The following is a 216213-nucleotide window of genomic DNA, read 5'->3' as shown; positions in this document are numbered from 1 at the left end:
ATGACTCCTTCATTAAAAAAATATTATTTTGTATTATAAAATCTGATTTTTTATATTAAAAAATATCATAACTCGGCCAAAAATGCATTAATTTTAAATCGGAAAACTGTTCTGTATTAGTTTTTATGAGGTTAACAAATCTGCATACTTAGTTGGAAAAAAAAATTTAGGTAAAAAATTGAGAATTTTAATGATGTAACCCCTTATCATTTCGCAAAAATGGCTCAAAATTTGATTTCCTCCAAACATGGCTTAAACGATTCGTATTTTAATGCTGATCAAGAATATATATGGTTTATGGGGTCGGAAATGACTCCTTCACTTAAAAAAATATTATTTTGTATTATAAAATCTGATTTTTTTTATTAAAAAATATGATAACTCTGCCAAAAATGCCTTAATTTGCATTCGGAAAGCGGTGTTATGTTAGTTTTTATAAGGTTAACAAATCTGCATACTTAGTTGGAAAAAAAAATTTAGGTAAAAAATTGAGAATTTTAATGATGTAACCCCTTATCATTTCGCAAAAATGGCTCAAAATTTGATTTCCTCCAAACATGGCTTAAACGATTCGTATTTTAATGCTGATCAAGAATATATATGGTTTATGGGGTCGGAAATAACTCCTTCACTTAAAAAAATATTATTTTGTATTATAAAATCTGATTTTTTATATTAAAAAACTTTTTGATTTTTTTAAATTAAAAATATCATAACTCGGCGAAAAGAGCATTAATTTTAAATCGGAAAACTGTTCTGTGCAAGATTTTCTACAGTTAATAATTCTGAAAACTTCATTTAAAAATTTTGAAAATTCAATTTTGTATCAAAATCAAACATTTTAATGATGTAACCCCTTATAAAATTTTGCAAAACTGGCAAAAAAAATCTATTTCTTCCTGACACATCTAGAAAGATTCTCCTTCACTGCGTTGCAAACTTCTGACTGAAATTATAATACCCTGCAAGGGTATAATTAATTCGAAATTGAAAATCGATGATTTGTATTTTGTTTTTGTCATTATCGTTCTTTATTATCATAAATAAATTTAAATTAAATAAATGCAATACAATTAAGCACAATTCCATTGAGATTTGCCTCGATGAAATCACTCTTCTTGTCTCTGCTTCGTTCAGTTTCCTTAGTTTTGTTTTCAATTGCTCTTGTTTGCTGTTTATTGCGTTCCTTTTACAATTAAATAAATGTGGGTGCGTGTGTCGTTGTGTGTGTGTGAATGAGTGTGGAAACAGGCGAGAGTGAGTGGGTGGTGGGAAGTGTAAATGTCAGTGTGTAAGTGTGTGTGTCATTGAGTGCGAGTGTGTGCGGCTGCAGTCTCTATAGAAGTTACAAAAGGGATCCATCGTCTCTATCTCTTTCTCTCCCACTCATCTTTCAGTAGCTACTACTTCGATCGCTCTCTCTCTCTCTCTCTATCTCTCTCTTTCTTTAAGGACGATGTTCCATTTCCATTGTTCCCTTTCGTAACTTTATAGAAAGTACGCGCTCGCAGCTTTTCCTTCATTTCTTTTTCTTTTTTTCTTTTTACTTTTTGTTTTTCATTTTTCTTTACTCTTAATATTCGCATACGTAAATTGTGCTTCTTTTTCTTCTACTTCTGGGTAGTATTGGTGTGCGTGTGTGTGTGTTTGGGTCTACTAGGAATGTTATTTAGTTTAGAATTTTTACCTCACGCTCTAAGTCTAAATAAATATAAATAAATAAATTGTATATTAAGTAATTAATTTAAATATATATCAATTAAAAAAAAAAAAACAAAAAATTATACGTTTGTCAGCAGGGGAGGGGGCCAAATGTGTCAGTGTGTGTGTGTGTGAGTGGGAGGGGCGCTAAGCCTGCCTGGGCAAGAGCGAGACAAAGATATAGACATGCACAGTTAGCGTGTGTGTGTGTGTGTGTTTGTGTGTTTCGTGTGCGAGAGAGAGAGAGAGCTTATGTGTGTGTGTGAGTGACAATTTTGTTGTGTATTTTCTTTTTGTTTTCTTTTCTTTCTTTTTGTTTTCTTTTTTCATTCTGTTTTTTTTTTTGTTTTGTTTTTGTTTTTGTTTCTTTCATTCTACTCCACTTCCGCTTCCTCTTCAGCTAGCTTTTGTTCCAGTTTCCGCTTGTTATGCCACAATCTTGTGCGGCTGCATCCACTTCTTCATGTAGTAACAGAACAACGTGGAAATGTAGAGCAGGATCATCAGCGCACAGGTGACGGCCAGGGCCAGCACCGATGTCTTTGTGGGACAGGGCTCGATGATGGTGACGGTCTTGTCTGTTGTTTGATTTTAAAGGGAAGTACAGTCAGCACAGGTTTTCCAAAGACCAAAAAGCAAACACGACTACTCACCCTTGGCAAAGTCCGTGCTGGGATCCGCCTTGAAGAACTCACGCTTCTCATCGCCAAAGTCCAGGACCAGAATCTCCTGCGAGATGTTCATATCGTCCTCGCTCTTGGTCTCGTTGCTGCAGGGAAAGGGAGTTCAAGGATATTATAGTATGGACCTCCTGAAACCTCTTGCTTCGCCTCCTTCACCCCTCTTATGTTTATATTCTTTCCCTTTTTCCCATTTCCCCCACATCTAAACTCACCTCTCAATGGAACGACGACGCCTCCTGCCCAGTGACTCAAAGGACTCCATGTTCCATTCGCACACAGCCGGCTCACAGGGACCCAGACAGTACTTGACATTGCACTGGAAGATGACACCGTAGCTCTCCGTAAACCTAAAGGCCTCGTATGTGGACTGCAGGGCATTGCCATCAGCAGTGAAGCCGGGGAAGATGGTGGGATCGGTGGGGCAGCCATCGTCGTCGATGATCTTGAAGCTGGTGCGGGCATCCTTGGCCATGGCCACACAGGAGCGGGCAAAGATTCCATAGGGAGCTAAACCAAAATATTAAAAATAAATAAAAATATTAATAAATAAATATTAAACGATTTTAAAGGGAATTTTTCTATAAATCCCTCGATACTCACTGTCTTCGGGTATCTCAATGCGGAAATTGAGACGATCTCCAATGCGCACGGTCTCCACTTCGCGCTGGCGCGTATCCAGAATGCGAATCCTTGGTGGCGGTGCCTCTGGCGATGAGTTAATGTGAATCATTTCGGGATCGCGAATGGGCATCATGCCGAAGGTGATGTTCTTGGAGCTCATGTCATATGTGCACTTGACCTTGTAGATCTTGTCGGCCTTGGTCATCACCACGCTGTGGTGCTGCAGGACCACGGTGTTGGAGTAGACGCCAGTCTGTTTGGAGAGGGAATATAGTGATTAGCCAAGGAGTGAGTTATTGATTCTCCCCAGCTTTAATACTCACCACACTCTGCGTGTTACAATCCTGGCCAGCCATGGTCAGGTCCAGGCGGAAGGCATCCGAGTTGATGACATCGATGTTACAGGTCTCGGAGCGACCCAGGGCATAGATGCGTCCGTTAAAAGGCTTATTGGTGCGCACTTGCACGGCTATCCTGGTGTCCTTGCAGTGGACAGAGACTGCGGATTAGGAAGATGACTATTAGAGCAATTCCTTTATACTCCAGCCAAAGAGACTTACCATCATAGCAGGTGCCCGTCTTGTCACAGTTGACATCGTTGCGCGTCAGATTGGTCAGATTGGGATCCTCAATAGTGTCCAGACTCACGGGCAGCGTATCAATCTTGTCCAGAGTGCCTGGTGGAGAGCCAGGTCCTGCGCCTGCGGCCTTCTCACACTGATTCTCAAAGTACTGACCAATGGGCTCGCCATGATCGATCAGCGGGCGTTCGTGGTTCAAGTAGGTGGAGGGACCATCGGGCAGGGTCTTGTGATCCAGATGATACAGCCGGCAATTGTACTGGGCACCTTGAGGCTGGCCCAGATACAGGAAGGAACGGCACAGGAACTCATTCTCAATCTCACAGGCCAGGCGGCAAGCAGACTCCGAGGTCACCTGCAGCTCCTTGTCGGTGTAGTAGTGAAGACCCACATACTGGGCCACCTTCTCCTCGGATACACCCATGCGCTGGGCATTGCCAAACGATCGGGTATTCTTGCAGGCCTGGGCGGGTTTCAGGCAAAGATTCTCAAAGTAATCGGTACCCTGGGCATCCACCAACTGGACAAACTGGCCGGAGCTGCGTCTATCCGAGTCGCTGAGCACACACTTCATGTTGTTGTAGTCATACTCCACGGACCGGCACACGAAGCGCTTCTCGTTGAGGCAGGCGGACAGACAGGCCTCCTTGGTGCTGGTATAGATCAGGGCATTGTCCAGGCCACGGATCACCTTGTTGGGCACTCGCTCGAAGCTCCAGGGACGCAGGCAAACGTTCTCGCTGCGCAGCTGCAGCTTTACCATGTAGTACATGTTGGCGCTACGCTGAGGTGCCGCCGAAGGATTAGCCGCCGATGAGTCATTCTGCAGTTGGCAGTGTGTCTCCTGTGAGGGCGACAGGGGATTCACCACAAAGCTAAAGGCAGCCGCCTGGCAATCGGGCTCTTCGCGACACCAACCCTGACACTCGTAGAGGGAGAGATTCTTAACGCTGTAGTACGTGTTGCCGGGAAAATCAAAGTCTGTTAGCTTCTCGAAGGCCATGCGGCCGTCCACCTGTCCGGGTAGCATCACCAGGAGGATGGCCAGGGAACCGATAAGCAGGGAACCCATGCGGAGTGTGTGGTTGCGGTTTCTACTGCTGTTGCTGCTGCTGCTGCTGGAGCTCTCGGTTGAATGCATCTGGAAGAAAGGTAGAGAAGAGTCAGGGGTTAGAGAAATTTTGATTTGGAGTACTCCTCCTTCAAGAGCAATCTCTTGACCAGGCAAAGCCATCAGTCAAGTTCCCAAGAACTCAAGTGTTGAGTGCTACTTCCTTTATGCTGCTTTTTTGCTATATCTTTTATGGGCCGCCCCATTCGTTCCACTTGTGTAACCGCGACCACTGCTGACAGCCTCCAAGCTGGCCAAGGAAAGGAAGCAGACGGAGGCGGTGGCGGTGGAGCTCTCTCTGTCTTTCTGGACTCAGTGCAGTGGCTACTTCCGGCTATTACACGCTTAACTAAGCGCCAAACCACCGAACCAATAAAAGCAGCTCCTCCTTCTCGGTAGTAACATTGGCCATTGCCATTGCCATTTCCATCCTCCTCTAGCTCATCCGTCTCCTCCAACTCCTCTATCTCCTCCTTCTCCTCCAGCTGCTCCCCCTCCTTCCTCCTCTTTTCTAGTCAATTTCTTTGGCAGACATCTTCCCACATCCACATCAAAACTCTTTGACTTCCCCAAGACTTTAATGAGCTGACCGAAATGAGGGGGAAAAAAGGGGGCCAATGCCGCGGTTTTATTGACGATCTGCGGTTAGAGTTTCTAACGTCTGCCCACTCTCTGTCCATTACTATTTCCAATCCCATTTCTATAACCATTGCTATACCTCTACCTCTTCCTACACCCCTTCCTTAACCATTGGCAATTCCAATTCCAATTCCTCGCAACAGCTTTTCGGCATTCTTGTGGTTCTTCTTGAGGCTGCCTGCAAATTGCTTTCTGCGGCCTCCACCATCCTCCTCTCTAGGTAATCCTAGCCAATTGACCCTGGTGCTGCACATGACGGTTCAGTGAGCTGACCTGCGCAGGTGCCCCCAAAAGGTGCCCAAGGAGTGAAGTGTCAGTGAATGTGGGTGGTCCTTAGCCTCACGACAGACAAAAGCGAAATGGTTTCGCTTAGAAGGAGGAGTTTTCTCAAAGGGAAAAGTGATTGACTAAGGAAGTTTTTGGGATTTTTATATAGAATATTGTAATTTATATATATGTGTTATATATATATCACATATAAATCCATCATATCATAATCTAGGAATTTATAAAAGTCATTAGGGATTTTTCAAACAAGTTTCCCAGGCTCTTAGATTTTCAGTTTCCTAGTTTCCCTGTTTCTCAGTTACCCCGACTATCCCCAGTTTTTCACCTAATAAAACCCCTTCTTGTAATTATTCCCAGACAAAATTTCTTCAGATTTTCGACTCCATTTGATTCATTCATCCATCTGGAATCCCAGTTCGAGTCATGGATTATTTAACTGCATGCATTTGCATTCATTTCTACAAATGGTCAGAAGTCTTGCGGAAGCTAATGCTGCCATATATGAGAATCTTGGCCAGCTGGTTCTCCCTTTTTGGAGCCACCTCCCGCGCTGACTTCTCAAAGGGGAGCGAGTAAGGGGGGGTTGGGTGCATTTAAGTTGCAATTTATGGGTTTTTAAACGCCCTACCCCTCATATCCCTCAACATATTCGCAGAAGAGCAACTCGTCTTCTAGCTCCCCCCGAAGCAATTATATTTACATATTCAATTCAATTTGTTTTGCGAAAATTGTCCAGAACGGACTACGAGTACGACTCCAAGTCCAACTTCGACTCGAACTCGTAGTTGGACTCTCCTCCTTCTTGCCATTGCAATTATTTCATGCATTCAAGTGATTATAGAGCGCGGAACGTGGCCATTACCGTCGATATTAAACCGCTCGTTGGCCAGCCCAACATGAGCTGCAAATGGTTAAGTGAAAGCCAAGAATGGTTCCCAGCACGGCGACAAAAATGTGCTCAATAAATGGGAAATAAGTAATAGTAAATATGTGTTTCTTGATTTATATTTTGAGCATATACATAATATATTACACATATTTTTTATAAAATATTTAATATATTTTTAACGGAAGTATTTAAATTTCAATATTTTTCTTCCTGTTTATCTAAAACCACTGGTAGGTAGGGGGTAAATGGCAAACGATAGCCCGGCCAATGAATTCTCTGCGGGCCAGTGCCAAATGTTGCCAGTTGGCCGCGTGTCCGATTGCAGGGCAACATCAGCAGCAACATCAGCAGCAACAGCAACAACATCGGCAGCAACATCGACAGCGACAACAGCAACAGAAAACAGCGACAACAAATGTTCTGTATGCTGTATGAAATAGGTGGCAAAGACAGCGGAATGCCCGCTGATGTTGCTGTTGCAACTGCAGCGAGGATCCCCCTCGAAGAGGCACGACAGCAACAACGGCGACAGCGACAAGAGCAACTGCAACAAGAGGAGGAGCAGGAGAAGAAGAAGGAGGAGGAGGAGCAGGAGTGGGAAGAGCAGAAGGAGCAGGAGTAGCAGGAGGAGCAAGAGCAGGAGTAGCAGCAGGAGCTGGAGGAGCAAGAGTAGCAGGAGCAGCAGCAACAGCAACATGCAGCAAACTCAACGGGAGCCGAAAGCTAGAAATTGTCGCTGGCTCTGCAACTCGTGTTGCATCTTCTGCGATTGCTCTCATTTTGCATGTGCCACAAAAAATACAACAAAAAAAAGAGGAAGGTAACGAAGCAGTTCTACCAACTTATGGGGTATTAATGTCCAAGTATTGACCACGAACCAAACCCAGCTCACTGGCTTACTGCTTATTGATTGGTCTTGCAGTTTATAAGTAAGGCTAATCACTTGATTTAATAACTCAGATTGAAATAATTAGGAGCGCAGGACTTGAGTTATGCCAAGGATATGCTTTTCTCGTGACCAAGTCATAGGATTATCGATCAAAATAAAATGGATTTGAAAGCGATTCAAAGAGGATTCCCCATTCTCCACAACAGAAGCCAATTACCAGGGGCAGCAGCAGCCGGCGGGAGATCTGGTTGCCCAGATAAAAGGGCCACGGACATCTCCTTCTGTTGACGTCATTCTGGTTTGAGGAGCTCCTTCTCCTTGGAATGGAAATTGCCAGCTCACGAAACTCTCGTTATTTATAGTCCATGTGTCTTGTGTTGTCTTGGGGGTTTTATTTTTGGCCTGGCCAGCGTCCTTGACCATTTCTAATTGAAGTGTTTGTGTGTTTGTGTTTATGTGTGATTTCTGGGATTTCTCAAGAGGATTTGCCTACTGCAATTATAGGAAAAGGGGGTTCACATGAAGGTCACAACTGTCTGGTATGGATAATTATATGGCCCAGAATCGTAGATCGATGGTCAGCAAGCTGCTCCTCATCATCAGCTGGGCTCAACTCAAATGGTCAATGGTCAGGGCTGCCACGCCTCTTCTTTGGGTTTCTTCTGATTCTTTTTCTTATGCTTTTTTTTATTCTTTTTCCTTTTTTTCCTTTTCTTTTTTTTGTGGCCAATTCTGGTGGCCAGTGGCGCGTACTTGGATTTAAGTAAAGGCTACCCGGTAATCAAGAAAATTTGCAGTTACTGTGAACCAAAAGGGGGGGCAAGTGAGGGGAAACCAATAGTACACAGAGAAAATAATACTATAAATAGAAAAAAAAAAAGAGAAAAAAGAAAACAGAAAACAGAAAGCCTGGGAACTTGGTTCCAACTTCGTTAGAAGCTTCTTAGGCTTAAAAGAAAGGTATATAGCTTTTTCTTTTGGTGTATTCCAAGGCCCTGCGAAAAGGTTATCATTAGGCATGCTCCCAACTCTCCTCAGTGTTCAAGTCCATTCTCGTTTGGGACCTCTAATTACGGAGGAGAGTGAGAGAATGGCAATTGCATCATAAGCAGATACAAAAAAAAAAAAAAGTAGCTACAGGTAGAAGGGATACAAAGATACAGATACTAAGATACACTAAGATACAGATACTAAGAAACAGATACTAAGATACAAATACAGCCAAAGCCACACAGAAGAGGCTCTGAGAGATCATTAGAGAGTGAAGGGTTTCCCCTGGCAGACTTGGGGAAAGGTCACAAAGATGGGCGTTGGATTTCTAGTGAGAGAGAGAGAGAGGGGTATACCCAGTGAAAGTCGCACCCAGTCAATAATTAGACACAAGAAAGAAGGCCCAAGTTTCCATTTCTTTGGCTGGCATAACCAATTAGCCAGAGATGAGCAGGAAACAGTAAATGCCAAATAATTGGTCATGCCAAATGCAATGCGATTTGCCTGTCAATCAAGACATTTTTCCATATCCCATACAAGATCGAAGCGGGAGAAGGAGAACCACAAGGAGTGGACACGAACAAACGATGAAGGAGCCGCCTCTGGAGTGATCACGATCTGTGGCTTTGGCTTTAGACTTTACTGTCACAGTCAGAAAGGCACAACAGCTCAGAGTAGCTGTCACTGTCTATAGATGAGTTTTAGAGTGGAAATGTGGAAATATTTTACTGATTTCAAAGGGTTTTTCTTCGAAATATTTTAGAGAATTTAAGGGGAATTAATTAATAATTAAAAGCGTAGATTTAGCGTAAAGAATTTGTTCTAACCATGCATATCTAGAGAAAATCTATTGATAAAAATATTGCATTCCATTTAAATGGAAAATTTAAATAAAATTCTATAGACATTCTCCTAATTCCTCCATTTAAAGGTTTATTTTCTGCATTTTATCTATCGTTCCAAGTGCGAAACGGATGTGGGGCTTTGCCTTCTGTCTGTCCTTTGGGTGTTTGGCCTGTCCACTCGATCAATTGGCAAAAGGAAATGGGCAAAGGAAAGGAACAAAAAGGGGTCTCTAGGAAAAGGAGAAACCTTTTCATTTAATGCCATTTGTTGCTAGTGTTGTTGTCACAACACACGCGAGAGGGCCGCCGCAGCGACGAGAAGAACACACACTCAATCACTTAGCTGGTGGCAAGGCCCCTTCATCTCTGCCCATTTTTTTTTTCTTTCCTATTTTTCCCATTTCCCTGGCACCTCGTGCTGCTGCCTTTCGCAATTATGTAATTTTCAATCATCGCTTGGCTTAAAGATGCAGCCGAGCAAAGTTGAAGCACCTGCCATGCGTGCTTCTGGCCAGAAACACTCCCCTTTTTCCTCCTCCTTGCCATTTTCTCTATTTTTCCTATAGATATATATATATATAAATAGTATATAGTATATAGTGTATAGTATATAGAGTTTGTGTAATAGAAGTGCGAAGCAGCACCAGTAATTGCTATCGAACAATGGAAGCGAGTCCAAGAGGCCGTGGTCGAGGCCAGGCTTTTCCAGCTGCCATTTCCCACTTTTCCACTTTTCTCAGGCTGTCGTTCTCGTTCTCATTCCCATTCTCAGGTGGTCAGAGTGAGTGTACGTTTAAACGAAAAATATTAAAAGTTATAATTAAAAAAAAAAAAAATAGATGAAAAAGTATAGAAAAATATATAGAAAAAGAGAGCAAGAGACCGAGAGAGAAGCAGGGATTTGAGTGGCGAAATTAAATGGAACGAACAGATCAAAGGGGGCACTGGCATTGGCTTTGGTCTCTCCTCCTTCTGCTCCTCCTCCTGCTCCTCCACCTCCTCCTCCCCTTCTTTGCTCTTCCAATTTGGAGCATGCATCCCAGCCACAAGATACAATCCAGAACTGATGGCAGGCAGCTGCTGCTGTGGCCCGGGCACCAGGCGCCATCGATTAGGCCCGCACATGTGCCATTAGAAACCGTTACCAAATCTAACCGAGTTGACACCCACTTGGCCATACAAAAAATAACAACAAAAATTAATAAAAATCGATAAAGTAGCGGCAGGAATCTGGGCTACAAATTTGATACAAAGATTAAGTGTTTACAACCAAAAATTATCTAGAAAAGTTTGGAAAACTTTATTTATCGATAAAATATAGATATCTGCTTTTAAAAAAATCTATATAAATATGTCAGTATCTCAAAATTTGTGATTTGTGGTCGATATTTTATACAAAAGTCGATATATTAATCGATACACGAAATCGGAATAAGAATTAAATAAGTTAAACAATTTTTTTTTTTTTTTTTTTTTTATATTTAAAATATAAATGCAATATTTTGTTATATTTATAAATTCGCTTTATCGAATTTTTCGATATTTTTTTTAAGATATTCATTCAAGGCATGATATTTAAATAGATTTTAGCTTATAGAAGATCGAAAACTTAACTCGATTTTGTAGTTCTACTTAAAAATCCATTAAAAGTTTTATAAAATAAGTTTACTAAAAATAGCCAACATGAACAAATCGATTTTTTATCGATAAACATTTATGTTTTTGTAAGCACCAAGTTCTAAACGTTAGTTGAGCTCTAAAGAGCTTAAGCTTTCTTAGCTTAAGAAATACTTATGTTAAGTCATAATAAACCCACAAAATCCATTCAGTTGAGCTAAACAACACACAGGATCTTAGGAGAAAGGAGCCGCTCCCAAAAAAAAAAAAAAAACTAAATAATACTCATAATAAAAATGGGGAAAAACTTTAGGTTTGTGGCTTGTGTATTGGCTGCTTTTCGTGGACAATGTTCTTGGGCATGTGAAAAATGGTTGCAGCTGTTTGCAGCCCCTTTTCTTTCCTTTTATTTTTGTTGTTTTTGGTTAGAACCGGAAATTTATTGCATAACAAGTTGGCAGAAACGATATCCTCTCTGCTGGCTGCCCCAAGGTTGTTGCGGTGCAACACAAAGACACCGAAACAAAAAAATTTTATCAGAGGTAAAAAATAATAATAAAAAAAAAGGGTAAACTATAGAATAGTACATAAATAGTAAATATTATTTACTCTGAAAGCTTAAATACATATTTTCTAAACGATATTTACTTTTAAATATATTTTCACTCAAATGTATAGTTTCTATATCTCTATTTTTGTAAAGTGTAGCGACATGTGGCGAGTTATTCGAAAGTGCTGCCCCATCGACGATGCTGGCAACAAGATATGCAACACGGCCAAGTAAAAAAAAAAATGGGGGACAAAAGGGGGAAAAAGAGGCGACAAAGAGGGGACCAAGGGGACACTGGGGGTCAGGGGCGTGCCAGGGGTTCCAGGGGTTCCAGGGTGTGGTTCTGTGCCTCCTGGCCAGGCGCTGGAACGTGCAACATTCAACGGAAAACGAAAAAGAAACCCAAACATTTCATAAATTCTTAACCACGGCATAAATGCGTTGAATGTTCTTCTTTCTCTTTAGTTTATTTTGATTTTTTTTATTTTATTTTTTTTTCGCTCCAGATGCGTATCGAGGAGAAGGAGGAGGAGGATCCATGGTCTGCCCCTGGCCCACTCTTTTTGGCAGTTGTCTCATCAATCGCTCATTGCCCAAGGTACACTGAGGAAAAAGGTGTACTTTTCTGTTACAATTTTAATTTTTTAATTATAATAAATAAAAGGATTTTCATAGCAAGTTATCGATTAAGCATCGATACATCGTTTTGTTATCTAAAAAATTGATTTATGCTTAGAACTGAAACCTTTAATGTTAACGGTTAAAATTCTAAAGAATTTTAATTTTTCCTTTTTTAGTTTAAATATAACACCTTAACAAGGATCATCCCTTTTTTTTTATCAGTGTTTTCTTTCTTGGAACAAGGATGGCATGGCGGCTCTTCTCGTTCGCGGAAGTTGGCCAACAAAAGCCATTAGCCAAAGCCAAAGCGAGATGGGCGAGAGAAAGAGTTGAGGTTGTGGCTAAGGCTGAGGCTGTGGATGAGGATGAGACCCAAGATCGAGAAGTCTTGGACACCGAGTGGTAGAGGATGAGTAGAGGGATTGGGGCCTGGCAACAAAGAACAGGAGTCATTAGAGGCGCATTTGAGGCCGCGGAATGTGTCGGGGAGTTTTGGTTTGGGAAACTCTCTTGGAGGCTCTACAGCTCTGCGTTTTCGCCTTCACCTTCTCTCTCTCCCTTTCCCCCTCTCATCTTCAACTTCAAGTTCAACATCAACATCAAGTTTCAAGTGGCGGCAAGCAAGAACGTTGCATGATTTATGGCAATTATGAGCAGCAACATCAGTTTGCCACGGCGAAGAAATTATGATGACAGGGGGGGAGGAGGGTAGGCTTTGGGGGAAAGACAGCAAATGAACTAAGATCGCAGCAGCAGCAGCAGCAGCAAGTGCAGGCTTCAAAGTTTCAGCAATTAATTGCAATTGCAATTGCTTTTTGGTCTTGGTCTTGGTTGTAACTCTACCTTTGCCCTAAAATAAGGAATGCGGAGAGGCCTAGTCATCATTTTAAGTGGAATTTTCAGAGTTAGAAGACTGTTTTCAGGTAAAAGCTGACTGAAAGTGATTGTAGAGCTTAACAAAAACCTTATTTTAGTTGAGAAATAAGCACTTGTTGTAGTAACTAAGCCCCAAAAGTGCCTTAAGGTAGTTGACATTCCCACAAACACAAACACTAAACCGCCTCCAGCTGCTCCCCAGCGATCGATCATCACGCGAAAAAGATAGGCAACTGTCAGGCGGCATCATAATCGAGATTGGACCAGGCATCGGCATTACTTTGTGGTTGACATCTCTGTTCAGACCACGGGGCTGGCTATCTGTAACGTGTATTTTTAGCCATCTATCTTGGGCTCGAACAAGGCTCATTACAACAGGCCCGACACTTGGCCAGCAGCAGCACCAGCAGCAGCAGCACAGCACAGCACAGCATCATCTGCATATGGGGATAACCCATTTGGGTGTGGACCCTGGCGCTAGACATCCTCTCGGGAATCACAATCCGGGCGAAACCCTCATTAAAAATATTTGCAATTTAAAGAGGTAAACAAGGCCGAGAGGTGGAGGAGAAGGCTCACTGCAGCCTATTTTTAAATGCAAAACTCGCGCCGTCGCACGACAAGACAATCAGGACATGGAAATAATTGAATGCGCCAGGCATACAGTGCTCTCCTGCTCCTCCTTGGACTGGAATGGCAAATGGCAGAAGCAGCAGCAGCAGCAGCAACAGATGAAGATGACCAATTTGCTGCAACATGTGCAATGGCCAAAGAGCCAGAAAGCCGAGAAACCGACAACCCAAGAGCGATAAGCAAATGTAAACCAACTTGCATCACCTCCTCTTGTTCCTGAAGATCTTCTCCTGCCCCTCTAGATCTTCTCCTGCTCTTCCTTGCTGCTGGCTAAGTGGCCTATTGTGGCTCATTTTGTAGTTTGTGCAATTTTAAGAACAACATTTAATTAAAGGCAGGCCCAAAGGCCTCAAAAAAGGGGGAGGAGGAGGAGGAGGAAGTACGTGACGTTCACCTGATCAAGTGACTCTAATGCGGCCATGCAACATGTGCCAAGTGTTTGCCGCCAAGATATCCGACTGCCTTGGCCTCTGAAAAGAGTTTTCCGGTAGGAAATCTTGAAAAAGCGGGCTTTTTTTTTCTCTTTAAAAGGGGGTTTTCTTTTAAGAGGAGTTTTCTTTTATGAGGAGTTTTCTTTAAGAGGTTTGTTTTAACCCTTGCAGGGTTTTATAATGTGAAGGAGTCATTTTCGACCCCATAAATCATATATATTCTTGATCATTATCAAAAGGGGAATCTTTCTAGCCATGTTGGAAAGAAATTTTTATTTTTTGTATATTTTTTTCCAAAATTTTATAAGGGGTTACAGAGTAACATTTTTTTAAAATTAAGAAAAAATTTGATTTCTTTAAATTTTAAATTTAGTATGCAGATTTTTTAACCTAAAATCTTTCCGAATTGAATTTAATGGTTTTTTTTACTTAGTTATAAAATTTAAAAAATTGAATTTGTTTAAAAAAAAATGATTATATAAAAAATATGGATAAATATTCATGAAGAATTTCAAATATTTAAGCATAATTTTCTTATTTAATTTTTAGCTACAACTTAAATAAAGTAAAAACCAGCATTTAGCTGTCAAAAATCTTAAAAAAAAAAGCAAAAGACTTAGGCAACAAACTTGATTTGTCTTGAATATAAATTCGTGTTAAAAAATAGCAGATTAACTGAGACACCAGCAGAGACATCGAGATACAGAGACAAAGAGAAAAGGAGATAAAGTTCCGTTCCTAACCGCTAACTGTTCACTGGCGATTAGAGGCCAAATTACCAACATTTTTCCAACAATTATGGCCCATTATTGAACCAATTAGATTCCGACAGCCGCTGTGGTGCCCCAATGAAAAGCTCAAACAAATTGAAATTGAAAGAAAGTCGAATGCAAATTTGTGCGTACCGACGACGACGACGACGACGACGTAGAGGAAACGGTGGCGGCTGGCTAGAAGATAAACAACAAGCCAGCGGACGAGAGAAGATGCGGGCTAAAACGGGGGGGAAGTGCTATTTGTTTGAGTTGGCTTTAACAGCTTGCGGATGAACGGTGCCCCGTTAGTTGACCTGGTTAACCGGGCTGCGAGCTGCGAGCTGAGCCGAAGCTTTAGATGTTGCCATTAGACCGCGGCCACAATTTGAATGCTGGCTCTCAAAACTGCCCAAACTGGCAGATGGCCATAAGGTCGCCCGGGCCAGATGCCAGATTCCATCACAACCTTCCGCCTGAATCCACACAGAGATCTGCAAAGCAACGCACGTACTTAGAGAGCAGGGAATCGGCTTGGGTCTGACTGAGGGCTGAGAGAAGGGAGGCTAGATAGCTAGAGAGGATTAGGGGCGGATTAGGAGGAGGAGGCGTTGCCCGGCACTGTCATTAGTCGGCCCTCCAACCACCGGCGATGATCGTATGATAATGCTGTTTGCTCAATTCACGTCTCTGTCATGGATTTTTTATTTCTACACAGAGCGAAAGAAAGGATAGAAAACTTTTCCTCACATTTTGTTTACGAAAATTCCCCCAATTTAAATGTCTATCGTTTAAGTATCGATAATTATATGAGTTTTAACACATTTATATTTCAGTTTATCAAATAAGTAAATAATTATTGAGAAGTATTCCTACTTCTGTATAGAATTTCCAACTAAAATATTCGATATACAAATGAAAATGAACATTTTTGAGCGAACAATCGAATTTCGTATACAATTTATCGAACAATTTTGACAAAAAAGGATTTTTAAGGCAATTTTATCGATCTTTTGTTTATCGAAATGGAATATTTTAGCCTGACAATCAGTCGAGGTCTCTTCTGTATATTATAAGACTTTAGTTAACAAAATAATCATTTAAAATATTTAAGATTTTAACATTTTTTATTAATGAATTAACCCTTTTCTTTCGCACTGTGCAACCTTATCCCATCTCTCTCACTTGGTTGCATGTTAATGACGCACAATTGCAGGCTGCAACATCACCAGCAAAACATCTTAACATCACAGAAAAACGCATAGGAATGCCAACAATGGCCAAGCATGGCATTATTCTCCAATGGACGCCACGTCTGTCGCATTAGCCGATTTTGTCGATTTAGTTGCGGCTTGTTATGCGCCGAAAAAGAAACTACAAAAAGCTAAACTAACTACCAGCCCATTCTCGTTTCTGCCCACTCACTACTGGTGCGTGGCTTATTTGATGATTTGCCTTGGCTCGGCTACGATGCGGCCGTGTGATGAGTGCTAATGACGACCAACTGCCCCGCCTTCCACCTGCAATTGACCCTTTCTTTTCGACTCCATCTACATCTACATCCCCATCTCTTGGCAACTTTCATTGCCAACACCGTTCCAAAACGAAAGGCATTTATTTTGAGGGATTACTTTAAATTAAGAAACTCTCACATGTTTTCTACTTGTAATCTTGCATGTACATATTTCTCCTACCTTTAATTGATATTTGTTATCGAAGAATTTAATTTAAAACTTTCATTTTGATGGGAAGTCTAGAAAACCTTATGACATTTTGTTTTTAGCATCTTGTATATTTAACTAGAAATTAGTTACAGAAATTCCCTTACTATAGCTGTCTATCAAAATAATCTTAATAATTTATCGAATTTTTATAGTTTTTTGTTATTTTGAACACTAAATATATATTTTATAAAGTAATTTTTATCACCTTTTTTTTAGAAGCTAGTTATATATTTTATTACAAATTAGTTACCGAAATTCTCTTCATCAATTTGTCTATCGAAATAATCATATACATTTATCGATAAGTATACAATTTTCTGTCAATTTTAACATTACAAATATTATTAAATGGTAACATTTCTTTTTTCTTCTTGTACTTTGTGAAAGTTCCTGGCTTTGTAAATATTTGATTGAGAGATTTAACAAGTTTAGTGGCAAAAAGAACCTCCAACCCCAAAAACCCGAAATTGATGGTCGATTATCTGGAGTGGATGTCGTCTTTCGATCGATCGATCGATGCCTTTTTTCCTAATGTCTGTCCCATGGGATCCATCAAATGGACGACACAACAACGATTTGCGGCAATTTCTTTGGACCCGAGTGAAACTTTGAAAACTTTTCCAAACGCGAACCCACTTGGCCCACTGAGAGAGGCTCAGGTGTCGAAGTGGATGTGGATGCGCGATTGCGATTCCGATTGCGATTGCGATTGGGAAAGTGCGTTCTTCTCCTCACCAAAATCACACTCGATTGCCAAAGGAGAAGGAAAAGGAGATGGAGATGGAGTTGGAGTAGAAGAAGCTGGCCAAGAAGTGGGAGACAGCGTCTGAAAGCGGTCACATGGAAGTAGGCCAAGTTCTGAGACTCCAACTCCAACTTCGACTCGTACTTGTACTTGCACTAAGAGTGTACATACAGATACGTCGCTAGTGGCGCTTTTTGGTGGCCATGTCAAAGATTCCTCCTATTCGAAATACCCAATCTGTATCCCAGCCTGGGTCTGGGGCATGCAAATCCATCCGTTCATGATGCTGGAATTGGATGTGGGTCAGGCGGATATTTATTTTGCCGGGTCCGATCTTGGACACTTGCCCGCTGTTACCCCTCCTCACCTGATGCAGTCCATCCGCTGAAGCTGAGACTGAAGCTGAGGTGTTTGGGAAGTTAGTTAAATCAAACCAGTTCCCGATCCCAGGCCTGGCTTTTCTCTACACAGAACACATGGAGGTTTCATCTCTTCAAAATGTTATTTAATCATTAAGAAATTTTAAATTAAATATAAAACCTGGTTATAGGGTTTCTTAGCCTTGTTTCCAACTGAAAATTAATTCTACAAGTGGTTTTCAAATATAATTTCTCAAGTTTTACTGTACAGACATTTTCCTCTGTGTAGCTGGGTTACTCCTTCTGCAAATGAGTTTCTGCGGTTTCTTCTCGCCTCGCAGGCTTCCTCGTTTCCAGCTTTTTATTTTTATTTTATTTTTTTTGTGCCGCGTTCTTTTAATCATAATGATGAGAATGAGAATGGAATCCCGCGTATTTATGCCAGCCATTAATCGCTTATAGATGCTGTGCAAGAGAGCATGGCTACTTAGAAACTGGGAAACTGGATGTGTAACTGGGACTTGTTTAATGTGCCGATGATGATGCCGAGATGCCATAAATCTGCGGTTTTCTATACTTTATTGCGTGTAATTTCCAGTCACCATAAAGCAGGTCTCTTATCTAGAGTTTGAGCTTGACTTTGAGCTTACTTTATAATGATTTTTGACCTTAAACTTGCTGTACTTCTTGCCAGACTTGTAACTTTCTTTTTTATGTTTTTCTTCAAGTGTCGATTGATCTGATTCTGTCACCCATTTCCTAAACGTGTTACTTTTGCTGGCTCAAGTTTTCACCTCAACTATTTCAGTTTGGTTGCCAAGCTTGAAGTTTTCCAAGCTAATTGCCAGCCAAAGCGGCTTCTTGTCTTGGCTTTTTGTTTGAATCTGGAGCGACCTAACCCAAAATGCTCATTATGCACAATGCAACACTGCACTGCCCTGTCAGTTTTGTTTTTTTTTTTTTCTCTCTTGCCCTACGTGCTTTGTCAAAACGTTTTGTCGCTTGAGAACTTTTCATTTTCATTTCTCTCTTGGACGAAAAAAAAAAAGAAAAAGAGCAGAGAATTTATTATGCGCACATCGGTGCTGCTTGCTGGCACGACCTAAGACAATCTGTGGGCCAAATTTCTGGCTGGGATTCGGTTCAAGGGGGGCGGGAGGTAGGTAGAGTAGGACAGAGCAACCGCCTCATTCACATGCCACTCAGTCTCTGGTCGGACTGTGTTGGTCTGTGGCAATGGGAAGAGCCGAAGTGCAGTGTGATTCCGAGTGGGAGGAGTAGGCGAGAGATCGTGGCATGGCCAGCTACTAGATACTAGCTACTTGTTACACGTTACTCGTTACTCGCTTCACTTGACTTGCTACTCGTCTCTCGTTAATCTTTATTCTTATTTTTTTACTTGCCAAACTTTATTCGTTTCACTTTACATTTTCCACTCGTTAATTGTGTCTCGTTACTCGTTAATCTTTTATTTTTTTTATCCCTATAGCTAGCTATTCTTAAAGGTGCGGCTGTGTCTGCCACTAGTTTGTTCTCATTTGCTGCTCGTTTCTCATTTGTTTTATTTCTCAGTTGATACTTCCTGTGAACTCGTTATTTGCACTACTCGTTACTGGCTACTTCAGCAGCTTTTACTTTAGCTTCCAGTAACTTTATTTATTTTAGTTCTCAATTATTCTCAAAATAATATTTTTAAAAATATTTTACAAATTATAATATTTTCCCCAAGCATCTCTCGATACTTCTCCCATCTCAAAAGCAACTACTACAAGTGTTTCCACTATTCAGTCTTTGCTTTTCTTTTGTTTTTCCTTTAAGATTGTCATAGCCTCGATGCCCAATGGCCAATAAAAACCAAAACAAAACCCATCGATGGCTAGCAAAAACAAAAAAAAAATGCTAAAAAAAAGAGAAGCAGAAGCTGCAAACACCAAAAAGCAGCTACAAGCAACAGCAAATGGACAATGGCAATCACCTCTTCTCCGCCCATTTTATTTATCACTTTTGTTGTTACTTTTTGTGGCTTCTCAAAGGCAAAGTTGCCCTGACTTTGACTTTAACACAGAAGAGGAGACACGGCAAGAAAAGGGGGGAAATTAACTAAACCATTATTTTTAAATAAAAAAATTAAGAAAATAAGAAAAATCAAAAGGGGTTTAAAAAGAATTTCAAAATTAAATTAATTTTTAAGAGAAATATGAATATCTAGAAATACTTTTTGTATATATATATATTTTTTTTTAAACCCTTTAATTTCTTTTAAAGGCCCCTTTTTTTTCTCTGTACATCCACAGAACATGCATGGCTCGTTCCATTTCATTCCGTTTCGTTTTTTCTTTTTTAGATTCGTGAAAACGTGCCCGACATGCACAGAATTCAATAAATAAAAAAATAAAATGAATTCGGTGAAAGCGAGAACTTCGATGGGTGGAAAGCAAGCGGGGGAGTTAGGAGAAGCACAAGTCGTGTTGCTGCTAATGGCAACACCCCCTGCCCGCCCCCTCCTATTTGGCATTTTCCCAGGCAACACTTTGGTACTTGGTTTTTTTTTCTTAATGTTTCAAACGCGCCTCACGCCTCAGCAACAAACAAAAAAAAAAAAAACCTAAAAGAAGAAGCATCATAAATCAATCACAAAAAGAAGAACAAAGAATCGAGAGAAGGCGGAACACTAATTAAACAAAATATAGAAAGATCATCATTATCATCAGAGGCAAACGAAAGCAAAAACTTGTTGGCGAAATGGAAATTTGTTGAAAGCCAAAAAACAAAGACCAAAAAAATGTTTCTTGTTTAGATTTTGCTCTTACCTTGCTTTCGATTTCTTCCGGGGGGTTTCTTCGGCGACTTCTTCGACTTGTTGAAAGACTGAAAGTACAAGCAGAAAATAATAATGAGCAAATTGGCCATCTTTGTGACTTGTTTTTTTTTTGGTTAACAATGGGGTATAGAAAATAAATAGAAAATACTTTTGATTAATGACACTAAAGAAATGGCCATAAAATGTCAATAAAAAGTAGTTTCTCTTGCCATAAAAACACAATTAAACTGGGTTTGCGGTAAGCAAAGGGGGGGGGGGATATATATTTATATATATATTGTATGCTATTTAAACTTGTACCCGCATTTCTTAAGGTCTTAAAAACCGTTACCTGATATATTTAGGACTATAACTGCTTATAGGGGTTCAAATAATGGAAACAAAAACTAATAATAAAAAACAGAAAATATCTTCTGGCGACCGTGACACTTTAGAGATAAAAATGCAAAAAGTTATTTATGAAAATAAGTTAAAAATTATTAGAAAAAAAAAAAAAGAAATTAGAGGAAAAAGGGGAGAAATTTAATTTATAATTTAATTTAATTTATTATTATGTTTATTATTTTTACAGTTGTATAAAATTATTTTTAATACTGTATAAAAAAACCTTGCTCTTCTTTAAAGATTAACTAATCTTTGGTTTCTGGATAATCAGCCTCAACAACAGCAACTGGTTGCCTTAGTGCCATCATCAATCTTTGTAATCAATCTTTATAATCAATCTTTGTGATCTAATCCAAAGCCAGCAGCAAATACCACAGATCACAATTCCCGTGAATCACACTAAATTTTTGTGGTTTTATACCCGCCAACATCTCTCTCTCTTCTTTCCGATTTTCCCCCGGCAAATACAAAATCCAAACAGTTGTAACGGTACGTCCCAGCTCATCCATAATCCCAGGGATTCAGCTTTACAGCTTCTTCGATTGTTCCATCATCGGAAGGAAAAGAGGAGGAGGATGAGGAGGAGTAGGAGGAGGAGTTTGGCGGGGGAACAAAAAAAAAAAAAACTTAAAACCGAAACTGAATTGCGTTCGCTCTGCATAAATTGTGGTCCAGGAAAATGGCTCCACTTTGCAAGTCTTTATAATAAACAAAAACAACAAAAAAACGACAGAGGGAAAAGAAAAATATGTTATGCATGGCAATTTTCCATTTTGAGGCCTCCAAGTTGGTGTACCCACTGCTGTGTGGTGTTGTGTCTAATATCATGTATTATCCCAAGGAGAGGAAAAGGCCAAGAGACTTGGCCAGAAGAGTGTCCAAGAAGAAGAAGGCAGAAGGCCGGCCTTAAAGCCACAGGCCACTCACTGGCCCATTGTCTGTATTTATTCTTATTTTTTTGTGCTTTATTATTTTGTATTTTCTTTTTTGTTTAGTTTTTTCTTAGGTGGGCAGGACGGGCGCTAGCCAAAAGTGAAATATTTCAAACACCAAGTCGTGTCGCATTCCCAGAGATACACCACGTCGTATCTCTTCTCTGGCAAAAAAAAAAGAGAAAAAAAACAAGAAAGGAAGCTAACTTCGGCACGCCGAAGTTTGTATACCCTTGCAGATTGGTTTTGATGTTTATTTTATAGATTTAAATGCTGAAAACACTCACAAAACAGAGTTTCATTACATTTTACCTATACTTATTATGTTTACAGTTTGACAGTTACAGTTTTACATTCTCAGCTTTATATATTTTATACATTTACCGATCGCTTCTATGGCAGCTATAAGATATAGTTGTCCGATTTTTATGAAATTTATACCAAAATTCTAGAATAATAAAAAAAACGTATATCTCAGAGTAAATAAAAATGCGTTGAAAAACAACGAAGCTATAATTTTATTTCTATTAATTTCTCGATCGTTCCTATGGCAGCTATATCATATAGTCGTCCGATTTTCATAAAATTTTTACCAAAATTCTGGAATAATATAAAATGGCTATATCTCAAAAATGATGCAAAAATATTGAAAAACAGCCAAGTTATACTTTTTTTTCTAAAAATTTATCAAACATTTGTATGGCAGCTATATGATATAGTCGTCCGATCCGGCCCGTTCCGACATATATAGCAGTGAGAGCATATAGAAGACTATATGCAAAGTTTCATTCAGATAGCTTTAAAACTGAGGGACTAGTTTGCGTAGAAACAGACAGACAGACAGACGGACAGACGGACAGACAGACAGACGGACAGACGGACAGACAGACAGACGGACAGACGGACATGGCTAGATCGACTCGGCTGTTGATGCTGATCAAGAATATATATACTTTATAGGGTCGGAAACGTCTCCTTCACTGCGTTGCAAACTTCTGACTGAAATTATAATACCCTGCAAGGGTATAAAAATAGATGCAGATTGCTGCCTTTTGCGCTGGCCTGTGTCATCTTTGGTCCGAGGAACAGAGCAAACAGAGCAGCACGAAAGGAGTCGAGGAGGAGGAGGAGATTTGCATGTCCGCCTCTTTTGTTTCATATGCAAATCTCTGGGAAGATTTAATGGTCTCACACACAACGGATATGGATATCATCCGTTGTGGCCAGCTGTGTGTTGTGTGCTCTGGCCCAAGATCTATGGTCAGAGGGTTTATCCATTCTAATCAATTCAATTACACACCAGGTCCAAGCAGATAATTGCCAGGGATCAGGCCAGAGCAGAGAAAGAGTGGTATCTCTGGGGGTCAGTTGGAGTATGAAAACATGAGCGTAACAAGGAGATTAATTTTATGGGGTGGAAAGGAGCTTTGATTTAGAGGGAAAATGTGGTGTTTAGAATATTTATTAAGGAGATGGAGGTATTTAAAACATATATTAAGGAGTTGATTGTGGATAATCACAATAAATACATCTCTTAGAGAGCTTTAGATGCCCCTTGCATGGTTTTTTCAAATTTCAGAGAGCAATAACTAAAGAGAATAAAGGATTTTCTCCTCTGAGAGAACAGGGTTTTGCCTAATCCAAGGTCCTACTCCTGATCCTATTCCTATTCCTGCTTATATTCGTACTCCTGATCCTTCTACTACTCCTATACCTACTCCTGCTCCTACTCCTGCTCCTACTCCTGCTCCTACTCCTGCTCCTACTCCTATTCTTATTCCTACTCCTGATCCTTCTACTACTCCTATTCCCACTCCTGCTCCTACTCCTATTCCTTCTCCCAGGGAATACCCCTGGGCTTAACCCCCCAACCGTTGTTGTATCTTCTATTTTCGCCTCTCTAGTGTGTGTTGATTTTGTTTCGCTGTTTTAGTTTTTTTTTTGGCCATTAAATTCGAGCAGCGACGACATTACCCAAATGGCTGACATGGCCGGGACATTGATGATGCAGTTGCCACAGAGTAGCTACAGGCTAACAGCAGCAGCGGCAGCAGCTCCTAGGGGATCTCTGGAGGAGATCTCTCTGCCATGAGATGACCATGGGTTCCCTCTGGCTCTTGTTCTCGGCGTTGTTTTTGGCTTGTTCTAATTGTTGTTGCCTCGTGTTTTACCTCGTTCGTTTTGGGGTTTGCGTGTGTGAGGATCGAGGGTATATATATATATATTTATATATAGATATATAGGAGGCAGGAGATGGCCGCCTGGCCTCGGTGTTTAACTGCGATTTGAGTCACGTTTCATTACTCGTGATGCCAGACAGTAATCACTTGATTTTCCAAGCCGCTTTCGGTTTGTTCTCTTTTGGCCAAGAGCAGTAGTAGTGGCTGCTGGCTGCTGCTGCTGTCACAGAGCAGATCAGACACGAAGCTGGCCAACAGACCGACCGACCGATCGACCAGACCTTGGCCAAAAGGTGCTACCAAAAGCGGCAGCGAAATGGCACACAAATCTTGTTAGGCAAGCGCAGAATGCAACATGGCTTTGCCTGTTTTCTTTGGGGGTCATAAATAGAGCTTTGCACTTACGCAACACTTAGAGAAAATTAAGGGGAACTTGAATAGTTACAAAAAAAAAAAAATAAAAAATGCATTTTGAAAATATTATATCTTCAAAGAGAAGAAAAAATCATAAAAAGAAACCAAGATACTTTCATATAACCCCTAAATCCTTCTATATAATATTTCTCTCTCTGCACTCACGAGACCCACGTGAGGCCCAGTTGACTCACGAGTTCGTGGTCTTGGCTAAATTCTACTGGCTGGGCCATTGGTTTCTTCTAATTTTGGTTTTATGCTTTGATCTCGTGACGCTTGTCATTGCGGTCGGTGGTCGGTCACTCGCATACACAGCCTCTCGAGAGGAAGAGACGGGAGAAAATCGGGTAGGAAAAGTGCAGCGATAATCAATTAACCTGGCTCACTGGGCACCACTCAAAGTCGCCTTCGGATGTTGCCGTGCCGCGGGGATAACCAATGGATTTCGCCGCTGGAGAGCCTCCCCACGAACTCTTCTGTTGATGTTGATGTTGATGAAGTTTTCCTTTGACTTTGATTGCGGTTTGCATTTTCATCGCCGGATTTTCAATTTTCCCCTCCTTTTTCTAGCGGTTTCCCTGCCTCTCTCTTGAGATCTCTTTGGAAAATGCCAAGCAATTCGTTTTGGTGAAAAAATAAAGAACTTTCGAGATAAATATTTTACATTTTGCTGGAAAAACTCGGAATTTTAATGGAAATTACGTTTTTTTTGGGAATTTTAAAGCTTAAAAATAACATAACTAAGCAAAAAATGCATTAAATTCAATTAGGAAAGCTTTTCTATGCTAGTTTTTTCTGGGTTAAAAAATCTGAATATTAATTTAAAAATTTAGGAAATTAAATTTTTTGACAATTTTTAAAAATTTTAATGATGTAACTAACCCCTTATCAAATTTTGGAAAAAAAATTTTCAAAATTTTTTTTGTTTCCAGACACGGCTAGAAAGATTTGCCTGTTAATGCTGATCAAGAATATATATGGTTCGGAAATGAATCCTTCACTTCGTTTTCAGCTTTTGACTAATATATGTATAAAACCCTGGGCAAGGGTAAAAAATTTAGATAAAATATAAATAATAAATTATGTAATAATATTTTAATAAATGTATTACTTAATATCTAAATATTGTAATATTTATTAATTAAATTATAAATATTATAATATTTACTATTGAATAAATAAATAATATTTTTATTATTTATTAATATTTTGAATATTTCCTATTTTCTTCTTTTGCCTGCTCTTTAACTTTTAAAGTCTCCGAAAACCACAACTTCAGCTTTTAAAAATAATCTCTAGGAACACACACCAACATTTATACATATATTTATATATATAGTATATATCTATTTAAATGAAATAAATTGTTATCCGATTTCTTTGGCTGATAAAGCGATTGAAAGTGGGCGTGTCGTCGGGTTGAGGCGATTTTTCATCGCGTGCGACATTTGACTTTGGCTCCTTTTCAAGTTTTCAAGTTTGTTGCCTCAGTCTTTCGTTTATTTGTGCCCCAACCATCACGGTTCCTGCCACTCTTCATCTGATTTTACATGGCACGTACCGCACAGATTTGCTTTTCTGTTTCTCTTTTTTTTTTACAATTTTGTGTTGTTTTTATTTTGTTTTGATATTTTTTTGTTTTTTTTTTTTTGGAAGAAGGAAAGGCTTCCCGGCCCAAAGACAGCAGCGGCAGCTGCTGGTCAGGCAGGCAGGCCAAGTCATCCGAAGTTGGCCTCCACTCTTAAGTAGGTTAATTTTGACCGGTTTGTGTTGGTCTTGCTCCCGAAAGGAAAGAGCGGTAGAAAGAGAGAGAGAGGGGAGCAGAGAAAGAGGGAGAAAGGGGTAGGGGAAGACAAGGGGAGTTGGAGAAAAGACAGTGGCATTTGGCTAACTTCTCCTGTGGCTGCTGCTGTTGTCTTCAATCTTCCTGATTGACTGCCGACTCGAGTCTTCAGTCTTTGGACTTTAGTTTTCAGTCTTTCAGTCTTCAGTCTTCGGTTTTCAGTCTTTAGTCTTTAGTCTTCACTCTTCAATCTTCAGAGTTTGGAATGAAACCGCGGCATTTGCCTGATTAACCCAACATGAAGTTGCTTTAATGAGGCAGCCACATGTCGCCTGTACTTGTTTTCCTCCTTTTTGTGTTCCTCCTCCCCAGGAGCCGCCAACATTTTCAGCTTTTCTTTTAAGAACTTTTTTTTTTTTTGCTTTCCTTTTGTTTTGTTTAAATAATTGTTAGGATTAATTGAACATATTTTCGGCCTGAGAAACTGTTGAAAAATTAATTCACTAAACAATTTCTAAAAACTTCTCTTAATATTCTTTCTTTCTCTATTTCTTTCTATTTATATTTCTTTCTCTGTTCTACTTTCATTTTCTATTTATATATTTTTATTTATATACATTTTTTGTGTTTACGTTTCTATTTTTTGTTTATATTTTTCTAGCTGTCACTGCTAATAATGATGTAGCACAAATGTTACTACAAAAATAGAGCTCATAATGATCATGGGGCAACGAGGCAGCGGGTGATCATGATGATCGAGTTGGTCAGCACAGCGTGGAAATGGAACAGATTGGAACGGCGGCAGTGGGGGCAGCAGATTACTGCATTTGTCGCCATGAAATCATGTTAGAAATTTGAGACAAATTTCTTTGTCGTCGTTCCAAGTTGCTTTCAAATTGCTTTTGGCCTAACGGCAATCAATGGCAATGGCAATGGCAACGAGGCAACGGAATCAGAACGGAATGCCAAAACCGGAACGGAATGGAATGGATGTGAGTGACAGTACACCAACACAGATACACATGCATACACCGGGGAATGAATGGAATTCCGGTGAAAGAATAGAAAAAAAGAAAACGAAAAACTTCTTAAAAATTTAATAAAATAAAATAAAAAAAAAAAATAAAATATAATAATTTAAAAAAATAAAAGAAAATAAAATAAAATGAAAATGAAATGAAATAAACAAAAAATTAAATATTTAAAAACCATAAAAAATTAAAAAAAAAATGTTTAATAATAAAATAAAATTTAAAAAAATATATAGGTATTATTTTAAAGCAGTTTCTCAACTAAGAAAACCTGGATCTCAAATATTTAGCCAAGAAATTATAGATATTTGAAACACAATGTCTCTCTATTTCCATAAAAATTGGAACAAAATGAAACAGAGAATGGAATAAGGCTTCTTTGTAGTCTAATTGCTCAATATTAAACAATTAGTGAATACATATAAATATATATATATTAAGGTTTATATTAGTGAATATATATATATATTTTGCCTTGAAATTGTAATTGAAATATTGCAAAAACTAAAACCTTGGCTTGGCTTTTGAATTGATTGAAAACCTGTGTATCGAATTATTTAAATTTTTCTGTTCACAAGATTTATTCACAGCCCCAAGACTGTGAGTTCCTCTTGTACTTTAACTTCATTCGAGATGCCACCTTCTTTATCATGTTCCCTAGTTGCTCTTAACTCTTGGTTCTTCGATTTTCCCTCTCCACTCTCCACTCTCCACTCTTCATTCTTCACTCTTCGTTTAACTATTTACCATAATCCATACCCTTTGCTTGATTTATGAAACCATTTGGATCACTCAATAAGCCCAACGACTTGGTCTTCTCTCCTGCAGGCCTTTCGACACTTTTGCTGCCTTGCAGTCGCAAAGTCCCAAAGGGAATATGTGCAGTTCACATATTTACATAGCTATCAGTCCAGTTAGCACTTGGCTTAACCCCCGCCCGTCATCTGAAATGGACACTGGAGAGGAGGCTAGGGGCTGTTGTGGGTTAAGCAGAGTAAACGCTGACTTGACTTGACTTTGACTTGGGCTTTGGCTTTGGCCGAAACATCACATAGTCAAAGTCAGAGTCGGTTTTGGCCTCGTTGCCTTAACAGGGAAAAAAAGGAGTGACACTGGACGAAAAAGGTTGGAGTTTATTATTTAAGATTTTGATTAATAAATGCAGTTTTGAGGGTTAATAAGTTTTTATACATTTTTGTAATTTAGATCAAGTCTTGGTCTTGGTTTTTAGTCTCTAAAATCTTTTAATAAACATAATCTCCTATATTTTCTTCAAGTGTATTACCACCACTAGACTGGCCACTGACTGCAAAGGCTCTAGCAAGTCCAAATCGAACTTGGTCGTTGGTTATCTCTCTTGGTCTGGGTCTAGGCTTAGGTCTGGGTCTGGGTCTCAAAGCCTAGGCCTAGGCCTAGGCCTGGGACTGGGAGTTGGTCTTGGTCTTGGTCGTCTGCCCCTTTAGCATAAAACATAAATAGCGACTGCATTCAAATGAGTCTGACAAACAAAAACCCGAGAACCCCGAGGAGGGGCCATGGACTGGCGTGGATGAAAAATGCAAATGCTTAGGCCATGTTGGGTTTGATGTTGGTTTCTGTTTCGGTTTGGCTTTGGCTTTGGCTTTTGGGTTCTCTTTCTCTCTATAGTTGAGCGTGGGCAGCTCCATAGATGGCCAACGCCGTTGCAGCAAAAGATGATGACGATGTGTCCTTTAGCCGCATTTGGGATTTGGATTTGGATTTCAACGAACCAACCAACCAACCAACGACGACGACGGCCCCTTTTCGAGCGCGCGCGCACACACAGCAAATATTCAATAATTGCAATTATTTCTCATATTTAATGAAGGCAAGCCAGCAACCAAGAGCTCTGCTCTGCTCTGTCTGGCTTTTGGAGAGTGATTTCTGGCCTTTAATGAGACTCCGCTGAGTTGGCCATTTGGCTGTACGTTTATGGCTAAATTGCTAAATTTGGCTAGCAGTTTACAGTCACAATGATCTCTGGAGTTTTGCTCTTCCGGTGGCTGTAGTTTTAAGGCAATTATAATGTATATTGATGGTACATTTACATATATCTTTGAATTAGAGCTGGAAATATCGGATTTATCGATTTTTTTTCAATTATCAGAATCGATTTATTTATTATTATTTTAATGTAAAAAACAATACAATTACAAATTTAATTTTTAATTCAATTAATTGGAATTATATAAATTTTCGATTTAATCGATAAATTTGTAGAATATTTTTAGATAAAATCGATTCACTAAAAATCTATTTATTTCCAGCTCTACTTTAACTTTTAGTAAAGACTTTTCTCTGGTCCCTGACACCGCTGAAATTCGGTTTCCTGGTAATCTTGGCTCTGAAATCTAGCCCCAAAATGGGTCAACTCGAGCTGCTCTTTTGGGCAATTAAAAAAAACAAAAACCCAGAGACTGTCGTCAATGACAAGAGAGAAAAAAATGTATATATATATATATATGTATTTGCTGCTGGCCAAAATGAGTTGAGTTGAGGAAAGGCCATGCCGCCAGAGAAAAGAGTGATGACAGACAGTCGGGCTGATTGACTGATGGGCCCTAAGTAACTGAAATTGCATAACATTCGCTTCCAGTGGCAGTCCCAAGCCTCTGGCTCTCTCTATCTCTCTCTCTATATATATTCCCGATGCGCCTTAATGCTAATCGAATGTCTCCTCTTCGTTGTCTCTGTGGCTTTGGGGGTTTGGTCCACCGCCTGTCACTCCGTCAATGCCGTCTTCGGACAAAACGAAGATGAAGTTGGCAGTCCAAGAGGAGGAGGGAGCCAATGGAGTGGAAGGAAGCTGTAGCTGAAGCGAAGGAGAGGCCTTTGAAGGAACCTTCACAGTTTCATAAACTGAACAAACAAATGAAAGCTGCCAGCCACCGTTGCTTCTGTTCCCTTCCTTTCTTTGCCAAATAAGAGAATTCTTCAAACAAAAAATGTAGCTTTTCCGACTCTTTTTCAATGGGAGCTTCCTTTATTTATTATTTAGAGTTTTAAAGTTTACTTTTAAGTTGACATTTTTTGATTAAGGGTTAAGTTAAAGCAAATTTTTATTACAATTTATTTATAATTTTCGTCAGAAGCTTGCAAAGCAGCGAAGGAGTTCTTTTCATCGGAAGGAATATTTAAGAGAATAAAGAGGGGATTATTATTTATTAAGCTTGATTTTATGCTAGTTAATTTATCGACTTACAAGCCTAGATTTTCTTCTATATATATCCCTGATTTCACTTGATTTATAGCCCATGTCAAGTCTCCCCTTTTAAAGTGTAACCTAGAGTTTGGCCCTGACTCTGTGGTGTCTGTTTCTGTGAACCCCTAAATCAAAAATCGTTCTCATAATCTAGCCTTATCAGCGGCCCATCAACGGATTTTCTCTGCTTTTTCTTAGCTTTCATGCTTGGCTTTTCATGCTTTGCTGCTGCTGCTGCTGTTGCTGCTTTGTCCATATTAGGCTTTGGGCTTATCTCATTGAGAGCCACAGAGGAGGGGCGGAAAAAAAGGGAACACAAGCTGGAACATTGTGTGACAATTTGTAGTGCACAATGCCAGAGCTTTGTGGAGACCAAAGAGGTGGAGGTAAAGGTGAAGGCAGAGGCAGTGGAGATTCTACCAATATTGTGGCGGCCTGTTGACTCCGTTAGTCTGCTTTCCGCTGCCTGCCTTCTTTACAGAGTTTTTCAGCATTTTTTTTGTTCAGTTTTTTTCCAGCTTTTTTCTTCTCTTTCTTGAACCTGGAAATTGCCCATAAAGTACGTAAAAATGTATGTGAATGGCCTTTGGCTACAGAGCGGCAACATTACGATCAACCCGAGAACCCGAGAACCCGAGAGAACCCAAACCCAAACCCAAGTTCATGAAGAGCACACTTTTGCCGCTGTTACTGCCTCACGCAATTTGGAATTTATTTACACAATAATTGGCAAGCTGAATCAATACAAAACGCTCACGGCTGCCCACAAACAATAAATTAACAATTGCCACTTGAGGAGCGAGCCAGCAGAGCCAGAGCTCCACTCGAATAAAATGGAGAGGAGAATGGTTATGCCGAGGAGGTGGAGGTGGAGGTGGAGGATGGTGGCCAATCGATAAATGTAATTGAAAAGCCACAAATATAAAAAGAAGAACAGAAACAGAAACAGAAATACAAAGAGCGAAAACAATAAATAAATGGAATCCCGGTCGAGTTAATTGATATCCACTTAGGGGTCACATAAACGCAATTGCCGCAAAAGGATACTCGATACCTATTTATGTAATCGCTGCCAGTAATTGTTTATCGATTTTCTGAGTAACTCTGGAGGAGTTTTTTTGTGATTTTTAAGCATTTCAAGCTTATCGATAAGAGCTTAAAAGTAGTTTTTTAAGTAGTAACTATCTCTCAATCTTTGTTTTTAAATTTGAATTCAGAAATTATAAGCTTTATTTAATACCCATCAATGTAAGCTGCCAGTAATTGTTTATCAATTTTCTAACATAGTTTTGAGAAGTTTAAAAATTTTAAAGTATGTTAAACCTATCGATAACTGACCAATTTCAGCGCATAAAATGTGGAAAATCTTAAATTCTCTAATGAATTTATTAAATTAAATTTAATTAATTTAATTTTAATGAAATAAAGCTTTAAGTAATTAATTATTCCATATTCCCACAAGTTTCTGTAATTTTTCCAGCATTTAAAACCTATCGATAACTGCCAAAAAGCAGCGATTAACATGCTGAATATCTCTAAACATTATTTTTAGCTTATTTTTAAAGAAACACTCCACGTATCTTAACATTTTAAATAACCAATGTAAGCCTTTATTATGACAACTACTTCTTTCTTTTTCCGCTGTGTCCCCCACCTATACCATTTCGATTTCGATTAATAGGATTTATGATATCGCCTGGGAGCAACAACAGATAACAGCACAAAACTCTTTAGAATTTTTTCGTGAAAAAGAGAACTTCCGCTCGCAGCTGAGGAAAAAAAATAAAATAAAGGAGGAAGGGGGCTAAAGACCGCAGAAAGGCCCCAAAACTCAGATGGCCAGGGCTTGATAAGCTCTTCGTCGAGGTTGAGGCTCTCTCTTCGAGAGTCGTCTCCCCTGCCTGGCTTTGGGTCCGAGGCAGCACATTCCTCCAGATACAAGCGATAGATATATGCAGAGACGAAGAAGACTTCCTCATAGCTGGGCAACGGAGGCAGGGGCCAAGTGCATAACTTAATTAGTGCATGGACAATGACCGAAAACTTTGCCAAGGTACCGGGGACCGGGACAGGGATTTATCGATAACTATCGATTATCGCCCATGCATGTGAGAACTTGTGGTAACGCCCTCAAAAGGCAGGAAAGGAAAAAAAAAACAGAGAGGGTAGATAGGCAAGAGGAACAGCAGACAAGCCCAGCGAAAAGGCGAATTAAATATAGACAAAGACAAAATTAATTGCAATGACAGCGCGGCAGCGCAGCCCTCACAAAGGTGCGGCTTTCCAAATGGATCGCATCTTCACATCTCTTAGCATCCTTAACGCAGTCCAAAGCTTAAAGCAGAATCTGATAATAAATTAGAGGGACAGGGATTAAGATTGCTTCTAAATACAGGGAAGAGGTCTGCTAGAAATTTATCATCTCTTCGATATATTTCGATATAATTAGATGCGAAAATTCTGTTAAAATGTAATAATCGATATATTTCGATAAAAGTACAGCCAAAAATGTAGCTAGAAATGTATCATATTTATCAGATATTATTTACATTAACATGGGTTTGGTTTCAATAATGAAAACATCTGCAAAATACGAGGCCCTTCATAATATGAATATTTATTATTAATATCTATTAAAAATAATAAAATGTAAAATTTTAATTATTAGAAACAAATTTAAAAAAAAAAAACTAAAATCAAAGTATTCCTCTAAGAAAAAATATTATCAACGTGTTTACTTTCTCTCCCTGTAAAAACTCCTTCAGCTCCTTTCAGTAGCCCTTTTGTTTAAAACTTCTCAACCTGCCCTCTCCCTCTCTCTTCTCTTTCTGTCTCTATTTTAGAATAGACTTAATTGTCGAAGAGTCGTCATGGCGGCTCAAACAAATCAAAGCGTTCAAATGTGCTCCGCCCCAAGGACCTGACCTGAAGGAGAGCTTTAACTCCAACTACAGTTCCCAGTTGCAGCTTCAACTCCAACTCCAGACTCCTCCAATTCCATTACTCAATGTCACCAAGGAGGCGGAATGGTTGCTGGGCGGTGGATGCCGCCAAAGCGTTTTGCGTTGATCGTCAATTAGTTACACTAAGCCACCGCCACTGGACAATTTATGGCCACTGGAGATGGGAGATGAGAGCAGAAATCACTCACGACCACAGAGATTCTTGCTTGCTTTTTATGAGCAATCAGCGCGAAAATTTCCCCATTCCCCACCCAGCACAGCACAATTGTAATTAGCGATGGGCGGAGGTAGGAGGGTTTGGTCATAAAAAAAAAGGTGATTAGAAAAGGTAAAAACAATAGGTGAAAAATCTCAATTAAACGGGAAACCTATTATTAACGATAGTTTTTTTTTTTTAAAGGGAAACTGGAGTTATGAAAAGAATTTAGCTTAAGAAGCTAAAGAACATTGATAAGTAGAACATAAATAAAGAAAATTCAGAAGAGTTCAGCTTTGATTATTTGAAAATATAATATCGCATCTAATATCGCTTAGAAGATCTCTTAAAATATCGCATTAATTTCGTGTCACGCTGCCATCTCTAAATTAGTAAAGACAGACCTAAATAATTGTGATATGCGAGACAGAAGGCGAGTGAGTCGAGGGTGCGCATTAAGGCAGTGCCAGGCAGTCGCAGCATTCACAGATGGAGCGACGCAATGGATGGATGGATGGATAGATGGATGGATGCCCTGGACAGATGGGTTGGGATGGCTACAGTTGGTTTCGCGGTTCGCGGTTCGCAGTTCCGAGTGACTAATTGCCGGGCGATTGCCTGTTGCACCTAGCCTATAAATAGACATCCAGACATTTAGAGACATCGCAGAGAGTCCCGCCATGATGATTAGACTTAGATTGGACTCGCAAGTTCTCTCTTTCTCTTTCTCTGTGCAACTTTCAACGTCAACGTCCAATCCACTCAACACCTGCCTTGATTTGTGATCGCAATTACAGCGGAAGACATAAAATACACATACACAAGACCAACTTGAACCGAGCCCAGGTTTTAGAGTTTTAAGAAGTTTGAGTTTAAACCCACCTCAACTTGGCTTGGAGTGGAGTTCACTTCATTCTCAGTCTGTGGTTCCCTGGCTCTCCGATTCCCTGACTCTTCTTTTGATTCTCCCACCCAAAAAACAAGAGGTTTCCTCCTGGAACTGCCACAAGTCTGTCTTTTAGTCTGCGCTTACCTTCTTCTTTTTTTTTGTTGTATTTCTTCTGCTGCGTGAAGCTTCTTCTAGCTTGTCTGCGATTCTTCTGCGATTCTGCAAAGAGAAAGAAGGAATTGGTAGAGAATTAGATAAGGTTTTGATTAAAATTTATTATATTACAGAGAAAAAGGAAAGAAAGAGATGTTGATGGGCCTCTTTAATAGGGAAATTTACAAACTATTTTGTGATTTCTACCAGAAACTGTTTAAAAACAAAATTTATTGGTTAGATCAGTTTCCCCTTTCTGGATTTCAAGAGAAAACTTGAAGACTTTCAACAATTTTCCTCACACAAACACACATACAACAAATTAACAGAAAGATCTTGAATGAAGAGCTCACAAGAGATGATCCCAATTGCGGCACATTTTCTACTTCTCTAAACGAGATGGGGATCTCTTCTGGCTTCGTTTTCAACTTGAAAAATTCAAGATTCAACTTCAGCTTGAGCTCCAACTCTCCCTGTGTTTTTCTCTAACGGTTTGCACCTGAAGTTGGGGCTGAAAACAATGCCACTTAATTATAACATATCTTGGCCTCTTCATCTGTGCTCGAACAATTTTTTTTTCTTCATATATTAATAACAGAAAATGCACTTTCCAGTCAAATGATGTTGAAAACGAGTTTCCAATCGATTTGTGATGCTGCTGCAGCTTCTTCTGGCCGGCCTTTATTGTTATTTTCTCTTCTCGTTTCGTTTAATTTAAGCCACTTTTCGTATATATATATCGTATATAGATTGGCCTTGGTAAGAAAATATATAATGAAAATTCCATTTTAAGGCTCTCTCTTTCCCTCTCTCTCTCTCTGTCTCTTTCTTTCATTCAGATTGGAAAATCGTCTTGTACGGATTCTGGTTCTTCTTTTTTCTTTAGCTTGGTCCGAGAACATGTTTCATCTTCTTGCTGTGTAACGGTAACTACTAGTAGGTAGATACATAGATACAAAGATACACACACATAGATATGAATGTGTATCTGAGCTGGTCAAGCTCTAAAGTTAATGGCTTATTGATATACAGCCCCCTCAAAAATCTCTCTGTAGTCGAAGCAACCCCTTTCTTTCAAATGGATTTTCTTTAGCTAGACTTTTTTATGCACTTTACTTTATTTCTTTTCTTTTCGTTTCGTTCTTACTGAACGAACCACACCCAAAAGGAAAATCGCTCATTGGTAGTTTTTCCAGCGTGGCGATTTGCATGCAACATGCTGAGTAATTAAAACAACAGCAGCAGCAGCAGCAGCAGCAGGAGTTTGGAGCTCAAGTTGAAGCTGGAACTGGTGCTCGGTCTTGGAGCAGCTGGAGCAGTGCAACATGGCAGCAATTAAGTTGGAATAAATGATTACTTGACCGAATTGCAAGCGGGTCGAGTGGAGACTCCGCCTCCTTCAGTCGTAAAACAAAAGACTTAAGACACAAACGCGACGACGACGACGACCACGACGTTAGATGTTAGATGTTAGGGAAAGCGACGAAGAAATAAATAATCATTCAAATGAAATTGCTATGCAAATGCAAAATGGTAACGCAACGCCTCGCTGAAGCTGCTCTGGATTTTGGTTTTCGAGATGAGGAAAATTCTCTAAACACAAAAGAACATTCGCACACTCCAAAAACACACTTTTTCCGCCTTCATAGAGTTGAATGGAAGTTTTATAACTAACATTTGCATACGCATGAGTCTTGTAATTAGCCCTTTTTGTTGTAACCATTAAATGGGGACTCCAAGCACAAGAGAAAGAAGAGAGAACCCAACACGCAGTCTTGGCCACGTCAAGTGCAGCTTGGCTTGTCAAAAAAAAAAAAAAAGGTTTTGTTTCGAAACGAGAACTTGAAATTGACACTGGTCACGGGCCTGTGAAATGGGAACACTTTCACACGTTCACCCCGGCTTTCCGCTTTTTCCAAAGATAAATACACAAGATAGTTGGACACTTGGCCATGGGAAGAAGAGCTATGGTCTGTGTTTTTTTTTTGTTCTCCCAACTTCTGTCAGTGGCCCCATCAATCAATTTTGGAATTTTAATTAGAATTTCTTTGGTCATTTACAGCGTATTAAGTAGCACCGGCCCAGGGAAGAGTCGCTTTTAATTGGACATAATTAAGAGGTGATGATTATAATTACAAAAGCTTCAGAAAAAAAAGAAAGTTCTGCTTGGAATTTATGAGTTTTACATTCATTTTTAAAGAATTTGTGTATCTAGAAATAATTTACATAATTTTAATAATAGATTTGTTAAAAATATAAATATAAAAGTTGAAGAGAAGTCAAGTCAAAGAGCAGCTTACAATGTACTCCATTCATTATGGTTTAATTGAATAATTCATAAGTAAGAATAACAAGAATAACCCTAAAAAGGTGTGATAATTTCTCTGTAAATACCCATGAAAGGCTGTCCTTCACACAGACCCCTTCTCGGTAACATGTCTCAAGATCAAAATGTATTTTAATTTCCAATTTAATGGTTACCCACAAAATCTGCAAATGGTTCTCTAAGCTGAGATTTACAATGCTTTTGCAATCATCGAGGTTCATAAAGGAAATGAATGGTTTTTATTCATGGATTACCAGCTATTCCATGCAATTTATAACGAATTGGCCAACACTCATTGATTGTGTGCCGGCAATCAGCATAAGTGATTCAATCGCTTTGCTCTGAAACAATCAGCTATTCAAATTAGCCACCACGCGGGGTCTTAAGAGTCTCCTTTTGATTTGCATTCGCCTGGAACTGGAACTGGAAAAACGGTAACTGGGCCATCCATTCATTCCAATTCCAATTTCAATCCGAATCCGGTTCATTCTATTCCATTCATTCATTTTAAGTGCATTCATTTAGCTTTAGCCATTTACTGCTATTTTTCCCATTTGAAGCGACTGGGTGAATAATTTTATGGCCTAATTGGGAACGAAAGTTAAAGCCGAGGGATCCGCGGTGTATCTGCGCAAAGAACTATGGAGCGTCATTGTGTTTATGACAAAAAAGCGGCGATCATAAGCCAAAATACCGAGACGGAGACTGAGACTGAGACCAAAAAGAGCCCAAAAAACAGATCCAAATACAACTTTGGCCCACATTTCCTTTCCCTCTTCCTCTCTCTATCTTTGCAGTCATAACTAAGAAGCATTTCGTTTTAATATGGCTTATAATACCAAAAATGGTTAGAAATGGGTAAAATTGGTAGAGGGATGAGGGGGGATTTGTGGAGAGACTGTAAACAAAACAACCGTTGGAATAGCACAGATTCTTTAAGCAAGATCTTGGGCGCTTCTGGGTCTTGCTTCCCCAAAAGAAAACGAAAAGATTTCAGCTGGAACGAAGACGACACAAGTGCCAGCTCATAGTCATCATGACACCAGAAAGAACCGCCGCATCATCATGATGATGATGATGATGATCTGTGGCTTGTATTTGGTATAATTACCATGGCCAAACGACGAAGCAAATTCGATTTGGAACAGTTTTCGTTTTATTGCCAATATAAAAATAAAACAAAAATAGATAAATAAAGAAAAGGAAATGTATAAAAAAAGAGATACAATAGAATAAAGAATTCTTCTGTAAAATCTACTCAAGGCCCGTCTTTAAAATATTACTTTCTATTCCAAACTTGAAACTTTAGAACCTTCAAGATATCCTTTCTTCAACACCAAATGTAATCCCTTTAAACACTAAACACTCTTTAGTCTTTAAACGATGTCTGTGCCGTCTGAGTACCCTCTCCAGAACCTACTTCAATGATCACTCGTCACTCATGTGATCCTCCACTCGCCACTCGTCGCCCATCAGTCATCACTCGTCTTGTATCGCTTAACCAGCCTCAAGGCCCCTTGAGTACTGCTGCTGCTGGTGAGTGGGAGAATATATCATATCATTCGCCTAGCGAATCTACCACAAAATCCCCAATTGTGTGTTGTCATGCGTCTGGCCCAAACAGGTGTACTATACTACATACACACACACAGACACCCATTGAATCCAAACTGACCCACATAGGCAGCCCCCAAAAAGGAGAGAAAAAAAAAAAAAGAATAGAGCAGAGCAGAGTGTAGAATCTGTGCCAAGCCAAGCGGCACAAGCCAAAAAGAAGGCCACCACCAAGAAGAGGGAAGGAAGCTAATGAAATCTGAGATGCTAATGAGGGGAGGCGGAAGACACGAAGAGAGTGCTAGTGTCCATTAGGTAATCAAGCGGCAGTCAATCACTCCAGGGAATCAGACTGGGAACGTAAACAGGGAGGAACATATATATCTTTTAGATTTTCTTGAAGAAAGTCTACATCTACATCTTGAAGAAGAAAGTCTATACAGAATCTTCTACTAAAAGAACTTAAAGAAATCCTATATAACAGCAAGGATTCTTCTAGGCAAGTACTAGTTTCTACAATTGAATATAATACTTTTATTTGTAAACCTGATATCTGGGATCTTGACATAATTCAAAGACAAAACATCCCATCATTACAACTCTTTACCTAAAAACCATTTAGCTTTAGTAAATATCTCTTTTTTGAAGATTTCCGATCTTGAAAATAGACGGAAGAAAGCGAGCAGCTGCAGGGCTTTAACTATGGTTCCTCCAAAGTCCGTTGTATTTTTGTTTTGATGTGCCAGTTTTATTTTTATTTTTCTGGTAAACCGACCAAGAAAATAAATTAAAAGCAAGTAAAGGCAAGAGGCAGAGAACCCAGTTGGAGTGACCGCCGGAGGGCGCCGACGGCCGCTTTCCCGGCTCATCTCAATCAGACCGAATTCATTCGTTTCATTTGGAATTTCAAATTAGTTTTCTTGCCTTCTGCCGCCCGCAACCAATTTCCGCTTTTGGCCAAGGCAATAGCAACAACAACAACACCATCTAAACTGGGCCAAAAAAAAAACGTACTGATTTGTTGGAGCGGCTAAGCGTTTAGTGTTAAGTCTGTGTTCTTTTTCCCCATCCCTCTCTCTCTCTCTCTTGCTCTCTCTTACTCGATGTCTCTGCTTTTTTGGGTCAATTCCCCAGAGCTGTTCCACGCATTGAAAAATAAAAAATAAAAAAAAAAAAAAAATCAAAAGAGAAATGTGCAGTGCAAGTTGAGAGTTTAAAGTGGAAAATCCGTCTTTAATGAGGAGAAAATGCCAATGTTTAGAGCTATGATGTTATTTCTCTCTATCTCTCTCTCTCTCTTTTATTTTCTGCCTCAATTGACGGATTGCAAGGTGGGGGGGGGGCTTGTTTAATGATGGTCGCTGATTTGCATCGCGGCCAGACATTAATTGATGTTAGATGCTAATGCTAATGCCTGCCCCAAGGCCCCATAAACGGACACTACCGGCACTTGGTTCTTTTCTTTGGCTGGCCGACAACGACGCCTCTGGGTACAAGTAGGCAAGTAGGGAGTAGTACCAGTATCCAGGTTCCAGGTTCCATTTCCCCCAAATCGCTTTTAATGGGTTGTTAGGTTCTTTGTTTTGTTTCATTTTTTTCGTAACTTTTTTTTTTTTTTTTTGTTTTTTACGATTCGATTATAAAAAGTATAACCCATAAGACGAGGTCGTTTTTATGCAAGATTATTACATTATTTCCGGGCGCTGAAAAAACAATAAAGTTTTCATTCGAACCGAGTTCGTTTTGCTACTTGGAAAACCATTAAACCAGACGCCAGCCGGGTGACGGAGTCGGGAGTCGGGAGTTGGAGTTACTTGGGTTAGTTTTGGTGGGTTGGGTTGGTTCGCCTCAACGACAGGTTGTCCCCCGGTATCTGTTTCTTCACAATTTTTTTTTCTAAACCGAGTTCTTTTTTTTGCTTTTCCTCAGTGGCTTTTTAATGCGTTTCTCATGCTCTTGGACCGTTGCTTTTTCTTGTTGCTGTTTTTTATAAATATGTATATATGTATATAGGTATGTTTGTATATATATATTTTTATTTTAGTTTTGTAGCTCGCGCACACACACACGCAGGTTGTCTCGCTCTGGCACTAAATGCTTTCCTAATGAATTGGGTGACCATACCGCTGACAGCAACAACGGTGGGTAATAACGGTTAATTGCGTTAATGACTTTAACAGAAAATATAAAGCGCAACCAGCAGCAGCAGAGCAGCGGCATTAAATTCGCCAGGCCATGAGACAGATATATATATACATATATATAAAGAAGAAAAGGGGGGGGGAAAAATAAAAACGAGCAACCAGAAGTTGACCCTCGACTTTGGGGCTTTCTTGCATTTTCCAATGAAATTGAAGGTCTGTTGCAAGTTCTAGGGTTCCCTCACTTCCCTCCTCTTATTGGTCATGCACATGCATAATGCGAAACGCACCGATTTTCATGGAATTCTTGACTTGCCTCGCCTTGCGGCAAGTTCGTTGCCTAAGTCTTTAGCCTGCCTCGAGTTTGTTGCCTAAGTCATTCGTTTTCAGGGTTAGAAAAAAAAAAGAGATGGTGGGGAAAAGGGAAAGGATGAGCTGAGATGAGAGACCCTGAGCAGGTGACAATTGGCGGGGCAAATACAAGTGTAAATGGAGAGGAAGGCACACGGAAAGAGACCTCCTGGCTGCTCCTCACTCACTCACTCACTTCGCGAGGTGTCACTTTTGACGACGAGAAAGGAGGCAATCATCGCAACGACATCATCATCATCATGATAATGATGATGATGGCAAAGAAGAAAAATACAAAGCAATGCAGTCAAGGAATGGTAGAATGAAAGAAGAGGAAGCTGCTGCATTTCTTTCACAAATTGTTTTGTTTTTTTTTTTTTACATTTAAAGAGAGAAGAGAGACTAGTATTTATTACTTTATGGGAAGTATTTTTTTTATATTGGATATATAAAAATTTCTATATTTTTTACCACATTTTTTATTTCAATATGTGTATAACATATTGACAGAAATTATAGTTTTTATTTTTAACCCTCAGGAGGTTTTTAGTAATATATATTTATCATAAGATTAACATAAAATTATAAATTCAATATTATTAGAATTTATAAGTTTATGTTAATCTTATGATAAATATATATTTTTTTTATGTGTAAGATTTATATTTTTAATATTTATAGCATATTTTTTAAACTGATAGTTTGCATTATTTATTACTTTATAATAAGAAATATTAATAAATAAATCCTTAAAGTCCTTTAAGTAATATTTAATATTAAATATTGCATTTTTTAATATTAAAAGTTTACAAATATTTTGTTTTATATATTTTTATCATATATTTTATATTATTAGTTCATAAATTTCCATTTTATTTGCATTTCCAAGACAACATTTATACTATTTGTACAAAGTTTCAAGGTCATTAAAAGTTTTTTTCATTTTTATGTTGAGAACTTGCCCAATAAGTATTATATTATTAAATTTGTTTTTATTTATTAAGCTATTTTCAGAGTTCTTTATTTTATGATGCAGTTTGCTCTTTATTTTATTTATTTATAATCCTTCGAAAATTTAAAGTTTTCGCACTAAATGTTAATGTTTTTGATTCGAAAAAATACAAAAAAAAAAAAGGATCGAGGAAAAGCTTACACTCTTTACGAGTTTTCTTTTTGTCTGGCCTTCTTACCTTTTTTCTTCGTTTAGTAATTTATTGCACAGTTTTCCAGGCTCTGTTTTAATCCTTTTTTTTAGCGAGGGCTTTGTCTCTGTTTTTTTCTTTTCGTTTTGCTTTCACACTTTCACACAGTTTTTGTTTTTGCGATTTTCACGAGCGATGAGAGGTGTCACTTGTCGTCGTTGTGTGTGGGTTCACTTGCCAAAAAAAAACGCAGCCCGCAAGGAGTTATGATGGGGGGTTTGTCACACACGCGAGTCAACCACAAAAAAAAAAGAAACAATTTGTCCAAGCTGCTGCGTCCGCTGCGGCTATTGCTGCGTTTTCCGATGCTGCTGCTGCGACTGCTGCTGCTGCTGGTGATGACTGACGATGATGGAGTTTGACTGGCTGCTGGCCGCGGTGGATCGCCACTTTTATGCCTTTCCCCCAGAGCGCATAGAGGAAGCAGAAGAACCAGAAGAGAGCGCGCCCCCCAAGAACGGGGCAGAGAAAGCGCGGCCGGGAGAAAGAGACGGCAGACCAGGCAAAAGAAGGCCCCATTTCTACAGCACACTCACACGCTCCAGCGATCGTACGTACACTGTGCTCTCTGCTCTCGCCACTTACAACTCTCTCCCGCTCTCAGGTGCTGTAAAGTTCATGGGCACTCGTACACAGAGAGAATGCATTCAGTAGTTGTTGAGTTTTCCACTTAAAAGGTACAAGTTTGCCTATAAATTGAAATATACTATATATTCGCCATATATCGAGTGCATTTTTAATTTAAAAACTAACATTTCCGATTTAGTTTTGTGGGTTCTTGGAAAATCTACTGATTATTTCTTTCAATGTAGCATTGAACTTGAAAGAGAGGAAGAGAGAGAGCCCGGGAGCGCAGCAGCCACAGAGCGACCTTCTTCTGCAACGGCACCTGTTAGCGGGCAGCAGCAGAAGAAGCTGAGTTACAGCGATTTGCATGTACAGTGAAACCTCGCAGTAAAAGCTATGCAGGGAATGCAAAAAAGAAAATGTAGTGAAGTATGCATTTCCTTAAATGCATTTCGAGAGATTTTTTAGGTTTTCCAATTAATTAATAATTTTTAATATAAAATGATGCATTTTTAAGCTTTTAAGACCTTTTTATTAACTGTTAGCCTTTAAAAAAATGCCTGTTATTCCTTTTGAAATAATTTGGCAACTGAAAATGGTATTTAAATAAAAATATTTTATTTATTTTTGGAATAAGAATTTTAACATAAAAGTATAATACAGAAAATTACTGTGATTCTTGAAAGAACCTAACAAGCAACCATAAATATAAGACATGCATTTTATGAAATCATAATATTTAATAATGTCATTAATGACTGTATAAAATATTTAAAAAAATTTACTTAAAAAAATAAATATTTACTATTAAAAAAACAGCAACAAATTAAATAGAAACTATGAATGCAGTTAAACTTTCGCGTCCACCATAATTCTCATTAATAAGGTGTCACTGCGAAAAGATCTATCTTCTCGTCAGCAAGGATAATACCTAAATCCTACACAAATCCTCCAAATTGGAAAGTTTCTTTGGTCATCTCTGCGTCGTGGAGTGGCAGCAACCGGCGACTGTACAACAAGTATGACTTTGGGTAATAAAGCTGTTAAAATAAAAGCCACCACCAGCAGTAAGCACCACCCAGGGCGTCGCTTTTCTGGCAGTTGCCACCTGATATTACTATATGCGATATAGTAAACTATATGGGCACGCCCATTAAAGTCGAAACGGGCAAAGTCGTAATGGACAAATTTTGATCGCCCGGCAAAAGTGCGGAACGGAATGGAACGGAACCAAGCGGCACTTTATTTGAACTCGCTCGCGGTGCCACACAACAGGGGGGGAGGGAGAGGGTTCTCGAGGGTATTATAAGGGGGGGATTCGGGAAGAGAAATGACGATGTGAAACACATATTTGCATTAAACATTAACGGTTGCCGAGAAAAGAGGAGAGAAGGCGGAGGCAACTAGGGGAAGCGAGAAATGAAGAAAATAAACATTAAAGTAAGTCGTGGCGGGGTTAGTGAGTGAGTAAGTGTAAATGCACTTGCCAAAAATAAAATTATAATATTTCATATATAATAACACAGATTTTTAAAATATAATTTAAAGTTCAATTTAACTGTTTATAAAAATCATATAAAATGTAAATTTTTTATGGTAATTTTTATTCAGTTAAGGAAAGCTCAATAAGCCTTCAAAGAAGAGTTTTTAATTTAAAAATGTTCCCGTAAAATATTAACTGGGAAGTTCAACGCATTAGATTACGTTACTTGAAATACTTCTTCCTTAAGCCAGTGCTCTAGAGTGGGTGCTGTGTACCCCAAAAATTTTGCCAAGTGTATCTTCGAGTGAACACCAGAGCAATGAGCAATGAGAACTTAGCCAAAGTCGCTCCACGCACGCAGGTCATTGCCATGCCGTGTTGCCTAACAGTTGGGTTAACAGACAGCGCCAACAGAGTGATTGCTAACAGTGGTTCTCTTCTACTCTCTGCTCTGCTAAGCTACCTGTCTCGCTTGCACTGCTACTCCCCTCGTAGCCAGTGCAGCTGCAGTGGCAATCATAATTCATTAAGGCAACATCAATCGCTATCAAAATCGGTCTTCGGAATCGCACTGAGCCCAGCTTGACTAACAGCAGAATGGATTGCCAGCGAGGTGTGGAGTTGGGCATGGAGATGGAAATGCAGTTGCAGTTGCAAGTTACAAGTTGCAACTGTAATTAAGATCGGAACGAATTGCAGAGCAGAAGAACCAGCAGTGGTAAATAGAAGAGGAACGGAACGTACAGAAGAAGCGTTGCAAAAGCGTAAAGAAATCACTTAAAATGAGACAAGTAAATGCTGCGGTTTTGTCACCTCGATTAGGTTAATACACTCTATCCAAAAAAGGGTTTAATAGATTGCCCAATAAAAATGTCTAACTAAAACTTAATCTTAAGATTAATGAGATTTTTAAGCTAAAAAAAAATACCACACAAACACTACTTCTACCGCTCGACCTTAACATTCAGCTGGGTTACCACTTAGAAGATGCCAAAACTAGTTGGGAATTATAGTGTCAAGCGAATCAATTTTTGTTTTTATTAAGTATTTATTACTAATATTGCCTTTTTAACTTCCAATCTCATGTTCGAGTAACTTAATTAATTTAATTTAAATTTAATTTAATTAAATTAAAAAAATCAAAATTACCTAAAAAGTCAATGACAAACCTATCCACAAACTTGTCATTATACCCTTGCAGGGTATTATAATTTCAGTCAGAAGTTTGCAACGCAGTGAAGGAGACGTTTCCGACCCTATAAAGTATATATATTCTTGATCAGCATCAACAGCCGAGTCGATCTAGCCATGTCCGTCTGTCCGTCTGTCCGTCTGTCCGTCTGTCTGTCTGTCTGTCTGTCCGTCTGTCTGTTTCTACGCAAACTAGTCCCTCAGTTTTAAAGCTATCTGAATGAAACTTTGCATATAGTCTTCTATATGCTCTCACTGCTATATATGTCGGAACGGGCCGGATCGGACGACTATATCATATAGCTGCCATACAAATGTTCGATAAATTTTTAGAAAAAAAATTATAACTTGGCTGTTTTTCAACATATGTGCACTATTTTTGACATATGACCATTTTATATTATTTCTGAATTTTGGTAAAAATTTTATGAAAATCGGACGACTATATCATATAGCTGCCATAGGAACGATCAGGAAATTAATAGAAAAAAAATTATAACTTCGTTGTTTTTCAAACTATTTTTTTCTACTCTGGGATATAAGCTTATTTTATTAGTTCAGAATTTTGGTATAAATTTTATGAAAATCGGACAACTATATCATATAGCTGCCATATAAACCGATCGGTAGGTGTAGGGAAAATGTAAAACTGGGAATGTAAAACTGTAACTGTCAAACTCTCAACATAATAAGTATAGGTAAAATGCAATGAAATAATATCTGCAAGGGTATACAAACTTCGGCGTGCCGAAGTTAGCTTCCTTTCTTGTTATCTTTTCGATTACCTATAGGCGTTTTACTTGTTGCACTTAGTTTTTACCCCACTGATCCCCCTGTTTTTCCTCTTATTTCCCGGCAATTTTCACTGTGTCACAGCTGTTGGAGGTAAGCAAACACATGCATATATGTATACATAAGCAGGCATGCGTGGATATGTGTACATACATATAAGAAGCACCGTTGTTCACTCGATTTTCGGGCGCCATCTCCCCTCTCGCAGTAGTAATTCTTCGGCTTCTGGCTTTTCTTCTGCCCCTCTCATTCTGCCCAGTCTTCCCGATCTTCTTCTCGTTCTGGCTAGTGCATTTTCGATCTTCGTAAATTGCCAGGCATATTTCTGGTTATGACAACAGCAGCAGGCGGGCCAGTTTTCTGCATTTACCAGTTTTCCACACAGATCGGGATAAAGAATACTGGTAGATTTTTGTAGCTTTGTTCTAAATATTTTGGTAGTATGGCTTTAGATTATACTTATAAAAATATTTATTTATTTGATTTTTGGAAACTTTTTGTATCATTTTTATCAGCTTATAAGCTTTAAAATATCCAAAAAACTATTGTTCCTATATTCCCAACCCTATATCTTACTCCAATTCTACCTAAAACCTATATTTCCCACTACTTTTACTTTAATTAGAAGCTCTATTACCCCCCAACCTGTGCACCGTTGGCGGATGGATAACCTAACCTTTCACCGTCGTCGGGCGAATAAAATAATCTTTTGTTGATTTAAGTTCATTTCTTGTTAATTACCTTTTATTCGCTGCTGCTGGCCCAATAGTCCAGATAGAGGCGCCGATATGGCCCCGGCCATTAACCGTTAGAGTTGGAGTTCCACCAATGAGAAATTGATTGTCCCATTCCCCCCCAAAAAAAAAACTAGAGATTTTACGAGATTACGCTCATGAGAGAACATCGAACGACGAAGCCAAAAGTCGTCAATGGATTCCCTTTGATCATGATCATTATAACCGGAAGCTGTTGATCGCTTCAGAGAGAACCGAGAACTGAGAATGGAGAACTAAGATTTGAGATTTGAGAACTTCGAGGTGCATGCGTATGTATTAGTATGTAATGATGGATAACCGAGTTTTCTTTTGTTTTTTTGGAGGGGAATTCGGTCTATTAGAAGTTGGAAAATGTCTGAATTTTATGGTCTGGGAAATCGTTAGTGTTATTATTTATTGCCACGGGAATTTATTTAACTGATGAAGGTCTTTGTTAAAAAGACTGTTAAGGAAAATGAATAATTAAGGGATTATCGAAGAACTGTTTATAAATCTATAAAGTAAGCTTTTTCTTAGAAAGTTTTCAATTAAAAACATTATAAAACCAAGATAATCCCTAAGAACCTTTTAGATATTTATAATTTTATATAAAATCCACTTGGAAACAAAAGACTTTGTTGATAAAGATATAACCTAAACGGAGGGTCATGGCAACAATATAAAAATAGAAAAATATTATTTATTGATCTCAGATCGAATATCGCCTGAAGCCATTAAATCGACGAATTTGTAACTGCTTGGCCTAGGGCTAAGACCACTCTTAGCCAGAATTCGTGGCATTAGCGCTAATAAACCAGAGAAATCCCCATGATCATTGCTCATCTGCGTCTGCAATCCAATCTGCAATCTGCATTCAGCATCTGCAACTGCAACTGTGGATGTGAATGTGCCAGCATCTACACAATCTGCCCCCCGCGGACCGCTTCCAGGTGTCCATCATGTGGGCTGGCGGGCCCAAAGCCTGCCTCACTTCTAACTCTAACCACTTTCCTTTGGCACTCTTCACACCTTTGGCGGTGCCGAGTGGCAGCAGCAGCAGCAGCAGTTATTCCGTTTGTCCAACAAAAAAAAAAATAAGGAAAAACAAAAACAAAACGGCCAAAAAGCCGAAAAAGCCATTACCAAAACACAATCAGCCAACGTGGCTAATTAGCGCCTTTGAAAGGCAACAGCAGCAGCCATACACAGTCAGAAATAACCTTTTTAGGATTTAGAAATTATATAAATTTATTTTGTAACATGACTCTTCATTATTAATATTTTTTAAGGATTTTTGTTTATCAATGTTAACTTTTTTTAGCGGTTTCTTTTCATAGAAAAGCTTTGCGAAATACATTTTGTAATTATAATTAAATAAAAATTTAAATATTAAATAAAATTAAAATATCCCTTTATTGAGACTATAATTCCCAACTAGTTCTAGCATCTTCTGAGTGGTAACTCAGCTGAATGTTGAGGTCGAAAGGTATATGTTGTGTGGTGGTGTGGTCGCGTGGTATTTGCTATTTGAGAGAGAGATAGAGAAAACTAGCAGATATCACCGGAGAGATTTTGGGATCATAGAGAATTCAAGGAGATTGATCAATCACAGGAGGGACGTAGACAAATGTAAGTACACAAAATATTTATTTTCCTTAGCTTAAAGATCTAAAGATAAGATTTGTGAGCACATATAATTCTCAACTGGTTCTAACATTCCTGGAATGAAGTGACGGTTGCCCCCCCACTTTAGGTATAAACAGTGATAAGCACTTGAGAATTTCGCTCAGTGTTCCGGCGGGAGGGAACGAAATGGAGACGTCAGCTGGGACAGACACAACGAGTGATGAACGGCAGGAAAAAATACAAAAAAATAAAAGAAGTGGAGGATCGAGATTTGTGGCTAGAATTGTGGAGGATCAAGGGGGACTCTATAGTGGAGATAGAGGATTGAGCTAAGCTTGGTCATTTATTAGACTCTCGAGGAGCAGTGATTGCAGTGGCCAGCGGCTGACGCTGAGCCAGCACCGAGTGGAGGTGATTAGCACGGATTGGGACTGCAACTGGGAGTGGGATTTGGATTTAGCAGAACCGAGCAGATCAGAGCAGAGCAGCGGCATCAGGAAGCATTCTTGGGCCACTACTGAGTGGTAGGCGTTGCCCATTTAGGATCCTAATTAATTTTGTCCCATTCGCGGATGCCCTGACATTTATCTTAATAATTTTTGGCATCACCTGTTGACAAGATTGCAGAGGCGGCTCTTGAGGGGGCTGGGACTGGGCGACAGTGATTGCCATTTTGCATTTTTGCCAATTTAAATGGGAAGATGCTGGCCGCCAAGAAGAAGATGCCGCAGACATGCGAAGCGCACATCGATCATCATTTGCGGCACGATAAAGAAACATCTAGAGAAGGAGGAGGAGGAGGCGCAGCCATAGAGGAGATGAGGAAAAAAGTGAAATGCTTTGGAATCCATGGAGGCGGGCTTAGAGATAGAGGAGACAAATAGGAAGAGGGAGAGAGCAGGGGGAGGTGAGCCCGCTGGTCATACAATTGCTGGCGGATGATGATAATGATGATGCCACAGACACTGTCTCTAAACAAAAAAAAAAAAAAAAAAAAAAAAAATCGCCTCTCTGGGCATTAGAATTAAGCTGTAACTTTGCATCAAAATTAAATTTATAGCCACAGCCGCGGAAGACACTGCAGAGGATGGCAAAAGGCAAGACGGCGGGCAGGAAAAATCAGAGAAAAATTACTGGCGAAAAACCACAGAAAGAAAATGGAAAACATTTTTTGGCCATAACAATCAGTCGAAGTAAAAAGTGCCCTGGAATTGGCTGGCAAAGAAAAGTGACAACTAGGAAAATCAAGAATTATGACAAGTTCAAAAGGGAAAACTAACAAGGAAAAACACCTATTCATTTTTCTTAAAATTACTTTTAAAAATTTCCCTTTTTCGTGGACTGAAGGAGAAAGGTTTTTTAATTTTTGTAAATTTAAGTTTTTAAATAAATTTGAAAAAAATAATCCTAATTGGGATGAATTAAATACTTAAAAAACTTCCATAAATTCCTAAAAATTTTCTTAATTTTTCCTAAAGAAAAAAGGTTTACATTTAAAATACAAATTTCCGTAAATTAAATAAAAGCCATTTTTAAAATTAATTTAAAAACAAAATAAAAGAATAAATCCTAATTGGGATAATTTAAAAACTTCTCTAATCTACCCAAGAGTTTCCTTAATTATTATTTAATATTTTTAAACCGAAGCATTTCTGCTTCTAAATTTATATAATGAGAATTATTAAAAAAAAATATATTAATAATATTTTTCAGGGAATAAATGTTAATATCCTTCCAGTTAAAATTACTTTTCGGGTTTTTTCTACCAAACTTTAGCATTAAATTAAAATAAATTATTTCTCGCAGTCATTCCATCACAGCCCTGCTACCCTGTTAAGCACAAAACAAAAAGCAGAAGAGCCCACAATATATATATATATATAAATATATACGAGAAAAATCGCCACCATAATAACCGACGCGGCCGAGACATTAACTCCATGGCCATGATGACGCTAGTGATGATGGAGCTGAGCATTGGCTGATGATGATCATCATCATCATTGTGGCGGGAAAAAGGCAGCCAGGAAAACAAAAAATAAGGAGGGGGAGGCATGCGATGATGACGGCCATCGTCGTCGCCGTCACATTCACATGTGAAAGTTGTACGAAAACAAGAAAATTTATTTAGAAAATCACAAAATGAGCAGCAGCAGCAGCAGCAGCAGGCAAAAAAGCAAGAAAGCTGCTTGCAAGATATTTGGCTCGTCGGAACGGCCTCGGATCATGACATGTGTCGGTTATGATGATCACGCCGCCAATGGACCACTATCACTCATCAGTGGTCGCATCAGGCTGCGAGTGACCCATTTCCAGGCAAATGCAAATTGGGTTTATGCTCTTAGAAAAAACAAAGTCCCATCAACAGGGTGTTGATTGCGATACAACACCTCTTTCTATCTCTTTCTCTGGAATCGTTAAATGCATCACAGAGACAGTTAAATCCAAGGCTCGGAATTTGCATTTGGGAATTTTAATCAAGGAAAGGAAGCAACATGTTGCCAGGAACATGTTGAGCAACATTTCGTTGACACTAGGGATGGTAGATATATCGATATATTGATTCTTTATTCGACAAGAAAGTTGGTATATAAATCGATATACTAAATGTGTGGCTTAAATCGCTTTTATATTTTATATAAAAAGGGACAAGTAATGTTAACAAGATTTTTCCAATATTTTTTGATATCTTTTTGTGATATAACAATAAGTTTGAAATTTTTATATTTTTAAAAATTAAATATATATCACAGTTTATGTTAATTTGTATTGATATATGTGAAATATCTGCTAATAAAGAAATAAATGAATTGAATAGAATTTTTTCTGATATTTTTCGATAATTTCGATACAAAATCTTCGCCATAAAATCGAGTGCTATATTTTTTTTTTTCGAACTTTTCCCCTAAACATGCATCCCCATGATGTTGCCAAGATATTTAAACGAAGAGGAATCCTCATAAACATTAACTTTATTGTCCAATAACTCGCATCTTTAACAACCAATTGTACTCAAATATTGACAACATCTTTCTTTAAGCATATTTATTATAAAACTTTATGGACTTTTCTATTCTTTAGTGTTTTACAAACGCTTTTATGTTTAGCTTAGTGACCTTCATTGATCCCCGATACGATAGCTTCACCTGCCACCGAGCACTCCACTTCGACCAAACCCACTTAGTCCAGTTTCCAGTGTTTGGTTTCCATTTTGCATTCAGCGGATAAAGGCGGCGAAATTCTTTGCGGAGAATTTTCTATTTGCACAGTTTCGGAGTGGTTTTGAGAAAACAAATAGCGGCGGGAATTAGTGCAAACTTGGCACATCATTCTCCGGCACCGTTAATCTATATATACTATATACAATATGCAAACAGATATCTATCGCTATGGATGTGGAGTAGGGTAGACCGGAGGGGTCACTACCAACTGGCTAAACAAAAGACTTAGGCAACGAACTTGGCCGCCTCTTTTTTTGTTGTTTTTTTGTATTTTTTTGCTCATAATTATCGCCCTGTCCATATTGTTCTAACGTGAAAGTAAAAACCGTTAAGAATTAATATCTATTTGGGCAAAATGCGCTGTGCAAAAAACCAGAGAAAGAGACAGAAAACACAAACAGAGGCCAGCAGAAAATAAGAAGACAACAAATAAAAATAAACTTTTTCTTTTACTGGGTCAGCTGTGGCGGCGTTGTTTCTGTCTCAGTTACTGTCTGAGCTATTTGCCTTTTCTTTTCTTTTCTTTTCATTGCCGTTTTACTTCTCTTATTTGCCTTTGTTTTCGTTCATTCATTCCGCCAAAAAAAAAAACACACACACACACACAACAATGAGGGGCAAATAGAACCTCCATTTTGGCCATATAAATATTTGGCGATTTATGACGATTATCAATATGAAAGTGATACACGACCCACACACACAGAATCCGGGCTGAGCTCACTCCCATCTGACCCCGAACCCAACCCAAATCTAAATTGGCGAAAAAAAGGGAAGAAAGTGAAGAGATCTGAGAACAGATCAAAGTTTCAGGGGAAGGAGATAGTTTTAAAGCTGGCAATTATTCTATTCTCTAATGTTATATACTCTTTAATTAAAGTTTAAATGTATATATAATTATAATATTAATATCTATTTTTAAAATATATTTAATCATTTAAAAAACAATTAAATTGCAAGCGAAAAATGTATTTAATTATTAAAAAATATTGTTTTTTACTGCATATTTTCAAGTCTAAAGAAAACCCAAAAAAATTAATTAAAACCATTTAAAATGCTAATAAAAAGTATTTCTTAAATAATAAATTTAAGAAACAAAACTTAAGAAATCAATAAAATCATATTAATATTAATAATTATAATATTTAAATATTAAATATCTAATAAAAATAATTGAATATTAAAAATAATCGTTTAATAATAATAAAAAATATTTGAAATCTGTTAGTGATAATATTTGAATATTTAAAATATCATAATAATCCATTATTAAATCAAATAATTAATTATTAAATATTAAAAATTTTATAATTCGAATGTAATAATAAACGAATATTAAATAAATAATAATAATAAAAATTTAATAATAAAAATTTAATAATAAAAATTTATTAATAAAATTTTATTATTAAAAATTTAATATTAATAATAGAATATATATCATTTAAATTTATTTATTACTAATCCAAAAACAAACTCCCAAATTCACGCACAATTAATATTAAAAACCCTTTAAAAATCTATAAAATAATAAGACAAAAATATATTATATATGTTCTATATAATAAATTCATCCTAAGTTAGCAAACTAACCCTAAAACTATCACAATTCCCTATACCAATACCCAAATAAATGGCAAGACAATGCTAATCAATTTGCATACAGAGAAGGCGTCGAAGCAAATCTGGTGGGTTGGTCCGTTCCGCAGATTAATGATGATCGACAGAGGCCAATATGATGACGACGATGACTATGTTGGTGACTCACTGGTGCTCCCAATCCAATCCAATCCAATCCTATCTCCCATTCCATTCCAAGCCATTGACAGAAACGGGTTTCAATTTGTTCGGCAATCATGTTCCGTTTCTATGGCCATTCCTGTTGGATTCTCCTCCGGGGTGGCCACATAGTATCGGTATCGATATCAGTATCAGCTTATAGATTTTGCACAATATCAATCATAATCAGTGACAGACAGATAGACAGACAGACTGACGAGGCGATCGTTAATTTCGTTCGTGTGGTTTTGTGTCATTTTCTGTCATCGTTTGCAACGCCTTTCGATGGGTTCCTAAGATCTTGGTTCTTGGTTCTTGGCTCCTCGCTCTAACTGCGAGATCATTATCGCTTGTTCCAGCCCGACTATTATCGGTGACCACTACCATTATCATTATGGTGATTAGCAGCGGCCAAAGAACTGTTAAGATCAGACCAGATCTTTGAAAGATATGCCAGGAATCTGTTTGATAGCCAAGAGTTTCGGGCAAGTTGTTGGCTTACAGGAGGAGGGATATTATGTCAGGAGGAATATATCCCATATAATAATCGATAAAAATACCATAATTTGACCTTGAGTTTGCTGAATCTTTTAGAATAAAATATCAAAGCTTTCTAATTATCAAGCATTTATCATATCAAAAATGTCGAACTTTCGTGTATCTAAAAATATTGTTATCGAAAATATTCTAAACTCTGATATATCGAATTTTATAAAATTTATAAATATAACAAAAATATTGAATTTAATTTTAAGCTATTGAGAAATATATATTAAATAAATCTTTCTCCAATTATAGTTGTCGGAAAAATAATACAAAATATCGATTTTATATCGACGTGTGAGTCTAATATCGATTTATAATCAATTTATCTATATTCATTTATTTTTAAACATTTATTAGAAAATTTAATAAATAAATAATATTTTTAACTTATACTTATTTATTCTTTGTATTACACGAAAGAAAAATATATAATTAATATCCAAATCCCACGTAGTATTATTATAACTTTTAATTTCCAACTCTCTACTTTTTAACCATTAATAATTTATTATTAATTAATAAATTTAGTATTTTTACCCCGTCAAAAAATCAATCAACATAAAACCTGTTGCCTGAGTTAAGAAAGTCGCCTGGGTAATTTTCATAAAATCACAAAACCTAATGGATTTGCCAATTTATTCCCCCAAGATGGCCAGCGGAGTGTTTTTCATATAACTTCATTTGCAGTCTGCAATTGGCAGTTGCAACCGCGCCCCAAAAAAAGAAAAGGAAATAGGAAAAAAAAAAATAAAATAAGAGATGGACAAAATGTTGTTGATCCAAGCTTTGTGGGATGTCAAGTCTCATTACCATTTGCCCAGGCTTCACCTTGTCCCAGTGCCCCCTCGGCTGGCCTCCGGCTGCATCTCATCTGGTTAGTTGTCTTGCCAATCCATTTGGAATGCCATTTAGGCCAAAAAGACAATATGGCACGGAGACAGAGAGACAGAGAGAGAGAGACCGCTTGGATGACAGTTGACCAGGCAACAATTGACCGATTTCCATTTTGCGGTTGTGCCCCTACAACTCCCAGTCTCCTTCCCAGCTGCACATCCCACTGCCGCCTGGCTGGGCCGGGTTTTTGGCCTGTTCTGCCAACCAACTGATAACTGAATGAGACGTTGGCCAACACCAACATGCAACATGCAACAGGCAGCGTGCAGCAGCAGCAGCAGCAGCGCTTGGCCTGCTCCTAGTATTCGGTGACCTAGAATGCAGCCTCCGACTCAGTCTCAGTCTCAGCCTGAGATTCAGATTCAGCTTCAGCTTCAGCTTGGCTTTGACTTTGGCTTTTACTGTTGTCTTGTCTCGGACGTTCCGTTGCTGTTCAGCAAGCTGTCGCAGTTGTTGCCGCTCTTGTGGCTGTTGCTGTTGATGTTGCATGTTGTGCTCATGTTGTTCCTGCCCATGTTGTCTTACCCTGGAAAATGTGGGTGTTTTTAGTCGGTTTTTTTTTATACCTGTTTTGCATATATATTTAAAAAGTATCTAAAAATATCAGCAATACTCAAAGAGCTGAAATGGTGGGAATTTGCTTAGATTTGTAATCGATTTTTAATCGATTTTGGTTTACAAAAAATATGGAAACTTTGAATAGATTTGGTTACATTTTTAATTTAGACTAGAAATTTAACCAAAGAAAACTAATAGATATTAAATTATAAAATAAAATAATAAAACAATATAGTATAAAATATTTTCTAATGAAAAATATTAAGTTTGTATGTAGTTATACATTTTGAATTTTTAATACTAATTAATACTTCCTTTCTAGGGTATCATTCGCATCGACTAACTGAATGCCCCGCTGACTGCCTTTGTTGCCGTTGTGTTCTATTCTCAGTTTTGTGTGTCGCTGTCGTCGCTTGCAGCGGTTTTGGGCCAACTCTTCTTCGCCAGCTTTCAGTCTCCATCTCCAACTCGAATGCCGTCTCCCCAGTACCGTTTGGCCAGCTCCAACTTATTAGCATAATCTCAGGCATCGCCGTCTCTCATTATGCCTGCAGTTGGAGCGCAGTCCGATTTCGAGTTGGAGTCGGACTTGGTCTTGGTCTTGGTCTTGGTCTTGGTCTTGGTCTTGGTTTTGGTCTTGGTCTTCCTCTTGGACTTGCTCTTGGAGTCTGGCAGTCTTGGCCAGAATCTTGGCCAGATTTCCAAGCCGGAGTCTGACTGGCAGCTCATCATCATCGGCGGCATCAATTCGCCGCATTGCTGCTTCGCCGCCTGGCGTGTGAATGCAAAATGTCTTTGTCGGGAGAGGCACTGAGAGAAATCCTCTCTGGGAGACCCTTGTTCTTTAATTATATTTTATAATATCTTAATTTATTTTTCGCTTAGTGTGCTTGCATGTTTGGCATTCTTTTGGAAAATGCAACAAAATTAGAAGCCACGCTTGGGCTTCTTTTTGGTTTCTTCAAGAAGCAACTAAGTCTTCTATGAATCTCTTCTCCTCTCTCTCTCTGTCTCTTTGTTGTCTCTTCTCCCATTTGGCATAATTTGCGACTTTTATGGCTCTCCAGTCTTGGCTGGCATGTAACGGCATTTATAACCTTTTCATTAGCTTTTGATTTAAAACTCAAATTCTGCGATTCCTGCCCCCATAATTCTTTCGCCGCCGTCTTTTCTTTTGGAATCTTCTCAGTGTGTATCTTTCTTTCCGGCCTCATGTTTAGTCAGCTAATGTCGAATGAGGGCGGTGTTCTTCGTCTCTGCCAATTCTCCTAACTAATTTCGAGTGCAAACACACACACAAATCTGGATTGGGATGACGATGACGATGACTCTCAACTCTCAATTTGCTAAAGAATCTCGTGTGGGAAGCCCGGCAAGTGTTGAAGCCCCGTGAACAAATAGCAAACTAATGGCAGATTTGGTTTCGAGTCGATCTAGTTCGAAGCCCAGCCTCCATCGGAATGGGAGCACTGGGACGGATTCCCTTGGCGAACTAGTTTATAAGTAATATGGCAACAATTGTTCATTAATTTCTAACGACTCAAAGATTTTCTACTTTTGAAGCTACTTACAGCTCGTAATGGAAATATCTTTCAAGTAGTTATATTTTTAATAATATTTAATACGATTTCTAAACTGAGTTGGGTAACATCTCTTTAAGAAACTAAAGTCTCCTTAGATTGAATAATGAGAAAACCCAATCAACACTCAACTTTGCTGTCATTACAAAAAAAAAAGGTGAGAAGAGTTCGAGGCCTTACTCTTACCTGTCATTCATTTGCCACAAAAAAATATATGTTTATAGAGAAAGAAAAACAACCATGAAGATTTCACTGGCCGATGAAAACGAAAACGAAATTAATTTCACAATTGTGGCAATTAAACGCAAAACAAGAAAGGAAGCTAACTTCGGCACGCCGAATTTTGTATACCCTTGCAGATATTATTTCATTGCATTTTACCTATACTTATTATGTTGAGAGTTTGAGAGTTACAGTTTTACATTCCCAGTTTTACATTTGCCCTACACCTACCGATCGGTTTATATGGCAGCTATATGATATAGTTGTCCGATTTTCATAAAGTTTATACCAAAATTCGGAACTAATAAAATAAGCTTATATCTCAGAGTAGATAAAAATAGTTTAAAAAACAACGAAGTTATAATTTTTTTTCTACTAATTTCCTGATCGTTCCTATGGCAGCTATATGATATAGTCGTCCGATTTTCATAAAATTTTTACCAAAATTCAGAAATAATATAAAATGGTCATATCTAAAAAATAGTGCACATATGTTGAAAAACAGCTAAGTTATAATTTTTTTTCTAAAAATTTATCGAACATTTGTATGGCAGCTATATGATATAGTCGTCCGATCCGGCCCGTTCCGACATATATAGCAGTGAGAGCATATAGAAGACTATATGCAAAGTTTCATTAAGATAGCTTTAAAACTGAGGGACTAGTTTGCGTAGAAACAGACAGACAGACAGACGGACAGACGGACAGACAGACAGACGGACAGACGGACAGACAGACAGACGGACAGACGGACATGGCTAGATCGACTCGGCTGTTGATGCTGATCAAGAATATATATACTTTATAGGGTCGGAAACGTCTCCTTCACTGCGTTGCAAACTTCTGACTGAAATTATAATACCCTGCAAGGGTATAATAAATGGTGTCTTAAGATGCAGTAAAACCTAACTTCAGCCACGAAGAAAGCCAAAAGAAAGAATGCGAGGCGCGGTGGAAGCTCCGTAATGATCTACGCACTTTTCATTATAGCCACAGTCCGCTGTCCGTTGTCCGTTCAGTTTGTCCGCTTGTCGCGGGCAGTGCGTGTGTGTCCCTTGGCTTGGGATCTTCTGCTTTAGCTCTTCATTAAATACTCTATACTGGGAGTAGAGTTGCTAGACTAAGCGAAATTATTGGAAATAATAATAGTTTAGGAAAATGTATATTGAAAATATATATTTAATGTATATAGATATAATTTCCAAGACACGAGTTTAAAATATTTTTGCTTCTCTTAAAAATGCTTGAAATAATATTATAAGTTCTTAAAAAATATATATATATATTTTGTTATATTTAAGAAAAATCAAAAATGAGTTAGCGCTCTTCTCTGCGCTTCTCATAGTGTGTACTTAAGCGAAAGCAAGATTTAATTTTAAGGAAAATATATAAAATCATCCTTCTAAAAAAAAACCTTAAAATTCTCAAATACAAATTCAGCGTCAGCTAAATTAATACCTAAAAGCTCGTTGGTTATAAATCTAAACAATTATAAGCCAAAAATCTACATTTCCTCAGTTTCCTTGAGTCAAAAAAAAAAAAAAACAAAACCATTTTAATAATTAATAAAATTTTAAATAAATTTAAAAACCAAAACCCCTTGAGAAGGTCATACAAAATTCGTTGTTGTTTTCGTTTCAAAAAAAAAAGGGCGTAAGTCATTTCGGTTGATGCAAGTAAAATTATTCGCTTTTTATGTTTTTTTCTATTTTTTTCTCTGATATGCTCGGTCCCATTGTGGGACTTAGTGGCATTGAAGGAAATTTCACTTTGAAGAAAGGGCACACGCCGCTCTTCCGCCTTGGACTTGGACTTGGACTTGCAGTGCGCTACTCTCTTCTCTTATTTTTCTATTATGCCTTTCTTTTCGGAGCTTCTCCGCTTTTGACAATTATTTCTTTCTTAATTTTCGTGCGTTGTGTTAACTTGATTTTATTTTAATGTCTGGTGTGTGTATAGTGTGATGTGTGATGTGTGTGTGTGTTACCTGCTTTCTTGTTATGGTCATCGTGGAGCTTGAATCTAATTTGTTTTACTTTCATTGCGTCGCATAGCGTTCCGAAAATAACTTCTGGCTGGTTCCCTTCCACAAAAAAACTGATTTCACTCGATCTTTGAATCTTTAATCTCTTTAACTTTACTACAAGACTATGGATACTAAAAAATATACCTATACCTTTACCATTTCATTGATTTACGATCTGAATCCCAGTGGCTTGGATAAAGGCTTCTGCTGATGGGTGAAAGTGCTAAGCCATCGAGACAAATGGAGATTTGGAGATTCGTTGCTTCAGAGATTCTATTCTAACCCAAGTCTAATGCAAATGAGGGGTCTTTTTCCAAATTAATAGGAGCTTTGGCCTTACTTAAGTCCAGTTTAGTTTCTTTTCAGCTTTTTCCTGCTTGTTTTTTCTTCGTTTTTTATATATATATTTTTTTTTTTTTTGTCATGTAATGGCTTCTAAGTAATGCTCCAACTTCTACTCCAACTCCAAAAAAAAAAAAAACTCCGGTTCTTTGGTTCTGGTTCTGATTCTACAAATACTAAACACCGGAAATGCGAGGAACTGAACAAAAGACAAAGACAAAACGGTGAAGAATGAAGACGAAGCGTTGGCCATAAATCCAAAGAGCGCGGCAAAACGTCGGTGAAGAAAGTGAGAACAGTTATGTAGTGTAACCGATGCCGTTAGTCTCTGATTCTGATTCAGATTCAGATCCAAAATCCCTGTGCAGTAGGAAAAACAAAGGGGGGAAAAAAAGAACAACAAAAAAAAAAGAACAGAGCAAAGACAAAAGCCAAATCTTAGGGCGATCTATAGGGGGTATTCATTTTTTTTTTTTTTTTTTTTGGCAAAAAAAACTTTCTTTCTTTCCTTCTTTCCTGCTGGCTGGTTTTTCCAAAAGGAAATGCTGGAAAACGATTCTGGTAACGGCTTCCTATACTCTTCTTCGTTTAGGAAGAAAATCGCCCCTCTTAAAGGAGAGAGAGAGCCTTCACGAACACTGCAACTTTGTCGCCATGGGCCACGAGACACGGACTCTGAGGAGATTCTCCTCCTAAACGGTCGTCGAGGCTGTGAAAAATAGTTTTCGATTTTCTTTATGGTTTTTCTGGTTTCTCTGCCGGCTCCTTCTTGCACAGAGGGTTGATTGGAGTTGTTGATTATCGAGAGGAAAAGTCCCCCATATATAATGTACCATATATAAAAAAAAAATATTACTATCAATAAAAATATCGAAATTTTATAGTTAATATACCAAATTATTATTTGTTTAGTTCCTTTTTTTCATAAATAACCATGGCGAATTCACCCTTAGCATCGCAAGGCCAAAAATCTCACACGTGTGCACATATAATTCCCAACTGGTTCTAACCTTTCCGGAAATAAGTGAAGTGTAGAAGTATAGACTTTAGTGAACACGTTTGAATGTTTGTGTTATTAAATATATCCTATGTGTGTTCTTTTACATAGTTCCTCCCTCGAGAGTATACAATTCTTCCCGATTAAACTCATATCAAAGAATCCCTTAGACACTGAGTAGCCTTCGAGTCCATCACTGGACTCTTCCTAAAAATGGCAAACAAAGTGCCTGGTCTTCTGCTTCAACTACTGCCTCCCTCCACTTCAATGCTCGATTGATGGCTGACGGGCTCACGTCATCGACTCACGTTTTATTTTGTGTCTATTTTTGCAGTCTTTTTTTCTAGTTTTATTTATTTTTTTTTTTTAAGCTTGGGTTTTGCATGATTTGAGTGCATTCCGTTAAATAGATTTTCCCAACATCCAAGAGAACGAGGAATGGGCACAGCTAAGGCTGAAATGGGGATAGAGCCCCGCGCGATGGTTGGGTTTCTGTTTCTGGTCAGCGAAAAGAAAGAAAGAAAGTGATTTCTGGTAATTGGTCAAAGCTGAAGCCTTTAGGGATCCAAAAAAAAAAAAAAAGGGATTCAAGAGATACAGAAATCCCAGAGTGAAAGCCACCGCAGGGCGGCACGACAATGTTCTAACCCGACCTCGGTGCCAGTGATCCGTGGCTCCATGGCTTCGTGGCTCCATGGCTCTCCATGGAGCGATGTCTCTGCTCCACTTGGGAAAGTGTAGAGCTCCGGGCACACGCATGAGCAGCTAAACAATAATTTGCTTGGGCTCTAAGCATTTCATTAATGGAAATAGAATGGAGAAGGGAGTGAGGTGGTGAGGTGGTGGAGCCTCCGCCTCAGCGAATTTTGTGGTTAGTGACTCCACTTCTTCCAAGCTGGAAGATATTCTAGCAAAAACCAACTGGGCCTTGCTTAGTGACATAGACACAATGACAGTTATGTGTGCAGCATTCCAAAAAAGGCAAAGGGAGAGGCAGAAGCCCGCACTCTGGATAATTCTATTGCGGTTTCAGCTTACATGCCACACAGACATTATCCCAGAGAGAGAGAGAGACCTGGTGGTGGAAATGGCATCATGTGGAATCACTGGCATTACGTAAACATCGTACAGCTCTTCCTCTGACAATTTTCCTGCGTCTTGAGTCGCATCTTGCGATTAATGACAACACTTCTGGCTGGTAAAAGCATTAAGCATGAAGATGGAGGTGGTATGATGGAGCTAGAGCTGGGATCTCTGGATTTTTGTGATCTGCAGAGACGACAAACTTCCTGGCCAAAGTGTTTATGAACTGTTAGAGTTAACTAACTAAATCGGAGCAATAACACTTGGCTAACGATAATGCTTCCATTAATTTCTTGACTCAACGAAGGTTGAAGAACCCAAAAGAACCCAGAAAAAAACCCAGAGGAACCCAAAAGGAATACCCTTTACGGGTGTGTGTGTGTGTGCTCCATTTACCACTTCTGGGAGTTATCATCAATCATGTCATCTGGTTTGTACTTTGGTTTCTTACTTCCTATGCAATTTGTCCATATTTGCTGGACAAACCCCAGAGAGCTCTCCCAGCTGCAATCCCAAGTGTCTGTGTGTGTGTGTGTGTGTGTGTGTGTGGTAACTAAATATGGCTTAAAATAAAAAAAAAAAAAAACAGACAACAACAACACCAATTGGTGTCGACAGCTTGGCCATTCTTTGGCTGGCTGGAATTGACACCGCCCGAGGGGGAGTCGAAGTCAATGTCTCGAAGCCAAAGCCTTTGTGTAGATGCTCCTACTGACACAGTTTTTACAATGGAACACCCAGAGACCCTGATCTGCCTGCTACTAAAAATCTGGGAAAATACGGGTCAAGGGAAGACTGACCCACAAGTGAGAATTCAAAACAGAGCTATGGGAACATTAAACGGGGAAAAAATTTAAATATTATGTATATAGAGCATAGCTTTTAATTGTGATTAATTAAAAAGCAATAAAAGAAAAGCAAGGCTATTGTAATTATTATTAAATTAAATTAAATTGTGGATTTGAAATACAAATCAAATTATTGTTCTCTATTATAAAGATCTTAAAGAAGAATACTATTCAAAGAAGATTTCTCTATTGTGAAAATCTAAAACCTAGAAATTAGTTCATTTTTAGTGCAGTCTGTTTTTTAAATTTAAATATAAATAAAATGATTTTATAATATAAATAAGCGAAAATTAAACAGGAAATTTGTGGATTTTAAAGAAGAACCAAAGTCAAGATCTAAAATCTAAAAATTAGCTCATCTTAAACCCAAAAATTTATTTAAAAAAATTTCTAAAATACTTAAAAAAAAAAATAATAATTCGAAATTTATAAAATAAAACCAAAACTCCAGCCAATTTAGCTTTTTTTTTTCCTTTTCTTGAATGTTTTAAATCAATTTATCTTAAAGCAAAACAAAACTAAGCTAAAAAGCTTCATTTAAATTTATTATCAAACCAATTTCATACCCCTTAGTAAGTAAAAACTAATTTTGAAAAATGGCAAAATTAAGCTTAATTTTCTAAATTCAATAAACAAGAAAATCCAGAGAGTTAAAGAGTCTGAGAGCAGTTAATATTAAGATATATGCATTCCCATGTTCCAGTGCTTGACTCTGACCGACTTCCCCTGCCTCCCCCTCCCATAGAGTTGTTAAGTTCAATCCTCTTCGACTGTTGTGTGTGTGTGTGCACCTCCCAGAGGTTATTACCGATGATGATTGGGCCACGACTACTGCTAGTAGTAGTAGTAGTACTATGTACTCCTCGGTGGCATGTTGCACATCTGCTTGTGGCAGATGCTAATGCACTCCACTTTGACTTCCATTTGCCTAACTGTTGCCAGCAAAACGCAGCCAGAACTGGGTCATCCTCACCGTAATCATCATTGTTGATTAGATTAGAGTGGTGTGGTACATCCATCCATCCACCCATCCAATGTGGCTCTGCCCCCTTCTGGGTGTCACATTTAGCCACCGCCGGAATTGGAGCAAATATGCGCATCAGGGCCTGAGCGCCAGCGCTTGCCATTTTCCAGACTGCCACCTAACCCAACTATGCCCCTGATCCCAGTCAGTTCCCTCAATCGAGATACACTGCTAGAAAAGCCTTTAAAATCTTGTATAATTCAAGTATTTTTTAATGAAGTAGATTTAATTAGGATCTATTTAAGAAAACTTATTTTAATATAGACACTTTTAAAATTAGTTAATCAGTTAAAAATACATTTTTGGGAATTTCTTAAATATTTTTGGAACAAAAGACTTGGGAATTATAAGAAAAATATACATTTATATCGATTTCAAAGTGTATAAAGTTAAGATCTATTTTTTAGTACCAAAATATTTAATTTATTGGTAAATATTTTTGAAATTTCCTTAAGACTTATATATTTAAATTCAATTAAATTTCAAATTTAAAGTTTTTACTTGTTGCATTTAATTTTTAAAATTTCAAAAATACTTCTCAATGAATAAACTTGGGAATTTTAAGATAAAACAGCAACCCTACCCTTAAAGGAGCCCCCCCTAATGATTATATGTATTATTTCAAAGGTGCAGTGCTTCGCTCAGTGTACTTTTAGTACCGCCAGTGCTGTGGCCCCATCTACACACCCCACACCCCCCTCGAGCTCCTCGCATCTCCCTCGATCTTATTATGCGCGCTCGTATTATAACGGTCCGCAATTACCATTCACCGCTACCAACGCGAGCAGCTCGATCAGCAGCAGCAGCAGCAGCAGCAGCTAATGTGGCTCGCCGCCAGTCCCCACTGTACAGGTATAGTAGCCCCACTGTAGTGTTCTCTCCACCGCGGGCTGTTTGCTGTTTGCCAGCACGTAATTAGTCATTTTCCCGGAGCACCGAAGCACCGAAGCACCAAAGCACCGGAGCACCTCCCGCACCATTGTTGTCAGCTCTCTGTCTCCGTTGCTAACTTGGCTTAGTGTCGTTGTTCTCGTTTTAATATTATGTGTATTATTATTATCTCGTTGCCTGGCTTTGTTTTTTGTTTTTTTTTCTGTTTTTTATTGTGCCAAGCTCCCTGCCCGCCCGCTTTTCTTCACACGCCCCCGAAATGGGTTTGGATTTGAGGCAGTCAACAGTCAGCAGTCAGCATCTTCTTGCTGCGGAAACCGCAACTAAAACAGTTGTAGGTCTCAAGCCCAGGTAAGCCCCAGCTAAGCCCGGCTCAATTGGCTCAATTGCAGTCTTCAAGCGTGACAGAAATGGAGCAAAACTACACGGGACAAAATGAGACAAAGGTGGAAATGGGGGTGGAGTTGGGTTTGGATAGAAGATGGGATGGAAGATGGGTTTGGATGGTAACAGAGATCGAGTCCAGAAGTGCTGATGCGATGGAGAGCTTTGGAGGCGTGACGAGGCTGACATCTGCCGTTGCCCATTTCGGCCCCCTGATGAAATCATTCCAGGTAGTTAAGCTTTGGGTTTTGGAGAGGGGAAGTGAGTGAGGAAGAAAAGCTGCCTAATCTAGTGAAGTTTCTTATGCAATATATAGCTTATACATATAAAGAGTCAGAGCTATAAGAATAAATCGTTGAGTTCTTAAAAAATCATAAATGCAAAGCTTTAGAAGCCTAAAAAAAATAAATAAATAAATAATAGTTTAGAATCCTTTCTATAGAAGCTTTAAATTCATTAATCATAGTGAAAATTATAAAAGATTCAATTAATCTCAACTCCCAAATGATTTTTGTCTGGTTAATCGATAGCTAATCGAATTACCAAGCCAAGCCAGTCAGACATTCAACCAGTTCTTCGGGAAGAGCAGGAGAAGATTGTCTCAACTAAAACAAGAACATCCTCTTTCGAGAGTCTCACCTTCTAGAACGATAATGAAACCGGAACCAGACCTGGCATCTGCCAGATACCAGATACTAGGTGCCAGATACTAGCCACTATCTACTAGAGCAGATTCCCAAGACGATGACGATGATGATGGCCAAGACCAGAGGCAAACAGAAAGAGAAACATTTAGCACAGTAGTCACAGGCCAAGTCCAAGTCCCCGCTCGTAGGCAATGTGGTTTTGCGCCAAAGGTTTGATGAACTCTTCGGTAATTTGCATTGGCATTGGATGCCACTCCAGTGTGTTCGCCCAGTCAGTGGAATAAATTGAAACTCTGGACAGAAGTGAGTGAGAGTAGAGTCTCCGCGTGAAGTCAGTCAAGGAAATCATTTTGCACACTCCACTGGGGTTCTTCGATTGCGGTTACACCAGATGGAAAGCAGTTCCCATCTAACTTGAGATACAGATACAGATACAGATTGGGAATCCCAATCCGATTCCGAATCCGATTTCGATCCCGATTACTCTCGTGTCTGCTCATTTGTCGCTTGGCTGGCTGATGATGGCTGCGAGTCTTCCAAGTCTTTCGCACTTCCCCCCAAGATCGTTTGGGGGATCAATCAACGCTGGCCGCATTTAATGTCTGCATTTGTGTTCAGTCATCCATCCATCCAGGGGCCACAGCCGTTGTTCAGGTTCATGTTCCAGGTCCTGGCCTCGGGCTGAAGCTCTCTGCCTCTCCCTCTCTGTCTCTGAGTGGGCTGAATAACTGACTTAAGTGAACTGACTTGGGCCAAAGAATGGCTTTCCATCGATGCGGGTGCGAATGCTAACCTGCATGTCTGCCCATAAACTCCTACTCCAACTTCAACTTCAACTCCTACTCCGAAGCCATCTCCTGCGGGTCGGGAAATCTATAAAACAGAATCTCATCATTCCTCTGTTGATGGTTCTTCGGAGGCATGTGCTTTGCCAGCTCCCCCAAGCATGGGAACACTCGAAGAATCGTTGGTGGGTAATAAATATTACTATTTAAAATTATTAATATTTGATATTAATAATATTTAATATATATCTTTAGATATTTTATATCATTACATAAACTAATGATAATGATATATCGACTCGCATAAGATTTCATCATATCATATCGAAAATATCGATATTTCAAATCTTAAATATAAAAAATATAGCTTAAAATCGATATATCCAAAATATTGCGATATTTCATAAATCTCTTTAGCTTTAAAAATCGATATATTATCAATATATCGATATTTCTTGCCTTTTCTAGACAAAAAACGTTTTTCTGATATACCAAGCCCAATAAGGTGCCTATATTTTGTAAACTTCTTTGAATTTCTTTATTTTTCATAAACTTTTTGTTGTAAAATATGTTCTTAAACTTAAATTTTTTAAAGTTTTCTCCAAGTGCCTACACCAGCCCCATTCATTCTGCGTCTAAGCTCTCAACACTTCGACGCCGCGGCTGACAGATTTCCATCAGTGGAGTTGATCAATTTTGAGAAATTGAAAAACCCCAAAGGAGGCGATGTCAGTGATGGCCATGGGGCATGGGTATGGTAACTCAGGGAATCTCAGGGCCCCATGGTCATGAGATATAATTTCTGGCCTAATGAAGCATAAAAATGGCCGCCGAGGCGAAGCTCCAGCAAATTCTTTTGATTGTGAAAGTCGGTGAACAAACCGCAGATGGGCAAGGCCTCAGCCGCTGTCCCTGTCTCGTGTCTCTGTGATGGATTCCCATGATTTAGGCAAATTAGACAAACGTCTAATGGAGCGATCTCTCCAGCTGACCTGACCCCGATCCTCCATTCCTCCTCCTGTCAGAAGGAACAACCTTGAACTGCAAGGAACCCCAGGGGAACTCCAGGCATTCCCTTTATGACAGTTTGCGTTAAGCAACACATCAAGTAGGGCTCGTTCAAATTATATGTCTGTCTTGGAAGTGATTTGATTGATTCTGATTTTGTTTGCGCCCAGAGACAGAGAGAGAGGGAGACTGAACTGGACAGGGATAGGGACAGGGACTGGTGCTGGGACAGCCTCTTGCAAGCGTTTCCATTAGGAATGCATGGAGCAGAGAACTTTGCCACCATTAAAGCTAATCAATTTCAACCACAGGCCGTCCATCAAAATTTGTAACAAGCCCCGCGGGGCGTTTGCACAGCACAGATGAAGCTGAAGCTGGAGCTGGAGCTGGGATCAGGGATCACCGCCACAGAGCAAACAGAGCAAACAGCGAAAAGGGAGGGGGAGAAGCAACTACTACGGCTGTGATCTCCATTTGACATGGCCTGATGCTCGAAATGATTAACATGTTGCACTCCTGGTAGCCATCTCCCTTGAACCAAGAACGAGAATGAGAGGCACCAGAGGATAAATGGCATGGACGCATGGATGGATGGATGGGTTGGGATGGGATGGGATGGTATCGTTTGGATGGAGAGACTCTGAGGATGGAGCGACGACTCTGACTGGAAGCTGTGGCGTGACGAAAGCAGTCAATCAACAGAAGGATCAAGCCCAGGATCCAGGCCCAGACTCAGGCCGAGGTAAATGTGTTTGCATTTAAGTGTCTGAGGCAGGTGGATCGGTCATTAGAGCCTTTAAGATAATGGTCGAGAAAACCCCAAAGGTTTAGTTTTGAGACTTTTAAATAAAACTAGGAGCTAGCTAGGGTTTTAATATTTCTGAAAATTTCTTGGTCTTTATTTAATTTAATATCCCAGAAAATTCCTTAACTTTTATTTAATATAAATATCCCTTAAAATTTGGTAACTCTTTTTTGATTTAATATTCCTAAAAAATTCCTTTACTGTTATTTTATTTAATATCCCTAAAAAATTCCCTTATTTTATTTAATATCCCTGAAATTTTCCTCACTCTTATTTGATTTAATTTACCCGAAAATTCCCTTTCTTATTTGTTTTAATATTCCAGAAAATTCCCTAACAAATGTTTGTTTTAATATCCCTAAAAAGTTTTTTACTCTTAATTGATTTAATTTGAGTTGATCTTATATTTCTAAAAATTCCTTAACACTTACTTGATTTAATTATTCTGAAAATTCCTTAACTCTTATTTGATTTAAATATCCCTGGAAAATGCCTTTATTCTTATTTGATTAAAATATTCCTGAAAATTTCCTAACTCTTGATTTATTAGTAATTGGGGTGGTTTTTCTATTCCTTCCCCCAAAATCATTGAAAATAGGCCCTAAATACCCTTTCCTTTAAATTCCCTTTTATATATACATGTCTTGCCTATATCTCATTCTTTTCGTACCCTAAGCTGCCATAAAAATCATCATAAAATCCAAACCAACCAACCACAGAGAACACCATCATTCGCTGTGGTTATGAGAGAGGGAGAAGGGTTCATTTGTCACACCTCATTTGGGTTTTACAAAAACAGAGACGACTTCCTGAAGATAGGAGGATAAAACCCTGAAGATACAGAGGTGTATATGTCAACGCTGATGGACAAGAAGGAAGCAAAGAATGACGCCGCCGGCTTCAGGCTTCAGGCTCCAAACTGCGGCTGTTCTTTGACCATCACGAATATTCAATTAAGGCAAATTACAAACTTTGTAGCAGGAAAGTGATTTGGCAATTTGCACTGGCAACGGGTTACGTTCCCCTTACACCCCTGGAGGAGCAGAGCAACCCAGTTGAGTTGTCAAAAGGTTGAAATTAGCCTTGACCCCCCCAGGCTGAAGGCTAATGGAGATGATGCCCAGAGCAAAGTTGCAGTACCGTTGGCCACATCCTAGACCTAGAGTCTCTCTGTGTATAAGCTGCGAAACCGAAACCGAACGGAAAATCAGCCATGTCCAATTCAAGTCCAATTAGTAGGATCGACACTGGGAAAGGGGATGGAGATGGAGATGGGTTGGAATGGAATGGCTTGGAATGGTGTGCCTTTGTGTAAGATGCTATACTAAACAATGACAAGAACAAAACCAGAATGAGATTATGATTAAATGCTCCACGCTCCACGCTCCATGCTCTACGAGGCTCCATGCCTCATGCCTCCTAGGTTTTTCCAGCTCACAAATGAAAGTTACCTTGACGAATGACCCATTTAGCCACAATACCAGAGACACACACACACACTTGCACCTCGAAAAAGGTCAAAAATAAATGCGAAGGCACGAGTGCAAAGACCCAACAGTGAATGCTTGGGTCTCCCTCGTTTTATTTCAAATTAAATTATTATTTTCCTCCTCTTGTTTACTTTTCAAGTCTCCTCTAGAGCCCTAAGGCTTCTTGGCCAATTATGTCTTTATGGCCATAAGTAGAAGCCAACCAAACCGAACCAGACCGAATCGAACAGTTCAGGAAAAAAAAAAAAATAAAGATACTATATACACCAAGTTACTGCATAAAGTTAAGATCTTGAATCTCTGCTGTGTAGCTGCACTTTGCGGTGCTTTTTTTCGGGGTTCTCTTTGGGCCATGTAATTATATAAATTAAAGAGCGTTTAGGTACAAAATTTAGCAGTTCTAATGACCTACAAATTGTGAATGTGAAGTAGGTAATGTGTGCCCCCGAGTTCCATTTATGGCAATTGGTTCGAAATGATGGGAAATCGGCAATAAAGCAATCACTGCAAATTACAAGCTTCTGTTGAAAACGAAAACTCACAACAAAATCGATTACGATCGATCATCGAGGGGGGGAGGGAGGGACAGATAGAGAGAACCCATAACCTCAAGCTCAAAGGAGAAAGTCTGGAAATGTTAGAATGTTTTGAAAGTCCAACAAAAAAAACCAAGACAACTGCTGTCTACTAGCCCTCATTTGAATGGTGATGAGGCTGTTAGTACAACAATTTGGCTAAATCGAAAATAAATGAGGTAAGAAGAGGCTTACAGCAAGGCAAAAGCTGGCTTGAAAGAGTGTAGAAATGTTCAATTAACTGAAAATACTAAAAATACTTGGGTTTCAAGGGGATACAAAATTCTAAAAATAACTTTTATAAAACAAGTTTAGTTAAAAATGTTCAAAAACCAAATAAAACCTTAAAAACGCTTAGAAAAATATATAAAAACTGATCAAATGAGACTGATAAAACATATTAATGACTCAACTTTTATAAAATAAACTTTATTTAAAATTTTCAAAAAACAAAGTAAATCCTTTAAAAAGTATAGAAAAAAAAATCCAATCAAAAAAATAAAATCCCAAAACCCTTTTCCCCCATAAATTGCAACGCCTCTCTGCCCAGCTTTTTGAAAGTTATTGGTCTTAGGAACACCTGTGACCCCCAACGATGCCTTAGAATTGAGTAAGGAAATTGCAGGGACTGCTGCGAATGCAGATGATACAAATGATCAGGCACACACAGCTGGGCGAAGCCAAACCGTTCCGATTCAAGACGATTCTAACGAACCAAAGAACTGGCCATGGCCAAGCATAAAAAAATAAGGCAAGGGGCACCGTTACCTTTTTGCCATACGAGGAGTTAACTTCCAATTGACGAATTGACCCAGGCATCAAAACGGAACGTACTCGGTATTCTAACTGGATTCGGAACCTGAAACCTAGAACTTGGAACCTGGGACATGGGATGCAGAGATGCCCAGCAATTCCGGGGCCAGGGGCCATGGGAAAATGCAAATTGATCAGGAAAAAGGCAACAAGACATTAGCATAGAACATAAAGCAAGGAGGAGGACAGAGGACAGAGGACAGAGGACAGGGACAGAGGACAGAGGACAGAGGACAGAGGACAGAGGACAGAGGACAGAGGACAGAGGACAGAGGACAGAGGACAGAGGACAGAGGACAGAGGACAGAGGACAGAGGACAGAGGACAGAGGACAGAGGACAGAGGACAGAGGACAGAGGACAGAGGACAGAGGACAGAGGACAGAGGACAGAGGACAGAGGACAGAGCACGAAAACCAGAAGAAAAACAGAGGTACGACAGAGAAAAGATAGAGAAAGGACAAAGGACAGATGAAGAACAGAACAAGGAATAACAAATAAATGACAGAGGAAAGACGAAGAAAAGACAAAGAATGAGACCTGTTAACGATGGATCTCTTTCTAAAGTTATCAAAACCAAGATCCTACTAAATATCGAAAGGGAAAGCTTAACAAAAATCCTAGTCAACAGTAGCTAGGCACCAGCCGGATTTCCTATGTTTGCCCTGATGGATTCATTGACCTGGTAACCAAAATAATAATCAGTCGTTCATTGTCTTAGTTGGCTTCTGGGTCATCAACGGATGCCGCAACCCCTCAGTCTCTCGTTCTCTCTCCCTCTCTGATGACCATTAACTATCAAAATATTATTTTGTGCCATTAAGATTGGTGATTACACGCGAATTCCAGTTCCGTTTCCCTTGCTCCGCACTCAAATATCCTCTATTTGGCAAGCTTCATTTGGCCTGATGATGATTACCCGCACAGCTTGGATCTGCTTTGCTCTACTCCAGAGAGACAGATCCGCCACCTGCTTCTCCTTCTACCTCTCCTCCTCCTCCTCCTCCTCCTCCTCCTACTTCTCCTCATGGCTAATGTCTTCTGCTGTACCGTTAGGCATCGTTAGGCGCTAAAATCATAATAAGTAAACGGGGATTTGCCAAAAGCCAGAAGCCAGATGAGTGGCGGTGTGAGTGAGAATTTGCCAAGATTTTTTTAGGAAAACTGTAAAGATCAGGTATTATATACCTTAGAAACTATATCTAATGATATCAAGGTTTGACCTTGACATTTTCTTAGATTATTGAAGTGAAAATTAATATATGTTTGCAATTTTAAAAAATCAAATAAATAAATAAATTAATTAAAATAAATGACACTACGTTCATTCTTAAATTTTACTAAAAATAAATAATAAAATATATATTTTTGCAAATATTAATATTTAAATTTAAGCAAATATTTATATATAATTCCCAGCTACAAATAAATAAAAAAAAAAACAATAAACAATCTAAGGTTATTCTTTAATTTTACTAAAAAAAAATATAACAAATTGAATTTTATCGTAAATTATTAATTAAGCAAATATTTATTTATAATCCCAATTACAAATCATAAATAAATAAATAAATAATTAAAAGCCCCCATCAAGCCCCCTAAGTATGCTTTAATTGAAAGCCACAAAGAAGCCTAAAAATATGCCTTAATTTGTAGTAGCTAATATGTGAAGTTCAAATGCTGATTTTAAGAGGTTTTATTATAAATAAAAAAAAAAACAAACATATACCTGTTACTCTTATTTAAGTATCTAATTTTTTTGTTAAGAAATATAATTAACTAGAGGCAGAGACATTTGCTATATTTTTGGTTACGTTTTTAATAAATATTAACCTAAAGTCAGTAATAAATAAAATAAAAATATTAAAAATATATCTAATACATATTAAAAACAAATATTAAACATTATTATTATATATATATATATGTATGTATATATAAATATTTATATATAATAATGTATATTATTTATTTATATATCAATGAATTAATTAATAAATAAATCAACAATGAAAAAATATATAAAATAAATAAATAATTAACAAAAGAAATAATTCTAAAAATTCATTTTCTAGTTTTTTTTTTTCAAATTTATTTTTATATTTTATATAAAATATAATGTTTAATATATAATAATAAGTACATATATACCACCACTTCTAGTAACACTTTTTGCTCCCATTTATTTCCCACAAAAACTTCTTAGGAAATCAAAGAAATATTCTTGATTACTAAATTAAACATAATTTTTATACTCAATTGAAGTTATTTATGTGTGCCAAGGTGCTTAAGAAATCATACATATTTTAAGCGAATAATACATGGTTCCGGTTATAGCCTTATAGTTTAGTGTGTTTCAGGCCTCGCTCCGTCGCAGCTAGCCTTCCTTTCGGTTTCTTCTACCTGTTGTTGTTGTTGCTACAGTTTTTCTTGACTTTTCTTTTTGGTAGCGCGTGGGCCTCCTCTACAGCCTGTGCTTTTATATATATATATATATATTTTTTTTTTGTATTTTATTATTGTTCCACTGGCAGCGGCTAGCGTAACCATGGAGTTTCTGGCAAATTGCATCACAAATACGACGGTGGCTACAGGCGTTTACCAATCCCCCAATACTCACACAATCAGACTCGCACTCACACACTCACATTAACACTCACTCTGCTGGCACACACTCACTTAGCGTCAGTCATTGAAGCATTTGTTCCACGGGAGCAGAGAGTTCCTTCTCCATGAGGGGCACCTCTGCTGATTATCTCCTAATGAGTTGCTCTTTCTTGGCCAGAAAGTTGGTGGAAATTACTTAACAACAGCCCAGAGTTGATTGAGCCAAGAGATCAGGTGTTGGACCTCCGTTCGAATCAAGTATTTCATGTTCATGTCAGGCCTCGGTCGGCTTTCAAGTCTCAAGTCCCAAGTCCAATTACGCATTAGACGCAATGCGAAAAAAAAAAAACAAGGAGGCGGAGGAGGCGGAGGAGGAGGAGGAAAGACGAAATAGTTTGTCAACCTTTTGAGTTGCATTTTGGAATTGGACTTGCTGGACACTCTATGCGGCAAGCGAAATGATAATACCCGATTTTCATGCATTTTTATTCATTCATTTTATTAAATTAGTAGATTCACCTAGGGCTTTCCACGTGTTCAATATAAAAATAGTTTACTTTGTTTTTCGAATACTCGAGATTTTTCATAAAATTTCGATAAAACGATTCTACATCGATATTTAAGGCTAAGCTCGATATATAAATCGATATTTAAACATTATCGTTAGCATTTAAGACTTCAAACCTCCATTTTCTGCTTCCTTAAAAGGCCAAGCCTTTTTATTATCCCAAAAATTACCGTATAATAATATAGATAAATATCGATTAAAAAAGGAAAATATTTCCAAACTTCTTGAAGGGTATTTATTATTTTATTAAGTGAAGCAGTTATTTCCGACCCCACAAATCATATATATTCTTGATCAGCATAAACAGACGAATTTTTCTAGACGTGTACGGACAAAAATAAATTTTAGTCAATTTTTTCAAAAAATTTTATAAGGGGTTACATCGTTAAAAAGTTTAAAAATTGAAAAAAAAAATTTAATTTTTTAAAATTTAAAATAAAGTATGCAGTTTTTTTAAACCCAGAAAAACTAACACAGAGCCATTTTCCGTATAGAAATTAAAGCTTTTTTGGCTTAGTTATGATACATAAAAATGTAACCTTCCAAGGGTATACAAACTTTGGCTTGCTGAAGTTAGCTTTTTTTTCTTGTTTCCCTTTGAAATTCTAAAAATTAATTTCCTTTTTTGTGTTCCTTTGAAATTCTCAAGGAAAATTCTAAACTTTTCAGCCAAGATTTTCCATATAAATCCATCAAAGTTCCTTATGCAATCGAAAGTGTACCGAGGGGCGGCACTTGCCACTTGCCACATTTTCGCTTTCGATTGAAGGCTTTCAACTGTCCAAGTCCGAGAGTCCAAGCCTGGAGTGACCAGTGTGCGTGTGTGTTTGTATGTGTGTGAATGGATTTTTGGATCATTGCGACATTTCGATGTGCTGGCCAGGTGCTGTCGTCGTATTGCTGTTATTGTTTTGGGCCAGGCCATTGGAGTTGGTAGCTAGTTCTTCGAGTTGCATGCGCGCTGGACTGGTCAGTATAACCAGCGATCAGGTCACTCCACTCCGCAAACAGTCTCTTTGGACCACCTCGAACTACCTCTCTCTCTCTCTCCAGCTCCAGCTCCAGCCCCAGAGCCCAGCCTACCTAGTGTGCCGCCTTAGCTTAGCTTTTAGCGAAAATTGATCATAAAAAGCATTCGTTTGGTTTCATTTAGGCAAACGGCTTGCCGATGGTTGGTTGCATTTTGCAGTTTGCAGTTTTGTATCTTACAGTTTGCAGTTGCATTTGCAGTTGTCAGGTTGCCTTCTGCTTGTTTGCTTTATTGCGCCTTTCCACACAGACACACACACACACACACATACTAGCTGGCACACACATCATGCCACACACCACACACCACACACCTTCTCCAAGCCCACGAATCCGAATCCGAATCTGAATCCGAGACCGAGAGCTCCCAAAGAGCTCCCAGCTCCCAACGTTTGGCGGCGCTTGATCAGTTGCGGTTTTTACTTTCATCGGTACGGTTCGTGGTGGACTTGGCTAGTAGTAGTAGTATCCCCTTCAAACCAAAAATCAAACAAATCTACGGAATACAAAATAAAATAAAGAAGAAACCCTACTACTACTCCCCCTAAAAAAAGAAACGTGCCAGAAAACAATATTCGGGTTTGCTTTTCTTTACATTGGCTTGGCTAGGCTTGGCTTGACTTGGACTTAACTCCATGTTTGCCCATTCAATTGCCACCCCAAAATGTATCTTTAGTGTTATTTTTGTTATTTGTTTGCGGGGGTTTCCCCCACACGAAACTCAGCATAGAAATTCACCCTTCACTTCAAGCTTCAGTGGTCTATGGTTTCGGTTTCGGGTTCTCTCTCTCTCCCCTGGAAGATCTCTTTTAAAAATCTGCATTGCATAATGTTTTTTAGGCGAAACCAAAGATCATAGTCACACCATCAACGAATTAATACGCGACGCGGAAGTTATATAAGCAATGATACCAATAACCCCCCCCCCTAGACTTCAGCATTTTCCAGCCTTGCTTCGGCCACGACCACGACTGGTCACAACACGTTTAACAAGTTTTTCTCTTTCGGTTTTCAGGAAATTTTTTCGCAATTTTTTTTTCTGCCTTTTTTTTGCAGACACCCCACAGGCTGCCTAGCTTGCCTAGAAACAAATCATCAAAGAAAATCGAATCATAAACAAGTGAAAATTATGCGAGGCCAAAAGTCTAAAGTCCAAGACAAGACAGACAGACAAGCTTTGAATGGGGATCCAAGATTCATCTTCCACTTCTTTCCTTCATTTCAGAGACTTGAAATAACCATATGAAGCTCTAAGGATTAAGCCAGAGATTGCGACAATGACCACGAGGCACTACAAAGTAGGGAACTGTGCGGGAAAACCAACAACAACAATACTCCAAAAACTTGAGACCATGCTGAGCAGAGTTTAACCCAAACAAAAAGCCAAAAAGATTCAATTGGAAAGCAGGAAACCATTCACAAAACCCCCACAAAAATAGAGAACCCCTAAAACCCAGGAGAGAGAGCTAGCTAGGAGCGAGTGTCAAAGAAGAAGCTCGGGGAATATGCAATCCCCAAGGATTGCCGTAGTGGCTGTACTCCTGCTCACCGCCTGCCTTTCACCCACAAGCTCCAGCGAGGAATTAACCAATAGAACAACAATAACAAATCAAACAGAAACATTACACAAAACAGGAGAAGCGAAAGCGGGCGCCTTGACAGGTGGTCTACATAGGTTTACCACACGGGAAAACAACATCACCATTCTGCATGAAGTCCACGAAGATGTGGTTGAAGATCAAGAAACAGAGGAACCACCTTTATCCCTAAATACACACGAGATTTTGCCACTTAAACCTTTGAAAAAGAAACCGTATCTTCCACTGGAAAAGATTCTACCCAACATAGAGTATGTCAAGCCGCATCCCCTCAAGGAATACGAACTGCATCCCGTTACCTTTGACTTTAATCTGGGTGATCTCGAGGATCTGGAGCATGAGGTGATCAAAAAGGGTGACCTGAGCAGCCAGGAACAGCATGGCAGTAGCAGTGACAATCTCAGTTATAGTCCCTCAGCAAGTCCCGATGAAAACGAAACGGTGGATGTGGACATAGCTGAGCTCTCAGTGCCGCATTCCACTGAACCCACCACAGCCACATCGCCGGGAACAACAACCACATCGACGACGACGACAACGTCTAGTACACACATCTTGAAAATCCTGCGGAGTAAACCACAATTGGCACCCAAACTGGGCAGAGATTTGCTCAAGCAAAGCGATGATGATATGCAGCTCAAGACTCTGGGCAGTACCATTAATAGCATCAATCGTTACTTAGCGGCCAATGCCACGGGTAGTGGCAATGGCAGTAGCATGGCCGAGAGCCTCTATGGCCAGGCCAACTATTTCCAGATTGTGGCAAATCTATATGATCATTTTTATTGGCAAATCTCCGAGATACGCACCAGTGTACGAACAGGATGTGGCTTGGAGATGCAGGCGTATTTAACGGCTTTGCATTCGAGCTATGAGTGGGCCCAGAAGGGTGAGTGTTTCTCCTCTTTCTTAGCCTTTTCCTGCTCCTCCGACTCATTCTCCTGATTCTTCTCCTCATTATTATCCTGATTCTTCTCCTCATTCTTCTCCTGATTTTTCTCCTCATTCTTCTCCTGATTCTTCTCATTCTCCTCCTCGTCCTCCTCCTCCTCCTACTCCAAATCCTCTTCATTCTCCTCTTTTTGCTCCTCTTTTTGCGCCTCTTTTTGCTCCTTTTTTTGCTCCTCTTTCTTCTTCTCTTCCTCCTCCTCCTCCTCTTATTCTTTCTTTAAATCTCCCTTTTTGTAGCCTACGATTCCTCGGGTCGCTATCGGGGTCAACTCCTCTTTGGCAACGACAAGTGGCTGGGTCAGCTGTCCTTCTGCCTGGAGCTTAACCGTCAAAGTTCCAGTGAGGAGCGCAAGCACTTTGATCTGGAGTTCTTTGTGGCAGATGTGGCCCTACATTTACCCAGGCTCAATAGATCGGTGAGTGCTTAAACAATAAGCTTAAGAGAAAAAAACAAAATAACCAAGAACCAGAAGATACTTTTTCGATGGTTTGTGATTAGAAAAATCTCACAAAATTTCCTATACTTAAAGTTTTTTTAATATTCAAAATTGTGTAGAGTATCAAAGAAGAAGAAATTTATTTAATATTTCCCAGCCGAAAGCCACAGCAGCTATGGCTGATATCCATCCTGTAGCTTAATTTAGAATTAAGCATACAGCGTACAAATAAATAAATTTAATATTTCCCTCTTAGATGCTCCTTAGTCTAGGCGAATGCCTGCCCAAATCCTGCTCCGCTCATGATGTTCAGTCTATTTTGTCTTTGGATCCCTATGCTCGCATGCTCACCGTTTTGGGGGCGCACAATACCTCGGTGCAGCAACCGCCGCTACAGGTGCTGCACGTACGCACTGTGCCCGGCCTCTACAGTCACTGGCGGCAGCTCAAGTTCCAGGTGTTCATGTGAGCCTTGTTTACAAATATCTCCTATAAATTCTAGATTTTTTATATATATTTTTTTTTAATTCCTGCAGTAGCTTTATGCTCACTTTGTTGCTAGTAGTACTTGTGGCCTCATATTACCAGCTCAAGATCGATGAGCGGCGCCTGGTGGTGGCTCCTATAGCCGCCATCAGCGGCAAGTGCGATGGCATCACGGCCAAAAATGGTGGTGGAGGAGGAGCAGGTGGCGTGGGCTTTTATGGCAAACCATTTGAGCTTTTTCAGATGCGTCCATTGGGCAGCCCAAGTCCCAGCTCCACTGAGTCAGCCGTGGAAATGGATGTGAATGGGAATAGACAGCGACTGGGTGGTGATACATCTGGAGATCTGGGAGCAGAGGCGGTGACTGGTGGTGATGCCAACACCTCTGCCACAATGAAAACCGAACTCACAGATTACCAAGTGGAGACGGGCAGTTGTGCTGGGGTGACGGGAACCTATGAGGCAGAGCAGCCAATTGGTGGGTGGTGATTACCATGACTAACCTCACTTCTCCTTGATCCTCGTCTTTGAAACCCTTTTTTTTTTTGTACTAGCTCTGCATCAACAAATACTTTTGTGCTTTGCCTTGCAAACGAATGCAAAGGCCATTCTGAATATTGACAAGACCAAGGAGGTAAGTATAGAGGTAATGTATCCATAAGGATCTGTTTATCTGCTACTGCCCCATTACCCATTGCAGACGCACACCTCCTGCCTGCACGGCCTAAGGGTCTTCTCAGTGCTCTGGACCATGATGGTGCACACGTACCTCCAAATGTTTGCCATTGGCGAGAATAAGGTAATACATTTTCCTAAAATTTCTCTCTTAAATTTATGTACATTTTCCGCTTTAATTTTCTTAAATTTCTTCCTCAATTAATTTAATTTTCCAAAATTCTTTCTTTAATTTTCTTCAATTTTTCTCAAATTTTCTAAATATCTTTCTCGAATTTTCTTTCTTTAATTTTCTTAAATTTCTTTCTTTAATTTTCTTAAATTTCTTTCTTTAATTTTTTTAAATTTCTTTATTAATTAATTTAATTTTCTTGAATTTCTTTCTTTAATTTTTTTTTAATTCCTTTCTTTAATTTTATAATTTTTTTTTTATTTTCTTAAATTTTTTTTTAAATTAATTTAATTTTCATAAATTTCTGTCTTTAATTTTCTAAAATTTCTTTCTCTAATTTTCTTAAATTTCTTTCTCTAATTTTCTTAAATTTTCTTTAATTTTCTTTTTAATCCCTACATTTCTGTCTTTAATTTTTTTAATTTCTCTCTTTAATTTTGTGAAATTTTTTTCTTTTATTTTACCAGTTCGAACGCGTCATCACAGAACGTTCGGTGTGGTATCAGGTGATTGGCAATGCCACCTTCTCGGTGGACTCGTTCTTCTTCATCAGCGGCCTCCTGGTCACTCTGCTCTACCTCAAGCAGGAGCGCAAGCATCCCACAGAGCCCTGCCTTTTTGTCCAGCGCAGCTGCTCGGAGACCTTGATGATGCTTTTCTATCGCTATCTACGGCTCACGCCCGTCTACCTTTTCGTGGTAATTTTCAATGATTTTGCCGTAAGGTAGGTGACCCTTTTATGCCTCTAAAAATCCATGATCTTTATGTTTATATTTCTTTTTTATTTTTAGACAAGGCCTAGACTCTTCGGTATTTCAGCCCGCTAAAATCGAGCACAACACTTGCCGCATCTACTGGTGGCGCAATATTCTGTACATCAACAACTTCTTTCCACAACGAGAGATGTGCATGATGTGGAGCTGGTACATGGCCAATGAAATGCAGTTCTATGTGATGGCCGCTCTGCTCTTGGCCTTTGCCAGAAAGTGGGTTTAATTCTTGTACCTTTTCTAACCTCCTGCTGACCTTATATATATATATTTTGGTTTGTTATTTTTCTATAGGTATTTCAAGGCTGTGGCCTTGACGTTGATCGTCTTCTTACTCAGCTCTTGGAGCCTTTCGGGTATTATCTCCCTGCAGCATCAGTATACACACAAAGTGGCGCTGCCCTTTGAGTCCTTTGACTTTTTGTATGACAAGCCCTGGCAGCGCGTGGGATCTTATATAGTAGGTGAGTACTAAAGATAAGCATATATTGATTTTTATCGATAAAAAAAAAGTAAAAAAAATATATAGATAACAAGATCGTTTGCTATTAAATATAGAAAATAGTTTTTGATAAAGAAAATATTGCTTTTAACGTTGTAAAATTTATAAATTCAACAGAATAACGAATAATCTCTTATTTATCGCATCGATAAAATGTCCCATAGGCAGGCAAGTGGTAAAATTGATAACTATCAAAATATTTCATTTAGAAATCCCACAAGGTATGCATAAACTTTAAATGTTTTATAGAAGATAATCTCTGATCTTGGTTTAAAAAAATATAGGGTTCTTCCTGTGCTAAACGATTTATCATAAATTTATCGCAAAGGTAAAATAATTATATTTATATTTACAAATATTTATACATCTATCGAAATATTCCAACTAAATGTCAACATTATATATAAATATATCAGATATATATTTCTTTTAAAACTCTGCCCCCTAAGACTTTGAAATAAAGTAAAATCTCAGACTTACCCCAATAATTTCCAACAGTTTTCAACAATTTCCATTAGTTTCCAAACATTTCCAATAGTTTTTTATAATTTCCATGGCATCCTTAATTGTTCACTGATTGTTTATAATGTTCTTTTCCTTTTTTTCCAATGAGTTCCAATAGTTTATAATAATTTCCATGACATCATTAATTTATCACAGATTTTACCAATATCCTTTCCTATAATTTTCAATATTTTGGATTAGTTTTCAATTATTTACAATAGTTTATAATAATTTGTATGATTTTTTCAATAATTTTCGTTAGTTTCACATAATTACCTTAATTATCCACTGATTTTTCCAGTCCTTTTCCTTTTTTTCCATTATGTTATCAATTTTCCACAACATTTTCCAATATCCTTTTCCTTTCATTCCAGGCATGTGCGCCGGCTATGTCCTGTACAAGGTGAAGACTCCGCCGGCTGTCTCCAGGCGCCTCAATCTAACCCTTTGGACGGCCAGCCTGTCCGTGCTCCTCATCGTGGTCTTTGGCGTTTGGGAGGGTCAACTGAGCACTGTTTATACCGCCTTCTATGTGGGCGTGGCCCACACAGCTTTCGGCTGCGGCCTAGTATGGATTGTTCTGTCCTGCTGCTGGGGTCTAGCGCCCACGGTGAATGCCATACTATCGTATCGAGTGCTGTGGCCACTGTCGCGTCTTACATACTGCGCCTACTTGATCCATCCCATCATCATGTTCATCTGCTCCTCGCACATGAGCGGCACTGTCCATCTGAGCAATCCCCTCATCCTGACCCTGTTCCTGGGCAATGCCGTGGTCTCCTTTGGCTCGGCCTTTGTCATATCCGCCTTGTTTGAGGCGCCCGTCATCAGAATACTCAAGATCTGCTTTAAAAAGTGAAGGAGCAGTGAAGGGTATCTGTGTGTGTGTGAGTCTCTGTAATGGGAACTTTTTTCCCGTTTCTGTGGAATATCTAGCCGCCGGGGAAGCCCGATTTTGTTGTTAATTTTTGGCTGCAAAACATCTAGTTGGTTCTCCATCGCCTTTTTAATGTTTTTTTTTGTTTGTTTATGAATTATATATCCTAGGCATATGTTGCATAATCTGTATATATCTCGTATCGTATATATACGGTAGTCGTAAGAGGGTTTCTTGAGTGCAAAGTGGAGTGTGTTTGAAATAAAATATAACTGAAAATAAAAAAAGGAGTGTATATTTATTGTAAAAATGGGGGATAAAATGGAGGTGGAAAATATATAAAATATTGCTTTTTTTTTAGATAATATATCTTTTTATTTCGGTTAATTATAAAATTGCAGATGGATTTTCCTAAAAAAAAAACATTCTATACATGTCCAACCCTATGCCGGCAGTGGATCCACCAATTCTACAGGATTTCTTTCAACAATCCCGAGTCCCAGTGCTCGGCTCATGTCGCAAGATGCCATCCCAGGGAAGGGACACATGGACCCTGCCATGTCAGAGGATCACTCCATTGGTGCTAAAACTTGCACCCGCTCCGGGTATAGCAGCTGCATTAAGAACTCATCACTAACCTCAACCTTGACGTCCGCACTGCTGTAGCCGGCCGCGGCCATCTCCTGCTCCTCCCCGTCGGCCACAAAGTACAATTCGCCGGGCGATGACGTCAGAAGATCCTGCGACGGATATAGTACCTTACAGGCATCGCGCCTAAACAGCCGAATGGCCAGATCCGCCCGTTTTCTGGCTTCCAGATAGCCCTCCAGCAGTAGCTGCTGCTGCTGCTCATCGTGTTCGTTCACGTTCATTCTTGTTACCTCGGCGAACGCCTCGTCCACATGACGCAGTAAACGGCGGAATATGAAGCTGGCATAGCGACGACGCTGGCGCACGTACCATAGGAGACGGAGCTGCGAACAGGGCTGGAAGACGGCAAAGGCCATGAAGGCCAGCAACAGGAACAGTTGCGTGAAGACGAAAATGGTGTGGACTTTGAGCACCACCAGCCAGTCCTCGCGAGGCGCCTGCGGTGGCACTTGGCTGAGGAGCCCCAGACCCAGCGGGTCGCGCTCGTCCGGGCAGTAGGTGAATAACATCATTTTCGAGAGCCGGACGAAAAGAAAACAAAGGCGAATTTGGAAATTTAATGTAGTCGACGAATGGGTTTTACAGTTACTGACAAATACCCGGAACACGAAACGAACACGAAAGGACAGGCAGTTCCCGGCGCACTCTGCTCTGCCATTAACCCGATACGGATACGGATCCGGTCACTATATTGCGTTTAAAACGCAATAAACGCTTCCTTATTAGCCAATTTCTTCTTCTCGCCAGTTTTTCGCGACCGCTTGGGTCCTAGTGAAGCGTTCTAAAAACAACATGGCGGCACTAGCGATGTTATCGAAGTAACGGAACAATTTTAAGCTGAAAAATAGCCAGATTTGCTAGCGCAATCGATAACATGGCGCGCAAGAACGCTCAGCTATCGATAATTGTTTTGAAAATAAAAACAGGAAAATTGAAGCATTTAATGCACGAATATTAAAATAATCTAATACAAAATCTATTAATCTAATTGAATCCTTCAGCAGGCCTATTGGGTATCGAGTAGGGCTGCGCAGCCCTGGCCATTCTCTTGCTCCTCAAGTTGTGCATTTTAAAGTTGTTGTCTTGTGCTGGACTCAAGGCATTTGGACCTGGCGGTGCCCCGGCAACTGGGTTCCTATCATCCTCAGACTTATCTACCTCCAGGAACCAATTAGGGTCTTCAGAGTCGGGCGAATTTCCGGCGTTTTCCTTATCACCAGGGAGCGCCTTCGAAGAAGATGCCTCTTTGTAAAGCTGGGTAGCTGGCGATGTCATACCCAGAGCGAGGATTCTATTTCAAATGCGAGATTGTGAAAAAATAAAAGGTATTTGAGGAAAACTTACGTCTTTGCTGCATCGAGTTCCTCCTGGCTGACAACTTTCTGCTTATACGGATTCGATGCCCTGCAAAACATGCTTTAGAATTAAATATTTCAATCTTGTTTAACCCTTTAAATTACATTTTCTTTGCAAAAACCGATTTCGAATGATGTTCTCCAAAATTTAACACAAAATGGCAAGTGACATGCAAAAGTGCCAGCAGATTTTTCTACAGTTGTATAGCACTCCAAAACAGTGTTGAACAAAGTGTTGTACCAGATACTTGATGTTTATGATGGGAATTTATTTATTTAAAAACAAAAAACAAACGAAGTGATTTTTTTTAAATAAAACATAAATAAAACAAAAGTTCTATTTAATTCAAAATATCGGTTGCGCGCTTTGTTTTCGATTGTGTGTGCTATCGAATGTTAGCAGAAACAGCTATTAATAGCTATTTCTAGCTAATTTCGATAGCCGATAGTTTAAAACACTGATTTATCATATGGCACCGACTGAGACGTTTACCAATACTATCGCTTGCACGTGCGATTCGTAAACAAAATGCGTTTTTGTTAATTTTACCCACAAAACCCTATAATTTAGCAACACAATGTCACGAATTATAGTTAAGCAGCTGCCCAAGCATGTATGTAATACTCGATTATTATTATGGAATTAATAACAGCCACCACAACCCTCGCCCGCAGATCACGGAGGACAAGCTGCGTCAGATTTTTGGGGCCCAGGGAACCATAACTGATCTGCAGCTTAAATACACGCCCGATGGCAAGTTCCGGCAGTTCTGCTTCGTCGGCTATAGCAGCGAGGATGAGGCACAGGCGGCCATACGGCATTTGAACAACACCTGCATCCAGACAAGCCGGGTGCGCGTGGAATCCTGCGCTGCCTTGGGCAGTGAGTCCAAACCGCAATCGTGGAGCAAGTATGCCAAGGATAGCAAGAAGAATCTGGACAAGCTGAAGGCCGAGGAGGAGGCGGGAAACACCAAAAAGAAAACCGACAAGGAGAAGAAACCAAAGGATGACAAAGTGGATAAGATTCTGGGCAAGCACAAGGATGATCCCGAGTTCCAGGAGTTTCTACAGGCCCACGACAAGTCTCGCACGCTGTGGGGCAATGATTTGGGCATAAATGGCAATCGAGAGGAAGAGGAAAAGGATGAAGAAGAGGATGAGGGGGAGCAGGATGAAGAGGTTAAAACACCAGCTGGCAGAGACGACAGCGGCGTGGATGCTGGTGATGAGGAAGTATCTGAGGACACGGCCAAACTGGCCGAGAAACCCATCAGTGATCTGGAGTACATGAAATCCCTGATGGCTGGCAAGGTGACTCCCTCAAAGAAAGCCGCCGCCGCCAAGGCGGATAAATCCAATCTGGAGCTGTTCACCATCAAAATACACAATGTGCCGTACAATACCAAGCGCCAGGAGGTGCTCAAGTTCTTCAAACCCCTGAAACCCTACTCGGTTCGCCTGCCCAGCAAGGTCCATGGCTTCTGCTATGTGGGCTTCAAAACCGAAAAGGACATGGCCAAGGGTATGCTCAAGAACAAGAGTTTCATCAAGGGCAAACAGGTTTTCTTTTCCGACTTTACCGAGAAGAACAAGGTGACCAAGGCGGGCAAGAGTGCCAGTGCCAGTGCCAGTCCAGCGGTGACTGAAACGTCCAATGCCAAGTGGCAGCAGCAGCAGGATGGTTTATCCAAGGAGGATAACATTTCCGAATCGGGCAGGATATTCTTTAGGAATCTGTCCTACACCACCACCGAGGAGGAGCTACGTCAGCTGTTCGAACAGTATGGTCCCGTGGTGGAGGTCAATCTGCCTGTGGATAAGCTAACGCGTAAGATCAAGGGCTTTGGCACGGTCACCTACATGATGCCAGAGCATGCCCTCAAGGCATTCAATGCTCTGGATGGCACCGACTTCCATGGGCGGCTGCTGCACCTCCTACCCGGCAAAGACATTTCGGAGAAGACAAACCAAGATGATCTCGATGAAAATGATGCCAGTCTTTCGTTCAAGCAAAAGAAGGCTTTGAAGCTGAAGAAGAACGCCCAAAAGCCCATTGGCTGGAATACTTTGTTTCTGGGCGCCAATGCCGTGGCCGAGATCCTGGCCAAACAGTTCAAGACCACCAAAGAGCGCATTTTGGACACCAGCGAGGGAGGCAGCAGTGCCGCCGTGCGCCTGGCCCTCGGCGAGACACAAATTGTTATAGAAATGAAGCGTTTCCTTGAGGCGGAGGGTGTCCGGCTGAATGCCTTTGATGAGCCGCCCAAGCGGCGTTCCAACACTGTGATACTGGCCAAGAATCTGCCAGCTGCCACGGAGACTTCAGAGCTGACGCCTGTCTTCAGTCGTTTTGGTCCCATTGGAAGGATTGTTCTGCCACCCAGTGGGGTGACGGCCCTCATTGAGTATTGTGATCCCTCAGAGGCAAGGCAGGCATTCAAGAAGTTGGCCTACAGCAAGTTTAAGAATGCTCCCTTGTATTTGGAGTGGGCACCGGATGAGGTCTTTACCAGGACACTCAGTGGGGAGGCGATTATACCCAAGTCAGAACCTAAAGCAGAGGTTAAGGTGGAGGAGGAGGAGGAGGAGCAAGAGGTAAAGGTGGAGGAGAAACCCCTGGCGGAAGATGCTGACGATGAACCAGAACCAAATACCACTTTATTCCTGCGCAACCTCAACTTCAAGACTGTCCAGGAGACGGTGGAGCGGCATTTCCGTCATTTGGGCAGCATTCACACGGTGGAAATAGCCAAACGCAAGGATCCGGAGAATCCACGTCAGCTCAATTCCCTGGGCTATGGTTTTATACAATTTAAAAAGTCAGCGGTGGCTGAGCATGCTTTGAAAAATATGCAGCTCACCCATATCGATGGCAATCCTGTGGAACTCAAGCGCAGCGATCGGGTGTTGAAGTGAGTTGAAAGTTATGTTTATCTGGATTTACCTGGATTTATTTTTTTTATATTTTCTGTTTTTTTTAGGAGCCAAGACCAGGCGGGTGCCCAGCGTCGCTTGGCCTCGCAGAAAATGCAAACGGGCACCAAGATTCTGGTGAGGAATATACCTTTCCAGGCGCAATATCGGGAAGTGCGGGATATATTCAAGTAAGTTGCTCATACCCTTGGGAGGAGCTCTCTTTAGAGCCTCTCTTTATCCTTGTTGGAGTTCCCCTTTGAAGCCTCTCTTTGTCCTTGTTGGAGTCCCCTTTTAGAGCCTCTCTTTATCCTTGTTAGAGCCCCCTTTAGAGCCTGTCTTTATCCTTGTTTGAAGCCCCCTTTAGAGCCTCTCTTTATCCTTCTTGAAATCCCTTTTTAAACCCTCTCTTTAACCTTTTCCTTTCCCCTCTTTCTTTCCCCTTTCCAGGGCCTTTGGCGAGCTGCGTTCCCTGCGCATCCCCAAGAAAGCCACCGCCGGCGAGGAGGCTCATCGTGGCTTCGGTTTCGTTGATTACATGAGCAAGGCGGAGGCCAAGCGTGCCTTTGAGGCACTGAGTGCCAGTACGCATCTTTATGGACGCCGTTTGGTGCTCGAGTGGAGTGCCAACGATGATAGCCAGGATGTGGAGCAGCTGCGGAAGCGAACGGCAACGAAATTTGGTGAAAGCCAGGCAGCCACTGCAGCCAAACGGAGTCGCAGGGCCTTCTTTGATGTGGAGGCGGTGGCGGCCCCAGAAGGCGACGAAGACGAAGAAGAATAATAAAATAATTGTTAACAATAAAAAATAATTTTGTAAAAAATATTTAACTCACAATTTCTAAATAGAATATATTTTATTTTATGCTTCTGTTTTTTTTGTTTCTTTTTTTTTTATATAAAACCTAAATTAATATAAAAAAAAAACAAGACGACCATCGACACAAAAAAAAAAACAGAATTTTTATAAGCAATACACATACATCGTACATATACATATACATATCATATCAAGTATCGATCATTGATCAATCAATCGGCCGGCAAAATCGCGCTACTACCTCGCTTTAGTAAATTATATAGTACTAAGTATATAGTAATTAATTGTATATATATAAGTAGGCATATCTGTCGCTAGATATATGCTTGTTAATATTGAAAATATTTTTGCAATTTGTTTTTGCCGGTTCTTTTGCGCTTTCGTGTTTCGTTTTGCAATAAGCTAGAGGCGGGGGAAGGGAGAGCTCTAGGCAGGGATGTATATCGAGTCTGATTTTGATATATCGAAAAAAAAATATATCGAAAGATTTGTAAACTTGAACATATTGAATTTTAAAATATAGAAAAATATTGCATTTAATTTTTAAATTTAAAAAAAAAAGTATACAAAAACATGTTGAATCTTCCTGTTTTCAATTCAATTTCAATTATATTAGTTTCATATATCAAACAGAATATCGATTTATTGCCCTATTGTATATCGCAACGTTGAAATATTGATTTATAAATCGAAAAATTATACAAAAAATTGTAAATAATTAAATCTTTCTTTTTTTTCAATCATATTAGTTTGATATATCAAACTGAATATCGATTTAACGCATAACTTTATATTGCAACGCTAAAATCTCAATTTATGATCGATACATCAATATTTTCCACCATCCCTAGGCTAAAGCTTATGTCTTCTACAGATCTACATAGGAATATATGTATAAAATAGTGGGAGGGGGTAAGCAATTAAGCAGCAGGGGAAGCTTTAGCATAAGGAGCTATTATAGTGTTAGACACTTGATCATCCCAGGTGTGTGTGTGTATGTGTGTGTTGTTTGTCTTGTGTGTGTGTCGCCATTGATTTAGATCAGTGAGTCTACGACTTGCCTTTGGATCACTGATTTAGATCCCTAATAAACTTAGCTTCAATAGCAGTTTCTTTTCCTGATCCTAGTCCTGATCCTGATCCTGGTCCTGGTATATACAATTGGCAGCACATCATCTCTCCGTCTCCCTCTTCTGTGTGTGTGTTTGTGTGGGTGTGCTTGTGCCAGAGAGTCAGAGGTGTAGGCGTAGGCTTTCATATTTATGTTAAAAAAATATATATATATAAATATATATATTCCATATGTGTGTGTGTGTGTTTGCGTGTCCCTCCTAATCCTTTTTGCGCGCCTGCAGAAAGCAATACAGTATGCCCGCCTGGGCCATCACATCCACAGTACTGGCAGCCAGCGGATCCTTTTGCTTCACCTGCGTCTGTCCCGGCCTCAGCAAGGTGGGCCCAAAAACCATGGCCAGATTGTGCAGCGACATCTTGTTGTCCGTCTCTTTTTCATGGACCCTGGAAATATGAAGAAAATAGCGTTCGTTTTGTAGATGAAAAAGAGCGAGAGGAAAGTTCATATAAATATCTAAAAAAAAAAGATATAAACTTACCTAATTAAATGATCTAGAATCAGACTGATGGAGGCCTTGTTGGCCTGCGGCAGCTCCTCAAACACCTTGAGCAGCTCATTGATCCTGGTGGCTTCGTTGTTATTGCTAAACGCACTGAAGGTGTCAAAGAAGCGCGGATATAACTGATCGGTGAACAGGGCCTCGGGCAGTTCGCGTAGGAAGCTCTTCAGTATGCCAGTGACCGAATGGATGTCCACTTCGCGGAGCAGCTGCTCAGCCTCATAGGCGTCTGTGTTGATGGATTTTATAATTATTTTAAATTAATTATTATTACAGAGATGGATTTTAGCATATTTTATTTAATATTATTTATTTTACAAGTTCTCTTACCCGATTCAAAGGCCTTCTTTAGCTTGGCCAGATCGGAGGCCGAGCCGCTGACGCGATAGCATCCCACCTCCAGCATCCCCCGACGCTCCACCTCGCGAATGCAGGCACTGATGATAAAGGGAATGTCGCGTTTTTCGCGTCTAAATAAAGAAATATTCATGTAAATACAAATTAATAAATATTATTTATAAATAAATTGATATATTTAAATAAATAAATGTTATTAAAAATAAAACTTGCATTGAATTGATTATTAAAATATTAATATTACTCACTTTAATACTTGACTCATTTTGGCACCGAAAAGTGCTCCCGGCTTGGTGGTGGCTCGGCACAGCTCCCCAGGCACAAACCGGAAGCTGCAGCCCAGCTCCAAGGTCTCGCTCAGCTTGATGCTACGCGTTTGCGTGGTCTCCGTCAGCCAGCTTAAGCTCAACTAAGGAAAAATATTAAAAAAAATTTTTTTTTTAATATTACAAATATATTTAAAAATATTTCAAAAATATATAAAAATATTTTAAAAAATTGTAAAAGACTTTAAAGATTTTTCGTTTCAAAAAAACCCACCTTGAGTATGTGTTTGGCCCGCAGCAGAGGTCGCTCCTTGGCCTCGTACAACAGAATCCGCACATTCTGGCTGCCCTCCAGCTCGAGCATGAAACTCTCGTTCCACAGCGGCGTCTGGCTTCGGCAGACCATCTTGGTAGTGGCCTTGCGGAAATAATGACCATACGAATCCACCTCCACACAGATGTATAGATCAGCCGCCTGCTCGAGACCACTCAGGCCCTGGACACCCATATGCAGGTCGCCCACCAAGAGGCTCTCATCATTGGTGTTGCGCATCAGATACGAACCCATTTCAGTCTTCATGCCCCGCTGCATGGCCACAATGAAGGCGCTCACCTCCAGCGAGTTGATCGTATTGGCTCCAGGCAGATTGCACTTTTGCTAAGGACACAAAGAGGTTAATTTATATAATTCCCATATTCCCCCAAGTGCCACAAAAATACCTTGAGCGATGTTATCGAATCGATCCATTGCGTTCGCTCAAAGTCCGAGCTTAGGAAGAAGGTCATGGTCTTGTTGTTGGCCTTGTTGCTTAGCCGCAGCACCAGATTGGGTGTGGCCAGGACCAGCTGGGACTCCAGATCGGCCAGCTTGCGTTTGTATTTATCACCGGACCGCACTGGGCCATTGCTGGCCACCTCGAGGGCCAATTGATCGCGAACCGAACGCAAATTGCGCTTCACTTGCGAAATATTCGCTGGACTAGATTCCTTGAGCTCGGCAGCGGGATCAGCCTCTTCGATAATGCTGACATCCTTCAGTGGAATAAACCACTTGAGCTCATAGTCAATGCGATCCCTACCCAATGCCTTGTACTTGGCGCAGGCAATCACATCATTGAATAGGAACAGGTGACGCAGCTTCCGATGCCCGTCGACCAGCTCCACGATGAACGAGTTACGTACCATTCGCCGCAAATTTCGATTCGATTCGCTGGGCAACCGCTGATTGACCACATTGAACTGATTGAGGAACATCTGAATGATCTTCTGCGCCTGCCTCAGCGGCTGATGATCCGGATGGGCGTTCGGTGTCTCGCGTAACAGATCGTTGAACACCAACGCATTGATCTGTACCCTGGCCACTGGTTTGTGCAGCAGATCCTCCAGCGTCAGTGATTGCTCTGTCTGAAGATTGACCACAATTGTGGAGACAATCTTCTTGAATTGCGGATTACTGGCACTGCACTTCTTCACCGTATCGATGGCGTTCTTGTAATTGTGCAGAAAGGCGCTGTACAGATCAAACATATCGGCCAGCCGGCGAAAGGGTTCGCCTATGAGCACATCACCGCCCTCGTGGGACACTATGGTCTTCAAATCGTTGAGGAAGCCGGTGTGCAGCTCATACAGTTCGTCGATTTTAAAGAAAATCGTGTTCTCCTCCTCCTCCTTGATCACAGGCTGCGAGGTGTTGAGCGTGGCATGGATTGCTTTCTTGTACTGCAAAAGAAGGGGGGGAACAGGGGGTTTACGTTTTTTAATTGAAGTTAATTTTTTTGTAAGTTTAATTTAATTTAAGTTTTTTTTTTTTTAATTTAGTTTTTGTGGCACTTTTTAATTTAATTTTAAAAATATAATATTTTTGGAATTTGTTTCAACTAAATTTTTACAAAGAATTAAATAATTTAAATTTAAGTTAATTTTTTTCTTTTTTCACCATTTTTAATTTATTCAGAAAATGTTATATTTTTTGCATTATGTTTCAAACTAAATTTTCATTTTTTAATTGAAGTTAATTAAAAAAAAATTATCTTTTAAGCCATTTATAAATCCCAAGAATCAATAAATATATATAAAAAGATCAAGTTTGTATCCCCCGAAATCCCTCTTATACCAACTGATCTTCCATTTTAGTGATAAAAATAATTAATTTTCATTTATTTGTTTTCAAGTTACATAAATGCAATAATATTTTATATAAAGATACAAAACTTTAGTGCTATATATGTTGATATATTTGTGCTATATGTTGAAAAAATGATAAGTACACTTAAGGAACTTTTGCAGGTCAAGAGCCAAGATTAAGAATTTTTAATTTAATATAATTACAATGATCAATGCAATTTATTTATTTCTTTTTAAAAATTCTTGAAAATGTAAATATTATGCCAAAAGTCACATTCGTGATACTGGAAATGTCCAGTTTGGTAAAGAGTCTAGTGTTCAGTGGCAAGATCTCTCCCGAGACAGGTGAAGTTTTCGGAGATCCCTTGCTCTTTCTCTCTCTCTCTCCTAATCCGTGATGGAGATCTGGGCAAAGCCCACCAATAATCGTTCATCCGGGACTTCACCCGGCTGGACGCCGGATATCAATTGAAAAGTGATCTTCTTCATGGTGCTGCTGGCGGCTATCAGTTTCTCCAAATGCTGGGTCATTGGCAGGATGTCCAGGGCATCTACCAGGGCAGCATCGACCAGCTCCTTGGCTATACACTCGGCGGTGTCCTTGCCGGACACAAACTCAAAGCGTATGTCATGGAGTTCACGTTGGACATTGCGCATACGCATGCGCAGGACAAGATTAACGGGTGCCGCAGAAGCTTTGGTTAGCGGTAGCTGGGCGAATCTAGTGTTTGCCTCATGATTAGGAACAGGAGCACCAATAGCAGCTCCCTCATCTTGAGTCTCTGAAGTCATTGTGGCATCCGGTGATGATTCCTCTTTATCACTATCCGAGGAATCAGCTTTGGCCAAGCAATTTATGGGTTTGTCCTCCAAGTCCGAGTCCGAGGAGGGTTGATTTTTACCACCACCGCCACCGGAGTTGGAACTCGAAGCGAAGCCAACCGAGCTACTGCTATCCTCCTCTTCCTCCTCCTCCTCATCGCTGGACCAAACCCATTCGCCGGACATTGAGCGATGCAAGCATCCTGGTTGCTTCTTTGCCGCCTTGTGTACCCTGATCTCAAAACTGGGACCAGATTGGATCAGCGTCTGGACGAGATACTTTCGATCCTTGGCCTTCTTGAAGAAGGCATGTTTGAGGAGCTCACTGGCCATGGGCCGTTTGGCGGGATCCTTTTGCAGACATTCGGCAATCATCTTGCGAAAGGTCTTGCCATATGCCTTGTACTGATCCTGGTTGAGGGCAGCCGTATCCAGGGTGGGCGGTTCGTTTTGGAGGGTCAGCATGAGAACCTTCATCGGGGGATACTTGTGATAGGGTGCCGTTCCAGTGGCCATCTCAATGGCTGTTATACCAATGGACCAAATGTCTGCCTTAAAGTCATAGCCATGATGTTGCTCCATCACCTCCGGTGCCATCCAACAGGGTGTCCCGACGAAAGTATGACGCACCTTCTGGCGCGACAAATCACAACCGGTGGCCAGCCAGGCACTCACCCCGAAATCAGCAATTTGTATGGTTCCATCGTTGCCAATTAGTATATTTGCCGACTTGATGTCCCGATGGATTTGTCCATTGGAATGAAAGTACTCCAGACCGCGTAGCACCTCCTTGAGGGCTGTGGCAATGGTGGCCTCGTCAAAGACACCCTGCTTGCAGTTGGAAAGGCGCATCTTGTGCTTGATAATGTCCAGTAGGGAGCCACCCTCGAGGAGGCGCAGCACCAGCCAGAGTTCTTCATCCACCACAAAGGAGGTGTGATAGGTTACCACATTCTCGTGATTGCAGGAGGCCATGGCCTGGATTTCCTTGAGCAGTTCATCCATTGATGTATTCCATCTCTCCAGATTGATGCGCTTAATGGCACACCTCTCCTTGCGGGGCACACAGAAGGCTCCGTGGACAACGGCCGTGGCTCCAACACCAATTACATCGCCCAGTTCGTAGCCATCTCTGGTGTTGGGCCACATCTGGCGTTTGTTGGGGGATTTAGAGGGTTCTCCAGGTCCAGTTGGTCTAGTGGGTTCTACTCCTACTGCTCCTCGTGCAACAGCAGCTGTTCCTCTTCCACCTCTTCCTCCTTCTCCGTTTCCTCCTCCTGCGGCTCTTCCTTCTGCGGCTCCTCCTCCTGCGGTTCTTCCTCCTCCGAGCCCTTCTCCTCCTCTTTCAGCTCTTCCTCCTCCAGCTCCTCCTCCCCTTCCTCCTCCATTATTGCTGGACATATTGCCTGGCACCATGTAGGCCATATTCCTGTTGCCATTTCTAGCCGCCATGTGGCTGAGGTGGGGAGGAGGTGTGCCAGGTCGATGGCGGATATTCATTATCAGTGGGAAATCTTTTTTTTATATAAGGAAATTATGTTTCTTTTACAGGTTATAAAAAGGATTTTCCTGGTGGTTCAGTCTTTGGTTAATGCTTATCCTTTTTTGGTTTAACTTCTCCTTTTTTTTATACAAATTTCACTGATCTTCGACTGCTTTTTATTAATTTCTCACTGGGTTTATATACTTTTTACATTTTATACCCGGTTTTATAGGTTTTTAAGTTGATTTTATTTTTAGTTATTTTATTTATTTATTTATTTTATTTATATTTAAGTTTTAATAAAGTTTAAGTGCACTTTTAAGATCAATTTTCAGTTCAATTTTAAGTTTAATTTTAAGTTCAATTTTCAGTTCAATTTAAAGTAAAATTAAAAGTTCATTTTTTAGTTAAATTTTAACGTGAATTTTCCAATTTTATTTTTTGATTCACGTCCAATTGGGCCTGGCTGCCAGTTTTGAGTGTCGGAAAATTGTCTTTCAAAGTTTGAAGACACCGGCAAAAAAGCCATTGTTTTGATAACGCTCCCAACTGATTTCGATAAATCAAATTGAAATATGAACTATCTTTACCGATCTTTCTCTCTCTCTGTTGAGCCGAGCTTGCAAATTAAGAGTAAAAAAAAATATAAAAAATAATCCACCCTTTGTCTCTTCATAGAACTCCTCTTCCACATGCAAAGAGCCATAAAAACTCCCAGAAAAGAGAAGGGAGACAGAGAGAGCTTATTAAGAGTCAGCAAATGATCCAAAAAAAGGGGCTGACAAGGCTTTAAAACGCCGATTTTATGGCATAAATCATAAAAAAAAAAACTATCTTTAATATACATCTTGTATTTATTTATTGTTTTGTGGATTTAGGGGGTGAATTTAACAAGGGGGGGGAATTTAACTTTTAAGAAGTTGCAGTTTATAGCCCTAAAAATCTTACTTTTTATTATAAAATCTTTGTAATTATTATTAAATTTATTAAAACTAAATAAACTAATTTCTGAATATTAAGAAGGAAATAACTTTTAAAATTTATAATAGAAATAAGACTCTTGATCTTGGAGAAAATATTTACTTAAAAGTCTTCTTCGAAGTTTATACCCTGTAAAATCTTTATTTTTATTATAAAATCTTTGTAATTATGGCTATATAATATAGTCATCCGATTTATCAAAAATAAATTTTAAAATTAATTTCTATATTCGTAAAAAAAACTTTGGAAAAATATTAATATTAATAAAAAATTTTATTTATCAAAAATGAATTTTAAAATTAATTTCTCGAAGTTTATATTCTTTAAAATCATTATTTTTATTGAAAGATATTTATAATTACGTATATATATTTAGAAATAAATATAGATATATATAAATAAATATATATAACATTTAATATATTTATAAATATTCTGTAAACGAGTGTTTCCCCCTGAAACATCATTCTATAGACTACAGGACTTGAGCAAGTTTAAAATATTTTAAAATTCTCCTACCTTAACCTACTGAAAGATATATCTTATTCTGATTTAATACAAGTCTAGTAAACTCACCTGCATCATTTTATTGAGGCACTCCACATAGATCGTCTCGCTGTGGATAATCGAGCTGAGTATGGAACGTATTTTGGCACCGCGGGCATTTCCACAGACCTAAACAAACATTAAAAGAATAGTATTTTTTTTTTTGTTTTTTTTTTATAAAATGAAAGTTCGTGCAAGTGTATAAAATGTGTGTGTACACAAATAGAAACATTATTATATACATATATGTATAATAAAAGAAAGAAAGATAAGTGTTTTACCAACCAATTCCAGGACTAAATACAAAACTGAAACCAAAATAGACTTGCAAATATTACAAAAAAGATATATACAAATAGATATAGAGATTATAAAAACTTGGACTTTAGATCAAGGTGATGTTGATATAGAAATTTGCAAGACTATAGGGTACACAAAAATCGAAACAAAATCTGAAATTGAAACAACGCCACTCGGACAAATAGGGGAAATAAGGGATTATAGTATATAGTATATATATATGCATATGGACAGTGTCCGATGTACGAGATAAGTGGAAGCAAGAGGAGAACATAGACCATATGGAAATTCGATCGGGGGCGATCGGGTGCACATACATATATACATATGGATTGTAATCATGGTCGTGAGCGAGGAAAACAAAACTCAAATGATAAACAAACACGGCGAGGAAGCGCATTCAAAAAGCTATATCCAAACAGATCAAACACGATTATGTACACAGATAAATGTCTATATATATATATACGTATAAAGACTGCTATATCGTAAGCTGATCCTTTGTACTCACAAGTATCGCTGAAACTAAGTTCTGTTGGGAGGAGAGAGAATAAAGAGAGAGAGAGAGAGAGAGAGAGAGAAAGAAAGAGACACGGAGAGTGAGAGAGAAAGAGTGAAGACACAAGAAACGAAAATTATGGTTAGTAAAAGTTATTAGTAATTACTCAAAGCCCACAAATAACAGTTGAGCTTTACAAAAGGGATTCCATTAGGTATCCTTTTCATAGAGGCTCTCTTGTTACTCAATGTGAGAGCGGAGAGTAATTTCAAGAGAGCTCAACTTAAGCGCTCTCTACAAGCTCAATCCAAATGCTCTCTCAGCTGAGAACACTCAATGAAATAGGAAACCCTTAAGAGAACAGAAAGCCTGCTGGATTTTTCCTTAGGAAAACTGATCAACTTTTGTCGGTGAGCTTTGATTATAAATATTTCTTAAACTTTTAATTTAAACTTAAGATTATGAAAGAGATTTGTAATAAGGATATTCTGGGATATGTCTGAGACTGTTCCTACTCAATATATAAATTTAATTTCTTGGATTTCCAGACTCTGATTAAGCCAAGCTGTCATAAATAATAGTTAAATGTAAGCAATAATTAATAATTAAATATTGCAAGTAACTGAGAAGTTAGAGAATATTTTTCTAAGAAAAATTCTGAAAATAGCTAGACAAATATTTTTCGCACTATAAAGCTTTGTCTATTTCTTTTCTATATATTTTAAAAATCCTCACAAAGCATTTCCAATTTGAGACCGACTTTAGAAATTAGTTTTTGCTATGCAATTTGAAATCAATTAGCGATAACGAAAAATATGTTAAGTGGCAAAGCGTGAGCTTAGTCATCAGTGGGATTGCATCAACCCACCCCCTTTGGGATACTATAGAAACCTATAGCTATTAGCTCAAGCTCAAGCTCAAGCTGAAGCTGAGCTAAGCTTAGCTGCTACAATGATTATGATGATGACAACGTTGAGCTTGGCTGGGAATGTGAAACAAGGTTCGGTTTGGACTATTAAAAAACTAAAAAAAAAACACCTGGGCAATGCATTCATCCATGAACTCGGAAAGTACTCACCTTGCGAAGGGCTCCCGGCGTGGTTTGCGACGATGTGGTGGTCTGCTCGTCGTGCGAAATGGTGCGCAGTATGGGCGGACCCTCGTACTCCCCGTCGCTGTCCAGAGAGCTGGAGCGAGTCTCGTTGCTTTGTCTGTTAAGGAAATGTTTTTAAAACATATATTTAATATATAAATTAATAAATAAATAAATAAATATTACAAAAAAAAATATATATAAAAATTGAACAAAATTTAAATTGCATAAAAATATAAAATTTTATAAATATTAAAAATTAAAAAAATAAAAATATACAAAATATATTTAAAAAAATATAGAAATATGAAAATTTAAATTGTATAAATATAAAAATTAAAAAAAAAATATATATATATAAAAATTAAAAAAAAAAATTTTATATATAAAAATTTTTTAAAAATATATATATTAAAATTTTAAAAATTTTATATATATTAAATTGTATAGGTAAATATAAAAATTGTAAAAAATATATAAAAATGGAAATATATGAAAATTTAAAATATATTAAAATATAAAATTAAATTAATTAAAAAATTATTAAAATACAAAAATATAAAAATATACAAAAATACAAAATTAAAAAATATATAAATTTCTTAAAAAAAAAAGAAAAGAAAATAGAGGAAAAGCTTCTCTCAAACTTACTGTAGGAAGTAGTCAATGTTGACATAGTTGGAGGTCCGGCCTGGAGATTCGGGATCCGTCACATTGGCCAAGGGCAGTGTGCTACTGCTACCGGGCGTGGACAGGTCATCGCGACTGGAGGAGGAGCCGGTGCGGCCGGGTTTAATGAACACATACTCGCCCTCGCCATTGTCCAGCGGTACGCTATCATAATACGGTTCATTGTCGGCCACCGTTGATGCGGCTGCTTGTGCCGCTGCTGCTGCTGCTGCCGCCGCCTTGGCGCTGTCTGAACTCAGCGAGGATACGCTCTCATAGCTCTTGATCTGGGGGAATATCAGATTAAACTACTGATTTTTTATACATTTTTATCTCATAAACTCACCACCTCTGATATGCCCTGGGATGCCAGCGATTCCTTGGAGCCCACACTTCGCTGATTCGCTGATCCGCCCTCCGCATCGCTGGCCTGCAGTGAGGTGCGTGACTTCTTCTCCAGGCTGCTCGTCGAGCTGCTATCCGTTGCTGCCAGTTTCGCTGTCTTGCTCAGACTGCCTGTGGGTGAGGCACCCACTCCTGTGCTACGTCCCGGTGTCAGGGCTCGTCCTGGTGTAGATGCTGTGCGTCCCAAACTACCGCCGCCGCCGCTCGAAGGAGAAGCTTCACTTCGTTTAGCCTGCTCCAAGCTGCTGCTGTTCTCTGTTGTCTTGCCCACCATTTTGCGACCAAGTTCCTCCATCAATTCCGGATTATTCACATTCACGAATTTGCCCAGCTCAGGAGTGGTCTTACGATTTGCAGCATATTTGGAGTCCAGATTCTCCGACGATTTCTGTCGTAGAATGTCCGAGGGCTTGATATTCCGTTCCAGCGAGTTACCGGGACTATCCGAGGAGGCGGAAAGGCTGCCACCAGAGCTGCTTGGCAGCGGCATTGTGCTGCCCGTGAAGGGAGTATCCCGCTTGGGAGAGGATGACAGCTGCTGACCGGGAATGGTGGGGGGTTCCACGCGCCGTATATTCTTGGGCGGAGGTCTGTAGGAAGAGGGGGAAGAGTTGGTTTATTTTTTTAATATTATATAGAAAATATTGTAAACTCTGATTAATTGCAAATTTAAATATGGAAATTATCGCATTTATCGTTTAAAAATCGATAATTGCGAAAGGTCATTAAAAAATGTTAATTATTTTATTTGTGGGTTTTTTTTAAAATAATATTTAGATATATGTAATTGTAAACTCTAATTTATCTTTCTAATCAAGAAGAGTAATTAACTTTCTTTTTTGGAAATTTTAAAAATTTAGTTTTTTAAAATAAATGCTTGATAAATTTTTTTAAAATATTTTGTAAATAATTAATATTATATTTATTGATTAAATTAATTTATTAAGCATTTATTTAAACACCTAAAACTCTTTAAGAAACAAATTCCCAAGAAAATTTCACTTAAAAAATAATTAATTTAAGTCCTTATTGCTGTGGATTTCCTTCTTTTCCAGAGTTTACAACCAGTTTTTCCAGACAGACATACACACTCACCTGGGTGGCATTTTCTTCTTGGCCTCCACGTGGGCAGCGTACGAGGTGAGCGACGGCGACAACGGCGGGGCCGAGGGTTCCGCACCCAGTCCTCCTCCTCCAGTGCCTCCTCCGCTGCCCGCATAACGAGCGAATGTGGAGGGCGGCGTGGGTTGTTGCTGCTGCTGCTGCTGGTCATTGACCGACGACGACGACGACGTGGCTGTATCGTCACCCTCTTTGTCTTTGGCCTCCTTGACCTGGATGACGGTGACGTACTGCGATGTGGACTTGCGCAGCGGCACTTTCGTAGACTCCTTGTCTGCATCTCCACCACCACCTCCTCCGCCTGCGCTTGCTCCACTTTGTGCTGTGCCATTGTCCGGCTGGGCTTTGATGGAGGCCGCCAGCTCTGTGATGCACTGCTGTAGGGCACCATTTGCATCCTTCTCATTGCCGCTATCCTTGTCCCGATCCTCGCGCTCAATTAGCTGCGGTATCCGCTGCTTGCCGCCTCCACCCGTTGGCGGTGCTGATTGTGGCGGAACGTTGCTGCTGCTACTGCTGCTGCTCCCCGTTCCGGCAGCATTTGTGTGTGTGTACTTGTTGTCCGTGTTCAGGGACAGGCGATCCTTGTCCTTGCCCGACGTCGACGAGGACGATTCGCGCAGATTTAAGCTAGATTTCTGCAAGCACAAGAAGAATATATTTATATATATATTATATATAACTGAGTAATTGAGTGATCTCTGAACCAATCAGTAATCAGTAATCAGCAATCAGTGTTAATGTAACTCAATCAAGTTGAGAGCGGCACACAATATACTTCTTAAGGAAATTAAATTAAAAGAAAAGAGTTTCGACATATTTAATAAGAGTTAAGTAAAAATAAATATATATAACTTAAATAATAATCAATTTTATATTAGGAATATTCTTAGTTTAAAAAAAACCTAAATGATAAGTTCTAAGCTTTACTTATCATTTATATTTAACAAAGAATATCTCTAATATAATTATTATTATTATTTAAAGTATATGTTTTATTAATATTGAGGTATTCTTTGAATTTCAAAAAATATTGCTATTTTTAAATTTTAAGAATTTACATTTTTTAGGTTTTCTTGAAGGGAAATTATAATTTTTTTAGTGAACCACTCATTTCCAACCCCATAAATTATATATATTCTTGATCAGCATTAACAGGCGCGTCATTCTAGACATGTCCGGAAGAAAACAATTTTTTTTAAATTTTTTTCCCGATTTTATAAGGGGTTAAATCGTTAAAATTAAAAAAAAAAAATATTTTTTTTAAATTAAAAACTCAGAAAGTAGATTTGTTAATCTATAAAAAACTTGAACAGATCAGCTTTCCGATTTGAATTTAATGCTTTTTTGGCTGAGTTATAATATATTTAGGATTTGATTTTTCCAATAAAAAATTGCGAGAATTCAAATATTTCAGGTTTTCTTGAAGGGAAATTATAATTTTATTTAGTGAAGCAGTCACTTCCGACCCTATAAACAATATATGATCTTGATCAGCATCAACAATGTCCGGACAAATTGTATTTTTTTTAAATTTTTTTTTTTTAATTTTATAAAAGGTTAAAATTATATAAAAAAAATGCAAAAATTTTGATTTATTAAAAATTTAAAATATAGTTTGCAGATTTTTGAACCTATTAAAAACTGGCATAGAAATACTTTCAAATTTAAAATTGAAGCTTTTTTGAATAACTTTTAATAATTTTAAATTTAAATTTGTAAAAAAAAATATTTAAATATTTAATATTTAAAAATATTTAATATTTAATAAAATTTAAATATTTAAAAATATTTAATATTTAAAAAAATGTAAATATTTAATATTTACAAATATTTAAATTAAAAATATTTAATTTGATTTGTCAAAGAAAATTACATTTTTTTTTAAATATTAATTATTATTTATTTATTTATTTTTTTTATTTTTTTAAATAATTTTTCTCTAAATAAATATATGTATATGTATGTGTATATAGATACAAATAATTTTATAATTTGTATAAAATACATATACAATACATTTCTTTATTTATCTTCTAAAGTTAAAAGTTCAATGGTTTTCAGGTAATCAAACAGAGAAAGAGAGAGAGAGAGTTATTTAAAATTATCATAAATGCACACCAGAATGCTGGGAGAAATCGGTAGCAATTCTCCAATTCTCTTCTCCAAATGGCCAGAACCAAAAACGGGAGTAAGAAATACTCTACTTCTACTTCCCAGTTTCGCCAACCAAGTGTTAATTGGCTCGGGCGAGCGGGCTTTAATCCCCAGGGCAAATATATACACAGACATACCCAGCAAGGCACACCCCCGCGCACTCTTTTAAGCCCAAACCTCAGCTCACCTCAACTGAATAAAACTATTTATATATACAAAGTAAAATGCCAAGCACGTAGAGCATTTCATTTCGTTTAATTTCATTTCGATTCGAGCCGTTTCTCCACTTTAAATGGCTGAAAACCGAACACAAACTTGGCTCGAACTCAAAACGCGTGCGTGCGTTCGTTCGTTGGATCTTTCTTCGCTCTTCGCCACAATATTTATTTGTATTTTGGGGCTTTTGAACAAAAAAAAAAAAAAAAAGAAAAAAGTGAAAACTACACACGGGTAAGTAGAAACAAACAAATAAATGCGAGCCAAGAAATACAAATAAATAAAGAGAGCAGCTTATTACCAAAATGGAAAATTGCCAAACCAAAAATTGTTTTTTAGAGGGGGGAAAAAGTAAAGAGACTAAGGAGAGGAGAGGAGAGCTGGTGGGTGGTGGAAGTGGCGGTGTCGGCGGTTTTAGATGGATGGATAGACTACTGGTGGATGTGACCAAGCGAAGAAATGAAGAAAGCGTGCCCAAGTGCGACTCAAAGCCATCGAAGGTCGATGGCTACTTGGTCTCTCGTCATGGAAAGAAGAACAGCTTGTGGCTGGGCAGGAATACATTTTAAATAAAATCGGAAGCTATAATGAATATTTCAATAAAAATACGATTTTTAAGATTTGTGCTATATTGTGTGACTATTTTAGATCCTGAATGCTGATTTTGTTCTGTATAAAAAATTAAATTTTAATAGAAAAACAATAAGTTTTATTTATAATTTACTCTTCCATTACTTAAAACCATTAATTTATTTAGTTTAAACATTTTTAAGCCCCTGATTTTAAGCTAGTTAAACATACATAAATTCAAAGCATTTCTTAGCTGTACTCTCTTGCGTTTCTCCCACATTTTATCATCGTTTCACGCTTTTTTTCTGCTCTGCATTGATACAATTACTTAGCATATTGTTCAATTAACGGGCAGCACTTGGGGTCATAGGCAGCTTATCAGAGCCGACTTTTTCTCAGGCTGAGTAACGGGTTCCCCCGCCCCCTCTCAGTTGTCCTCAATAAATGGAAGAGATTTATTAATAGGATTTACAGTCTAAGGTAAAAAAAATAAACAACAAATATTTTAATAATTTATAATTCCAGGAGAAATAAATAAAATAAAATTAAAAAAATTCTATATTTATCGAAAATCTCTTAAAATCTATAATTCTTCAAGAAAATAAATACTTTTGGGGAATAAAATCTACAATTTAATGGTGAAAATATATATTTTTAAAATATAACCTATAATTCTTAAAAAAAATATATATATATATATTATCCGGAAAAATCTATATTTCTTAAAGAAAATAAATATTTTCATAGTGAAAAATAAATCTGTTATTCTTAGAGAAAATAAAAATATTTAAACTAAAAGGTCAGAAATAAACAAAAGAATGTCTGCCATACACAAATGAGCGTTAATTGATTCGACTTTATTATGACACAATCATCATTTTCCCAGAACATTTTATGATTCGCAATTACCATTTCGAATTCATATGGTATTTATAAACTTTACATTTTCTATATATATATATATCGTAATATATTTATTCGATGATTCAAACTTCACTCAATGACTCCTTTCTGCAAAGTTTTTTCAAATTTAAAAACAGCTGTTTGGTTGGTTAAATGAAAAACCGCGACAATCTTTTGGCCAAAAGTCACCCGCATGTAACTATAAAACAAATTGAAGTATGTGCGCCCCTCCTTTCGTGGTCATATTGATATGGATTGCAGCTTATCAGCGGACACATTGTGTGTGCGTCTCTTGCGTCTGCACCCAGATTGCCAAAGGGTACACCAATACACCGACAGCGAGGCAGCAAAACAAAAAGCACAGCGCGGTTTCACGCCTTTTTTTTTTCCAACTGCTTTCTTCTTACCGCCCCCCGAGACGCTTGTCTTGTTTTTTTTTTCTTTTTTTCTTATTATTATTATTTTTCTTTTGGCCTTACCACAGGCAAGATCATAATAATAGCAATGAACTCTGGCTGGGAGATGACAGGTGCTTGCTTTGAGATAAGTGTTTTGAAGATCTGTATCTTTATAAGGATTATACACTTGGAATTTAGTGGGTAAATTATAAAAAATTATAAATTAAAAAAAAAGACAGTTTGGTGACATCTTAAAATTTCATCTTAAGGTTTTTTAAATAACAAAACAAAGCATTTTTTAAGTAACCAGAAGTTCAATGATATATAAGATTAAAAAAGACGACGAGGAGTAAAGAAATATAGAAGAAGAATTTGTATGTCTTAAATATTAAATAATAATAAATTAAATAATAAATATTAAATAATAATAAATTAAATAATAAATATTAAATAATAATACATTAAATAATAAATATTAAATAATTATACATTAAATAATATCCCAATAAAACCCCCAAATTTGAATCCCAATTATAAAGGAATTTAAGTTTTAACAAGAAACTAAGAAATCTGGTGAATATAATTTCAAAAAAATCTATTAAAATCAATTTATTTAAGACCTATTTTACACATATTGGAAATTTTCGAAATATTGGGATATAAATTTTTAATAAAAAGCAAGCTTAATGGCATAAAATAATTCAAGATATTGCAAAAAGTCATTTCCGGAATTATATATATTTATGTATTGCATTATTTTCATTCATTATTTATTATTTATTTATTAATTATTTTAAATCAAAAAGTTCTAGATTTTTTCTTTGTATTTGTTTATTTTTAAAACATACACTTTGTAATCCATAAATAACTATATTTTTGGAGTTACAAAAAATATACTTATTTATGGATTACAAATTGGCAACAGTTGACTATTTTTTTCACCTCAATTGTGCCTACTGTCTGTTTGTATTTTGTTTTTTTGTAACGCTTTTTTTTTTAGCCGCTAGCCGTTATTGCTTAATTTCTCGGCTACACAAATACACCTATATAGATATATATATATATATATGTATATATATATATATGGCCCCAAGATAGAGCTATAGCTATTGGGAGGTGTCTCTGTGTGCGCCGTCGTTTTTGCGATAACTTTATTGATTTCGACTTGTGATATTATAGAACCAGTAACAATTGTTTTTTTGTTTTTTATATCTTGGAATTTGAGTTTTTTTTTTAAATTATAATATTTAGACTTAAATTTGTCGAGTTTTTTCTGTAAGATAAAATTCTTAATTGTTTACGCACCCCTCTGGACCATAATTTGAATTTCTCTTTAAAGGAAGCCATGCTGCTTCCCAAATTAGCGCCACTTTGTTGTAATCCTTGTTTGTCTTTTTTTCAAGTTATTGTTATGTGCAAAATGTATATGTTTATATATAAAAATCGAATCAAAATCCACAAATCCCTGGGCGGAAAAAGGGAGAGACTGGCGACGACTTAGTGACGATGACTAGACGACGCCGGCAGCGACGCTGGCGTTGACCACGAAACTTGAGTCAACCGAACGTTACACACACGTTAACACACACACACACACACACACACGCATATACAAACACCTGCACCAACGGAAGACGGAGCTCTACAAATGCCAAAAACAACAAAAACAATAAAAAAAAATATATATATAAAGAGTATATGTATTTTCTTTTCTTAATATTTTTTTACGTAATTCTTTGTTATTGTTTGCTCCGTTTTGCAGGTGTTTAATTGGGCTTTTTTGTTCTTATTATTCAAAGCGACTTTTTTATTGGATTTCCGCTTGACTCTATATAGATATATATCTTGTATTATATTCCATATAGGCCTTAGACTTTTTAGCACTATTTTTTAAGTATATTTCTTTTTTGTGGCCACCCGTATCCGTCCGTTGTTGCTGTTATTCACCCAAAACTACAAACTGGCGACAATATATGCAGCGTTAAACGTCGTCGCTGCTGCCGGCAGAGAAAAGCCTACGGAAAATATACTAAAAAAAAAAGAGAGAAAAAAAAAAAACGCACACACACACACTGATGTAGCTGTAGCTGGAGCTGGAGCTGTGGTGTGGGTAGATAACGGCCCGGGCAACGGTTCCCCAGATATCGGTCCCGCAGTGGTAGAGCCCGTGGACATATAGCTATATATGCACACACTTTGATAGGGTTCAGCGAAGGCGGGCGACAATTGTGACAGAGGAAGCCGCAGAGGCAGAGGCTGAGGCTGAGGCTGAGGCAGAGGCAGCGGCAGAACCAGCTGTTGCATGTTGGCCAATTTGGCTTGAAATAAACCCGAAATCAAATATCTAAGGGTAGTCCCTCTAAAGATACATTTGTATTTGTTGTCTTAAAATCATAAACTATACAAATTTGTTCTTAGTTTATAATTTTTAACTGCCAGTTACAAATGCATCTTCTAGATAGTTTCCTTTTGAAAACAATTGACTCTTCCTAGACTGACTTTTAATAAAATTTAAAGAGATCTTTTAAATCAAGATTGCAATATCCTAGTCTTTACAACTTCTTCGAACTAGTTCCCTTCTATATCTCATAATCTTGTAGTATAGTTTTCCTTTTTGTTTACTTTTTGTTAGCTGGGTTCGACTGCGCTGCTTTGCTTCTTTTCCACTCCTCCCCCTCGCTTTCCCCAACCCAACTGATAAGCAGGCAATGACATTTGCCAAAGAAATCGACGACGACGACAACAACGGCGGAAAAGAAGCAAATGCCAGCGAACAAAGCTGGCCGCCTGGTAGCAATACCCCAGCCCTTTCACGATCCAAATAGTATAGGCTATATAGCAGCATAAACCATAAGCTTAATAGGGGACGGAATCAACAGATGCACTGGGACTTTCGAGTATAAATGCCATAAATGCATATTATATTAGTATCTCCCCCTAAGCAGCAAAGAAAGTGAAAGATCAACAAATATTATTATTATTAAACATTTTTTCTAGGTTAACATTGTGGGCCTTAAGTTTGAAATTGATTTTAACGGTCGATCATTAATCGAAATTACTTATAAAGGCGACATTTAGGGGAACTCCCTAACTGGGCGGTAATTTTAAATTTGGTACGAACTACTAAAAGTTAATTAGGTAAAGTTAAAGGCACAATTTCTAAGCAATATTTGTTTATATTATTTGAAAACAAATGTCTGTTGATAGATCTTGTTATTGTTAGGAGAATATCAAAGATATAATAGTACTAATACGGTTTTTTATGACTGTTTCTGGTGTGGAATAAGGATTCAAACAACAAATATTTATATCTCAAAGATGTAACCATTTTTATACCATAACAGGGTATTATAATCTTAGTCAGAAGTTTGCAAGCTTAAAATTTAAAAAAAATTTTTTTTTTTTTTTTTTAACGATGTAACATCGTTAAAATTTACAAAAAAAAAAGTTAAAAATGTTGATTTCTTTAAAAATTACATTTAGTATACAAATTTATTAATCTTGAAAAAATTAGCTTAGAAAAACTTTCCGAATTGAATTTGCTGCATTTTTGCCTTAGTTATGCAAATTTCAGCTTTCCAAAGTTGGTTTCCTTTTTTGTTTTTAATAAAAAGATATTTATAAAGATACAAGATATTTGCAGATAGCATTATATATTATTCACACCCTAATATTTAATATATAATCATTATATCTCATTTAAACCCTAATATTATCTCTAAAAAATAATCCTTTTAAACCCTCGTAAAGCCTTAACAAATAATCCCCTGTACTTACAAACTCTTTATCCACGCCTGCTGTTGATCCCGCACCATTTGTGGTGGTGGTGCTGCTGCCATTGTTGCTGCCATTTCCATTCCCACTCCCGCTGGCTGCCTCAAAGAGAGCCGTGGGATCTCCACCGGAGGCACGATACTTCTCCACGTCGGATAAGAGCCGCTCCAGATACTCCACATAGAGGGTCTCCTGCTCCAGCTCCTTGCTTAGCTCGCAGATCTTGAGCTTGTGCCGCTCTAGGCTTGCCCGCACATCCTGCTCCCAGGCGTCGGACAGGGAGCTCTGCGGGAATCGCTGCATCCACAAACGTTGAAAGTCGTCGAAGACGCTCATGTTGTGTGGCTGGAGATGGTTGCTGCAGCTGCCCCCCCCCTGTCGGCCGCTCCTCCTAGCAGCTAGCTGTCTGTTTTAGTTGATTTTCAGTTGATTTTTCTTTTGCTTCCGTCGATATATACGTATAGATTTTTTACTCGGCTTCTGCTGCTGCTGCTCACGATGATGCTGATGATGATGATGTTGATGATGTTATTAATGGTGACTTCTCGAGACGATGACGAAGAGAGGGCGAGGTTGGCTTTTATGTAACAACAAGCACCAGTTGTGCGTTGTCGCCTTCAACTGCCTGCAAGAGTGAGTGCAAGGTTGGTTGTGTGAGACTCTGTGTATCTGTATCTGTGCGGAGTCTGCGTCTGTGTATCTGTATCTGTGCCTGTGTCGGTGAGTGCGTCGTGCGTCACAGTTCCTTAACTCATAAGACTGGGAATATCCTTGCGTGTGGGCAGTAAAAGCAACAACAACAACAAAATCTTATAGGAGAAATCAAGTATATCTTAGGGATTTCCAAAACAAAACAAAGAGCTGGATTTGGATCAAGATACAAATGCATATCTTTCAAAAAAAAGTGCAAATTTTAAATCAAGTAAAGATTACTTTTAGGTTTTCTTATAGAAAAGGACATAAAAATGCAAATGAAACTCCAAATAACCAAGTTTTAAGTGTTTTTGAAGGATGTTTATAGCTTTTGAAAGATCTTTTAATATAAATACTTTAATTTAAAGCTCAGAAGAACATTTTAATGTCATAAGAAAGCGTTTAAGAATGTATTTACCACTCAAAGTCTTGTTTTTGATTAAAATCTTTAAATAAAACATTAACATATCATATAAAAAGAAAACAATAATAAACAGAATTTCCAATTTATACGCTTTCTAGTTGGAATAAAGTTGGGTTTTAGAAAATAGCGGTTAAAAAACCGGTTTAGTAGCCCTGGTTTTCGGAAGACTGCACTTGCACTTGTAGTTGCTGTTGTTGCCCTTTCGAATGCCGTCTGTGTGTGCGTGTGTGTGTGTGTCTGTGTTTTGATGCTGCTGCTGCTGCTCCTTCTTCTTCGTCTTCTTGCAACTTTGTTGTTTTCTCAAGTTGATTTTTTTTGTCACCTTTTCAGCCAAGGCCAACAGTGCTGGCTGGCGAATGTTGTTTTTTTGTTTTTGTTTCGCAAAACCTTTGGAGGCGCAGACGCAATGAATTTCCATCAAGTTTTTCTCCGTTTTTTTGTTGGTTTATCAAAACAACAACAAAAGCAGAGCAGCGACACCCACACAGACATGACAAACACACAAACAAAAACACATATAGAGAGCTCCTCCAAACACTGTTGTTGTTGTTAGTTGCTGTCTTCCACCTTCCACGTCTTTCTCCTCCTCATCCGCAACAGAGGAGACAATCAGTGGGCGTTGCAGCTGGGCGCAGCTTCAAAAAAGAAAAACAACTAAAAAAAAAAGAAACACTCAAAAAAACAACAAGCCGTTGCCGCCAGCGATGCTCCTCTGGCAGTTGTTGTTGTAGTCCCTGCCCAACCAAACACGCACACACACGCACAGGTATTTGGACGCACACGTCGCAACACTTCACAGGTTTTTTATCCTGGTGTTATGAATTCTCACACGAATCTGTTAGTGTTTGCCATTTCAATTAGATTTCGCTTAGAAAAAAAAAATTATATTCACTCTTTGGCAAACACACACACACGCACACCACCAACACTCGCACCGCAGAGAAGCGCACACAGACAACACATTTGCATATGTGCAGCGTCGATGGCGCATTTCTCTGTGTGTGTGTGCGTGAAACTCGGCTTTGGGTTTGGAACTGTCCCCTCGGTTTATTTGATTTTTCTCGGCCGCCACTCACGTTTCATTTTCCGCCACGATTTTCATTCAATGCGAGGATGCACTAATTCAATCGCTCTTATTTTTCGGCACACACGCATTTAGCAGGTTCACTTTCACATCGAATATCGACGTATATATATAAATATTCCGATTGAACAGCAAGCGATTTCGATTGGCAACACAACTGGTGTGACCGTTACCGGCTTGGAGGAATATAGGCAAATATACTGGTATTTTTTTTAGTATTTTAGGCCTAGCCAGATTTGCAGGCGGGGGGTTTTTTATTTTTTGTTTGCTTTAAATAGATAAAACCCTGGAAAGGGTTTTTCTTAATATATTTTTTTAAATTATTAATTTATTTACTAATTACCTTTTTAAACTCTAGCTGCAGTTATATTTGCAATATCCGTATCCCTTTCCTGCTCCTCCATCAAAACAGTGCTGCCAGATGTCATTTTTGACGGTTACTTTTCAAATAAACCTTTAGAATTATTTGAAATTCATATTAAATCGTATTATAAGCATTATTTCAACTACTAATAATATAAAGGGTACAAAGTCCAGCTATAATGACTCGTTATCGAGCACTGTTAAGCGCTCAATCAATGATATTAATTAATTTTTTCTGTTTCGCCGCCGACTAAACCTATTTTTAGTGAAGAAAAAACATTGACATTCCTGCAGATCGACCTTAAATCGTCGGCTTATCCGCCACCTGTCCATTATCTCTCCAGATATATAAACATATAGTATATAATTAAGACTACGGATTCGGTTTCTTTGGTCTCCGCCGGCTCTTAGTCAGCCTTCCGTTGGCTTGACAGCTCAGGAAACTTTCTATTTTTGCCCGCACACCGATAGCTATATGACGTAGCAATGGATTTGGTTACGGATATCGGGGATATGGCTATGGATATGGGGCTCGTGTGTATTTCGTTGTCTTATCTTTTTAATAGGTAGATAACACGGAAGGGATATATAAGGTGGTCGGTTTGGTCCGATGGCCATTGATAGGCGGTGGCTATTGCCGCAACATATATATATATATATATATTTTAATTATTTTAATTCCTCAACTTGAATTTATATATAAGTTGGTAGCCCTAAGGATATTTATAAAACAACAAACTCTTCACAAAATGCTGTAAGTAGAAAGGATATCAGCAATAAAAGGCTTCAAGTTGAAAGTTATCAAGATTTTATATGGTAAAAAGTGAGATTTTAAGTGATATTAAAAGGTGTTTAAAGTCCTGAAAGATTTTCGTTGAGTGTAAAAAGCGAAATCTCAAGTGAAAAAGTAGTAATCTTCCTTATTCAAACCTTTAAAAAAGGAAACAAAAAGCCAACAGTTTTCATAAATAATTAAAATATTTTTTAATACAAGTATTTTTTTTTTTAATTTTCATTATAAAATATACATATTATATTTTAAAAAATTTTTCATTATAAAATATAGATATTTTTTTATTATAAATTATTTTATTTTTAATTTAAAAGCAAGAAAAATGTAATTCGTATCAAGGAGTTTTTTTTTTAATATAATAAAAATATAAAAAATAAAATAAAATTAATAGAAAATAAAATAATAGTTTTTTAAATATAAAAAAATATATTAAGAAAAAATAAATATATATAAACAAAAAAACATAATTAAGTAAGATTTTCAGAGACCTTTTTCAATTTTTTTTCAATTTATTAAAATTTATTTATTAAAATTCAAATAAAAGTCTCTAGAAAATCCAAGCAGCCTTTGAAATCTCTGTCCAAAAATCAAGGATATATCCCTTAAAGCAAACCTGTACTAACTAGATTCCAATACCATGCTCTATGTGGAGATCTTTGATGCCTTTGGTGACCTTTTAATCGGGTACGAGGCCGAGATGGCAAGTGTCCCGCCGTCTGTACTCATCCATCCTGCGGCACTAATCCCAGACTCTCTCTCTCTCTCTTTCTCATACCCTCCAGCTGCTGCAAGAAGTACGCCGTGTGCTGGATCATCCTGGCGGTGGCCGTTGTGGGCGTTACCCTGGGCCTGGTCTTCGGTCTTCGTGGCAAGACGGAGGAGCCCCGCAGAATGGGTGCCGTGGCCTCCAATGGCATGGGCTGTGCCGAGGTGGGTGGCAACATTCTCGACATTGGTGGCTCTGCTGCAGATGCCGCCATTGCCACCATGCTGTGTGAGGGTGTTATGCTGCCGCATAGCTTGGGTGTGGGCGGTGGCTTTGTGGCCACCATATACTCCAAGGAGACGGGCTTCATTGAGACGCTAATAGCCAGGGAAACGGCGCCGGCAGCATCCTCGCAGGATATGTTTGTGGGTCGTGAGATAACGGGTGCCATTTCCAGTGCCATTCCCAGTGAGATTTATGGTTATTCCAAGCTTCATGACAAATACGGCAGGTTGCCCTGGAAGATGCTCTTCCAGCCGACAATAGATCTTTGTAGGCGTGGCATTGAGGTGTCCCGTTATTTGGCCGGTGTCCTGGAACGCGAAGAGGAGCGTATTAGGAGTGAACCCTCCATGGCGGAGATTTTTATCAATCCCAAGACAGATGAAGTGTACAAGCAGGGAGAGATTATGTACCGTCACCGGTTGGCCGAGACTTTGGAGATTGTGGCCGAAGAGGGTGCCCAGGTGATATATGGTGGCGGCAGGGTGGGCCGTAAGCTGGTGGAGGATATCCAAGAGATGGGCGGTATCATTACCGAGGAGGATCTCCAAAATTATGAGTAAGTTGGTGAGGAGATCTCTCATTTGGTAATCTTTAATTTCATCCTCCTCGCCTTCAGTGTTCGCTGGGAACTGCCATTGCATTCCCGCTTTAATGGTGGCTACGAACTGTTTACCTCTCCACTGCCCACCAGCGGAGCTGTCCTCACCTTCATCCTGAATGTGATGGAACCCTTGTTTACCAGCAACACGGACAAGTACTGGCAACGTCTCATCGAGACCTTCAAGCATGCCTATGGGCATAGGACCAACCTGGGTGACATACACTTCGAACCGGATGTCCAGGAGGTGTACGAGAACCTCATCGATCCGGCCTTTGCCGCCGAGATCCGTAAACTGATCCGGGATAATACCACCTTCAATGACATGGCCTATTATGGTGCCAACTTTACCAATGTCGAGGATCATGGCACAGCGCATATTTCGGTGCTGGCACCCAATGGCGATGCCATTTCGGTCACAAGTACCATAAATAGCCACCTGGGTGCCAAGGTAAGATCCCGCCAGACGGGCATAATACTCAACGACGAGATGGATGACTTTAGTACGCCGGGCAAGGTGAATACCTATGGTATACCCGCCAGTCCGGCCAACTACATTAAGCCGGGCAAGAGGCCCATTTCCTCCACCTGCCCCAGCATCGTTCTGGACACGCACGGCAATGTCAAATTGATTGTGGGCGGTGCCGGTGGCTCAAAGATCACCACCTCAGTGGCCCAAACTATTCTACGTTACTTTGTGCTCAATGAGCCCATTGAAAGGGCAGTGAATGCGGGCCGTTTGCATCATCAGCTGGCACCGATGACTATCGATGTGGAGCCGGATGTGCCCAGGCATACGGTGGCCTATCTGCGTGCCATCGGTCATGAGATCAATTTCCTGGAGAACGACAAAGCCTATTCGGCACAAACGGCCATTGGGATAATGAGCAGTGAGCCGCATCCTGTCTGTGATCGAAGAAGAGTGGGCAGTAGTGCCGTTGTCGTGGAGCCGGAGCGTTTGGATTGAGTCCGGAGTTTTGGACTCGGAAGGAAGGAGCCTAAGTAGGTCACTCATCAACAGAAGTTTTTTAAGATAAATCTATTGTATATATTATTAATTCACTTTACTAAAACTTGTTTTTATGTTTTAAGTTTTTTTTTTTTGTTTGTAAATTCTTTTTGTTTTTTTTTTAACCATTAAAATTATAAATTGTTCTTAGGAAAATTAAAAAAATTAAAAAATACTATTTTAAAAATCCATGCGGAAATATGAGCTAAAAAATATCGAAAATTATCGATTAAATATCTATTTTTGCAGGTAAAAAAAAACTCTGAAAACCTGAAAAAACGTGAAACTTCACTTTAATTTAATTAAATTATTTAAATAAATAAAAAAATAAAAAAAATAATAAATTTTAATATAAAATATAAAAAATAAGTATTTATCCATTTCCTAAAATCAATTTAATGAAATTTCTTGAATAAATATTTTATACATTTTTTAAAAATTAAATTTCGTGAAAAATCAAAGTTTTAAAAATCCATAACTAAGTCCAAAAATTAGCCAATTCAATTTGGAAAGCATTTCTAGGCTAGTTTTTTTTACGTTAATAAATTTGCATACTAAATGTAGTTTTTTTAGAAAATCGGCATTTTTGGTCAATTTTTCAGAATTTTAACGATGTAACCCCTTACAAAAATTTGAAAAAAAATTAAAAAAATTATTTTTTTCTCAGACATTTCTAGAAAGACTCTCCTGTTGATGCTGATCAAGAATATATATGGTTTATGGGGTCGGAAATAACTCCTTCACTGCATTTCACTAAAATTATAAAACCCATGGCTATAAAAACTTAAATTTCAACAATTTGATATGAAAAACGATTGCTTTTTTTGACATAAATTTGATTTTGGCACATAAAATATTAAACATTTTAATTTAAGGATTTAGTATCAATATTTTGTTGACTAAAATGTTAATACCTAAAATAAATGCATTTTTTTTAATTAAAAAAAGACAAAAATAAATATTTTTTTGATTACAAAAAAAATGTTCAATTTCTTAAAATTAAACCTAGAAATAATAAAATATTTTCCAAATTAATAATAAAAAAATAATTTAAAAAATCAATTATTTATTATATTATATTAATACCTGAAAACATGAATTTTAAAAATGTAATTAAAAATTAAATCTAGAAAAAAATCAATATTTTTTGGTTTAAAAATTGAAATTTTAATTTTTTAAATTAAAGCTACAAAATATATTTATATTTTCTTGATTAAAAATCTACATTTTAATTTTTTTTAATAAAGCTAAAAAAAAGATTAATATTTTCTCAATTAAACATAGACCCTTGCAATTATTATTTAAATTAAAGCTGAAAAAATCAACATTTACTCCATTAAAAGGCTTGAATTTTTTTTCCTGCTTTTTTAGCAAGGCCTTGAATTTATTGTATAAATTTTTAATTTTTAGGTCTAACTAAAAAGGCTATGTGTGTGTGTGTGTGTATTGGAATAAGTGATGTCCGGTATTCTGGTATAAGGAATTACAAGGTATTATTATATATATATATATATATGCATGTATATGATATGAATAAACCTAGGGACATAAACAGGTTTCCGGGGAAATGCAAATCACAAATGCACGCGCTTCAAGTCCGCAAATCGAATTCTTTTGAGAGTTCGTAGACCCAAGGGTCATTTGCCCCGCCTTAGTTTGGAATTGTTTGGCGTTTCATTGATTTCCCAATGGATTAAGGTATTTTAAGGTTTTTAAAGGTTTTTAAAGGTTTTTTAAGGTTTTTTTTAGATCGTGCTCTAGGATCGTGTGCTCTAGGTGTGCTCTTATACCAGAATGCGGCCTCAATAACACTTATTGCACAATGTAATGAATATCATTCAGGGGTGAAAATAATGTCAACAGGCACAAGGCACAGCTCCTGCTGATTCAGCGTCTCGACCAGGTGAGATAACCTCTATATACAGGTCGCAATGGGTTAAGGTTTTTTTTTTTTAGCTTTGTTTGAGATTTACTTGTGAAAAGAGTTGATCACCTCAATCCTCATCGTCGTCATCATCGAGACGTTTGCTTCGCTTTTTGGCCATTTTAAGCTTTTTATGCATCGCCTCCTTGCGCATGTCCTCCAGATCTTCTTGCAGGCCTTTAAATTACAAAATTTTAAATTTCAAATTTTTTTTAATTTGTAAATTTTGTAAATTTGTAAATTTTAAATAATAGAAAATGTTGAAAAATTTAAATTTATTTAAATATTTACCCAGCTTTTTGCTTATAAACTCCTCTCGCTGCATTTGTGCAAAACTAGACTCCATGCCGCGATCATCATCATCTTGATCCCTATAACGACGCCTATCATAGCCAAAGATACTTCGGATATGCGAGGATATATCCTCCTCGCAGTCGCCGTCGTCAATAAAGTCGTCCAGCTCGGAATCGTACTCCGACTCATCGTCGTCACAAATGCGTCCTTTGAAAGAGAAAAATATGTTAATTTAGGGGGTAAGGTTAATTCAATGCAAAACTGGTTACTTTTCAAAAAAATTTTGCGGCTAAAGCTAAAGCTAACTTGAGCTGTTTTGCCTCAATAAGTTTATGAAAAGTGACCCGTTTTTTAACAAAAACCCTTTAAAAAAATATAACAAAAATATAAAGCTTCTTGAAACCCCATTACTTACTTTTATAACCACTTGGCGGTGGCTTGCTCGTCTTGTTTTTGACATCTGCTGGCGCTAGTTTCTGTTTTTTGGCCAAAGACCCCGAGCCCGCTGGACGATCAATGGGCGGAAATGCGCGTACTGTCCCGTTTTTATGGGCCAAGGCATAGGGATTGCGTGAGGCCTGAGGTGGCGGCGGCGGAGCTACCTTGGAGCTGCTCCCACTGGATCTGGAGCTGGGCTTCTCAGCAGGCTTGGTTGCCACGGTAGCCACTGTCTTATTATTATTGCTACTCATGGAGAGCTTTGTACTTGCTGCAGGATTACGATGGCTTGAAGAGGAATGGGAACTACTTTGGGAGGAGCTGAGGCTGGAACTGGAGGCCTTTACAGGTTGAGTTGCGGCGGTAACGGCAGGCCGCTTGAAGGTATCAATCGGCGGCTTGGCTTTGGCATTACTACTGGAGGCTGGTGGTGGAGGCTTCGCGGGCGACGATAGCTTCGGTATGCGTCCATTGGGCTCCATACGGCTGGGTCCTTGACTGGCGGTCGCCTTGGGCTTGTTCTCGCCACCGCTCTCCCTTAGCTTGTCTCGCTGCGCCCGCTCCTCTCTATAACGCTGTCGCTCCTCCGCTTCACGCTTCTCCTTGGCCGAGAGCAGCCTCTCGGGCTCCTTCTTCTTCTCGGGCTGGGCAAAGACCACTGGTTCGTGCTGCTTTTGCTCGGCCAGACGGAGCAAAGCCTGAAAGTCCATGGGCGGAGGCTGAGCAGCACGCTTCAGCTTGGCTCGGTTCTGCTGCTCAGCCAGGCGTTTTTTGTTCTCCTCTTCACGCTTTTCCGCCTCGGGATCGTACAGGGTCTTCGAGGAGGAGGAACGCGAAACATGAGACTTGGTGGAGGCGGTGGTGGTGGTGCTGCTGCTACTGCTACTACTACTACTGGTGCCTGTGCCCCGCTTTTGACGCGTATGGGATTCAGCCTCCTGGCGCTCCCTATCGATGGCCGCCTTGACGCGCTGCTTGGTGCCGGAAAGGTCGCGCAGCGACTGCGGTCGGCTGGGCGCAAAGCTCTTATTATCCTGCACATGTTGCACCTTCTCCAGATATTTCTCATACAAGGCATTCGCCTCGTTGGACGTATACCCATAGTCATCGCCCTGACCCTCGCCAATCTCATGGTCCGTTGCTCCAGTGCCATCCTTGGCATCATCCAGCACCGACTTATTGGCCGATTTGGTTACCTTGAGCATTTTGCGTATCTTATTTTTGGATTTTTCATCGCGTTTGGCCATCAGTTCGGCCACCTTTTGGTTCTTTTCGCGTCGCTTTTCCGCCTCCTCGGCCTCCTTCTTTTTGAGGAACTTCTGGATGTTGTTCGACAGCTGTTTGCTCTCCTTGCTCACCTTCTTGGGCGGCGAGTATTTGGTGTTGTAGAACTTGCCATCCTGCTGCTGCTGCTGAAAGAAACCACACAAAAAAGGAGGAGGAGGAGGAGAAGGTGGTGGTGAGTGGAAAGCTAGGAAAAGCCAGAGCGGATTGGGGTCATCAGCGATCGTGTGAATCAACAGGGCGACCGACCGACCGACGACCCTCCTCCAGCTGGCAGGAGTTTCTGTACCCTGGCTACTCACCTGTTCCTTGGTCTGGTCAACCTTTTTCTTGGCAAAGTGCAGCAGCGCCCCAAAATCCATGCTGGGATCGTCTCGTTTCTCTCTAAAAATTAAAAATATTACAAGAATTGTTTTGCTGAAACAGCAAGGGAAAGAGTGATGGTACGCAGTCGATACAAATTGCTGGCGATTAACCGATAACTAATGTTGCACGTAGCAGGGAACAGCTGTTCAGTGTTGTCGGTCAGTGTGGCCAGCTTTTTGAGATTTTTTAGGAACAAAGCCCAATTCACATCTGGCAACACCGTCGTGAGTGGCCGAACGCTGCGTCCTGAAGTTTGTTTCTTGGCAATTAAGTCGAGAAAACTGTATAAAACACTTGCCGATTGGCGTCCAATTAGCCATGTCCACTGATCCCCAGCCAGTGGCCAGCGAGTGCTCGAAGTGCGGCAAGCCCAGCGTCCAGGAGAGGCCCAATCCCGATACGGAATCGGCTGGCCAAGCTGCGGCGTCTTCTACACCTCCGCTGCCATCGTGCCGCTGCGGCTGCTCCCAGGAGGACAGTATAGGTATAGCAACGGCATTAGAGCGCGACTCCACGGACGAGGTGCCCATGGACATAGACAACGATCTGACCACCAATGAGCGGATGCCAACTGTGGACGAGCTAGAGCAACCGAAACCCAAGCCCAAGTTGAAGCCCCTGGAGGTTGTGAAAAAGGAAAAGGAGGAGAAGCTGCTGGTGGAGCCAGCAGAACAGAAGCCTCTACCCGAGGTGGAGGAGGAGGAGAAGCACTCAACGAAGGCTCCGCGCAGTCCGACGCCCATCAAAATCGAAGAGGAGGAAGAGGATAAGCCCAAGGAAAAGCAACAACAGGAACAGCAATTGCAGTCCCAGGAGGATATGCCGCCCAGCTCACCGGAGGCGCAGCCTCCAAATCCCAGCCATCGGGTTGGCAAAATCACGCGCAGCAGCCTAAATGGCAACCAGGCTTCTTCGTCTTCCACCCGAACTCCGGCCATAATGAAGCGCCTGCGAAAAAGCACACGCTTCAAGGCCAAGCCAACGGGCGGGCGTGGTAATTCCGCCGCCGCCGGCAACAGCAGCAGCCAGTCGAATGGCCACAACAATGGTGCCAATAATGGTGCCTCCGGCAGCTCTATACATCTCGCTGGCGCCGGTGCCCATCCGAGTAATACCAACAAGCATGGAAAGTCGGGAACAGGTGGATCTGGCGGCGGCGGTGGTGGCTCTCCGGCTGCCCGCAGTCGACGTACACTGTTCAAAAGACCATCAACACAGAAGACGCCCAAGGTGCAGGCCTCCACAAGGTTCGTGAAAAGCGTCTTCTACAAGGGCAGCTACATGCAGATCGGTGACATTGTGAGCATCGTGGATGGGGAGCAGAATCTGTACTATGCCCAGATCCGGGGTCTGCTGGTGGATGCCTACTGCGAGAAATCGGCCTTCCTTACCTGGCTCATACCCACCCAGGACAGTCCGGATCCCCAAGAGGGCTTCGATCCGGCCACCTACCTAATAGGTATGTCTGAGAGAGTAATCTGATCCTGGCTAATCCTGGCTAATCCCTTTGCTTGTTTTCTCTTTCCCAGGGCCCGATGAGGAGCTCTCGCGCAAATTGTGTTACCTGGAGTTCGTGATGCATGCCCCGAGCAACTACTATTTCGATCGGAGCACACCCTTCCCCCTGCCAGATGTGGACGAGTATACAGCCCAGAGATCGGGTGGATTTATTTGGACCCGGCTGCCGGTGGTGAAGCGGGAGAAGGGAGAGCGGGAGCGAGAGCGAGAGATGCGGGGTCGGGACTCGGCGCACAAGGCGAGTGGAGGTGCCTCCTAGCAGGAAGGGGAAGTGGGAATGGGTCCCAATGGGAAGAAGAAGAAAAAGTCCAGAGCCAGAGTGCTGAATTTGAATAATTTAATTTATTGAGTAGAGCAAAAAGTAAAAAACAAGAAAATATAAAAAAAAAATATATATATAGTGTGAAGAGAAAATAAATGTTTTATTTTAAAATTTATATTGTAAACCTGATCTTTGAAGATCCTCTCCAAATTGGTTAAGGAAACAATGATTTCCAGAAGGAAAAAGCAATAGTATTTTATATGGTATCAAAATAAAAAAAAACACACTTTTTAGGGGCAATAAATTAAGTTTTATTAGAATATACATAAGTGTAGTGTAAACATATCAATAAAAAATTATTTTCAAATTTATTTAATTATAAAAAAAAAATTTTAATAAACATAAATATGACAGGAGAAATATTTTTATTTTTCTTTTTTTATATTTTTAATTATTTTTAAAAACAAATTAATTACATTTTTAAATAAAAATTTTTCCAAGTGTACGAAATCTATTATAAATGAAAGTTCAACAGTCTGGCTACGCTTGCTTCCACCTAAGGCAAGGGGAGAGAGCGAGAGGCAAATATAAAATAACGGAAGATACGAAGATGAGAAAACAAAATACCAGAAAACTGTCCTCTCACGACTGTTTGCCTCTCGCTCTTTCTTACAGAAGAAGCTTAAAAGCAAATAATTAAATTATAATTCACATGCAACTAAATTGTTGCTTTTCAAAAATTCAAAATTACTTCCAATTAATTAAAAATCATATATAGAATATATGAATTTATAAAAATAAAGCTCGATAAAATCACGAAAATTGAGAAAAAAAAGCTGTATGCTGGGTGTGACCAGACTAGCAAGCCCGTTTGGTGCCGGATGGCAGGTGGTCACACGGTCACACTGGTTGCATTTCGTCCAAACTTTGCACTTTTATGTCTTTTGTTTGTGCACGTGCAAATAACATATAGATGCTCCGCAACTGAGGCGAGCGCACCTGCCGGACGACAGTGGACAGCGGTAGCGGCTTAGCGGTTGATAGAGCCCGGCCATGGATCAATTCTCGCACGACCTGACGGTGGCCCTCGAGGAGACCTCGCTGATGGACAGGGCGAGTGGCGTCGGTAGGTGGGGCTCACGTCGCAGGACACGTTCCACAGGCAATTTGCGTAAGTAGCCGGAGGAGGAGGAGATGTGCCCATACCCAAGAGTAAGAGAGAGAGAGAGAGAGACCCCACTAACACACCCAAAAAAATCTTGCTCAGCCTGCGCCCCCCAGCCCACGGAGGACTCCTCGAGCAGTCCCACGGACACGCTGAATGCTTTGGGTCACCACCACCAACAGCCGCAGCAGCAGCAACACCATCACCACCATCACCATCACCACCATCATCAACACCACCACCACCAAAACCACCCAAGTGCTAATGTGGACGGCCTGGACACGCACAACCTCAAGTTGCCGGCCAGTGACTCGGACGAGAAGGCAGAGGCAATGTTGCCTCTGCGTTTGCTGTTACGCCCCGGAGCCCTCGAGTCGGATTCCCTCAACGAGACCACCTTTAGTCCGGCCAGGTTAGCATTTCAGCTCTTTGAAATCGTAGAACTTTTCTTAAAATTCAATTTATCAATAGATTTTATAAACCCAATTCGCGACGAAAACGAAAAATCAAACGCATGTCCATGGAGTTTGAGTTCAGCAAGGACACCACGCCGCACAGCTTCACAGAGTCGCCGCTGCAGCCGGGCATGCTGAGTGCCACGGGTGCCACGGCCACCGGTACCATACGAAAGCGTCTGCTCAAGGCGGATGGCCATCGGTCGCATTTGTTTTTCTGTGGCAAACGCAAGCGTTCCAATCGTGATCGATATCATGAGCAGGAGCCAGGCAAGCTGTATACCATGCCACCACAGGATGTGGAGCAGCAGCATCAGCACCACCAGCAGCAGCAGCAAAGGATGCGCCCGAGAAGTTACTCCTCCACATCGAAACCCCTTAGCGATCGCCTGCTGCCGCTGAACAAGGGACTGCTCTCAAAGATCAATCGCATGGCTGCCCAGGGACAGCAGGCCAAGGCCATGCCCAACCAAAAGACTGACAAGGAGCTGAAGGACAGGCCATTAGATGAGGCAGGCCAAGAAATCCAAATGGATGATGATTTGGAGCTGCTGTCCCGGGTCAAGGATGATGTCAAGGAGATGCCTTCGCTGCCACCGCCGCCGTCAAGTGCCGAAGTCCCGTCCAAAAACAATTTGGATTTTTTTAGCATGGACACCATTGTCCCGGTGACCGATATTGATGCTTTGCTGCTTAGTTCGCCGCCCTCCGCTCCGCCGCTTCTGCGCAAGAAGACGCCAGCTGCTGCCTCCTCCTCCACCACCACCACCAAAACCCACCGCCGTCGTCGGTTTCAAGCGCTGCCCCACCAGCAGCAACCCCAACCCCAGCCCCAGTCCATGGACTGCAGTGAATTGTATGACTTTCTTAGCTCCAGCTCGCTGAGCTCCTCCTCTGACAGTGAACCGGATGTGGGCGGCCATGGTGGTCATAGGCGGCGGCATGACACGGATCGCGAGGGTGATGACGAGCTCACCGACTGGCCGGGCAATGAATTTGGCCCTGGGGCCAGGTACGATCCAAAACGGAAACTGACCAAGAAATCACTGCTGCCGCAAATTCGCTCCGATGATACCATTGGCGAGGATGACACTTTAATGTCGGGCACCGAGGCGGCGGGTGCTATGGAACCGCCACCAAAATCCCCTGAATCTCTCCAGGATTTGCCACGTTTCCAGCTACCAAATGCCGTTTCCGCCTCCTCGGAGCCCATTGAGATTCTAAACGCTGGCTGTGAGATGGAAACGAATGCCATTATGCCGGCGCCGCGTCAAATCGAAAGTGAAATGTCTGGCGAGACTTCTAATCCGTTTCTATCCTCATCGCCGCCTGGTTTGGGCCAGGGACAGGAGGAGGTGCGTGAAATTCGTGCTGGGTGCCGGCGTATAAACGGCGAACGAGCTGGATTTAGCATCAAGCTGAGCGTCAACGAGCGTCTGGCCAGATTTCTACAGGATCCGCGACAAACACAAATCCGGCTGCCGGACATTGAGCTGTACGAGCCCGATGGCAATCTCAGTAACCTGGCCACTCTCTACTCCCTCACCATGCTGGTGGAGCAGGGCTGCACGGTGCTGACCAAGACCAGGTGAGTGGCTGGGTGGGGTAACCTTTATTCGTTTTTATAGCTTTAGCTTCCTTTTTTATATTTCTTTTAGAAACACCACGCAGTCGGTTAGCATGGATCACCTACAGCATGGCCTGCAGCCGCCGCCGCCTGATCTCTTTGGCGACTTCAAGCGACGCTGCTATGGCGAGGAGGAGCCACAGGAGCCGCAAGAACCTGGCCACAAATGAGATCCATCAGGAGATACCCCCGAACTAGACCAATCCCTAGCTAACGAGCCAGTGCGTTGTCCCCCGGCGACCTGGAGCCCTCTTTTGCTTCGGTGGAGAAACAAAAGCCTTAGTTTAAGCAAAAGAATTTTTAGCTCGTCTTTTGTTTTTGTGTCCATTGTATATATTGAATGAGAATGTCTTGGTCTCTGCTTTCCCGGATCACAGATCTGGGGAGTGAGAGTTAATCAGGCCACTTGGAAACGAGCGAGAGGTACGATCGAAAGCCTTTTTCGCTGTACAAAAAATATATTAATGTTTAAGATGTTTAAATCTAAAGTGAATATGAATATGTGTATAATATGAATATATATATGCATATATATATGTGAATTATCTTTTTTTATTGGTTTATTAACGTGACTTTACAGAGCTACCGATTGTGAGGATTTTCTTTAATTTGCAAGATTTAAAATCGAATTAGAAGAATATGTATCTTGTAAATATATGTAACTATCATTAGTTGTCACATTAAAACTTGTTATTTTCTGTGGATGAATCTCTTGCCTACCATAAAATATTATATATAAATTTGAAATTATTTCAAAATATTCCCAAAATTCCTCATCATTTACATGATTTCCTTTTGAATAAGGCGCTGAATTTTTGAATACTCCCCCATGGGAAATTCCATAAGTTTCCCGCTACGCCTAGTTGACGCATGCCCAGTGGCCTCCAAGTGGTGGCCCAGCTCCGGCATGCTCGGCAACCCTTTTGGACACACACTCTCGGCGGGCACTCGGCAAACACACATCTCGCTTGGCACTTGGCAACCCTCGTCGTCGTCGTTGCCTGCCTCGCTGGGGGTCGGTCGGGAAAGCGGACGAAGAGCGGGGGTGGCTGCGAATAGCAGGCAGGCAGCGCGTCGAGCGTCAAGCTTGCGGACGCCAGTTGGACGCAGCTCGGGACTGGAGGCAGCCACGTTTCCCCAGCAGCAGCAGCAGCAGCAGGCCATCCATCCATCCCATCTGTGTGTCGCATTGCCGCGAGTCGAGTGAGTGTGTGTGCCGTGCCGTGCCGTGCTGTGCTGTGCCGCATGTGTCCGCGAGATCCGCAAACGGGATGTGGATGTGGATGTGTCTGTGCATGTGGTCACCGTCTACTCCGTCTTGGTTGTCGTCGTTCATCCTCATAGGCATACGATCCGGATTTGTGAATTGTTTTTGTTAAACCGCCGGCTCTCCTCTGTTTTTTTTTTTCTCTACGCTCCCCACACGACTAACGGTAATTTTTGTGTAATTGTGTGAATGGGGGGGCTAACATTCCTTGGACTAACTCCTGGCTGCTACTGCTGCTCCTCTGATGCAGTGCATCCTGCGACTAAGAACTGGCTGCAATGTGGTGGCTTTGAGAGCGCCTGGCCAAGGCGAGAGATTTCCGCGATGCAATGCCCCCGCTCTGCTTATTGATTTTTCACCAACCAACCAACCAACACACACGTAGGCAGACACCCACACACACACACACATACGAGCGAGCACCCACTCTCGCAGAGAACAGTGCTGCCAACTCAGCCATTTTGCGCGTGGGAAAAATAGCCATTTTGAAAGAGAAAAAATGGAAGACGGAAGCAGCCATTTTTTATATTTGCAAAGTTTATTTCCTGTTTATTATTTAGAGTTTTTCATTATATAAGGGAATTTATAATTAATTTTTTAGTCCAAAATTATATTTTAAGGCAACTAACAATAAAAAAAACCTTTAATTTATTGTTATTTGTATAATTTCCCTTGAATTCCTCGTCATTTTTCTGCAGCACTGACAGAGCAAGACCAACATAGAGAGGGAGAGAGAGAGCAAGAAGAGAGCGCATACCCATACGCAAGCACAGTGGCTTTGTAATGGCCGAAAGCCACACACACATACACATGCATTCATGCAAGCACAGATAGCTGAGCTAATCTCTTATCAAGCGCCGACTTTCCCACCCCCGCCCCCTCTAAGCCACCCCTCCTCCCCACACACTCATTTACAACGAAGGAAAAAAAAAATCAAAATTAGTCATAAACTTGCGATTTGTTTTTAGGACCTTTAAAAAAAGGATATATGGTTTTTTTGTTTGTTAACTGGAAAATCTAAAAAAAATCGAAATATTTAGCTTAGAAATTTAAATTAAATAAATAAAGATTTAAATAGGGATTTTATTTTTTTATTTTATTAATTATTATTAATTAATTCTAAATAAATTAAACTAATTAAATATAAATAAATACATTTTTTTTATTAAATTTTTTAATTTAAATTAAATTTAAAGGATTTTAAATGATTTTTATAAATTTTTTATTAATTTTATATAAATTAAACTAAATTATAATTAAATTAAATACATAATAAATTCATTAATTTAAATTAAATTAAATGAATTCTAAAATTCTTTTATTAAAAATTATTTCCTTGTAATTAACCATTCCCTTTTGTTTTTTTTTTACCCATTTTTCTCTTTGTGTAGGAGCACTGCCATGGGCCAGGAGGTGCTGGCGTTCCGGGCATTCCCTGCATGCTCTGCGAGCATGTGCCTCATCATCATCCTCTCGCGCGTGTCGCTACCGATCTCAGTCTCGGTCTCTCATCTCCGGCACTGCCTCCTCTCTGTGTGAAGAACACTAGCTCGCACGCCCGTAGTGGCGCAGTTGGAAAATGAGCGCGTGCGAGGCGGCGGCGGCGGCTGCATCGGCTGGCGAGGAGTCCGCCACCAAGTCCGAGGAGGGCCAGCCGCCGGAGGAACAGAAGCATGAGAAGCTAGAAAAGTTGGTGGTCAAACAGGCAAGCGGGAAACAGGAGAAGCAACAGCAGCCGGAGAAGAAGCCGCAGGAGAAGCAGCCTCAAAATGGCAAACCCGAGTCAGAGACCTTGGACAAAATGCCACATCCCCAACTGGAGTCCATACGTAGCTCTGTCCTGCTGGACAACAGTGCTGCTGCCCCTTCTATCGATGCTTTGGTGGCCTGCAAGGATGCTTTGCTGGCCCAGAAGCTATTTGCCAGCGGCGGCGCCACTCCAGGCCCCAGTCCCACAGGTACTTCTGGAGGAGGAGCAGGAGGAGGTGCTAGCGGCGGCGGCTCTATGGGCGGTGTGAGTGGCAAGGATCTGCTCAAGCTGAAGGAACCCATGCGTGTGGGCTTCTATGATATCGAACGCACCATTGGCAAGGGCAATTTTGCCGTGGTAAAGCTGGCCCGGCATCGCATCACCAAGAACGAGGTGGCCATCAAGATCATAGACAAGTCGCAGCTGGACCAGACCAACCTACAGAAGGTCTATCGCGAGGTGGAGATTATGAAGCGACTGAAGCATCCGCACATCATCAAGCTTTACCAGGTGAGAGGGGAGAGAGGGAGGGGGGGGGGATCAATATATGATGACTATATGTTTCCTTTACCCCTTAGGTTATGGAGACCAAAAACATGATCTACATAGTCTCCGAGTATGCCAGCCAGGGCGAGATCTTTGGTAAGTGACTCCCATATACCCCTGCCCAGATCATATCCTTTTGTAATATCCGATTCCTGCCCAGATTACATTGCCAAATATGGCAGAATGTCAGAGTCGGCGGCCCGCTTCAAGTTCTGGCAAATCATCTCGGCGGTGGAGTATTGCCACAAGAAGGGCATTGTTCATCGTGATCTCAAGGCTGAGAATCTGCTCCTGGATCTCAATATGAACATCAAGATAGCTGATTTTGGTTTCTCGAATCATTTCAAGCCTGGCGAGCTCCTAGCCACCTGGTGCGGCTCACCGCCATATGCAGCACCCGAGGTGTTTGAGGGGAAACAGTACACGGGACCGGAGATTGATATTTGGGTGAGTTTCCCAGAAATATATTTATGTATATATCCTTTCTAAGGATCCTCTTCTTGCAGTCCTTGGGCGTGGTTCTGTATGTCCTCGTCTGTGGCGCCTTGCCCTTTGATGGCTCTACGCTGCAGAGCCTGCGGGACCGTGTCCTTTCTGGTCGCTTTCGCATCCCCTTCTTCATGAGCTCCGAGTGCGAGCATCTCATCCGTCGCATGCTTGTCCTGGAGCCCACACGTCGCTATACCATCGATCAGATTAAGCGGCATCGTTGGATGTGTCCCGAGCTGCTGGAGCATGTCCTTATAGCCAAGTATAATTTGAGTGCCGAGCGACAGTCGGGACTGGAGCCCAGCGAGGATATCCTTAGGATAATGGCGGAATATGTGGGCATTGGGCCGGACAAGACGCGGGCGAGTCTCAAGAAGAACACCTATGACCATGTGGCGGCCATTTATTTGCTACTCCAAGATCGCGTCAGTCACAAGAAGGAGCAGAGCAATGGCTCATCGGTTGCCGCCGCCCAGCAGCGGTTGCTCTACAAGAGCACCAAAATCGACCAGCAGCAGCAGCAGCAGCAACAATCCAAGACAATATCCACCAGCTCGATCCTGGCCAAGGATCAGGCCCACAAAAGACTTAGCCGTCATCAGACGGTGCTTATGAGTGACCGCCCGGAACCCAGTCACTATTATGCCAAGTACTCGCCTCTCCAGCTGCCACTCCAAGCCCATTTGGCGGGGTATCTAAATGGAGCAGGAGGAGGAGGAGGTGGAGTGCCAGAGGTGGAGCCACCGCCTGGCATACCCTTACCCATGCGTTATACCCCATTGCCTGCAGCTGTTTCGCCGGCGCCCTCCAACAGCTCTACGAACTCCTCGCGAATGGGAAGGCACAGCCTGAGCTCCAATTCACCGCATGGCCATCGTCCGGTGGCCATATCCCTAAGCATTGACAACAATCCCTCGCTGGTTAATCTACGCTGCCGGGAGATGATGGAGGGAGGAGGAGGACCAGGACCCGGACCCGGACCCGGTGTACCCTTGGCCTCGAAGCAACTGCATCAGACCATCAGCGAGTACATCATCAAGCAGAGCACCGAAGACTGCCGGCAGCTGCTGCAGCAGGTGAGTGAGGAGGAGGAGGAGGAAGAGCATCTGCGCCAGAGATTCCAACTCAAAACCTTTTCCTTAACAGTCCACAGCTGTGGCGGAGGGCAAGGAGGAGCCGCCCAAGCTGCCGGAAACAGCAGCCTCTCCTTCAGTGGGCGGCGGAGGAGGAGGAGGAGGATCAGGTTCAGCTTCAGGCATGGCTTCCGTTTCGGGCTCCTGTTCTGGCGAGAGCAATACCAAGACCATGAAGGCCATGTCCGGCTCCAGCAGCTTTGACTCTCAGGCCAATCTTGGCCAGAGCTTTCGCTACAAGATGTCCGCCGAGGCCACCAAGCTGTTCCAGACCCTCCAGGAGAGTCCTTTGCCCGTAGAGGTGAGTTTTAGTCTTTAATCTTGTCAAGAATTCAAACTTAACCCCTCTCCTAATCCCCGCCAGCAACGAAGCAAGCGACGTGGCCAACTGGGCGGCAGCAGCACCACCACCAATGGCAGTGGCGGTGATTCCGGCCAGGAGATGAACGAGTCCAAATCGAATGGTGACAGCAGATCAGAGAAAAAGGTCCTGGCCCAGGGCAGCTCCAGCACGGATGAGGGCTGCGAAACGGATCAGGGCAATGATCCCTCCGGCTCGGCCTCACAAGAGTCCAAGGACAGCAATGGTCATGGTCATGGCCAGGCCAATGGTGGACCCACCTCGCACTCGAGCAGCGATCTAACCCACCTGGCCGGCGGTGCTGGTGGAGGCGGCAGCCGGGGTGGCAATGGAGGCCAAACCCATCGGATGCGTTCGTATGCCAGCAGTAGCTCCTCCAGCGGTGTCTTAGCTGGCAGCGCCGGCAGCTATTCCAAGAGTCTCAGCCAGAATTTAAGTCGCGGCTCCTCGAAGAGCAACTGCAGCGGCCCCTACGATAGCCTGGACTTTGCTTTGCCCTCGGGCAAGGGTAGTCTGCCCTCCTGTATGGGTTCCAGCTCCATGCTGGCCACACCCACGCCGGCTTCGGGTTCGCCGGCGGCCGTCTCCTCGGAGCATTCGTCGGAGCGTTCGTTGTATGGCAGCCACAGCTCCTGCATCCATATGCCAGGGGCCTTGGCCTTGGGCCTGGGCTTGGGTCTGGGTTTGCCGCCTCCTAGTTCGGCCTCCACGCCCACACCGAATCCCACACCGCCGCCAAACGGAGGAGGAGGAGGAGGAGGTGCACCCTTTCTGGACAAGCGTTCGCCCATACATTTCCGCGAGGGACGTCGGGCCAGCGATGGCTTGGTGGCCCAGGGACTGCTCAGCTCGGGCAGCCTGCTGGGCACTAGCCGGGTGTATGGAAGCTATCGCTATGAGCAGGCCAAGCGACACAACTGGCTCGAGATCCAGCAGCTGCAGCAGGAGGCGGCACACCACCAGCATCATCAGCAGCAGCAGCATCATGGACATGGACATGGCCAGGTGTATGGCCTGGAGGAGCTTTGTCAATTTCCCAATGGTCAATTTTATGTCCTGCCCGCCGGCAAACATCATCCGCTAATGACGCTGCCGCATCATCATGGACATGCTCATGGTCATGGTCATGGCCATGGTCATGGACATGTTCAGCATCCTCTGTTCCATCCTGGTCAGGCGGCTGCTCCACCACCGCTGCTCCTGGAAGCCGGCGCTGGCGGGGATCTGTATGGTCATGCTGCTGCGGCCGCCGCCGCCGCTGCGGCTGCCGCTGCTGCTGCTGCCTGCTATGCTCCGCCACCGCCGCCACCGGGTCTCTATCCACATCCACATCATCCTTTAGCAGTGCCCATGTCGCCCATGCAGAAGCCACCGCTGCAGCAGCAACTGCTTCAGCATCGTCTGCTCCAACAGAAGCGTCAGCTCTTCCAGAAGCAGTACGCTTTGGAGGCTCAGCTGGCCGGGCGACATCATCAGCAGCAGCATCCACATCCACATCCGCATCAGCAGCAGCAGCAGCATCAGCTTCATCAGCACCATCAGCACTTTGGCCACCCGCAGCCGCCGCCACCACCACCGCCTGCTCCCAATCCCGAACAGCACCTGGCCGAGGAGCTGTATGAGTTGGCTTTGCTGGAGCGACCCAGGAGCGGCACACCGCGGTTGCAGCACTCGATGACCATGCCGGGAGCACATGCCTTCAGCCAGATGAACCTAAAGACCTCCTACATCAGCCAATCGGATCAGCAGGGCTCTGGCCAGGGAGCAGGAGGAGCAGCAAATGGTGGGGCAACGGGTGTGGTTGGAGGAGGAGCAGCAGCAGCCGGATCAGTGCCGCCGTCCACAGCACCGGGCACGCCCACGGCATTCAAGTGCAAGCCGGCCACGCCTCACGGGCACAGCCTGGAGGCCGAATATCATGTGAGTATCTCAGGGATTCTTGGGATTTCCCGTTGAAATAATATATGTCCTTTACAGACATCGACGCCCGTGCTCAGTTTATTCACGCCCAACTGGCAGTCGCTGGTGAAGCCGCTCAGCGAGAGTCCCATCCTGGAGATATCCGAGCACCTGGAGTCTGTCTGAGCGGGATGAAGGCGGGAATATGGGGAAGAGGGTGCAAAAGGGGGATGCTCTCCCCGGGGGAAGGGAGGCATCGGACTAATGGGGGCCTTCGTTGGTCACCTTTTTTTATTAAGCTCGCAATCGCAATTATGAATTATTTGATCCCATATACGATATACAAACCAGGCATACATATATAGATATATATATATATATACAATACACGGATCCATCTGGAACTGGAACTGGGAGCTATACGATGGAATCAACGTAATATTGGAAGATTTAGTTGTGTTACTAGCCTTAAGTAGTCCAAGTTTCGTACGCATACACGCAGACATATACAATATGTATATTGATAATAATAGCGTTAAGCTATAGCTCTACTTATGATTACACTATATAGTAAACCCCCGGAGAGGAGGAGGAGGAGGATGAGAAGGAAAAACCGAAGAACAACGTAACTACATATATCAATTATTCGAAGCATTTATTGGGGGCATAGATAGGGTATATCCATATATGGATATATCTATTATGTATTGGTACAATAATTAGCAACAAGCAAGAAAAAAAAAAGAAACAAAAACAAAAAAAAAACATCGATTGTTCTTAAACATGGAATTCAAATGTAAACCAGATATTAAAGTCATTTGGTATAAAATGCAATACACTTCTGGAGTTCCTACATTACATATATGGTATATAAATAGATATAGATACAGATATTTAGATACAGTTATATCAAAGACATTCGAATTGCTAAGATGAGTAAAGCCAAACGATTGGCTTTTCAACTGGCTTCAGGCTCTCTCTTAAATTGAGTTCAAAAGCTCTAGAGCGCTCTCTTTCAGGCTTTTGAACTAGATTTAAGAGAGCCTAAAGCCAGTAAGAGAGCTTAAGATGAGTAACGATTGCTCATTCAAGCAAGCGCTTTCTATAATTCAATTTTAAGAATAAAGAGAGCTCGATTGTATGGCCGTTACTCATCTTAATAATTCGAATGCCTTTTGCTATATAGATACAGATATCGGTATGGTTTTTGGAAGGGCTTTGATCCTGTGACTAGACACAACAAATGATCGAATCATTAGCATTATCCTGCTGGGGACGGAGGACATACAAAGGCAATGATGATGGAGTAAGGTAACGCAGGTAATGTTAGCAAGTCACGCCGCAGACTTTATGTGCTTCCGTTTCCGCTGCTGCTGCTGATGCCGCTGCTCCTGCTGATGAGCATCCCCAGAGCCATGGCAACGCAAAAGATTCCAATAAGCCCGCCTATACTCTGAGCTCATCAACACATAAATCAAGGGATTAATGCAGGTGGTCAGGTAGATGAGCAGATAGCCAGCGATATTAAACCAATGCACCTCCGTGGCTGACTTCCAGATCTTGGTTACCGTTATGGGCAAATAACAAATCACAAACCACACAAAGATCACCAGAATCATCTTGAGTAAACGCCGATCCTTGGCACTCATTCGGCCCGGATAAATGGAGGAGGCATTAGAGGTATTACCCATGGAGGCATACAGCGATTTCCTGGGACTAAAGCGGGTGAAGGAGGTGCGCAGGGAGGTGGTAATGGGATGGGGATTCTTTCTGGAAATATCGAAAATAAAAATTGTATATAATTTAATAAGAGTTTGTAGCTCCACTTACCCGGAGTTCTTGGCCAGCTCCAGTTGGGTTAGACTGCGTCCCAGGCTGATCTTCTCCTGGTCACGCTCCCGTTCCTTTTCCTTCTCCTTGAGCACCACATTGGCATCCACTGGGGAATGCTGTTGCTCCTCTTGCTCCCGTCGCCGTATGCTGTAGGAGATGGGCAGGCTGTCTGCAGAGGCATTGTCATCTATGTAGGCCAAATGCTCTGCCACCACAAAGGGTCGTCCTGGCTCCTGCTGCTGCTGCTGTTGTCCCTCGCCACTGGATGTGCTGGCCTTTTCCGGCTTGGCTCGTGGCATAGGCTGGCTGGGCACCGCTGAGCTGGGCGTCACCTCGCTGAGATTTGCCTTGCCGGCAGTTCCAGCCCGTATGGCCGCCTTGCGCACCAGCAGAAAAATCCGTGCATAGCAGATCACAATGCAGATGCAGGGCACCATGAAGGCGGCTATAAAGAGGAACTCCTTGGGCGATCTTCCGTAGCGATCATGCAGAATGGAACAGGAACCGATGCTGACGTCCAGGCCAAAGCAGCCCCAGACTCCGCGCCAGGTGGGTATCATGATCGAAAATGTGGTCACCCAGGTGCCGGCCACCATCAGGGCCAGATAGCGTCTCTGGTAGATCCTAAGGGAAGGAAAGGGAGGGAAGAAAGTGAGGGATAAGTCTTTGGAGAATATTTTATTTTTATAAATATAAAATAATACTTCATACCCCAACTTTTCAGGTTCATTGACCTCCCCCTTAAAATAGTATTTCAAAATTGATTATGTTTTCTATTTCTATCAGATGCATGTGCTGGTCTATATACCAACTAAACACCAACTAAACACCAACTATATACCCACATATATACCCATAAAACAAAACCCATTTTCCACACACAATATACACTCGAACCCACACACACATTTCTTTTTCCTTTTTTTTTTTTTGTTATAAACACAAGAGGCGAATGCGAATTGAAATCCCGAAATGTTTGTCTAAATTCCGAAACAACAATCGATCCAACCGAGTGTGGGTTTTCTGCTGAAATATGGTCAAGTGGAGGTGGAAACCTACCTGGGATACTGCCTGGGATGGGCTATGATGATATACCGATTGATGGTGATCAGCGACACGGAGAGCAGGGATACCGCCAGCAGGCCATACCGAAGCATGGGGAAAAGGCGGCACAACAGGTCGCTGTGCGTCCAGGCACGCTCCATGAATGTGGAGGCGGCCAGGGGCAGGTTGAAGCAACCGAAAAGCAAATCCGAGCAGGATAAATTTATAATAAAAATGGCCGTAGAATTGCGGGTTTGACGGCCCCGTGAGAGAGCAATGATGGTCAGCAGGTTGCCTGGAACGCCCACAATGATGAAGACAATGCAGGCCATCCAGGCGATGGTCAGCAGCTCATCCGAATAGCCCTCGAAGAGCACCTGACGTCCATCACTGTCCAGTTCCGGTGACATGCGTTCAATATCCATGGGATTTAGATCCAGATTTGGTTGTAGCAATGGCATTATCTCTGGCTGCTGCGTCTGCGGACTACTGCTGATGCTGCTGCTGCTGCTGGGCGGGAACATGGTAGCGGTGGCGTCGGGTCAGGTCGGTCGGTCGGTCGGTGCAGGGAGGAAGCGTGCGCGTTGCTCGTTCCTTTGCTGAATTTGTACTAAAAACTGAATTCTTAGCAGCCACATAGCCACCCAAAAAAAAAAACAACAACAATAACAAAAAGTGAGGAAAAGCGGGAAGCCAGCCGAGCGTACAAAATATTGAAGAAAAAAAAAGAAAGAAATCGAAAAAAACAAAAAAATAAAATCCAGAAAAGAGCCCGAAAAAAACTACACAAGCAGCAGCGAACTAGAAAAACTTTTGGAAAAGGAAAACAATACAGTGGCAGCCACTACAACAACAACAACAATGGCTGAACAAATTTTTATTGTATACAACAATTGACTTCATCATCGGGTAATTTGGTAATTTGGTAATTTGCCCGTGGAATGGGCGCAATGTTTACATTGTTCCTATTCTTCGGTTCGGTTGGGCTCCATTCGTTAACGTTTCGGATTTTGGGATTCGGAATCGGTTTTTGTTTTTTTTTCCTTACCTCCAGCCTCCCCAGGTTTTCCTCTCTCCCAATTTTCTAGAGCGTCCGATATTCTGATGGATCGCATTGTTGCTGTTTTTCTTCTACAAAAAAATTCCAAATACTCGTACCAGGGATGCTTTTCTTTTTTTAAAAACATTTTACAAACCTTTCAAAGCTAAGTTTTTGAAAACTCTATATTTAAACATTTTTTTTTAACGGTCTTAAGAAAAAAATTTAAGAATTTAAAAAACAAGGTTTATCTATTTTATGATATATAAAATATAAAAAAAAATTGTTGTTAGGACTATTAACATATTTAAGTATTTTACAAACAAGTTTTTTCTATTTTATGATATATATATATTTTTTTATTATTATTATTTATTTTAGGACTATACAAAAAATTTAAGAATTTTAAAAACAAGGTTTATCTTTTTTATGATATATAAAATATTTTAAAATATTATTTCAAAACTAATTATAATTTTAAGAATTTTAGAAAAAATGTAACTATATAATTCCCTAATTTTTTTCTTTTCTTTTTATTCAAAGATTATATTTTGATTTTAAAATTAAAACCAGCTCCTAACTATATAGATTCCAAATTTATATTATATCTTTTGTAGCCCTGATTCCGGCATTCCGTTCGTTCGCACACCTCTTTGCGCATTTTCGAAACTGAAAACTTTCTCGATTCCTCGAGTGTGTGTGTGTTGTGTGTGTGTAGTTTCCTCTGGATAATAAATGGGATCTACTCGTAGTAACAACAACAACAACAAAAAATGTATAAAAAATATAAAAGAAAAGAGAAACGCACGCGAGATTATAGTGAATAAATACTATATGCTAACGATTTCGATTCTATGCGTAAAATAAAAGGCATAGTCGTGAGGCATTCGGGTTTTTCCTCCATTTCCTCACCCCCATAACCCCTTTAACAAAATTTAGATGCCCGAGACTCTCTCAATTAATCAACTTTATGTCCATTTTCCATCTAGAGGAGGGTCAAAGTGCGGGTCGTCTGTGCTGGGAAATTAAGACTATAGCATTTGCCTTTTTTTTGTAAAATAGAAAATGAAAGAGTAATTCGAAGAATAAGAATTAAAGGGAAAACTCTTTGGCAATTCAAACTTGCTGTTTGTTTTTCATGCAGGCCACTGGGTCCCGGGTCCCGTCCCGGAATTGCACCAGACTACACAGACCATATACAACAGAGAGTTCCGATCGTGTCCAGTGTTCAGTACGGGGAAAACAAACAACTGAAGTCGGGCTGCTAGCGCCATATCGCATTCGATTTTAGTTTATATCAGGGTTTCTTGCTTGTAATTTAAGATAATGGTTTACTTATAACATCAGAATTATTGAGAAAGATCATCAATCACCACTTGACACACAGGGGTTTTTGTGTAATTTTGTGTTTATTTTAATATTTTATTACAAGGATTCGGGTTAGCTTTTAAATAAACTGGGATTTATACAAGTTAATATAAGTTTCAAATATTTAAGTAATATTTATCATATTAATTAATATTTATCATATTAAATACAATCCTTTAATAAATAGAGATTCTTATGCTGATAGAGTTATCCTAAATAGTTGATTTCTTTTACAATCTAAAAAATATTATAAAATATAATGAAAAATATTAAAGATATATTTATTTATATTTATTTATATTTATACAAAGTTATTAGGTAACAATCTTATTATTTTATATTTTAAATACAATTTGTATACTCCTACTTTTCCATCTGTTATTGTATTATGGAAATTCTTGCGGAATGGCCACTAAAGTGGAAACTAAAACTTCCCCCCATTTGCTTTTGTGAATGTAATTGTGGGATACGAATCGAATGCCAATCGAGGTTCTCGCCGTTCACCCCATCCAGACCCCGGATCCATGATCCCCGATCCCCGATTCCGGGTAATGTAAACTTCTCGGGCGCACTTATACGCACACACTCGGGCATATATTTAGATAGCCATAAACCATAAACTAGCGTGTTCTTAGCACAATCCGCAGCAAACACAAACAAAAGGCGAGTGCACACAAATCGCTACGTCTTCAGTTCGATATCGGCACTGGGGGAAATAGTATATATAATACTATAAGTCTAAATGCTTTAAATTATAAATAATTGCACGAGTCCCATATTCTTTAAATTATAAAATATTTATATATTTATTTATTTATTATTTAAATATGCCCTAAATAGATTGTTATAGATATTTTTTTTATAAATATTTAACTTTATTAAAAAAATTAAATATAAAAAGATCATATTTTAATATATTTTTCAAGCAGTATATTTTTTCGGAGAAAAATTATATTTTCATAATTTTTATTTAGTAAAAAATGTATAAGCTCTATTTGTATTTCATGAAAATGTTATATTTATCTTTTTGGTTTCATAGATTTCTTTGAGTGTACCGGCGTCGAATCGGATTGGAAACGATCGATGTCGAATGTCCAATTGTGTAAACATTAGAATGCAGACATGCTGACACGCGGACATGCCGCCCCTTATCAGTATTTGCCGCTGCCGCTGCCTCTGGCATTGCACATTGTGATAAAGAAGAAAAGTAGCTGTCGCTGCGATGGATATATCGGCAATCATTGAGGGGATCGCGTCGTACGCACTGCTCTAACACACCCACACCCGCACCCATGCTCTCTAAATGATCGCCACCAGATGGCCCTCGGTGTCTCTGTCCCTGTCTGTCGCACTGTCCCCGGCCGGCGTGGAGCTACAATGACCAGGAGAGTGTGTGTGTGTGTGGGGGGGGGGGGGGGGGGGGGGAGGGGGGAGTGTGTGAGAGCATGGTTGAGAGCGTCAATTCATGGGGGCCACACAGGGCCGGAGTTTAAGGGGGATGGCTAAGTAAGGGTTAAGTCAATTAACTGAAATAAATTATAATATTAAATAATAATTTTATTAAATTAAAAAAAATATATTAATTTAATTAAATTACGTTTTTTAATATTTATAAAAATTAATAATTACAAATATCCCTCCTATTGCTTATTGGTGCGTAGACCCCCCCTGATCAAGCAATCTGCGCCCGCCCATGTCTGCTAACCTCAGAGCGGCCGGCAGAGCAGAGACAGTTAGGAGACCGAGACGGCGAGTGAGAGTGAGAGTACGAGTGAGAGGTGGAGGTTCCTATTTGTCAACTGGCTATGGCAATATCGTACACTCGCACTCGTGCCCGGACGACGAACTGCACTCGATCCGATCCGTTCCGATCCGCAGTTAGTACGTTACTTTCAAACACTTCGGAGTGTCGCCAAGAATATCAGTAATATTAGTAATAACAATAATAACTCCGATTGGCATCGATTTTCTTTTCCGCTCGAGTGATATTTGAGGCCCGTTAGGCAATACTCTCGCGTGTGTTTGTGTGAGCTTTTCTTTTTTGCATTCCCTTTTTGTTTTTTTTTTTTTGTTTTTGTTTGTGATAATGCCGAGTGCTGCTGAGTGGCAACCTGTAACCCTTTTATTTTCTACCTGATCCCGCTCGTTGCTTTAAAGGCATTAGTCATGAAAGTCAGGGCGGCTTTTGAATCACCAGCAGTTATAATAACAACAACAACAACAACAATAATCACAACAGTGGAACGTCCCCAGCAACAACAAAAAACAGCAAAAACATCAAGAGCCAGCAAATGAATGCCGAATGCCGTAAACTGTTTACATTGCTCACACACCATTACTCACTCACCTCGCTCGACCGCTGCTCTACCTGAGCCTGAGAGCAAACGGAGTTGGAGTAGAGAAAACATAAAAAAAATAATACAACTCGACTCAAGTTAATGCGAAAAAGGGGAGCAAAAGAGATCGCAGCTGCACTAGTTTCGATTACGTGAGCAGCAAATAAATAAACAAGCGATTCCCAATCCCCACTTCTCTCTCTCTAACTAACTCACTAACTGATAACGCGCATACGCACCCATACACACGTGCAAAAGCGACAGGAGAGAGGACGAAGGCAGAGAGAGAGAGAGTGTGAGAGAGCAACGCTACGATCGGTAGGATTACCAAATACAAAAAAAAAAAAAACAAACTAGAAAAACTACAGCGACTAGAGGTAAGCGCAACACACAGCTACTGATAAGATAACCAAATATATATTCGAGCCCAGACAGATTGCGTATACGCCCCGTTGGCCAGCATAAAGAATGCAGCCATGACCTAAGGATGGTAGAAGGGAATAGGAATAGAGGGAAAGGGAAGAGTGAGAGGAAGAGGTAGAGGAAGATTTAGAGGAAGTAGTTGAGGGTGTATAGGAGTACACCGAAAACAAATGAGCCTATGTAACTCAAAAAAGCAGGGAAAAGAAAATTTACAAAAAATAATTTTATGAATTTAATTTTTAGAATAAAATAAAAATGAAATTTAAGAAAACAATATTTTTATGTATATCATTTTTAGACTAAAATGCTTTTGGTCAGTGTTTGTTGCTTTATAAAATATATAAAAAAAAAACCTTGAAATTACATAATTAAAAAAGGTTTCCTTTTTAATATAAATAAAATAATCCTTCAAAATCAAAGCTATCTAACGGGCAATCCTCGCCAGTCAAAAATTCTTATAAATAGAAATATGGAAACTCCTCTTTTTCCTCGCCGTGTAGAACTCATCACTTGCCTCGATTAGCGGCCACTCGAGCGAAGAGCAGATCACAGAGACGCCCCAGAGACGTACGTAAGTCTCTGCAAAATAAGAAAACCGAGTGAAACAGTCACTCAATTAATTAAGGTTCGACGCTGATCTTTGCACCCCAAGTGCTCTGGCTGCAGGAGGTGCTGCCGAAGCTACCCTGAGATACAGATACATCTACAGATACAAATACAGATAGAGCATAAAACTACAGAAGACTGAGACGAGTGTGTGACCTCTTTAAATTATTTAATTGACACTAATTTATCATAGTCCCGAAGTAGCCGCTAGGGTGCCACGCCCCAATTCCGGGTGGGTTACCAACTGGGCAAAAGGGGCAACAACGAGAGTGTCAAGTTGCGGGTTACTTGTATTGTTGCGTCGGCGCAAAATGCAGTCAGCGCCAGTTTTGGAGAAACATGCCTCATCCACTCGAGTGCCACTTCCACCGCCAGTTGGCAATTGTCGGCCCTGGCGATCGGTGTTCAGTGCTTTAGTTTTTGGTGATCGATAATTGGACAGGATCAATATCAATATCAATATCAAGTTCAAGTGAATTAACAAGCAGAAAAAGAACCGCGAAGAATTTGATAAAAATATCAATATAGAGAGCGAGAGAGATCGCCAAAAGCCTAAAGGTAGTGAAGCTCTCAATATGTGGCGATCTTTATGATTTTGTTTTTATGTTTTTGAAGGGAAGAAAACGTGACTCATAGTGAAGCTGGGAAAGCTAAGAAGACAGATCTCAAAGGGTATAGAAACTCCCTTTAGAGATCAGTTTTTGGTGATGGCATAAATCTGGGATCAGTGATCAGTGACTGTGGTCAGGAATAGAAAGATATCAAAAAAAGATCTATGGATATTATTAAAACCTAAACTGCTTTTCCAAAAGTGACTCATTGTTAGACATCTTTAACTATAAAATGTTAATTGGAAAGAGACTAAAGAGCTCTATTAGTTTATTGATCTCAAGCAACGGGAAATGAACCCCCAAACGATTCAACAACTCAACCAAATATTTGCTTACCAAGCTGATAACCTTGATGGTTGTGATTTTGTCAACATTGATAACGTTCTCAAGTGCGTTTGTCCCCTCTCCAGATGAATGTAAACCTCAAACATAATTATGAAAAAAAAAGGGAACTCTTAGGACTTTGTTTTATAAATAGCAACCAGAGTTTTATTTCAGGAAATAAAAAATGAATCATTAATAAACAGCTCATGAAATCTACTCTGGGATTACACTGCCTTATTCTCCTAATCCAGTGCTCCTTTCACCCATTTTCCTTTATTTTCCTTACAGCAGCAGAATGAGTGACGAGTCTACGGTTGACCTAGGCGATGGCTATCCCCCCTTGGAGGCATTGACGACGACAACCACGATGGCTTCGCCAACAGACGAGGGCGGGTGAGTAAGGGGAGAGGCTCTTGGATGGGATTCTGCTCTGGTGTTGACGATGTGCCAAGTGGGTGCCAAGTGAGTCGTGCAATGGTTTGAAGCTATCAGCGGCCGCTGGGTAATTATAGACCCCGGGCCTGGAGAGGTCCGATAAGAGATCGTTAATATTACGCGCTCCATTGCACACCACCACGACTGACAAAGACGGCTGATTCTTGTGGGATTCTTAAGCCAGCGGAAGCCAACTACTGCGAGTACGATATGGTGATAGCCACAGGGCCAAATGGGGTGCCAAGGGTCGCAAGATCTTTAATAAGTAGCAGTACTCACACCCTGAACAGATTTCAGCTCAAGTCGTTAGAATAGCGGCAGAAGAAAGGAGATGTAGTGAAGTTTTTAATATAAATATTGCTGAAAATAAGGCAGAAAGATTATTTTTAAATATATAAAAACAAGATAAGATCCTGGGAAAAATATTTAGAAATTATTTAGCTATTTCTCTTGAACTTAATCATCTTTCATCCCAATTCTTTCCAGCTTCTCGCAGTCCCTGTTGACCTTTGCGGCTGTGATGACCTTCTTGATCATGATCGTGGGCATCTGTGGCAACCTGCTGACCGTTTGGGCCCTGCTCAAGTGTCCCAAGGTGCGCAATGTGGCCGCCGCCTTTATTATTAGGTAAGTAGAGAAAGCCTTTAATCTTGGATCTTCCAGAGTCTAATCCCCGAGTCCAACTCCCGCTTAAGCCTCTGCATAGCCGATTTGCTGTTCTGCGCCTTGGTGCTGCCCTTCCAGGGTCTACGCTTCGTCCAGGGCACCTGGCGTCATGGCCCCGTACTCTGTCGCCTGATACCCTTCATTCAGTACGGGAATATTGGTGTCTCCCTGTTGTGTATTGCCATGATCACGATCAATCGGTACGTGATGATCACCCATCATGGCTGCTATGCGAGGATCTACAAGAGCCACTGGATCGCCGTAATGATCGCCGCCTGCTGGCTCTTCTCCTACGGCATGCAATTGCCCACCTTGCTGGGTGAATGGGGTCGCTTCGGCTACGATGCCCGCCTGCAGACATGCTCCATTATGACCGATGATCATGGCCACAGCAGCAAGACAACGCTTTTTATAACGGCCTTTGTGATACCCTGCCTGGTGATCATTGCCTGTTATGCCAAGATCTTTTGGGTGGTTCACAAGTCGGAACAGCGGCTGAAGCAGCATGCCACCAAGCAGAACTCGATACCGAATAACCTGAGGCCGGCACCCTTGACGGGATCGGGAACTGTAACGGGTTCGGGTACGGGAGCAGGAGCAGGAGCATCTGGAGGCGGTGGCGGCGGCGTTGATAATGGCAATCGCATGTCCACGGACAGCAGCAGCAGCTACTCCACAGATGTCCCAGAGACGGCGCCCTCAGGCAAGCAGCAGCAGACCACCAGGATCAAGGATCAGCGCGAAGTGCGGGCCAAGCGCAACGAGTGGCGCATCACCAAAATGGTTTTGGCCATATTCCTGTCATTTGTCGTGTGTTATCTGCCCATTACCATTGTCAAGGTGGCCGACAAGGATGTGGAGCATCCCAGTCTACACATTTGCAGTTACATTCTGCTGTATCTCTCCGCCTGCATTAATCCCATAATTTATGTGATTATGAATAAGCAATATCGCAAGGCCTACAAGACGGTGGTCTTTTGCCAGCCGGCACGTCTCCTGCTGCCCTTTGGGAAGACCAATGGCGCTAGCAGCGCTGCAGGTACGTGTAATCCACATGGATCTCTTGGAACTACCAGCACTAAGTCACGGTCATTCTTCGTTTCAGAGAAATGGAAAGATACCGGGTTGAGCAACAACCACAGCCGCACCATTGTCTCCCAGATGTCGGGATCAGGAACGGCAACGGCAACGGCAACGGCAACGAACCCACAGCAGCCACAGGCCGTCCAGGCCTTGGAACTAATGTCCCGCGGACCGGACTTGATCAGCAAGTCCAACCTGCCATTGCCGCTGCCGCCGGCATGCGTTACACCACCGCCGCCACCCTCAGTGCTCACAGCAACACCGGCATCCAACAACAATCGATTGCCACTCAAGAAGAACAATCACTCCTACACCAACAGCGGCTTCAACAGCAGCAGCAGCAGCGGGAGTCCGGGGATCAGCAGCTCCATCTATCGACCCGGAGCTGGGACCGTGTCAGCGGGAATACGACGCATCACAATGGTGGGGGACGATATAATACTGGAGGAGGAGGAGATGCCAACGACGCCCACGACACCACCAGTATACTCATCGGCACCGCAGACGCCAGCACCAGCCCCACCGCTGCCGCTACTTACGCTATCCGTCCGAACACATCCTTTGTCCATGAATACAGCAAAAGGTACAGCGGGAACAGCAACAGCAGCAGCGGCGGCAGCGGCGGGATCAGTGAAACAGCAGCCGGTGGTGGCGGTGACACCGCCCATTTACATGAACGTGGACAGTCCGAAGAGAAACCAATCCTATTCCGAACGTAATAAGAGTAATGTTGCACCGGAAGGTGATGCAAGCACATCCGAGGCCGGCTCCAAGCTCATGGCCAAGATGAAATTCCCAAAAGACTAACGAAATGCTTTAAAAAATTCCCAAAAAAGAAAACCAATCTTCGTTATAAACATAAACATTAACATTATATTACATTACATTAACCCATTGGGGTTTCTTCGTAGATATAACTCTTCTATATAGTCCAATATCTTCCATAGAATAGTCACTGAAATTGTGCCATAGTTTAGATAGTTTTTCTTTGTAATGATACACAAATTTTGCAATATTCTTTAACTTACTTTATTTTAGATTTTGTTTTTTTTTTTTTTAATTTTTTTAATATTTTTCCCTCTTGATCCTTTGACTAAACCCAATCAATCTTGAGAACTTCGTAGAACTTATTTTATTTTGTAGATATTTATGATCGCCCACGCTTAGTATTAACCCCAAAAACTTGATATATGCTAAAAACCACCACAATTACACATATTTTGAAAGCAGAGTCTTTGATTTCTTTTAGCATAAAACATTCCATTCCAACGTAGGCCTTTGTAAATGTACCTATTGTTAGTACCAAGTGCACTCCATTCGACACAAGACGACAAACGCAATCGAATATGAATATAAACATCAATGTTTACATATTATATCAAAATAAACACACTGTAATTTATTACCATCCAATCTTCGCTCTCAGTTGTTGTTCTTGAAAAGTCGCCGGATTTCGGGGAACGTTTATGGGGTTGGGGTTTTGTTTAAGATTGGATTGGAACTGGGGTTCGGTTGCTATCTTGCGAATTTACACTTGATATGCTTTATTTAAGTATTTGTTTATAGATTGGGGGGGGGGGGTAAATCGGATAAGAAATCAGCTTAATGTGTAAGCTGAGCTTGACCTTGAAGGGTCTTTGAGGCAGTTGAAACTTCGTTTATTTTCATCTTAATAAAACCTCTATAATATATATATATATATATATATATATATAATTATTATTATTATGACTAGATCTGTTTGCAGATGAATACTTTTTATATTTTTTTCCAGGAATTAAAAAATCAAAGCTATTTGCCTTGCAATATTTTCTTAGCAGCATGTTCCCAGCAACATTTGCCTAGCAGCATGTTCCCAGCAACATTTGCCTAGCAGCCCGTGCCGAGCAACATTTGCCAATCAACATTTGTCTATCATCATTTTCTTAGCAACATTTGCCCCACAACACTTGCCTATTTTTTAAATAATATTAATTTTTTCAATTTAAAAAGACTTTATTAAACTTAAAAATAGATTGTTAATTTTTTAAAAATTAAAATTATTTTTCTGTAAGCCTAAAATAAAAAAATAAAATTTTTTTAATTTAAAAAAACGCGTATTAAATTTAAAAAATGACTAGAGAATTTTAAAATAATTGAAATATACTAAAAATTATATTTTTTAAGTGCATAAAATTAACCTTTTTCTTTTTTTTTTCTTGTGTATTGATTAAGTTAATATTTTGTTTATCAAATTGAATTTCAATGGAAATATTCCCAATATATATCGGAAAAACTGACGATACTCTGCTGGGCGTAGTCCATCGCTGACCCAATTGCCCGGCTCACGTTCGCCTTCGCCGCTCTCCTCTCCTCTTTGTGGGGGGCGGCATCGCACGAAGGTAGGTGGGTGGGACTTATCGCCAGGGAGCTTATCGCCTCGCCAGCTCGCTGCAGTCAGTGCAACGCCACCGGTCGAGCAGTAACACGGCGCCGGGCAGTTCGAATCGAATTAAATCAAATCAAATCGAATTATAGCCGGAATCCAAGCAAAAAAAATGAGCAACAACAATGTGATCTGCACGATCTGTGCGGAACGGTATCGCAACTCGGACAACATACACGCCGGCAGCTGTGGGCATGCCTTCCACGAGGAGTGCCTTTTCCGCTGGCGGGATCAGTGAGTGTTTCCAAAACAAAAAAAAAAAAAAAAACAGCAGTTAAAAAATAAAGTTTGCAAAAAAAAATAACTAGAAAAATAGTGATTAGAAATAAATATATATAAATAAATAAATTTAAATAATGAAGACCATCAAACTGTGTCAAGAAACCCTAAATTATATTTCCTTTATTTAAATCAATATTTATTTATTATTTTTTAAGTTTAAAAATTACATACCTTTGCCAAAAAAGCATCAAATTCAATTCGGAAAGATTTTCTTTGCTTATTTTTTGTCGGTTTACAAATCTGCTTACTTAATTTATTTTTTTAAGAAATCAAAATTTTGGATCATTTTTGAACATTTTAACGATGTAACCCTAAAAAAAATTTGAAAAAAATTGAAAAATATTTTTTTTCCCCAAAAATGTCTTAAAATACTCGCCTGTTGATGCTGATCAAGAATATATATGGTTTATGGGGTCGGAAATGACTACTTTTGACTGAATTACTAAAGCAAAACAAAAACAAAAAATATAAATGTAAAATAAAATATAAATATATAAATATAAATATAGACAAAATCGTGAAAACAAGATCTTTAATACTTCCACAAAGTTCCGCTGAGATTAAAGCCCCTGTGCTTTTGCTTTCCAGATCAAGGACATGTCCCATTTGCCGCTCTGAGGATGCCGCCTACTTCCAGCTTTATCTGAGCTTTGAGCAGGATGGAGCGGCAGGCGGCGGGGGCGGCAGTGGGCGGAATCTGAGCCAAGATAACAGCAGCAGTAACAGTCCCACTAACAGTGCCTCCAGCAGCAGCAGCACTAGAAACAGTAACAGCAGCAGCAGCAGCAACAGCAGCGGCCACAATAGTAGCATCAACAGCAGCAGCAGCAGCAGCAGCAGCAGCACTGGAATCATGCGGGAATTCGAAAATATGTTATACGAAAAAGATCTTTACCAGCAGGAGATCGAGTATCTCAACGAGTGCATTGGTGCGCTAACCCTGCGCAATTCAAAGCTCAAGTGTAGGCTGGCTGAGTCGGAATCCGATTCAGATTCCGACTGAAAACTAAACAAATAGGCTGTAAAATGAATCCCAAGTTAAATAATAAGGTAAAGCTTAACAAGACAAAGAAGGCTGAGAAGGCAAACCTTAGAGGCGAACGAACGATAGCAGAAATAATACATATACCCCACATAAAAACCAAACTAATTACCGATTTAAATAGGATTTAACGTTTTTTTTTCTTTTTGTTTAATTAATTTAAATTCGCATTACATTTTACCATTTACAGCGCATTTGACGCGGGCAATTTTAAATAAATAAACTCAATATGTCTGGCAGCACAAGCACCGCTGCGAATCTCGATTATTTTATTCGATTTTGCAATCGATTAAAAAAGCGAAATAGTATATTTTAGTATATTTTTGAGAGATAAATGGTGAATTTCAATCTGTCCGGGCGGTCACACTGGTGGAATCATAACAAGGATAAAATACGCCAATTACCGCGTCTCTTTGCAAAAATGGACTTAATTACAATTACTAAAAAGATTGCAACGATTTAAAGCCGCCCGTGCGTGTGTCCGTTGTGTGTCTATGACAGTGTGTGAGTGTGTGGCCGCCAGTGATAAACGCAGTAAACACAGCCGTCGGCGTCGAACGCCACTTGCTGCAAGTAAGTGTTATTTTGCATTTACAGTTGCATTTCGCATTATTCGGTTCCGCTGCAGTCTTTGTGTGGGAGCTATAGGCTCAGTTATTGGTTCGATTCAGCCGGGTCTTCTGGCAGACGCCGCTGCATTAGGGTCGAGGTTGGACATTCGCATTTCCATTGTCGCCTCCATTTCGCATTTCCCCTCCCCACCCCACCCTTTCGCTGCAGCGGCGGCGCAAATTTATTTGCAGTGTTTTGCATAGAGGGAGGGGGAGCGGGGGAGGAGCCAGACAGACGCAGGGTTGCATGCGAGTGAGGTGAAAAGTGCAATGGCGCTGCCGGGCTGCCAGGGCTGTCGCCTGCGCTGGTTCTTCGTGTTTTGGCTTGACTTATTGATTGATTGATTGATATCCATCTATAATTGATTTATAATCATTCAAAGATTGATTTGGTTAACATTCTCCCATTGGTTAATGGGCCACAGACTCGGCTCTCTTTGGTTTGAGGTTTGTGTAGGCGGGCAGGATGGCAACTCTGGTGAATAAGAGATGTGCGTTTATCGTGACTCACGAACTGATGGCGCTGGGTATTTATTTAAAGAAAAGTCTTAAAAGAAAGTTTAAAATAGAAAAATAAATATATTAAATAATAATTAAAATTCTGAAAAAAAAAACTTGTTTCATATAGTCAAAAACAAACTAATTTTTAAGACTGCTTCTAAACCAAAACATAATAATTATTAAAATTAATGTAAAATGCGGGTATTTTTTAAACTTGTTAAAAAAAAATCTAGCATAAGAAATCCCAAAATCCTGTAAATTAATTAAACTAAAGCCCTTCGTGACTCGTGACACAGGTTGCTGTGTCACGCACTTGCGCCAGCCGCCGCCACGCTCACCACCAGCATGGTGATGGTGAGTTCGCCTTTGTTGAGAAAAAATGTCGACGCGAAAAAAAGGTTTAATCAATCCACATTAGTCAGAAAGTCTGGCATTCTTTGTTTCTTTGTTTGTTGCTAAAAAGGCGCAATTGTTTGCCAGCGCGCAGCAAAGTGCGCCCCACCACTGCAGCGTGGGATTATATAAATGCGGCAAGGGCTGCACGGCGAAGGGAAAATCAAGCAAAACTGCAACCAAAGCGGACAGCAGCTCCATTCACTGGGACGCAGCGGGGTCGCAAGAGCGGAGAAGCGGACGGACGGACGGACACGGTGGCGTTGGCGTTGGCAATTGGCAAAGTGAAACCGAGAGAGCGGCGGCGAAAGCAAGCGAACGCGCGACAAGGAGAGAGCTGAGAAGAGCGAGAGGCGTGCAAAAAGAGAAACCAGGAACGAGGAGGAGTAGACTCAAACAACAACGACGACAACGACGCCTGCTCTCGCGAGGATGGACAACTGCGACCAGGACGCCAGCTTCCGGCTGGGGCACATCAAGGAGGAGGTCAAGCCGGATATTTCGCAGCTGAATGACAGCAATAACAGCAGCTTCTCGCCAAAGGCCGAGAGTCCCGTTCCCTTCATGCAGGCCATGTCCATGGTCCATGTACTGCCCACGGGCAATAATTCCGGCAACACGGATTCGCAAATGTCACAGGCACCAAATTCTGCTGCGGCTGCCGCCGCCGCTGCAGCTGCCGCAGCCGCTGCCGCCGTCCAGCAGCAATATCCGCCGAATCATCCGCTGAGCGGCTCCAAACACTTGTGCTCCATCTGCGGAGATCGGGCGAGTGGCAAACACTATGGCGTCTATAGCTGCGAGGGCTGCAAGGGCTTCTTCAAGCGTACGGTGCGCAAGGATCTCACATACGCATGCCGGGAGAATCGCAACTGCATCATTGACAAGCGTCAAAGGAATCGCTGCCAGTATTGTCGCTACCAAAAGTGCCTCACCTGCGGCATGAAGCGCGAGGCAGTGCAGGAGGAGCGTCAACGTGGTGCCCGGAATTCAGCGGGACGGCTTAGTGCCAGCGGCGGTGGAGGCGGCGGCGGAGGTGGCAGCAGTGGACCCGGCTCTGTTGGTGGCTCAAGCACTGGTGGTGGCGGTGGCGGTGGCCTGGGAGGCGGTGGATCCGGCGGCCTGGGCAGCGGCAATGGCTCCGATGACTTTATGCCCAACAGTGTGTCCCGTGACTTCTCCATCGAACGTCTGCTGGATGCCGAACAGCGAGCGGAGGCGATGAGCGGCGATCGTGCGTTGTCCTTTCTACGCGTCGGACCCAATTCCACCGTGCAGCCGGATTACAAGGGCGCCGTGTCCGCCCTATGCCAGGTGGTCAATAAGCAGCTCTATCAGATGGTCGAGTATGCGCGCATGATGCCGCACTTTGCCCAGGTGCCGCTGGACGATCAGGTCATACTGCTAAAAGCCGCCTGGAATGAGCTGCTGATTGCGAACGTTGCCTGGTGCAGCATTGTGTCGCTGGATGACACCATGGGCAGCGGCGGCGGTGGAGGAGGCGGTGGCCTGGGACATGACGGTTCGTTTGAGCGACGATCACCGGTGCAGCAGCCGCAGCAGCTGTTTCTCAACCAGAGCTTCTCGTACCATCGCAATAGCGCAATCAAGGCCGGCGTATCGGCGATCTTTGATCGCATCCTGTCCGAGCTGAGCGTGAAGATGAAGCGTTTGAATCTGGATCGGCGCGAGCTGGCCTGTTTGAAGGCGATCATACTGTACAATCCGGATATACGCGGCATCAAGAACCGGGCGGAGATTGAGATGTGCCGGGAGAAGGTGTATGCCTGCCTGGACGAGCACTGCCGAATGGAGCATCCCGGTGACGATGGACGCTTTGCCCAGCTGCTGTTGCGCCTGCCGGCGCTGCGTTCAATCAGCTTGAAGTGTCTGGATAACCTGTTCTTCTTCCGCATCATCAGCGACCGGCCGCTGGAGGAGCTGTTTCTCGAGCAGCTGGAGGCGTCGCCGCCGCCAGGCCTGGCGATGAAACTGGAGTAAACCAGTAAACCGTCGAATGTTTCATTGTGATTGCGTTTCTTTGCATTTCTCCCTAAACTATCACCCTAAGGTCCCCGCGAATCCCGAATCCTCGAACCCTCGAACCTCTAATATTACGCTACATGTGTATGTAATTGTTTATTTTTTTTTTTATTACCTAATATTATTATTATTGATATAGAAAATGTTTTCCTTAAGATGAAGATTGATGCCTCCTCGACGTTTATGTCCCCAGTAAACGAAAAAACCAGAACACACAAAATCCAAAACTTGAAAAGAACACAAATCGAAAGAGAGAAAAGAAAAACAGAAAAAACACGAAGAAAACTAAACAAAAAAAACACAATAAAGTAAAAGTTCAACTAAAGCTAAATAAAAATTAAAAATATATTATATATAAAGGTTAAACATTAAATCATAGTTACGATGTACAGACGCATGTATACATGCATGTTCAGTATATATATATATATATATATATATATATATATATGTATATTTCGGCAGAGCCCGCTCTAAATCAATTGTAATTACTTTTTAACATAATTGTACCCCAGCGTTATCAGTTACATGTGAGACGAAAAACCAACAAAAAAATATATATAAATATATATCTATGTATAAAATATAAACTGCATAACAAAGAGATCTTGACGTTTTATCTGCACGCTGCGTTTCGGTACTGTAAGGTGACTAATGTGGGTGGGTTTAACTATTAAGAAATATGTTATATATTATTCTCTCTTGTAAGGACACATCCTGACGTATGTGCGTGTGTTTCTTTAAATTAGTTAATTGATTTATACTAGAGGCCTTGCAATTATTGGCCTTCTTCCAAATATATTTGTGATATAATTAGGTGGAGGTAATAAATAAGTTTCACAGTGGAAACATTTCAAAAATAGACGCTCTATTTAAAAAAAAACGGGTTTCTTGAAATTGAACTTGCCACAGAGACTTGATTTTATGATTTAATAATTTATTAGAAAGGTAAACTTTTTTTTAATAAATTTTATTATAGTAAAAGGGTTAGGCAGGAAGTCGAAACTGCGATATAGGGGGTTATCTTTATATTATTATTTTTTTTTTTAATATATCCTAAAAACTATTATAAATATTTAGTTTGTTATAAATAATTATTAGAAGGGTCAACTTTATTTTATTTTTTATTCTATTTTTTTCTTACTCAGTGAATCGAAATTCTGGGATACAGGGGTTACTTGTCTATTTTATATAATATCATTAAGTTTTTTGGATATCTTTGAAGTTATGATAAATATTTACTTTACTATAAATATTTAATAGAAAGGTTAACTTTATTTTATTTTATTTTATTTTTTATTTAGACAGGAAGTCAAACTTCTGTTTATTAAAAAATAACTGGGGATATCTGGGTTTTCTGTCTATTCTATATAAAGTTTCCAAATATTCCATAAAAAAAAGTACATTTTCAAATTAATGACTTTATATTTTATTAAACTCTTTTATTTATTAAAAAGAAATTTCCCAATGCAGATCCTTGACAATCAGGAAAGACCATTAATTTTCGAACCGCACTGTACCTGTTACATGTGCCTTTGTGTTGAGGAGCGGACGCGCTTACCCAATAATTTGGTTTGTGGGCCATCACCACCTCCTGTCCCCCCCCCCGACTCCACGTCTTACCTTGAGGCCTGTTGACTGTTTTTTTTTTTTCGATGGCATTTGGTCAATTTTTATAAAATTTATGTCTGCCACTTTTCAACATCTGCGGGGGAATGTATGTTAGTATGTATTTACAAAAATATGGTATTAACGCACAAGCAGCGACTAAGAATAGATATTGTTTTCGAAAAAAGAACAAAAATCACCGCTAACGACGCACATTATTATCTAAAAATAAATAAATATATAGCCCTGTCTCTTTCCTGCGCAATATACCCATCTCTTTCGCAGGAAATATATGTATTTATGTATATTGAGCTTTGGAAATGGGAACAACTAATCTTTGGAAGTGATAATCTTTTCTATCAAAACCTTTCTTGAAATCCTTTCTTTAAGGAAAAATGCTAAATCAAAGCTCAAAAAAGCTTCAAGAAATAGAAAGAGACAAAGCTATTGAATAAAAAGAGACGGCACTCTGTACACACTTCTTGTGGGTGGCTTTTATGGTTCTAGTTAATCGCTATCCTTGATTTTGAGATGCCTTTCCTTTGGTCTGCTCAAAAAGCAAGCTGGCGCATATTTAATAAATTTCATAAATATCATAGACGCACACAAACAAAAAATCTATGTGGCGGCGTGTTGAAAAATGTGAAATGAAAAATGAAATGTTTCGCACGGAAAAACCATGAAAGCATGCCAATAAAATCATGTGTTGAACAAACACCGAGACGGAGACTCTGGTGATTTGCTTTTGGGATCTGCGATCTGCGAGATCTGCTATCTTTGCTATCTGTGATCTGCGCTTGTGTGTGTGCATTGGAAAAGAGTTTTCGAAGCGAAATTAACAATTTGCTATTTTCGTAGTTATGCGGGGGCGTCTCTTTTTCCCCACCCCTCCCCCCAAGACAGAAGACCCAGGAACCTCTAGAGGAAGACGACGTGGTGGTCAAGGGGTTGTGGAGGTGGGTGGGCCTGCTGTCTGAACCGCGGAGACTCGCTGACAGACGGAAGACGCAGAGGCGCAGAGACTCTGAGGCCTGACGTGGGGGCCAGGCCAACAAGTTGTTGTGGTCGCACGGCACACAGGGTGCTCTGATCTACCTCCTCCTCCTCCTCATCCACCTCCGTTTCCTCTATTTCCTCTTTTTTCTGCAACTGCATTCTCCCAGACATTTCGCTAAAATGGGACTCTAGACTCGTATAGCTTAGCTCTCTTTGGCACAGAGACAGGCGCAAGAGCATCAGCTGAAATTGTGCAAAAAAAAAAAATCAGAAAAAGAAACTTGTCTTGGAGAGTCAAGAACCCAGGATACCCATTTATTAATTTTTTATCTATTAACATCTTATAATTTTTATAAGACAAATATTTCTTTTCTTTTATGTTATTAATTTTAATATTCTAAATTAATTTTTATAAATTAATAATTTAATTTATATTTTAACTTAATATTTAATGTTTTTTAATCTATTAACATCTTATAATTTTCATATCCAAATATATTTTTTTGTATATTAATAATTTTTAAACCAAGTTTTTAAGTATTACGGGATCAAAAAATTCCGAATCCTACTTTCTTTTTCATAAAAATATATTTTTTATATATAAACTTAAATCTAACATATACTTTTTTAGATATTAGGACCTAAAAGAGTATTGTTTATAAATCAAATAAAACCAAAATACAATTTTCTACTTTAGAAATCAATATTTACTATATTCAAATTAGGTTTAAAAAAAAACCTAAGGTTCCTTGAGTACTTTTCAATCTTTTAAGGTACCTGTACTCCCTGTTGTATCTTTTGGACTCTAGGGTACCGCTATTCGTACGCTTATGCTGGCCGAATTCATACTTTCTTCTGTGCCACCCACTCCCACTCAGCCGCCCGCTCTGCTCTCTCCACCTCCTCCCACCGTCGCCACTCTCTCTTCGCCGTTCGGGATCTTTGGGGGCTTTCGATGGTTCGTGTCGTCTTCGTGACTGAAGATCCGAACCGAAACGATCCGATCCGATGCTCCCGCTGCATGGCAGGCAGACTTTTCCTCCTCCTCCTCTTCTTCTTCTGCTGCTGCTGCTGCTGCTGTTTTGGCTGCTGTGGATGTGAGTTGGCCAAAAGACGCTGGGCGATGGGTGGGGGGTGTGGTGTGTGGGGTGATGTGGGGCGGCTGCTGCTGCTGCGCCGACTGCTGCGCTGGCGGCAGCTGCGACGCGGACAGAGACTGCGGCGGTACATTCAGAGTTGGCAGCTGGCTGGCTGGCGCGACATCAGTTTTGAGTTGGCTTTCAACGCGAGCGGGTCTTTCTCTTCGCAAGCGACACACGTAGATATTGCTCCAAATTTTGTTGTTCACACACAGAAAGAAAAAAAGAAGAATTGTTTTGTTGTTTTTGTTTTTGTTTGGTTCCAAATACACACACACACAGAGAGACGGATATATATATATATATATAGATACGTATATATACACTTAAATCGAAAAAAAAACTCACTTGCTTTCGTTATACTCTAAAAATTATTAATTTTTTTTTCGTTTTTTTTTTTCAAAAATAAAATATAATACAAAATATATAAACGCTGTGCATGTGTGTGTGTGTGTGAGCTGTGCTGGTGTGTGGGTGTGTGTGCGTGTGATGGTTATGTATATGCATTAACCACATATATCTCTATATATATCCGAACAATATATGTGAATATACATATATATATATATATCGAAGAAGAACCCAACAATTGTGATACCAATAACGATAACGATAACAGCTGAAAAGTAAAGAAAAAAAAAAGGGGAAAAAAAACGCGAGTATATCGATCTATATTTACCGGATCAGTTCCGATTTCCGATATCATTTAAATTCGCGCAAAATAAAAAAAATGATTTCAAATATGTACCAGATATCCCCCCCCCCCAAAAAAAAAAACCTTTACCCCCTCTCCTCCGCTTCCCTCCCTGCCCTTCCCTTTTGGCGCTGCCCGCCCGTTGACGTTGACGCCGAAAATAAAACTTTTTCAAAACATACTATTTTTAACCGATACGATACGATATACACGACGACGAAGCGAAACTGAAACGGAACGAGAGCGCGAAAAACACATGAAAAAAGCCAAAAAGAACGGGCAAAGCAAACGCAACAAATAATTAAGCAGCAAATTAACGTGTTATACAACGTTTTCTTTTTTTTTACATTTTTTTTTGTATTTCGAATTCTGATATTTTTGGAAATTTTGGAATCTACCGCATTTTGCATTATTTTTAAACGGTTGGCAGCGCCTTAACGGTAAACAACCACCTGTTTGTCTCTCCGTTTTGTCCGTTTGTCCGCTGTCCATCGCGGGAGCTTTCAGGATCGGCTTTTTGGCAAGCTATCAATCAATTAGTCAATCAATCAATTGGTCAATATCAGAGTACACACGCACACGCATACGCACGCACGCACAGTTATATTTGTGAGACTGCTGTGTGGCGGAATCGAGAAAAGCGAACCGAACCTAACAGTAAACGTGAAACTGCAGCAACAACAATAACAATAACAACAACAACAATAACAATAAATAGCAAGGCAAAGCAAAAACAACAACAAGAACAACAAGAGCTACAACCTCCGTTTTCCTTCGGCAGCAGCAACTGGATCACCCAACAACATCAGCAGCAGCGGCAGGGGCAAAGAGGCAGCATCCGACACTCACACGCACGCACGCACCGAAAGAGAGAGAGAGAGTGAGCGAAGAGAAGAAGTGAAGAGAGCGTGCAGCAGGATCGAAACATATATAGAGAGAGGGACATACGAATAGAGCGCGCCACAAGATGATGATGGAGAACGGACTCTCCATGGAGTATGGAGATGGCTACATGGAGCAGGAGGAGGAATGGGAGCGCGAGGGCCTGCTCGATCCTGCGTGGGAGAAGCAACAGAAGAAGGTGAGTGAGACAATAAAAGATTCATACATTAGATTTCAGAAGAAATACGGTAAGGCTCCTGCATCTCGAAACCCTAGCTCTCAATTTGAATGGATATCCTGCGAAAGAGTTCGCGAGTTTGCAGATGCCTAACTGTTTATATTATAGAGATCCTAAAGTCTAAAAAGATATTTCTTAACTTTAAAATAAAAATGAGTAGTTAGACAAACCCAAATATCAATAGCAGACTAAGTAGATAAAAGACCAAAAATAAGAAGAAATATTTAGAATTATTCGGTAGAAACTGGATTAAGAACAACTACAAAGCAGACTATTGTAAACATTAAAATCAAAGGAAATAGGAATAGTTTTGTTATTGAAAAATAGATACTAAATAATATTATCTATAAATTACAATAGAATGATTGAACCTAAGCTTTAAACACGAAATAGACAGGAAAAAAGTAAGAAAATTATACTTGAAATAATAAAATTAGAAGAAATATAGGACATTTTCGAAAACTTAAACCTACCTTTGAAGACAGAAAGTAGTATGGAACCCCAAACTTCACTGACATTACCCCTTATAAACAACAGTATCTGGAGAAGTTTTATTTGAAAATGCCAGAAGAAATGGGGTTTACCTTACCAATCCAATGCAAAGATCAAGATTCTTACACATCATTTATGAAGACTTGTATCTTGTAGATTAGCCCCGAACATTCTGGCAGATACTCTGGATATATAAATGATATTTGGCCAATTTGAATGTGGCTAACAAGACGAATACCTACTGTATCCGTTGTTTCTTTTATATGTATTGTGAATATATGCTCTCTGGCAGGGTTCTATATTTTTCGATTATGTTTCAATATTTTACCGAGCCAACACCAACCACATAGGATTCACACACAAAAAGAAAAAAAGAAAAGCTAAAACCAACAACTACAACAAATAGAAGGAAAAAAAAGCTCAGCGCGCATTTTAAAAATAGAATTCTTCTTTCTTCTTGATTTTCATGGCTCTTGTTGTACGAGCAATGTTTGAAGATAGTACGAAAATAGTTTGTTGCTGTTCAGGAACCATACAATACATATAGGATAGCATACTACATATTAGATATATAGCGTATATTCAACGCCGTTCGATTGCTTATGATTATGAAAATCGATTGCGGGGCACCGCACAAAAAGGGAATACTGATCTCATCGGATCTCAACTGTTTTTTCATTTCCCCAGTACATAGACACACAGTCACCCACCCAAAAACAACAGCAGGTTGAATAATGTCATGGAAGAGACCCAACCCAATCGAAACCGAAGGTTACCCCAGTCGCATTCTCATTTTCCCCCGATTTTTTCCAATCAATTATGCTGTAGAATCGTAGAATTGTAGAATACCCCCCCTTTTGTGATCTTCTTTATGTATTTTCCATTTCCATTCGATCGTTTAGCTGGTTTGTTTGTTGCCTGTTTGCTTGTTGCTTGCCAGCGGAAGCCCCGTTACCGTTATACCTTGGGCGTCAAGAAGAACCAGAAGTGATAGGCAGAAGAACCAGAAGATAGACTGTGGCAGACAGGCAGAAGAACAGCAACTAATTGCCACTGTTTAGATAAAGCTGGAGAGGCAGAAACATCGATCTATAAGTGGGAGAAGGTGACAAACAAGGAGGGAGGGGGGCGGAATGTGAAGGTCGTTGGCGATAACACTTGTGTGTAGAGAGGTTGAGGTAGAGGCCATCATCCCAAAGATAAGTGATTGACGAGAAAGTGATTGGTTGCCACTTTGCACCTTTCAACATGTTGTTCTTGCTAATGTGCCCCAGAAAAGACCAAAGAGATCAAGAGATTTTTAACCTAGAGATCGTGCAACCAACCAAGTCTCATACAAATCTGCATATATTTATATACATAATTTCTAATTCTATAAATTGCCAGCCAAAATGTAGTGCAAGGCTGTGTTTTTGACACGACGCCTAGGTAGGCGTCGACAAGAAAAACTGGGCGGACATACGGACAGACGGACACGGACAACGGACACACGGACTGTGTGCGCTATTGACAATTATAAATAGCCAGCGGTATGGCATTCCTATGCACCACATTTCCACAAATGATTTGGATACAGATGAGGATTTAGATACCGATTCACGTTCAAAGATTCATCACACTCCCCTCCCACACACACACACACACACACTCGCAGAAGGCAAGACCCGAAAAATGCAATGACAAATCGCGCTCGCTGGCCAAAGATCGCAAGCGGCGCACAAACGAAACTGAAAATGTGTAATTAACAAAAATCGAAAACAACAAAATGAAATGAAAAATAAAATACAAAAAAAAAATGGCAAATACAAATAAAAAGCAAGATGACGACGGCGGGCGGTGGGTGAGCGAGCGAAATACAAAAATATGAAGATTTTTGGCGGTCGCCAGATGACTTGAGCTTGACATGCTCGGACATGAATGCGTGGCATCTCTCTCGATCGCTTGCCCCCACTCTCTCTCTCTCTCTCTCTCTCTCCCGCTATATATAAATTTCGTAACCGTAAATTACCGAACGGAATTCGTCAGCTGCTGAATAATGAGAGCCAAAAACGAAAACAGAAACAACACAACCGAAATTGTTTCTGTTTTGTGTTTACATTGGATCGCAACAAAAGGTGTAAACGGGGAGGGGGTGGTGGAGCGATAGGAGGAGAGGCGTGGGCGATGAGTGGTGCTCGCTCGCTCGCCCTCTGTCTGTCTGTCTCTCTTTCACGTAATGAGTCATGTGTGCAAAAGGTGTGAATGAATGCGGAGGATCATCATCATCATGATCATCATCCGCCAGGGTTGCCACCCTCCGCGGCCCACCGCGGCCATGTGCGAATGAGTCCATGCTATGGGGCCGCTCAAATTACACTCGGCTAAAAATGGGTGTGCAAGAGCGAGTGCGTTGCTGTTGCCGTTCCGCTGCCAAAGGAGAGCTTTTTCTTTTTCTTTTCCCCCCCAAAAGAAAAAAGCTCGCAAACTAAAAAAGTATCTGACGGCGTCTGTGTGCGTCGTCGGCTGCTTTTCTTTATTTTTTTTTCTTATTTATTTATTTATTATTATTTTTTTTTTTTTTGCTTTGGCGCGTGCGCCTTGACCGGCCAAAAAGATTGCTCAATCATAGATCTGGAGGCTGCAAGCTGCAAGCTGCAAGACCTGGTCCAGACCAGGCCGCTCTCCCGCTCAGTCGGGCCAGTGGCCTCTGCCGGCGTCGCTGCCCGATAACGGTAATTGATCAGAGACGAAGCAGCGGCTGAAAACGAGTTGCCGGAATGCAACAGGCCGCGGAGAGGGGGCAGGCGAGAGAGTGGTGTCAGCGAGATGGAGAGGCTGTGGCTGAGAAGTGTTTGCCGGGTTTATTATTTACAGAAACAAAAAATTACTTTCAAGCTGGTCTTAAAACTAAACAAGAGGAGATCATACTAATAAATTAGGATTTTCTTAGGCCCTCAAGAAGAACTAAAATATTTGCATTTTTTAAATCGATATTTATTGATATTTTTTTGACAAATCAAAGTCTAAAAATTATCATAACTCAGTCAAAAAACCATTAAATTTAATTCGGAAAGCATTTCTATTTTAGTTTTTTCTAGATTAAAAAATCTGCATACTTCATTTTAAATTTAAAGAAATTAAAATTTTAGTCAATTTTTTCATTTTTGACGATGTAACCCCTTATCAAATTTTAAAAAAATAAAAAAAATATTTTTTTCTTCCGGACATATCTAGAAAGGTTCCCCTGTTAATGCTGATCAAGAATATATATGGTTTATAGGGTCGGAAATTACTGATTCACTAAATAACAATCATATTTCATATAGGGAAATTTTCATATAGAAATGGTGAAAATAAGAAAATGTCCTAACCCAGTATTAGAATTATTTAGAATATTTTTTTTAAATTTATTAATAAATAGCTGACCTGACAACACTGGCTGCTGCAAGTATTGGCAGCGACGTTGACTGCGACAGAGGCTTGAGCCTAGCTAGCGGTAAGCGTCAAGCCGGAGCGACTTGTTTTGGCGACGAAATGCAGTTGCAGCACTGCAACTCTCCTGCCGCTCTCTCCCATATCTTTCTTTCCGTCTCTCTTTCTCTCTCCCTCTCTGCGTTGGCCTAGTTCAAGTTGTTATTGTTTGAGTGGGTAATGTGTAATCTGTCCCCAGCCACCGTTTTGATCGTTACGTGAGCGGGCCCGGGGAAGCGATTTGCATTAACAGTTGCATTTCTTGTTCTCGGCTTAGATCAGCTCAGCTCTCCCAGCCCCCCCTCTCTGCCATTGTCCACCATTGTCTCACACGCATCTAACTGTAAGCTAATGGCTAATAAAGTGGAGCCCCCGTCCTCCATTTGAAGCTTGGAGCTGCTGCTTCTTCTGGCCTTGCTTTATTTTCCTCTTTTTCTGCTTCTTCGCACTGATCCCGTTCTAGCGGTGATCCATTGTGATGCATATAGAAAGATACAGATACATAAATGCATCTTAGATATTGTCAACCATTTGTCAACTTTTCACCTCGTCTGTTTTCTTGTTTCCTTTTGCCGTCCCTTCCCCTCCTTTGCTTTCATTTCCCTTTGCTTTCCTTTTCAATTCTTCCGGAATCTCCACTCTCCACAAGCGGAATTCCCAATCAATAAAAAAAGAAGCTTAGTCCCAGTTTCCAAAATTCCAAAAAGTCGTGAGAATCATGAGGCATGAATGGAAGCTGGAAAGGATTTACATCTAAGAGATTCCCATTTACAATGTAAGAGAAGATTTTTCCCAGGGCCATAAAGTGGGCGTCTCAAAAAAATCTCAATAACAATTGCCAGTTGTAAATGGGGTTTTTTAGGGGGCGGGCGGTGGCGTTGGTTAATATGCTGTCTCCAAATTAATGAAGTGTGTGCAGAAAAAGAACTGGTTTATATTCATATACTACACACATGTGTGTGTGTGTGTGTGTTGTGCTGCTGGCTTGTATTGTGTCTGTCTTCTCTTGTTTTCTCTTTGTTCTTTTGCTTAGTCCCCCCATTCGGCGAAAAATAACTGCAACTGTCAGCCGTTGTTGCACTCTCCAAGTCACAGTGGGTCGGCCAAGCACAGATGCCAGTGGTTGAGACTGCAGACTGGAGACTGGAACTGCCCTAAATGGGTGGACAGAGAAACAGGGAACAGCTGCGATCAGCTGTTGCCAGTTGCCCCCAGTAAAAACGACAGCTTTTTGAAACCAAGAAATGGAATATATTTTTACAATAGTTTTGTATGCTTTGAACTCTGAAACGATCTCAAAAAATGTTTAATAAGTCAAGTTTTTCAAATATTTTAACCTAGAAAAGCAGATAAATACGGGTTTTGTGAACTTTTGCACTTCTTTAACTTTAATAAGTTTTTATATTCTTCTAAACAATCGCTATGACAGCTTGAAGAATAGTTTCTTAGCCTTAAAACTAAGTTTTTAAAATTTTTTAAAATTATATTTGGTCTCCGATATATAGTTTTTCGTATTTATTTGATTTTTGATGAATTTATAAATATATCTTTGTATATATAAAAATATAGATATAAATTGAAAAGATTTCCTAAATTTTAAAAGCTGATTTTAAAGTGCAAAAACTGTATTTTATGATAATGTAATTTTTAATAAATAAAAAATAAATATTATTGAATTAACAGCACCTTAAAACTGAGGTATTTGTTGCACTTTTATTATGGGAATATTTTAAAAACCCTGACATCGAGTTTAGCCCATCAAAAGCCTTCGGAAAAGAGTATATTCCTGTTCTAGGTTTTGCGATTTTTCTTCAAATTTTGTGGGCCTGTGTAATATAATCAAAATCACAATTATTATAGTATATTTTTTTAATAGATTTTGCCTAGAGAATTGCAAAAGACCTATTTTATAGCAGATTTTGAAATGATTTTTGTATTTTTAAGAACCTCAACCATAAACGACACACAAAGTTAAGCCATTTTATAAGAAATTATATGTTTAATTTGGATTCATAAAATATAATATATTCCCCCCTTAGACATTTACCGCCTGGTGTAACAGTCATCTGCGCAAAGCCGGCACCGCCATCGATAACATCGAGGAGGACTTCCGCAACGGCCTCAAACTGATGCTGCTGCTGGAGGTGATCTCTGGCGAGACTCTGCCCAAGCCCGATCGCGGCAAGATGCGCTTCCACAAGATTGCCAATGTGAACAAGGCACTCGATTTTATTGCCTCCAAGGGCGTACACTTGGTCTCAATTGGCGCTGAGGAGATTGTTGATGGCAATTTGAAGATGACATTGGGTATGATCTGGACGATTATCCTACGTTTTGCCATACAGGATATCTCTGTGGAGGAGATGACCGCCAAGGAGGGTCTGCTGCTGTGGTGCCAGCGCAAGACGGCGCCCTACAAGAACGTCAACGTACAGAATTTCCATCTGTCGTTCAAGGTTTGTTTTCTTTTTGTTTTTTTCTATTACTTTTTGTTGTTCATGTAATTGTAATTGTTGTATATAGGATGGCCTGGCCTTCTGTGCCCTCATCCATCGCCATCGTCCAGATCTGATCGACTACGCTAAGCTGTCCAAAGACAATCCTCTGGAGAATCTTAACACTGCCTTTGATGTGGCCGAGAAGTATCTTGATATTCCGCGCATGTTGGATCCAGATGGTAAGTGGTTTAAACTTTTAAATTTAAAATTTTTTTTAATAATAAAAATAATAATGGGAAAGGTACAACAAACCAGCTTAAGGGTCTATTTAGAGGGGTTTTGTTACTGTATTTTATTTAGAAATTATAAAAGAATCTATATTTTGTATGACCTACTTTAAATGACGTAAAAATTGCACAGACTATAAAGGATTTTTATGATATAATTCCTTATATTTCGAGTTTTTTTTTTTTTTTTTTTTAGCAAAAAATACAAATTATTTTGTAGGAAAAAAGCTGGAATTGAGTTGAATTACTCTAGTTTTAATTAATTATTTTTAAGTAACTTTGCTGGCCCTTTGTTGTTTTTTTATTTTCTAATCAATTTGCGATTGGAAAAAATATAAACAGATTTGATCAACACTCCGAAACCGGATGAACGTGCCATCATGACGTACGTCTCCTGCTACTATCACGCCTTCCAGGGAGCCCAACAGGTTGGAAATGTGACGCATGTACCCGAACCCACAAGACAATACACCTACGTCCCGAATAATTACAATGTGACTAAACTTCACCACGAATACACTTAAATATCTAGATATAGCCGGCATATCGATCACTATATATACACTCTATATATACGGGCCTCTGTATATATATAGGAGCGTATATGCCTTCCTCGTTCTAAGTATATTTTTTATGCGATTTTGCGATGTGTTGCCGCTGCTGCTGCTGCCGCTGCTGCTACTGTTGCTGCTTTATTCTCCTCCTCCCTCCCTCCTAGCTAAAGATAAAGCGCCAAGGTCGCGGACTGGGGGGGGCCAAGGTCGAGACAAGGTCAAGCTAAAATCAGAAAGAGACAGACAGACAGAGAGGTAGAGAGAGAGAGATACACAGTAACCAGAAGGGCAGCGGAAATCGCCTACATTATCCTATATATATTATATATAGTTGAAATTAGAATCGCCTGGATTTGTCTTGATTCGATTTGCATTGGCCACCTCTCGCATATATATATTCTTTGTTCCTGCAATCCGCATCTGCATTCGCATCTGCATCTGCATCTGCCTGATGCTAACCCAAAGCCGTACTAACAGCGCCTGAAAAGAGATCAGAGACAAAGGGTTCTGTCCCGAAATAATAATCTTTGACTAGACGAAAAAGTGGTTAAAGTTGAACACTTGATAATAAAGTTTTATTCTTTATAAAAATCGTACAATTGTACAATTTCCCCCCCAATTAAAACCTGTTTTCCAACCACAGGTTATCTCAGGCTTTATCTCAATTTCCAGGCGCATTGCATGCTGCCAAAATAAATAATTTGCAATGCATTAAGCTTGCCTTATATTTGATATTGTATTTACATAACAATAATAATAACAATAACAATAGTGAGGATGCAGAGCTCTTAAGCCCGATCTATGATTGCCCTGTTAAGATCGTACATCGAGTTTACTTACTAACCCCAAAATATGATTGTGATTGATACTACATATATAGTTTTAAGAGAAGAATGTTTTTGTTTGAGACTAACCCCATGTTAAAGATTAACTCATTTTGTATGTTTGTTGCTTTCTTTCTTTTTTCTCTCTTTTTATTATACATCTCTCTCTCTCTATGTGTGTGCGCGCCTACGCCAAAAAAAACAAAAAACATTAACCAAAATCTGCAACTGCAAAACGCTACAACAACAACTACAACAAACAAATTCCAAACACAATCACAGATCTGCAGAATACAGCTCTGCCCGATGAAAGGGCAGTAATGACCTATGTGTCCTCGTACTATCACTGCTTCAGTGGCGCCCAAAAGGTGTGTTAATTCATCACTCATCCCTTTTATTACCCATCTCTTTCTCTATCTCACTCTCTCTTACTTAAAAATTGTTCTTAATAAGACATTTCTTTTTTATTTAAAGATCAAATTTAATTCAAAGACTTGTTATTAATTATTGTTCAGTTGTTAGAATGTGGGTTCTAGGGTTTGTTAACTACATTCTATTCTATATTCAATTCTTTATCCTGTTTTCATGGCGCCCGAACAAGGATTTCCATAGATCTTAAAATAAAATTCAAAATCTTGCTTATTTTTGGGTACATTTCAACTTTTCTTTATTTCTTTTTCAACATATTAAACTGATTATTATTTTCGGGATCTATTCAAGATCCTGGGCATTGGCCTAAATTTAAGTGTTTCTTAAATATTTTCCAAGCTCTTCTTTTTCCCATTATTTTCTCTAAATTCCCTTTCCATCCTTTTCATACAATCTTCAAGTCACAATTGTTACACAGACACGCAGACACACACACAACGCGCTAAATGCTAACTCTGCCAATAATCCAGAGCATTCCTAATCCTAATACCGCTTGACTGTGATGGCATGGAATGCTCCAGCTCTGGATTTCCCCTTTTTATTTTTCCCCATTTCCCCTTTATTTTTATACCCTTGCAGTAGGAATTTATGATTTTATTTAGTGAAGCAGTCATTTCCCACCCTATAAACCATATATATTCTTGATCAGGATTAATAGGAGAATCTTTATATATATATCTGAAAGAAATTAAATTTTTTTGAATTTTTTTTGGATTTTTTTAAAATTTGATAAGGGGTTACATCATTAAAATTTACGAAAATTGGTAAAAATTCGGATTTCTAAAAATTTTAAATTTAGTTTGCAGTTTTGTTAAACTAGAAAAAACAAGCGTAGAAAAGCTTTGCAAATTAAATTTGATGAATTTTTAACAAAGTTATGCTATTTTTAAACATTGATTTCTTAAAAAAAATTGTTTTTAAATATGAATTTAGATGATCGATTTCTATTTTTCCCCCCTGAACCCAAATGCAAACTGCAAGGGTAGGCTTTCTTTCCTGTTTTTTTATTTGATTTTCTGCAAGAGTATTCATTTCATTTTTCGGGGCACTCTGCTCAGATTCAGTTCAGGTTAAAGCTAAACTTGGTCTAGAGCTAAACTGAGCTGAGCCGGGTGCCCCTTTCCGCTTGTGTTCCTGTTCCTGTTTGTGTTCCTTCTGTTCCTGTTTTCCGTTTTCCTGTTCGTCTTGTTTTTTGCTTTTCCGAGAAAAAAAAAACGAAATATCTGAGTTGGTTCCGTGCCCACACACACAATGCCAAGCACACTCAGAGCGAAACGATTGAAGCCTTCTAATGTGCCTTAAACCACCTTCTCCACACCCACCATGTAAACCCATCCAACCAACGGACACAGGCGGAAACGGCTGCCAATCGCATCTGCAAGGTGCTGAAGGTCAATCAGGAGAATGAGCGCCTCATGGAGGAGTACGAGCGTCTGGCCAGTGATGTAAGTGTGGAGTAGATTCCTAGATTCCTGTCATAATCCTCCCCCTCCTCCTCCTCTTCTGATTAGCTGCTGGAATGGATACGCCGCACCATGCCCTGGCTGAACTCTCGCCAGGCGGACAACTCGCTGGCCGGTGTGCAGAAGAAGCTGGAGGAGTATCGCACTTATCGGCGCAAGCACAAGCCACCACGTGTCGAGCAGAAGGCCAAACTGGAGACGAACTTCAATACGCTGCAGACCAAGTTGCGGCTATCGAATCGTCCCGCTTATCTGCCCACCGAGGGTAAGACCGTCTCGGATATCTCCAATTCGTGGAAGGGCCTGGAGCTGGCCGAGAAGGCATTCGAGGAGTGGCTGCTGGCCGAGACCATGCGCCTGGAGCGACTCGAGCATCTGGCCCAGAAGTTTAAGCACAAGGTGGGGTAATCCTACTTTTTTGCTAGAACTTTATATATATATATTCTTGATTCCTTTAGGCCGATGCCCATGAGGATTGGACGCGTGGCAAGGAGGAGATGCTGCAGTCGCAGGACTTCCGCCAGTGCAAGCTCAATGAGCTGAAGGCCCTTAAGAAGAAGCACGAAGCCTTTGAGTCTGACCTGGCTGCTCACCAGGATCGCGTCGAGCAGATTGCCGCCATTGCCCAGGAACTGAAGTAAGTCCCCAAGCTGTTGGTGAGCTTTAAAAAGCTAATTTCTTGATTAATAATCCTTTTGCCTGCTGCCAAATGCCACTGGGTGATTTTTGAACTGCGTCCAGCGTGAGGTTAGGTAGAATTTCATCAGAATCATTCATTCCTGGTGGAGATTCTACCACCTCCATTCCATTTTGCCTAAGCAAAAGCCTTTTCTTCCTCTTCTAATGTTTCGTATGATCCTTCTTTAACCCCGAACAGCACCCTGGAGTACCATGACTGCGTGTCGGTGAATGCCCGTTGCCAGCGCATCTGCGATCAATGGGATCGCTTGGGCGCCCTCACTCAGCGCAGGCGTACCGCTTTGGATGAGGCCGAGCGCATTCTGGAGAAGATTGACATCTTGCATTTGGAGTTTGCTAAGCGGGCGGCACCGTTCAACAACTGGCTGGATGGCACACGCGAGGATCTGGTGGATATGTTCATTGTCCATACCATGGAGGAGATTCAGGGCCTAATCCAGGCGCACGATCAATTCAAGGCCACCCTGGGCGAGGCCGACAAGGAGTTCAATCTGATTGTGAATCTTGTACGCGAGGTGGAGTCGATTGTGAAGCAACACCAGATACCCGGCGGTCTGGAGAATCCCTATACCACCCTAACCGCCAACGATATGACGCGCAAGTGGAGCGATGTCCGTCAGTTGGTGCCGCAGCGTGATCAAACTTTGGCCAACGAGCTGCGCAAGCAGCAGAATAACGAAATGTTGCGACGTCAATTTGCCGAAAAGGCCAACATTGTTGGTCCCTGGATTGAGCGACAGATGGATGCTGTGACGGCCATTGGCATGGGACTCCAGGGATCGTTGGAGGATCAACTGCATCGGCTGAAGGAGTACGAGCAGGCGGTGTATGCATACAAGCCGAATATCGAGGAGCTGGAGAAGATCCATCAGGCGGTCCAGGAATCGATGATCTTTGAGAATCGTTACACCAACTATACGATGGAGACGCTGCGCGTCGGCTGGGAGCAGCTGCTCACCTCGATTAATCGCAACATCAACGAGGTGGAGAACCAGATCCTAACCCGCGACTCCAAGGGCATAAGCCAGGAGCAGCTGAATGAGTTCCGTAGCAGCTTCAATCATTTCGATAAGAATCGCACTGGCCGTCTGTCGCCCGAGGAGTTCAAGTCATGCCTCGTCTCGCTGGGCTATTCGATTGGCAAGGATCGACAGGGCGACATGGATTTCCAGCGTATTCTGGCCGTCGTGGATCCCAACAACACTGGCTATGTGCACTTTGATGCCTTCCTGGACTTTATGACCCGCGAGAGCACCGACACCGATACTGCCGAACAAGTCATTGACTCTTTCCGAATCCTGGCAGCCGACAAGGTATGTAAAAAACCCTAAAAAACTGACCTCAAACTAAACCCCAAACACCTTTACTTATTATAATTTTTCCTCGTTTTAGCCATACATTTTGCCCGACGAACTGCGCCGCGAATTGCCCCCAGATCAGGCTGAATACTGCATCCAGCGCATGCCCCCATACAAGGGACCCAACGGAGTGCCCGGCGCCCTGGACTACATGTCCTTTAGCACAGCCCTCTACGGCGAGACCGACTTGTAGGCGAATCCGTTTGAAAGTGGGAAGCAAGAGCAGGAGCAGGAGTAGAAGGAGCCGATCCGATTCGAGCTGAGCCCGATCATATAATAATGATAAACTTTAAATAATAATATTAATAAATATAGATTTATTATACCTACGCAGGAGAACTTCAGAGCATCATGTGTGAGGATGAATATATTTATTAATTTTCCGTCTCGAGCCGATTGTATGCGACACACACACACACATACAAACAACAACAAAAGAAAAACTAAAAGAAATTATGAAAATGAAATGAAACCACATACATACAACATACATTATATACAACCATATATATATATATATATACATATATATATATATTTAAATGCAGGAAAGATGGTCAACATCAAGTGCATATCGAATATTTAAATCTAAATCTAAAAAACAAAAGTCCAAAACAAAACAAAAAACAAACGCTAAAAACATTATTTTTTGAAATTTATGTTAATAAAAACAAAATCCATACATAAAAAATACCAAAAAACGATTAAAAAAAAACAACAACAACTGAATAGTCTCGGGCGGGGAAAGCGCATAGGGAAAGCCAAAATGGTGGCCATTTCCGCTTCCGTTTGAGAGGGCAGCCTTGAAGTTTCACCAGACAGACAGAGATGGCCATACAGCAAATTAGATAGAGAGGGAGATAGAGAGAGAGAGAGAAAACAACCTCCTTATATTTAGCACACTTTCAGCAACCGAAAAACCTCGCCACCCCCCAAAAAAAACACACACAACTCAGATCAAGTTGAGATAAATAAAGCAATTTCTCGGCGACCTTGTGTTTTCAATACCAACTACCAAAATAATGTCAAAGAAGGGAATTAAACCACTTGGGAGGTATGACTATATATTTATCAGGGAATAAATATATTTATATATTATTTTATTCAGTTTATTTTAATTAAAAAAAAACAACAGATTACAACAACATCGCCCGTTTCCTAAGCTCATTTCGCATTGAAGGAGTCATTTCCGACCCCATAAACCATATTCTTGATCAGCATTAACAGGCGCATCTTTCTGGCCAAGTCCGGAAGAAAAAAATTTTGGATCGATTTTTTCAAAATTTGATAAGGGGTTACATCATTAAAATTTGCAATTTTTGACCAAAAAAAATTTTAATAATGAAGTATGCAGATTTATAAACCTCATAAAAACTAGCACAGAACAGATTTCCGATTTAAAATTAATGCACTTTTGGCCGAGTTATGATATTTTTTAATATAAAAAATCAGATTTTATAATACAAAATAATATTTTTTTAAGTGAAGGAGTCATTTCCGACCCCATAAACCATATATATTCTTGATCAGCATCAACAGGCGAATCGTTTAAGCCAAGTCCGGAGGAAAACTAATTTTGAGCCATTTTTTGGATATTTGATAAGGGGTTACATCATTAAAATTTGCAATTTTTGACCTAAAATTTTTTTTTCAACTAAGTATGCAGATTTGTAAACCTCATAAAAACTAGCACAGAACAGTTTTCCGATTTAAAATTAATGCATTTTTGGCCGGGTTATGATATTTTTTAATATAAAAAATCAGATTTTATAATACAAAATAATATTTTTTTAAGTGAAGGAGTCATTTCCGACCCCATAAACCATATATATTCTTGATCAGCATCAACAGGCGAATCGTTTAAGCCAACTCCGGAGAAAAAAAAAATTTGTGTGATTTTTTCGAAATTCGATAAGGGGTTACATCATTAAAATTCTCAAAATTTGATAAAATTTTCAATTTCTAACTAAGTATGCAGATTTGTTAACCTTATAAAAACTAACATAACGCCGCTTTCCGAATGCAAATTAAGGCATTTTTGACAGAGTTATCCCTTTTTTAGTTTTTAATTTGCTAATTTTCTCTTTTCAATTACAGACTTTCCCCCGTCATTGCCATCGTCATCGCTCCTAGTCATCAGTATCAGTAGACCTGATACCCACCCCGGCCAAGAACCAAGAGAAAGGACCAACGACACACGCAAAAGGATTGTTGATAAGGGATGGGAATGGAGGAAGAGGGATCAGGAATCAGGGATATGGAGAGAGCACCGCCAGTCAGGTCTGCCGGCTACTTTTAAACCAACAGCAACGAATACAACAAGCAACATTTAAAATACTTTATTTTATACCATGTTAATGAACTTAAATAAAAACAATGAAATACATTATTTTATATTATTTTGTTTTATTTTATTTTTCCTATATAAGAACAATGAAATGAGTATCGCTTAGTCGCATTTATCGTTATCAATTGGCAGCGCCAGCTTTTCCTAATTGCCATCCAACAAATTTTGTTTTGTGTTGTCGCTCCCCAAAAAACACCACAGTCCCCCCCCCCCCATTTCCATGTGCAAAACGGCAGCCACAAACTTAAGCTGCTTAAAATGTACAATTGCAACATGGGTCATAAATATGATGGCCGAAGGGACAAGCTGAAACCAGCAAAACTATGGTAAGTATGCCTTTTTCTCCCAATATTTTTAATATAGCTAGGTGAGCGTGGCTCAAGCTGCGCTCCCCTTTCCCCAGGATTTTCCCGCTTTTCCACACATGCACTCTGCCAGCGGCAATTGCTTGAGGAGGCGCTAACAATGGGTGCAGGTTGCCCTTGCGGAAACAGTGGGGCCAAATGGATATTTATAAAAATAAAATGAAAATAAATAAAAAATAAAATAAAACATATTTAGAGTGTTTTTTTATGGTCTAAAAAGTTGTTGTGGTAAGTATTTCAGTTGATGGTAAGTACCTAGATTTTTGTAGATATTTTCATATCTAGAATTAGATTTAGATTTTTTGTTCGATTTTTTAGATTTTTTTTAGATTTTTTAGATTTTTTTTGATTTTTTAAACATATTTTTGAAAATTAACGGCCAAACTCGAATTTAAATGTAACGTCCAGTTTCAGTGTGCCCAGGTGCATTTAGCAACATTTTAGACAGAAATTAACAATATGGTCACATCTGGTTTGAGTCTGTGCTTACTCCAAGATCAATGGTTCGAAACTTGGACTTTTTATAACAGTTTATACCAGTTTTCAGTTGCTTGCTGCTGGTTTCTGTTCGCCTGGTATCCCAGTTTGGGAAACGGCCAATTTGTATGGACAATTTCAGAAATTTGGATGGGCTGCTGTAGGGATGTTGTTGTAAAAAGGTTGTTGTTCCCATCAAGCAGTTGTTGTCGGCAACAAATAGGTATAAATGCATAAAATGAAATATAACAGTTTATACCAATTATTATTTTTGTCCAAAAGTTTTTATAACAGTTTATACCAGTTTTCAGTTGCTTGCTGCTGATTTCTGTTCGCCTGTTACCCCAGTTTGGAAAACGGCCAAATTGAATGAAAAATTTTGCTCACTTGCATCAGTGATGCTCATCTGGCTATATTTCAATATTGGGGGGTTTAATGGCAGTGATGCCCAAGTGCATCAGTGATGCTCATCTAGCTATTTTTTTGCATTATTGGTAGAAAATGGCATCTATCTCACTAGTTGCCAGTGATGCTCATCTAGCTAATTTGCATTATTGGGGCAAAATGGCATCGCACTAACTGTCAGTGATGCTCATCTAGCTATTTTGCATTATTGGGACAAAATGGCATCGCACTAACTGTCAGTGATGCTCATCTAGCTATTTTGCATTATTGGGACAAAATGGCATCTCACTAACTGCCAGTGATGCTCATCTAGCTATTTTGCATTATTGGGACAAAATGGCATCGCACTAACTGTCAGTGATGCTCATCTAGCTATTTTGCATTATTGGGACAAAATGGCATCGCACTAACTGTCAGTGATGCTCATCTAGCTAATTTGCATTATTGGGACAAAATGGCATCGCACTGTCAGTGATGCTCGTCTAGCTATTTTGCATTATTGGGACAAAATGGCATCGCACTAACTGTCAGTGATGCTCATCTAGCTATTTTGCATTATTGGGACAAAATGGCATCGCACTAACTGTCAGTGATGCTCATCTAGCTAATTTGCATTATTGGGACAAAATGGCATCGCACTAACTGTCAGTGATGCTCGTCTAGCTATTTTGCATTATTGGGACAAAATGGCATCGCACTAACTGTCAGTGATGCTCATCTAGCTATTTTGCATTATTGGGACAAAATGGCATCGCACTAACTGTCAGTGATGCTCATCTAGCTAATTTGCATTATTGGGACAAAATGGCATCGCACTAACTGTCAGTGATGCTCGTCTAGCTATTTTGCATTATTGGGACAAAATGGCATCGCACTAACTGTCAGTGATGCTCATCTAGCTATTTTGCATTATTGGGACAAAATGGCATCGCACTAACTGTCAGTGATGCTCATCTAGCTATTTTGCATTATTGGGACAAAATGGCATCTCACTAACTGCCAGTGATGCTCAACTAGCTATTTTGCTATATAGCTCATAACTCGGCCAAAAACGCATGAAATTGAATTCGGAAAGCTGTTCTGAGTTGCCCTTTCTAAGCTTAACAAAACTGCATAATCAGTTTTGCTAAAATACTTACCTATAATTTATAAAAAATATCAACAAAAAATGAGAAAAACCCTCATAACTCGGCCAAAAACGCATGAAATTCAATTTGGAAAGCTGTTTTGAGTTGCCTTTTCTATGCTTAACAAAACTGCATACTCAGTTTTGCTAAAATACTTACCTATAAAAATGTGAACTTCACAACTCGGCCAAAAATGCACGAAATTCAAAACCTAGTATGCAGTTTTGTTAAGCTTAGAAAGGGCAACTCAAAACAGTTTTCCGAATTGAATTCCATGCCTTTTTTGGCCGAGTTATGAGGGTTTTTTATAAATTATAGGCATCTCAACTGCCAGTGATGCTCATCTAGCTATTTTGCTATATTTGATTTTTGTTTAATTTTCCACCGCAAGAATGCCCTTCAATTGAGCTTATTTAAATTGTCCCACCCCAAAAAAAAAACAGCATCCTCCTCCTAACTCTAATATAACACATTTTTTTTATTTTATTTATTATTTATTTCAGCTTAAAAAAATAAAAGAAAAAAAGGTGAAGCAGGTGGGAATGTCGGAGGTCGTTCCCAGTGGTTTCGGCTCGGTCTTGGTGGCACCCTCGTCGTGCTGCCCCAGCATCTGGTCCGCTTCTGCTCCTCCTTGTCCAGATCCTCCTTGCCAACGCTCTCTGTCTCGCCATCGGCATCCGCTTTCAGTTCCAATATGCTGGCTACTTCCGTTTTACCAAATAGACAGAGATGGCAATACAGCATATAGTATTTCCAATAAGAATAAAACCATTTGGCTGCTTTAGCTGGACAATTTGGGGAGTTTATTTATCAATTTTTCGTTGATTTTCTTTTGCTTCTTGGAAAGGAAATTTGTTTGTTAAAAATAATTGCATAAATAAGTTGTAATCGTAAGATGTGTGTGTTTTCGGTTTTCAAATGATCTAACAGCTACAACATGCACACTCGCCATACACTCACTCACTCACACACACACACACATCAGCAGGCACACAAAATTTCAATTTCCAAGGGTAGAAGAGGTTTCGATCAAATCAAGGCATCCATCGTTCCAGTTTCATCACGGTAGCCAGCTCTCTTCCTGCTTCGTCTCTTGTGCTTCCGCTTCCGCTTTCTTTTCTTTACTTTACTTTTCTTTCCTCTTTTATAAATACATTTTCAATGTCCAACAACAACAATTGAATTCTCATATGTGTATAAATATATCTATGCTTAACGGTCTAATTTACACAATTGTATTCTCTGGCCAGACCTCTAAAATATCTTCTATCATATATATATAGTCTATATATCTGCTGGGGGTGTCTGAATTTTGTTTTTGTTTTGAGAAGAAAGCTTTTCAATTTGTGTCGATTAATAATGTTCTCTTAGGGAGCTACAATTTCGAATTCCTTTTTAGAAGGGAACACAGAGGCCACCGGGATGATGAGAGGCACCAAGAACACCGATCAATTTGATTGTTTTCTGTGATTAAAGGGTTCGCACATATTTGCATTTTATAATTTTTGTGTGTACTATGTGTGTTTTGTATTTTTTGTATATACTTTTTGTTTATATTTATCTTTTGTTTCTGTTTCTCCATGTAAAATATGTACAGTTTTGAGAGTTTTAAATGTTAGGTTCTAGGTTCTTATATGTTCTATATGTTCTTTATGTTTTAATTATAATAATCATCTGCTTGTCCTGTGACTGTGACGGTGACTGTGGTGTGTTTTTTAATGGGACAAAAAAAGATGCACATGCGGTAGATATAAATGTTTATAAATTAAAGAGTTTACATAAAATCGAATCGTAATCTAGGCGCTGGATTGGATTTCTAGCTGCTATGTGTAAGTGTGTGTGTGTGTGTGTGTGTGTAGGTTGTGGTCTTGGTATCCTGGTTATCTCAGGGGGGAACTCTTTTTTGGCCACAATTAATTTGTGCTGCATTCTTTTTCTTTTTTTAAATATATTTTGTTAAAATTAAAGTAAGTGTCAGTGTAAGTAAGTTGTGTGTGTGGGTGTGTGTGTTGTGTGTGTTGTGTGGGTGTGTGTTGTGTGTGTGTCTCTTACAAAACTATAAACCATTTTTAGCTCTAGCAATTTTGGTATCTATAATACACGAATCGCAAAGTGAATTATGCCCGTAAATCTAATAAAAAAATATATAGCCTTAAAATCTACAATAATAGGTTAGAGTATAGAGTGTGTAGCTCTAGCTATCCGTATCCGTATCCATTATCCATATCCTTAATCGTTTCCGCTTGCTCCCTCTTTCTCGCTTAAAGGATAATCGTATTCGCCCTCTCCCTCTCTTTTTTATACACAAACATCGTTATGTAATCTTAGAAATTATCTTGATTCTCCCTTCTGCCAGTCGTCCTGTTTGGTCATCGCCTCCTCTTTTCCTCCATCTCTATCACTTAGCCTACTTCAGCAGGTCCTGCTGTGGAGTTTTTGAGATATTATCCATGGGTCATCGCCGCTGCTGCTGGTTGATCCTGCTGCTACGCCGGGTGCCCACCACCAACGCCGGTGGCCATTGCTTTCGCCGTCATCAGTCCTTGCCACCGCCTCCCATATCGCTGCTGCTGCTGCCACCGCCTCCTCCTCCTTGAGGTATTACGGTGAGACTTTTGGGTATCTTGGACATGATGGCATTATCAATGAGCTTCTGCTGTTGCTGCTGTTGCAATTGATGCAGCTTGATGGCATACAGGCCGCCATTGCCTCCACCCTTGTTGTTGCCTCCACCAGCTGATGATGCTCCTCCTCCTCCTCCTCCGCCGCTACTTGTTGCCGTGGCCGGTTTGGCCGTGAGATGTGGCAATTTGCTGGCAGAATTTCCCACAGGTCCGCCATTTCCATTCAACAGATACTGGTTGGGATCCGGAAAGTTCTTCCACAGCCAGGAGTTGTTGCTGTTGTCCAGGGGATTGGGCAGCAGAGGCTGGAAATTGGGCGCCTGGCTGCCTATTTGCGGGTTGGTTAGCGGTGGCATTGGCTTGGGTGCCAGTCTGGCCAGTCGTACAGCCGCAGCGGCAGCTCCACCACCCGGCTGCAGGGTGGGCAAGTGCTGCTGCTGCTGTTGCTGCTGTTTCTGCTGCAACTGCTGTAGCTGTTGGCGCGCCGTCTGCTGCTGGGCCATTTTCACCATGTTGGAGAAGGCGGCCACCGAGGCGGCATGCCCCTGCTGATGCTGCTGCTGTTGCTGCTGCTGCTGCGACTGTCCCTGCTGCTGATTGTTCTGCTTCTGCTTGGCATTGGCCTTCAGCATCTGGTCTCGCAGCAGCTTTTCCCGTCGCAGAATGCACATGCGATTGTAATCGAAAATGGAGATGAGGTATGGCTTGCCGCCGGATTGCACCTGCACCAAAGCTGGCAATCGCCGGCCATCGGCGGTCTGGTAGAGGGCATGCGACTTGTTTGGCACCTGATCCTCCAGCGGTATCAGCGTGGGCTTCCAACTTTTGCTCTCGTGCCGCTCCTGCGGCGTTAGAGTGTCCGGCAGCTTGACCACATTGGGTGGTGGCGGTGCTGTTGCTCCTCCAGGTCCTCCAGGTCCAGCTCCTGCTCCTCCGCGACCTCCTCCTCCCGCAACAGGTCCTCCTCCACCTCCTGCTGCCGGCAACCGTGGCAATTGTAGCCTCTTGCCATGCAGATTCCCTAGCAGGCTGTTCGATGATGATGATGTTGATCCCGCTGGAGCATTCCCGCTTGTCCGACGACGCTGAAGGCTTATCAGCTCGGGCGGCGAGCTTAAAAGCTGCGCCACACTGGTTACCTTCTGTGAGCCACCAGCAGCTGCTCCCTGCTGCTGCTGCTGCTGCTGCAGCTGCTGCTCCTGCTCCTTCAGCTTGCTTTGCAGACACAGCAGCCCGGCTAGCTTGCCCTTCAACAACTTGTCTTCCTGAGTTATCTTAAACAATGATCTCTCCATCGAGGAGACTGTCGTGGCAGTGGATGAGGCGGATGAGGAGGCGGAGGCAGAGGCGGATGAAGAGGAGGAGGACAGCGGCACAATCTCCACGGCCGCCTTGTTAATGCCCAAAAGATTGGTCTTGAGTATGCTGCGACTGTTGCCACCACCAATGGTGGGCACCAGCGGCGGTGCATCCTTGGACTGGGCGGGTGTTCCTCCTGTCGCCGCTGCTGCTGCTGGTGCTGTGGTGGCGGTGGTCTTGGTTACCACTACCTCCTCGGCCGAGGAGGATGCAGCGGCTGCTGCTGCTGCTGATGAGGGGCTGGAGGTGGAACTTGTGGCATTGCTCGACTTGTCCTTGGGCCGAGCTATAATCGTGACCGCATTGGAGCTGAGCTGCTTGGTCAGCTTGTCCACGGAGACCGTGCTAAGGCGTTCCAGTGGCGTTACCTCCGACTCGCTATCGTCCAGGCTTGTGGTAGGTGCTGAGGCTCCATCCTCGCCGGTCATGCCTTCGTCATTATCATCCTCATCATCGTCATCGTTGAGCTCCACGAGTGGTATGATGGGATCCGTTGGCTCAACCGCTGGACTGGCTGCTGCCGCCGAGGAGGAGGAGGACGTTGAGTGGCCGGCGGCCGCCTGGGGAGTGGTGAGCGCAGTGGCCAAAACCGAACCGCTTGTAGGTTGTGGTATTCCGCTGCGTTTGCCGGAGCCCGAGGCTGCTCCCAATCCCCCGCAGTGACCATGATCAAAGGAATTTAAACGCTGACGCACTGTCTCCGTGTAAACGGTGGCATTGGATGAGGCATGGGCGGCCAGGACCAAATCCCCATTGCGATAGTACTTCTCCAGCAGTATCAGGTGACGGAGGAAGGAGCTCTGGTTGCCATACGGCTTCTGCAGCTCCTCCCACAGCCGTCGCGTTGGCTCATCGTACTGCAGGAAGGTCTGGACACGCGTCCAGCCCTCGGGTGTGCGTTGACTGCTGCTGCAGCCAAAGGGTACCTTGAACTGCACGCCCAGCTCCTCCTCGCCGTGGAAGAGTTCACGCATGGAGATGTTTGGATTGCCGCGCAAAACATTTGAAATGTCTGAACCGGAAGAGCCACTTTCTCCGCCTACGGCTGTGGTTGAGCCGGAGCCGGATGCCGCTGCATCCCCTCCTGCACTAAGATTCTGCTGGAGAATGGCCTGCAGCTTGGACATTTGCTTGCTGTTGTCCAGCGGCGTCAGAGAGGAGCTGCTCGAATTGGAATCGGTGTGTCCATCATCGTCCACCACCATGGGTAGCTCATGGGTATCCTCCTCCTCGTGACCACCGGCGGCCTCAGCAGCCTTGGAGGCGGCAACGGCCTCCTCTTCGTCCGCCTCGGACACCTCATGGCTGCCATCCTGCAGATTGTGCACCTTGAGGAGCCTGAAACACATATTTTCATTACCATTTCCACTCATATTTCCATCTTCACCACACTCACCGCTTCCTGTAGTTCTTGACAAACTCGGCCTTCTGGGACTTGGTGCTGTCTGGGGGCTTCATTAGGAGATTGGCAAAGTAGCGGCACAGCTTGCAGACGGCCGTGCCCATGCCCAGTTGCACCGGTATGCCCATCTCGGCCAGGGCCTTCTCCAGCCGATCCGTGTCCTGCTGAGAGGGAATACAGCATACACACAGCATTTAATATACGAAAAAGGAAGACAGGAAGATTCAAAGAAGATTCAACCTACCGTTGTTATGTTGTACATGTGATTCTTGCCCAGCCGCCGCTTGCAGAGAACACAACCAGAGAACTGGATGACCGTATTGTAGTGCGATTCGCATAGCCACACATTTGAGGTGCCAGCGGGTATCTCCAGGCTAAGCTGAAACTTTTTCATGCTCTTTCGTATGCATTTGCGTCGCAGCGAGTGTCCCGCCGTCTCAATGCAATCCTTGACGGCACAGTTACGATTCTGTCCACTCGTTCCTGCAGCTGTAGCACCTGATTCACCTGCTCCCTCTGGAATGATGCCATGTTCACCACCGGCAAAATGTTTATCCATTGCCCCAGAATTGCCAATGCCCGTTTCCAGGTGTCCCGGTGCCGAGAGACGCTTCTTGTAGGAGGGTGCATTGGCTCGACGATCCACATGACGGAAGCAGGCATCGCACAGGCAATTGTCCACCGTCAGCTTCTCCTCGTCTGCCACAAGGGGGGGGGAGGTGGAGTATATGATTTATAGTTCCACTTGAAATGAGGCAGGATACTTACTGGCTAGAATCTTTTGCTGACGCTCCACGGACTTTATTTGGCCCACATGACAGGGCGTGTCGTAGAGTCCAAACTTGCCGCTACAGTAATAGCACTGATCCTCGCACAGCCTGCCCGGATGGAACTTGAACGATGAGGCCTTCTCCGGTATGAGAATCTTCTCCTTCTCGTCCTTCTTCACCATCTGATAGAAGCCGTGCTCCGCTTGTCCCTGACCCTCGGAGTGGGAGGAATCTGTAGGGGATTGAGATTGCTATAGTCTCTGTCTGCTTGAGCAAGTCTTGCAGGCGTCCGTTAGTGTGTAATTTTGTCGATTGGAAAAGGATAAGGGGGATGAGGATGAGAGGGTGTGGGTGTGGCTGTGGGTTGACGATGACGCTGACCATGACAGTGCCTTATGTACAGTGCTTGAGAGAATGATGACATCCTGAATGTATGACATGAGGGGGAAGTCAAACCAAACCATTTGTTTCGTAAAGAAAATTAAAAAAAAAAGCTTTTGTTGCTTTAAATCAAATTAAAAAAAATAATATAAATTAAAAAAAAATTATAATATAAAATAAAAAAAAATTTATAATATAAATTAAAAAAAAATTATAATATAAATTAAAAAAAAAATAATAATAATATAAATTTTAAAAAATAATAATAATACAAGAGGGAAATGCTTTTCCACAACTGCTTAAAAAAATAAAAAAAAACCGTACAAAAACCTAGGAAAACAATTATTTTTTTAATGTTTATTTTTTCCATATTTTTCTATGTAAAATTTTTGGAAAAATCAAATTTTAAAAATTTCATAACTAAGCCAAAAATTTATCAAATTCAAATCGGAAAGCTTTTCTATGCTAGGATTTTCAAGTTTAACAATTCTGCTTACTGAATTTTTAATTTTAAAAAATTAAAAAAAAAATTGAATTTTTAAAAATTTTAATGATGTAACCCCTTATAAAATTTTGAAAAAATTAAAAAAAAAATTTTTTTCTTCTGACATATCTAGAAAGATTTGCCTGTTAATGCTGATCAAGAATATATATGGTTAATGGGGTGGGAAGTGACTGCTACACTAAAAAAAATGCATAATACTACCCTGAAAGGTCATAAAATCTAAAGGCTTTAAGCTTGATTTTTCAAGAATTTTGTTCAACGGAAGGATACTTGTCAATAGTCCTACTTGTAATATTCTTAACGAGGCTATAATAATTAATAGCTAATAAAGTAATTAATTATTTAATAAAGAACTAAAAGGATTTAAGCCAAAAAAGGATTTAAAAAAAATATATTAAAAAAAAATAACAAATTGCTAGACAAGTTTAAGCTTTGTTCAGCTGCTTAAAAGGTTCTTAACGAGGCAATAATAATTAATAGTTATTAAAGTAATTAATTATTTAATTATTTAATAAGAAACTAAAAGGATTTAAGCCAAAATATGACTACTATTTTCGTAAAAAAAAATATAGTAAAACAATAACGCAATGCTAGACAAGACATAGCTTCTTTAAGCTGTTTCCCTTTCTTTGATTTGGCTTGAATTTGTTCCCCAGAAAGTGAAAAGGCTCTAGTCTTAGGCTAGGGATCACAGAAAATATTGATAAAATATTTTAAAAAATATTTAAAATGTGAAAAATTTAAAATCTAAGCAATATTTTGCCATAAAACTTCCTATATACTGCACATCCCTAGCCTAGAGCTAGACCCTAAGCTTCTGAGCAAGTTCTAATCTATACGCACTGTACTGGACCGCTGTGTGGCTGTGGTTACCGTGCGAGGAGGAGGCTATCGCCGAGTGGTGGTGGTTGTTAGTCGAGCTGAAACGGTTATTGGTCTTGCGGCCGGGATTACCGGTAGTTACACTGGACTTGGTCGCACCTTCGTTCTGAAAATGGATAAAAACAAAACAAACATATCGTTAGTTGAGCGAGAAATAAATTCTATTTTTGGGGTTTGCAAATAGGAGTTACTAACTCTTTTTTTTTATGATTTCTATTTTAAAAATTATAAACTTTTAAGTTTCCAGATTTTTTCCACAAAATTCTACAATTTCTTATTTCCAACTCTAGTGGAAATGTCAACTCTTGGGCAAAACTCACCTCATTCTGTATGGTGTAGTACGAGTCCTCGGCATGGGCGCCATGCTGGTCAGCGGATCGATCGGCGGCACCATGACCACGAGCCCGACCCTTTTGGAATGTCATCTTAAGCGATTGCCGACGTACGCCGGCCACTGCTCCTGCTCCAACTCCTGTTCCAGAGCCCAAAACACCGCTCGATTTGCGTGTGGCACTGCCCACCGAGGATGAGGTGGACGTTGAGGAGGCGGAGGAGGAACCACCACCACCACCGCCGCCGCCATGGATGACCGTACCAGTGGGCAAGCCACCGGTGCCGCCTGTTCCACCATTACTGCTTCTATTTAGCTTGATGACGGTTTTCAGGGTGCCGCTGGATTCCACATGGGCAGCGCTACTTGGACCGCCTCCACGCGCTCCCTGTCGCTTGTGCTGCTGCTGCTGGTGATGATGGTGGAGATGCTGCTGACCATGCTGGTGGTAATGCTGCTGCTGCTGCTTCTGGTGCAGCTGCGCTTGGCGCGTGTGCGCCTCCTGCAGATCCTGACGTCTCTGTTCGGCCGCCTGGTGCGTCAACAGACCCAGGTTATGCAGGTGGATCTCCTGTTCCCGGCGCTGCTGCTGCTGCAGCACGTCCTCCAATGACTCTTCCTCCTTTTTGCCATTCGCCGCCTTCTCCTCCTTTTCTATGTGCAGCGCCAGCTTTAGAGGTGGCAGCTCCGGCTTTTGTTCATCAACCAATGGCTTTTCGTCTTCAGTGACTTCATCCTTGAGTGTCAGGGGTATATCCACCACTACAAGACCCTCGGCACTGCCACCGCTGGCTGCATCTGCCGGCGTCGTGGAAAAATTCTCCTTGTTCTCCTCGGGACAACAGTCATCTGTGTCCGAGGCGAGATGCTCGGCCAATAGCTGCTCCGCCTGTTGCTTCATATCGATGTAGGATTCATCCACCTCCATGGCCACCATTTCGTCAACGACGGGCGAGGGATCACTGTCGCGGCTTTTGGTTTCGACCGCCGCCTGCTGGCTCAGAGCATTTCCACTGGCATCAAGGACACCCTCCTTCGCCAGTTCCTCCATGATCTCGTTTTCAAAGTCATCGTAATCCTCGGGCTTTTGTTGTGTCTCCACTTGTACCTGATCCTCTAGCTGAATTGGCTTTTCCTCCAACTCGGCAGGTGGTACTTCATCGCCGTTGACTAGGAGGCTACTACCTTCTTCTTCCTCTTCCAGCAGCACCTCAGCGGCACCACCTTCAGTGCTCTCATCCAGACGAAGTTGACCTGCCTTTAGCGAGTTATTTGAATATGAGGAGACCTCCAGATCACCTTCAATCTCGGCTTGGTGTGGTGTTATCTCAGCGGTAACATCATCCGTGGATGGTTCGGGCACAGCTTCCTCTTCAGTTTCGGCTTCCTCGGCTTTCTGCTCCATGGTTTTCTCATGGCTGGACTTTTCCACCTCCACCTTGGCCAGTTCCACTTCGGTTTTTGGCTGTGGCGATGGGATAGCTACGTCTTCGTCGCAAGCAGCCGTCTCAGCAGCCGTTTCAACATCCGTTTCCCCTTCCACAGCATTGGTACTGCCGCCGCCGCTCACCGTCTGCACAATCTCGCCCAGCTCCGGATCCTTTTCAATGCCCAGGTTATTCTCAAGGAACTCTGGCTTCTTGTAGAACTTTCGCACGCTGACAGCACTCACACCCTCGCTTATCATCTCCGGACTAAGCGATGCAGCCTTCCCCGCTGCTGCTGCTGCTGCCGGAGATCCCTCCTGCTGTGTGGCTGGCTTTGAGGGGGGTGAGGAGGAGTCAACGGATGATGTTGCTCCTGCTGCTGACGTTGGCGACGACTCCTTGACTTTTGTAGGATCTGCGGTCTTATTGGTGCTGCTGCTGCTGCTCTCTGTATCCACGGTGAGCGGTTCAATGCAGGAGGAGGAATGACCATTGGCCGAAGAAACCGAGGCAATCGAGGCAGCCGATGTGGAGGGCAGGCTCTCCGTTAGCAGGCTCTCATCAAAGTCCGGCGTCAGCTTCTCCTGCTTGATGTCAGCGGCAGCCAACAGCAGATCATCCATAGACGAGGCCATGCTATCCTTGGAGTCCTCGTCCCCGGCACCGCCCTGCGAGCTGGGTGCCAGCGAACTGGCCGAGGCAGTCTTCCGCGTGTTGGAGCCAACCCGCCGTCGCTTTGGTGGTGCCGCCGGTTCCTGGGCCACTATTCCCGGCGAACCGGCCTTGCTCAGACGCGTGGCTCGTGTGGTTGTGGTCGATGTCGACGTTGCCGGCGATGTGGAGTTTCTGTTCTGCGGGCGACCCCGTCCCCGTCGACCGGATGGGGCGGGTGTGGGTGTAACTGCAGGCGATGGTATGGAGACAACATCGCTGGCATCCATGGGCTCTTGCTTGATGGCTCCTGCCAGGTTAGCAGCGGCTGCATCCTCATCATTCGGTTCTCCCGTGTCCTCTGACTTGACCACCACCACCACCTTGCTATACTTGGCGGCACTGCTGGCCTCTGGATCAGCGATGCTATCATTATCCTCGGAACGTTTCCGTTTTGCTGCTGGCACCACAGCAGCAGCCACTGGCTTCTTACGTCGTCCGCGGGCAGGCGGCAACGGTGTTGGCTGCTCAGTCCCGGCGGCAGAGGATGTGGCAGCGGCGGCGGCAATGGCAGCGGACAAGGTGGCGGCTGAGGTAATGGGACCAACTGTAGATGATTGGCGACGATTGCGAGTGACTCGGGTGTTGTTTGCCTGCTCCTGGGCATGCGATTTTCGGGTGACACGATTGCAAGTGGTGGGCGTCACTGGCTCCTTTTCCTTTTCTTTATCCTTCTCCTTCTCCTTGTCTTTTATGTCTTTGTGGTCTTTTTCGTCCGTGGCTGGCTGGGTTGACGACTCCTGGTATTCGCTGCCCTCGGCCAGGGGCTCCTCCTTGGGTGGCAGCTCTGCTGTCGTCTCCTCGGACTTGACTTCTTTGGCTTCTTTCAGATCCTTGATGGACTTGCGCCCGCGTATGACGGGTGCCAGCGAACGCTCCACGGAGCTCTTCGGCTCCTCACCGTCCAATCCTGCTGCATCGCTGGCGCTGCTGACCTCACGTCGCGAGGTCGTGGGCGAGCTGAGGAGCAGTAGAGGCGATGAGTGCCGGGTGATGCGCACGCTCTTGATCGCCACACCATCGCTGTGGGTGGGCGTTAGAGTGGGCGTGGGCGTGCGTCTGGTAATTGTGGTGCTGCTGCTGATGTTGGCTGCAAGGGTCTTGGGTGCCGGGGAGGATTCCTTGGCCTCCTGTACGCTGTCCACATCAGCCTCAGCTGGTGCTGTCGCCTCCACATGCGTGGGAGTAGGCGATGATGATGATGATGGCTTGGCTAACTCTTCGCCGACACCCGTTGAGGACTCCTCCTCCCCGCTGCTGGCCGGATTATCCACGCTGGCATTGTCCTCCAGGGTGGCACCACCATTACCACCGCCTGGCTTCCGGCTGGACATCCTCGAGGGGCCCTGGGCAGCTACTGCTGACGTTGCTGCTCCTATGATGGCCGCCGCTGTTGCTCCGTTGCCGTTGCCTCCACGAACTGCGGTTGGTGGTGGTGATGCTGCTGCTGCTGCTGCTGTTCCTGCTGCTGCTGCTTCTCCTCCTCCTCCTCCTGCAGTTGCTTCTGCTCCGCCTCCTCCTCTGTGCGATCCGATGCTGATTGTTTCCAGTTCGTGTCGCAGTGATTTGGTCCCATTGGTTAACTGTGATGTCGAGGATTACCTGAAACGAGCAAAGCGGACTCATATTACTAATCCGCCGTGTGGTTCTTGAGGCCAAACTATGACCCACAGAGAGAGAGAGAGAGAGCGGAAGAGAGAGAGAAGTAAATGAGCGTAAGGGGAAAAATCACTCAATCTGGAAGTAGGTCGTCGTCGCAGTTCTAGAGAACTCGCCGTGTTTCACATTCTTGGCCTATTTTCATAGCTTAACCCAACTCTAAAACACCGAGTAAACATTTCAAGTGAATTCCAAGAAGCCTCACATTTCAAGAGCCTTAAATTCTAATAGCAAATATTTTAGGAGTGCAAGAAAATTGATTCAAATACATTTTAGATTACAGAAAAGTAATTCCAAATAAACTTGAATTGTTTTTGTTTTATTTAGTTAATTTTCTTTGATAAGAGAACTTTCAAAAAAAAAAAAAGCTTGAGACCTTGAATAATAACAAAAAATATTAATAATAAAGATTAGCATTCGTACAACAAACTAAATAATAAAGATTAATTTATTAGGAATTTTAGTACGTTAATTAAGGTAGTTACATGTTAATTATAATATTTTAGCAAATAAACTTGTATATTTTTTTATTTAGTCTATTTTCTATGATAAAGAAACTTTCTAAAATAAATATAATAATAATAAATATTAATTATTTAAAGGGAATTTTAGCATGTTAATTAAGAAAGTTTAAAATAAATAGATATTAAAATAAAATAATAATGTACTTCAGGATAACTTTAAAAATACAAACAAAAAAAATATAATAAATTCAGTACGTTAATTAAGACGGCTTTGAAAAATTATTTAATTAATTTTCAGCGAAAAAAATTCTAATCATAGTATAAATATTAAAATGTTTAATTTTTTAAGGATTCCAATTTGGGTATTTAAGAACACTAATTATTTCATTATTTAGAGATTAGAAAAATAAAAATAAACTCCAAATTTATATCCCTTATTCCACAAACACTCGCTCATTTTCCAGGACCTTAAGGGATTTCAAGGAAGACCGTAAATACTCCTAACATTTTCCCAACGCAAAAGCCGAACCAAACCCGATAACTAAACACCGATTACTTTTATGGCCCTGGCTTTTGGCTTTCACCTGGCTCAAAAGCAAATCCCCGCTCTCAGCCGCTCTAATCCCCGGCGATCAGGACTCTCAGCCAAACTGCGACTAGAACTTTAAACATTAAACATGCTTTTGCGGTTTGCCAGTCAGTCAGTCTCTGCTCCATTGCTCCTCCTCACTCCTCTCTCCGCCGCCGCCTGCTTCTACCAATTCTAAAAAACAAGTTTTGGCAGCAGCAGCTGGGAGCTGATGCGAGAATGCGAGGAAAGCAAAACGGAGCTAGCGGTGCGGTGCGGTGAGGAGTGGGGCAGGCGAAGAAGCAAAGAGAAACTGAAGAATTGATGGGGCACACGTTGAATAATCCTCAAATTGGTTAAGTATCCTGTTTCGGCTTTCGGCTGCTTCCACTTCCCTTGCTCCTTCTGCTTCTTCTTCTGCTTGCCTTGATGATCCCAGTGGATTCTGACAGGCGCCATTTTAGTGTGACCAGCCAGCAGGACGGAGGGGAGAGAGTGCAGTGGCAAGAGAGAGGAGGCGGCAACACGCACTTTGAGGGGAGAGAAAGAGAGCGACCTTCGCTGGGATTTGATTCCGCCTTTGGGAATTGCAGTTTGCACCGGCGGTTCGGTGGAAAGCGGAAAACCCAGGCATGCACACACTCACGCACAACAATCGCCGCCGCTGACACCGCCACCACCCTCCATGGAAAAAGCGAAACACCACTGACAGCAGGCGATGGCAACAAAACAAACGAATAAAGGAAGTAAAAGCGAATCGCAAATAACAAAATGAAGACCCGAGCAATATGAATGTGTGTATACGCTGTGAAGTAGAGAACCCACACAAACACAAAACACACGGCACAGTGTGCAAAAACGCTGCGATTGTAAACACTGAGCGAAGCGGCCGAGGAAGCGGCAACGGCGGTGACAGCGGGCCGCTGGCAAGAGGAAGTGAGGGGCCGCCGCAGCAGAAACGGAAACTGGCCGCACAATTTTCACAAAGCGGAAAAGTTGTCAAAGAATTGGCAGAGTTGCCAACATCGCTTCTCGGGCTCTCTTCCCTCTCTTGCACACGAACAAGCACACACGCACAAACACACCAATACACCGAGGTTCGGTTCGGCAAAAAAGAAAAACCGTGGAAACGGTTCCGTTCCGTCTTCGGGGCAGTTGCAATCAAACGGGGGTGTGGGGGAGCACAGGGCTGGTCGGAGCGATGGTCGAGGGATGGGTGGGGGAAAGCCAGAACAGTGGGGCACACTCAAACACAAAAAAAAATTGGGTGGCGATGAAGTTTTGGGTTTTTGAATTTTACGCTTTTCTTTCCGTTTTCTTTCGCATGACGCGCGAAGCGAACAGCACACAGCACTCACTTGTCTTTCGCTCTTTCGTGTTTTACTTTTGGGCTTCTTTTCGCATTTGAGAGGAACGAGCACGAAACGAGAGACACGAGAGGCACGAGAGAACACGAGCGAAGCGAACGGCGAACAGACGCAACACAACGAAAGCAACGCGAATACCTTACTTACTTAATTCTCTTTCGGCTCAGTTGTCCATTTGCGAATTTTCCGCATTCATTTTTATTTGCATTTTCGCTTTTGTTTGCTTTTGCATCCTGCGATCCAACTGACTTGGCTCGGCGGCTCAATTGCAGTGCCGCAGCTCCCCGCTCACACAACCGAACGAACGAATCAACGAACGAACCAACTGCGCCCAGTCAGGAGCAGGAGGACAAACAAAAAAAAATAATAATAATAAAATAAAATGCAGAACCCGAACGCAGAGTTGTGAACGCGAACACGGTGCGAAGCGAAATAACGAGCTAAGATGGAGAGCAAGAGAGCGACGCTGCTCTGCCGCTGCTACTACTCGTCCCCGCGGCCCGACGGCGAAAACACGTATTCGCCGTATTCGCCCCGGCACGACGATACCCTTGCCGTCAAATGCACTGCACTATTGCAGGCAGTTGGCAGCAACCCGAATTTGTGGGGTGGCAGCTCTGTCACAAGGATTTCAATAATTTATAATAAAATAAAATAGTAATAAAAATAGTAATGATATTAACAATTATTTATGTAAAGGGAAAATAACACTGAGAGACCATGGTATATCCACGGTTAGGCAAAAGGCGAAATATAATTAATGTATGAATGTACGATTTTATATATGGAAGAAATTAAATTACTCATACGTAACTCGCCTAAAATGAGGAACGTTAACAGTTATGTTAATGCAGATATTAAAATTACTTAAACTGCATTTTATAATACATGTTTCTATTTTATTTAGTAATTTAATGTTAGTTTTATTTTGACGTCAGGCAGCCCTGCCAAAAAGTACCACTGCAAATTCCGAACATATGTTTATTTATTTAGGGCATTGCAGGGCCGGCTTCTTTTTTCCGCCCGGCCTACGTGTTGTTTTTGGCAAATGTTTGCTGCTCTGGCCTCTCTCTCGCTCTGGTTCTCGCCGTGTGCTCTCTCGCCGCGCTCTCCTGCTGTCGCGCTCTCTCTCCCTCTCTCTCTCTCTATGCTGCATGTGTGTGTTGTTGTTGATGCCTCTTTTGTTGCGTCGGCAAAAAAACACAAAAAAAAAGCGTAAAAGCAAAGCAAAAGGACTCGGCTCGGAAACACGAAGTACGGGGGTGGTGAATGGGAAAAATGGTAAATGGCAAGCGGCGAAAGCAGCTTCCCCCTCTGCCTTCCTTCGATAAAACGCTTGTTCGCTCTGTTTCTAGGCCAAGCACGTTTCTGTTGTCCTGCGAATTTTCCCCGAGTTTTTCCTCAACTTGCGATGCTGTGCCGTAGGTTGATGCTGCTGCTCCTGCTGTTGCTGCCATAATTGTTGTTTCCAAGGACGCAATAAAGGGATGCGGCATGGGAATCCTGCAAGTGTCAGGTGCCGACGCGTCCTTCGTCTCTCTCTCTCCGATTCCTCCGCTCTGTCCCTCTGCTCCCTCTATTGTCCTGCCACCCACATAACAATCATTTTCCCGCCTGCCGCCGAAGGACCATTGCGGGTAACTGGGTTAAAGGCAAGCCTTAATTGTCAGAGGGAAAATGTGGGGAAATTGTGTGAAACAGCGGCGGAAATGAGAAGAGCCCGTCGAGGAAAATCAATATCAATAGCTTTTTGCATTGCCTTCGCATTATTATGCAGCGCGCTCTTGACCAAATGGTCTTCGCCCCCTCTTCTTTAGATACTGTTTCTGGGGTGTTAAGCCAGGGAAAAGCCATTTTCCATATTGCCCCAACTGGTCAAGTGTTCTGGCAGGACATACACGCCATTTCCGCCGCAATGACATCATCAATTAGCCACGAAGGGCGCTTCGATCGATTATCCTAGTTATCGTTGGCTACCTATTCTATTCCGACCCATTTAAAATCCCCCCAAGCTCGGAAAATGCTCCCATTTTCATTGTTTTCCTTGCAATAACGCCCACTCGCTTAATTTTAAACAGAAATCGCTGTTTCTTTTCTCTGCGCTTTGATACAAAATTCACATTTAAATACACACGCACATACACCAGCGCACAGTTGCTTTGTGGCGCAGGCATATGTGTGCGTGTGTTTGCACTAAAGGCAATTGGAAAACGTAATGGCCGCCGACAAAATGCCACGCAGCAAGGCAAACGAAAGGCCAGGGTAAAGCAGAAGCACCGATAGGCGAATGGCGGCGCACAGCGCATTCGGCGATATGTGGATAAAAAGAAAACTTCCGGCAGAATGAAGCGGAACAGAGCCTAAAAGCTCATCGAAAAATCGACACTGCAACAACAACAAACATACAAAAGAAAGAAAAAACAAATATGGAGGCATATGAAAACCCACGTGAATCAGAGAGCGGCGGCGGCTGTGGCAGCAAACTAGCAATCGCCAAGAACGACCGAGGAAAAGAGAGAGAGAGAAAGAGACAGAGAAAGAGGGAGTGGAATGGAATGGAGAGAGAGCGAGGCAGAGAGCCTATGATCGCGGCGAATTCAGAGTTTCCAGAGAAGCCCAGCATTGCCGTCTTGGCACCATTTTCCCCATTTTCCCAGGTGCGCCGGTGTGTGCGTGTAGGTTGGTGTGGTTGTGTGTGTGCCCCCCAATTCGCAGACGGCGAGAAAACAGTTAAATTCCACACGCAAACAAGGCTTTTATGGCCACTCAACACAGACACACTCACACACTGGCACATCTGCGGCGCTCTCCGCCTTTCGCCTTTGCCTCGCTCTTTATCGGCCTGCTCTTTGTCATTGCAGCGTCATTCGCTTTGAATTTTCTTCATTTTCAGGTGCTTTTTTTGGTCATCTTTCATCGATTAGCTTTGAATTTTTCGCTTGCAATCGATCGTACTAGCCAAGTACTAACTGTTTTATGTTTAAAATTGTTAAATTTTGGCTTTTTAGGGGGAGAAAAAGGCCTTGGAAAATAGGGCCCATCAACATGGCGGCTCTGTCCGCCCCCCTCTCTTTCAAACCACCCTCTCAGTCATGGTCTGCACCGCCTAGCTCTTGTGGGCGGCGGTGTTGGTTGCTAACATGACATTTTTTGAATTTCTAGTATGGTTTTCCCAGGATTATTAATTTTCTGGGCCAGAAGGGGCTTAAATTTGGTTATTTAAAGGCCAAATAAATCATTTAATTAGGCATACAGCGTCCGTACAGCGTACTGTTAAGCGCACTGTTAGCCGACTGTTAGCGGCAAAAAGGCGTTAGTGCGTTTCAGTGTTTACATTTTTTTCCCCGAGATTTGAGTTTTTCAAGAAGACAATTTCCAGTTCCACGCAATATGATAACTAAATTACCAATTATCCTGGCTGCTATGTTCGGCTGCTGCTTGGCGGCGACACAGCCAGCGCAGGACACTCGTGTGCTGCCCGAGGGATTCGTGGACGCCGCCCAGCGCTCGACGCACACCAACAACTGGGCTGTGCTGGTGGATGCCTCCCGTTTCTGGTTCAATTACCGGCATGTGGCCAATGTCCTATCCATCTATCGATCGGTGAAACGCCTGGGCATTCCCGACTCCCAGATCATTCTGATGATTGCCGATGATATGGCCTGCAATGCCCGTAATCCGCGTCCCGGTCAGGTTTATAATAACGCCAATCAGCATATTAATGTCTATGGCGATGATGTGGAGGTGGATTATCGTGGCTATGAGGTTACCGTAGAGAACTTTGTGCGTTTGCTAACGGGACGCACACAAAATGGAACGGCACGCTCTAAGAAACTGCTCTCGGATGCCGGCAGCAATGTTTTGATCTATCTAACGGGTCATGGTGGTGATGGTTTCTTAAAGTTCCAGGACTCGGAGGAGATTACCAGCCAGGAGCTGGCCGATGGCATTCAGCAGATGTGGGAGAAGAAGCGGTAAGCTGGGGAACCTTGGTGATCCTTGAACTGAAATGGCTTACAAAAATCTTTCTTGTGGCAGTTACAACGAGCTGTTCTTTATGGTGGACACCTGCCAGGCGGCCTCCCTATACGAGAAGTTCACCTCGCCGAATGTCCTGGCGGTGGCCAGTAGCCTGGTGGGCGAGGATTCGCTGTCGGTAAGGCAGGAATTATGTTTTAATTCATGGTTTACATTTGTTATGACCTCTCTCCAGCACCATGTGGATCCCTCAATTGGCGTCTACATGATCGATCGCTATACTTACTATGCTCTGGAGTTCCTCGAGAAGGTTCAGCCCTTTAGCAAACGCACCATTGGCGAGTTCGTAAGTTTTTACATTTGAGTTTTTAGGGTTCTTCTAAGGTGGTTTTTTCCTTTTGCAGCTGCAAGTCTGCCCCAAGCGAGTGTGCATCTCCACAGTGGGCGTTCGCAAGGATCTGTATCGCCGCGATCCACACAAGGTGCCCATAACGGACTTCTTTGGGGCCATACGACCCACGCGCGTCTCCACCGATCGCATAAATGTGACCCTGGCCAATGAGGAGTGAGTTTTCCCAACGTAAAACTGGGAATAGAGCTGTTTTTAAGCTTGATTTTTGATATCTTTGCAGTGATTTTATTACCACGGACGAGTTGGTGGTGATGAAACCTTTTAAGATTGTCATTGAGCCGCAGTTTCCTACGGAATTTTTTAAATAAGAAAGAGAAACACTCGTATTCATGTGATAATATTAGATTTTATTCGTAAATACATCATTTCATTATATTAATACATTGTGTAATTTATTAAATTTATATGTGGTGTGATCTCGAATCGTGCTTTAAAAATTCTCAATTATGGGGGCTTAGTTCTCATTGTAGTTTATCCTTTTCTTTTATATATATATATATGTATATATATATTTGCTAACATTTCATTTTATCATTTTATCATCATTTTTATCTTTGAAATTAAAGACTACTTTCACTAATCAATCAATCAATCAATCAATCCATCGTCTAACATTCATATCAAATCAAAAACCAAAAATGTATATAAACAAATTACTTATAAAAGTTGCTACCGAAAAAAACGTCACAGTATTTCTAGAATTTTTGGTTTTAATGTTTCTTTTTTCTTCTTTTTTTTTATTATATTTCTTATTTATTTATTTATGTGTTTTTTGTTTTTTTTTTTTTTTTTTAATATTTTTGGTTTTGGGGCTTCACAATTTCCTAATTTGGGTTGTAAACAAATTCAAAGAGTAATAACAAATGGCCTCAGAACCGAGTTTTTTTGCTTATGTTTACTCTGGGTTTTCCATTTTCATATTCTTCTCTTTTATTTTTTTTAGCATATGGAAGGATCTACTTCGTTTGAATTATTGTTGAATTCATTGTTGAATCATTTCATACATATACACTTAGTATACATACATTTAATGGGTTTTTTTTTTAATAAACATTTTTTACTTCCATTTTCTTTCTTATTTGTTTACTTAATTTCTTTGCTTATTTTTTTTTTTATTATTTTTTATTTCTTATTTTTGTTTTTTCTTTTATTTTCTTTTGTTTTTTTTTGCATCAGTCCCATAATTTGAGTTGTAGGCTTGGGTTGTTGTCCTCAAGATCAAGATCCAGATTAAGCACCATAAGAAGTTTATATTGCATCCACGCTATACACTATGGGGGAGTGGTGTGTGGGGGGAGGGTTGGGTCTGTACGGATGCAAGTCGGTTTTAACCAAGAGCGGAGCTGGGTCTCATAAAGCGGGCATTCGAGTTGAGCATTCCAGTGAGTTTTTGGTACCTGGGCCTGGGTCTGGTAGAATGTTCATGTTCTGTCGTTAAAATTAGCTAACTAATGTCTATATCTTGCGATCTCCTCTCTCTTACTATCTCTCTTTGATGTATATATATTTACAAAGACAAAGATCCGCCGGCATCTGATCAAATCAGATGAATAATCAAGGGTACTGGGGATTTGGGGCTTGATTGATTTGAATCTCGGTTATAGTTTAAATCTAAAGTCTAACACTTATTCGATAACACGCTGTGCAAAAATATTTGTTTATTTTAATTACTTTCCTCTCCAGTTTTTCCTTTTTTCTTTTTTTTTTTTTTAATTTATCCTTTTTACTCTACAAAAAATGTTAATCCTTCTCTGCTAGCTTTCAATCTTAACCGATATTCGCTTGAATTTGCTTTTATTTCGTTATTGTTAATTGATTATTATGCCTTTTCGCTTATATAAACACACATATATATATAGCACTGTATGTTTTTTTATTATTTATGCTGTTTTATTTCTTTTTTTTTGTTAAAAAAACTACAGACAAAAAAAGAAAAGAACTCGAAAATAACATTTTTTTTTGAAGGCAATTTGATGTCAGACTCTTGCTTTTATTTTTCTCGTCTCGTCTCGTCTCGTTCGTCTTCGTTCTTCGTGTAAAAACGTGTTTGGTTTTTTAGCATACATACGTTTCGCTACTTCCGGTTCCGGTGGCGTTTACGGTTTCGGTTGCGGGAGAGGAAGTTTTTTATCAAAGGATCAAGGATCCTGTGGCTATTTAGTTTTTGCTGCTTACTCACAACAAAAATAAAGACTAAAAAAAAAAACATAAATAAAATGAATTTCCTGCCTGTGCGAGTGTGTGTTTGTGTGAGGACAATTTCCGGTGCCTACTTTACAGGGCAGCCGTTAGGTGGCGACACAGCCCAGAGCCATGTAAAGTGCATGTAAAATTCAAACTAGAAAGGATTTTTCTCAACCAAAAAATTAAGGAAATCAAAATAAATCAATAAAATGAAATATTTTATTATAATTTATATACAAACCAAAGGATTCTCTTGGGTTTCTGGGGAACAAATCAAAAACAAGAAAGAAAAGCAATATATTCAAGAATTACATTTATTCAAAAATGTTGTTAAAAAAAATGTATACAGACAGCAAAAAAATCAACAAAATTAATACATTTACAAAATAAAACGTAGTGTTTTTTACGACCATATAATATTATCGATAACAATCCGGGCATCGATACCGCCAATTTTTGGGGGGCGATGGGCGATTGGCGATTTTGTATTCTTGGGGGATGGGAGGATGGGGGGGTTGCGACGATTACACGATTACGATATACAATTGCGCAATCGGATTTTAGATTAAAAAAAAAATAATATAATATTATATATATATATAGTTATATATATATATATTTAATCCTTTCTCTTGCGCTTCTTCTCTCATTTTTCTCTTAGCTTTGTTTTTTGTTTCCATTTTTGTTTTTCATTTCTTAAGAAAGTTTACTTGTTTTTTGTTTTTGTTGTATGTACTATGCGTAATTAATGTGTAGTATGTGATTATGCGTCCTTAAATTAGGTATATAGTGTGTAAACAGTATGTGTGAGCGTGCTGTGTGTGTGTGTGTGTGTGTGAACGCTACCCCGCCTCGTCCCTCCTCACAGATCCTTGAAGATCCTTGCAGATCCTTCCTCGCATTCTTATAATTGGTTGGGAAATGCGTGTGTTTCTAAGATGCAGTTGATGTTGTCGAGTTCTTCTCATGCTCCCCCATGTCTTATACATATATGTGTTGTATATATATATAGCTAGTGTGTATGTGTGTGAGTGTATTTATGTATTTAACATGTGTGAGGGGGATTTTTATTAACTAACAGTTTCTAAACAGTATAAATCTGCAAGAGTTGCGAGCGAAGTTCGAACCAATAAAGGCTTGATGATGATCTCTGGCAGTCCCAGCGCTACTTCCGTTTCCCGTTTTCCACAAATTGCTCTAAACACTCTCTTCCCTCACTCCCTCCCACTCTATCTCTTTCTCTCACTGCCTCTGTTTCCAGTTTCCAAATTCCAGAAAACGGTTACTAATTATACTTGGTGTGGTCGCATTTCCAGCTCCTTCTCTCTCCTTCGTTACACATAATATATATACTATATATATAGGCCTATAGTTTACATACATTTAAAGTTAATACCAAAAAAAAAAAAAAAAAGAATAGAATAGAATAGATAACTGACATATGCACGCATCCTAAATGCTTGCTATTAGCTGTGTGTGGCATTGTGGCTACATTACATATACTCGCTACTCGTTACTCGTTACTCGTTACTCCCTACTCATTACTCGCTACTCCATACTCATTTAATCGTACGCCTTACTCATGTTAACACTTCAACTGCTCAAAAAAAAAAAAACATATGACATGATTTTACATATATTTTGCATTTAAAAATTGTTTAACTTCGCTCTCTCATAGTTACCTAGCTTCCTAGTTATTGTGAGGGGTGTGAGTTGTGTGTGTGTGGCGTATGTATGTATGTGTTTATATGGGATATGGTACAGGGTGTTCCAACAATTAAGACAAAACTAAAATACACGATAGATCAATTAGGCTCTACATTATGCATGTAGTAATAGTAATAATAGTATAGTTAATAGTAATAATAGTAATAATCGATAAGACAATAAACTAATGAATAGTTAATAGATAATGATATCCATAATTATACAAAAATCGCATGTATATATATATGTATGTATCGCATGTATCGCAATTGTACATGATCTAGTTCTATATCGTTTATCGTAATCATATATATATCGTAAATTGTAAATCGTAATCCGTAAATCGTAAGTGGTAATTAATAATCATAAAACATGCTCTCTAGGTGTACGATTCTAAAATAATTCAGTCATCAGGTAACATTGTTTTGAACACAACTACAGTAACAGAAGCTGAGGTGGTGGCAGGAGGTGTGGGGGAAGGATTTTGATTTCGATTTGAATTGGGATTTGAATTGGGATTGAATGCGGTTGAGGAGTTTGAGGCGTTCGAGTTGGATCTGGCAGTGGCGGCATTAAGATTATTATAATTATTATTGTTGTTGCTGGTATGTTGTTGTTGTTGTAGTGTTGTTGTTGTTGTTGTAGTTCTCTTGATTCTCATATTGATATTGGTTGTTGCTTGTTGCATTGCTGGCTGTGGCAGTGACTGTGACTGTGGCAGTGGTTCTTGTTCTGGTTGTTGTTGTTGTTGAAGTTGTTGTTGTTGTTGTTGTTGTTGTTGTTGTGGTGCTAATGTTGCTTGTGTTTGTGTCGTTCCAGCTCCAGCTGGCTCCTTCGGCGACACGGCAGTCCATTGTTGTTGTTGTTGTTGTGTTGCTTGTGTTTCAAATGAAATGTTGCATGTGCTTAATGTTCTTAGCGATGTTATTGATGTTGATGCAGATGTTGTTGATGAAGATGTCGTTGAGAGTGTGGCAGTGTGTGAAGCTAAGGCCAGTGGCAACTCCAGCTCATCAGTTTGGGTCTGTATGTTGACCATGTTGCTCATGTTGCTCATGTTGCTGGCATTGTTGCTGATCTTGTTGGTTCTGCAACAGTTGCCATTAAGCAGGCGTTGCTTGCTGCTGCTACTGTTGCTGCTACTGTTGCCGGTTGTCCTTGCTGCTGGCATGGCAAAGGAACAGGAACTGTGGTTATCTCTAACAACAGGGCTCACAATTCTTTTTGCTTACCATTCGCCAACAGATTTTGGCCATGATTTTGACCCAAATTCATTTGGCGATTTTGCCGGCTCTGTGCTGGCATTGCCGCTGGCATTTGCTTGCTGGCTGCCATCAAGCTTAGTCCTGTTCCGAGTCCTGCTCCGGATCCAGCTCCTGCTCCTGCTGCTGTTGCTGCTCCCACTCCCATACCTTTTGTGGCCGAGCTGCTGCCAAAGTTGATTATCCTTCGGGGCATTTTCTGTTGCTGCTGCTGCTGCTGCTGTTGCATTGCCAGCAATTGCTGCTGCTGCTGCTGCTGTTGACGCGCCGTGGCTATCTCACTGAGACTGGCCAAAGTCACCGCCGTCTTGAGCACATGCGCCGGCGTGGGCGATGTGGTGGTGGCTGCCGTCGTCGTTGCTGTTGTTGTTGTTGCAGGTGCTGTGGCTCCTCCTGCGGACATGGAGCGCTGTGACATTAAGGCCGTGTGTAGAATTGATGTATATTGTTGCTGCTGCTGCTGCTGTTGTGGTTGCTGCTGTTGATGCTCAAGTCTTTTGCTCTCTTCTAAACTGTTGCTGCTGCCATGATGGTTTGATGCCTTGCCCGCCGCCGGAGTGTGGCTATTGCTGCTTCCACTGCTACTGGAATAATCCCTGGCAGTGTCCGCGGATGAGGAGGAGGAAGAGGAGGAGCGGGCTATCTGCTCGGCAGCCGCCGTCAAGGTGGCCAAGGTGGCTGCTGCTCCGCTTAGCAGTGAAGTCTTTAAAATGGACGTGGATGTGGATCGTGACTGCTGTTGCTCCTCCTCCTGCTGCTGCTCCTCCTCTTGGTCCTGCTCCTGGGCCCCAATCTCAATCTTGATTTTGGGCAAATCACGCAGCAGTTGATGCTGCTGTTGCCTGCTCCTGCGCCGCTCCAGCTGCCGCTCCTGCTGCTGCTGCTGCTGCTGCTGTCGCTCTGGTATGGTTTCGGGTCCTGGCGTTGTTGCTCCTCCTCCTCCTCCTCCTGGCTGGTGATGGTGGGCAGTGGGCAGCAGGCCGTGCTCAAGCATCTGCTACCTTATGCTCGCCGAGTTTAGCACGAAGGGCACATAGAACATCTTGCTCTCGAGCAGCAAACTGGCGGCGGCCTGGATCTGCAAGTTAGGTAAGCGAAAAGCCAAATGGAAGTATCGGAATACAAGGATTAGTTAGGGATCAAGGGATCTATATCTATTTCTATATATATAGAGAGAATGTAATTTATCATATTTATCAAGCCACTTATCGGATTTATCGCTTTAAATATCGATAAATCTTCCCTAAAGTATCATAAATCCTTAATACGCACCTCTGGTATGTGGGATAACAGCTCGCTGAGCCTCGCCTGCGGATTCTGCGGTGACGAGTTCTGCAAATAAGAGCGCAGCACCTGAACGTACCGCTCCTGGATGCTCTCCAGTTCCACTTCTGCTGGATTTACAAACGGAACAAAAACGGGTATAACATGAGCACTGAGTTACGGGGTGAAATCGGAGCACGTACCTTTGTTCAGCAATATGTAGACCTTGAGGCAAACATACTCCTCCATCTTGAGCTTGATGCGCCGAAACATGATGGTAATCTGGGTCATCTTGTCCACCATATGACCAACGTCCAGCTTCAGCTGCTCCATGGCAATGGGCTGACCCATCAGCGTGGTGAGGCAGGTCTGCAGCGTACTTAGATGCGAGTTCACCTCGCTGACAAACTCCGGATCATCCTTGTGCAGCGGCTGGGCGGGCGATGGCAGTGGCGTTGTGGTCGGTGTCGTGGCCAACGGCGTTGATGCCGGCGAACCGTGCCTACTGCTGCCAGTACCAGTTATCGCTGCTTGTCCCGCCACCGATCCACCATCACCGCGTCGCTTGCCATGCAACGCCTGATAGGCGGCCGTGGTCAGAATCAAAATCTCATGCCACTTGTCCGTCAGCAGTTTGGTGTGTATCTCCACGGGTATTTCCAGATAGAAGGGCAACTTCTTTGTCCACGAGACCAGCTTGTGCACAATGGAGTCACCGATGTTGCACAGCTTCTCGCTGATCTCCGACTTGTCCTCCAAGAACTCACTGAAGTGCGGCAGCGTGGCAATATCCTCCATGGCATCGCAATCGATCAGGGTCTGGATCATGGCAAGGGCGTGCTCATAGGAGATCTGGCGATCCTTCGATGAGCTAACCGCCGAGTCCAGGCGATGCCGCAGATGCACAATCTCGCTGGGATTGGTTAGTGCTGTTTTCAGTATGGTTCCATTCACCAGATGCGGCGGCAACTGGGCGGCAGCATTGCCTCCACCACCGGCCACGCCTCCTCCTCCTCCTCCAGAGCCAGCTCCACCGCCGCCACCTCCACTGGTTTGCTGGTGATGATTCGGATGATGTTGCTGCTGTTGCTGCTGCTGCTGGTGCGGGGAGCTCAGCTGGAGATGCGGCGACGTCTGCTGCTGCTGTTGCGCCGGACTATGTATCGGTGGCGCCTGCAACAGCTCTGGCTTGAGCACGGGACCCAGGAACATGGGTTTCATGTCCATCAGCTTGGCCTGCTGCTGCTGCTGCTGCTGCTGTTGTTGCTGCTGCTGCTGTTGTTGTTGGGCTGCTGCTGCAACGGCTGCTGCCAGTTGCTGTTGCTGTGGCGAGAGCAGGTGATGCGGCGATAGCTGCGGATGATGCTGCTGCTGCGGATGGTGACCCACTTGGTGACCCACCACCTGATGACCCTGATGATGCAGATGATGCAGTGGCGAATGCAGCTGCTGATGCTGCTGTTGCTGCTGCTGCTGGTGTTGCTGCTGCGCCTGCTGCTGTTGCTGGTGCTGCTGCTGCGCTTGCTGCTGCTGCTGCTTCTGGTTGGTCTTCTTGTGCTTCTTGTACTTTACCTTGTACAGATTGTAGACGGCGCCGCTGTTGCGACCGCCAGGCATGCGATCCTCGCGAACAGCTGGGGGGAAGAGAGAGAGAGAGAGTAGGAAGGGTTTAAGGATTATGGATCATGGATCATGGAAAAGGGATTATGGATTATCAAAGATTATTAAAAGAAACCAATATTATCAAGGTTTCCAATAGAAGTTTTGAGGGAGCAACCTTAACCACTCACCTTGCAGCACCATGCCCTGCTCGATGCACTTCTTAAATCGACAATACTGACAACGGTTGCGCTGTGCTTTGGTTATCTCGCAGGTTCCATCCGCCACGCAGGTGTAGACACGCCTGTTCTGCACCGTCCGCTTGAAGAAGCCCTTGCACCTGATCAGAAAAATATAGAAAATATATACATACTCCAGGGAATTGGGATTTTTGAATCCAAAATAACAACACTCACCCTTCGCACGTGATGATGCCATAGTGAAGGCCGGTGGCCTTATCCTCACAGATCATGCACACCAGCGGCTGCTCATCCTCGTCCGTGGGCTCATGCGGCGCCTCTAGGCCACCGCCTACACCGCCGCGTCCGCCCAGTGCACCGGCAAGGGTCCCACCACCACCCAAGCCCGTGGAGTTGGAGCTCCCCCACTGTTGCTGCTGGGCACTGAGATTCAGTGCCTGCAGCTGGCCAGGCGGCAGCTGGGAGTAGTCACCCGCCCACAGGCGCTCCATATTGAGGGCATGGGGCGTGCGAAAGGGATGCGGCCGGGCTCGCATATCCTGGATGCGGGTCTGGCCCAGGGAGAGCAACAGCTGGGCGGCCTCCTCATTGTTTTGCGGCGTCACGGATGAGGGCGTGCCCGCGCCGGATACCGAACCGCCACCGGAGGAGCTGGGCGTTAATGAACCCGCCGAGGGCGAGGATAGGCAGTGTTGTTGCTGTTGCTGCTGCTGTTGCTGTTGCTGCGATTGTTGCTGCTGCTGCGTATGCTGGTGATGCGGCGACTGCTGTTGCGGATGCTGTCCTGGATGCTGCTGCTGCTGCTGCTGTTGCGCCACCGATGGCGGTGGCGGCTCATAGCCCCAGACCATGGTGCGAACGCCACAACTTTCACCCATAATCACTGTGGGCGTGCCCCTTGGCGGCGTCTGTGAGGGCGTTTGCGGCGATAGTTGCGACGAGGATGAGCTGCTGGAGGGATGCGGCGATGGGCATTGGACGGATCCACCACCTGGTATACCGCCATTTCCACCGTTTCCACCATTTCCACCGCTGCCATTGCCACCGCCACCGGAAACGGAGACAGGCCTTAGGTTGCCCAGTGGTCCGCCAATAACCTCCGGCTTCACTCCATTGATCCGGGCATTGCTGAAGCATACCATCCGTTGGGCGGCCACAGCGGCAGCTGCTGCTGCTGCTGCTCCACCAGCGGATTGCATTAAATGCGGCAAACCGGCGGCCACCTGTTGGTGCACCTCGCTCTTCACCCGAAACAGAATGGCCGCATCCCGGTTGCTGTTTCTCAGCGCCAGCGAGGCGGGATGCATCAGGGCCAGGGCCTGGGGCTGCTGCTGCTGCTGTTGATGCTGCTGCTGCTGCTGTTGGTGGAGATTGTGTTGCTGCTGGTGAAGATTATGCTGCTGCTGGTGGAGATGTTGCTGCTGCTGTTGCTGATGCTGCTGGTGATGCGGCGACAGGTGACGCTGACCCACCTGATTGGGCTCCTTCTTCACGCGCACCAAGGAGTGCGGCGAGTGTTGCTGCTGCTGCTGCTGTTGCTGCTGCTGTTGCTGATGCTGCTGCTGTTGCTGTCCCAGCAGATGATGCAAATGTAGCTGCTGCTGTTGGGTAAGATGCTGCATGGACTGGCTAAGCAGATGCTCTGTGGGCGGGCTGCTCTTGCGCAGCGTCAGCGGCTGGGTGAGCTGCTGATGGAGATGGTGTGTCTGGACAATGGCCGACTGTCCCAGGCTACCATGCGATGGTGGGCTGGCGGAGACGCGACTCAAATGCTGCTGGGAAGAGCTAATGGATTGCTCTCGCTCCCGATCCCGATCCCGGTCACGGTCACGATCGCGATCACGATCTCGCTCCCTTTCCCTTTCTCGCTCTCGTTCTCGCTCCCTTTCCCTCAGCGTGCTGGAGGTGGAGGAGGGCGAGGCTATGGGCGGCGGTGGCTCTGACTTGATCCTTGAGGGCGTCACTAGCACTGTCACATGTCCCGCTGCTGCCGCCGCCGCCGCCGCTGCTGCTGCTGCTGCTGCCGCCGCCGCTGCTTTGGATTCCTGTTCCCTTTGGAAGGCCAACATCTTGGTGGACACACTGAGCAATCGCTCCTCCTTCACCGAACGTATCACACTCATGCCCGCCTCGCTCAGCTTGGCGCTGGTGCTACCACTGGACACGGAGGACACCACACCGTTGGTGGGCACCACCGTCGTTGAAGCCGCCGTTGTTGTCGTCGTCGTTGATGGCTTCTCCTCGAGGGAATCGGGCGAGGCTCGACTGCTGCCGCTGCCGCCATTGCTAGCGTTGCTGCCATTATTGTTTTGATGTTCCTGGCCTCCCATGCCAGGTGCAGATCCAGCTCCTGTTCTACCCTCAGAGGCCGTTGGCTCTGTCTGCTGTTGCTGCTGCTGCTGTTGCGCCGGTGGCGGTGACATCACCGTGGAGGCCGCTGCCGCTGAGATCGCACTGCTGGAGGAATGGATCTCCGCCTGATGTGGCTCCTGCTTGATGTGGTTCTTGCCACTGCTGTTGGTGCTACTGCTACTGCTGCTGCTGCTGGCGGGACATGTGGAGGAGGCTCCAATTCCACTTCCAGTACCAGCTGTTGCACTTCCCGCCCCCGCTCCAGCAGTGGGCGATGTGCTGGATGATGAGGATGATGATGATGAGGAGGCGGATGATGTGGATGATGAGGCGGAGGAGAGTGTTGTGGAGGATGTCGATGAGGTGGCCACCGCTGCTGTTGTCGATGATGTGGAAACCGCTGTACTTGCTCCTCCACCGGTTCCACCTCCACTTGCTCCACCTCCTCCTCCTGCTCCTCCTCCTCCACCCGTTTCCGCCACGGCTGCCACCACTGCCGCCAAGGAAACGGTAACCGCCGGCGAGGACGCATTTAGGGGCAGTGGCAAAGGCAGGGGCAAGGGCAGGGCCATGGGCAGGGGCATGGAACCTAGTCCGGATCCCACACCAGATCCAGATGTTGCCACCACACCACCACCACCTCCGGCACCACCTGGACCACCTACCACCGTGGAGCTGCCGCTGTCGCAAAGCTTGGGCGACATGGGCGCCAGCAGATCCGGCGACGAGGTGGACGTGTCCGCAATGGACTCGCCGTCACTGCTGCATCGCGAATCGATTTTCCGCCGTTTGAGTTTGAGGTCTTGAAAAAGGCTCATTTTATCGAGCTCGCTGTACGGGCCACGGCTCAGTGTCATAATTCCTAAACGGGGATAAATAATAATAAAAGCGAGAGAGAGAGAGAGAGATTGGATTTAGTTATCAAGGACATTAGAATGGGAGTACTCCCCCTATATAGTTGAGAGATCTCTAAAGAGATCTTGAAATTAAATAATTATTAATAATATTATTCTATAAAAGTCAGTGTCATAATTCCTAAACGGGGATACATAATAAAAGAAGCAAGAGATAGGATTTAGTTATCAAGGACATTAGGATGGGAATATTACCCCTATATAATTGAGAGATTATCCCAAATAGATCTCCAAAGAGATCTTGAAATTAAATAATTAATTAACTATTAATAATTTTATTCAATAAAAGTCAGTGTCATAAAATCAGTGTCATATCACTAAATAATTCCTTCAGGCTTAGTAGGAAAGTCTAGAGAAATCTGGCTAAGCCTAGGTACCTTTATATGTACATATATGTTTTGCAGTTCAAGTGGGTTTCCAAATTCCCCAAAGCTAACTTTTAATATATTAATAATATTAATATTAATATTAATATTAATCCATTAAGAAATATATATTAAACCATTGATATACAATTTCCAAGAAGTTTTTTATCTCTAAATTCCCTAGATGAATTCATGTCTGAATTTCAGAAAGAATTAATCTCTCATTTTTAAGATAATTATGAATAATATTATAAGAAAATATTCTTCATTATAAATATTATTAAAATTCTTTAATTATTCCAGCAAAAATAAAATATATATAGGCAGCTTCTAGATCTAAGGTCAGACTCTAGAGGCATTTTAGGAAATGAAAATAATGTAAAAGTATATTTTATATATTAATTAATTATATAAATTAATTAATACGACAAGAAATGTGATCCCTAAAGGACTTTCTCAATCACTATTGAAGACTATAAGCATTCTTTCACAATTTAATCATCCTTCAAACTTGCGAATGTTTTCTAACTAAAATAATAATCCAAATTAAATATAAAATATATATTATAAATAATATATATATAAATATATATGTATATATTCGAAATAAAATAAAAAATATACCCTTGCAGCTTAAAAAATTATTCATAACTCAGCCAAAACTCCATTAATTTATATATGGCAAGCTTTTTAATGTTCATTTTTAATAGATTAACAAATCTGCATAGTTTATTTAACATCTTAAAATATTTAAAAAGTTTTTACACCTTTATTATGTAATTATTTTATTATGTAATTATTTTATTATATGAAACATTTTTTTGGACAAATTAAAATTTAAAAATATCATAACTCAGTCAAAAAAGCATCAAATTCAATTCGGTAAACTTTGCTATGCTAGTTTTTCTTAGGTTAACAAATCTCTTAATTTTTGAAAAAATAAATTTTTTTAATAATTTTTCCAAATTTTAACGATGTAACCCCTTATCAAATTTTGAAAAAAATTAAAAAAATTTTTTTTTTGTCAGACATATCTAGAAAGATGCGCCTGTTAATGCTGATCAAGAATATATATGGTTTATAGGGTGGGAAATGATTCCTTCATTGGCTTTTAAGCTTTTGACTTAAATTAGAATACACTGCAAGGGTATAAAATTAGAATTAAATTACAATTAAAATATATTTTAAATGATGATTTTCAAAATTTATTATGCTTACTTTAGGGTCTAAACTTTGCTCAATGATTGCTCTATAAGATTTTTCAATTTAAACGATTTAAATACAATTAAACTGATTTATTTTCCAGTTTTTTTTTTCTTGTAATTAATTAACTTATTTTTTAAAAATTCATTTGATAATAAAATCTAATACCAAATGATTTTCCTTAGCCTGAGAAATTCTTAACCTATGAATCTTCGACATAAATTGTATAGTTTTTATAAATAAGTTTGCATAAATTTGTTGCGGAAGTTTCTGCTTTTGTCTTTTATTTTTATTTTTTATTTTTGTCGGAACTAGGCTTTGTTTTTGCATCGATTTGCGCTGATGGAATATAAACAAATAGCCAATGAATTTGCATTTACTTCCCCACGGAGCTAGAGCCAAGCTCAAAAAAAAGCAAATAAAACTGGTTAAAGCGCGGGCAAAAGAAGTCAAAGAATTGGCCAAAACGAATGGGCCAAGATACGGATCCACGAGATTCGAGAAATTTGGCTTAATTACACGACATCGATCGATCAGCGGCAGCACTAGGCCAAGATTAATGTGATAAATGCTGGCTCGAAGTCTTTCCCTTGGAAATAGGTCACTTTTCGATCCAAAAGTTGTGGTCTTTATTGGTTCTAGTTTTTGTTTACGATCAATAAATATCTGCCAAGTGTTTCTAGGGTTGTTTTTTTTGTGTAGAAACAAATTAATGCTTTCAATGAAGGGATTATAAAATTTAAATAAAAACTAAAAAAAGAACATTTAGCTTAAAAAGAAATATTGAGAAAACAATTTAAAGAGTTAAAGAACAAAGTAAAATATTAATAAAATAATTTACAAAATTGAAGATCAAAGTTTTGTAGAATTTTCTTTTTAAAAACGATTTTAAAATAATTAAAGTGGTTTATTTTCCAGTTCTATATTTTATTTTTTAGCATTATTTACTAAAAATTACTTAGAAACCAAAGAGAAAAATTTTAATTACAATTTAAAGAGTTAAAAACCATAGTTTTTTTTTATTTTTTCTATAGGAAAAGATTAAAAAAAATTAAATTGATTTATTTTTTAGTTTTAGGATTTTTGTTTTTAATATTTTTTAGTAAAAAGAACATATAGACCCATGAAAAATATTGTGAATATAATTTAAAAAGTTAAAAAAACATAGTTTTTAATATTTTTCTACACAAAAATGAATATGATTTATTTTCCAGTTTATTATTTAATTTTTAAGCATTATTTCCTTTCTTTTGAGAAAATTTAAAAATGAAATTAAAGTCTTATAAAATATATCTTAAAGATAGAGGAAATATATATCTGAATAATCATGTAAAAGTTCTCTAAATGATCTTCTATATAATACTTCATTTTTCCTTACTTTAAGAAATGAAATTTCTTGTAAACTATTTTATATATTTCATATCAATATAGTTATAGACTTTCATTTCTGTGTAGGCTACAAACAACAGCTGAACTTTCGTTCATTTCTAAAGTTCTATATCTCTCCCTTTCTCCGGACCAATTCGGTCACTTGGTGCGTTGGCCCAGCAACGAGTTCTCTATCTCCATTTGGATTCCCATTTCCAATGCCCCAATGGCCATATATATATATTCCCTTTCCGAACCGATCTCCCTCCCCCCGTTTCTATCTATATCTATCTAATACCGATCTCTCTCTCTCCACTCGGCTCGGATTCGGATCGTCATCGGGCCGAACCGAACGAAGTTCTCTGGGAGATCTCGTACTCGTGCTCGGGTGCTCGTACGCATTCGACGACGACAATGTCGTTTGTGTGTGTATTTTTAAAATTTGACCTATTTTCATTATCAAGCGCAAGATTATTCTAAACAATAAAAACCATGCGTATGCGTCTATATCTTTCCTCTTTTTTTTTGTTGTTGTTAGAGTCTGTGTGTAGGCGCGTGCACACGCAACTGTATACATAGACTAGAGAGTTCAGATAGAGAGACATATGTAGGTATATATGTAGAAGTCACCTGTGCCTAATGTGTATCTATGTATCTGTATCTGTATCTGTCACCTGGTGGCTAGAGATCAACAGAGAACTGCATTCGAGAGGCAAACAAAAACAAGCCACAATTTACGATTACGATAGCATCTAATCTTAACTGAATAATCAGCATTTTAAGGTAGATTTAATAAAGATCGAAGAAGGAATCAATATCAAAAAAGTTGACTATAATTTATGGATGTATATCGTAGCTACACTGACTTCTAGAGTTCATAATAATAGTATACCCAAAAATATAAGTTTTAAATATACTAATTCATGTTTTTATATTAATTTCAAGTAATTTTAAATAATTTTTATATATTTTTTTAAGGGTTAGTTTAGTACTTGGTACTTGGGTGAGTTAAATTGTAGAGCTTTTGGGGGTATGTGGGTGCGTGTGTGCATTGGGTATCTCTAATTATCTAGGGTTAGTGGGTTTTTTCAAATATTTTATTTTTTAAATATTATTTGTCACAAAAATTTACCTATTGATGTCATAATTTTAGTTTTTTCTTGTCTTTGCCGATTTCTCAAAAATTTTTTTTAGATAAAAACAAAAAGTTGTCTTTGCCGATTGTTGTTGATTTGCATTTGCTTTTGCTTTTGTGTGTGTTTTCTGTGGTGTGTTTCTGGTTTGTTTTTGGCTTTTTGTTTTTATTTTGTTGTTGTTGTTCTTGCTTTGAATTTAGATTTGTTGTTGGTATTGTCATTTGTACTGTGACTCTCGTTCAGGAAGCATCTAGACTTGGCCGGTCTCTGCCCCGCTGCCGCAGAGTCAGAGTCTGAGTCCAAGTTGCATGCATTCCAAAAGTTGTTGGTGTTTTTTTTTTGTTGTTGTAAGTTTTCTTTGGTGTTGTTGTTGTTGGAATTTTGTTGTTGATTGTTGTTAGGGGGAAGGTTGTGATATATATATATATAGTTTTTCTTTCAATTTTCTTTGCCAATTTTGTTGTTGGGTGATGCTGAAATTTGGAATTGGAATTGGGTTTTTCGTTTTTTTTTGGGGTTTGTTTTTTCTTTGCGAAAATGAGTGGTAGTGCTTGGGGAAGAGGGGGGCGTTGCGTTTATCTTATTGAGGGGGGTGGGGGGTTCTAGGTTATTATAATGGTTATATATTATATAATATATATATAGTATGTATAATATTTAAATGGGATAATGCAATACTAACGGCAAATGGGCGGCATACGAGACTTTTTCTTATAATAGTTATTGTAATTGTTGTAATGGATATTGTTGTTGTTGTTCGTATTGTTGTTGTTGTTGTTGTTATTATTGCTACTATTATTATTGTTGTTGTTGTTGTTGTTACTAATTGTATTATTATTATTGTTGCAATTGCTATTGTTATTATGGGAATTGCACTTGTTGCACTTGTTGCCTCCGGAATTGTTGCACAACGAAGTGGTAGCTACTCCTGCTCCTGCTGATGATGATGATGATGATGATCCTGCTCCTACTGTTTTCAGTCGAATATTGTCATTATCCTGTGACTCCCCTTTGATGTGGCTTAAATCCGTGCAGCCGGAGCTAGATGATGTGCCTGTCGGCGGCTGTTGGCCATCTTCAGGGACGACGACATCATCATCATCATCATCATCAACAACATCATCGGCATCTTCATCGGCCTCAGCATCAGCATCAGCCTTACTAGAAGCTGTCTTTGCCTTTGAAGCATTTGATGGTGGATTATCCGCAGCATCTGCTGCTGCTGCTGCAGCTGCATCCTCCTCGGCCGTGGTGTTGGCTTCACCATGATGGTGATGGTAGTGATGATGGTGATGATGGTAGATATGATGGTGGCGATCATTCGGAAATGGTTCTTGCTGCTCATTATTATTGCTATTGCTATTTCCGCCTGCCGCTGCTGCTGCTGCTGCTGCTGCCAAACCGGAATCAACATCGTGGCTGCTGGCGCTTGAGTTTAGCTTAATATTATTATTATTATTGTTATTGTTATTCAAACTGTTGATGTGACTGCTGCTGCCATTGGTGTTGTTGGTGTTGTTATTGCTGCTGCTGCTGTTGTTGTTGTTGCACTTCTTAAGCAGCGTCTTGTTTAACGGCGTCTTGATAATGGTCAGCTGATCTTCGCGAGGATCACTGCCACTGTCATGATGGCCATGGCCATTCAACAGCAACCGCTGCTCCTCGTGGCCATTCAGCGAGGTGGCTTCGCTGGGTCCACCACACAGGCAGGAATCCTCGCCAGCTGCTGCTGCTGCCACCGCTTCCTTCGGCTCAAGGATCAGCGGCTGGTTGGCATTCATTTGGGCTCGATCCTAGGTGGGCAGGTACACAAACGAATCCAGGGCCATCATTGGTAGCTTTTTGCCCCTACAAGTCCACATTTTCTAGCATTTTTTTAAACACTGTTTTTTAGTTTTCTACTTTGTTGTTTTTTTTTTTTTTTTTTTTTGAAAATTTCACACAATAATTATTTAGTTTTTGTTTAATAGAAGAAGAAGTCTGCGTCCATTGCCAAATTATTATTGAACTTAAAAAGAAGCACTTGAAAAAAATGCAGAAGATGAACGATTTTGAGTTTATTTTGAGATTTCTTTTTTGAGATTTTGATTTTGAGTTTTGAGATGAGCGAGTGTGGGAGGATGTTGTGTGTTTCTGGCTGGCTTTCTTTATTATTTATTTAAAATTTTATTTCATATTTAAGATTTAATAATCTTGTTTGTATTTTTTATTTTATTTTTTGTGTGTGTTTTTTTTTATGGTTTTGGGGACTGGGTCAAAACTAGGGGGCACATACCACTCTTTAGGCTTTCTTTCTTTCTTTTCGATTCTTGGCTAAATCTAATATTTATTTGTTGTTGTTTTTTTCTTTTTATTTTTGTTTTTTGTAACTATAACACAAACATTAAAAAAATTCGTTTCGATTTTTTGTTTCAAACCGCACCGAAGAAGCTTCTCTTCCGCGTCCAAAAAAAAAACACAACTTTTGAAAAACAACAAAAAAGCGAGGCGGCCGCGAAGCAACAACAACAAGCCGCAAAACAAACAGTTGTTGCTGCTACTGTTGCTGCCGGCTTTATATGTGTATAAATTATATAGTTAATGCTTTTTGTTGTTGTTGTTGTTGCTCGTTTTATTTGGTTCTTTGATTTGTCGATGGTACACGTTTGTTGCTCCGCGGTGAACGTGCGTGCATGCGAACGAAATAAAGTGAAATGAAAGGAGTAAGCGAGCGAAAGAAAGCAGCAGCCACCGACACGCTGCCGCTGCTGGCGTCGACGTAGGCATCGGCAGCGGCGTCGGCGTTGTCGTCGCCGCCGTTAGCTTTGGCTTCGTCTGGCAGCGCAGGCGTGGACTCCCTCTCTCTGTCTCTGCCACCGCCGCAGCCGCCACCCTCTCTGTCCCTCTCGCGCTAGCCTGCTCGCTCTCTCTAGCGCGATCGGGCTGCTTAGAAGCAGCAGCAGCGACGTCGGCAGCGAACGAAAATGAAAACCAATAGACAAAACGTAACAATAAAAAAAAGAAAAAAATAACAACAACTAGAAAAGCGCACTCACGCAACGTCATAGTTATGCTCTCTCTCTCTCTCTCCATCTGTCTCGCCGCACTCCCTCTGGCAGCCGACAAGTTAAATTCTAATGCTAGCTGCCTCTCGTTTACTCCATTTTCCTTTTCTCCCACACAAATACACACACATGCAATCAAATGCAGTTAGAAGTTGCATGTTGCCACATTGAAGGGCCTAGTACGAGGGGGTGAAAAGCTTTCTTTGACAAGGAAAACAACAAATAATAAAGGCAACTCCCATCTGGCCACCCCCTTCCGGTTTTCCTTTTCTTTTTTTGCAGCAGCAAAACTGTGCCACATTGCCATTGCACTTTTAACAAATGGTTGGAAGGGGGGGTTGTCAAAAATAGCGGGGAGGGTCTGGCTAAATAAGGGGAAACTGGGTGAAAAATGGCTGAAAAATGGGGAGTAATGGAAGGGGGTAGTTATGAGCGAAAGCTCTATGCCGGAGAGAGCGGCAGAGTGGGAGAGAGAAAGAGAGAGAGCTGCAGCACTTGCAGCATAGATTGTTGCTTCCTGCTGCTTGCAGTACCATCTTGCTCCCTCTCTCGCTATCTCTTTCTGCCCCTGGAGTTCAGATCGAAAGTTCTACGATCAATGTGAGAGTGTACGTGTGTGTGTGGTAAAAGTTAGCTCGAATTAGAGCAACTCACAACAATGGACAATGACAAGCGATTGCGCAACGTCGAGCGAAGGAAAAGCAAAAGCAAAGCAAAGGCAACAACAGTAAAGCTAAGGAAAACCACAGGCAAAAGCAAAGCAACAGCGGTGGAAGCAAAAACAGTAGTTATGGAGAAATGGACAAAATGGCAAGTGAAGTGGACCAAGTTGACAAAGGAATAAAAAACTAAAGAATAGGTATTTAACGGAAGTCCTGCTTAACATGTAATTTTTTTTTGAATAAAGAATACATATTCAAGTATTACAATTTGTTTTAGTTTTAGACCTTTGTTTTACCCATTAAACATTAGCTTATAAAAATTAATAATCAAAAAAACAAAATTAATAATAATAGCAGGATTATTCCCTATTTTTCTTAATACAAGTAAGAAAGAAACAGCATTTGACGGACAACGGACAACATATAACGGACAACGGACAGCTTTAAAACGGACACCAACTGGACAACCGGAGAAGCGTTTCACTCCAGATGCAGTGCCACGGAATTGCGAAATCACGTTTTGTGTCGCTCACTTATTGTACATATTTATTTATCTATTTCATTATTTTTACTTATTTATTTACTTATTTACCGCGTAGCATACGAATTTTGCATTGCACCCACACACCAGCAACCAACCTACAACGCGCACAACAACGCTGACAAATCTTTCTCTAATGCCTAATGCCCTTTCCGTACGTTCGTTGACCATTGTCTGAAAGCACTTTCGATTTCAACTCGCATTGCTTGCAAATGCTGCCAGCAAAAGCAACAGCAGCAAGAGCAGCAACAACAACAACAGCAGCGACAAAAGCAATAGCAACAACAATAATTGTTTGGCGCACATTTCATTTCCTTATTGCTCACTGACATTTTGCCTCGCACTCGCACACACATCAAACGTAAGCAGTACGTAATGCATATAACGTAAATGGCTTACGACTTTATAATGAGCAGCAACAACAATTGCAATCAGGTCTTAACACATTTGTTGTTGCTGTTGCTATTGCTGCAAGTTGCAATGCCAGGAAGCCTTTGGTCAGCTCTCCCTTACCCTCTCTCCCTCTCCCTCTCCCACACACACACACACTCTTCGCTCTCTTTCTCTTCTTATTGCACTGCTAAAGTGAAAGTTATTTGTTGTTGCTGCTGCCGGGGTTCTTGATTCATGGATCTCGCTGGCGCTAAAGGGAGATAGCATGCGGAAATGTGCAACTTGCAATTGCAAGAGAGCCAAAGAGGCAGAGAGGGAGACCGATCTCAAGAGAGAGAGAGAGAGCTAGCTGCTCTCAATAAGATCTCTTTTTTGGTTTTTTACGTTTTTTTTTTGTTTTTTGTTTTTTTGCACACTCACCGGACCACAAAGCCGGGCCAGGCATTGCTGGTTGTTGTTTTTGGCGTGACGTCTTTGGGGCTCTCTTTTAGTTGTTGTAGTTGTTGGTTTCTTTGGGGTTTTCGGTTTTGTTGTTTTTTTTTTAGGGTTTGAGTGTGCTTGCCGGGGATCTGCCACCCTCCACCCCGATTTAATGACACAATTCTAGCCACATCTCTCCACTCACTTCAAAAAAATTTAGTTTTTCATTGTAAATACAGAATATTTTGACCCTTATCTTTATAGTATTTTATATTTAATTTTATGTTATTATCGTTTTAATTGTTTTAATTAATCTTAGGTTTTTCTTGTATTTTCTTGAATTTTCTTTAGGTTTTGCGCGTTTTTTGGGGCTGCAGACCACGGGGAATCACGAATCGAACTGAAGTCAAAGCTGCTGGGCCAAAACTGAAGCCAAAACAAAGCCACCGTTACCGTCGTCGCTGTTCAAGTCGACGTCGCAGTTGCCGTTGGCAGAGAGCTCTGGGCAGCACTGCACTTGCTTTATTTATTTATTTATTATCTTATTTTTAATTTTTTGAGATTTTATTTATTAATAATTTTGTTTATTTCAAGTTTAGTTTTAGTTATGATTTTTTTTTTGGGAATTTTTGTAAATTTCAATTTCGATTTCTGGGCGTTCTTGTGGCAAATATTACACATACGCCCTGTGTGCGCCGTGGCTGCTGCTACTGCTGCCTGGCGGATATAACGGAAATGTGCAACTGGCAGCCACCAAAACAGCCGCGTAGCGAAATTGTCAAGCAGAAAAGCCGAGAGAACCCAACGAGAATCGAGCACCGAGCACCGAGTGCATCGAGTGCAGCAAGTTGTGAGTGTGAGTGTGTGTGTGTGTGTGTGTTGTGAGCACTGAGAACTGTCGCCGAGAGCTTGAGCAGCAAAGAGAAGAGAAGCGACGAGGCAAGAGAGAGAGGAGGCCAAAGCCAAAGCCAAAGCCAAATCCAGAGCCGGAGCCAAAGACCGAAGAAGAAAAAAAAAACCCAACTAACACACAAATCGAAGCACATATCGAAAATGAAACCGAAGCGAGCGGCGTGCTGCAACATTGGCAGCAGCAGCAGCAACAACAACATAACATAGTTTGTTATTATGTGGGTTTTCCTGGCTGAACTCTCAAAAAGCTTACTCTTATTATTCATCACCTTATTTTTGCAGTGTTCTGTCAAGTGTTTATTTCATAAATGTTTTCATTGACAGATTTCTTGATGTTTTTCTTTTTTTGATGCTAACTATTTGTGTGTTGGCCAGGTTATGTGGACAAGTGCATCATTTAGTGGCTAATGTTTTTAATTTATTTATATTTATAATTCGTTTAGTTTTGTTTTTTTTTAAATTTTTAATTTTTACTATATAAAATTAAGGGTAATAAATAAATTCTATTGTTATTTTTGGCTTATGTTATTAATTTATGTCTTTTTTGTTTATTTTTAATGTCTTTTTTGGTCTAAATTTATTTATATAAATATTTTTTAAATATTTTTGGTTAACAGTAGCTTCAACTGTTTAAATATTTTCGTAATTTTTTTATATATTTAATTTTTTTTACTATTTAAAATTAAAACTAAAGCCTGCTCTTGATCTATTTTACTAATGTAACCATTAGTTATTGTTTTTAATTCCTTTTTTTTACCTCAAAAGTGACCGTTAGGTGGCTGTTATATTCTAATGTTAAGTTATGCTTCAAAGTTGCTGTTATGTTTGCCAATTTGTAGCTTTTTATAGTTTCTGTTATGTTGCCTCTAATGTTGCAAATGATGTTGCTGCAGTTTTGGCTGTTGCTCTTGGCTTTTGGCCACTGCCAACATCAAGTGCACATGGCTTTTCTCACCTGCTCTCTGGCAAGCTTTAATGCCACTCTTTCTCTGTGTGTTTTTCTCTCTCTCTCTCTTTCTCTCTCTCTGTTTCTCACACTCTCTGTGTCCCAGTGTCTCACTTGTCTTGCATCATAGGCACTTTTTTAGCACTCCCCAAAAAAAACTAGAAACTGCACACAAATTATTAAAAAAAAAAAAATTAAATAAATATATATGCCGCCGCCCTAGCACCTATTAAACCCCCCTAAACCCTTTGATAGTACCCTAGAGAAACCCCTAGAGAACCCCTCTCGAAGCTCTCCTGCAAATTTTCGGTTGCGCTTTGCAGACGCAGGCATCGGCCGAGTCAACCAACTTTAGAAGGTCATGTGGACTTAGCGCTGGCGAATATCCTTGGCTGATATTGGAAATGCATATAGCATACATATAGCGTGTGGCGTGTATAGCATATATACCTGATATATGTATATATATGGTGTATGTACTTTGTTTATTTGTTTGGCATTCGCGCTATTGCGTGCACTTTCTATGCAATATTATTTACAGGAATCGACTTTGGGCCAGGCCAATTGCAAGTTGAAAGGGGAGGGAGGGAGGAGTGGCCACCATAATGCCACCTTGTTAGCCAAGTTGTCATAGAGATATAAAGCCCGGCAAATATGCTTTGGCAGGGCAAAAAGAGAGACAGTAGAAAATCATCATGGACTCCTTTTCTCTATTATTTCTTTCATTATATTGCATCTCGCCCCAAATGACGCACTTTGTTTCATTTATTTCAGCTTCTGCTTTTGCCAATTAGCAAGAAATTTAGCTCAAAGTTTAAAGTTTTTAGTATTTAGTTTATAAGTAAATAATTTTTTTTGTTAATTAGAACTTTGGTTTATTATTTTTTTGGGTGCGGTTTTAATATTTTATATTCATAAAAAATCTTTTTTTTCTTCTAAATTTAAACCTAAGGCCTTCACTTCATTGTCACTTCAATGTCAGAACCAGTTGGGAATTATAAAAAAAAATTGTATGCCACAACTTTTTGAGCGAACTTTCCATGGTTTTTAGGGACAACTTTTCATTTCATTTCATTTTTGATATTAGTAAAGAAACTTAACAAGGCCATTCAGAAAAAAATTAAAATTAATTAAAAAACACAACAATATCTTATTAGAAACAAGATAGATCCTTGTATCTTATACATATTTCATGTCTTATATCCATTTTATATCTTATATCTCCCTTCTATATACATATGTATATTCCAAAGGTCCAAAATACTTGTCGGTCTTTACTAACGGTATCCACAAGTGTTATAGCTCTAATTGCCAGTCATCAGGTTCAACAACTTTCACACAGAAATCCTTGAACGCCATTTGCATAAAAACCCCAACTGCAATCTGGGCAGCAACAAAAACAATAAAAACAATAAAAACAACAACAAAAACAGTGAACAAAAACAGCAGCAGGCAGGCAGGCAGTCAGCAGCGGCGAAGCAAACAACAAGATTACGTATACGCCACCATTGCAACAGACGTTAGAGAGTGAGTAAGGGACAGACATGGAGAGAGAGAGAGAGAGAGAGGGAGAGAGAGATAGCTAAAAGAGAGGGAGAAAGAGAACTTGTATGCAGCAAGAAAAGTTTTAGTTATTTGGGCTGTATTTTTCCTATTTTTCCTATTTTTTTTTTTGAGAATTATTGAGGGCAAAGTTAATGGTACTTTGGCACTTTACAAAAACTCTAGATTTTTCCAATAATATTTTCCCGAACTTCATTTCAGCAATTTTCCTAGATTATTATGAGTTTTATTATTTGGAAAACAAACTTAACTTAATTGGGCAAACATATTGTTGAAACGAATGTCAAGTGAACGAAAAGTTCATGAGAAGCCAACAAGAAGAGAGAGAGAGAGAGGTGGAGAGAGGGCTGAGTGCGGGTGGTGAGTGTGAAGTCTGTCTGGAAAAGTGCAAAAAAAAAGAGGAAAAACAAAAAAAATGCTGACAATATTCTGCCACTGCCACTGCTGGCTGTTGTTTTGTTTGTTTCTGTTTCGGTTGCTGTTCTACTCGCATAATGTTTCTGGGTCACATATATATCAGCTCTAGCTCTAGATATATATATATATATACATACATATTAAATACGATATAACCATAGCAGGGCGCGAACGAGCAATGCACCTGTGGAGCATATTGACTGACTGACTGACTGACCCCACTTCATCCCTTTCCCTCTATTGGCCATAAATTCTAGCCATCTTAGGCCCTGTCTTTTGGCCATAAATCAGTCCTAATTTAACCTTTTTAAATAAATAAAAACAATAAAAACTAGAAGAACTCACCTTATAAAACGAAAGTCCAACGCTGCAAAAGAAATGCCTGCGTCATTCCCTCTAAGAACTGCAAAGATATAGAAATAGAGAAATTGGTTAGCAAAGATCAGTAAATTATGGTTAAATAATAATTATAATATATTAAATATAAATTAAATATATTTAAAATATAAGGAAATATTTTTAGCAACAATTTACTTGATGAAAAATATAAAAAGATAGTTTTTGCAACCATTTACTTGATGAAAAAACTTAATAAA

At 40.9% G+C, this 216213-nt stretch overlaps 19 protein-coding genes and 1 pseudogene across 37 annotated transcripts; 11 read left to right on the top strand and 9 right to left on the bottom strand.

Annotated features, from left to right (window-relative positions):
* Positions 1-1118: 1118 nt before the first annotated feature.
* On the bottom strand, positions 1119-81458 carry tyn (trynity). Of its 2 annotated transcripts, none has more exons than XM_017175076.3 (9): positions 81295-81458; positions 34506-34580; positions 20356-20413; positions 3566-4727; positions 3329-3504; positions 2985-3258; positions 2597-2891; positions 2355-2470; positions 1119-2279 (listed from the first exon to the last, which is right to left on the bottom strand). In XM_017175076.3, exons 4-9 carry the CDS (start codon positions 4725-4727, stop codon positions 2128-2130), a joined length of 2175 nt encoding a protein of 724 aa, XP_017030565.1. In that variant the 5' UTR covers positions 20356-20413; positions 34506-34580; positions 81295-81458; the 3' UTR covers positions 1119-2127. The 2 variants fall into 2 exon arrangements, with proteins under 2 accessions (XP_017030565.1, XP_017030564.1); XM_017175075.3 differs by lacking the exon at positions 81295-81458 and adding an exon at positions 42077-42443.
* Positions 75638-82449, top strand: LOC108080360 (O-acyltransferase like protein). The gene is made up of 11 exons (XM_017175072.3): positions 75638-75654; positions 76449-77710; positions 78010-78188; positions 78466-78674; positions 78746-79173; positions 79250-79329; positions 79396-79494; positions 80010-80266; positions 80334-80528; positions 80607-80776; positions 81693-82449. The coding sequence occupies exons 2-11, from the start codon at positions 76729-76731 to the stop codon at positions 82175-82177; spliced, it is 3084 nt and encodes a 1027-aa protein (XP_017030561.1). The 5' UTR covers positions 75638-75654; positions 76449-76728; the 3' UTR covers positions 82178-82449.
* Positions 82450-82545: 96 nt separating this feature from the next.
* LOC108080362 (uncharacterized) lies at positions 82546-83470 on the bottom strand. The gene has a single exon (XM_017175078.2). It carries the CDS (start codon positions 83356-83358, stop codon positions 82765-82767), a length of 594 nt encoding a protein of 197 aa, XP_017030567.1. The 5' UTR covers positions 83359-83470; the 3' UTR covers positions 82546-82764.
* A 283-nt stretch (positions 83471-83753) lies between these two features.
* On the bottom strand, positions 83754-84434 carry LOC121502141 (uncharacterized). The gene is made up of 3 exons (XM_041775056.2): positions 84307-84434; positions 84191-84250; positions 83754-84137 (listed from the first exon to the last, which is right to left on the bottom strand). Coding segments are annotated over exons 1-3 (369 nt in total). The 5' UTR covers positions 84309-84434; the 3' UTR covers positions 83754-83830.
* A 239-nt stretch (positions 84435-84673) lies between these two features.
* LOC108080379 (probable RNA-binding protein 19) lies at positions 84674-87991 on the top strand. Its single transcript, XM_017175101.2, has 4 exons — positions 84674-84815; positions 84877-87116; positions 87186-87308; positions 87568-87991. The coding sequence occupies exons 1-4, from the start codon at positions 84780-84782 to the stop codon at positions 87899-87901; spliced, it is 2733 nt and encodes a 910-aa protein (XP_017030590.1). The 5' UTR covers positions 84674-84779; the 3' UTR covers positions 87902-87991.
* Positions 87992-88057: 66 nt separating this feature from the next.
* RhoGAP1A (Rho GTPase activating protein at 1A) lies at positions 88058-110620 on the bottom strand. 4 transcript variants are annotated; one of them, XM_017175024.3, is made up of 14 exons: positions 110450-110619; positions 108260-108881; positions 100212-100876; positions 99058-99706; positions 98694-98998; positions 98028-98160; positions 96962-96982; positions 96181-96279; positions 90915-91913; positions 90469-90852; positions 90177-90337; positions 89902-90041; positions 89551-89800; positions 88058-89455 (listed from the first exon to the last, which is right to left on the bottom strand). In XM_017175024.3, the coding sequence occupies exons 2-14, from the start codon at positions 108590-108592 to the stop codon at positions 89269-89271; spliced, it is 4326 nt and encodes a 1441-aa protein (XP_017030513.1). In that variant the 5' UTR covers positions 108593-108881; positions 110450-110619; the 3' UTR covers positions 88058-89268. The 4 variants fall into 4 exon arrangements, with proteins under 4 accessions (XP_017030513.1, XP_017030514.1, XP_017030515.1 ...); XM_017175025.3 differs by lacking the exon at positions 96962-96982; XM_017175026.3 differs by lacking the exons at positions 108260-108881; positions 110450-110619 and adding an exon at positions 105788-106071.
* LOC108080328 (serine/threonine-protein kinase OSR1 pseudogene) lies at positions 92536-95086 on the bottom strand (annotated as a pseudogene).
* Positions 110621-111466: 846 nt separating the features above from the next.
* LOC108080261 (glutathione hydrolase 1 proenzyme) lies at positions 111467-114282 on the top strand. 3 transcript variants are annotated; one of them, XM_017174924.2, is made up of 3 exons: positions 111467-111574; positions 112396-113160; positions 113221-114281. In XM_017174924.2, the coding sequence occupies exons 1-3, from the start codon at positions 111570-111572 to the stop codon at positions 114167-114169; spliced, it is 1719 nt and encodes a 572-aa protein (XP_017030413.1). In that variant the 5' UTR covers positions 111467-111569; the 3' UTR covers positions 114170-114281. The 3 variants fall into 3 exon arrangements, with proteins under 3 accessions (XP_017030413.1, XP_017030412.1, XP_070144688.1); XM_017174923.2 differs by lacking the exon at positions 111467-111574 and adding an exon at positions 112173-112297 and having other exon boundaries at positions 113221-114282; XM_070288587.1 differs by lacking the exon at positions 111467-111574 and adding an exon at positions 112194-112313.
* A 1324-nt stretch (positions 114283-115606) lies between these two features.
* LOC108080386 (protein SPT2 homolog) lies at positions 115607-118634 on the bottom strand. Of its 2 annotated transcripts, none has more exons than XM_017175110.3 (4): positions 118454-118634; positions 116845-118279; positions 116427-116636; positions 115607-116312 (listed from the first exon to the last, which is right to left on the bottom strand). In XM_017175110.3, the coding sequence occupies exons 1-4, from the start codon at positions 118511-118513 to the stop codon at positions 116206-116208; spliced, it is 1812 nt and encodes a 603-aa protein (XP_017030599.1). In that variant the 5' UTR covers positions 118514-118634; the 3' UTR covers positions 115607-116205. The 2 variants fall into 2 exon arrangements, with proteins under 2 accessions (XP_017030599.1, XP_017030601.1); XM_017175112.3 differs by having other exon boundaries at positions 115609-116312; positions 116845-118276; positions 118454-118633.
* A 114-nt stretch (positions 118635-118748) lies between these two features.
* On the top strand, positions 118749-120507 carry LOC108080403 (MICAL-like protein 1). Its single transcript, XM_017175131.3, has 2 exons — positions 118749-119976; positions 120047-120507. The coding sequence occupies exons 1-2, from the start codon at positions 118836-118838 to the stop codon at positions 120292-120294; spliced, it is 1389 nt and encodes a 462-aa protein (XP_017030620.1). The 5' UTR covers positions 118749-118835; the 3' UTR covers positions 120295-120507.
* A 632-nt stretch (positions 120508-121139) lies between these two features.
* On the top strand, positions 121140-124252 carry LOC108080323 (uncharacterized). The gene is made up of 4 exons (XM_017175018.3): positions 121140-121468; positions 121565-121874; positions 121934-123505; positions 123576-124252. Exons 1-4 carry the CDS (start codon positions 121351-121353, stop codon positions 123712-123714), a joined length of 2139 nt encoding a protein of 712 aa, XP_017030507.1. The 5' UTR covers positions 121140-121350; the 3' UTR covers positions 123715-124252.
* Positions 124253-124511: 259 nt separating this feature from the next.
* Sik2 (Salt-inducible kinase 2) lies at positions 124512-131823 on the top strand. 2 transcript variants are annotated; one of them, XM_017175017.3, is made up of 8 exons: positions 124512-124747; positions 126203-127071; positions 127140-127203; positions 127268-127554; positions 127614-128672; positions 128743-129030; positions 129094-131010; positions 131068-131823. In XM_017175017.3, exons 2-8 carry the CDS (start codon positions 126391-126393, stop codon positions 131173-131175), a joined length of 4404 nt encoding a protein of 1467 aa, XP_017030506.3. In that variant the 5' UTR covers positions 124512-124747; positions 126203-126390; the 3' UTR covers positions 131176-131823. The 2 variants fall into 2 exon arrangements, with proteins under 2 accessions (XP_017030506.3, XP_017030505.3); XM_017175016.3 differs by having other exon boundaries at positions 124512-124977.
* LOC108080324 (G-protein coupled receptor moody) lies at positions 131773-134458 on the bottom strand. The gene is made up of 3 exons (XM_017175019.3): positions 133882-134458; positions 132820-133446; positions 131773-132759 (listed from the first exon to the last, which is right to left on the bottom strand). Exons 1-3 carry the CDS (start codon positions 134388-134390, stop codon positions 132324-132326), a joined length of 1572 nt encoding a protein of 523 aa, XP_017030508.1. The 5' UTR covers positions 134391-134458; the 3' UTR covers positions 131773-132323.
* A 3661-nt stretch (positions 134459-138119) lies between these two features.
* Positions 138120-144170, top strand: moody (G-protein coupled receptor moody). Of its 3 annotated transcripts, none has more exons than XM_017175086.3 (5): positions 138120-138986; positions 140862-140966; positions 141495-141635; positions 141704-142713; positions 142780-144170. In XM_017175086.3, the coding sequence occupies exons 2-5, from the start codon at positions 140869-140871 to the stop codon at positions 143562-143564; spliced, it is 2034 nt and encodes a 677-aa protein (XP_017030575.1). In that variant the 5' UTR covers positions 138120-138986; positions 140862-140868; the 3' UTR covers positions 143565-144170. The 3 variants fall into 3 exon arrangements, with proteins under 3 accessions (XP_017030575.1, XP_070144363.1, XP_017030576.1); XM_070288262.1 differs by lacking the exon at positions 138120-138986 and adding an exon at positions 140013-140196 and having other exon boundaries at positions 140865-140966; XM_017175087.3 differs by lacking the exon at positions 138120-138986 and adding an exon at positions 140014-140196.
* A 1014-nt stretch (positions 144171-145184) lies between these two features.
* On the top strand, positions 145185-146751 carry LOC108080310 (uncharacterized). Its single transcript, XM_017174990.3, has 2 exons — positions 145185-145416; positions 146053-146751. Exons 1-2 carry the CDS (start codon positions 145295-145297, stop codon positions 146465-146467), a joined length of 537 nt encoding a protein of 178 aa, XP_017030479.1. The 5' UTR covers positions 145185-145294; the 3' UTR covers positions 146468-146751.
* A 118-nt stretch (positions 146752-146869) lies between these two features.
* Positions 146870-168596, top strand: Actn (alpha actinin). 6 transcript variants are annotated; one of them, XM_070287930.1, is made up of 10 exons: positions 146870-147079; positions 155276-155572; positions 161593-162009; positions 162077-162230; positions 162621-162772; positions 165438-165530; positions 165597-165947; positions 166007-166185; positions 166426-167560; positions 167640-168596. In XM_070287930.1, exons 2-10 carry the CDS (start codon positions 155459-155461, stop codon positions 167796-167798), a joined length of 2754 nt encoding a protein of 917 aa, XP_070144031.1. In that variant the 5' UTR covers positions 146870-147079; positions 155276-155458; the 3' UTR covers positions 167799-168596. The 6 variants fall into 6 exon arrangements, with proteins under 6 accessions (XP_070144031.1, XP_017030472.1, XP_017030471.1 ...); XM_017174983.3 differs by having other exon boundaries at positions 155273-155572; XM_017174982.3 differs by lacking the exon at positions 146870-147079 and adding an exon at positions 153887-153976.
* On the top strand, positions 147973-150660 carry usp (retinoid X receptor ultraspiracle). Its single transcript, XM_017174989.3, has one exon. The coding sequence runs from the start codon at positions 148444-148446 to the stop codon at positions 150010-150012; it is 1569 nt and encodes a 522-aa protein (XP_017030478.1). The 5' UTR covers positions 147973-148443; the 3' UTR covers positions 150013-150660.
* A 4507-nt stretch (positions 168597-173103) lies between the features above and the next one.
* Positions 173104-184189, bottom strand: east (enhanced adult sensory threshold). Of its 4 annotated transcripts, none has more exons than XM_070288709.1 (6): positions 180570-184189; positions 180211-180355; positions 178480-178713; positions 177956-178410; positions 177706-177875; positions 173104-177647 (listed from the first exon to the last, which is right to left on the bottom strand). In XM_070288709.1, exons 1-6 carry the CDS (start codon positions 184050-184052, stop codon positions 174863-174865), a joined length of 7272 nt encoding a protein of 2423 aa, XP_070144810.1. In that variant the 5' UTR covers positions 184053-184189; the 3' UTR covers positions 173104-174862. The 4 variants fall into 4 exon arrangements, with proteins under 4 accessions (XP_070144810.1, XP_070144811.1, XP_070144812.1 ...); XM_070288710.1 differs by having other exon boundaries at positions 177706-177872; XM_070288711.1 differs by having other exon boundaries at positions 180241-180355.
* Positions 184190-190100: 5911 nt separating this feature from the next.
* On the top strand, positions 190101-191545 carry PIG-K (Phosphatidylinositol glycan anchor biosynthesis class K). The gene is made up of 5 exons (XM_017174913.3): positions 190101-190750; positions 190815-190932; positions 190990-191100; positions 191159-191319; positions 191387-191545. Exons 1-5 carry the CDS (start codon positions 190167-190169, stop codon positions 191472-191474), a joined length of 1062 nt encoding a protein of 353 aa, XP_017030402.1. The 5' UTR covers positions 190101-190166; the 3' UTR covers positions 191475-191545.
* Positions 191546-193790: 2245 nt separating this feature from the next.
* On the bottom strand, positions 193791-208709 carry Hr4 (Hormone receptor 4). Its single transcript, XM_070288512.1, is given in 7 exon segments — positions 193791-196221; positions 196290-197397; positions 197592-197713; positions 197786-199216; positions 199373-199521; positions 199598-202595; positions 207402-208709. Coding segments are annotated over 7 exon segments (7668 nt in total). The 5' UTR covers positions 208501-208709; the 3' UTR covers positions 193791-195460.
* Positions 208710-216213: the final 7504 nt, after the last annotated feature.

Source organism: Drosophila kikkawai, chromosome X, assembly GCF_030179895.1.
Source record: "Drosophila kikkawai strain 14028-0561.14 chromosome X, DkikHiC1v2, whole genome shotgun sequence".
NCBI lineage: Eukaryota > Metazoa > Arthropoda > Insecta > Diptera > Drosophilidae > Drosophila > Drosophila kikkawai.
The sequence above is the reverse complement of the archived record's forward strand: the minus strand, read 5'-3'. Positions and strand labels throughout refer to the sequence as shown.

Excerpts from the sequence above, each read along its gene's own strand:
- moody (XM_017175086.3), top strand. The coding sequence starts at position 140,869 with ATGAGTGACGAGTCTACGGTTGACCTAGGCGATGGCTATCCCCCCTTG. Across the intron at positions 141,636-141,703 it reads GCCGCCGCCTTTATTATTAG|CCTCTGCATAGCCGATTTGC; the intron begins GTAAGTAGAGAA and ends CTCCCGCTTAAG. Across the intron at positions 142,714-142,779 it reads TGGCGCTAGCAGCGCTGCAG|AGAAATGGAAAGATACCGGG; the intron begins GTACGTGTAATC and ends TCTTCGTTTCAG.
- tyn (XM_017175076.3), bottom strand. The coding sequence starts at position 4,727 with ATGCATTCAACCGAGAGCTCCAGCAGCAGCAGCAGCAACAGCAGTAGA. Across the intron at positions 2,892-2,984 it reads CATTGAGATACCCGAAGACA|CTCCCTATGGAATCTTTGCC; the intron begins GTGAGTATCGAG and ends ATTTTGGTTTAG. Across the intron at positions 2,280-2,354 it reads CAGCACGGACTTTGCCAAGG|ACAAGACCGTCACCATCATC; the intron begins GTGAGTAGTCGT and ends ATCAAACAACAG.
- Sik2 (XM_017175017.3), top strand. The coding sequence starts at position 126,391 with ATGAGCGCGTGCGAGGCGGCGGCGGCGGCTGCATCGGCTGGCGAGGAG. Across the intron at positions 127,204-127,267 it reads CAGCCAGGGCGAGATCTTTG|ATTACATTGCCAAATATGGC; the intron begins GTAAGTGACTCC and ends ATTCCTGCCCAG. Across the intron at positions 128,673-128,742 it reads GCCGGCAGCTGCTGCAGCAG|TCCACAGCTGTGGCGGAGGG; the intron begins GTGAGTGAGGAG and ends TTTCCTTAACAG.
- RhoGAP1A (XM_017175024.3), bottom strand. The coding sequence starts at position 108,592 with ATGAGCGTCTTCGACGACTTTCAACGTTTGTGGATGCAGCGATTCCCG. Across the intron at positions 100,877-108,259 it reads CAGGCGTGGATAAAGAGTTT|AAATCTAGCTTAAATCTGCG; the intron begins GTAAGTACAGGG and ends TTGTGCTTGCAG. Across the intron at positions 90,338-90,468 it reads GGGCCAAACACATACTCAAG|TTGAGCTTAAGCTGGCTGAC; the intron begins GTGGGTTTTTTT and ends ATTTTTCCTTAG.
- east (XM_070288709.1), bottom strand. The coding sequence starts at position 184,052 with ATGTCCAGCCGGAAGCCAGGCGGTGGTAATGGTGGTGCCACCCTGGAG. Across the intron at positions 180,356-180,569 it reads ACTACACCATACAGAATGAG|AACGAAGGTGCGACCAAGTC; the intron begins GTGAGTTTTGCC and ends ATCCATTTTCAG. Across the intron at positions 177,648-177,705 it reads GTCAAGAACTACAGGAAGCG|GCTCCTCAAGGTGCACAATC; the intron begins GTGAGTGTGGTG and ends TATGTGTTTCAG.
- PIG-K (XM_017174913.3), top strand. The coding sequence starts at position 190,167 with ATGATAACTAAATTACCAATTATCCTGGCTGCTATGTTCGGCTGCTGC. Across the intron at positions 191,101-191,158 it reads AACGCACCATTGGCGAGTTC|CTGCAAGTCTGCCCCAAGCG; the intron begins GTAAGTTTTTAC and ends TTCCTTTTGCAG. Across the intron at positions 191,320-191,386 it reads GTGACCCTGGCCAATGAGGA|TGATTTTATTACCACGGACG; the intron begins GTGAGTTTTCCC and ends ATATCTTTGCAG.
- LOC108080261 (XM_017174923.2), top strand. The coding sequence starts at position 112,251 with ATGCTCTATGTGGAGATCTTTGATGCCTTTGGTGACCTTTTAATCGG. Across the intron at positions 112,298-112,395 it reads TTTGGTGACCTTTTAATCGG|CTGCTGCAAGAAGTACGCCG; the intron begins GTACGAGGCCGA and ends CATACCCTCCAG. Across the intron at positions 113,161-113,220 it reads GAGGATCTCCAAAATTATGA|TGTTCGCTGGGAACTGCCAT; the intron begins GTAAGTTGGTGA and ends CCTCGCCTTCAG.
- LOC108080386 (XM_017175110.3), bottom strand. The coding sequence starts at position 118,513 with ATGGATTTTGGGGCGCTGCTGCACTTTGCCAAGAAAAAGGTTGACCAG. Across the intron at positions 118,280-118,453 it reads TTGACCAGACCAAGGAACAG|CAGCAGCAGCAGGATGGCAA; the intron begins GTGAGTAGCCAG and ends GGTTTCTTTCAG. Across the intron at positions 116,313-116,426 it reads GTTTATAAGCAAAAAGCTGG|GCCTGCAAGAAGATCTGGAG; the intron begins GTAAATATTTAA and ends TGTAATTTAAAG.
- LOC108080310 (XM_017174990.3), top strand. The coding sequence starts at position 145,295 with ATGAGCAACAACAATGTGATCTGCACGATCTGTGCGGAACGGTATCGC. Across the intron at positions 145,417-146,052 it reads CTTTTCCGCTGGCGGGATCA|ATCAAGGACATGTCCCATTT; the intron begins GTGAGTGTTTCC and ends TTTGCTTTCCAG.
- LOC108080324 (XM_017175019.3), bottom strand. The coding sequence starts at position 134,390 with ATGTTCCCGCCCAGCAGCAGCAGCAGCATCAGCAGTAGTCCGCAGACG. Across the intron at positions 133,447-133,881 it reads CATCCCAGGCAGTATCCCAG|GATCTACCAGAGACGCTATC; the intron begins GTAGGTTTCCAC and ends TCCTTCCCTTAG. Across the intron at positions 132,760-132,819 it reads GAGCTGGCCAAGAACTCCGG|AAAGAATCCCCATCCCATTA; the intron begins GTAAGTGGAGCT and ends CGATATTTCCAG.
- LOC108080403 (XM_017175131.3), top strand. The coding sequence starts at position 118,836 with ATGTCCACTGATCCCCAGCCAGTGGCCAGCGAGTGCTCGAAGTGCGGC. Across the intron at positions 119,977-120,046 it reads TCCGGCCACCTACCTAATAG|GGCCCGATGAGGAGCTCTCG; the intron begins GTATGTCTGAGA and ends TCTCTTTCCCAG.
- LOC121502141 (XM_041775056.2), bottom strand. Across the intron at positions 84,138-84,190 it reads GAACTCGATGCAGCAAAGAC|AATCCTCGCTCTGGGTATGA; the intron begins GTAAGTTTTCCT and ends CATTTGAAATAG.
- Actn (XM_070287930.1), top strand. The coding sequence starts at position 155,459 with ATGATGATGGAGAACGGACTCTCCATGGAGTATGGAGATGGCTACATG. Across the intron at positions 162,010-162,076 it reads ATTTCCATCTGTCGTTCAAG|GATGGCCTGGCCTTCTGTGC; the intron begins GTTTGTTTTCTT and ends TGTTGTATATAG. Across the intron at positions 167,561-167,639 it reads GAATCCTGGCAGCCGACAAG|CCATACATTTTGCCCGACGA; the intron begins GTATGTAAAAAA and ends TCCTCGTTTTAG.
- LOC108080360 (XM_017175072.3), top strand. The coding sequence starts at position 76,729 with ATGCAATCCCCAAGGATTGCCGTAGTGGCTGTACTCCTGCTCACCGCC. Across the intron at positions 79,174-79,249 it reads TGAGGCAGAGCAGCCAATTG|CTCTGCATCAACAAATACTT; the intron begins GTGGGTGGTGAT and ends TTTTTGTACTAG. Across the intron at positions 79,495-80,009 it reads TTGCCATTGGCGAGAATAAG|TTCGAACGCGTCATCACAGA; the intron begins GTAATACATTTT and ends TTATTTTACCAG.
- usp (XM_017174989.3), top strand. The coding sequence starts at position 148,444 with ATGGACAACTGCGACCAGGACGCCAGCTTCCGGCTGGGGCACATCAAG.
- LOC108080379 (XM_017175101.2), top strand. The coding sequence starts at position 84,780 with ATGTCACGAATTATAGTTAAGCAGCTGCCCAAGCAT. Across the intron at positions 84,816-84,876 it reads TTAAGCAGCTGCCCAAGCAT|ATCACGGAGGACAAGCTGCG; the intron begins GTATGTAATACT and ends CCTCGCCCGCAG. Across the intron at positions 87,309-87,567 it reads GAAGTGCGGGATATATTCAA|GGCCTTTGGCGAGCTGCGTT; the intron begins GTAAGTTGCTCA and ends TCCCCTTTCCAG.
- LOC108080362 (XM_017175078.2), bottom strand. The coding sequence starts at position 83,358 with ATGATGTTATTCACCTACTGCCCGGACGAGCGCGACCCGCTGGGTCTG.
- LOC108080323 (XM_017175018.3), top strand. The coding sequence starts at position 121,351 with ATGGATCAATTCTCGCACGACCTGACGGTGGCCCTCGAGGAGACCTCG. Across the intron at positions 121,875-121,933 it reads ACCACCTTTAGTCCGGCCAG|ATTTTATAAACCCAATTCGC; the intron begins GTTAGCATTTCA and ends ATTTATCAATAG. Across the intron at positions 123,506-123,575 it reads ACGGTGCTGACCAAGACCAG|AAACACCACGCAGTCGGTTA; the intron begins GTGAGTGGCTGG and ends TATTTCTTTTAG.